Source organism: Acartia tonsa, chromosome 7 (genome assembly GCF_053477335.1).
Source record: "Acartia tonsa isolate MP-2025a chromosome 7, ASM5347733v1, whole genome shotgun sequence".
Classification (NCBI taxonomy): domain Eukaryota; kingdom Metazoa; phylum Arthropoda; class Copepoda; order Calanoida; family Acartiidae; genus Acartia; species Acartia tonsa.
The window spans coordinates 34,125,607-34,404,607 of record NC_137266.1 but is presented as its reverse complement, the minus strand read 5'-3'; the positions used below and the strand labels follow the sequence as shown (position 1 = coordinate 34,404,607).

General features: G+C 32.2%; 12 protein-coding genes across 22 annotated transcripts in view; 2 read left to right on the top strand and 10 right to left on the bottom strand.

Annotated features, from left to right (window-relative positions):
• The window catches only part of LOC145323642 (uncharacterized), a 45,695-nt gene extending 24,576 nt beyond the window's left edge, over positions 1 to 21,119 (bottom strand). The window contains exons 1-3 of the mRNA XM_080166046.1: positions 20,996 to 21,119; positions 20,063 to 20,169; positions 17,546 to 17,651 (exon numbers count right to left, since the gene is read on the bottom strand). Coding sequence (XP_080022172.1) covers positions 17,546 to 17,651; positions 20,063 to 20,169; positions 20,996 to 21,112 — 330 coding nt within the window. The 5' untranslated portion in view covers positions 21,113 to 21,119. The remainder of the gene's footprint in view (positions 1 to 17,545; positions 17,652 to 20,062; positions 20,170 to 20,995) is intronic.
• An 18,810-nt stretch (positions 21,120 to 39,929) lies between these two features.
• On the bottom strand, positions 39,930 to 71,861 carry LOC145323641 (histone-lysine N-methyltransferase SETD7-like). 3 transcript variants are annotated; one of them, XM_080166043.1, is made up of 19 exons: positions 71,820 to 71,861; positions 68,796 to 68,864; positions 65,423 to 65,517; positions 64,853 to 64,871; positions 61,448 to 61,542; positions 60,845 to 60,905; positions 58,148 to 58,245; positions 56,336 to 56,379; positions 55,703 to 55,743; positions 54,601 to 54,642; positions 54,083 to 54,166; positions 53,495 to 53,542; positions 51,728 to 51,775; positions 48,508 to 48,577; positions 47,046 to 47,101; positions 46,299 to 46,366; positions 45,421 to 45,477; positions 42,933 to 42,990; positions 39,930 to 42,507 (listed from the first exon to the last, which is right to left on the bottom strand). In XM_080166043.1, exons 1-19 carry the CDS (start codon positions 71,850 to 71,852, stop codon positions 42,391 to 42,393), a joined length of 1,203 nt encoding a protein of 400 aa, XP_080022169.1. In that variant the 5' UTR covers positions 71,853 to 71,861; the 3' UTR covers positions 39,930 to 42,390. The 3 variants fall into 3 exon arrangements, with proteins under 3 accessions (XP_080022169.1, XP_080022168.1, XP_080022170.1); XM_080166042.1 differs by lacking the exon at positions 55,703 to 55,743 and having other exon boundaries at positions 56,295 to 56,379; XM_080166044.1 differs by lacking the exons at positions 39,930 to 42,507; positions 55,703 to 55,743 and having other exon boundaries at positions 42,945 to 43,083; positions 56,295 to 56,379.
• Positions 71,862 to 83,802: 11,941 nt separating this feature from the next.
• On the top strand, positions 83,803 to 87,846 carry LOC145324279 (uncharacterized). The gene is made up of 5 exons (XM_080166899.1): positions 83,803 to 84,004; positions 85,277 to 85,369; positions 86,234 to 86,312; positions 86,519 to 86,595; positions 87,108 to 87,846. The coding sequence occupies exons 1-5, from the start codon at positions 83,944 to 83,946 to the stop codon at positions 87,206 to 87,208; spliced, it is 411 nt and encodes a 136-aa protein (XP_080023025.1). The 5' UTR covers positions 83,803 to 83,943; the 3' UTR covers positions 87,209 to 87,846.
• A 2,152-nt stretch (positions 87,847 to 89,998) lies between these two features.
• Positions 89,999 to 145,431, bottom strand: LOC145323643 (uncharacterized). 3 transcript variants are annotated; one of them, XM_080166049.1, is made up of 24 exons: positions 145,308 to 145,431; positions 144,954 to 144,995; positions 144,374 to 144,481; positions 142,132 to 142,174; positions 138,034 to 138,086; positions 130,368 to 130,454; positions 128,092 to 128,137; positions 127,195 to 127,377; positions 126,608 to 126,667; positions 126,115 to 126,249; positions 122,657 to 122,737; positions 122,090 to 122,162; positions 120,353 to 120,462; positions 118,520 to 118,594; positions 114,543 to 114,580; positions 113,716 to 113,950; positions 113,432 to 113,539; positions 113,134 to 113,335; positions 111,863 to 111,919; positions 100,987 to 101,062; positions 97,814 to 97,956; positions 97,345 to 97,393; positions 94,724 to 94,788; positions 89,999 to 91,214 (listed from the first exon to the last, which is right to left on the bottom strand). In XM_080166049.1, the coding sequence occupies exons 1-24, from the start codon at positions 145,377 to 145,379 to the stop codon at positions 91,163 to 91,165; spliced, it is 2,193 nt and encodes a 730-aa protein (XP_080022175.1). In that variant the 5' UTR covers positions 145,380 to 145,431; the 3' UTR covers positions 89,999 to 91,162. The 3 variants fall into 3 exon arrangements, with proteins under 3 accessions (XP_080022175.1, XP_080022173.1, XP_080022174.1); XM_080166047.1 differs by having other exon boundaries at positions 113,134 to 113,539; XM_080166048.1 differs by lacking the exon at positions 130,368 to 130,454 and having other exon boundaries at positions 113,134 to 113,539.
• On the bottom strand, positions 145,428 to 175,357 carry LOC145323644 (actin-binding protein IPP). 2 transcript variants are annotated; one of them, XR_013881029.1, is made up of 20 exons: positions 175,115 to 175,357; positions 171,387 to 171,503; positions 170,389 to 170,536; positions 169,302 to 169,397; positions 169,046 to 169,113; positions 168,526 to 168,632; positions 166,497 to 166,555; positions 166,052 to 166,098; positions 165,552 to 165,654; positions 164,624 to 164,664; positions 159,027 to 159,094; positions 157,035 to 157,128; positions 155,883 to 155,991; positions 155,386 to 155,574; positions 154,677 to 154,763; positions 152,978 to 153,121; positions 151,303 to 151,367; positions 150,390 to 150,476; positions 147,621 to 148,412; positions 145,428 to 147,316 (listed from the first exon to the last, which is right to left on the bottom strand). XR_013881029.1 is itself a non-coding variant. In XM_080166050.1 (19 exons), the coding sequence occupies exons 1-19, from the start codon at positions 175,201 to 175,203 to the stop codon at positions 148,307 to 148,309; spliced, it is 1,824 nt and encodes a 607-aa protein (XP_080022176.1). In that variant the 5' UTR covers positions 175,204 to 175,357; the 3' UTR covers positions 145,428 to 148,306. The 2 variants fall into 2 exon arrangements, 1 of the variants encoding a protein (XP_080022176.1); XM_080166050.1 differs by having other exon boundaries at positions 145,428 to 148,412.
• A 2,413-nt stretch (positions 175,358 to 177,770) lies between these two features.
• LOC145324513 (uncharacterized) lies at positions 177,771 to 197,244 on the bottom strand. The gene is made up of 17 exons (XM_080167096.1): positions 197,212 to 197,244; positions 193,287 to 193,367; positions 192,455 to 192,555; positions 190,664 to 190,766; positions 189,761 to 189,825; positions 188,747 to 188,829; positions 188,530 to 188,590; positions 188,268 to 188,352; positions 187,306 to 187,460; positions 186,759 to 186,863; positions 184,257 to 184,332; positions 183,810 to 183,880; positions 183,042 to 183,110; positions 181,662 to 181,731; positions 180,357 to 180,465; positions 180,001 to 180,127; positions 177,771 to 178,090 (listed from the first exon to the last, which is right to left on the bottom strand). The coding sequence occupies exons 1-17, from the start codon at positions 197,242 to 197,244 to the stop codon at positions 178,039 to 178,041; spliced, it is 1,446 nt and encodes a 481-aa protein (XP_080023222.1). The 3' UTR covers positions 177,771 to 178,038.
• Positions 197,245 to 200,273: 3,029 nt separating this feature from the next.
• LOC145323645 (short-chain-enoyl-CoA hydratase-like) lies at positions 200,274 to 207,030 on the bottom strand. Of its 5 annotated transcripts, none has more exons than XR_013881030.1 (11): positions 206,926 to 207,030; positions 206,457 to 206,550; positions 205,830 to 205,909; positions 204,720 to 204,834; positions 203,768 to 203,860; positions 203,416 to 203,521; positions 202,516 to 202,643; positions 202,013 to 202,110; positions 201,363 to 201,561; positions 200,804 to 201,085; positions 200,274 to 200,381 (listed from the first exon to the last, which is right to left on the bottom strand). XR_013881030.1 is itself a non-coding variant. In XM_080166053.1 (10 exons), the coding sequence occupies exons 1-10, from the start codon at positions 207,013 to 207,015 to the stop codon at positions 201,076 to 201,078; spliced, it is 1,017 nt and encodes a 338-aa protein (XP_080022179.1). In that variant the 5' UTR covers positions 207,016 to 207,030; the 3' UTR covers positions 200,274 to 201,075. The 5 variants fall into 5 exon arrangements, 3 of the variants coding, with proteins under 3 accessions (XP_080022179.1, XP_080022177.1, XP_080022178.1); XR_013881031.1 differs by having other exon boundaries at positions 200,817 to 201,085; XM_080166053.1 differs by having other exon boundaries at positions 200,274 to 201,085; positions 201,359 to 201,561.
• On the top strand, positions 204,512 to 247,877 carry Csas (CMP-sialic acid synthase). 2 transcript variants are annotated; one of them, XM_080166055.1, is made up of 12 exons: positions 229,130 to 229,270; positions 233,063 to 233,125; positions 233,861 to 236,559; positions 237,215 to 237,315; positions 237,929 to 237,974; positions 239,614 to 239,648; positions 242,929 to 243,009; positions 243,344 to 243,410; positions 244,852 to 244,900; positions 245,437 to 245,539; positions 245,725 to 245,801; positions 246,301 to 247,877. In XM_080166055.1, exons 3-12 carry the CDS (start codon positions 236,532 to 236,534, stop codon positions 246,440 to 246,442), a joined length of 729 nt encoding a protein of 242 aa, XP_080022181.1. In that variant the 5' UTR covers positions 229,130 to 229,270; positions 233,063 to 233,125; positions 233,861 to 236,531; the 3' UTR covers positions 246,443 to 247,877. The 2 variants fall into 2 exon arrangements, with proteins under 2 accessions (XP_080022182.1, XP_080022181.1); XM_080166056.1 differs by lacking the exons at positions 229,130 to 229,270; positions 233,063 to 233,125; positions 233,861 to 236,559 and adding an exon at positions 204,512 to 204,515 and having other exon boundaries at positions 237,212 to 237,315.
• LOC145323639 (uncharacterized) lies at positions 209,421 to 212,176 on the bottom strand. The gene is made up of 3 exons (XM_080166041.1): positions 212,045 to 212,176; positions 211,505 to 211,785; positions 209,421 to 211,130 (listed from the first exon to the last, which is right to left on the bottom strand). Exons 1-3 carry the CDS (start codon positions 212,103 to 212,105, stop codon positions 209,868 to 209,870), a joined length of 1,605 nt encoding a protein of 534 aa, XP_080022167.1. The 5' UTR covers positions 212,106 to 212,176; the 3' UTR covers positions 209,421 to 209,867.
• LOC145323638 (uncharacterized) lies at positions 215,563 to 219,057 on the bottom strand. The gene is made up of 4 exons (XM_080166040.1): positions 218,634 to 219,057; positions 217,189 to 218,099; positions 216,723 to 216,880; positions 215,563 to 215,885 (listed from the first exon to the last, which is right to left on the bottom strand). Exons 1-4 carry the CDS (start codon positions 218,728 to 218,730, stop codon positions 215,666 to 215,668), a joined length of 1,386 nt encoding a protein of 461 aa, XP_080022166.1. The 5' UTR covers positions 218,731 to 219,057; the 3' UTR covers positions 215,563 to 215,665.
• On the bottom strand, positions 224,014 to 226,323 carry LOC145324512 (uncharacterized). Its single transcript, XM_080167095.1, has one exon. It carries the CDS (start codon positions 226,321 to 226,323, stop codon positions 224,014 to 224,016), a length of 2,310 nt encoding a protein of 769 aa, XP_080023221.1.
• Positions 247,878 to 251,373: 3,496 nt separating the features above from the next.
• Positions 251,374 to 253,454, bottom strand: LOC145323637 (uncharacterized). Its single transcript, XM_080166039.1, has 4 exons — positions 253,372 to 253,454; positions 252,692 to 253,069; positions 252,255 to 252,413; positions 251,374 to 251,847 (listed from the first exon to the last, which is right to left on the bottom strand). The coding sequence occupies exons 1-4, from the start codon at positions 253,375 to 253,377 to the stop codon at positions 251,563 to 251,565; spliced, it is 828 nt and encodes a 275-aa protein (XP_080022165.1). The 5' UTR covers positions 253,378 to 253,454; the 3' UTR covers positions 251,374 to 251,562.
• Between the last annotated feature and the right edge of the window lie 25,547 nt (positions 253,455 to 279,001).

Below are 279,001 nucleotides of genomic sequence, written 5' to 3'. Positions count from 1 at the left end.
TTCGGCTTACCATAGTACCACAACTGTTTTTTGTTTATTAAAAACATTTGCGGTGTTATCATTTTTTTCTAGGGACTATATCTCTTGGGAGGGTGGTGGTACCCTTCGATAAAAGACGTTATAAACCTTACCAGGACCAATATGAAGCTACACTGTAAAGGAGAATTATATCGGTTCAGCAGCCTCAGGGACAGACAAACACATAGACATCCGGATAAATTACTTTTACATAAGGATACTTAAACTTGTTATTAATGAGTTTTTTATGGATAAAATTATCCTTAGTGTATTTAATTTAAAATGAATTTTCAATATATTGTTGTAGGAGGCGTGTATAATCCTCTGTGAAAGCTTGTTAAGCCTCTTTTTTTCTAGGTGCAAAACTTTTCTATAATATCAGCACCAATAAAATATTAAATCTGCAAACGCATGGCAAAATTTATACCCTGTGAGTGAATTTTTTTTATGGGGGGAAATTATTGCCCCCCACCACTTCCCCCCCCCCCCCCCACAAAAGTCCAATAGCAACGAATTAAAAAAGACTATTTCATACCAAAAAACTTCTCTGGTTTATAAATTACTAGCAGCTAGAGGCCTTTTAGGGGGGAGGGACGAAGTGGGCTCCAACTTTCAATTGTAGTTTTTAAAAGCTGAAATCATTTTTGGGGGGGATGGGGGCGGGGGGTCATTTTTGCTAGGGGCATTTCTCCTGGGAAGTGGTGGTGCCCTTTCCCGAAAAAGTTATAAACCTTCCCAGGACCTGTCGGTTAGACAGACCGACACACAGTGATCCTGTTACTTTATTATAAGGATAACATTTTTAAGCTATGTTTCTCTGAACATGTATTTTTCTTGTATTTTGCAGAGAAGATATTTTGGATTCCGCGCATTTCTTAAATCCAGGAAGTCTGCCCTAATTTAACAAAATTAACACACCCACAAAACGGACGATAATTTGACTCACTATCTGACTGAATTAAGTCTCATTTTTAAATTTAAAATTATTGTTCTGAAGCAGTGCCTTAAAAAATAAACTACCAACATATTAGGTAAATTATTACAAGAACAAAAAAAAAAGAAATTTGTTGATTATTATTTTTAACCCTTAGCGGTGGAGTTTGGGTATAACACATTAGTTAGAATTTTTTGATATCTCCATCCTGGCAGGTACAGGATACCAGCAAAACTGGCAGGGTCAACCGAGCAAAAAGTTTTTCGGATTTAAACAAAAAAAAATTTTCAAGTGACAATATAAAAATATCTAGTACAAAATGTCTACTGGAGTCTTATTTCCTAAATTCGTACCTTAAGTATCCTTATATAAAAGTAACAGGATGTCTTTGTGTGTCTGTATATGTGTTTATAGCGAATTATCTATCTAACAGCATAACCGATATGGTGTTTATTTCATAGAGTGTAGCATCTCATAGGCCTCCACCCTCCCAAAAGAAACCCCTCCTAGAAAAAAAATACTCAAAAATTTAAACTTTTGGTCCGACTTGCCCCACCCCTTCCCTAAAACAGTTTATTTTTTGTGGGAGAGAAAGATATAAACCTTCTTTCTGACCCTATAAGAACTTCATTGTAAGGGGGAACCACTTCAGTCCATCGGTTAGCTATATTCTTAGCTAAACAAAAAAAGACATCCTGTTCATAGACGTCCAAGGGGGGGGGGGTAAAGGGGTGATTACCCCCCCCCCCCCTCCCAAATGAATTTAGGGGTGCCCCCCAAAATTTTTGATTTTCAATTTTTAACCCCCCCCCCCCCACAAATAAAAAAAAATGCCTCTATGAAATCAAGATTACCCCCCCCCCCCCCAAATAAAAAAGCTTGGACGCCCCTGATCCTGTTACTTTTATATAAGGATTATTGTAAGTATATTTTTTAATCTGCCTGATTTTAAAAATTCATGAATTTTAAAACTAAAACAAATTAGTTCTTCTTAATCTTTTGTCAAATTAAGTAAAATTCGCCCCAAGATGCATTTTCAAACTACTGCTTACAAAAAAATGTATGTCTGGAAAAAAACGATGCATTTGTATTTTTTAAAGAGAGTTTGAATAATTTAGAAATGCTACAGAAAAATTTACGGGTCACAGTCCTTGCATAATTTTCAAAATATTTTTGTGATAAATGGACAAAACAAAATTCTTTTTTTTATCTCAATATACACGCTTGTACATTCAAATTTTACACGAATTGTGATCTTACACATCCTGTATTTCTTTTGCATAAAAGAGAAACTTTTCAGTGCGTTATGACGCAAGTAAGGTTCTTTTACATTATTGGGATCTTTAAAAAACTTAATTGTCTATTGTCTCTTTTTCTGACGATTCATAAGGCATAGCTAATCTATAAGTTCATCTAAAATGTCAGATTGCAGAGGTACTTTTTTTCAGGGATCGGCAGCCGCACGTCAGCCGCCTGCAAGCCTCAGAGAAATCAACCATTTACTATTTTAAAAATCAGCTGAAAATTTTAAGATTAGCCAAATATGGCAAACTCTATTTCAAAAAGGGTTACAAATCACCCAAATGGCTTTAAATATAAGGGTTAGTCGCGGCTGCCGAGCCATGTTATTTCATGGGAAAAAATGCATAAAATAAATGTTTCCTTCATTTCAGCATCTTCCTCTTCAACCTCGGGTTCTTCAATCTAAATCAAATAAAAAAAAAGGTTAAAATCAAGTAGTGTATCAAAATAAAATAAAAAGAAGAGGCCTTAACAAGCATATGCAATATTCTATAGTGAAACAATATCAAAAGTTTAAAGAATTAGGAAGGAATGAAAGTTTTATTTCATGGCTTATCTTTGCCTTTATATATTTTTCTTTTAAGAATACAATTTTTTATTAGTTTAGTCAATAACTATTTTTTAAGAAAATTATAAATGAAATTTCAAAATTCAAAAGCTCTGTTTTAAGGAATACATTTGGTTAACATTATTTACTTATTATCAGGAAATTAGAATTAAAGGACTATATTTGTCTGGGATCTAAAAAGTCGATAAATTATGATTCACAAAATTACCCCTTTTGTAGATAACAAATAAGTAGTGGTTAAAACTTTTGGATACTCAAATTAATGAACCAAAAAATCAAAATTCAATAAAAGTCCCAAACGAAAAAGAAAATGTTATTACAAAACTTTTGGGACTAGTGTAATAAACAGCCTAATGTCCCCTCCTTCCTTGATATTTGTAGATGTGACATATCAAATTTGAATGGAATGTAACCTGTAATTGATAATCATCCTCAGGCATGTATATACAAGATTTTATTACTGCCAATTCTTCTCTCTGAAAAGGAAAATAAAATATACTAGGTGCTCATCAGTATAGGGAATCTTCACAAAAAGTTTCAGCCGTCTATCTTCAATAGCATCCAAGAAAATCACGTTTCCCGCTTACCGTTTCTTAATTACAGAAGGATGGATGGACCGTCATTTCGAATTATAGAGAATAATCGCTACTAAAAGAATTAACAAGCATCCGATTAAAATAAATTTGTGTCTGTCAATCATAGTGGTACCCGAAATTTTCTAAAATTATTGTAAATTTGATACTTGTTTTAGTTTAATAATGATTTGTTGAGCAGTTATAGGTGGTGTTATCGCATCTATAATAGTCAGCGTTCCACGGATTTTAAAATGTAAAAAAGATTTAAAACTCGGAGCTTACAAAACTGGTATTAATTTTATAATAGTTTTTGTTTTAAAATTTGTGGAAAATTGTCTGTGATGATATGCATGTTTTTTCAGTATAGCTGTGAACCGGTTCTAAACCAGCTTATATTAATCAGTTTCGAAGCCAATCTTAAAAATGGTTTAAAATATCTTTAAAAAAAGCTAGAAAAATCTTTTTATATAAATTAAAAATTAGGGGCGGGTGCATTCATTGACCTACTTTTACGTTTGATGGATTGTATCAAGTTGTTATGTTATGGCCCATTTATAGCCACATTATGATTGACAGCTGGAAAGCTTTTCAAATATGCGCAGCTATTTTGAAAGCAAAATTACTCTATAGGTCAGTAGATATATAGTAGGATATATACGGATATATTGACAGGGGAAAACTTGTCGTCAAGTAAGCTTGCTAATAGGGACCTCATTTATTGGTCAGCTCGTGTATCCAGTAAGAGAGTAGGGGATAAGGTAAAGTGGTTTGATGAGGGTGTCGTTATTTTAGCCAGCTTCGAGCATCAATTTATCAGAGAACATAATAATCTGGTGTAACATCCAAGCAACAATATATCAAGAAAACTTTCATATAAAACGTTTTATTTCTAGCTGCTGTTAAGATAGACGGCTGATATCTCTGAGTTTAAACATTTTATTGTCCGTCAGTCCGTCATTCCTCTGACGTTTAATACACACACCAAATCCAAATCTTTGTGTCTGTTTGTATGTTCATAATACTACGATTTATATTTCATAGAAGAAACACTGCACTGCTAGGCTGCTTTTTTAATTGGCTTCTGAATATAATCCAGAAGATACCCTTGAATAAACCTCATTTTTTTATAAAACATTTTTTGCTTTTTCAGTATTTTTTACATTATATGCATGTTGACATTTTTGTTTAAAATATCTGTTCACTCATTTTGCCAATAATTCTCAAACAATTTTACAACAAAATGAATGAAACTTTGAATAGGAAAGCTATTCGGTAGAATCACTTTAATCAGCCATAGAAACATAAATAACCAACCCGCCCCAATTGAAATTTAGTGTTACTACGCTCCCCCCCCCCCCCCACCACCTAAGTATTTAATGGCGATTAGGGATCTAAAGGGATAAGACTTTGGCCTATAATTCTATGTATATCTACAATGATAATACACAAAATTACCCCCTCTGTAGATTACAAATAGCGGTTGAAAACCAACGAATCAAAATTCAATAAAGGTCCAAAAAGTTGTTAAGTAAGCCAATAAGAAAATAGAAAAAATAAAACTTTGGGGACTTAAGTAATATACCTCGCTTGGTATAATTCTAGCATTAAAAATAAGTTCTTTGACCTGTAAAAAGTGTAATGCTGCCCATTGAAACAAAATACAAAAGAATTTTTGTTTGTTGATTTTGTGTTCATTTGATTGGATTGCAGGATAGACAAGAAGTGTGTTTATTTAAGAACAAGAAAAGTGTAACAAAAACTCTTGAATAAATCTGAGTTTATTTAAATTAATTCAATTAGAACATTTAATTTCTAATTATGTGCAAGCTTCCAGTCAAACGCGCTTATTAGGTCAAACTGTTCTTAATTATGGTTTAATTATACAATAACTTTGGTCAACATTGAAAACAGTTTGACTTTAATAAGTGCATTTGACTAGAAGCTTGCACAAAATTTTACAGAAATTTGCGAGAAAAAAAACGCTCGTTGTAAGAACTACACCTTTTAACCTAGTTAACAACTAAATAATAAGTTTTATCACATAAAAAGAAATTGACATACCTATCTGATTTGATAGCTTAACCTACATAGAAAGACTTTATGCTCAAGGAATGTTAATCTTTTATCCTTTTATATTAAGTAGTAAGATTTTTTGTTTGCACTTTAAGAATTCAATGACAACTGCACTGATTGAGATTTCCATTTCAAGAAAGCATTACACATGTCCTTGGATGGTTTTAGCCTGTTTCATGTTAAGGTTTATATCCTAGTCTGGTTTGTGGCTATTTTCTACCCTTCCCAACCCCTTCAAATACATGGTCCCTAGGTGGTAGGGGCGCATCTGCTAGTCCTTTATATAAAGTAGGAAAGTTTTTTGTCTGAAAATAAAGATCTTGCAATACGCTGGTTCGAATCGGGTGGGCTTTTTAGTGAAGCTTTATAAATTCACGGGGTTGGTTTTAGGATATTTTCTGACTTTCACTAGATCCAACCCCTTTCAATTAATATATCCTATATGGTAGGGGCGCGTCCTATATTATTTATATCTTTTAAAGAAAACATATTTTTCCACCAATCAAAAATAGTAAAATCTCACCTCCTCCTCATTCATTTCTTCCTCATCCCTATCCTCGAGTATGTCCATTAGATCTTCTGCACATTCAGGATCTAACTCTATCTCCTTAAAATTAATATCATCTATTATATACATCCCTATCCTTAAGTATGTCCATTAGATCTTCTGCACATTCAGGATCTAACTCTATCTCCTTAAAAATTATATCATTATTATCATAAAGTATCTGGATGTTTGTCTGTTTGTTTGTACCAAAGGATCTAGCTAACGGCTTAACAGATATGGTTTTCCTTTATAGGGTAGCTTCTCATAAATCTTGGGAAGGTTTATAACCATTTTGGGGGAGGTTACCACCGCATTCCAAAGAGAAATCACAAAAATCCTACCCCATCTAGCTCCCGAGACAATATTTTTGGTAAACAGCTGATCTTGACGTAAATTTAAAAAATACACTTTATTTTCCGCTAGAGGCCTCTAGCTTAAAGTAAAGCAGTATGATCATTTGGTTGAGATAATGCTTGGAAATGACTGGTCAAATTGGGTAGAGCTGTAGGCTTAGGTTGGTTTGAAGCTTTTTTGCTCTGCACTAATCTCGTTTAGATACTAGGGACAAATCTGACGGTCCGATAATTTTCAATGAGAATGTTTTTTCAATCCTATAAAACATGACGTCAAACTGGCTTACCATTGGTCAATTAAACTGTATACTGGCCTGCCATTGGTAATTTAATCTGTGTATTAGCCTATCATTGGTCAATTGTATTGTATGACGTCATTTTTATAAAGAGTTTCTGAAAACAAAAATTTGAGATTTGTTCATAACAGTATTGAAAAAAAAATGAATTACCTTGTCAATAGCAGCAAAGAGAGCATCTAAATCTTCATCTGTTGTAGAACATCTGTTAGGAGCTGAACTAGCAGCAACATCTAAAAGGGGATCCTTTAATTATCTATCTATCATGTAGTTATACAAAACTCAATATGTAATTACTTGGATGTTACATCAGATTCTCATGTACTCCAATAAAATTATACTTCCGGCTGGATAAAAACTCCCCCTCCCCCATCTAAGAAAGTTTGGGATACTAGGGACCTAATAGAAGGACATAAAACAAGCAATTCATTGACATAAGAAGTAAAATGCCCTGGGTACATTTATGCTTTCTTTAAGTAGAATAATTGGTGTCTTGAACTTTATATAGATCTTTAAAAAGTTTTTCATAACTGTTTTATAATTGTGTATGGAGAATTATTTACTAAGTATATTTGCGATTACTTTTATTTAATGAAATCTTCCAATTTTTAACATGTACAAAACGGCCTGCTTAATTGCTTCAAGATCCATGTCAGATCTATATAGGAAATAAATGTCTATAAACGAGCTCAAGTTTTCCAAGGAATATATGATTAAAACTCATAGTGCTCCAATAATCCATAATAAACTCTCATTGCCCAGAACGATTAGACCCATTATTTTACTTTATTAAAAATAAATTCATTTTTTTCATTTCATGTTGCTATTTACCTTATATTGATGTATTTAATTTCTAATCATAAAAAAGAAAATTTAAATTTATAATATGATAAATTTAAGAAAACTATGTTTTAAAAGAATTCGATTGTGGCGACATTTTGTGTGTTCAAATATTAAACTAAAATTGTAATCATCATCATTAACCCTTTGGTGATGGTAATGTAAAGAAAAAAATATAATTTAAAAAAATCTTTTAAAAATCATTTAAATTATTAAATATTTACTTTCTTTTAGATAGTAATGCCGGGTGAGGAAAATAGATTTATTGAGAAATAGATATGCATATAGAAAACTAGCCAATAGGGAGATAATTATATCGAGCCAACTCTAGTTTTTTAATAATTGAAATTACCTGGTCGAGGCGCTGAAGTCCTCTGCTTCAACTCTAGTTTTGGTCTGCTCTTTATCTCTTGCCTAAAATATTTTAATTATTATTTATATCAAGGAGGATGTGCATAAGGCCCATTTGGGCAGGGGGGGGGGGTTACTCGAGAACCCTTAGAGCTAGAGGGAGCTAATTTTGGATTTAAAGTGTTCACGAAGCTGGGAAAAAGTTGATATATGTCACTGATTAATGTTTTTTAAGAGTACTATTTTGAGAATTAAGTCTTAATTACTTCCCATTTAAAAATAAATCAAACTTTAAAAAAACGAATTTATTCCCTTGAAAACATTGATGTATTTTGTGTTTTATTATACATATCTTAAAACCTATCAAAATCGACAAATAACAATCTTTTTGTTAAGGTTTACTTGCAAATTTAGGGTAGAATAAATTCTTTTGTTACATACATATCAAACTAACCAAAAAGGTTTATAATTTCTTTTTACGGGGAGATTAAATGATTTTTATCGATAATCGAAAAGATATTACCAAATATGGATATAAGGTCAGCTGATTTATAGTTGTCGATTGTAACATAGCATCCTCATCCTATCTCAATATTTACTACTTGCTAAAAAAGCTTCAAACTTCCATAAAAAATTAAAATTTTAAAAATTAAAATTTTTAATGTATAATGTATAAATCGTTTTGGAGTGTGGTGGTATTCTCCTCCAAAATAGTTATAAACATTTCAAGAACTTATGACGAGCTACCCTGTAAAGGAGAACCATACTGGTTCAGCTGTTAGCAAGATCCTTTAGAACAGACAAACATACAGACATCCTGTTACATTATTATAACAATTTATATTTAGGATGTGTGTATTACTTAAATATAATTTATTAACTTAAACAGAAAGAGGGCTACTTATAGTAGATATTCAAAATAAGCTTTAAAACACAAAATAATTTATAAGTTTTAGGTCATGGAAAGGAAACAAGTTTGCAGGTTTTGTTGTATTTGTATCCTTTGTATTCTTTCCATGAACCAAAGTTTTTATTATAAGCAATTTCTAAGATAGGCATTTGTTGAGTATAACCCCTCTCTCTCTCTCTCTCTCTCTCTCTCTCTCTCTCTCTCTCTCACTCTCTCTCTCTCTCTCTCTCTCTCTCTCTCTCTCTCTCTCTCTCTCCCTCTCTCTCTCTCTCTCCCTCTCTCTCTGTTTTTCTTTCTCACACATTCAGATTTTTACCTGGGGGGTTAGTTGTTAAATAAATATTATTTAATGTATAAAAAGAAACCAAATCTAAATTTATATTTTTCTAATATTCAAAGGGATATAAAAGGGCAGAAAAATAGCTTAAAACCAACAAACGACTTTTTTGATAAAAATAAAATAGCCTAAAACCTTTCCCAAAAACTATAAAAGCTTCACTGTAAAAGTGAACCATATCGTTTCAGCGGTCCCTTCTCTACAGATAAAAAAAAGCTTACAACTTTATAAATTAGGATATTGTTAAATCTTTTCATTTAAAACTAACCCTTCTGTACGTAATTGTATGCAGGGAGGAAATGGATATTTGGCTTTTTATTACATTAGTTCCCAAAGTTAATGACATATTGTTAGTTGGCTAATTAACTTTAGGGACTTTCATAGAATTTTAATTGGTTGGTTTATTACTTTGAGTGTCCAAATGTTTAAACCACCAAATATTGTTTACAAAATGGGTAAATTTGTGTATATTTTCATTGTGAATATCCATTAATTTATCGGCCATTGTCTTATGCCTCTAGTTCCCTGGTTATTTAGGTAGTAAGTGGGTTCGTGGGTGGGGCGTTAAGTGTGTGTGTGTGTTATACTACGATAGTGTGTGTGTGTGTTTTTTACTACGATAGTGCGTGTGTGTGTTAGTGCTACACTACGATAGTGTGTGTGTGCGTGTGTGTGTTAGTGCTACACTACGATAGTGTGTGTGTGCGTGTGTGTGGCAAGATAGGTAAGGTATGTGTGTGTGTGTGTGTGTGTGTGTGTGTGTGTGTGTGTGTATTTAATTAAATTCGACACATTACGAGATTATTTTACGATGATAAAATGCTTTTTTTTATGTAAATACTATAGAAAGACTGCTATATTTTATGCTGTAAATTTATAGCAAATATAATAGATCTTTGGTTTTTAAACAAATGAATTCTTAAATGTTATTGATTCTAGAGATTTAAACAATTTTTCTTTTGTCACTATACCTGCATAAACAAAGCGGTATTTGGTTAATGATTTTTTAAAATAAACCAAACTTTTTCATTACATTTTAAAGAAAGTTCGAAGACAAATATTAATAGAGATATATTACAAAAATATTTTCTAAGTATCAATTTTTTTGTTTTTATCTGCAAGCGAAGAAATAACTTATTTTCTCTTAGTTTAATTGATGCTCAGATTTTAACATTATTTTCATGTGGAAACACTCTCCGCATTTTAAACTGATTTTTTTCTAACTTAACTGAACTTTTAAGGCATAATTCTTTGAAAATTACTTAAAATATAAAAAAAGGTAAACGAAAATGCATTTTGAAAAATTAAATTCGCGATCACTTTAAGCTTCTATGGGGCCAAAGTTACTTTTAAAATTATCGTCGACCCCCCACCCCCCCCAAAAAATTTTTTTTTTGGGGGGGGGGTAAAATTTTTTTATTGCATTTCTCGCCGAATTAGGCAATTTGGAATCATTTGAGACCATGTTATTTTTTCAAATATTTTTCCCCTAACAAGCAACCCTGCGGGGGGGACTTTTTTCAAATTCTCATTTATGAAGGTATATCTTAAATACAGTATGCTACTCTCTTAGTTTTAGAGATAATTGGTTGAAATCTTTTTGATTGTGTCACTTATTACCCCAAGTTTTGGTATCTTTAAAAAAAAACGGCGGCAGGACCGCCGCTCTAGACGTCTGCCGCCGTTTTCCGCCGCCATCAAAAAAAAATTTTTTATTGCATTTCTCGCCGAATTAGGCAATTTGGAATCATTTGAGACCATGTTATTTTTTCAAATATTTTTCCCCTAACAAGCAACCCTGCGGGGGGGACTTAGTCATTTTTTTCAAATTCTCGTTTATGAAGGTATATCTTAAATACAGTATGCTACTCTCTTAGTTTTAGAGATAATTGGATGAAATCTTTTTGATTGTGTCACTAATTACCCCAAGTTTTGGTATCTTTAAAAAAAAACGGCGGCGGGACCGCCGTCCGCCGCAGCCACCAAAAAAATTTTTTTTATTGCATTTCTCGCCGAATTGGGCAATTTGGAATCATTTGAGACCATGTTATTTTTTTCAAAACAGAAAACGGCGGCGGACGGCGGGAGCGGCGGTCCCGCCGCCGTTTTTTTTTAAAGATACCAAAACTTGGGGTAATTAGTGACACAATCAAAAAGATTTCATCCAATTATCTCTAAAACTAAGAGAGTAGCATACTGTATTTAAGATATACCTTCATAAGTGCCCCCCGCAGGGTTGCTTGTTAGGGGAAAAATATTTGAAAAAATAACATGGTCTCAAATGATTCCAAATTGCCTAATTCGGCGAGAAATGCAATAAAAAAAATTTTACCCCCCCCAAAAAAAAAAATTTTTTGGGGGGGGTGGGGGGTCGACGATAATTTTAAAAGTAACTTTGGCCCCATAGAAGCTTAAATCCAAAATTAGCTCCCTCTAGCTCTAAGGGTTCTTGAGTAAACCCCCCCCCCCTGCCCAAATGGGCCTTATGCACATCCTCCTTTTACTTTAAATATATAGTACTACAAAACAGCTGAAATTTCTATAACATTTGGGAACAATATTAAAGGACAAGTAACAAGCCTCCCTGAAAATCAGGAACAATATGATCCCTCACGATAGATGGACAGATTAGCAGATAAACAGACAGATGGACAAAAATCAAATAACTTGTAAAGATAAGATTAAAGGAATATCTCGTTTCATTCTTGTTTAAGAGATGTTTGTAGCCTAAAATCTCCTATCCGCCTATCAATAATAAATGTATATTTTTACCTGAGTTTATTAGCCAACATATTTGACGCCTCAGTACACGCAACTCTCTCTTGTGGAGTCTAAAAAATATGATTGCTTTTAATAATGAATAATTGTGTTGTAATGCTTTTTAGTAATGGACTAAAAAACACCACAAATATATTTTGTACACTATCGAAATATAATAATTCGAAGTATAAAAATACACAGGGATCTAAAGGAGTTAGACAATGACCGATAAATTGATGTACACATCCCCGATGATAATACACAAAATTACCCCATCTTTAGATTACGATTTATTGTTAAAACGTTTAGACACTTAATTCAATAACAGACCCCAAAGTTGTCAAGCTAACGAAAAAGAAAACATTACTATAAAACTTAAGGGACTATAGTAATAAATAGCCCAATGTCCCCCCCCCCTCTCCTCCTGAAAAGACTCCATCTTTTCTATCAAAAAAATCTAAAGTTGTTAGATTTTATTCCACCCTAAATGTGGTTTCTATATCTATTTTTGCAGAGATATAAATTGCGTCATTGAAAAATGTATTTAATTAATGTGTTTTCTCGCCGTGTTCTACATTTTTCATCGCTCAAAGATGTGATTACGCACACACAAAGAAATATATGGCTTTTCAATATCAAAATATATCAAAGCATAGATTTATACATATTTTAGTTTGTCCGTCTGTCTGTTTTTACGTCCAGTAACGGATAGCTCTGATCACGTAATTAGATAATTGTAAACAATGCACATAGGGGCAACAAGGGGCATCAATTCACCACCCCCAAATCAAGTTTTAAACATTCTATGAGTATTATCATACCCAATGTACATCAGATTTCAAAGGAATCGTAAAAATACGCTTTTCAAGTAAGCATTCTAATGCATGGAAGTCAAGAAATGCAAAAATTTTCTTACAGAAAAAGGCATACTTTTTGTGTTTCACCAACAATTTTAAAAGTATTATAAAATCTCTTAGAATTAACGTAATTAGACAAAATAACTTTTGATGAGTCATGCATTACATATATTTTGACAGTATAAAAGAAAAAAACACAAATTGAAGAAATTAGTCCTAAATAATTCTAGTTGAAGTCAAGATTTTATTTTTTTTTGTTTGATTTTTAATCAACTTTTAAGTAGACAGTAAGAGGAAACATGTTTTCGCCAGGTGTCGCCGGCTAAAAAAACGATATTTGATTACCCAAAGACATATTTTGATCGCCAGTATTGGTTTCACTTACCCCCCCGCGCCCCCGTAGGGGTTTTTAGTCCGTTTTTTGAACGTAAGTGCACAAAAAGTTTGTAAGAAAAAGCGTTTAAATGCACTTTTAAAGTCAAAATAAATAAAAGACACAAAAACATAGACATATTGGGAAATATTTATTCTGACTTAGAATTAAAGTCAATAATAAATATTTTCAAGTTCTATTGCACTAAATGATGGGAAGGAGAGGGGGGGGGGGCTAAACCTAAATCTAAACTTCTTTATGTTTGATGTTTTAATGTAACTAAATAATCGTTTCTATAGATTATTACAAATATCAGGGATCTAAAGGGATAAGACAAAGGTCAATAAATTGTTGTACATCCCCAATGATAATACACAAAATTACCCCTTGTGTAGATTAAAGTTAGTAGTTAAAACATTTGAACACACAACTGTAAAACTTTGGGGACTAGTGTTATAAACAGCCCAATGTCCCCTACCTCACTGCGGAAAGGTAAAGTTAAAATGCAAATAACGTGAGGTTCTTATAATCATTCTAAATTGGAATTAGCAAGTAGTCTATCTGTCTGTCTATTGGTAATGCTTTGTTTTTAAATTATGTAGTTACATGGTATTCATGTTTAATGTCAGCAGTTGTATTTAGAAAGGGAGGGGACTGTTAATTACACTAGTCCCCAACCTTCAAAGTTTTATAATAACGTTTTTATATTCGTTAGTATAAGAACTTCAGGAAATTTAATTGATTTTTTATTGGTTGGTTCATTAAGATAAGTGTCAAAACTTTTCAACCACTAATTGTCATCTACAGACAAATAATTTTGTAATTTAATTTATTAAATATGTATCAATATTGGGGATGTACATATTAATCGGTTATTGTTTTGTTCCTTAGATCCCTAGGTGTTAATATATAATACAAAGTATCTTGATGTCTGTTTGTCTGTCCGCCAATCTCTTAAGATCTCGCTAACCACTAAACCGATTGAATTCTACTCTTCAGGGAATATATCTACTGGTCCTGTGGTTGTTTAAAGCTCTTTTTCAAAAATAAAAATCCTCCTCAATTTTTTCATATTTCTATAATTAGGGTCGGTCCGTCCGTACGTCTGGTACAGATAGCTCTTTTACTTAACTTAAACAGGCTAGAACTGTCCTATCGATCTCAAACTTTTCATACTGATTTCTACAACAGTTAGGTACGACTTAGAAAGCACAGCAACTCTATAATCGTTACCAGAAAGTCCGTACATCCATTTATAACTAGCTGATTTTTACTTTTTTGACAACAAATAATGGTTATGAATGTTAAAAATATCCTATTCATCTGATTTTTTGAATTCTGATTCCTATTTCAATAAGGTGTAATGTTATAAGCGAAGCATCTCTATAATCAAGTCCTAAAAACGTCAGTATGTCCTTAAACAGTAACATGTATTTAATCAGTTTTAATTACAATTTTGTATAGACATGCATTAATATTTAGTTCTGACACTTCACAAGTGTTAATGTTTGTTTGTCCTTCCATTTCAGAGCTTCGCTTCTTTCATGGATGTTGTCATCCTTGTTTAATTACCTCTTGGAGCAAATCCCCTAGAGGCTAGGGGCGAAGCCGCTAGTATTCATATGAACAGTAAACAAGAATCATAATATCATTATAAATATAGATATTAGTTAATACAAATTTATGTAAATCATGCCCACATTTATAATGGATTTATTAAACATAAAAATAAATTGAAACTTGTAGCTTGCTAAAATAAGGATCCCCATCCACCCCCATTTACACCATCCCCTCCCCTCCTACTGAAATGAATTCCATGACCCCAAATTTGACTCTTTGAACACTAAAATCGGACTACAATTGACATAGTTACACTTTTAAGTTCCCAAAAAGCTAGTGATAGGGTAGCTGCGCTACTAAAAAATTCTCATATTGCTCTGATAACCAAAACCCCTAATTAGACATTTTAAACACGAAATTCAAGATAGTTGATGGATAGATAGATGGAAAGATAGATGGATAGATAGATAGATGGATAGGTAGATGAATAGATATATGGATAGATAGATGGATAAGTAAATGGATAGACAGATGGATAGATAGAGGGATAGATTGATGGATGGATAAATTGATAGTTGGTGGATAAAGAGATGAATAGTTGATGGATAGATAGATGGATCGATATATAGATGGATAGACAGATGGATAGATAGATGGATAGATAGATGGATAGATAGATGGATAGATAGATGGATAGATAGATGGATAGATAGATGGATAGATAGATGGATAGATAGATGGATAGATAAATGGATAGATATATGGATAGATATATGGATAGATAGATGGATAGAAAGATGGATAAATAGATGGATAGATAGATGGATAGATAGATGGATAGATAGATGGATAGATAGATGGATAGATAGATGGATAGATAGATGGATAGATAGATGGATAGATAGATGGATAGATAGATGGATAGATAGATAGATAGATGGATAGATAGATGGATAGATAGATGGATAGATAGATGGATAGATAGATGGATAGATAGATGGATAGATAGATGGATATATAGATGGATAGATAGATGGATAGATAGATGGATAGGGTAAGGGGGAGCTATTTTCGGGAGGGGTTAATCTGGTAATTTTCTATCGACCTTCATAAAATGACCTTTATCTCCATGTTTCTTTCAAATGACAGAAAAAACATAAAAGCAAATTTGTTTGTTGTTAAATTACCTACAAAAAAGTATAAAATGAAATTTTTGTGAGATGGATTTTAAGGGTACTAAATAATTAAATCCCCTTTTTGGTTGATTTGCCCCAATGTGCAATGAAATAAACTTTCTCAAAACTTATTATATTATAGACTTTAAAAAGCTTCCTTATTTATCTCTTTTTTGAATATTGAACTTTTTGTTCAGTCTTCTAATTCATCTATAATACAAAGTAGCTTCATGTCTGTCTGTCCGTCCGTCTGTCCGTCCATCTCTCCGTCCCTTAAAATCTCGGTAACCACTGAACCGATCAGATTCTACTTTTCAGGGAATATACCTGCTGGTCCTGTGGTGATTTAGGTTATTTTCTTGGGGGTGAGACACCCCCAACTCCCCCAAAAACAAAAAAACCCTCTTCCATTCTTTTTCCTAATGCAGCTAATCAAAACATTGGTGCTGCACCACCACTTTTTTATTACCTTTTGGGGCAAAGCCGTTAGTTTAATATTAGTTAAAATTGCTATTGTTTTTTTGTTTTGCTGGTTGATACACAAGAATGAATATTTATTGGTATACTGACAGACCAGCAACCCAGGGATCTAAAGGGATAAGACAATGACCGATTGAGTGATGTACATCCCCAATGATGATACACTTAATTACCATTGTAGATTGAAATTAGCGGTTAAAACATTAGAACACTCAACTTAATGAATCAACCAATCAAACTTCACTAAAGTCCCCAAAGTTATTAAGCCAACGAATAAGAAAACAGTACGTTGTCAGCCCGTTGTCAAGTCTTTCTCTCTCTCTCTCTCTCTCTCTCTCTCTCTCTTTCTCTCTCTTTCTGCCGACAACCCTACTGACTTGTATATATATTAGCTTTATAAAAATTTTGTATCACCGCCGCTAGAAATTGATATAAAAAATGCGCAAATAAAAATCTGTGAAAACGTGCTTTGATATGTCTTCTTTTTACAAATTAGGCACAACTTTTTTCAGGTTAATTTGCAAGGTGGATTGCAAGATAAGGTTGTTATCATCCAATATGGCAAAGCTCAATAAAACGGACAGTGAAACTAATCAAGCTCTGCCTATTTTTTTAGGAATCACTATTTTAGAAATCAAGTTAAAATGAAAATCCCATAAGGTAAAGATTTGTCAAAAATGTACTGACGTACTTTCTGTTAATCATTTTTTAGTTGCAATACTTTCAAATAATTTTTATTGGTACAATAAAGTTTGAGATCAATTCTAACATTCTTAGATTTACAATAATTGACATCCGACTTACAAACTCTCAAAGAAGAAAAGCTTCGCTTTTACAAAAATATATTCGGCAAAAATGCAATTCTAAAATTTTTGTCAATTTAATTGCACAATAAATCTTGAAGAATTACAAGAGTTGCTAGTTTTGTTTTTCTTTATATAAACAGGGTGTCACACATAATCTGTTTTTATACCAAAGTGTGTTCTTTAAAGCTTGCCTTATTAACTATGTCTGTAATTGTAACTTATTAATTATGTAACTCAGTAACTATAAATTAAATGTGGTTGTCTGTCTGTACCAAAGGATCTCTGTAACCGCTGAACCTATATGATTATCCTTTGCAGTGTAGCTTCGCCTATAGAAACAGTTTTAGGTCGACTTTCCCTCCACTTTAAGGGCCCCTAGAGGCCTCTAGGAGCGTAGTCGCTAGAATAATATAAATTGATTAATATTTACCTTTTCTGACAATAATTTAGCTGATTTGGAAACACCAATCCCTCCTTGCTTCTTTTTCTCCTCAACTTTTAACAATTCTATCATGTTAAAATGTTTTTTCTCCCTCCTTAAACAAAAGTATAGTTGTTTATCGCATTGTAATATAGACAGCTTCCGCGGATATTGAAATGATAAATTATGAGATTAAAATCAGTTTTGCTAGCCTAAAGGGGCCGGGCTAAAAAAAAAACTGGTATTAGTTTTATGATTACTAATTTAATATTCACGGAAAATTGTCTGTAATCCGAAGCTATACATGATTTTTCAGTATGGCTGAGAACCGGTTCTAATCCAGCGGATATCAATCGTTTTCGAAGCCATACTGGAAATCATATTTCTATAATATTATTTACTGTAAAAATTACTTAAATTTCAATTTGGAACATAATTTATGTATAAACTCTCCTATTAAATTTTTCCGTTGTTACTATATCACCATAAGTTTGCATATATCTTAAAATAGTTACACGATAGACAAAGAATTTAAGGTATAGTGACCCCCTACAACAACATGTTCATAATATGCAGGACTCGGCAGCCACGCGTCAGCCGCCTGTAAGCCCCAAAGATATCAACCTTTTAGAATTTCAAAAAATCAGCTGAAAAAATAAAAAAAAACCTGACTTAAATATGGCAATCCCTCTTTCAAAAAAAAAATATAAACGGGTTTAAATTTGAGGCTCAGTTGCGTTTGACGTCCGGCTGCCAAGCCTTGATAATATGTCATTTTTGTCTTTAATGTAGTTACATTTAGTCGACAAAAGACAAAAATAAATGGTAATCCATTAATTCTAGGTTTAACAGGGAACAACGCCTAGAAAAAAAACATGTTTAAAAAATAGGCCTAATCATAAAATGTCAACATTTTTCTATCAAATTATGCACTTTTGACAAATAAGTTAAAAACACGGATGATAAAATCTATAAATAATGAAACTCATAGTTACAATATTTAATAAACAAACGGAGAAGAAGATTTAAAGGATTATTGATGGAAAATTTTAAACATTTATCTTTAATAACAGCTGAGAAAATCCATTTTTACCACAGAAACACAGATAAATTGAGAATAATCACAAGAACTATCATATATCTATCTTCAATAACAGCCTAAATAGCACCAATGGACAGACAGACGGGTGGATATTTTGAAACATAGAGTAACATTGCTGCTTTAAAAAATAAAGATTTTAACCAAATGCATTGTATAGAAAGTTATGGCCTTTTTATTTTCAACATATTTTAAAACTTTTTTTGGGTGACACATAATTTACATCTTATCTTAAAAGAATACTCTCATTTTTAGTAGCGCAGTTGGTATAGAGTTTGTGTATGTCCGTTTGTACAAATTATATTATTTCATTACACTGTAATCTATTTCATGAAAACAGTAAAAGTGTCGAACTATGACGCCAGAAAAAAATTAACAATTAACCAATAAGAAGCCAGTATTCACTATGGTAAAATATATAGCGGCCTCTCATTGGTTAATTGTTAATTTTTTCTGACGTCATAGTTCGACACTTTTACTGTTTTCCTATTTAATGGATAGCTTATTCTTTCCATCAAAAATTAAATCGTTAAACTAAGTATGTCGTAATTATCTCAGTCTTGTTACTTTTATTCAATGCCAGAAAGTCGAAAAACTTAAAACGTATAATTAAAATGTCGATTAAATGTCAAACATTATATATTTAAATACTGTTTGACTGCTTTTTAGCCGCTTTTGATTCATTAAGTATTTAAGATATAAACACAAAACATTAAAATAAGCTATTTTCTTAATAGATAAAAGTAATATTTGATTTTGAGTATAAAGTACAAACCCAAATTTGATAAGTTTTGCTTTTAAAAGTGCAAATTTTATCTTTAAGATTTTAAAATAAATTTTATTATCTAACCGTTCTCTAATCTTAATTGAAATCCTAATCCTCAATATTTTATGTAAATTTCTTTAAATTCTGAGATTTAAAACTTGAAAGCATAAAATTCCGACAAAAAAATTTGCCACTAATAAATGTACCTTTAAATATTGTGTTTTTCTTTATTGATAACATTCATAGTTTTTACTGTAACAAAAGCTGCAATAAGGCATCACAATGATATTTTTTGACCGGTAGAGCAATTAAGAAAACCTCCATACCAGTAATATATATTCATAATTAAGTCAAAATATATTGATTTTCTAACTCTGAATTGATGGGGGGTATCAGTGCTCAAGAGGGTACTTAGTGTTTTTTTTCTAAAAATTTGGATAATACCAGGGAACTAGTTTGAGCAGCCTCTTAGCATTATTTCCCTTGAGGCTGGCTATAAGGTCCAACCTGTCAGGATCCAGTGCAGAGTCTAATATTCCGGATATCCGGTACTAGAAGTCAGCTGGATATCCGGTATACGGCCAAGTATATTCCACGCCAACACTACGCAAGAGGGTACTCTGTATAATAGCACAAGTTTTTTCTACAAATCTAGATTTACCTGGGAACCGGTTTGAGCAGCCTCTTAGCATTATTCCCCTTGAGGCTGGCCATAAGGTCCAACCTGCCTGGATCCAGGGCAGAGTCGGGCATCCCCGCGGGAACTACCTAAAATCAAATCTATTTAATTTAAACTTTCAACTTGAAACAAATATAATAATCGATGCTTTTCCTTAAAGTGCATCAAGCATCTGAAAATTAAGAGATGGATAATGTGTTTCCTATACCAACCCCTGTGAGAGGCCCTAATCCTGCAGGGCCATACCTGCGGCCTTAACTCTGAAGGACAACTAGGTAACAAATATAACCTAATCTGACCTAAAGTAATAAACAAATAAACGAAAAATAACTCCCAAATTATTTTCCATTTTTTTAAATACGTAGAAGGGGTTTTCTGTTCTTTATAATGCACTTTGAGGGAAACCGTCTAACAATCATATTATCAATAATTTAGATATTGCAGGTAGAGAACTAATATGAATTATATAGTAGCTTCGCTACTAAAATATACACTTCCTTAGTTGAATTCATTAAAATCTGTACAAATTTTTGGGATAACTTAGTTAATAATTATACTAATTAAGTGGGGTATAAGGAAAATTGTGCATATTAACACTTTTCCTTTGATCAATTCTTTATATGTAACTAGCGGCTACTTTCCTAGATGTCTCTAGGGGGGGAGTTGTAATTTGACCAACATTTTATACTTCCTTGGAGACACACTTTGAGGACAAACATCCTATTATTTTATATCAGTATTAACATGATTAGAAGCAGCTAAAAGTGTCTAAAAAAGATTAACGTCATACAATACAAATAACCAGTATACATTTTACCATTGGTCAATTAAAATGCATACTGGCCGATCATAGCTCATTTGTTACTATTGTATGACGTCATATCTTAGGCACTTAAAGCTGCTTCACATGATTACCTTTAGACTGCTAGCTGCGGCAGCCAACATACTTGGGGGTGGGGGAGGAGGGGGAGGGGGACCTCCGCCAAGCCGCCCCGTCGGGGGAGGGGGTGGAGGAGGGGGAGGTGGGGGCATTGCTAAAGATTCTGAAAAATTATTTTGATTCTATTACAAAACGTTTTCTTAAAAAAAACTTAATGTCTTTGTTAAATTATTTAATAATCAAAACATAAAAACACAACTATTTTCTTTGTTGATTTCTTTTAAAAAGATTCTTTGTAAAAAAAATTTGAAGAAAAAAAACTGTAAGACAAATTTCTTTGTTTTTTTGCATATGACAAATTTAATGTTGCTTGTTTACAAAGCTCAAATTAATGTTACTAATTTGTAATATGCAAACAAATGGGCGATTTCCTTCAAAGTGCTTTGTAGAGCACAGAACTACACTCCTTAATTTACTTTAGATCGGGTTAGGTATGGTACAGCGTAGCAACACATGAGTCATAAAAAAATACAACTCCTTAATTTTAATTTTAAAAAAAGATTGGATGGGGTTTTCTGTGCTCACTAGACATTTTGAGGGAAAGCACACACAATGTATTATTTTATCTTGGTTTTTTAAAAGAAAGCAAATATTAATACAAACCCAGGTATAAGGTATAACCAACAAGCGAAATAAATCTAAAATAATATTTGGGGGGCAAATGGAGAGGTCGTCAATTTTACGATGTGCTGCCCCCCCAACGACAGCTGAAAAACACGTATAGGTTTCGTGATTTTTTCCGAATTAATTTCGTTATTGGTATAAGCCGATACAAACCTAATAAAACTTATACAGAGATTTTAACTAACACATCCAGATCTTTGACCTTTTAGAATGACCATAGACGTTTGTAAAATGAGATTAACCCTTACAGATATTGGGGGGGGGGGGGAACTTATGTCATGACGTAATATAAAATTAGAAAGAAGTATGTTTTCCTTAAAAATATGCTTAAATGAGGTATGTAATGTAAGTGAACATAACTTGTAAGTATTTGGTGTTCTATCCAGACCGCTAGTAGTGTCAAATACGCGAATAACACAATAGCAAATAAATTTGAAATGGTGTAATACCATGCACACCATTAAAAGTTAAAATTTTCGGATGAATCCTGTTAAAACTAAAATTAAAAAAAATCTAAAAGCACCCTTTTTTGTTAAGCCTATTAGCAAAATAGCAAGCATAGAATTGTATCAAATTAAATAAGTTAACCAACAACCAATGTAAGAACTTTATTTAATAAGCATTACGGATAGACACGGTTACTTTTAGGGTAGTTGTGTAACTTAGAGCAGGTCCTTTTGTGTAGGGAATTGAACACGACACTGCTTATCGGTCAAAATATTGAATAAAATATTTTGAAATATGATGTAGGATCAAATAACTAGGGGGGTTAGTAGGGTGTTTCAATAATATAGAGAATTTTCGACTGCTTCGTTGTGAAACCTTTTCTATTATTATTTATAAAATTTCAAGATAGAAAAGGAATAATATGATGCTTGTAAAGTTTTTACCTACGAAGTTTCATGTGATTCTGGGAAATAAATATATAATAATTATAATTTTATTGCACTGATATCATTTATACAGTATATTTTGTTTTTCTTTGATTGCTCGAACACTTGAGAGGTAAATGTCCCAATTCCTTAAAAGGTTCAAAAATGTCCTTGGCTTATGTAGAAATATTCAAAACTTAATCTAGAAGAAGCTTCCCAGTAAAAGGTAAAGAAATAAATCGAACGGTTAGCGAGATCTTTTGGTACTAACATATACAAAAACTGAAAGGCACAAAGATACTCATAATCTTTTTTGCATCTATTATATAAAGTAGTAAGGTTTTTTGGTCTGTAACATGAGTTCTCCTTTACAGAGAAGCTTCATATAGGTCCATGGATGGTTTTAGGCTATTTCATTTGTAGACTTAAGTCTTAAGATGGTTATATATCCTTTCGCACCTCTTTAAGATGTTGGGGGCGCAGTATAAAATAATGTATAATGATATAAAAAGATTTTATAGAATAGTTATATTATAAAGAATACTTTTCCAACCTCAACCTTTGAGAAAAGAAATTAAGATTGTTGGGAAACTTCCAATTAAGGCTACCCCCCCCCCTTCCTCCCGTCCTCTATAAAATCATTGTGCACGCACTTAATCTGAAGCTTTCCTGCTTGCTCTGATGTACCTTTAAATTTCTCATTCTATCTGTCACATTTAATAAATACATTTTATTTGATATATGCAGTAAGAGATATAAGTTTTCCGGAATTTTAATGTAGGGAGTAGATTTGAAATCTGCATCAAATTTTAAGGATTTTTTATAAAATTCGTTTTTTTTATAATTCTTTATCTAAAAGCGGAAATACATTTTAAGTTAATTAATTTTGACCAATAGGATAGTTGGATTTTAAACTACCTGCGCTCTAATTGGTTGAATGATGTACGACATCCAATCAGAGCGCAGATTTTTTAAATCCACCAATCACGGATGCCAAAATTAATTAACTTAATTTGCATTTCCGCTTTTAGATAAAGAATTATACAAAAAATGAATTTTATAAAAAATCCTTAAAATTTGATGCAGATTTCAAATCTACTCCCTACATTAAAATTCCGGAAAACTTATATCTCTTAATATGCAGTGAATCTTTCCTTTTATTAAGAGAGTTCAAACGTCCTACCAAATGAACTTCTTAAGGCTAAGTAAGTTTTTCAAGACAATAAATTGTGTATAAACCAGACAACTACCTGGCCCAAGTAATGGAGACATTTTTCGTCTGCTAGCAAATTGCATTCTGCTTTTTTTATAGCGACTTGGCATTGTTAACATTTCTAGCGCTATTGGCTGATATTCAAAGACTCAAATGAAAATGGTTAAATGGTCCACGGGGTGGGTGCATACAGTTATTTAACCCCTTTCCCCTTAATTGTTTTATTTTAATTAGCAACAAGTTTCTCTTCACCAAAAACATTGTTATTGCTGCGCTACTTATGGATATAATCGTCATATCCAAACTAACACCAACATTTTGATTTATTTAAACTCAAAGATATTTAATCCTTACATAAATAGATACAAGCATTTACTTTTTTTTAAAGAACTTACAAAAAACATTAAAGCAATGTTTCTTTGAATTCTTTTCTGCTTGAAATTGACACTTAACAAACAGGCCTTACTGTTTTATATTTACTTTTTATAAACCAAAATGAAACTTTAACTGACAACAGTATTTTTTGTAGTTCTTTAGAAACAATAATCAGTTAGTGAAAAAAGTTATGAATCAATACTTTAATGTTATTTAAATCTATTTGGTTGTCAAATATCATCATTTTCATTAATTACGAAGCAGCAAATGGTTCCTTATAAAAAATGACATCAAACAATACAAATGACCAATGATCGGCCAGTACATATTTTACCATTGATCAATTACAATGTATACGGCCTATCATTGGCCATTTGTATTGCCTGGCGTAATTTTTTATTAGGCACAACATTAAGAAATTGTGTTTTTGTAAATTTGATTTTTATGTGTATAATAAGCATTATTTTTAAATCTCTGTCAAAAAAACCTTTACCACTGTCATAAACACAGTTTTATTGTCATTTTTTTTGTATAAAAAGCATTATTTTTTAATCTCAAAAAAAAACCTTTACCACTGTCATAAACACAGTTTTACTGTCATTTCTTCACCCATGAAATTCAAATTTAAAACATTTTATATTACTACTATTACTTAATCTGTTATATGGAGCTTTATTCTTATTTTAATGAAAAAAACTTATTAAAAAGTTGTTACGCTTTCAAGATCGTACCTTACTGTTACAGGAATCATCATCCAAAGTTTAAAACCGATAGGATAATTCTAACGAAAAGAGGTAACTGTAATTTACAGACCTTAGTCCCTTTGCTTTTTTTAATGAGGGAAACGAAGCTTTGGGAAAATCTTTGAATAAATCCAAAACATATGTTATAGAGTCTAAAGAGCAGAGTGTAGTAAACAAATAAATAGATTTGTATCTGAGAAATTGAACTTTTCCTTGAGCATGCAATATTCCTACCTATACATAAGAAAAGTAAACAAAAAAAACATGCATTTTATATGTTTGGATAGGGGCACAACAAAATTAAACAATTTTTTCTTACAATTTTGGTCATATTTTTTTCTTCATATTATTTACTAAATGTCCTCTAACAATGTACTTTTGAATTAATAAGGCAGGGATGAAAACACCCATAATGTAGAGTAATTTATATTTAGATTCCCTTTTTTTTAAATATTTTTTGGTTTAAAATTTGTGATATGGATTATGGCAATTCAAGACTAAGAAAATTTCATAACAATAAGACAATTCTTACATGTATAATACAGTAAATAATTAAATATTTCAGAAACTACGACAAAAAAAGTGTAAAAAAATATAAAAGTAGATGATTTTCAAAGTTTACAAATGAACAACAAAGAAAAATCATCCAGTTTCTCGGAAATGTCCGTATCTAAAGTTTAACAAAGTTCTTTAAAAAATGTATTTTATGATTTATTAGCGCAAGTTTTGGAAAAACACGAGTTTTTAATATGACTCTTTTTGTATCTAAACATAAAACAAGAAATATAACCTTTAATTGATTTTTTTTCAAATGAATAAAAACAAAGAATCTATTGTTCCGAAATATTTTTATTTAAAAATATTAGTAGCTTAAACTTTAAAAAATGCATTATTGCTGCTAAAAAAAACACTCTTCATCAAACACTAGCGTCTCTTTGGATTTGGGTTGGGGTGTCTTACTCCCTAAGACAATAGCCTAAAACCACCACAGGACTAGTAGGTATATTCCCTGAAGAGTAGAACCCATACGGTTCAGTTCTTACCGAGATCTTAAGCTTCAGACAGACGGACAAACAAACAGACAGATAGAGAGACATCGTTCTACTTTGTACTATAGATATTTTTGTTAAAAAGCGAATGTCGCTGTTGAAAAAGCTAATTTGTGTTTTGCTAAAATGTAATATAAGCTTAACTAAATAAACATTGATAATAGTTGTTCTGCTACTTTGACTAACCTTTACACCCATTCACAAAACATAAACATTGGAAAATCTTTTTTTTTTCCAAATTTTGAAATCATATGAAAGTTTTCCTCACGTGTTTCATAAGCAAATGAGTAATAAAGTAAATGAAGGTTAATTTTGTTTGTCATTTTATCTCATGCATGAGAAAAATATTTTCGTATGGATGAGAACCGGTTCCTATCCACCGGATTCGAATGAATATGAGAAAAAATATTAGTTTATACAATTGGAACAGCGCATCGGTTAACACGATGTCTTTAAATCCTTACATAAAAGTAACAGGATGTCTGTTTGTTTGTACTGAAGGATACCTGTAACCGCTGTACCGCTGGTTATTCTTTACAATCTAGCTTCTCATAAGTCCTTAGAAGGATCATAACTTTCGTGGGGACGAGTACCACCAACCCTCCAAGAAAAATCGCCACTATAAAAAAAATCCTCTCATACCCAAGAAAGATTTTTTTCTTTAAAACTAAAATTAAAAATGGAAGATTATACATGGCTATTTTGTAGCCTATTGGATACGCACCTAGAGGCCTTTAGAGTCAAATTCTCTCAGGAGTTTATACCTTCCCTAGACCAACAATGAGCTTCACTGTAAATAAAAAAAAAGGGCCGAATCAGGTACACTGGCTGTTGCTTTTATATTTTTTAGATTATGGACTACTTTTTAAAAAATTTTTGGATTTAATGGATATTAAGAAAATCTTGTGATTTCTCAAAAGAAAACTTCACCAAGATACTATAGCTGTGATATGTATTCGAGCTCAAAAGAAACTTAATGAAAGTTGACATTTCTAGAGAACGGTATGTGTGTGTTTTTTTTGAAAATCAAATTTAATTTACATTTATTCACATTTTGTAGAATTAATTCAGAGCTGGAAATGATTCTTAAAAACGTATTCTAACAGTAGCTGCTATTGCTTATATCTTTTGTTAAAACAGAGATATATACGGACATCCTATTACTTTATTTATTTGGGGAAAATGATTCTAATTCACTGATATCTTAGCGCAGATACTCTATATTTAAGTTATGATCGTTTGAACGTCCAACTGATTTTTGATTAATTTGTAAATATTCTTGCATATATGCATATTATAATATCTATATAACAGTTTATAATTCCTATTTGATCTGCAATGCTACGCTACTAATGTACTTACTTATCCTTGTTATGATATATAGAAAATGTTATCTATAAACATCTGAATTTAACGATCCTAAATGTTCGTGTAGACGATACTCTCAAAATTATCTGAAGGTTAAATAAAACAAGGAAATTATTTTCATTTGTAGTGAGGAAAAACTAGTCTTAAATATATTTTTTAAAAATACTGATAGTTAAAGGGTAACAAGATGTATGTATGTCTGTGTTTATCGTATGATCTCGCTAACAACTAGATTGATATGGATCTCCTTTACAGTAAAATGTATTTTAGTTTCAGGGAAGGTTCTTTAAGATTTTGGGGTAGGTTACCTCATCCCTACCAAGATAAATCGTTTTTGACTTATTTTTGAAAATTATAAATGGAAGTTCGACGTCCCTTCCGTTAAAATTTTCCCCCAGGATAGTATTACTTATGGACGTAAGTTCTGCAGGCATTACAAAATTTATTACAGAGTAGTTTTGCTACTAAAAATGTAAATATATATTTCAGATCAAGTGTCAAAATACATTTAGAAGCGGCCTTTTAACCCATTTTCTCAGAGGAAAGGTACGAATTAAACGAAGGAAGAAAAGTTACAATAGTTTTAGGAAACAAGACCGCAAACGGATATGTATTTAACTATTTAAACAAATAAGCTTCCCAAGAAAGTTCAAAATAAAATAGGTTGAACAACGAAAAGACTGACAATATTTTGTTTTAAAAATCTATGAACTTCGCCAAAGAGATTCGTCCATCATTTCTTAACAGCATTAAACTTAGCATTTTTGATGAAAATATACCCTATCTAGAAAAAAACAGACAATTATTTTTTATCTTCTGAAATGTATTCCCTAAAATCCCTGAGTACTGAAAGATTAACCTTTAAAAAAAAACTTTATCCTACGTAAAAAGTAACTCAAGGACAATACCTGCTAAAAAAACGTCACTAATATATAGATATGGAACTAAATTATAATATAAAGGTAAAAATAAGACAAACTTTAAATCTAATTGGAAAAAAATCTTAGACTAAGAAGGGGTTTTGTCTGTCCATTAAGATTAAGTTCTTCATTTAAGGTAAACTACATATAGCTCTCAGGATAATATATAAGCTATTTAATATAAAAATAAAGATTAATGGCCGTGCTTGGAACGAACTAACTTGTAGTTATATAAGTAGTTAGTTTTTTTCTATGGGTTTTATCATTTTTGTTAAAAAAAAATTAACCTAAATATCAAAATGAAGAAGTTTTATCAATATCAACAAAGAAAACAAGAATGACAATTCCAGAGCATAAATAGAATTAATATAAATTAATATGAAGGTACATCAAGCAGACTGGCATAAATCATATTCTTATCATAAATATAAAGGTCATCATGGCATAAAATGCTATAGAAGACATGCTCTTATAAGAGAAAATTTTATTTCTCGTATTCATTCGAATCCGGTGGATAGGAACCGGTTCTCATCCATACGAAAAAACTATGTCTAGCATCGTATTATATCCAGTTTTCTACGAATATAGAAATGTACAATCATAAGATTAAAACTAGTTTTTTTAGCCCCGAGGTGCCGGAGGAAATCCGTTTATAATACGATGCGAGAAATAACTATTTTTCAATGGACATTCCAGATATCTCAAAACATTACCGACAGACCAACAGGCCAGTAATTTCAAACTATAAAGTAGTTTTGCTACTAAAAAAAATGATGAATCTAATATCTTTAAAGTTGTTAGTCACTGTATTACGCATATTTTCTTTATAAAGGGAGAGGTCATTTTCTAGTAAATCCCGTAAAGGTGTGTGTTATAAGGCCTAAAAATAGTAGTAGAACGATAAGGTGCTCTATATATTTGTATTTCCTATTGAATAGAACAATAGGGAAGAAATTTTTTTTTTTTTTTTTTTGATAACCGTACCTGGAATATCTGAAATTTCTATCAAACGCTTTGTTTGGCTCAAACTGACACAAATAAAAAAAAATATAATTATAATAAATCAACCTGTAAAGAATGACTTCTTCCTTTGTTTAATGGTATAGATTGTTCTTAACCTTTACCTTGTACCTATAGAAAACATTATTATTATAATTATATTTTTTTTTAATTTTTGTCAGTTTGAGCCAAACAAAGCGTTTGATAGAAATTTCGTATTTTTTTTAGATAATCCAGGTACGGTTATCAAAAAAAAAAAAAAATTTCCCTATTGTTCTATTCAATAGGGAATACATATATCTAGAGCACCTTATCGTTCTACTACTATTTTTAGGCCTTATAACACACACCTTTACGGGATTTACTAGAAAATGACCTCTCCCTTTGTATTGCACAAAATAAACAGATGATTTTTAAAATATCAAATGCGTTTCTTAAGTCAAAAATACATTAATTACGTTTTTTTCTAATTTAGGAAAATCATTTTAATATTAGGGTAATCAGTAATTTAGTTTTATTCGAATTTGCTAGAATTTTTAAGATTACATTTTTGGGGGGGATTCGCGACTTTTGGGTGGATTCGCATTTTGGTAAATGCTGTTATTTTTCAAAATCAGGTAAATTTTTTACATTACACCTCTCTCTCCAAATAAAATAAGAAATTTAGATTTCGTAATCACCCCCATCCAAGTCAATCCCCCCCCCCTTTAAGCAGATTTTTACTCACCCAAAAAAATGCATGGACGTACTTAAGGTGGTTAAATTACTAGGGTCCAGGATTGACAAATTGAATAAATGGTTACAAATGGATAAAAAAAAATGGCAAAATATAGCAATATAAAATAACAATACATGATTAAATTGATTAAAGATACTGACTACCTTTGAATTAAATAAAAATCAATTAAGCAATAAAAGAAATGTTAATAGATTATGTAAAAGGTTAGAATAACATTGTAACAAGGTTTGCATTTTTTTCGCACATCATAAATATCTGTTTATGTATACAGGAATACAAACAAACAAAAACATCTATAAATTTAAAAACATAACTTTTGATATTGATAATATACTTTTGTTCCTTATAAAAGATACATGATGAATACTAAAAATTTTCACATAATGACATAAGTCATAAGCTAACTGGCAAAGCAACTTTATAACTAAGTTCTCTACGGCTATCTGTCCGTTCGTCTTTTTGTTTATCATAGTCACTTATATTTTATGAATTAAAAATTATATATTTCAGTTATCTATAGAACTGTATAATTTAGTATAAGGTAATCATATCATTTAAAGAATATGAATGTTTGCTGCGCTTTTTATAGAAATAATATAACAACAAATAATTTACACAATATCACAATAAAAGACAGCTGTTTCTAAGATCTTTTTATACAAATATATATTCTTAAACATATGTATATAAATGTATTGTGTATAGACACTGACATGAAAGTTACTTTCCACGACTAAACTTAGAAATTTTCTTAAAGCAGAGTGAGATAAGTCCACGGCTATGAGGGGATAAATGGACAAAAAGAGCATAAAAATTCAACATAATAATTTGTTATAAAAAGTAATTTTTTTGTCTGACAATATCTGACAACTTATTGAGTTCTCTGTTTTAGAGAAGTTTCAGATTAGTATCAGAAGGATTGTCTATACATTTGTATGGCCTTTAAGATCTCGTAAATAGCTATGTTTCATTGCACAAAATTTGTGGAAGTTTTTATTAGAATTAGAAAAGATTTTAGCCTTTAGGATGAGCAAATGTGATATAATCCCCCCCCCCTCCAAAAAAAACCGCTTATAGCTAAAAATTTTGGGAGAATATCCCTTTTCCTGGCTTTATACAGGACACATGTCCCAATGCCTATACTCTCTCTTTTCCTCCTTCCCTATCTATCTATGCGTGCACTATTGCTCTTTATATTGACACTCATCCTCCTTTATTTCCCTCCTTTTCAAGTGTTTCTCTCTTCCCCACCCCTTTAGATTTGACTCTTATTCCCCCACTTCCTTCATAAGTGTCTCACATTCCCCGCTCCCTTTACAAGTGTTTCTCTCCTTCCCCCACTCCCTATTGCTCTGCCCGCCGGCTCAAGCGGCCCCGGTTAGCCCAACGGTCAACATTTGAACATGTTGTATCTTTCCTGTCTTACATAGTTGCCACACAATTTAGCAAAATTTTAGACATCATAAGTTGCCTTAATGCTTTGGTGGCGTTAAAAGTTTCTTTGTAAACTTTGAATGTCCATTTTAATGGATTAAATGACTTAAATATGCAGCTTTTCTCGAATTATGGTAGTTCTGTACAATTTTATAATAATAAATGTAAGTAATTGTTCTTGTTTGTGAAAACACGGTGTAACTTTCCCTGCTATAAAGTTGCAATTTCTATCTATTTGCTCCTAGAATAAAATTACAGGGATATAAAGGGATAAGACAATGGCCGTTACATTGATATACATCCTCAATGATGATACACAAATTTACCTCTTCTGTAGATTTCAATTAGTAGTTGAAACGTTTGGACACTCAAAATTTAATAAAAGTTTCCAAAGTTGTGTAGCCAACAAATAAGAACATGTTATTATAAAACCTTTGGGAATAGTGTAACTTAAAGCTCTATGTCTCCTCCCTCCCTGATAATATTATCCTTCTTGAACTAATTCTTAAGTTATTTAAAGCGTGACATCACAGTAAACATCTGCGAACACTGCTTAGTGACTCCAATGTGACTGTTGAATAAAGACGACTTTTGAAATCATCTTTTATAAAGTTTACTATGGATACATATTTCTAGTGAACCGCTACTTTTCTTTTAAAAGGACATTCATACCTTTCATTTTGTTGCTTTAACCTTATGTAAACTAATTTAGCCTCAATTAGGCGCTTTCCCTTAAAGTGTCTTGTCAACAAAGAAACCCTCCTCCCCATTTTTTTTAAAATTCGATAAAAGAGGGGTAGTTTTTGTTTGTTTATTACTTTAATTCAGATTAGGTTAGGGCACAGCTGGTATAAGCCCTGCCCCCTCCCCCTTTTTTTAGTTTATTTTGAAAATGAGAGTTGCAGGGCTATCAGTGCTCTAAACAGATGCTTTGTATAAAATCAAAGAAATGCTAAATAATTAAACATTTTGCTAGATAATTCTCTCAGAATCTCAGAATGGATGGTCCGATTATTTTCCTATTTTCAGACAAGTTGGTCCCAGAAAGGTTCTATGTCATTCTAAGAGAGGAAAGCCATTTCCATATAAATGCAAATAACCCCTTCGTTTCCTTTATCAAAAATTAAGGATTTAAATCCGTCGGACAATTCTATCATATTAAAACAGGCTAAAACAATATCTATTGATGAAAGCTAGATTAATGGATAGAAATACCATAGATTGAAATAATAGTTTTCATTTTAATTATATCTATTCATTTATCTTTATGTCTGTAAATGTGTAAGGTTAGCTTTAGTGGCCAGTGTGCATTCATTCCCGTACATGGATCATATCAAATATTATACAATTATCCAGAGGCGTGCATGGAAAAACTAAGATGGTGTATACATTATACACCCCCCTAGGAGTTAAAACCCCAACACCACTCCTGACAGGAGTGTACATATACCTAATACAGCCAAGGGGGTGTCAAGATCAAATAATGAGGTTGTTTAAATCACGTGATTCGCGTGCCAGTTTTTCACATTGATGTTTTTTTTCACATCTAATTACTATATTATAAGCATCTAAAACACCCAGCAGACAAACATTTCTGTATGCGAATATAAAAAAACTAGGATGTTATGCGGTAATGAATGCACACCCTAGTGGCCAATTTAGGTGAATTTCTTAGGCGAGTTTCACTTTTAGTATGTATACATATAAACAAATAAGCAAATGAATACTAATATAGATTTATAAATGACAATTAACTTTTTAAAGAAATCTTTTAGGACAAACATACTGTTACTTTTATATAGGGAAAAAAAGAATAAACTGCAAGACAAAATTTATTGATATAAATCACGAAACCTTTTAAAAATGTATAATGTCTTTTGAAGCATTAAGCTAAGAAGGAAAACATAAAATCAAGGGATCGATCTAGCACCCCAACCAATAGCAAGTCTTTATTAAACTTGGTGAAAATATGTATAATGTTGACTTAATTCATCCCTAAAAATTCCAGCTTTTTATCTTGAATAGGAGTCGAAAAAATCATGAAAACTTGAAAAACTAAGAATCGATATAGCACCCCAACCAATTATCATATCTTTAACAAACTTAGCGATCTAGCAATCCAACCTATAGCAAGTCTTTAATAAACTTTATTATCTTGAAAAGGAGTTGAGATAATCTTGAAAACTTGAAAAACTAGGAATCGATCTAGCACCCCAATCAATATACAGATCTTAATGAAATCTTTATAAAAATATAAAGGAAGAAAATTAACTTAATAACTGAAAAAGTTGTCTGTCTTGAAAAGGTGTCGAGAAAATTACGAAAACATTAAATCTAGGAATCGATTTAGCACCCCAATTAACAAACAAATGGACAAAACAATGTATAGATTAGATGCGCATATGTCATAGGAATCTTCACTAAAAATTTCAGCTGTCTATCTTTAATAGAAGACGAGAATATCACGTTTCCCCCACTTTGTCTCTAACAGACGGACGGACGGGCATTTCGAATTATAGAGTAGCTTCGCTACTAATAATAGTCAAGTCAAATCAAAGCTACTTTATTTGTCAGCACGTGTGGATGTACTATACAGATGGGGGTGTCAGAGATCTAAAGGGATAAGACAATACTTCAATAAAATGATGATACACAAAATTACCCCTTCTGTAGATTACAATTAGCGGTTGAAACGTTTGAAATCTCAACTTAATGAACCAACCAAATAAAAATTCAATAAAAGTCCCCAAAGTCAACGAATTATAAATCATTTTGTGGACTAGTATCATAAACAGTACAATATGTGAGTGTAGATCACAGGAAAATAAAGGGAGAGATAATACTTTTTATGACGGACTAACCTACATAGACATACACACTTATTATATAGTAATATACGCTACCAAAACACACAGATAGACACATCACATACAGACAAAATTTAAAAGAACGATATGACATTTTGACCTATTGAAAACTTTTTTAGAATTAGGAATTTGTTACCTTTTTTTCCTGTTTACATCTCAGATTCTCTACAATTAAAGTTTGTCTGTTAATCTGTCAAAAATTGCCTTATACGAACATAGAGTATCATTTCTTGATTTTATCACGTTTTCTTACTTCTTCATATTATTTCAGCGTAGCTACTCTATATCTATGGTAAGCGTCTGTCCGCGTAAGTCACAAAAAATAGCTGACATGTTGCTGGAATGCTATTCTAGTTTTGAAAAAGGGAAAAAATTTGACGGGGGAGGGTTATTTGTGGGGTGATTTCTCTTTGTATGGTTTTAAAGCCTTATTAGTAGCTTTAAGAGTCTTCACTGTAAAGGAGAACCATGTACGTCTAGAAGACAGATTGACGAACAGATAGACAGACATCCTGTTACTTTTTAATAAGCAAAAAATTGTGAAAATAAAATCATATATTTATAGGTATATATTTGCTTCTATGCTTCGATCATGTCCTTGTTAATATTTTTCTTTGTAGGTAAATAACTTTTAAGCAGACACTTAGAAGAATATTTATAGTATTTTTATTACAGGGAATAAGCAATAAAAATGATAGTTTTCGCAAGAAAAAAAAGTCAATGTAATTTCGTTATTTTTTTTAGGGGGGGGGATATTTTCAAAAATTTGGAATTCGCACATAAGCCGCAAAACTTATATCCGTTAAATGAACGGACTGCCAAAGAAAAAACAGGTTTAGACATCCTTCTAGTTTCTTAGTTATTAGACTTCGATTTATAGCAAAAAATACACTAATTTTGCTTACAAATTGAAATCGAGCCAATTTATATATCATCATCATAGAACAATTTTATTTAGTACAGTGTTTGGCGTTCAAGACTTAACTGTAGAAAAGCTTTGCTATTACATTATATCAGTCATTTAAAAATAAGGACGAAAATATGCTAAACAAAATAAGGATAATTTTCGCATTTAAGCATTTATGAGTAATTAAACTAAATCAAACCCATATAAGTGATATGAAAAATGTGAATGGAATAAGAATAAAAAAACTAGTAAAGTATTCAAAATTACAAACAAACAAGGGATTAAGGTCAATTATGGTACAAAAGAAACAATCGGATAATGAATTGTAGAGAAGCTACGCAACTGTTTGTAACGGGGAAACTAATTTTCCAACTTGCATATTTGGAACTAATCCGGAAGGGGTTAAAATTGTGTGCGATTTTGTGTATGTGTGTGTTTCTTTGTGTGTGGTTGTGTTTGTTAGAGACTGACTTTGTCCGTGTGTAAGTCACGAAAAATTTTAGCTTAAAACTGAAAACTACTGCATCAGGTGTAATCGTAAGTCCGCCAAGATCTTGTAAACGACTAAACCCAGCGTTCTAAAAATTTTAGATAACTTATGTGTTTAGTAGGCGTAGTAAAACAAGGATGACAACATCCATAAAAGCGAAGCACAGAAACGGTAGGACAAACGAACATTAATACTTGTATAGTGTCAGAACTGAATAATCAGAATATAAATGTGGAAGAGTCAAAGCAAAATTGTAAGTAAATTTGTTGAAAACAGCTTGATTCAGGATAATGTTTATGGACATACTTACATTTTTAGAACTTGCTTATAGAGTTGCTTCGCTTACTACATTATACTTTGTTGTCCCAGGAATCAATATACCAAAAATCAGATCAATCGGATGATTAGATCACATAAACATTTGTTGTTAAAAAGTAAAAAAATCAACTTGTTTAAAATGGACGTACGGACATTTAAGTGATGATTATAGAGTTGCTACGCTTTCTAAATCGTACCTAACTACTAATGGAATCACCATGCAAAATTTGAAATCGATAGGACAATTCTAACATGCCTAAATTAACGAAAAAAGCTATCCGTTACGGACGGACGTTCGGACGTACGGACGGACCGACCCTAATTATAGAAAAGCTTCGCTTTTAAAAAGTTTTGAGTACCCTCCACCATCTCATGGGGTGCAGCCTCTAGTTGGTCTAAGAAACAAGTAAAAACTATATGAATATAATTATAATAATTTGATTTAATCTTTAAATCGTTGTCTTGAACGTTTAAATTAATATAAAAAATAATTATTTGATGAAAAGATTATAAACATCGCTGATTTTTTTATCTTCCAACATTTCTGTAAAATTCTTATTTTGATAGTTTATCTATCTAACCCTCATTGCGTAAAGCTAGTGTAAAAGAATATATGTTTGTGTGTGTGTTTGTTTCTTAGTGTGTGATAAACTCAAAATTTTTGAGGCTTTACTGCATGTAATGTACAGAGCATGTTATACTATGATGCACTGCTAAAAAAGTTTTTTTTATACAAGAATTTTAAAACTCAAGAATAGTTATTTCTCGTATCGTATTATAAACGGCTTTCCGCGGATATAGAATGTACAATTATAAGATTAAAACTAGTTTTTTTAGCCCCGTGGTGCCGAAGGCACCGGCTAAAAAAACTAGTTTTAATTTTGTGATTGTACATTTCTATATTCGTAAAAAAAATGGATATAATACGATGCTAGACATAGTTTTTTCGTATGGATGAGAACCGGTTCCTATCCACCGGATTCGAATGAATACGAGAATAGTTATTTCTCGTTTCGTATTATAAACGGCTTTCCGCGGATATAGAATGTACAATTATAAGATTAAAACTAGTTTTTTTAGCCCCGTGGTGCCGACATAGTTTTTTCGTATTCATGAGAACCGGTTCCTATCCACCGGATTCAAATGAATACGAGAAAATTGGTTAATGTATTTACATCGAGGGGATGATGGCAACTTTAATCAACTTTAACCAACCTATTTATCCTAGTATCTTTGGGAGTAAGTCTTTACTTTGTTTGTCAAAATGCCTGTTTATGTGACAGGGCATTCTTCAAATTCTTATCATTAATATTAAAACTTTGATGCACGTATTTTGTCTGTAATTTATACCTATACATAGCATGTTCATGTCCTGTTAGGGAACAAGGCATTCCTCCTGCTCTCAACATGGATGACAGGCACTTGATATAGTAGCAGGCGGTATCATATTTAAGAACTTTTTTAAAAATTATGTTTGAATTTTTAAGAGTGTCATATACTAGATTTGTCAAGAATTTTGAAGTTGGGGAATAATCTAATAATCCTTTACTTCCTAAAATTTAAATGTTTATCTATTAATAGTTGTCCTTATTCCTTACTCTTTACTTTCACGAATAACTAGTTACTTCACCTCTAAACTCGGAAGATGTAAGAAAAATAGCTTAAAACCAACCAACTTAAAATATGCTTTAATCATATCTTAAAATTACAACCAATTCAGATCAGCAATTATCGTTCTACTTTGTATTATAAATAGAATTAATAGAATAGTTAATGTTCAGATTTTTATCCTTTTTAATCTTTTTTATCATTGTTTCTAATCTAAGTTGATGATAATCATATTCCTTTCACAGGGACGTCCAAGGGGGGTGGTAAAGGGGTGATTAGCCTCCCCCCCCCCCCCCAAACGATTTTGTAATTTTTTGTTTTTTATTTCTAAAAGCTTGGACGTCCATGCCTCTATTATATAATGATTACACAACCCCCCCCCCCAAAAAAAAAAAAAATTATTTTCAACTTTTTACCTCCCCCAAATCAAAAAGAATGAACGTCCTTGGGCCTTTGTTCTATTGTCAAGCTTCGCATTTGGATGTTGTCATCCTTGAAATTGGATATCTTAAAATCTAATTAATTGGTTTGTACCTTTCATTACTTTAAAATGCCATCTTTCCTTAGGTTAACGTGAGATTATGCGCTTAACAAATGTCAAACCTTAATGTTCCACATCACTGTTCAAATTAACTGTGAGTCCTAATTTTTAACAAATAGAATCTAGGAATAATCAACATTTCAGAACAATCATTTTTAAAAAAAGATTTTGCAGCTGCAGATTCGTTACAGATTCGTAGGTGGATTGCATCTAGGGATGTTGCTGAGGATTGCTGCAACTATTGGTGTCTACGACTGATGGTGGCTTAGGCTGAGTGAGGAGCTTAGGGTGGCTACGACTGACAATATGGCTTCTGCTGAAGGAGGCTCAGGCCGATGAATCTCAGGTCGATTGCAACTGGTGGTGTGACTTATGCCGAGTGGGCAGAGAGAGGGGGGGGGGGGCTGAAGTCAAATTTGATTTAAAATTTTTGGATTAGATTCACAAAAAAAATACTTTTTTAAGGACTGGCCTACGGACTTTTATATAAATATTCAATTTCATTTTATTAAATCATTTTATAATTTCTTCGAATTAATACGATTAACACTAAGCTAAAATATATATTTGCATGGAATTATGGGTAATTTACTTAAAATATCAGATCAATCAAATTTTAGTTTTAACGAAAGAATTTCAAGCATTCATTTTATCAATTTCATTCAAGTTTCATATTTGCGTTTTATTTCTAAAAGCATTAGTCACCCTATGGGCTGTTATACAACTTCTTCTGATGTGAATTTGTTTTTGTAAAAAAAAGTTAAAACGTTTTTACATAAAACCTGTTCAATATTATACCATCTGCTGCTATGTCAGATGCGCAACATTGATAATTAGAGAAGGGGGAATGGATAGATAGACTCAAAAAAGCTCAACAAATTACCACACACAGCTAGCTATAGCTTCTAGACAATGGTCTTGCAATCAAATGGTTGACTGTTTACAATGGATGGCATAACAGTGACATTGGACAATGGCATGGCACTACGTTGTGTTAACAGCCATCCCAAATTAACAATATATTATACTCAAATAGATTAGGATTACTTGGATCTTACACCTGATTAACAGTGAAACTTGAAGCTGGCTAAAATAACGCGACCCCTTCCATCAGCCTCACTTAACTCTATCGCTTACAGGAGGAACGAACGAACTAATTAGTGGTGTCCATGTTAGCAACCTAAATTGACGACAATATCTCCCCTGTTAAAATATTCACGTATGTTCTACATCCATCTAAATACACTTTAATTTTCTTTAATAATTTTGAAAGTTAAAAAAATGTTTACAAAAAGTCGTCCTTTGCATTTTGTTCTAGGAAAAAAAGACATACTTTGATATTAGCAAAGTTTCTGAATAAATTAAATAAACCATCTTTATCCTTATATATAGCCTGAACCATAAGATCTCGCTAACCGCTAACCGCCGACAGTTCAGCCTTTATAGCTCTATAGGGAAGGTGTATAACTAATTCAGCCTTCCCCCCGTGAAATCGTCCCTGGAAAAAATTACCCCCCTACCCCCCCCCCCCCCATTTATTTTCTTTAAAAATCTAAAGTGGAGGAACTGCTTACTCCAACACCCTTTTTAAAAGTGCCCCTAGAGGCCTCTAGGGTTGTAGTCGTTCAGTATAACCTATAATATAAAGTAATAAGTTTATTTTTCTAAAGCTTATGATCTTGTAAAAAAAGGTCCAAATTGGTTTTACTTTTCGAAAAAGTTTTATAAATGTCTAGAAGTGGTTCTAGGCTAATTATCTAATCTACTCCGTCCTCCTCTAGTTTCTTGGGGCTCATCCGCTAGTTTAAATAAAGCATTTTAAAAATCATTTGAAAAAATTGATTCACAATTGTATATTTTATTTTAGAATTAATTTGAGCAAGCATTATTATCAAGGCATTATATATCACATCATTTATTTGGAAGATTTTTAGCATCAAGCACGAAATACAAAAGGAGGCTGCTTGGAAAAGAGCCGCTTTTTGCAATGTTATAGGCTAAACAGCTGGATTTAATTGGACAGGTTATATTCACAAACCGAAAGCAGCTTATAGTGACCAATAAAAAATGACAACATAAAATACAAATGACCAATGATAGGCCAGTATGCATTTTAATTCATCAATGGTAAAATGTATACTGGCCTATCATTGGCCATTTGTATTGTATGACGTAATTTTTATTAGGCCCTATAAGCTGCTTTCTATAACCAACTTAAAAAAAAAAAATATTTGACCTAATGAACGAAAAACATAAATTTTTTAAAATACAAATAAAAATTTGCCGGCTTACGTAAGTTCAGCTGTTTGGTAGACCCGTAGCTTATAAAGTTATTGCAAAAGACTTTGCCCCTATGCCAAGGACTTCTTTTGTATATATAAATTAATACGAGTTTTATAATCACATATTTTATACAATATTAGAAAATAATATAATTTTTAGAACTTAATAAGAATAGCGAATACCATAATTTAAAAGAGCATAGACAAGTATACTAATAAATAATATGCAGAACATTTAGTTTGGGGACAGGAATAATTTACCCAGAGAAAATATATTATGCCAGTCAAATCAAGGTTAAAATTGCTCTTTAGAAAACCAGTTTTCAGCCATACTGAAAAATCATGTATAGTATCTTATTACAGACAATTTTTCACGCATATTAAAACAAAAATCATAAATTGATTTTGTTAGCCTGGGCTAACAAACTGGTAATCTTATATTTTTTCATTTTAATATCCGCGGAAATCTGTCTATAATACGAAGCGATAAATAACTACTAGACTATTTGACTATGCCCTAAGTTTCTAAGAAAATTAGGAGAATCAAAGGGATTAGATTAATCAAAGACCCTTACATATAATTTAGATATAACTAAAATTCAAATAAAAAACAAGGACAATTGTGTAAATGTAAATAAGTCTAATATTAATATTATTTTTTTATTTTAATATTAGTGGAAAATTGTTTGTAATAAGATGCTATACATGAGTTTTTAGTATGGCTGAGAATCCACCGGATATTAATCGGTTCGAAGCAATACTGGAATAGTTATTTCTCGTATCGTATTATAAACGGCTTTCCGCGGATATAGAATGTACAATTATAAGATTAAAACTAGTTTTTTTAGCCCCGAGGTGCCGGAGGCACCGGCTAAAAAAACTGGTTTTAATCTTATGATTGTACATTTCTATATTCGTAGAAAACTGGATATAATACGATGCTAGACATAGATTTTTCGTATGGATGAGAACCGGTTCCTAACCACCGGATTCGAATGAATACGAGAAACAATATTCTTATTATAGAGAAGCTGCGCGTTTAAAAAAATATATATGTATGAATAATAGCATTTTATAATTGAATTCATCAAAGATATTAGAATATTATTTCTTCATAAAAAAAGAAAAAAAGGCATATTAACTGATCAAATAGTTTTAAAGATTAAAATACTAAGAACATGACAAAAAAATATAAATACATTAACGCTTTATTTGTTTTTTAACTAGTTCTATAAAAGAAAATGTGATTTTGAATATAGGGAAAAATAAAAGTCAGTTATAAAAACATATTTTATTGGAAACTAAAAGATTTTAAAATTTTAAGATCTATTCAGAGGTAATTAAAAGGCTTTTTTATGTGTTACTGGTAACTATTTAAGTAATTGAAAATTGAGGAAAAATTTATATATATTTTTTTATGAATGCATCTGATTAGATGACTAATGGTACAATAATTTGATAAAGCATAGACTCAATTATATAAAGTGAGAGCGCAGCAAACGTAAACGCGAAAAAGTCTTTATTTAGGCATGCCATCTCTAGTCATGTGATCCCCATGTATATATTTTTTTGTAGACTTTGTTAATATAAGCTGGTTCCAATGATGTGCTTAGAAGCTCTTTATAGTGCCTATAATAAAAAATGACGTCATACAATACAAATGACCAATGATAGGTTAATACACAAACTAAATTACCAATGGCAAGCCAGTATACATTTTAATTGACCTATGGTAGGCCAGTATGCCGTTATTTTTTATAGTCTCTATAAAAAGCTTCATATACTAACAGTCATTAAGTCTCAAGGAGCTTTAAAAATTTCAGAAAATATGTTCCCTTATAATTTGAAATCAATGTATAATTTTTTCAAGTTAATTTTTAATTCTAGATGTAAAAAAAGTTTTAATACAATTGATCTATTAGAAATTTAGAATTACTGAACTTTTAAAAGTGACCTAAAGCGTCGAAATTGGATCTAATGAGTAAGAAATATATAATTAAATATTTGTTATGATGGGCTGTTTAAGACAGGTATAAATCCGCGAAGCTGGTTGAATGGAAAAGACTGGCTCTTGAAGATGATCTTGACACACCACCATCCTGGACAGCGCTACGCCATTCAGGCAAGCGTCTGACACTCTGAAATGATGATTATTTTTAAAAGCGAAGCTTTCAACTATTGAATCAGTCCGTCAGTCCGTAACGGTTAGCTCTTTTCGTTAATTTAGCCACGATAGAATGAAGCTATCGATTTCAAACTTTGCATGGTGATTTCTATAACAATTAGGTACGATTTAGAAAGCGTAGCAACTCTATAATAGTTACCAGAATGTTTGTACGTCAATTTAAAACATTTTGACGCCAATTTCTATTAGATAAAATTACCCTAGTCATCTGATTTTAATACTGATTTTTTTAGGTTCAATGTTATAAGCGAAGCATCTCTATGATCAAGTCCTAAAAATGTGAGTATGTCCTCAAACATCCCCCCCCCCCTTCCCTCAAGTGCCCCTAGATGCCTCTAGAGGCGTATCCGCTTGATTAAAAAAAGATGATTCTTTTACCTTTTGATATCTAGCCCAGGCAACTCTGTACCATGTTGGTGCCAGGGTCAGGTTGTACCTGGAATACACCACAGATCAGGAGAATAACAGACCAGACAGAAGATATACAGACCAGAAGGACGGCCAAACTTATTCTTGGTCTTCCTCCTCCCTAGAGTAAACTTAGAGCACTGGAAGAATATAAAAAGTTTAAACCAGTGACGTGCTCAGTGATTCACCTGGTGGGTGTAACACCATTAAGGGGTGAAAAAAAGGGAAAGCCGGCATTTCCAATCACCAAGGCGGGTATAGAAATCCTCCTAAAGAGCACCCTATAGCACGCCACTCGGTTAAAAATTATAATCTAAAACTAAACCAACCCAATAAAACTAACTAAAAAATATTAAGTAACAAATAATAAATTAAAAACTTATTAAACTAAACCCTAAAACTTAAGAGTTTGATTAAAATGAAAACTCCAGTACTCTAAGTTCTCTCTGTTTTCGCTTTTTTCTTTTAAGTACTGACAATGTGATTATCAAAATAAGCATTTCAAAATACAAATTAAGCTTTTTAGTTGGATATCATTTTTAAATGTAATTAGAATGTAGGTAATGTTTATAGTTTTAATATGTACTGCAAAGAGAATTGATATATTTCCTTTAAAATGTATTTTGGCTTTAGAAAGCATTTAGTTAGGTTAAGTAAGGGTTAGAGCTCCCCGCAGGGGCGTCCAAGCTTTTTTTTTTGGGGGGGGTAAAAAATTTTAGTGGGGGGGGTAATTCGTGTTTGGGGGGGGTAAAATGGCGCGCGAAGCGCGCCGAAATTTTTTTTTACCCCCCCCAAAATTTTTACCCCGGGGGTAAAATTTGATTGGGGGGGGTAATTACCCCCCCTAAAGTCTGTTGGGGGGGGTAAATACTCCCCCCAAATCTGTTGGGGGGGGTAATTACCCCCCCCAAACTAATTTACCCCGGGGGTAAAATTTTTGGGGGGGGGGTTATTTAATTATGTAAAAAAAGCACCTACCTAATCTGTTAAGTTAATAAGTACTATCCTATAACATAAAGTAGTAAGTAAGGTTTATTTGACTATAGCTTCAGATTTCATTACTTTTAATACTGAGTTCTCCTTTTTAGAAAAGCTTCACATAGATCCCATGATGGTTCCACACTATTATAGGTCAATCCTTTGAGTGGTTTTAGGCTATTTCTTCCTCCCTTTTTACCCTTTAGAAAACACGAGTTCTTAGATGCTAAGGGCGCCACTACTATTCAAATATATAGTAGTATCTCATTCTTTAGAACATAAAAATACAATAATTAACTCACTAACCAATGAACCAATATGCTTATACTTTAAAGTGAAGCGTCTTATAGGTCCTGGTAAGTTTTATAACTAGTTTTGAGACACCCTGACATCCTCCCAAAAGAAATCGCCTATAGAAATTCTTTTTCATTATTTAATGAAATATTTAATTTAGTTAGGTATCTATTTTATGGAATCTTCAGTGCTTTACAATTACATCATAGATCCCCGGGATGGTTTTAGCCCTTATAAAGGCCCAAGCAAATAAAACATGATCAAACTATTAAATTTTTTGTTATCATGGTGTTCAAGATCTGATTTAATTGAAACATTAGGATATACTTTTCATTAACTATTAGGAGACCAAACGAGGAACATAAAATATATTACACCTCAAGGCTCGAGTCACACTATGACTTTTTTTAGGGGGGGGGGGGCGAGGATTACTCCCTCCCCCCCCCAAAAAAAAAATTTTCAGTAAAATTTTTTTTTTAAGAACATTCAATTTGGGGGGGGGGTAATTACCCCCCCCAAAATGGTTTTCTTTTAAGAACATTTATTTTGGGGGGGGGTAATTACCCCCCCCAAAATGGTTCGGGGGGGTAAATACCCCCCCCAAAATCGTTGGGGGTGCCTACGGCACCCCCAAGGTAGGGGTAATTTTTTTTTGGGGGGGGTATTGTTCAAAAAATTTTGGGGGTGCCTACGGCACCCCCAAAATCGTTTGGGGGTGCCAAATGGCCCATTACCCCCCCCCTTGGACGCCTATGGCTCCCCGCACGGGGTAAAAATACGTTTTAAATGTAGAATAGACGTTTTTTTTTAAAGTGTTTTCATTTCTTTGTTTTTTTAATTTAGGTTAGGTTATATTTAGTTATGGGATTAGGCATAGGAGAAAAAAGAGCCTTCTTATTTTCAATATTTTTAAAAAATAAAGGGGTTCAGTGCTTGATAGGTACTTTGTGAGAAAACACCGTGAGTGGGGCAATTGTCTAAAGTGTGTGCAAAATTTCTTTATCCGGAAGAATGTTTCATACAAAGAAAACTATTTTAACTTCAACCCTTATTCCGTTAAAAATAAGTCAAAACATAATTTAAACAAAGATATGGTAAGGAACTACCAAGATAACATTTTTCTTTGTATAAAATATAACTCTCTAAAAGAAGCAAATAAAATAAAAAAAAGCTCAATTGACTTTACCTGTAGTTAATTGTGATTTCTTCCCCTTTTCTAATGTCTTGAAGAGCTGCTACGCACCTTGAAAATATATTTTTAATATTATAAAAGTAGAACTTCACCATGTAATATAAAAATAGATTGTAAGATAATCAAATTCATAAAAATTTAATAAGGATATAATAATGAATAAATAGACGGACGGATATAATAATCAACTAGCAAATAATAATTAAAATTAACGAGGAAAGGTAGGTTAGGAGGCTTTTTAAAGCGCCTATAAAAATGACGTCATACTGGCCTACCACTGGTCAATTAAAATGTATACTGGCCTGCCATTGGTAATTTAGTCTGTGTATTTGCCTTTCATTGGTCATTTGTATTGTATGAAGTCTTTTTTGTAAGCACTTAATAGCTTGTAAGTTAGTATAGCAGCCACTTTTTTTATAATACATAATACCTTATAGGTTAATGTTGTTCACACAACTAGTGTAGAAACCGAGTAAATTGTATTTATAAATTAAGGCACTGACGGCTACGCCGCCAGAGGCTACTCGAGGCACTTGGGTGAAAGGGGGAAAGTCAACCCTGCATTTTCATTTCAATTTTGAAAGAAAAAGTTTTTTATATATTTTTTTAAGAGGGGGGGGGGGGGGATTTTTCCATAGGCGATTTGTCTTGGGAGGGCTCGGGGTAACTCCAAAAAAATAGTTAAAGCCTTCCCTGGACCTATAAAAACCTTCACTGTAAGAGAACTGGAACTTAGCTAGAACTTAGCGAGATCTTAATCTGCAGACACAAATACAGATAATCATCCTGTTACTTTTATATAAGAATAAATAGACTTACGGATATAGCCTAGTAATGTAGCAGCTGCAAGATTGAAAAGAAAATAAACTTACCTAATGGTTCCAAATCTTGGATGAAAAAAGTCGTCTACTTCACAGTTAGGTTGAAAACTATGGCAAACCTTGAAAAAGAGTCTCATTTTTCGGAAAGTTGGATGTTGAATTGTAGTCAAATGCTCTTATTAAGTCAAACTGTTCTTAATTATGGACCATTTCATTTATATACATTTGGTTTTAAGGAAGAAAACTTTGACTAAATAAGACAGAATTACGCGAAAAAATGACCCTCATTGTTTCACTAAATCGAATTTGTTTTAGTAAATCGAAGGTTTTACTAAAGTCAATGTTACATTAAATACATCTTTTGCGTACTAACATTAATAAAGATTCATAATGGTAGTTTTTTTTAATTATACGTATATACAATGATTCTTGGTAACATAAAGAAGATTCATTTATGCTATGATTTATAATTTTAATTGCTGTAATATTTTTTCAAATTCTTGTCAACCTACTGAAGATTAGTGAATTAAAAACATTAGAATGATTAACGCTTAATGATTTTCACACAGAAGAATTAAGATTTTAATAAATTAATTCAAAAGAATCAGCAGATAGTGCCTGATAAAAATGACGTCATTTAATACAAATGACCAATGATAGACCAGTATAAATTTATATTGATAAATAATAAAATATAAACTGGCCAAATTATTGGTCATTTGTATTGTAAAACTTTTTTATGACTTCTTTATTAGGTAATATTTATTGCATCATTAGAAAGATTAAGTAAGATGTTACCTTATGACCTAATGTGGCATTATAATTTGAAATAGTTGTATACTCGTCTGGTAAATCTAAAATAAAATTATATTTCAAGATATGCTCAGGGATCTAAAGGGATAAGATAATGGGTAATAAATTTATATTCCATATTTATCCCCAATTATGATAACTAAAATTACCCTTTCTGTAAATTACAATTAGTGGTTGAAACTTTGGACAATCAACTTAATTAACCAAACAATCAAAATTCAATAAAAATCCACAAAGTTGTTTAGCCAACGAATAATATTTGGAGACATGTGTAAAAAACAGCATAATGTCCTCTCCCTCCCTAGTTCTGCTGCTCAACTTACCGCTTTATTTCCTCTGGAAATAAACTGGTTCTGAACAATGAAGAAAATTCTACCATTGTTATATAGTAATAGTTCCCAGATACATAAATAAACTTTTATCAACTGGCATTAAAGCCAAAATAGAAATATGAGCAAAAATTTTTTTTTTATCGTTTAATAGTTTCTTAAAAATCTATCAATTCATTATATTTTAAGACTTAAATCCTTTAATTCTATACTTGTTTATTTTTTTTAAAGTACCAAAATATACTCTTTGAAATTTTATTCAGCTATCTATGAAAGAAAAAGGCTTCCCTTTTATCATTACTAATCTTTTTAAAAATGTATTAATCCATTCAAAGAAATATGGTAGAAATCATCTTTTGAAATTAGGTTACATAATTCTACTTTATAAATAATATTGATCAAAGAAGATTTTTATTAGCAAAATTGATCTACATATTGGGTAAGTCCGTATATCCGTTCGTCCGTCCTTCAGTCTAGACGGGTGTCGAGAAAGTAGCAGGATTTGTGTGTGTATAACGAAGGATCTCACTAACCACTGAACCGATATGGTTCTCCTTTACAAGGTAGCTTCTTTTAAATCATAAATAAAAGTAACAGGATTTATGTGTGTGAACCACTGAACCGAACTGAACCGATATGGTTCTCCTTTACAAGGTAGCTTCTTATAGGGCCTGGAAAGGTTATATAACTATTTTGGGAAAGGGTATCACCAACTATTCTAATAGTAATCGCCCCAATAAAAATGCCCCCCCCCCCAAAAAAAAAACTACATTTGAAAGTGGGGGTGGGTCGACTCCCCCTTTTCTTTTCTTATCTTTTATTATATATTACAGTTTACTGTTCTTTGATATATTACCTACTTATACTGCTCTGTTAAGAACATAATTATTCTTGTTTTAAATCTTAAAAGACTAATATAAACTTTCCAAAACCAACATAAAGGTGTTTATTTTTGGTAAAATTTGGTTCATGTGAAAGCTATTGAATTGAAATAAACAAACTTATAAAATAACATTAAAAAGGATCCGTTTTTACATAATTATATTTAGAAGTCAAGACTTTCAGCCCAAAGTCGTGCAATCAAAGGTTAGGTTTTAAAAACCTTAATTAAGCTTTACCTAAATCAAAATCATCGTCTAATGAAATCTTGTAAGGGGTTGGTCTGTCTGTATCTGTATCTGCCAGTACCTAGATAGATATATAGATAGATAGATAGATATATAGATAGATAGATAGATATATATATAGATAGATAGATATATAGGATCTCGCTAACCGCTGAACTGATATGGTTCTCCATTACAGCGAAGCTGCTTGGAAGTCCAGTAGAGGTTTTAAATCATTTTAGGAGAGGGTATCCCCAAACTCCCAATAAAAATCCCCTCCAAAAAAATTTTGTTTTACGTTTTCATTTTAAAACCCAAATATATGAATAGAATATAAAAGGGGTTGGTCTGACTGTATTTGTATCTGCTTGTACCTAGGTAGATAGATAGATATAAAATGGGTTGGTCTGTCTCTATCTGTATCTGCAAGTACCTAGATAGATAGGTAGATATATAGATATATAGATATATAGATAGATATATAGATAGATAGATATATATATAGATAGATATATAAATATAAAAGTGGTTGGTCTGACTGTATCTGCCAGTACCTAGATAGATAGATAGATATATAGATAGATAGTTATATATAAATATAAAAGGGGTTGGTCTGTCTGTATCTGTATCTGCCAGTACCTAGATAGATAGATATATAGATAGATAGATAGATAGATAGATAGATAGATAGATAAATATATAGATATATAAATATGAAAGGGGTTGGTCTGTCTGTATCTGTATCTGCCAGTACCTAGATAGATAGATAGATAGATATATAGATATATAAATATGAAAGGGATTGGTCTGCCTGTATCTGCCAGTACCTAGATAGATAGATAGATATATAGATAGATAGATATATGGATAGATAGATATATATATAAATATATGAATATAAAAGGGGTTGGTCTGTCTGTATCTGTATCTGCAAGTACCTAGATAGATATCAAAGGGTTGGTTGTCTTATTAGAAATACTTATTTTTAAAAGCGATGCTTTTCTATAATTAGGGACGGTACAACGGTTATCTCTTATCGTTAATTTAGGCATGTCAGAATTGTCCCATCGATTTCAAACTTAGGATGGTAAGTTCTGTAACAGTTATGTAAGATTAAAATCAATTTTCTGAATATCAAAATTTGACTCCTTGTAGAAGGATAACGAAACCTTGTCAATTTTCAATATCTAAAATTATACGAACTTCCAATTTATGATGATTAAAGAATCAAAAATAATTTCTATTTTCCTAAAAGTCTACATTTTGTCAGAAACCTGTGCAAAAGAAGACTTTTTCAAGAAAAAAATAATTTTCATATAATTTAAATGTAATTAATGGGTCATATTAAAATATCAAAAGGTTTCTGCCTTTTTAGTAGTTTTTGGAATAAATTTTTAGGTTTCTGTTTTTTAGTAGTTTTTGTGCATTTTAGAGCATCCGTGTTTTTACACATTTTTGGCTTTTTTAGACTTGATATGCTGAAAACATAAGTTTTAGAAAATTGGTGGGCGGTGTTTATAAGAATTATGAAAATTGGGACGCGATCTTTTATATAATCTCGTGAAACCAAGCGTTTAGTACATTTAGAAACATATTAGACAGCTACTTAGCTACTTATGTATATGGTTTTTTATATTAACAATTTAACATGTACAAAACCCTTTTGTTAGAAATCTTTCTTAATCCAATTTAAAAGGAAAAAGTCTACTTTAACATTCTGAAAAACATTTCAATTAAAAAAAATACTTTTCATCGCATCTCTTAATGTAGTGAATCAAGCAAAGAAAGCTTGGTCAGTTTTAATATGTATAAGTAAGCTCTTAAAACATCCATTTTAAACATGCAGATTTTTTGACAACTTTTTAAAAGCGAAGCTTTTCTATAATTAGGGTCGGTCCGTTCGTACGTCTGAGACGGATAGCTTTTTTCGTTAATTTGGGCATGTTAGAATTGTCCTATCGATTTCAAATTTTGCATGGTGATTCCTGTAGTAGTTATGTACGATTTAGAAAGCGTAGCAACTCTATAATCATTACCAGAATGTCCGTACGTCCATTTTAAATATGTTTTCCTTTTTTAACAACAAATTTTTATGTGATCTAATTATCCGAATGTTCTGATTTTTGGATACTGATTCCTGGGACAACAAAGTACAATATTTAAGGCAAAGCAACTCTATAATCAAGTCCTAAAAATGTAAGTACGTCCATAAACATTATCCTGTATCAGGAAGTTTTCCAACAAATTTACTCACAATTTTGCTTTGACTCTTATTCATTTAAATTTTGTTTATTCAGCTCTGACACTAAACAAGTGTTAATGTCCGTTTGTCCTCCCATTGGATTTTTTATGGATGTTGTCATCCTTGTTTGACAATAATTTTATGTATAAAATAAATATCCCATTTATCTGGTTTTGGAACAATAAACAGGGTCAACAATATCTTAAGCAAACATCTCTATAATCATGTCCTAAAACAATATCCAGGATTTACGTAATTTATTCATTTTTGCTTAGACTTGTAAATTAATATTCTGTATATAAAGTTTTGTCACTTTACAAGTGTTACTGTTTGTTTGCAATAACATCTGATTTTTATGGATGTTGTTGTCCTTGTTTTTTTTAATAATATTATTAAAATTTGTACACAACAGAAAAGCTTTTTTGGCATTTGCTGTTGTTTCAGCAAGAAATAGTCATTTTCTAGAATTTGGAAAATAAAATATTGAATATGTTATGTGATATAGTTTTTAAAAAAAATATGCATTATAATTCCTTATTTAAAATAATCTTCAAGACGACCTCTTTTTCACACAAACTTGATTTCTTTTTCCGCCATTCTACAATGTGCTTTTTTCCCTCCACATGCCTTTTTAGCAATAGTAACGTGTATTCATTCAAACTTAAAGTAGCCAGGAGCATAGCTACTCCCAGATTTTGTTGATAACTATTTAAACAGTAAGTCTTTCTTTATTAAAAAAAAACTGAACTTATACATTTGAATTTAAGATGTTAATTTTAACATTTTGTCTCAATTATGATCATTAATTTATGTATGTAATTTCAGGAATTTGCAACTGTTTGAATAACCTTGACCAATAAAGATGGATTATATCGGCAGTCATTCTTTTTATATGTTATTTTTTTCATTGCAAAGCTTTTTTATAACTAGCTACCAAAACAGCTGTAAATATGCAACCCTAAAAAGCAAAACACAAAAACTTTTACTTACCCTAACCCCATTGTAGAATGCTATGATAGTGCCAAGTTCTATATCAACCTAAATAATAAAAAAAATAAAACAATAATACCGGGACAATTGGCCATAGACGTCCAAGTGTGGGGGTAAAAGGGTGTTTATCCCCATCAAACCCCCTGTTCACCCCCCCCCCCGGCCCCCCCTCCTCAAAATATTAGAAATATATTAGATTACCCCTTCAATCTATAGAACCCCTTGTTTTACACCCCTCAAAATAAAAAGGTTGGACGTCCATAAAATGGACGACAAATTTTTTTTACTCCGAACTTTTTTATCAGAATAGAAAATTATACAGGGTGCGCCACATAAATCCGGACTTTTTCTTATTTTCAAACAAATAAACATAAAATCGTCAATTTTAAAGATTTTTTTAAAAACTGGTAATCAAACTAGGTATATGACTATTAGATTATTCAATAAAATTGCCGCCAGCCTTAATCACCGCCTCTACCCGTCCCCTGAACCGCCCGCCGACCCTGGTCACCATGTCCCTGTCCAAGACGGCGAAGTTCTCTATAATAGGAGCAATGAGAGAGGTCTTTTTGGTATGGGCGCGACTAATGGTTCATGCTTTAATGGCGCTCTAGGCCCAAAAGTCCATTGGATTAAGATCAGGGCTGCTGGGAGGCCACATCTCCTTTAGGAAGTGAGTAACCGCAGGATCCAAATTAACCCATCTTTCAATGTACCCTTAAACACGGCGGCTCTCATTTGGGCCACAGTTGAGCTGGAACAACGTTTTATACCTTTTTAAAAATAACATGAAGATTAAGATAGGGTTGTCAGCGCAACACATAGTCTAAACCGAGTTTCAAGGTTCCATATGGGCCCCTGAAGTCAAGAACCGAGAAATTTTCAAGATTTTTGACGTTTTTGACATCTTAAAATCTACCTTGATTCACTTTGTCGCAGCACTACAGCCAAGTCAGCTGGGATAGAGAGCTCTGGTCTTTTCTAGTGTTTTCACTAGGTATCTGATAGTATCTCCAGAAAGTTTCATAAGTCCATCTCACATACAGATGGGCTGAGGTGAGATTTAGTAGGCCCAAGTCGAGAATTAACGGTAAACTACGTGCGCATTTCGAATCTGCCTTGTTGAACATATGCGCGGCCAGCTCAGCATACACGTCCTCCATCGTCCAAAGATTTTCATGGGCAAAATGGTCATTACCTAAGCTTTTTATAGTGGGGTCAAACGTCCTGATTGGTCAAGTAGTTTTGGCGCTATGGCCGTTTTTAAAAAGTCCGGATTTATGTGGCGCACCCTGTATGTTTTGGGGAAAGACATAATTTTCTATTGTCCCTTCCTGACTATTATATATAATTTGTCTAAATCCAGATTCCAGATTGATTTGTTAAAATTTTAAAATTAGCAGTTTTTAAAATTTTTGGATTACAGCACAAGCTAAAAAGCAGCAAATACTTAATTTTTTCAAATTTTTCTAAATGAAATGTGAATAAAACACAATGATTTGCAAATATTTGATCTTTTTACTTGTTCTCTAGTAAAAGGTCCTAGGACAAACGTCGGAGTGGACACTTAACCTAACCTATTTTAATCCACCTTATAGGTTTTTCAAATGTTTAACCCCTGCGTGGGGCTTATTTGTATATTCATATATTATCCTTACCTAACCTGTATAGCAATATTTAATTAATATTTTAGAAACTCCTACGTTTGTCAACTTCGACGTTTGTCACTCCGACGTTTGTCCTGGAACCTATTAAAATAATTGTTACCTTTGCAAATAAACCCTCTCCAGCCTTTTCGAACGTGCTAGGTTTAACCTGAAAGAAAATATTTTTTTTAATTTGTAAAAAACAAGCTCTTAATCATAAGGAAAGACAAACGAACAATAACTCTTTTAGATTGTCTGAACTTAATTAACAGAACATTTATTTTGTAAGTCTATACAAAGTTTTGAATAAATTTATTGCAAAATTACGGAAATGCAGGATGCAGTAAAAGGACATACTTTCATTTTTAGAATTTGATTATATACAGTGTGTTTTTTTATGAGAACTTTTTTGGAAGCAATTTTACCCCACAAAAGGTTGAATATTTGAGCATAAGAAAAATGCGCTAAAACCATTTTTAGATGTTGACACCTAAGTTTTGAATTTTACATTTTACTGTACTTTTTAAATAAAAACTGAAATATTTTTTTGTTGTTCTATTAATTGCATTAAAAAACGAAGAAAATAAGCCGTTTATTATTAAATTCTGATAACTATAATTGCTTTCAAAAAAGTTCTCATAAATAACACACTGTATATGCCTTTCTTATAATATTGTACCTTGTTGTTCTAGGAATCATACTTATTTACCTGTACAAAATAATCTTCATATGGGTCTTGAAGCAAAGGATTTTTACAGAAATGTTCCTTTGTTGATATATCACAGTTATACACCTAAATATGTCTAACTATCATGGAGGAAGGGAATAATGAACTACATAGAACCAGCTTATAGTTCCTCTAATTAATTGACGTCATACTGGCCTATCATTAAAATCATATTGCTCTCATTGGTAATTTGTATTGTATGACGTCATTTTTTTGTAAAGCTTGGCTTAAACATTGTTGAGATGATAAATCATGAATGGTTGGCTCAAACTAGCAGTGTCTAAGTCTTCAACCAATAACTTTATGCTGTAATAGTGATATTTATTTTTTTATGATTATTGTACATTTTCACACTCCCCCGAAACATTTTTATTTTCTGCTTTGAAATAGAAAAGAGTGAGAGAAAGAAAAGGTCCTTTTTTGTATTTTATTGTATTTATAAATCAAAATTAACTTTTGATTAAAAGATTAAATATGTTTTTTATAAGGAAATGTATAACCTGATCTGACAATTTCTTTATTCTAGGCATCAAAATTGTTTCCTAAAGAAAATTTTGTTTTTAAATGATAAATTATATTCAAATTTGACCATAAAGATTATACGTGAGACATTTTACTTAAAACCGCCTGCATAAGCCATAATGTCTTGTCTCTAACCTAATCTATCTATAAGCTATTTTTAGTTATGTAGGTTCTTGAGATCAATTGTGTGGTAAAATTATTTAAATAAAGTCAAAACTGGTAAAGGGTCTTCTTAGCCTCAAAAGGTTTCCCTACTAAAAGTATTTTCAAAACATCGTTTAGAAAGAAACAAGGAAGTTATTTAGTAGGCAATCTGTTTAAGAAGACTTGGAAGAATTTAAGAAAGATGAAGATTAAACTAAAAATCAACAATAAAAGAGAAAGAAAAGAACAAAAAATAAGAATAAAAACCTCAACCAGACAACCGTCTTATAAGATAGATATTTAGATAGAAACTAGATAGCTAGATATCTACCTGAAGCCTAGAGTCTACGAGTCTACAGACACCCTTATCATAGGATAGATAGATAGGAATTTAGAAAACTAGGTAGCTAGATATCCAAATGTAGCCTACGCTCATAACCCACCTCCTATACTAGACACTCTTATCATAAGTTAGATATCTACCTGTAGCCTAAGTTCATAACCTACCTCCTATACTAGACACCCCTATCATAAGTTAGATATCTTCCTGTAGCCTAGGTTCATAACCCACCTCATATACTAGACACCCCTATCATAAGTTAGATATCTACCTGTAGCCTAGGTTCATAACCCACCACCTCTACTAGACACCCTTATCATAAGTTAGATATCTACCTGTAGCCTAGGTTCATAACCCTCCACCTCTACTAGACATCCTTATCATAAGTTAGATATCTACCTGTAGCCTAGGTTCATAACCCACCTCCTATACTATACTAGACACCCTTATCATAAGTTAGATATCTACCTGTAGCCTAGGTTCATAACCCACCACCTCTACTAGACACCCTTATCATAAGTTAGATATCTACCTGTAGCCTGGGTTCATAACCCACCACTTCTACTAGACATCCTTATCATAAGTTAGATATCTACCTGTAGCCTAGGTTCATAACCCACCACCTCTACTAGACATCCTTATCATAAAATAGATAGATATAAAACTAGATAGCTACCTGTAGCCTAGGTTCATAACCCACTACCTCTACTAGACATCCTTATCATAAGTTAGATATCTACCTGTAGCCTAGGTTCATAACCCACCACCTCTACTAGACACCCTTATCATAAGTTAGATATCTACCTGTAGCCTAGGTTCATAACCCACCACCTCTACTAGACATCCTTATCATAAGTTAGATAGCTACCTGTAGCCTAGGTTCATAACCCACCACCTCTACTAGACATCCTTATCATAAGATAGATAGATATAGAACTAGATAGCTACCTGTAGTCTAGGTTCATAACCCACCACCTCTACTAGACATCCTTATCATAAGATAGATAGATATAAAACTAGATAGCTACCTGTAGCCTAGGTTCATAACCCACCACCTCTACTAGACATCCTTATCATAAGATAGATAGATATAAAACTAGATAGCTACCTGTAGCCTAGGTTCATAACCCACCACCTCTACTAGACATCCTTATCATAAGATAGATAGATATAAAACTAGATAGCTACCTGTAACCTAGGTTCATAACCCACCACCTCAACTAGACAACCTTCTTGTAAAATATCATCATCAAACTTTCCCAAGAAACCCAACCTAAAAAATAGGGGGGAAAATATTTTTTTACATTGAAATATTATATAAATATATATAATATATAAACGATCTTGGAGGAAAAACATATATTAACATTTAAAGTGAAATAAGAATTTTGTTAGATTATTCAACCAAGTAGTTTAAAGGTTTTCTGATACTCAAATCAATCAATTTAGGAAAAAGAACAAGGATGACAACATCCATAAGTAGCGAAGCACAAAAAATTGTGGATGGGAATACGTAGAAGTAGATTTAAAGTGTATTTATTAAAATCAAGAATAGATTTATTGGAGAAAATAAACACAAAACCTTGTTTTATTTTGTATGATGAAGACGGTTAAGTAAATTACATACTAGATGCACATAACAATGGGGGAAAAAAATTTGAAACTGTTAATGCAAAAAAGTTTTAAAATTGGACCAAAAATACCAAAGATATGGGGAAATATGTCAAACATATGAAAATAGCCAAAAACCTGCTAAAAGGCAGTTTGGCCGCCATTGTTTCTTTTCTTAAAACACCAGAAATTTAATGTTAATATCTTTAACTGAACAATTTTTGAAAATTGGACTATAAACACCAAAGATGTGGGTAAAAATGTGATAAATACAAAAATAGCCAAAAACCTGCAAAAAGGCAGTCTGACAGTCATTGTTGTTTTCTTCAAATGACAGGAAATTTAATTTTGATATCATTAACTGAAAAAATTTCGAAAATCGGACCATAAACACCAAAGATATGGGGAAAAATGTGAAAAATATAAAAATAGCCAAAAACCTGCAAAAGGCAGTCTGACCGTCATTTTTGTTTTCTTCAAATGATGGGAAATTTAATTTTGATATCTTTAACTGAAAAAATTTTGAAAATCGGACCATAAACACCAAAGATATGGGGAATATTTGGAAAATATAAAAAATAGCCTAAAACCTGCTAAAAAGCAGTCCGACCGCCATTGATGTTTTATAGTTAGTTGTGCTCCTTAATGATGGGAATGTTGTCAAAAAATTTCAGCTCTCTATCTTTTATAGGAGCCGAGAAAATCACGTTTCCCCCAATTCATTAATTACGGACGGACGGACGGACGGACGGACAGACGGACGGACAGACGGACGGACAGACGGACAGACGGACAGACGGACGGACGGACATTGTGAATTATAGAGTAGCTTCGCTACTAAAAAGGACAAAAAAATATAAGACTTTTAAATAAAATAAAAACTAACTGTCCCTTCATGTACATTATTATCAATTCTGTGCTACAGGCGTCAAAACGAAGACACATAGAAATCCTATTACTTTTAAAAGGAAGTAAAATCCTCTAGTCATACTTACAGAAAAAAAATTGAAAAGGCTAGGATACTAGTGGCTGCGCCCTTAGCATCTAGTAGATCTGTATCCGAAGGGGGACGGAGTGGGCAAAAATGATGTAAAAGATATCCTAAAACCATCCCGGGACCTAGTCGAAGCTATCTTACTAAGGAGAATTTCATAGGTTTCAGACAAAAAACAATATGGTAGGATGGTATTTTGTCTGTAGCTTGTGTTCGATAACTACAGAACCGATTGAGTTCTCCATTTTATGAAAGCTTAAAACAGGCCATTGGATAGTTTAAGGCTATTCATTTTTTAGATTCAAGTCTTGGGGTGGTTTTTAAAAAATATTTTGCTTTTCCAACTCTTAGAATACAGGGCTCTACTATGCTAGGGGCGCTGTATAACTGACTGTAACAGACTGTTAGATATTTCATAGAATAAAAAAATGTATACCTACAATCCGGATACAGGTAAAGAATATTGTCTCCAGAAAATGACAGGGAAGGTGAGATTATAAACCCAGAACCAGGTAGGCTTTTCCAACATGGTCCCTGAAATTATAATAAATTAACGAAAAATGAGGAGATATGAAATAGTTTAATTTTTAAAAACAATTTTTTTCCAACTAACTTTACAAAATATTTTCGCCAGCCAAAAATATGTAAACAGTTTTCAGCACAATAGCATTTTGTAATTTTTGTATTATTGTGAAGACCATCTCTTCGCCCGTTTGACTTGTCGATAAGTCTGAAACGTTTTGATTTTCGAATAAAGCTGCATTAAGATGTCTATAAGTACTGAAAAATCTCCATTACAATGAAGAATAACATATTTTGGTAATTAAAAAATATTTTTTTTCTGCTTTGCTACTAATGGTCATTTATTTTCCCTGTCAAAAAATAGCGTAGTTACAGTGTTAATTTGCTGTCGATGTTTCGACAGTGTCGACAGTATATTTACACTATAACATACAACTTTTTCAACAGGATTGTGTCAATTTATGTTACATTTCTGTAACTCTAGCTGTAAATTAATACTTAAAGAAAATCTAAGTGGAGGTCAATATAACAACATTCATAAGCAACGAAGCACAGAATTGATAATAATTCAAATAGGTTTCGAAATAGATGAATTAACAAAGTCATCGGGTAGAAAAATATATGTAATAGTTATTTCTCGCATCGTATTATAAACGGCTTCCCGCGGATATAGAATGTACAATTATGAGATTAAAACTAGTTTTTTAGCCCCTAGGTGCCGAAGGCGCCGTCTAAAAAACTGGTTTTAATCTTATGATTGTACATTTTTATATTCGTAGAAAGCTGGATACAATACGATGCTAGACATAGTTTTTTCGTATGGATGAGAACCGGTTCCTATCCACCGGATTCGAATGAATACAAGAGTAGTTATTTCTCGCCTTCGGCACCTCGGGGCTAAAAAAATTGGTTTTAATCTTATGATTGTACATTTCTATATTCGTAGAAAGCTGGATATAATACGATGCTAGACATAGTTTTTTCGTATGGATGAGAACCGGTTCCTATCCACCGGATTCGAATGAATACGAAAAAAGAAATTATGACAGTCCATTTTCCCAATGAAAAAAAAGGAGGACAAAGAAATCTACACGAAAAAATTCCAGACTTCATACTTTAATAGCAGTTCAGAATATTAATTTATTACATACATCTTTCCGCGGATATTAAAACAAAATCATAATATCAAATCCAGTTTTGTTAGCCCTAAAAAACAGGTACATATTTTATGATTATTATTTTAATATTAATTGAAAATTATCAGTAAGACTATACATGATTTTTCAGTAATGCTAAAAACCGTTTATAATCCACTGGATATCAATCGGTTTCGAAGCCATACTGGAAAATAAATTTCGGCAAACATAAAATATTATTTAAACCGTTATTGAAGAACGGCTGGATTAAATGAGTAGATGCTCTTTTGTCGTAGGAATTTGACTAAAAATATTATCTAATATAGATTTCTACTGAACGATAGGACAGACAGACAAACGACAGACATTGTTATAATGTATATTCACAATGGAAACTTATCAATTTTACTTGGAATTCCTGTTTATTTTTATCTGTCAGTCCAACTAAAAAAACTTAAGTTTTTCTTTTGTTTTCGTTCACATAGCATAACAAATATTTTTGAAAGCGAGTATACTCTACAGCTAGGCCCTGTAACTAAGTCATTTTAAATCCGCGACCGTGGCTCAACACGTACCGCATCGCTCATCGCCATAACTAAAAACATTAAAATTGCTCCTACTGCTGTGTTAGGTGTGCGACATTAATAATTAGTAGGGAGAATGCCTTAGCCCAAAACAGGCGCAACTCATTACCATGCATAGTTAGAACTTTCAGCCTAAGGTCATGCAGACAAAGAGTTAGGTGATTGATAAATTGAAACTTTGTTTGTTTATTACTTTAGGGCAGGTAAGTTTGGTTATTTAAACAGTCGGTAAAGGAGAATCATATTGGTTCGGTTTTTTAAAGCTTCGCTATTGTTAACACATCATCATTATTGTTAGTTTACGTCAGCTATGATAAGAATTGTTAGGAAAGTAATACTCATATTGTTTAAAAAATTAACCTCAGTGTTCGGATAAAATAGCATAAACATTTATTTTAGATAGATAGAATTAAATTACAAAAACACCTCATGATATTTAATTTGTAGAAAAGGTGTATATTTTTATTTTGTTATTATATTTCATAACTAGCGGCTACGCCCCTAAAGGCCTATAGAGTGTGGAGTTTCGAACCTCCCCATTTCCAATTTTAGTTTTTAAAAGAAGAAAAAATTTAATTTTAAGGTTGTCTTTTTTTAAAGAGGCAATTTCTCTTGGGAGGTTGGTGGCAACCGCCACCAATATAGTTATAAACCTTACAGACCCTATGAAGCGCTATAACTATATAAGGAGAATCATATCGCTTCAAGAGTGGTTAGCGAGATACTTCGGTTCAGACATTCAGACATACAGATATCCTGTTACTAGCGTCTACGCCCCAGGACCAAAACCTTGGTCAATAAAACCCTGTTTAACTATTAACTAATAAATTTTACAAATGTATGCTAAAAGGACTGTTATTTCACATATTAGCGCAATAATAAATATATTACCTTTAATTTACCATCGATAATGCAGCCAAAAAAGTCTAAGTCTCCGCTCTCATTTAAAATCCTAAAAAGAAATAGTTATTATATTTTGATAAATGATTTTTCACTCTGGCTCAGAACCGGTTCTAATCCAGTAGATTAAATTCTTCTTAAAAAATAAAGCTACTATAAACTCATGGGTTTAAGTATGTTTTTATTTTGGTGTGGGGCTATTCACATTTAGTGAAATGGAGCGAGAGCAAGGGTTAACACCCCCCCCCCTTAAACTTCATTGAATGGGTTATCCATATATAAAAATAACAGGATGATTATGTGTCTGTCTGTATGCATCAAAAGATCTCTCTAACCGCGAAACAATGTCTAACTTTCAATAGGTCCTGGGGGGAATGTTATTGTTTATAACTCTTTTACATTAGCCTCCTAAGGGAAATAGCTCTGGAAAATATTAACGTCCAACATATTTTTTCTTTTTATTTTAAAAATACAATTAATAATATCTTCTTTTTTATGTCTGTCTGTCCATCCGTCAATAAATCTGTCAATGTTCTTTTACTGAATAACTTTCTATCTATAAATGTTTTGGAGCTTTGATAAAAATTAGTATACCTACAAAAACCATTTAATTTGCCCTGTTTAGTTCCCGAAGCCTCCACCAGAGCTCCAGAATCCAACTTTAGCCTCACATACCCCTGGCGTGACAACTAAAACAAGAATAATAACGTCCATATGTAATACACCTTTTTGAGGAAATAATAAAAATAAGATTTTTTCATGAAACATTTATATGTCTTTTTAAAATGAAAATAGATTACAGCCATTTCGTTTAGATATTCAAACCTGATGTTTTTTAAATGTCCAAGATACGCAAAAATTTTATATAAAGTTTGGTGCGTGAAGAAAGTCGCTCAAAAAATCAAATGTGACATCATAAAAATGAGCGATTATCTATCTCTTTTTTAGGGGTATTCTTTCCCACTTCACCTCTCATCTCCCTTATTTTTATGACGTCACATCCTGATTTTTGTGCGACTTTCTTCACGTACTAACTTTTGCAGTAATCATCAAAAAATTGTAAAGTACTAATTCTAAAAAAATGTAATGCTTTTAGCCCATAAAACTAATTGAATATAGGCCAAACAAACAAACAAAAATTTTGAGACCACTGTTTTGTAGGCCCTTGGGCCATAAAATTAACGAGAAAACATTAAAATGCTTGAAATAGTGGATCGAAAAAAAATAAACATATATGCCTTTTTTTATTCAGAAAGGCATTAAGCTAAAATATAAAAAAACTGCATTCGAATATTTTTTTATGATTTTAACCTAAAGGTCCAAATCAGACTTTTAAATTGACCGACAGAAATAATCCACTTGTATAAAAACCTCGCACCTAATTTTTTTAAATAAATTTCTAAAGAAAATAATTTTGAAAAGAAACATGGTAATGATTTTAAGAATTATATTCGTTTAGCACTTTTCATCAAATCAAATTATATGAAGCCAGTACCATAAAATTATTATCTAATACCCTAGAAATTTTTTTATCAAAATTTTCTAAAAACAAGATTCAAAACACCTTTTACTTATGAACTCCTTTTTAAATTTTAGAACTTTTAAGGTTTAAAAATGTATATACGTATGCACTGAAAATCTAAGAACTTTTAAGGTTAAAAATGTATAGACGTATGTACTGTGTTTTTGAGACAGCTCAAGAAATGTTTTGATGTTAATTTATGGTTCAGTTCCTAAAAAGGGATCTTGGACAAAGTAGCTTCGGACAAAGTAGCTTCAGGACAAAGTAGCTTCCGGACAAAGTAGCTTCAGGACAAAGTAGCTTCCGGACAAAGTAGCTTCCTAAGGAAAGTAGCTCTACTGTTAATAAAGGTCATGGCCGCAGCGCTCGGCCCCCTGGCCTGCCTAGCCGCGGGCGCTCGGCCCCCTAGCCTATAACCTAACCTAACCAAAAAATCGTAAAAACATTATTAAACTTGTAAAAACAATATTAAAAATTGTAAAAATCTATCAACCACTTTTAGCAAAATCCTCGAAATTCTAAACCACCTATGTATTATCAGTTGATGATATTTTTCTTAAATAAATGTTCTGAGGCTAACATAGGTTAGGTTAGGTTAGGTTAGGTTATAGGCTAGGGAGCCTAGCGCCCGCGGCTAGGCAGGCCAGGGGGCCGAGCGCTGCGGCCATATTGGAGACTATTTTTCTTAAGAAGCTACTTTTCTTAAGTAAATGTCCTGAAGCTACTTTGTCCGGAAGCTACTTTGTCCTGAAGCTACTTTGTCCGAAGCTACTTTGTCCGAAGCTACTTTGTCCAAGAACCCTAAAAAGGTGTTTTTGAAAATATATTTCGATTAAAATTAACATTTATGATACATGAGTAGCGAAGCCTAAAGTATACAAGGATGACAACATCCATAAAAGCGAAGCACTGAAACGGTAGGACAAACGGACATTAATACTTATATAGTGTCAGAACTGAATAATCAGAATATAAACGTATAAGAATCGGAGCAAAATTGTAAGTAAATTTGTTGAAAAACTGCTTGATACAGGATAATGTTTATGGACATACTTACATTTTTAGGACTTGATTATAGAGTTGCTTTGCTTATAACATAATACTTTGTTGTCCCAGGAATCAACATACCAAAAATCAGATCAATCGGATGATTAGATCACATAAAAATTTGTTGATAAAAAAGTAAAAAAAATCAACATGTTTAAAATGGACGTGCGGACATTTTGGTAATGATTATAGAGTTGCTACGCTTTCTAAAGGAATCACCATGCTAAGTTTGAAATTGATAGGACAATTCTAACATGCCTAAATTAACGAAAAAAACTATCCGTTTGTGACGGACGGACGGACCGACCCTAATTATAGAAAAGCTTCTCTTTTAATAAAAACAATGGAATCTTCTATTCATATTTCAGACTTTAATCGTAGAACGTATCCTATAATAAATGATGGTTACCGGCGCTGGGGAGGGAGGGGAGATTGAACTGTAAATTACAATGGTACACAAAGTTTGATAACCACGTTATCTTATTTGTTCGCTCAAACACTAGTAGTGTCCAAACCTTTCACCCAATAATTTTAATCTATATATGAGGATAATTTTGTTTGTCATCATCAGGGTGAATATCCATTTATTAACCATTGTCTTTTCCCTTCAGATCCCCCAATTTATACCATATTCCTTCAATTTGACGGACGGACTAACGAACTAAATAAGGTTGCTTTACTATTTAATGTACATGTTAGCATGAATTAAAGAGTAATTAAATTTAAATTTCGAAGAAGACCATTCATTATTAAAGTCTGTTTACGTTATTTAACACTAGCGGCTACGCCCCTAGAGGCTTCTAGTGGCACTTTAAATGTTTGGTTTTAAAAAAATAATACAATACCTTGCAATGTTTCAAAGAAGTCTCTATCAATATTATACGATACTTTGCAATGTTACGTAGGAGTCTTTATTCGAGAGAAAAAATTTCGATTTATTGTGATTTCTCTTGGGAGGGTGGTGGTACCCTCCCCCAAAATAGTTAAAAACCTTCCCAGGAACTATGAGAAGGTACCCTGTTAAGGAGAACCCGATAGGTTCAGCGGTTAGCGAGATCCTTCGGTACAGACACACAAACATCCTGTTACTTTAGTATAAGGATATATCTCAAAATATATAGTGTATTTCCAACCATAACACATAAAAATAACACATTGTACCTTGTTGTATTAGGAATAAATTTTCCAAATATTTAATACACGTACGGACTTGGTAACGATTATAGAGTACCAAACCGTTTTAGGAATCATCATGGAAAGTTTGAAATCGATAGGACAATTTTAACAGATCTAAATTAACGAAAAGAGTTAACCGATCCGAGCAGACAGACGGACGGACCGACTCTAAGTATTGAAAAAAGCTTCGCTTAAAAAAAATTAGATAATCTAAGCTTTAAAGAACATGAAATAAGCGCTAAAAAGATAATTACCTTACTCTTGATGTTATCTAAACAGAAACAAAATTTGCCTTTAGATCACCAAACCTTTTAAAATATCAAATATATTTTTTTGGCATGAAATAAACTAGAGGCGAGGCTGTTTCCATGACAGGCCCAACAACCAGGGGAAATAGTATCTACCTTTCTGTGGAACCACCCGGGGTATTATGTAAGATAACACCCTATCATTACACGACCTTTGTCTGGTTGTACTAACTCTGCATTCTTACAAATATCACTATCAATTTCAGTATCAGCAGCAGGTATCCTTTTTTAACGTCTCTAGTATGATACGGTGTGGTCCAGACTCAGACATTGACAATATTGATATATACAAAATACATTACATAAATGCCTCGTTTTTTTTCTTAGAAGGGTATAATAGGTTTGTCCTTAAATGGGGTACCTATCTATTATAGGAATCATCAAACAAAGTTTGAAACGACAGGAGAATTCTAACATGTCTAAATCAACGAAAAGAGCTAACAGTTACGGACGGAAGGACCCTAATTATAGAAAAGCTTCGCTTTTAAAAATTAAACCCTTGCAAATTTAGTTCCTGTAAGTAATAATCTGAGAGCTTGGGGTGGATTATCCAAAATATTTTCACTCTCTGAACTTGAATCTGTACTGAACATGTGCAGCAGCTGAATTATCTGAAAAGTAAAAGAATAGAGGGGGTATGAATTATATGTGACTCTGCCCACAGGGCGGGGACCCTGTGTCCCAATTTTGTAATGGGTCATTGAATTTCAAACAGTAATATAAACACAGCCGAGTCCCTGCAAACGAACAAAAAGCAATTTGCTAGCAGACAAAAAGGGTCTCCATCACTTGGCGAAGTAGTTGTCTGAACTATACAGTAGAGTTCTAACCAATAATTTCACCGAACTGTTTTCTTATTGGTACAATTTACTGATTAGGGATCTTCATCTTCTAAATATACATTCCTTAGTAGATATGTGCTATCTGCAGGCATCTAAGGGATAAGACAATAGCCGATAAATTGATGTACATCCCCAATGATGATACACAAAATTTCAACTTCTGTTAGTGGTTGAAACGATTCGACACCTAACTTCATGAACCAACCGATCAGATCCACAAAGTCCCCAAAGATAATAATTTAACGAATAAGAAAACGTTATTATAAAACTTTGGGGACTAGTGTGATAAACAGCCGTAGCCCTCCCTAGGTATGTGGTAGAATTAACCACACCAAAATAAATTCTTGCATATATTTTGCAACAAGAAACATGATATCAAGTAATTATATATATTAGGTGGTTAGATGAATACCAAACATTACACAAAAAGAATAACAACATCCACAAAAGCAAAGCTTATCAAACCAGACAGATATTGACAAATATAATGTTACAACGCATTTATAGTTAAAATATATTTAGAAGTCTAAATGAAAATTCATTGAAGAAAAATCTTCAAACTACTTGAATACGATTGATTACTACAGGCAAGGCATACTAACATTGTACAAGATGCTTTTTTATAACCTTGTGTCTTATCTTCGTAGAAATCATCATTCAAAATTTTTTTTTATATAAAATAGTTCATATCAATATAGTTGAAAATGAAACTTTTGATGATCTGTTAATAATTATCATGCTAAGTTTGAAGTCAACAGGAAAATTATAATTACTAGCGGCTACGCCCCTAGAGGCCTCTAGGGGCACTTGAGGAGGAGAGAGTCGAATTTAATAATTCAATTTCTTATTTTAGATTTTAAAAGAATAAGTTAAAAAATATTTTACGTTTGACGCTTATTTTTCGTTGAACTCTCTTTCTAAAATTGGGAAATTTTTAAAAAATTTAATTTCTCTAGGGAGGGTTGTGGTACCCTCCCCCAAAATAGTTATAAACCTTCCTGGGACATATGAGAATCTACCCTGTTAAGGAGAACCCGATCGGTTCAGCGGTTAGCGAGATCCTTCGGTACAGACACACAGACACACAGACATCCTGTTACTTTGGTATAAGGATAGAAAAACTTCACTTTTAACAAGGAATGGATAATTTATCTAAATATTAACTATGCTTTGCGCTTCCAATTAGAGGAAAATTAATGAAATATAAATTAATCTTCATACAAACTTTAACAACAATATTCTGAATCCTGATTAATAACTCTGGGGACGGTTGACTTTTATTGTAGGTCCCAAGGTACTAACAATCCAATTATTGCAGACAACCCATTGATTGCATGACCTTTATCTTGAAGTACTGTACTAGAATTAATGATTTGTGCGAAAGCGTCCCTTATATTCTTACTATAAATGTCTTACATCAATAGAAGAAGTAGACGTAGTAGACGTCTTTAGTTATGACGCCGTTTGGGGCCGAGATTCGATCCCATCACATTTCCAATAACAAGCACATGCTATGTGTTACGCTACAGTCGCGGATTGAATGTGTCCCTAACATATAGGAGATTTTAATTTAAGGGGACGAAACAAAAAAACATAAATCCAAGAAGACGAAGAAAGTCGCTCAAAAAAATTCTGAATTCAAAAAAATGAGGGATGAGGAGAGGAGGAGTGGGAAAGAAAACCCCTAAAAAAAGAGATGGATAATTCCTCATTTTTATGACGTCACATTGAGCTACTTTCAGCGTCTTCTAAATCCAACCCCAATACTTTATTGATAGGGTTGCCTAAAACCATCCATGTCACGTTTTGAAGTTTAGTGATTCGCGAGATCTTAACGGACAGATATAAATACCTTTCTACTTAATATTTGATAGAATTGATATTATTTTTAGTAAACTCTTTCCTGTTTCTGTGTTTGAATTCGTATTTTGGTTGTGTGAAACTACAAAATATCAGGGGGGGGGGGGGACATTTTGCTGTTTATTATACTTGTCCCCAAAGTTTTATAATAACGTTTTCTTTTATTGAATTTTTATTGGTTGGTTTATTAGGTTGAGTGTCCAAACGTTTCAACTACTAGTTGTAATCTGCAGAAGTGGTTATTTTGTGTATTATGATTAAGGATCAATTTATCGACCATTGTCTTATCCCTCAGATCCCTGACAGAATGTACCTCTGAGAAATGTTAATGTAATTTACTCCGAGTAAACTTTAAATAAGTTTTGTGGTTCATTTCAACAGAAATATCTTGTTATAGCGTAGGGGACCTAAGAATTTGCTCATGTTTGAGTATCAATAACTTGACCATAAATCACTAATAAAATATATTGGTTCTAAGGGATCTAAAGGGGTAAGACAATGGCCGATAAATTGATGTACATCCCGAATGATGATATACAAAATTACCCCTTCTGCAAATTAAAATTAGTGGTTGAAACGTTTGAACTTTTAACTTAATGAATCAACCAATAAAAATTCACTTTAGTCCCCAAAGTTATAAGGCCAACTAATAAAAAGCGTTATTAAAAAACTTTAGGAACTAGTGTAATAAACATCCCATTGTATCCATTATCTCTGATTAGTCCTTTTTTGTCATATCTTCATTATTCTGTGGTCTGGTTTCTGCATTAGAACATGACTTAAACCCTTGGCACCCTTGTGTATTAGTATTATGGAGTTAGATTTCATGAATTTTATTATTCATACTATACACTCAGTGTTTATATGTTTATGTATTTTCAAGGATTTTTATGATATTATGACACTTGAACTTTGAAATATAAAATAGTTGAGACCACGCCCAAAGAAGACTCTAGAGGGGAAGATGGGATAAGTAGACCCACCACTGAAAAAAATTATTTCCAGGGGAGATTTCGTTGGATGGGTAAAGGTACCATCCCTCAAAATATTTATAAACCTTGCATAACCTTTTATATAAGGATGAAAACAAAAATGTTTCTCATAAATTTCCTAATCTAATCATTCGATCGTTCAATCCATAAACACTTGTTTTCTTTCAGAATTATAATAAATAATGATTTTTTTACCTGTTTGTTTAAAGAATGGCACAGGTTGAAGTCAGGATCACAGATTGATAATATCCAGTCATGGAAGTCCTACAATTACATAGATAGATAGATAGATAGATAGATAGATAGAGAGATTGATAGATACATAGATAGATAGATAGATAGATAGATAGATAGATAGATAAATAGATAGATAGATAGATAGATAGATAGATAGATAGATAGATAGATAGATAGATATATTGTAGATATATAGATAGATAGATAGATAGATAGATAGATAGATAGATAGATAGATAGATAGATAGATAGATAAATAGATAGATAGATATTGACATTGTATGATGTACTATCTTAATTTGCCGAAAAAATTATGTTACTTGAAAAAAACTTGCTACTTAGCAACTTTTGCCTGACGCAAAAACTGCCTGTCTATATTTTTACCCATGGCCATTTTTACGCATCGTTCACATGTATTGCGCAAAATTTTGAAAAGCAGGGACGAACTTGTTCATAGATATGCGAATTGCATAGTCTGGAAATTATAAACTGTAAGAAAAGTAGGTAAAACAATGTAAAACTGTAATAAGAAAATAAAAGTGAAACATGTTGTTAAAACAATATTCTCATTATTAGAGTAGTAGGCTTCTAGGACTTTATATAGGCTCACACATCAACTGATTGCTCGACTTTTATCTGGTTACCCTCCCTAACTGTTCATTAATGAATTGTCTGTTGTAGGACCAAGGCATTCTCCCTACTATTACTATTCTTGTCATACATCTAACATAGAAGCAGAAGGTACACAAATTAACGTCTTTATTTGACACACGGTTTTGAGTTTTCTTGTGGAAATGCTACGCATTTAACAAAAATAGAACGTTTAAGATCAGGTTGAAATAATTCGATTAAGTATTGCTAATTAATTAATCTTGTGTAAAAGCATTAATTTAGGCGAATAATACTGAAAAATAAAATATATACAGCAATACAATAAAATATAGTATTTCTTATTAATCGTAAAATATTAGTTTTTTAGTCTATCATTTCCAGCTTAGGACTTTCAGATAGTTACAATTTGATGTTTTTGTAACAAAATCTTATATTTACGCACCTCATTATAGACTTCAGATAAAAAAAAATTCAAAATTCAAAACGATAATGAAATGCTTTTTTTGTTATACAATTTGTTGTCCATTTTTGGTTAAAGTGAATTACCGTTTAACTCAAGTGACGTTTATTTCTAAAAATTTTTTTGCTTACAGCTTTATTTGTTAAAGATTTCTTTACTAATATTTTACCAAACAAAAAGCAGGTGAGTAGGAAAAAAATGCATAAACTAGTATATTCTGCTTTTCATCTTTCTGTGACCTAAATTTTAAACTTTTCTGTCGTTTCTACCTTTTCTTTATATTTCAACTAGTTGCCTTACCCCTCGCCTCTAAGGGAGGACGGAAGAGGGCAGAAAAATAGCCAGAAACTACACCAGGACATTTATAAAGGTTCCCTAGAAAGGTCAACCAAATCTAACCAGAAATTTCTTAGATCTTTGGCTTAAGACAAAAATTACATTACTACTTTATAGGAATACAAAATATTGCAAATTAGATGAAAAAGGCTAAGTTTCATTTCATGTTGACAAATTTTTACAAATAAACAACTTTATTGCCAGCAAAAATTTAAAATCAGAGTCACTCATGCAGAATGTGCCAATAACTCGCAGACAATCTTTTCGGGAACCAATGTTTTAGAGGTTCTCGAACCAAACAAATGACATACACATTATTTTTCATTAGCAGAAAAGAAAATTTTAAAGGATTTTCTTTCAAAATTTGTAATAAAACCCAGGAAAAAGGTATAACCAACAAGCAAAATAAATCTAAAATAATATTTGGGGGGCAAATGGAGAGGTCGTCAATTTTACGATGTGTTGCCCCCCAACGACAGCTGAAAAACACGTATAGGTTTCGTGATTTTCTTCTGAATTAATTTCGTTATTGGTATGAGCTGAATAAAACCCACAAATTTATACAATTTGAATATACTAAAATCAGCTGAGAAAAAATATGGCAAGAAATTTTGAAAAGAATTTTTAGTGATCAAATCAGTGTATTAATTGTTCTTGGCAGTTAGCCTTCAATTTGAGAAAACTTCTTATCGACATACCCAACATTTTTACAATAATCTGCATTGGATAAGGAAGGAATTAATTTTTTTTAAAATATACACAAGTGACTTTTGGGCTATTTTATATTATATGCTTTTTAAATATCAAGAACAACCAGATCAAGCATGTCCTTATAAAGCGAAGGAAACATGTATACCATTAAAATGGATTTCACTTTTATAAAAAATGACGGCCTTAAAGTGATCAACAGCCATTGACGACGAAAAGGAACAAAATGTTCACGTAAAAGCCGTTTTAAACTTACTATTTTGAAGAACAAATTTCCAAAAACTTCAATGGTAAGATATGTTTCAATTCAATAAAAGAAAATTTAGAGCCCTATTAGCTTGTCCTATTTCTCTGGCCAAATTGTAATCCGATTTTCGCAAATTGTTGCTATTTATTTCAAGCACTTTTTGCACATTGAAACACTTTCTAAATAAAACTCGATAATGTGTATCTATTTAATGCAATAAAATGTTTTAAAATGCAAAAAATTTATATTTATGTTTAAACTAAAGTTTAAAGAATTTTTATGTTTCAAACTCGGCTATTAATCGTTTTTAACTATAACATTTGGTTAAGAAATTTTTACATAAACCAAAAGAATAGATTTTAAATTTGATAGTTTTGTGCATAAAAATGCAGCAATACGAAAATGATAAAATAATTAATTCCGATTATATTGAAATCAATCGCAAAAAAATAATTAGAAATGATTCTATGTAAGGTAAAATAAAGTAATAATTGGTGTGTATAATATGGAGTAATATACTTTGTAAACAAGAAAGCTATTTTAATTAACCTAGCCAGTCAGAAGGACGCACGGACAGACCAAAATTATAAATAGAGTAACAGCTTTACTAAAAATATACCTTTAAATCTATTTCATGGTCACTTTCTGTCATTTTTATGCCTTCTAATAATAAACAAGGATAACAATATCACATTAGTAGCGAAGAACAAAATAATCTTTGTTGGAAATACGTAACTTTCGCATTTTATATATTTTAATATACATAAAAAATGTGCTAAACCTGCCACATCAGTTTGAGCAATAAAAAAACATATACTTCACTTAGAGACACTTATTAGAAAACTGATTTTAAGTAACCCATGTTTTTTAATGTTTAAAATCTTTGAATGAAGAAGCAAAACAAAGCCATTTTCATAATGTGAGGATAGGCCGTGTTATAAATACTGCGCTATATAGTAGATCTACAATTTAGTTTTAGATTTAAAATTTTTTCTAATAGATTAAAGATTATGTTTAATACTGCGCTAAAGTCTAACTGCTTTTAATAACAAAATATAAATTATCCAGCATTAAACAATGTATTTTTTTAAAGCGAAGCTTTTCAATAATTAGGGTTGGTCCGCAAGTCCGTAACGGTAAGCACTTTTCGTTAATTTAGACATGTTTGAATTTCGTTCTGACATTCTACTAGTGGTAACGTTTATTTACCCTATAATTTCAGAGCTTTGCTTTAATGGATGTTTTCATTCTTGTTAAATTGTAAATTTATAGCCATCAAAGATTGTAAAAAAAAAAGTTTTTTTTTATGTAAATAAAAAAATCAACTATATGATAATTTTTAAAAGTATATATAAATTTTAGGTAAATTTAAAAATAAGAGTACGTCAGTAGATTTATTTAGAAATATTACACATACATATTTTCCAAATAACTTAGGTGATGAAAAATTGATATTTTGATACTTGCAATTTTTGATAAAACTAGAAGCATTATAGGTTAAAAGTACGTCAATCTTGTACTATGTTGAAATGATTTTTTTCACAGATTTAATCTTCTTAAAAACATATTTATACCTGCGATGAAATAAAGATTGTAATCATATCGTAATATAGACAGTTTTCCGTGGATATATAAAAGAAAATTATAAAATTAAAACCAGTTTTAGCTAGGATAGTCTATTTTGTATTTTTCAGTTTTTAAATATTCTATATTTAACTAATTCTAGTGTGTTGACAAACACGAAATTTAAAACATAGCAAAGGCAGGGTGACATTCTTAAATACAAGGATGACAACATATCTGATAATCTAACAAACGAACATTACTAAATATAGAATATGGACCTTTAAAAGTTTAAGTCCTAAGTTAAAGTCGATAGGACAGTTCTAACATACCAAAAACAATATAGAAAGCTTTGCTGTTAAAAAGGTATCAAATGTTTTAACAATTAGAGATTCCAATAACAGATATCATCGCTAAACAAATTTTCAAAAAAACTATTGATAACTAATTTCATTATAATTGTCTTAATTCACATCCTTGACATAACGTACTTTACACTTTTTTCAACTAGTTTTTAGGACTTTTTTCCCTACATGTGAATGCGTCCGACTAACTAAATTCTACAAACAGATTTATCTGTGTGTGTGTGTGTGTATGAGTGTGTGTGTGTGTGCATGTGCACGCACGTTTGGGTACTGAAAAAAAGAAAGCAATTGACGTTACTATAAAACGGAAAAAGTGATGGGCTTTATTTGGATATTTTTAAATAGCTATTAAAAAATAAGTCGTAAAAGTATACAGTAAGAAAATGTAATACTTTATTGTGTTACTAGGACCAAGGAAATCTTCAGCAAAAAAAAAAAAAGGACTAAGGAAATCTTCAGCAAAGAAAAATGGGGGGATTTTGTTTTTGGAGGGGTTGGGGTGTTCCCCCCCCAAGAAAATAGCCTAAAATCACCACAGGACCAGTAGGTATATTCCCTGAAGAGTAGAATCCGATCGGTTCAGTGGTTACCGAGATCTTAAGGGACGGACAGACAGATGGACAGACAGACGGACAGACATCATTCTACTTTGTATTATAGATAGGCAAAATACTTGCTTATCTACTTTTAACTAAGAGAATAAGTTTAACATATCTGGGTGTTTTAATTTAGTAAACTTATTTGACTGAACACTTAAGAAGATCATTAAGTTAAGTTAAGTTGGCCCTGATAATGACAAGGGCGCAGATACAAAAGTGAAAAAGGAGAGCATAGAAAATATGTTATAGTCCAATTGCATACGGTAAAACTTGCGCAAATACGGAGAAAGACTAAACTACATAACTTTTGTCTCACTTTTGAGGAAGACGATTCCCTTTTCTCCCATCTCCCCCCTTCCCTTTTTCTTTTCCTAAATGTATATGACTTCACAGGAATCGTCTTCCTCAAAAGTGACACAAAAGTTGTGTAGTTTAGTCTTTCTCCAAATACGCAGTAAATTACTTTTTCTTATATTATATATTTAAATTCTTTCAAATTCTTTTGCATAGAAATTTATCACGCTTATGTTCTACGGAAAATATTAGTTAAAATTTGAATTATCCATTTCTAATTGCGCTATTGGCTAATGATTTAGAATGAAAGTTGCCGCTTACAACTTTCTGAGCATGTGACAAAATTAACTTTTACTTTTTATATGCTGAAATATTATTACGACTATCGGACACGAAATAAGTTTTTTTCCTTCCTCCAGAAATTTTATTTTACAGTTTTAAATTCCGAATAATTTTTGGGGTTTCATAAGACCACAAAAATCCCTAACACACAGCATTGGTGCATTTATTGCTCATGAAACCTGTGTTAAATGCATGACTATTCCAAATTTAGGTTCCAGCCATCTGAATCGTTAGCTTTCCTGAAAGAATTTATTAATTTTATTACAAATGAACACATTGTGTTATTAATATTCAGTTTATATCTATTTCTGAATGTTATTTTATGTTTGTTACTTAAACTTATATAAAATTAAATGTATAAACAATTAATGAGGTGAGGAAGGGAAATGAAGCCATTATCGCAAAATCAGAAATTTTCCTACTAACAATGAAGGTTAAGTCTAAAAAAGTTTACATTAACTGTAAACAAAAAGATGCTACAAGAAGTCAGAGGACAATGTAATTATACTCTAAATATATATTTTGTTTCTGTCATTTTTTTCTGCCCACCAGTATTTATTTTATAACTTCAGATTCATACTTCACACTTATCGGCCTGGAATTTACAAAAATAAAGACTTTTGGGTGTGTTTTGTTTGTAAGGTGCATGCAAAAAAGCATTTTTACCTTTTAAAAAGAAAGCTTTGAAGATTCATTGTGACTTATATTTCAGATATTTAAGACCTTGCTCTTAATTTAAATTCTTTCACAAAAGAATTATTTGCATTGCTTATCTTATATAATTTGATCTGAATGCAACCTAAAATATTGTCATTGTAAGGCGGCATTATAAATTCTATGATTTGTACACAGTACAATAGCTATTTTTCCAAGAAAAATAGATATAAGGAAATACCTTAATCTGTTTTATGTAGAAAGACTATTATAATAGGGATAAATGGAAATAAAACATTTTGGAATAAATTATAAATGTACTGAAAATGTAATTAATAACTTGAAATATGTATTCAATTCACCAATCTCAAAGAAAATGGCTAGACTACTTGTTCTACTATTTTAAGGGAAGCTTTTCACTGATCTACTTGAAAGGGAGTATAAGGTTTAAAAGGAAAAAAGGTAATGTAAAAATACAAGATCTGGTTATGTAAAGTTTTACTCTTTTTATCCAAATTTAAAAACCAACACAAATCTAATTACTAAAGTAGCAGGATGTCTTTCTGCAAAGACACGTTTGATGGCTAAACTGACAGTTTTCTTAATATTCATAAAACTTTTTTCATTGCTCTTTGTAAGGTTTTAGGCTATTTCCCTTTCCTTCCATGGGATATGGCCTCAAGAAAAATGTTCACTCCTTCCCCACCAAAAAATATTTATTTAGTACCTGAAAATGAATGTGAGAAAAAAATGTATTTTCTTTTTAGTAGCGAAGCTACTCTATAATTCAAAATGTCTGTCTGTCCGTCTGAGACAAAGTGGGGAAAATGTGATTTTCTCGGCTTCTATGAAAGATAGACAGCTGAAATTTTTAGTGAAGATTCTCATAACATATGCCCATCTAATCTATACATTGTTTTGTCCACCTGTCTGTTATTTGGGGTGCTAGATCGATTCCTAGATTTTCATGTTTTCTTGATTTTCTCAACTCCTTTCTAAGATAATGGGCTGAAATTTTTAGGGATTGCTTAGATTTACATTCTACATAAGTTCCTTAAGCTTTATTGCAAGTCATTTATTTATTGGAGTGCTAGATCAATTCCTAGATTTTTAGGTTTTCTATGGTTTTTTCTTTTCCTATTCAGGATTGGCGGCTGAAATTATCAGGGATTGAATATGCTCATATTCTACATATTTTTCAAGTTTCATTAAGATTTGTCTATAAATTGCGGTGCTAGATCGATTCCTAGATTTTTTAATTTTTGTGATTTTTAAGGTTGCGTGATTTTTACTGTTTCCTGATTTCCCTATTTAATCAAGATTAACGTTTATTGTATGACACTGCTTTATAGTAATTTTCCCGATATCCATTCATAATTTTTGAGCTTCGCTACCTTTGGATGTTGTCATCCTTGTTTTTCATCTAGTTAAAGTTTTAACTAGTTATCTTAAAACAGTACCCATTACATGAATATTGTTATATGAAATCTAAAAAATAATTAATTATTCTATATTCATTTCATCTCATTGTTTAAATCTTATTATCTTAATTTCTTATGAAATAAGTATCTGTCCCTCTATGAAAAGTAAATTCCATGAAAATCTTAAACTATTTTTTAGAAATAATATAAAGCTAGAAATTTCTAGGAGTCATGAGTAATTTTAAGCCTTCTCACGAGTATTTGGCGCCTTATTTTCTCTGAGAGGCACGGCCATCATAAAACCATCCTAACCGATTTTGCGCAACTAAATACCGGTTGATTCTAATTAATTTCAGCGCTCTCTCATGAGACCTTTGGAATTGGGCATTAGGGAGGTTTTATTTAAATATCAGGTTAGCCGAGTATTTTTCACATTTCATCTTTAACCAAAGGTAAGGTTAGACATAAGTAGTTTTGTATTATAACGTTGGTCCTTGAAGTGAGTTTTATATTATTTATAACTTGTGATTTTTGTTTTTCCGTTTGTCTGTAGGTCTAATGTTATAATAGAACTAATGATAAATACTTACTTTGCGGATTTACTAGAAGTTGTAAACTTAACAACTTATAAAACCCATTAAGTAGAATATGCTTATTATTTACAGATATTGCTGAAGTTCTTAATAGATTAGTAATTGCAAATGTCGTGCAATAATAAAAGCCTAAAATTTGCCCCTGAACAGGCAAAAACGATCAAATTAAATTCATAACCTAACCTAAATGATTTACAGAGTAAGCTGTAGAAAAACTACGCAAATATTAGACCAAATTAGGTCAATGATAAACAAATTATCCAAAGACTTTTAGTTGAACTCCTACTCTAAAACTATGGATGGTTTGTCAGTAAGTCTTCAACAGATCATTCGAATAATATCTGCACACTTCTTGCATATTTATTGATTTTAAAACTATTTGACGAAATCTTCTCATTAATTCATTGATATTACAGGTCAAAAATTAAAATTTGTACATATTTCCTTATGCATTATTTTATGTTCTTACTTTATTATACTTTACACGGTTTTGTTGCGTTCTTTAAAATTAGAAAATTATTATTGCTGCGCTACTCATATACATAAACTAACTTAATAATCTAACCTTGATGAGTGAGTGGTTGCAGGGATCTAAAGGGATATAACAATGGCCGATAAATTGATATACATCAGTAATAATTAAATAATTGAAACAGTTGGAAACTCAACTTAATAAACAAACCAATCAAAATTGAATAAATGTTCCCAAGGTTTGCAAGCCAACGAATAAGAAAAACTTTTAAAACTTTGGGGACTAGTGTAATAAACAGCCCGATGTCCCTTCCATCCCTGGCGTGGTTATGTGGTTACGTATGTGGTTACCTAATAATAGGAAAATTAGTTTGTAAAACGCATATAGTACATGATTAAATTAAATCTTATTATGCTATTAACCTATATAGATTTTAAGAATAAGAAGGGAATTTTATAAATGATTATACTCTGTTGAATCCCATAATACAAAGTAGTAAGGGTTCTTTGTTTGAAGCTTAAGATTTCAATAACTACTTAACCGATGAAGTTCTCCATTGTAGAGAAGCTTCATTAAAATTCCTTTGTGGTTTAAACTATTATTTTCAGATCTAAGTCTTTGGATAGTTTTAGGCTAATTCGCAGTACCCTCCTTACTTTTAGAATTCAGGTACCATAGATGCTAGGGGTGCATCCGCTAGTATAAAACTAAAGTAAAACAGATTATATTTAAAAAAAAAACTATATTAAAGCGTTGTTTTAATAAAATATCTTTGTTTGAACAAAAAGTTTAGTATGCACTTTTTTCAGCAAAGTTGATTTTTATTTTTGACTAAAATCAATAAAAGTTATTTTTCCTCTATTTTTTTTGACAGTGCAAACACTCTACATCCTATTTCTTACGTCAGTTGGAGTAATTATACTTCTCAAGGCACTCATACTTAGACTTTTATACCAAAATAAAACAAATTTGCAAGTTAATTGTTACACTTAAGTAAATCTTACTATTTTGATTGTTAACATTTTGAAGACTGACGTATATGATCGAATGAGCAAATTGCCGAATATTTACGTCAAACATTTGTAAAATTTCAAGCAATTCTTGAGAAACTTGAAAAGTTAATATCGAACCATTTTCCAGAACTCTAAGGCAAAATAATCTTACTTTAATACTAGCACAAAGCACAACATAAGATATAAAAAAAAGCCTTACCGAAAAAGCATAACTTAATTAAGGATTAAATTTGTTCCAATTTAAATCAAAGTTATATTTAAATGGTAAATTTTAATTGTAACATACAGAGATAAAATAATTTGAATTATATTTAATTAAAACAAAAAAGCAATTCGTGGTTAAACGACCTTTTATTGATAAATTAAATATTAATATTATTCTTAATCTACATAGCTAGCTTGACATTTTCATACTATAATGAAAATATGTTAATGAATGAAAAAAATTAGACTAATTATTAATAGAACAATCAGAAGGCGCTGGAAGGATTGTTTTAACATACAATTTTAATGGTTGTATGATCATTTAAAGTGCTTATTAAAGGCTGGAAAGGCAAAAAAACTAACATTCTAAAGCCAATATTATATCAGCCATGGCAACTTTTATATATGTATTTGCTAAATATTGAACATGCTTCCATCGCCAAATTTTGAAAAGGGCAGCTCTAACAAAATACTCAATTAAAATTGGCGTGTCTTTAATTCTGCTCTTGTACCATATTGTCAAATAATTAGAACTGCATATCTACAATAAGTACAATAGCAAAAGTTACCTCCACGCCCTTGACTTTATCTCCCAAAATTACCCAAAATTAGGAGGTTTCTTCCATATTTAATTTAGACCACAAATCAAAGTGTAATTTTGAAACATTTAAAAATATCACCCTAGGGGGAAGTTAAGGCACACCATTAAATGAATATTATTATGACCATGACTCTAAAGTCCAGAGAGAGATGAAATGTTGGAGGGGATTAATTGATTATCTTAGCTGGAAGCCTAGCTGGTTATACTAGGTTTCTACAACTACAGGGTGACTCTTCTGTACCATTCCTACAAATTACAATGTTGGGGACATTGTGGACGTCAACGTGAGGGAGTAAAATGTGTTTACCACACTCAAACTTTGAAACCCATCATTTTATCCCCCTCAAAATTTATTAAAGATACATTAGATTAACCCACTCAAACCTTTGAAACCAATCATTTAACCCCCCTCAAAATAAAAGGGTTGACGTCCCTGGTTTGGGAGGTGTCGTGTACGAGTTACTTTACTTTTCTAGAGCTAAGGCTTTCCTGCTTGCTTGTTCTCTCATTTAGTAACGTTTTAATTCAAGTTCATAAAGCTATAAATGCCGTTTAGGATAAAATTTTTAAGTTATACTTTTAATTTGGAATCTATAGGCACTTATGAATAACCCTTAAGTTTATACCCAGCAATTGATTAAAACCAAAAGGAATTTTGTAATTCTTAAATTTTCATAGTTTGAAGTATTACTGTTTTGAACAAAACACCCGGTATCTTTGCTTGAACTAAAATATAATGTTATGTATTATATCTAGTTCAGTTTTGACCTCTGTACCTTTAGTTTAGTTAGTCAACATTATTTATAGGTCAACAAGGACTATTATATCCATACGTTGCACACCAATCTATTGTACAAAATTGTAGAATGTCTATCTGTCTGAAGCTTAAGATCTTAGTAAACACTGAACCGACAAGGTTGTGCTTCTTAGGGAATACTGGCCCTGTGGTAGTTGTAAGCTATTTTCTTGGGGGTGGATGGGGGGAAAGGGTCTAGGGGCGAAGCCACTAATGCTAATATATAACTTAATCATATATCACGAAAGCTGTTGAAAAGTAGCCATAAAGCAGTCAAAAATCTTATGATTATTCATGCTTAAAAATCCTTATGGTTTTGAGAATCTACACACACAAGAAACAGACACCTAACCCAAATTTAATATTTGTACAAATAAACGATTATAGAGTAGCAGCGTTACATAAATAAGTGCTTATTCTGCATAACATAATGATGCAAATTTCAAATCATCTTTTTATACAATTTATTGGAATACCACTTGTTCAGAACTTTAATATGTAAATATTAAAATTATATAAAATATTTTCAAATATTTCTATAAAATTAACGCTGCTATTACATCACTAAAAATAGTTTGACGTAAAATTTTGAATATGTGATTATTTTAAAATGTTATGAGCATGCTATAATTTGTATTTTTATTAATATATATTTTTGTCTGTTGTGAAGGATCTATGTAACCGCTGATCCAATCTTGTTCTACTTTTCAGTGTAGCTTCTCATATGTCATGGAAAGGTTACTAGTTAAAATTATCCACTCCCCCCCCCCCCCCAACTCAAGTACTTCTAAAGGCCTCTAGGGGCGTAGCTGCTAGTAATCTAATAAAAGAATGATTTTTTATGTAAGGAAAATGGGCTTTTATTTTTATTGGTAAAACTGTAATCTTGTTAAATACCACTGCAAAGAAAAAGGATCTTTGTAAGATCCAAGAATAAAATGTATAGGACATCTGATATAAGAATTGTTAGGACAGATTTTCGCAAGTCACAAGTGTCATTCAAAAAACCTTTACAATCTATTTTAAAACAAAATTATATTTTTTATGCAGTTTTTACCACCAATTAATGCCTTTTTGAATAAGTTGCTTCGTTGCTTTTAGAGATATATTTTGTCTAAACAATCATACACTTAAATCTAACTTTTAAAACTAATTTTTACCCCTCCCTTACTTACATGAAATAGAATTAGAAATAAAGTTCTACCAGTTTTATCTTTTCTGCAATGTTTTACATTTTAAACATTTACATAATATTACCATTCTTATCAAATGCATAAAACTACAAAATAATCAATATTCTAAATTATTATTAAACTATACTCAGTGGAAAGGAAAAAGTTGGCCAAATTATAAAAATAAACTTATTTAAAGACTTAGTTATGCATATAACAACTCCTAAATACATTATTTGAAAAAACACATGAAAAAAAAACTTATGTTAGATATTTATATTTAAATTAAATGTAAAAGAAAAGTAAATTAATTCTAACAAAACTTTATTTTATTAATAATGAATAAATATAAAAGTATGCGATAGTGGGAAAAAAGCAGATGGCAGTTTCATAACTTCATAAGAAAAGTTTAAATCATGAATTTATTTATATTTATAATAATTATTTTAAAAATATTGTCAGCTTTTAATTATAAGTATATTTTTATGGGGGAGCGGTAATGCTACCCTTAGAAATAGCTTTAAACATTTTTAGATACGGGGTAAAGATTCCCTGAAAAGCAAAGACTAAAAGACCAAAAAACATTTCAAATTGTTGAAAAGTACAAATGTTAGGTTATTAGATTACCTGGATTATAGATCTCAAGTTAACATTGCTGGGTTAATTCAGAGACGGGTTCTTAAAAAATCAAGCATCGATGAATCGGCTATGGCGGCCAGATCACAAAATTAAATGTATAATGTACAAATTAAAAGAAAAGTGTTCGAAAATCACAGAGGGTTATTAACATAAGATTTTATTTAATCTTTTTTTGGAGGAGTTTTTACATAATTTTGGTAATCTGGCTACCATAGCCGATTCAGCCATCCTATTTTTTTTAAAGAATCCACCACAGAGATAAGTGTGAATAATTCAAATTGTTGATATGCAATATCCTTGTAGTCCCTGATATATTATCAACACTTATGAATATTTAAATAGCATAAATGGTGGTGTTTCTTTACTTCCACATATAAATCACATTAACATATCCTAAATATTAACTAGGGAGGAAGGGTACATTGGACTGTTTATTACACTAGTCCCCAAAGTTAATACAAAGTTTTCTTACTCGTTGGCTTATCAACCTTGGGGACTATATATAACCTATAGAAGTGGTAATTTTGTGTATCATCATTGGGTATGTACAATGTACATCAATTTATCGGCCATTGTATTATCCCTTTATATCCCTGAATATCAAATCAATATTATTACAAACTGCCTATTAATTCAATTTTTAAGTAAAGGTTGAATGTGATATTATGCAGAAGTTAATGCACACACATATGGAAACATCTAATGCATTACTTATACTTTTTTTGGTATATTAAGAATGCAATAAAACAAGGATGACAACATCCAGTAAAACCATACTTTGATAGTTTATAATAATGGACGGAGAATATACGTAGATAGAGGGAAAAATTGTCGTCTATTTAGATTGCTAACATGGACCTCGCTTATTGGTCAGTTTGTTTATCCAGTATGAGGGGAGAGGATGTAGTAAAAGGGATATTGTTATTTTGTCCCGCTACTTGTTCCACTTTTTAAGAGAACACAAAAATCTGGTTTAAGATCAAAGTATAAAATATATTGTTGCTCCTTTATTGTTATTTTGAACTGTGGAAACGAATAAGGAAAATAGTTCTCAGATACAATATTCATTCCCGTTTTTCTTACTTCTTTACAGATAACCTCACTTTTAAAACTTTTATGTATGAGTGGTTTTTTATATTTTGGTTGAGAAAACTAATTATAACAACAAACAAGGTCTTTTTTGTCCATAAGTAGTACACCAATTATTAACAACCTGTCAGAATTCTTATATGCAGAAATATCTTCATACATATTTAGTAAATGTAATGTTAATATGACTTTTTTTTTATCAGAAACAGTAAATAAACAAAATATAGTATCATAGGCGTCCAAGGGGGGGGGGGTAATGGGGCGATTACCCCCCCCCCCCCCAAACGAACGGGGGTAAATTTTGGGGGGGGTAAACAAATTTTACCCCTGCCAACAGATTTCAGGGGGGGTAATTAACCCCCCAAGCAAATTTTACCCCCGGGGTAAAAATTTTGGGGGGGGTAAAAAAAATTTGCGGCGCGCTTCGCGCGCCATTTTACCCCCCCCAAAACAGAATTACCCCCCCCTTAAAATTTTTTTACCCCCCCCCAAAATAAAAGCTTGGACGCCCCTGTATAGTATTAGCGTTGGTTAGTTGGATTTTAATCAAATTGAGTTTTCTTTTAAGAACAAAAATACCAAAGTCAATTAAAGTAATAGGAATGACGGCCAGACGAATGGACATACCATGATTATAAAGTAGCAGTGCTACTAATTATAAAACAATCTAAAGTTTTTTTGAGCACTAAGTATTACTATTACTAAGTGATGAGGGTAGCATAATTTCATTTTTTTACTTTACATAAACTTTATAAAGAAAAAAGTTTATGTAAATTAGAAAAAAGAGTGGAAAATTATGAAGAGATAATTGAAAATTAAGTTTTAAATTTTAGAAAATTTCTATAAAGTATAAGGATTTTGTAATAATTTAAAATTAATATAATTTTCTTTTTTTTAGAAAGAACATCAGAAAAAGAAAAAGTATAATGAACAGCATAAAATCTCACATTGGTGTCTGTATGCTTCTTTTTGTTTTGGCTAATTCAGGTAAATATAATAAATATGTCCGCTAGTTGTTGTGGAGGTGTAGGATTTGAGCCTGTCATTATTTAAACGCTTACATTATTTATCATATGCAGAGAGGGAGGAGGCAATGGCCTATTCATTATACCAGTACTGATATTCGTTGGCTTAAAAACTTTGGGCCTTTATTGCTTCTTGTTTGGATTATTCAACCAATAATTTTAAGTTACAGAGGGGGCAATTTTGTTTATCATAGGAAATTTTCTAAAAAAAAACTTTGGATAGCGCACTTGCCAACTAAATCATAGTGTTGATTGTCTGCAGGATATAAAATATAGCACACCAATAAAATATACATAAAACTTAATACTAACTTGGCTTCTATTGAAAATAAGCGTCTTTGTTTACATTAAAATTACAAAACACAACAGAAAAATTCACTCAGAAAAAAAAGAGTTTTAAAAATAACGGAATATGAAGAAAACAAGAATGACAACACCCACAAGTTATAGGATAAAGATTAATTAAAATATGGCTATTATTAATCAGTAATTCTAAAAGAAATTTGATTTCTCATATAGAATGGAAAAGTTTTCATAGATTAATTTCTAATTGATCAGACCAAAAAATATAAAGAGTGTTTTTCTGACGGACAAACAGTGGGATGCATACTTACAGCCATAAAGTAGCTTCGCTACTAAAAATTGCTCTAGTTTATGCCCTAGGGATCAATTTGATGCTCTTTGAGATAAAATTGTCTTCATGAATACAAAATTTGCTCAAGTTAAAATCATGTAATCGTTCTCAATTTAAATATTATCATAAAATTGTATTCTTACTTTGGAACAAGTTTTATAAAAAATACTAGGCTTAAGTTTAATATATTTAAATCTGGAATGGACATTGGACTGTGAATTGCACTTGTACCCAAAGTTTTATAACCCTGTTATTTGATTAAAAACTTTGGGTACTTTTATCGCAATTTGATTAGTTGCTTCTAAATTAGTAGTTACCAAACTTCTCAACCAATATTTATACTCTACAGAATGGGATGTATATCAATTTAACGTCCATTGTCTTATTACTTGGATCGTAGTAGGACAAAGTTTTTTAAAATCAGCCATATGAAGTCATAAAAATGAGGGGTTATCAATCTCTTTTTTAGGGGTTTTCTCTTATCTTTTCTTATCTCCCTCATTTTTATGACGTCAAATTGATGATTTTTGAGACACTTTGTCCCGATACCTAAGATCTCTGATTAAAATTGCCATTTGAATTTATTTTCAATTATTTTAGTTGTTGCTCGGAGCTTGCCAGGATTGGAGCTGCCAGAAATTTTACCAGAATACTTTTCTGATTTACAATCAATTGACCAGCAATCATTGGAAGGTAATAAATAGTTATATTATGTCACTATATGCTGAAAATAATTCAGTCAAAAATACTATTACTTAATACACTAGTCGATATTAACAATGTCATTAGAATAACGTTCATTAAATAATATTTCTAAGAAACATAACTATCTATATGTAATTTTAATGGTTTTTGTCAGATATTTGGACCTTACAAAAATGGCTTTTAATAGACATATTCTTGACATTCTGCATTTATTCAATTTCATATTCAATTATTTTACGCAAAGCAATTAATATAAACAGCTATATCAAAACACACAGTACACTGAAAAGAATTATTTTTGGTTTATAGAGAAATATAATTATTTATTTATCAATTTATTTACAAGAGGGGCTTAAAATATAAATAAGGTTGATCCTTTAAAAAGTTAAACCACCAATTGAATCCAATTTTATAGTTTTTATCATTAGAATTGGACGATTTTTATAAAAATATTTGTTTTCCTTAACTAACTTTTCGTTACCAAATCCCCAAATTTATTTTTTAAGAATTCACCTTAAGTTGAGATTTCAATCTACTTTTCTCAAGATAATATATTTACTGTCTTTTACGTTTCTATACTTTCTATATAGTAGATTAGAATTTTTCAAAATTTTCAAACTTATTTAATGGCTATTTGGTGTCATATTAATTATAACAGACTACGCCCCTAGAGGCCTAGAGTCGAATTCGATAACCCAATTTTTATTTTAGTTTTTAAGAAAATTAAGAATTTTTTTGTGGGGTTTAATTAATTCGGTACAGCAGACAGACAGACAGCCAACCTGTTACTTCATTATAAGGATAAATTTAATGTTAAAACTAATAAAATATAAATCAAATATTAATTTTTAGATCCTATAGAAAGAGCTCGGGAACTTTTAGCTGCTGGAGCATTTTTACCAGTACATCAATACTTCACTAATCAACAAAGGTAAATTTTAATTTACTAGCTACTTCGCCCATAGCATCTAGGGACAGTAAAAAGCCTAAATCCAAGATAATGCCTATATTTGAAAATGAAATTTCCCTAAAAATATAAGAAAGAGAAATAGCATGATAAAAAATGAAATAAGAGCACTTAACTAGTAGATTAACAGCGCTCCTAAAAATTGAATAACAATTTTCTTTAAATTTTAGAAGTGAACCCTCAATGTTGCGCGTACGCCGAGTACCTGGCTCAGAATTCCTTGGCAAACGATCCGGTTATAATTCAAGTAGGTTTCATTGCATCAATATTCTGCATTTAGTAGCTTTTTAGGAGAAAGGATGATTATTTATCGCATCGTATTATAAACAGTTTTCCGCGGATATAAAAAACTGTTTTTATTCTTGTGATTGAACATTTTCGTATTCGTAGAAAACTGGATATAATACGATAGATACATGATTTTAAGCCATACTGAAAACATCTTTATTAATATTGTTGTATTTTATGTCACTTTGATATTGGCAAAGCATTTGACAAATAATTCAATCTTTACGGCAAAATAAACTCAGTCAGTCCAGCCATCTAAATAATAAGATATCGATTACCTCTAGACCAATAAGGTTCTACTTCCTTGAATGGGGCATACTCCCCTACCGAAAAATGTGTTCCAGGCCCCAAATAAATAAATAAGTCAATGTTTAAAAATTTAAACTTGGACGGCAATAACCCCTTTTATGTGTGAAGCCTATAATTGACTAATTTTGGATGACAATTATATATAAAATCTTTTTCTTTCAGAGAGTCTTTTGCAAAGGCTACCTGTCCTGGAAGCCATGGCTGGCAGCTCCAGAATGCACCTGGCAAAACGTGTCCCTGGCTCAGAATTCTTGGGAAAATAAGAAGATTAACAATGAATTATCCAGTTGATTCTAATATTAGTTCCTTAACAGAAATTGGCGGAAAGCTTTACTTAAAAACACCTAAAATATCATTTTAATGCTTGAAAACATACCTATGTAGAAAGCATATTAATAATCTGCTGATCCAAAAATTATGCTGGAAAAATCTTCCAATTTTGACAACATTTGTTTAAAGCAGATTTTAAGTAAAATAGAATATATTATACAAATCCATAAAATGATATAACTCATTTTAATATAAGAATTGTTCAGATACATTATTTATGAAATTTATTATATAAAATAACTATTGACTGATATTTTGAACCTGTTTATTAGTTTTAAGTTTTTAATACTAATTTGTATATTATTAAACTTGTCTATTCTATGTATGTGTGTGTGTATGTACTGTTTAATTAAATACTTTTATGAAATGTATTTTTAAATCTTGGTAAGCTTAAAAATATTGTTAATACATATTTTATTATAAAAGGCTGTTTCTAAATAGATTTAATAATTATTTTTTTGTCTTTTTTTATATTTAAAACCAAAACAGAATTGTCTTGCTTTGTATTTCATCGAAATTATTTTAATACTAATATTTTTGTTAATACATAATAAATTTTAAAAACTCAAAATTAATTTTTCAAGCGAAGCTTCTCTGCAATTAGGGTGTGTAAGTACGTTCATTCCAAACTTGTTGCTGTAGCGATTTATTCATTTGTCGAGTTTTGCTATTTTTGATGTAGTCATCCTTGTTTTTTTTTATATACAAAAACAAGAAGAATAATATTCATGAGGATAGGTTTAAGAAATGACGGATTTATGATTTCTCTTCGAAATTTTATGATTTAACTCAAATTGTAATATTCTGCTTTGTAAATAAAAGCACAGCAACTAAATGACCAGGGTATGTTCTTTAGGTACCAACTGACACACAACCTTAACCTGGTAGTTCCAAATAAAAAATAAAAAACTTGCAAAAATTGTGTACGTCCATTTAAAGCTTTCTGATTTTTAGCCTTTAGTGTACCTTTCATCCTAATCATCTAATTTTTGAAACAATGATTCCTAGGAGTAGGACAACCGCTTCGCTTTTATAGATACTGCCATCCTTGTTGGTATAAAACCTCATCTAAGAATGCTAAATATTACGGATGTATTACCAGATAGACTGGCTTAAAAATGAAAAGCCTAAATCATCACAGGACTTATGTGAAGCCTACCTTAAATAAAGATCTTAATCGGATCGAAAGTTTCTAAGATCTTAAGTTTCAGACATAAACTTACTACTTTATATAATAGGATGTATATAAAACATTTACCACGAAAGCTTGAAAGATCTATAAAGAGAACAAGAAACGAAAAATCTATTAAAATACTTTATAATAAATTTTAAAAATAATACATATACAAGCATTCTGATATAAAAATACATCCATCAATAATATAAAATATATATACAGGGTGCGCCACATAAATCCGGACTTTTTCTTATTTTTAAACAAATAAACATAAAATTGTCAATTTTAAAGATTTTATTGAATTTTAAAAACTGGGAAGCAACCAAGGTATATGACTATTAGATTATTTAATAAAATCGCCGCCAGCATCAATCACCGCCTCTACCCGCCCCCTTAACCGCCCGCCGACCCAGGTCACCAGGTCCCTGTTCAAGCAGGCGAAGTTCTCCATGATAGGAGCAATGGGAGAGGTCTTTTTGGTATGGGCGCGTCTATAGGTTCATGCTTTAATGGCGCTCCAGGCCCAAAAGTCCATTGGATTAAGATCGGGGCTGCTGGGAGACCACATCTCCTTAAGGAGTGAGTAACAGCAGGATCCAAATTAACCTATCTTTAAAGCTACACTTTTACACGGCGGCTCTCATTTGGGCCACAGTTAAGCTAGAACAACGTTTTATACCTTTTTAAAAATGGCACGAAGAGTAAGATAGGGTTATCAGCGCAATACGTAGTCTAAAACGAGTTTCAAGTTTCCATATGGGCCCCTGAAGTCAAGAACCGAGAAATTTTCAAGATTTTTGACGTTTTTGACATCTTAAAATTTACCACGATCCACTTTGTCGGAGTACTACAGCCAAGTCAGCTGGGATAGAGAACTCTAGTCTTTTCTAGTGTTTTCACTAGGTATCTGATAGTATCTCCAGCAAGTTTCATTAGTCCATCTCACCTACAGATGGGCTGAGGTCAGATTTAGTAGGCCCAAGTCTTAAATCTACGGTAATTTATCTGCGCAATTCGAATCTGCCTAGTTGAACATATGCGCGGCCAGCTCGGAGTACACGTCCTCCATCGTCCAAAGATTTTCATGGGCAACAAGGTCATTACCTAAGCTTTTTATAGTGGGGTCAAACGTCCTGATTGGTCAAGTAGTTTTGGCGCTATGGCCGTTTAAAAAGAGTCCGGATTTATGTGGCGCACCCTGTATTTGAAATCATTTCGTGATTTAAAAAACATACAACAAATGGGGCACTGTTCATTGTAGTTAATTCGTGATACATATTTTAAGAACTTTTTCACAGAGATATGTGATAAATTGATGCACATCCCCAACGATGATACAAAAATTTAACCTTTCTGTAGATTACAATTAGTGGTTGAAACGTTTGAACCCTCAACTTAATTAATGAAACAATCAAAATTCAATAATAGTCCCCAAAGTTGTTAAGCTTACAAACAGGAAACGTTATCACAAAACTTTGGGGACTAGTGTAATAAACAACCCAATGTCCCTAGCTTCCCTCCCTGCTTAAAAGTGGTTTGGCTGTACATAGTGCAATCAAAACCACATATTACACTTGAAAATGATTTAGGCTTTTTGTTATGATTTTAAGTGCCCTTTATAATAGGGATCTAAAGGGATAAGCCAATACCCAACTAATTGATGTACATCCCCAATGTTAAGAGATCTACAATAAACAGTGCATCCTTTTTTATCACTCAATTATTTTTTATTTTGGTCTCTCCGTTTACTTTCATAAAGTTGAAGAAAAAAAAATATATGCAACTATGATAATATAGATCTTTGAATATCATTTACAGAGTTGGATGTTATCATCCATATGAGTTTTAGCAGATTAAAGAATGTTTAGGATAGCAAAGAACGTCCAATGGGACAGGGAGGGGGGCGTAAAGAGGTGATTATCCTCCTTTCCAAATTTAGATTTCTGAATTTTTACCCCCCCCCCCCCCCCGAAAAAAAACTTTAAAAGCTTGGACGTCCTTGCCTATGTGATATAAAGATTACCCCCAAATTTTTGAAATTTTTCCCTGCACCCCTCCCTTGAGGATAGCTATGGATATTATATAAAGGATGAAAAAAAATCTACGTAATGAATTGGTCAAAATTATACTAAAGGGGTAATTTTTTTTGCGTATTTTATTAAGTTGGGTGCAAGTTTCCGTCAAATGCGCTTATTAGGTCAAACTGTTCATAATTTTAATTTAATTATACTATGCGTTTAGTCATAAATAAATACAGCTTGACCTAAAAAGCGCATTTGACTGGAAGCTTGCAGTCAACTTTTTGGAAAATATGAGTAAAAAATGGCCCGCTTTTAAATTTTCATGTATCACAACAATATATAAGTTTCAAGTTATTATGTTTAGAAAATACATATACAAATATTTTGACTGAACTATCCCTAGACTAAATATCTTTAATACATTACATAGACTTAAGCTAAATATCACATAATACATACTTCATTGAGTTGCACTAATCTATTTATTGCTATGAGATATTATAATAATCATCTATAAATATAAAATCAAGAAATAAAATAAAATGTGCTCATTCACTTAAAAGATAAGTTGTTTGAGTTTTGTTATTCAATGTATATTTAGAATATGTTCTTTATTAACTTTATAATTATATATATATTTTCATCTCTATCGTATCAAAAATACAGTTTACAGAAAAAAATCCTTTTCTTCAGTTTATTCTTTCAACAAAGGAAGCTGGAAATAAACCTCTTTGGCCCGTCCTAAAAAAATATTGATTTATCGCATCGTATTCACAGTGCCTTCGAAGGTGCTTTGACTTTAGTGTCAGAACCTAAATTGGGACATAGTGCAATTCATTACCCAAGGTTAGGTAACTTCATTTCACTTTTCAATAAAATCTAAAATGCAGCGGTTTTTGAGAAAATTAGATTTAAAAATTTCAAGTTCAATTTTCACCCACTAGGAGTTACCGCAAAATCATGACATATAAAGCAAAGATTATTTATTTAAAATTTTGAACAACTTTGCTTTTATAAAGTCAGTCATAAAACCTCTTTATATGATTTATTTATGGCTGTAATCCGTGACCTTAGCACAGCAATTGATAAAAATGGCCATTAATTAACTCACTTCAGGAGTGGTTTTATGAAGAAATTTATAAAAGCAAAGTTGTTCAAAATTTTAAATAAATAATCTTTGCTTTTCTTGTCATGATTATGCAGTAACTCCTAGTGGATGAAAATTGAACTTGAAATTTTCAAATTTAATTTTCTCTAAAACCGCTCACGCTTGGTTTTTTATTAAATGAATAAGTTAGGGTACAATGTTTGGCACTTTCGATATAAGTAAATGATAATAAAAAACCCATAGAATGCGATAATAACTTCAGAAAAATCGAAGAAAATAGTTTTAATACTTAATTAACGTTTTTAAGTTTTTCTTCAAAAAGTTTAGATAAGATGCCTTTAAAAGTCGTCTATGATTTTGTCAGGGATAAAAATGTAAATTTAAAATAAGAATTACAACATATTTTTTCAATTAGTACAAAGTAAAATTTTGAACATTTTATTGATCAGTATATTTTTTAAAATGTGAAGTAGAAACCTGAATATTTTATCATGAAAATTGTGTTATGATTTGATTGTCTGCTAGATTACAAGAAAAAAGATACTGACAGTACTTGTTGGTTCTTTAAAAATAATTAGGTAGATTACTTTCAGAACCCCTCTTTTTGCAACATTATTTCAATAGAACAGAGCCGTAGTCTTAGTGTACTCAATATCTAGACAGCCAACCATTGTTTTAGAATTGTTCATTTTTTTTAACTTCTGATAAAAACAGAATTAATGGTATTTTTGTAAATATTATACCTCCAAGAAATGGCTATACTTCCCAATCATATGTTGTGTGATATTTAAGAGGAATTATTTTGATATAATGTCATTAAAATATTCGTTAAAAAAAGTGCTATTCTAGCTTATACTTTACATTTTAATGTGTATGATAATTCAAATAAAAGATAATGAAGATTTATATTATATTTAATTGTTATAATTATAAAGAAAAACCTGGAAACAGTAAAAAACTGACTTTATTTTATTGACGTAGGGAAAATTTTGTCAAATATTTGAATAAAAAAGCAATATAAAACAAAATAAATTATTTTTAATATAGTCACAAAAAGGCTTAATGAGTTTAGGAAATATTTCATTCACTAATCATGTCATTTAAACTCTATTACACAGAGTACAGTGTATAAAGATGTTCTCGTTTTAATTTTAAGTAATTTGAAATGCATTTTAATACCTTTTAATGATTTATTTTTTGAAACATCTTTTTATAAAATGTTATTGATTTTTGAAGTTATATGTTAAAATGTTTTTAAATTTTGTTAACATTTTGTTTTAAATGTAGAAAATTGGTAATTCTAAACATTCAAAAAATGATTTTATTAAATTTTCATCACTTAAATTGCATGTTTGATGAAATTTTCAACTGATAATTCAAGAAAAATCGTTTAAGTTTTATTATATTTTACTTTGAAATGTTAAAAAAATATAATTATTGTCAAAAATGTGGAAGTTATACTTTCCTCAAAAAAAGACCTAAAACATGCAAATTAACACGTGTAATGAGATTTTTTTTCTTTCAGATTTAATTTTAAGTAATTATTGATATTTTTTGTAAAAAGGATTTTATATAAAAAGTTTTAAAACTCGAGTTATGTAGTGGTTCTAAAAAAGGTTGCGAATTTATGCAATTTTCTTGCAAAAAAAATTTTCTAGGATTTTAAAAATAGCAAAGGGTGTTATTAGACGTACTTACAGATACAATTGCAAAGTCATTTTGGCCAAACACTAAAATAAAGTTTTGACATCTGAGGGTCCAACCGTGCGCTGCATTTTAGATTTTATTGAAAAGTGAAATGAAGTTACCTAACCTAGGGTAATGAAATGCACTATGTCCCAATTTAGGTTCTGACACAAAAGTCAAAGCACCTTCATTTGTACTGTGTATTATAAACGGCTTTCCGCAGATAAAATATTGAAGTTCCAACATTTTTCTTTTAGTAGGTATGTTATTAGCCTGACCAGTTGGGTTTTCAAAAAGTTTTTCTTGCCATATGATAAGAAATTTTCCAAAACGGCGAAATTTGTCAAAACATTGTCTGCAGGCCGAAGTTTTGGTGGATTGCCGAGTAATTGAAAAATCTGGCCTTTTAAATATCGACTTGATTGGTTTAGCATGTTTACCCTTCTAAATTGGTTTAAACCGCATAACACGAAAATAACTTTGAAGAATCTCACATGAAAAGCACAATAATGTCATTATTTTGGATATCTTAAAAGCACGTAATTAAAATTTAATGACGTGGAAATAATATCAGGATGTTGAGACAATTTTGAATATATATCCAATATTGATTAATATAATAATTTTTCATTGTAACTTATCTATTCATCATACTATACTAAGAAAAGATGTTTTTCGTATAAAGAAATGTCAAGAATTGCGTTGTTATTTTTAACAGAAATGTATTTCATATCATTGTTATTAAGAATATGAATGAAATAGCAACAATTTCAGGTATGAGGTAAGAGCAACACAACTTCTTAATATTTCAGCTGCAATACAAATTATTATATTAAAGGGAGGCAGAAAATATCTAGGGATCTCGCAATCAATCATAGACGTCAAAGGGTGGGGGGTAAAAAGGTGTTTAACCCCACCCCCTCAAACTTTAAAACCTCTCATTAAAAAAAAAATATTAGATTATCCACCTCAAACCTCTAGCCGACAGTATATACATAAATACTTTAAAGAGCCTTAGAGAATTCTAAAAAAGCATCTTTCGATTTAAAAATGAGTTAAATCTTTGCACATATTCTTAAATATATGAAGTAAAAATAATTTTGAAACGCTAGATTTATCTAAATCTTTTTGCTCGATGTGCTTGAACTTTGAGCCCCAATAGTGGCAATGAAAAGGTGTCTCGTCTTGCTCCATTACTACTTAGGTCCAAACACTTAGAAACTTAGAGAGAGGGGACAATGGGCTGTTTATTACACTAGTTCCTAATGAATTCTGATTGGTTGGTCTATAAAGTTGAGTGTCCAAATGTTCCAACCACTAATTGTAATCTACAGAAGGGATAATTTTGTGTATTAACATTGAGGATGTACATCAATTTATCGGCCATTTATCTTATACCTTTAGATCCCTGAATAAACTATGGCTACACAACAAACATAAATGAAAATCTTTTTACCTTTGATGTTTCCCCTTGCACCATCCATCCTCCCTGATTCGTTCCACCAGAATCACATCACCAACCTTAACAAAATTTAGGTCATGGATAGATTTATTATTGAGCATAAAATAACAAATTAAAATATTATTAAATTAATTGGATATCAATTAATCATCCCTATTAAAAAAGTGACATTATATCTGTTAATATGGAAGGATCTCTCTACAATAAAAATAAAGCCAATTTGCTACGCTATGTTATGGCAATCATGCAACGTGGTAAGTTTAAAATCGAGAGGATAATTTTAACATGTATAATTACCAATAAGAGGTATCGGTTACGGACTTACAAACTGGCCCCGATTATATAGAAGCTTCACTGTTAAGAAGAATGAAAAACATAGTGTGATATCATAGATACTATTGATTCCTAGAACAAGAAAGAATTTGCGTGTGTGGGTAATAATAATAATAATAATCGAAATTCTAATAATACTGTTAGATATTAATCATTAAATTCAAAGCTTTTCTATACTTTGGATGTGTCGGAAAGTTTGTCCTTATACATATGTTAGTAAACTTAGAATAATTACCTTTGCAAATCTAGAAAAAACAAGGATGACAACATCCATAAAAGCGAAGCTTTGAAATGGGAGGACAACGAACATTAACAATTGTAGATTGTCAGAACTGAATTAGCAGAATATTCATGCATCAGTACAAACAATATTGTATGTAAATTTGTGGCAAAACTGCATAAATAGATGATACTCTTTAAGGACATACTTACATTTTTGGGACTTATTTATAGAGATGCTTCGCTTTTAATATTGTACCTTGTTGTAATAGGAATCAGTTTTAAAAAATCAGACGAATCGGATAATTTTAACATACAAAAATTTGTTGTCAAAGTTAAAAAATCGACATGTTTAAAAAGGACGTACGGACTACCTAACTACTAAAGGAATCATCATGCAAAGTTTTGAATCGATAGAACAATTCTAACCTGTTTAAATTAACGAAAAGAGCTAACTGTGACGTACGGACGGAGTGACGGAAGGACCGACCCTAATTATAGAAAAGCTTCGCATAAAAAGCTTCGCTTTTAAAAAGCATACACGTTAAACCCTTGAAACCCTTTAATTAACCCCTTAAAAAAAGGTGAACATCCTTTTTGAAAAAGTACAATCTAAGCAGATCTATAATAATCACCAAAAAGTCTGTACAGTGTAAAGGTTGATATTAAAAAAAACATTTTAACATGATATATATGTCTGCAAAATTGTACACACGATATTAATAGCGTAGCATCTCTAAAATTAGAATTTAGACGGTCATTCTAGTAATGTTTATGAGCTTTGCTTCTATGAGTGTTGCCATACTTGGTTGAACTGCGTTTGTTAATAAAAAATCAGAAGTCTTCTGTATATAGGGGCGATTCGTCGTTTTTTTTGGCCTTTTATAGGTTATTTTGGGTTAGGTGATTGCCCCACAGGGTTAGAGCCCCCCGCAGGGGCTAGAAATAGGAGAAAATGGTCTCTCTACAGGTAAAAATGAAATTTTTTTTTTAAAGAGTTAGATGTCAGCTTATGAGACAAAATATGTATGTTTTTTCTTCAAATATGTGAATAACAATCAAAAAGAAGCATATTTTGTTTTATAAGTTAACCTATAACTCTTCAAAAAAAATCTTATTTTTAATTTTTACCTGTACACTGTACAGAGACCACCTGGAGGCCTGGAGCTACGAAACCTGGAGGCCTATCCAAAAAATCCTAAATCTGGGGGGAAATTCATCATATAAGATTGATTTTATCCCTAATAACCTATCATCTCAGTTTAAAGATAAAGCCTATACACCAGGTTTACGCAAATGTGTCAGAACTCCCCCCCCCCCCCTTATTGAGATTTATATAAATCCATTGTCCCTTGTTTTATCTCTTAAGATCCCTCCATATCCTTACACCCATTGCATTGCATATAAATGATTTTGCCAAAATATATAATAAATATTCTTATCTCCCATACTACAATTTAGAAATATTTCATATTTTAAAGTTAGTATGTTTTTCAACCTATTTTAAAAAAATTTACACTATTCTAAGACATGAAGATATATTTCGATTTTAGCAATCATTTTCAATTCATTTTGTCTAAAAAATATAGGCATGAGACATTAGATAACAGAAATATTTCAAAATCTTAGAGAAGAGCAAAATAATTGTGTGCATTCATTAAGTTATCATTTAACAAGGACAAGTACGTTCAAAATTGATGCATCATTTAAAATAACTAAATTATATGTATTTGTAGGAATCGTGCATTTATAGTGAAAGTTTATATTTGATCTTATGCTGAAATATGAGCAAAGAGTATAGCCGATAAACAATTACTATACATGCATTTTAATCCCGATTAAGAACTTGTTTTTATCAAGCAGAAACGGATTTACAACTATGGCATATTTCAATTAAATTATATGTATATAAATAGTGCGCATTTCATCGTTACAGTTTCTAAACTTTAGTGAATCCTACTTAAATTACGAGTTCCTTCCCTAATTATTAGGTTGAACGTCCTGCACACACAGACAAAGTAATTCAAGAGAAGCGATACAACCTGAACCCGTAACTGGCCTACCTGCAAGGTCAGCTCAAACTCCGAGCTCGCAGGAAAGGGAACAATACACCTTAATCAGAAATTAAACAAGATTAGCTACCTAGGCAATTTAATACAATTACACAGACAATCAACACAATTAGGAAACCTTTCAGGAATGTAGGGATAGGGCAATGTAAGAAAAAATAATCCCCCTCCCCCCAATCATTTGTACGAGAGTAGTAAATATTAAGAATAAAAGAGCGGTTGTAGATTAAATTATCCGTCATTGTCCTTTCCTTATTCATGTATAGGTTTACTCAAGAATGAAGATAAGTATTCTTTAAACAACAGAGTGGAAAGTGGATTTATAAGAGAAATAAAATAATACAGAAAGGTTAAAATTGTAAAGAAAATGAATTACGTGTAAAAAACACGGACATCACATATGTATCTTGCCACAAAAATTCGACATAATAAACTTAAAATTACAACACATAATACATAATACCTGTATCTAACATCTGAAGATTTTGATAGCGGTTTTGGAATATTTTGCGGATTATTTTGTTTCAACATTTCCCGGATCTTTTTCAATTTTTCCATTCTGTCCTCTTGTCCATCTATTTCATCCGTTGGTCCATCTTTGGTTTCCTAGTAGCAATTAATAAGACTTATAAATTAATAGAAAATTAATTTGCATACTTTTAGATTTAAACTTGAATAGTAACTATAAAAAATTTAATTTTCTGTATGTAATAGATAAAGAACCATAATTAATTGACTTTTTAATAGTAGGGTATCAGGGAATAGTCCCTTTCGTGGCAACGACCTTTAAGGGGCGATTCGTCGTATTTTTAAAATGCCTTTTGATATATTAGGTTAGGTTGTATTGGGTTAGGTGATTGCCCCACAGGGTTAGGCAATTCGCCCCGCAGGGTTAGAGCCCCCCGCAGGGGATAGAAATAGGAGAAAAGTTACTGTTGATAAAATACTAAATCATGCTAAAAGATAGTTTAAAATATAATTGACCATGCCAACTATAGGTTCCAGGTTGCTTTCCCACGCTTGGTTTTTTATTAAATGAATAAGTTAGGGTACAATGTTTGGCACTTTCGATATAAGTAAATGATAATAACAAAGCCACAGAATACGATAATACCTTCAGAAAAACCGATGAAAATAGTTTTCATACTAAATTTTGGTTTTTTATATTTTTTCTAAAATGTCATGACAGAAGATGCAAAATGTCGTCTTAGTTTTTTGAAAGGATTAATCTTCTCTGAAATCTAAATTATCAAAATATTTTTTTTGGTAAATGATTATACGATATATGTCAAACATTTTATCAGAAAGAAATATTTAAAATTGTGAAGTAGAAACCTGAATAATTTTTCTTGTGGAAATAGTTTTCTGCAAATGTTGATAAACATATGTCTGCTAGCATTAAGATGTTTGTACTGTCAATACACGTTGGGTTTTATTTAAAGAATTTCTTTAAAATGTTTTTTTTTTTACATTGTATACCAATAACGCAATATTTGCTATCAGAAAACCCCCGACTAAGACTCGCCTACGACCCGATCTTTTAGGATTGCTTTGTAATTTACATTTTTGAAAGTCTTTCAACAGTATACACAGCAAATTCTCTCTTTTTTAACTAACTTTCCGAATAATATACCTAAAGCATTTGAATTGACAAAGGCTATGCTAATATTTTTACCATTCAAGTTTATTTAATATTCTAATAAATAGCGCAACCCTCCAAGTTTATGACTACTTTTCATGAACATATGATCTAAAGAATAAGCTCTGACGCAATGTCATATAAGGATATTATAATATTCATTAAAAAAATTGTTATTTTTGCATATATGTTACATTTTACAGTGTTTTGTTGCTCAAAAGAAAGACAATTAAAAATTATTTCATATTATATAGTTTAAATTACATAAGATAACCTAGAAATAGTAAAAAAATCCCTTTCTTTTTTTGTCGCAAAAGAGAATTCAACAAAGATTTTCATTAAAAAACACCTTAGTGTAAAAATTAAAAAGTTTAAACATGGTCACAAAAAGATTCAATTAGTTTATTAAATGTTTCATTTTCAGCAAATGACGATTAATCTCTATTACAAAGAATAAAGTGTAAAAAGATATTCTCGTTTTAATTTTAAGCAACTTAAAATGCATTTTAATACCTTTTAATGATTTATTTTTTAAAACATCATTTTATAAAATGTTATTGATTTTTAAAGTTATATATTAGAATGTTTTTAAATTTTGTTAACATTTTGTTTTAAATGTAGAAAATTGGTAAATCTAAACATTCAAAAAATGATTTTATTAAATTTTCATCACTTAAATTGCATGTTTGATGAAATTTTCAACTGATAATTCAAGAAAAATCGTTTAAGTTTTATTATATTTTACTTTGAAATGTTAAAAAAATATATTATTGTCAAAATTGTGGAAGTTATACTTTCCTCAAAAAAAGACCTAAAACATGCAAATTAACACGTGTAATAAGATTTTTTTTCTTTCAGGTTTAATTTTAAGTAATTATTGATATTTTTTGTAAAAAGGATTTTATATAAAAAGTTTTAAAACTCGAGTTATGTAGTGGCTCTAAAAAAGGTTGCGAATTTATGCAATTTTCTTGCAAAAAAAAATTCTAGGATTTTAAAAATAGCAAAGGGTGTTATTAGACGTACTTACAGATACAATTGCTAAGTCATTTTGGCCAAACACTAAAATAAAGTTTTGACATCTGAGGGTCTAACCGTGTTCCATTTTTCAATTCTTCAAAAATGTTTGATAATCGATTTAATGGGCTTATTTTGAATTTTGAATAAAAGCGTTTGATTATTTAAAATTCGAATTAACTGTACATTAAAAGCGTTTTACAAAGAAATATTATTTGTATCTAAGGGACTTAGAGTGTCTAATTAGATTCGAAGATGTAGGAAATTAAAGATTCTGAGTTAAAACTGAGCAAACATGGAGGAAGAAAGGTAAATAACTGTATTGTGTTAATAAAAATCAACCAAATGGGTCGCAAGTATTAACACAGCAAAGTAGCGGAAAACAATTTAGTAGCAGACGAAAAGGGTCATTGAAAAAAAGGGGGGGAGGGGTATAAATATATACTATAGATCTGTTGGTATAATAGGCACAAATAATAGCCATTAGTATTACCATATGTAATTTCTTAATTGTGAAAGCCATCATTAAAGAATATAAATTATTTGGTAGTCTGGACTGAATAATTACGTTCTTTTCTTTGAGAGTTTGTTATACAGATACAACATCGCTTTATAAATTTTCTTTTAGTCAAATCTTTAAATAAACGTGAGGACTATTATGATAGAGTTACTGCTGCTTTAAAAATTGTATATAGTATAACAAGAATCCTCATGCACGCTAGGTTTCAATTCGATTGGTCGATTTATGCATACATAAAATAACGATTAGAACTACTCGGTTGGGAGACAGAGGTAGAAGGGGTAGAAGGTTGAGGGGTGTTTACGATCTCCCAAAACTACTTCAAAGAAAGTAACATCACCATCAATAGATATTTTATGACCCCCCCACCCCCCCCATAAAAAAGCATGGGCGTTCTTGGAGACAGATCACAGATGCAGAGAAGATTAATGGAAACTAATTTTAAATAAAATATAAAAACCTGAGGAACTGTAGAATATCTTCTAAGATGATTATAAGGAAAAACACCACAACTCCCAGTTCGAAGATTTTTTCCTCTAAAAAAATAGTAAAATTTTGTTAGTGTCGCAGTTAACGCCAGTGGATAATCAGTAAGCACCATCAACTTCTTAATTATCAATGTCACAGCTTTTTGTGACAATAACCATAAAACTAAGCAAAAAATTATAAATAGAATAACGGACAGTGATTGCCACTTTTACCACAAGCAAAAATACAGCCACTGTGTTTTTGACAAAAAGTGGGAATGTTTTTGTTAATTTCGTTTTTTGCTGTATTATTGGCAATATTTTTTTATTCACTGTCAAAATTACACCTTTACTGCTGTCATAAACACAGTTTCATTGTCATTTTCACCCACGAGGCTGTCAAACTCACAGTTTCCATGACAAAAATACACCTATTTTTATATCAATATTAAGTAAAGTTCAGTGGTCAGGTAAGGGGGGGTTAATGCAACTATCTCGTAATCAGTGAGCAAATAGCACTTAGAATTCGAATTTTGATCTGAAATTTTGCATGAGTAATCCTTGGTAGGTCTATTTTCCCTGAATTGAACAAAAAGTTGAAAAATTATCGGCTAATGGCTGGCGGCTCAGCCGTTTAGCCATTTTAAAACTATTTTCAAGGCAAATCATCTTTGCTGTTCCAAAACGTTTTCAAAACGGTTCTAGCCGCTAGTTGCTTGTACTTGAAATCAAAAAATGTTTTTTTTTGTATTATTTCACAAGATTTAAAGCAAAAATATGTTTCAAAAAGTTGATTCCTACATAATTTATGGCAGATTTGCCCTAAAAATAGCCAAAAAACGGCGAAACGTCTGAGCCGTCAGCTGTTACTTTTCCAACTTTTTGTTCGATTTAGGGAAAATAGACTTACCAAGGATTATTCATGCAAAATTTCAGATCGAAATTCGAATTTTAAGTGCCATTTAATCATTAATACGAGATGGTTGCATTACCCCCCCCCCCCCTTTATAAAGAAAAATTCACTTTATTCTTTATATATTTATATATCATAAGTACAGGGAATATTCACAAAAAAAAGCATTGCCCTTAAAGAGTTATGAACGATTAAGTTGTTCAAATTTAGATCAGCTTTATATAGGTCCCAATATGATTTTAGGATATTCTATTTATTTAAGATTTAGGTTTTTTACTGCCCTGCCTTCACTAGATGGTAGAGGTTCAGCCACTGCACTAGTTAAAAATATTTGGTTGACAACGTTTGCTCGATTTATAAACATTAAACAACGTAAGTATTTCTTCCCAATATCTTTATTTAGCATTTTCCTACAAATAGCGCAATAAAAAGGAAAAAAACTAGTAAAGTAAGTGAAAAACAAGCAAGGACAATATCCATAAAGTGCGAAGCTTAACATATTAGGAGATTATACAAATAAGGAAAAAGGAGATGTGAATCTGACAAACAATTCTATGTGGAAATTTCCTCATAACCCCCTTCCCTTTTTTATCCCCCTTCTTACACATTTCCCTTTAGTTACATCAAAAAACAAGTTTTACGCAACAAAATATTTTATTTTCAGCAGTTTCCAATGGAATTAATTAGCTGAATAGCAGCCCCTGCTACAAATGAACATAGACATTAGACAAGTATACAGAGTGTGTGGTCACTTTTTGGCAAGTTAGGGAAAACGTTCGGAGGCGATTAAAACTATCCTGAAACTGTGCCCTCAGGACCCTCCCCAAACATAATAATCTGCTCCTTATGTGTTGTTTATATTAGTACTTGCCCTTTTATTGATACTGAAAAACTTTTAATTTAATTTTTTTACCCCTCAAACAAGTTTTTTCTCAACTTAATATACCTAATCAAAAAGTGAAGTAATTAAAAAAATGTTAAAAAAAAAATTTTATTCCTTGTGAAAAAATCATTATTTAATACCTATATTTGCGACAACTTTTACTCTATAAATTCTTCCAATTTTTAACATCAACAAAAACCCCGCTCCTCTCGGAGAGAATCGAACCCGGTACTCACGGATAAGGAAACCAACATTCTATAATTAAGCTATGAAAGAATCCAATTATCAATGGTGAAAAAAGACATAGTAAACAAAAACTTATTTCTTATAGTATACTTTAAAATTTCATGGATTTTCATGTCTGTCATTTTGGCTCAGGGGTAGAGGTGAGGTTCCAGTTGGAAGGTTGTGTGTTCGAATCTACCCAACCTCAAAATATAATTTTCAATGTCTGAGATAACAAGTAATATTTGGTAAAAGTAATAATATTTTTTAAAACTACATTATAACAACATTCACTTAAAATATAAAAAAGCTTTTTTATAATTTGCTTAGAGAGTAGATATCATGACAATTGATAAAATAGTAAAACTTTAACATTGGAGGAGTTGAACCTGCAATCTTCCTATCCATACCCTAGCGCGATAACCCCTACACTAAAGAAGACAAGAAATTATGCAAGAAAATTTAGGTATAGAATACAATAACCTCTCTCCTGTACTCTGCACATAATTTTTCAGTATGGCTGAGAACCGGTTATAATCCAACGAACATAAATCGGTTTCGAAGCACTACTGTTATATGTTATTTTTAAAGGAAGAACAACTTGATGTCTATTATCCCATAATCAAATAATAATTTTTCCTGCACGGTCTAGATCCTGCAACCATTGTAATACAACACTTTGACGCTAACCACAAGACTAAAAAAGAAAAGAATTTTTCCAAAAAACGTTGACTAACCAGTTATGCATTGTATTATAAACAGCTTTTCACGGAGATAAATATGTACAATTACAAGATCAAAGCCAGTTAAATTAGTCACGAAATGCCAAAGGCAAGGGCTCAAAAATTGGTTTTAATTTATTCTTAGGAGGGTGGTGGAACCCTCACTCAAAATAGTTACAAACCTTCCCAGGAACTATGATAAGCTAACCTGTAAAGGAGAACTATATTATTTCAGTAGTTAGTGAGATTCTTTGGTACAAATAAATAAACAGAGAGCCAAACAAACATCCTGCTACTTTATTATATGGATGATAGCTACAATCTTTTAAGTTACTTGCCGGGATTTGAACTGGAATTCTTAGATAAGTTACGTAAAAATTTGCCCCAAGACTACAGCGGCACAATTAATTCAATGTGATTTTTATATAAGTATAGCGAAAAAAGACAACATAATCATTTTCATAACATTTCTCTCTCTAATCAAAAAGAATATTAGCTGACACGGAGTTAAAACCTTCCAACTAGCACGATAACCTCTAAAAGAAGAATAGGTATAAAACAGTAAAATTTAAGTCAATGAGCTATGAAAACAACCGAACATTCTTGGTGAAAAAGACAAAGTAGACAACATTTTCAACACTCATTGTTTAAATTCACCATATATATAGTAATCTACTCTGTAGCTCAGTGGATAAGTTCAACTTATAGTTATAATCCCAGCAGTCTGAAGCATATCGGATCAAAACCACCTCAGTGAACAAAAATATTATTTTTTAACATTGATAACATCGTAAGTAAAAAAAAATAAAACCAATTTTAAAAAGTCACTTAAAATCTTGGAAAAAGCAATTAAAAAGAGAGAGAGAGAGAGAGAGAGAGAGAGAGAGAGAGAGAGAGAGAGAGAGAGAGAGAGAGAGAGAGAGAGAGAGAGAGAGAGAGAGAGAGAGAGAGAGAGAGAGAGAGAGAGAGAGAGAAAAAAAATTTCAGAAAATAAAAAAAATAAATATTTTTGTTCTTTGACCGCGGAGATTTGAACACGCGACCTACAGATAAAGTAAAATCTAAAAGAAAAATTTTACTGTTACTCTACCACAGAGCTACGTCGGTGCTTAAATGTAAGGAGAAAATAGACATATTTAATCCCAAGAAACACAAATTTTTTGAAGATTTCCACAGATATAAAAATGTACAGAAGTAAGATTAAAAATGACATTTTTTGCACCGATGTCAACAAAAACTGAATAGAATATGATCCCAAATAATTTATCAGTATGACTGATATCCGCTTCTTATCCACCAGAAGCGATACTAGAAAAAGAAGAACTCAATTAAATTAATATTATAACATAGTAGACAATATTTTAATTATATAGTCATTGTTTACAATTAGACCAATTTTCAAAATAATATTTGGTGGTGCCAATAGCCCTGTGGTTAAACACCAGTAACGTAAGATCTAGAGTTCCGGTTCAAACCTCCAATCTTTCATCAAATTTTTGGGGGAGTTGTGATTTTATTGGGTGGGGTGGAGGGGGGGGGGGGAAGGCCAATTAACCTCCATTTTTAATTTAAGTTTTTAATTTTGGGGTGGATTGTAATTTTTTTCTAACGTGATTTTTTTGGCAGTGTGATAATACCCTCCCCCAAAATAGTTATAAACCTTCCGAGGGCCCATAAGAAACTATCCTGTATAAGAGCACCATATCATTTTAGTGGTTAGCAAGATTCTTTTGGTACCAACAGATAGACAAACAAATGGACATCATATTTTACTTACTGATGTAAGAATAGGACAGCTTTTCTACTAAAACAATTTAGTTCTAATAGTTCTTTGGTACAGTGACTGCAGAGAACCATCTATCATCCAGGTTCTAATCCCCTAATTGTTTTTTGGGGGAAGGGTGATTTTAGTTATTTTTTGGTGGGAAAAGAGAGGGGAGGTCAAGCAACCACCAGTTATAATTTTAGTTTTTTTTTTAAAAATTCAAAAATTTGGATTTAAAAGAAGAATTAAATCAGTTCAGTTGTTATCGAATTCTTAATCTACAATCAAAATAACCCTTCATACTTACTACAAGGTTTTAAAAATATTCGTTTTCAATACTTGGAGGAATAGAACCGAAAACCTTTCTATCACGAGACTGCCGCTCTAAGCCCTAGACAGTAGGTATAAAGATATGTTAGACGAAAATTTAGGTGATAATAATAAAAATAAAGTAAGTTTTGCTAGAGCAAATCTCCTCTAACTTTTTTACACCTTATATTATTATTCAACCTTTATTTTATATCTTTTTTTTCTTGAAAGAAATATTACTTATAAATGAGAGGAAACACTACATTATAGTCCATTGTCCATTGCAGAATAAAAACCTATTAACATTCAATTCTTAGTGGGATTGAACCTCGAACCTTTCCAATACAAGACTGTCGCACTAGCCCCTAGACTAAAGGTGAAGAGAAATTCAGGAACTTATTTAAATCAACTAATTATAATATAACAATCTATTTAACAGAGAAATAGGAATTTCTACAATACCCCCTCTCATTCCCTCTCTTTCTCTCTCTCTCTCTCTCTCTCTCTCTCTCTCTCTCTCTCTCTCTCTCTCTCTCTCTCTCTCTCTCTCTCTCTCTCTCTCTCTCTCTCTCTCTCTCTCTCTCTCTCTCTCTCTCTCTCTCTCTCTCATGCTGTATTAATCACGGAGGTTTAGTGGGCATAATTTTTGCATAATGGAAATAATAAACAAGGATATTATTACAATGAATTTTTTTGTGTAAAATCTTATATATTGTAAAACCAAAAGAAAGTAAATAAAACATTGATTAAATCTAGCCAATCGCGTGATAATTTTAGAACGCGGACTCTAATAGTTATATAAGCAGACGCCTTAGCCCTCAAAATCACTCAGCCAATGCAATAGAAGAAGGAATCTTTTAGAATACTGAAATTGTTATAGATTTGTGTTTTGAAAAGAAAAGTTTTATCAGGGAGGGATGAGACATCATAATATAAACTTAAAATCCCACTAATTAATTTTGAATGCTTCGTACACTAAAAAAAATATAGAAATCTTCCTTGAAGGGTAAATAAAATCAGGGGGGTTGCGTAATTTTACATTTAACATTTTGGGAGTTGCGTGATTATCGCAACACAACATTTTGAGTTTTATAACATGTTTCTTTTTTCTAAAAAAAAAATTTAAAAAATATAGTAGGATCCCATACCTAATATTTTTTAAAAAGAGAGGCAAAATTATAAATATGTTTTTAAATAAAATAATGAAACTAATAAAGAGACGGAAGAAAAGGGATGATAGAAAGGGACATTAAATCTTTAAAAAATATGAATATTTGTAGTTTGATTTTTTTCTTACTTTCTTAGTCAGAGATAAGACAATGGAAGAAAAAGTTTAATATTCAGGGATAATACAATGAAAGAAAAGATTTAAAAGGCAGTGATAAGACATTGGAAGAAAAGAGTTAATAGTCAGGTATACGACAATGAAAGTAAAGGGTTAATAGTCAGGGATAAATAGCTATTAGTTGGGGATAAGACAATAAAAGAATTGAATTTTTTAGGTGGTGCCTGCACCACGATTTTTCTTGAAAAATTTCAAGAGTAAGATCACCAGAACATTTGAAAATTGCATTAATTGATGATTATGTAAATAACATTGTATTCAAGGATGTATTAATTTGAATTAATATTTGTAATATATAATAATTGAAATACAAAATAATATTTTGATCCTACAAATAATACATCAGAAGATAGTAAAGAAACGCGCAGCCAATAGCGCGCTCATAGCGCGCTCTTGGCTAGTGTTAAAATGGACTTCTTACTTATGATTATAGAGTTGCTGCGCTTTCTAAACTATTACAAGTCAGGAATAAGGTATAACCAACAAGCAAATAAATTCGAAAATTGATTTGGGGGGCAAAATAACGCAACCTTTATTATATTGCCTTTTTCAGCTGTCGTTGGGGAGCAAAATTTGTATTTCACCATAGATAAAAAAATATGTAATCGCGGCATTGTGTGCATCATCAATAACCAAAACAATCTTTTAGTACCAGACAATAATAATTTTATATATGACAATATAATGAAAAGGACTGTCCATAAGATTTTTTTTAAATTTTAAGCATACTCTATATATTAACAGAATCAAGATCTATCTCTTTGAAAATTCTGACCTCAAACTATAAGGTTTTTTGTGCTCCTTTATTGGCGACCTGTATAGTTTTCTCTCCTAGTTTTGCCTCCAACATCGCTCTATGTAGCTCAGAATAGAGTTTAAATTTTCAATGGGCTCCAATTGCTATGCTTCAATATAAAATCCGAACAGAAAGCAATTGTTATATGAATAAAGTTAAAGTTATACTTTTATTTCTTTTTTTCCTATTGTACAGTCCTAATTGAGAGTACAAATACAAGTTTTAGATTTAAAATATGGATATAGTAGATCTAGATGGTCAATCTGGCCTCTTATTCCGTCAATCTTAACAATGAATTTCTAAGCAGACAAAACCTTTTCGTTTATTTATACATATATAGGATTTGTTCCATTAATACACATGATAATTTTTTTCGCTATATAATTTCCTGAAAGTTATTCTATCATTAGAAATTAAACTATGCATATCTGACTTATATTTGTTTTCTCATATGTTTCACTTTTCACGAAGCTAAAGAAAATGCTTTATCCTAAGCTGTATCGGTACATTTTCTAACCATTAACATTGCCTGATTATTCCTTAACTGTTTTCCTGTTGACTGATTTATAGATTATGTATCTAGATTATATCTAACATTGAACCACCCATGAGGACCCAATAAAATATTTACACGTAGTTCACCATATTACAATGGATATAGCAAAGGTGGATATATTGACAGGGGAAAATTGGTCGTCAATTTAGGTTGCTAATAAACAGGGATATAAAGGGATAAAAGACAATGACAAATAAATAGATAAATTGATGTATACCCCCAATGATGCTACACAAAATAACCTCTGTTTATTATAATTAGTGGTTGAAACGTTTAGACATTCAACTTTATGAACCAATCAAGCAAACTTCAGTAAAATCACCAAAGTTGTTTTACCAACGAATAAAAAAACGTTATTCACGTATGGTCCCTCAGATGTCAAAACTTTATTTTAGTGTTTGGCCAAAATGACTTAGCAATTGTATCTGTAAGTACGTCTAATAACACCCTATGCTATTTTTAAAATCCTAGAAAATTTTTTTTGCAAGAAAATTGCATAAATTCGCAACCTTTTTTAGAACCACTACATAACTCGAGTTTTAAAACTTTTTATATAAAATCCTTTTTACAAAAAATATCAATAATTACTTAAAATTAAACCTGAAAGAAAAAAAATCTCATTACACGTGTTAATTTGCATGTTTTAGGTCTTTTTTTGAGGAAAGTATAACTTCCACATTTTTGACAATAATTATATTTTTTAACATTTCAAAGTAAAATATAATAAAACTTAAACGATTTTTCTTGTATTATCAGTTGAAAATTTCATCAAACATGCAATTTAAGTGATGAAAATTTAATAAAATCATTTTTTGAATGTTTAGAATTACCAATTTTCTACATTTAAAACAAAATGTTAACAAAATTTAAAAACATTCTAATATAAAACTTTAAAAATCAATAACATTTTATAAAATGATGTTTTAAAAAATAAATCATTAAAAGGTATTAAAATGCATTTTAAGTTGCTTAAAATTAAAACGAGAATATCTTTTTACACTTTATTCTTTGTAATAGAGATTAATCGTCATTTGCTGAAAATGAAACATTTAATAAACTAATTGAATCTTTTTGTGACCATATTTAGAATTTTTAATTTTTACACTAAGGTGTTTTTTAATAAAAATCTTTGTTAATTTCTGTTTTACGACAAAAAAAGAAAGGGACTTTTTTACTATTTCTAGGTTATCTTATGCAATTTAAACTATATAATATGAAATAAATTTTAATTGTCTTTCTTTTGAGCCACAAAACACTGTAAAATGTAACATATATGCAAAAATAACAATTTTTTTAATGAATATTATAATATCCTTACATGACATTGCGTCAGAGCTTATTCTTTAGATCATATGTTCATGAAAAGTAGCCATAACTTGGAGGGTTGCGCTATTTATTAGAATATTAAATAAACTTGAATGGTAAAAATATTAGCATATCCTTTGTTAATTCAAATGCTTTAGGTATATTGTTCGGAAAGTTAGTTAAAAAAGAGAGAATTTGCTGTGTATACTGTTGAAAGACTTTCAAAAATGTGAATTACAAAGCAATCCTAAAAGATCGGGCCGTAGGCGAGTCTTAGTCGATTGGGGGGGTGGGGGGGGGGGGTGGGGGTGGTTAATGATCACCTTTTCCAACCAATATTCAATCAACTTCTATTTAACACTTATCAGTCGGTCGCCTGCCCCCCTATTATCTCAGCTCCTATTTGATCAGGGCTCAAAAATTTTGTGCATGTCCCCTGTTTCATAATGAATTTCCGACTATAAGTGAATCAGATTTTCGTTATTAGTATACGAGGTAAAAAAAAGAACATTTTAAAAAAATTATTTAAATAAAACCCAACGTGTATTGGCAGTACAAACATCTTAATGCTAGCAGACATATGTTTATCAACATTTGCAGAAAGCTATTTCCACAAGAAAAATTATTCAGGTTTCTACCTCACAATTTTAAATATTTCTTTTTGATAAAATGTTTGACATATATCGTATAATCATTTACCAAAAAAAATATTTTGATAATTTAGATTTCAGAGAAGATTAATCCTTTCAAAAAACTAAGACGACATTTTACATCTTCTGTCATGACATTTTAGAAAAAATATAAAAAAAAACAAAATTTAGTATGAAAACTATTTTCATCGATTTTTCTGAAGGTATTATCGTATTCTGTGGCTTTGTTATTATCATTTACTTATATTGAAAGTGCCAAACATTGTACCCTAACTTATTCATTTAATAAAAAATCAACCGTGTATTATAAAATAAGACTAGTATAATAAACAGTCAAATGGCCCCTTCCTCCCTTCTAATATGGTACTCATTTATTAGTCGGTTCGTTCATCCAGTAGGAGGGGAGGGGATAAGGTCAAGGATGTGAATTGTGGGTTTCGTTGTTTTATCCAGCTAACAGTAAATTGTTCTGAAAGTGCACGAAAATCTGGTGCACCATCCATGTAATAATAGATCATTTACCATAGTGGGACTGTTTTAATGCTAAAAATTGTATCTTCGAAAAAACAGGTTTTAAGCAAGTATGGTGAAATAGGGTTAAATAAATTCGCTTGTTGGTTATAGCTAGCTGATTACAAGTATTACCATACAAATATTGAAACCCGAAGGACAATTCTAACATACTTAACAGACCTAACCTAATCAGAGAAAAGCTTCGCTTTTAATAATCTCCAGCCTTCATTTTACTCTTAGTGTCTGAACATAAATTGATTAAGATAAGCCCTTTGATCATTTGACATTTTCTTTTATATTTATCTTATTATAGGCGTAGATTTTTTTTTATAAAATAAATATAAATTATAAAAGAAAGAAGTATTAATTTGAAAAGGTAAATTATAGTTTATTTTAATATTTAAATCATATTTTTTCATGGTAAAGAGACGGTTTATCTAAAGAAAATCTACTTACCTAAATTCTTAACTAGCTATTATAAGAAAAAATGCTACCCGCGTCCGTGGCTCAACACGAAGTGCATACGATCGTCGTCGGGGAGGGGATAGGTTCGAATCTCAGCTTAACACCGCGTTATAACAAAAGACATTATAAATGGTTCCTGCTGCTGCTATGTCAGGAGTGCGACATTAATAGTTATATTAGAGTAGGAAGAATGCCTTGGCCCAATACAGACACAACTCATTACCATGTACAGTTCATAAGAGTTGGTTGTCTGATGGGTGTTACTTAACCTAATTCCCCAGGTGTTTGGTCGGAAAAGGAGATATTTGGAATCTTGGATCCCCTTACTTATACTGGGATGTTGGACCTGACGTTAGAGTGTCATGGACACACACTAATTTAGAAAAGCTTTGCTATTAATAAAAATGATAGGCAGGACTAACCTAGCCCAACCATCTCCATAAACATCGGTCAGTAAATACTTTTCTCCTCGCATCAAACTAAAAAGAAAATTGGGGTATAGTCCTTTCCACGACATCCCTCCATAAGGGGCGATTAGTCGTATTTTTAAAATGGCTTTTTATAGGGTATTTTAGGTTAGGTTAGGTGATTGCCCCACAGGGTTAGGTAATTGGCCCCGCAGGGTTAGAGCTCCCCGCAGGGGCTAGAAATAGGAGAAAAGCTACTGTGAAAAATACGAAGAATCGCTCCTTATGGAGGGATGTCGTGGAAAGGACTATACCCGAAAATTGTTCAATAGTATTTTTAAAGAAAAAGCGTCATTACTATCTAAACCATCTTACTATCTATAAAAAGAACAACTATGTCCATAAGAAGCGTAGTAGCTTCAAGTCAATATGAAGATTTATATGAAAAAGATACTTTGTAGCAAGATTTTGTAATATTAGGTTCTTTGATTTTTAACTCATCAATCTTAAAGCGGAGAAACCATTTATAAGTTAATGCAAATTAATTAACATTATACTGTACGAACATGCCTTAGTTTTATAGCAGCCGTGCAGCAAAAAAATGCAATGGAAAAAATATTCCATTGTTAAAAACTGGGTCAAAAATGTGAAAAGAAATTCTAGAAACAAAACTATTATTGTATAAGTTCAATTTAACTACAATTACATTTATCTAGTTAAGATTTAAAATAAAACAGATCAAAATTCTGCAATTCTTTAATAAGGGATATTTACTATAAGATCCTTTTTTAGTTCTCTGTTAAATTTTTTGTCTAGGTAATTTGTAACAGTAAATTAACAAACATACTTATGCTCTTATTCATCTTTCTTTTTACCCCCCCCCCGAAAAAAAAAATTATATTGTTGTAAAATTCATTAAAGGCATAAATGAAAATGCTACTTTTGAGCAAAATTAGTACTTTTCTATAGGAGAAATACGAGGGTCAAATATTCATTTCATGGATATTTCCCCTTTAATTTATCTAGCCTAACAACAATAGGTATGCAAAATATTGTTTCCTATGAAAAAACCACTTAAATTAGTCAGAAAAAAAAGAATGTTTATGAAGCCGAAGACAAAAAGTACTCATTTTAATAACATGACTTTATTGTATAAACAAACTGATGACTTGTTAGAATAAAACAAGGAAACACCGTGCATTGGGCTTGGACTTAAATAGATAAAATAAAAATAATATGTTTAAATAAACTGTGTTGAACATTCAATATAAATAAATTAATTTTACCTAATTTCATCCACTTTTTGAGCGTGATAATCACAGATGGCTTCATACACCCCTTGCATTTGTTGTCCCCTGGTGCTGGCAGCTGCGCCACTTGGCACTGTTCCACCTTGTTGTTCCTTGTTGTTGGCAGCTGCGCCACTTTGCACTGTACCACCTTGTTGTCCCTTGCTACTGGCAGCTGCGCCACTTGGTACTGTACCACCTTGTTGTCCCTTGCTGTTGTCAGCTGCGCCACTTGGTACTGTACCAATTTGTTGTCCCTTGCTGTTGGCAGCTGCGCCACTTGGCACTGAACCACCTTGTTGTGAGTTATTTGGCGGGGTACCACAAAAGGGAACATTTGAGTATTGTTGTATGGGTGATTGAGTTCTAAACAGTTGAGGGGAAGAAATTGGCTGTAATATTTCTAAAAAAAATATTAAAATTAATGATTTTCTTAAAGCTTTTAAAAATAGGTTTTGGGTTTAAAAACACCTCCCCTCTTCACGTTATTATAACTTTGAAATAGAAAAATATTCTAAAACCTGCCTGCAAACCAACAAGGTAAGTTGGTCGATTAGCGTAAATTAAAATGCGACGAACCTGTATTTGAGAAAGATCCACTTTGCAATTGCATTGAATTCACCATGGTATTCTGATACAAAGACGACATATTTGGCGGATTTATTGCATGCTGACTTTGCGCATTAATTAATGCAGCTGTTGTGCTTCTTGGTTGATTTGTTGGATTGTTGGCTGGTTTGGAACTTTGAATGGCACCTCCTTGCGTTTGGTTGGTTACTGGGGATAAGATTGCACGTGGACTCAGCTGCCAGTCCTACACAAGGATAATTATGTTCATATGTAATGGAGCAATATCAATAAACACATAATTGATAATAAAAAAAACTCTCAATACTTTGGGAGTAAGAAATCTTGGAAAGTTTTCAAATCCTTACACAGTATGTTTTTCTTTAAAGGAAAAAAAGTATTACTTATTTTAACCAACTTTTTAATTGGCTTGAGGAGTTTTGTATAAAAAAGTAATAGCAGTTCCTTGCAAGTTATACATACAAAACCGGGTTTTCCATATGATTTTGGAAAATTTAATGGACCAACTCCAAATTTTGAGGCCATTATTCTGACTAAATACTAAACTCCCAAAGCTAATTAAATGATGAACATAAGATATTAATTATGATTATATTTCTGTCAATGGTAAGTGGGTTAAATCAAGCAACACTTTTGTTCCTTTAAAAAAGAACACACTGTACAAGATTACGAAGGTTACTAAATGTCTTAAAACAGGTGGTCTTTTAGATAACATCTAGATGTATTCATTTTATTAACAAAAAATTCAACAGAACTGCCAAAACGATTGAAGTAAAGTAATCTTTGCAGAACAAAATTTAAAAAAAAATAGGAATTACCTTAAATAAATCTTGTGATGATTTGTTCTCGATGGAATCTAAAAAATCAAAAACTTTAAGAATAAAGGTAATTTACCTACCTTAAGTAAAATTTGAAAAACAAATTAGTAACCAACACTTCAAACTTTTAGACAAAATGAATTGAAAATGTTGGCTAAAATCAAAATACATATATATTCACATTAAAATATAAAATAAGGGGCGGGTTTTAATGCAACCATCTCGTAATCAATGATTAAATTGCACTTAGAGTTCGAATTTCGATCTGAAATTTTTCATGAGTAATCCTTGGTAGGTCTATTTTCCCAAAATTGAACAAAAAGTTGGAAAAGTAACGGCTGGCGGCTAAGCCGTTTAGCCGTTTTTTGCCTATTTTTAGGGCAAATTCATCATTAATTACGTAGGAATTAACTTTTTAAAACATATTTTTGGTTTAATTCATGTTAAATGATAGCAATAACCATTTTTTAAATTTCTAGTACCAACAGCTACCGGCTAGCACCGTTTGATAAGATTTTTGAGGACAAAAAGTATTATGTGGAGATAGGTTTCGTGACTAATATGCTATTAAGATTGGCAAAAATTGGCAAAACGGCTGAGCCGCCAGCCGTTAACCGTTACTTTTCCAACTTTTTGTTCGAATTAGGGAAAATAGACCTACCAAGGATTATTCATGCAAAATTTCAGATCGAAATTCGAATTCTAAGTGCCATTTAATCACTGATTACGAGATGGTTGCATTAAAAACCCCCCTTAACATCTATTCTAAAGAATTAATAGATTAATTAAAGTAATGTATTTTTTAAAGTGTCAATAGGTATATTATTTAAATATTTATCATGACGTACAGTACATAATAATAAGTTTTTAAATAAAAAACACTTGAAAACCCACATGATTGAAGTACTTATTTTCAAATGAAAGATTAAGTGAAACCTTTTCAATTAATGAAACACAGACACAAAAACGTGAACTTATTGGCATCAATTCGTTTAAAGTTTAAAATCTAAATTTAAAGTTAAAGAACATCTAAATTAAGGACGGACGTACAGAGCGACTATAGAAAAGCTTAACAAACTGCCCTTTATAATTTTTATATATTTTTGTACTACACTAAATAAAGGTCAATTAAATTGCAAGAAAAAGGAAATGATAATTACATCTTATTCTTACTCTATTTCAATTATCTTGTTAAAGGACAAGGACGTCACCAAATGAGTGTGCATTCCTCACCGCGTATGTTTAGTACTATAAAAATCACTATCGCATATTAAGACAATTCCCTTTTGCTTCCCTTTTGTCGAATCTTTTTACAACGTGGGTGGGGATAGTGTAGTCTCTGAGTTTAACCATTGCGGGGTATTACCTGCGGTGCCCTAACTCTGCGGGGCTGCCCTATATATCTAACTTAACCTAAGTAATAAACATACAAACAAATGCTCCCTCCCCCCCTTATCTTCAATTTATTTCAAAACTAAGAGAAAGAGGGTATATTACTTGTGACCAACATAACACTTTATGGGAAAACGTGCCTTATTTAACAGCGGCCCTCTCTTATTGCTATTGTGTCTTGCAAATATGAAACACAATGCGAATATGACAATGTGCAAAAGTGAATGCACAAAAACAAAATAAGACCTTTAATGCTGGGTGATTGATGCTACGTGTTCGACCTTTATTATCATTTCATTTTATTAGCATTTTGTTTATCAGAAATAAACTGGCAGATGTATAAAAACAAAAAGATTATTATCAACACTTTTTTTTGATTTGAAGATTGTTATTTCAACAAGATTATAAAATATAAAAATATTTCCTACTATATGTATTATGTATAAAGTCCCAATAACAATAACAGATTAACAGATTCAATGAAAAAAAAAACCTTTTTTGAGACCATCGTTTTAAAGGTCCAAGGGTCATACAAATTGCGGGAAATATGTTTGTTGTTGAATATTTAGGAAAAGTACAAAAAGGCACAAAAAATAGCTTTTAAACATAAAAAAATTCTCTGGACGTTTTATCCTTTTTTCAAATGCATGCTTAAAATTGAATAAATTAGTATTTGTAAACATGCTTAGAATAATTCTCTACAGAAGGGAATTTTTTCTGAATCTTTAAACAGGGCAGCGATTTATTTACCTAAGTAACTTAAATTGTAGCTCTTCTAAACAAGTGTATTTATTTTTTAATTTTCTTTTTTAAATTACCTTAATTATTAAAAAAATATAAATATGGAGGTGGCGAAGGGTTTGGTAATCAAGAAATAGGTTTGATTGATACGACTTTGCCATTTCAATCAATCAACCAATATATGAAAAGGAAGGGAGGCGGCAAGAAAAAAAGTGAATAACCTACAGCAATCCAAGACAAAATTAAAATAGCCCAAAACCATCCCAGGAATAATTTATTTAACACTAGCGGCTTCGGCTTTGCCCCTAGAGGTAATTAAAAAAAATGGCGATGCAACCTCATATTTTGAACATATTAAAAAAAACATATTTTGGTGCTGCTAACCATAATTTTATGGGTTTCTTAACGCTTTCTTTTCAATCTTTAAATATTTTTTTTTTTGGAGGGATGGGGGGTGTCCCACCCTCCAAGAAAATAACTTAAAACCACCACAGGACCAGTAGGTATATTCCCTGAAGAGTAGAGCCCATTCGGTTCAGCAGTTACCGAGATCTTAAGCTTTAGACGGACAGACAGATGGACAGACAGACATCGTTCTACTTTGTATTATAACATAGGTTAAAGCATAGAAGTTCACTGATGGAGAGGGGACAAAGAAATAACCCTCCTCAAACATTGTAACCCTCAAAATATGAATATATTAGAGATTATCTTTATAAAAAAATCAACTTTGTATCTTCAATAGAAACCGAGAAAATCATGTACAGACAGACAGACGGCCGGGCAGACATAATTATTAAGGTACAGTCATTTCGTTTCGTCATATTTTCACAGTAGATTTTCTCCTATTTCTAGCCACTGTGGGAGCCTCTAACCCTGCGGGCGGGGCAATCACCTAACCTAACATAACATATAAAAAACTGTTGTGAAAATACAAAGAAACGCCCCTTAAGAGACGTTGTCACGAAAGGGACCATATCCAATTATTATACAATTCGTATTTAGTGACACTGCCATTACCAGGATATAACTCCTCCATGACGAAACACATTTTTTTACACCCACTCAATTCACTTTTATAATAATTTGAATTAAATAGACAACGCCATAAGAATTTCTTTTGAAATTCAAGTATGTGTATTTAATGAATTTTCAATTAGATAATTTAATATCATCTGTAAATTCCATTCATGATTAGAAAGTGAAAAAAATATTTTAGTTATACAGCAATGATCGTATACTCTTATATCTGTTTTACAATTTAGTTAGTGCTTTCTTTCAAGGTGCGAGCTCAGCATCCCCCATCCTTTATTTGAAATAAATTTAAGTCAATATGAAGCCTCTTTAAAATAAGAAAATTGGTGTTGGCAAAACTCTTCAATGAGAAGTAGTGACGAAAATAACCCTTGAGAGTGTCAAAACTTAATAAGTCTAAATAAAATTGTACATAAATTTGTTGCAAAATTTTGTAAATACAGAGTGCAGAAAAAGGACATACTTTAATTGTTAGGATTTGACTAGGTATAGAAATGCCTCGCTAATAAAATTATGCTTTGTTGTTCTATGAATCTTTATTCCAAAAAATCAGATGAATATGATAATTATATCATTCAAAATTTTGTTGTAATAAGTTAAAATTAGCATGTTTTTAATAAACTTAAAAATTTCTGGTAACGATTAGAGTTGCTACGCTTCTTAACTCGTACCTAACTGTTTTGCATCATCATGCAATATGAAATCCATTAACCATACTAACCATTACGGACGGACGTACTGACCCTAATTATAGATAAGTTTTGCTTTTAAAAATTTTAAATAATAAAATTCTCCTTATTTTCTCCTACCTTTGTGCATGTTGGGAAGACTTGTCTGAGAGCTTGACATCATGTGATTTAGGAATGGATTTGTATTCGGTTTACCTAAAACAAGTAGTTGCAATTATTATAAATTTTGATATATTTTTTTTTTATGCAGGATTCTTTCAGAGTTTACAATGCCGCAGTCCACCGTCTAATTTTGGAAAGTCGCTAGCTTAGCGCTTATTTGTTAAAGAATTGTTTAACGATTTGTCATCAAATGCCTGCTTAAGGTCAAACTACGTTAAATTAGCCAAAAAGTACTTCTAAAAACTTTTGGGGGGATTGGAGGTCAAAATCTTGGCTTGGATTTATCAAGTAAAAGTGTTCATTTTGAAACATCAACATTAATCTATTTAAATGCTATTTAAAGGCTAGTGTTGTTTTTCTCATTAATTTATTTAGAATATACCATCATTTCAGAACCCTGATATAATATACATGTAAAATTTTCTCTAGTGCTTTTCATTAACTTTTTTGCATTTCATTCTTTGTGAAGCAAATTTTCATTAATAAATAAGTAATTTTACGTAACGCAGCTTCTTTTTAACTTTGATTTGTTCGACCGTCTCTATAATGGAGATGAGACACTAAATAGTGAAAAAAGCGGTCTTTTAAGTGCAGATTCCTTAAACTATTAGGTATTTTTTTTTTGGTGTAGATTTATCCAATAGTATGTCAGACCATAGTCATACTAAGACTGTAGGTATTTTTAGTGCCTTTAAGTTATGACACTTAAATTACAAGAATAAATGGTCATTTGTCCTACTGTCTTATTTGAGAGCTTCTTTTTTTTTATTTATGTTATCATCCTTGTTTTAAATTAAAAATAGTAGGTAATATTTTTAGAATTCAAAGTACAGTTAGGGAGTTGAATCCATTTTTATAGAAGCAGAAATATAATCTATGATTATGGTTTGGACCCTCTAAAACTGTAATCTACCCTTCCACTTTCCCCTCTCTTGGTGAAGATATCTTCAACGCCGATACGATTTTTGAAATATAAGATTCCACTTTTGTCTCTCTTGTTAAAGATATCTTCACCAAGAGAGGCAAAAGTGGAATCTTAAATTTCAAAAATCATATCGGCGTTGAAGATATCTTCACCAAGAGAGGGGAAAGTGGAATCTTACATTTCAAAAATCGTATCGGCGTTGAAGATATCTTCACCAAGAGAGGGGAAAGTAGAATCTTACATTTCAAAAATCGTATCGGCGTTGAAGATATCTTCACCAAGAGAGGGGAAAGTGGAAAGGTAGATTACAGTTTTAGAGGGTCCAAACCATAATCATAGATTATATTTCTGCTTCTATAAAAATGGATTCAACTCCCTAACTGAAGTATGTAGGTCGAGAAAAAATTCAAAGATTTATTTATGATGTTAAAATATATTTTTTTCTTATCTGTTTTCAATAAAGCATAACAAGTTTACAATAGTAGACCATTTATGATTCTGGACTTTGTACAAGAAAATAATTAACAATACATTTATTCTTCATCACATTACCTATCTACAAACTGTCTACCTTTCTATCTACCTACAATTTAATAAATATATTAAAGATACCAAAAGCTATTGAATTTTTTGGCCTGTACTAATAACTGTCTAAATGTTGTATGTATTTTCATCTAACGATCTAACTGTCTATCTATCTATGTCTAATTATAATGAATGTTGTTGCGAGGTGATAAATTTTTCATTTATTTGTTTTTTTCTCCATCTATTTGTCTTTCTGTTTATCTACTTTTTATCGTGTCTTGCCATTATAATTCCCCTTTATATATCTAAGTATCTATCTGTCTGTCTATCTATCTTTGTACCTGTATTATATTGAGAATTATTGTGATGTGGAGAGCTATTCAATGATTTATTCCCTTGGGAAATATTTGTTCCATCCATTATCCTCGCGTCATGGCATGACATTACTGGGCTAAAATATACATGGGTGTCAAATAAAAAAAAAAGAAATATTTCAGAGAATTCTATGGGAAAACTCAAAAAGATAGTAATAGATAAAACACGTTTATTATAGATAGTAATCTTTGTTGATGAATAGCTATGATACTAATTCTCACGGAAGCTTTATATTGGGAAAAAATATCTATGCTTTATCATTTAATTTATTTATAATAGAAATAACTAAACCTTCCCTCCAGGGGCCAAACCAATAAAGACAAGGGGCTAAGGAACCCGATTTTAAAAAGTATTATGAAAAAAAACTTCTTTTCTTCATGTGTTGACAACCACGTTGCAAAAAGCATTGACATTTATTGCATCAATTATGGCGACAACGAGACAACATATTTTGTAACTTAATGCCACTATTATTTTTTATGGAAATACTTTAAAAACATACTTATCATAAACAGGAAACAAGAAAAATAGCAAAAATTACCTTTTTCTACTTTTTTATTAGCCTTTTCAAAAATCAAATTTTCAATTAAAATATTTATTTTATTTATTCCCTACCCTTTACTTTTTTCCGCTGTTTTTTTTTTTTTTTTCATAAAATCGCCATGATTAAAGTCATTTTAGATCTTAGATTCGTTAATGTTATGATTTTGTAGAGTATACAGATTTTTTAACCTAAAAAGTATCTCCGTTTGAATAAACTACTGTTCTTAAAAATTTCACTTAATCTTCTTATTTTTCTCATGTTGATCATAAATATAAAACATTCATATTCTATTGAAACCATATGCTTGATTAAAAATATTTTAAGTGTAAAAATCTAAATATACTTAGTACTAACAAAAATAAATTATTTCTTGGTATTTGAAGTACTTTCAAAAGCTTTAAAAGTACCTACATATTTTTCGATGCAAAAATCAAAATTGCAAATCTATTTATGAAAATCTGAATAAAAAACGTACTTATACTCTAAAAACGAATATTTTCTGTTGAAATATTAATCATTTTTGTTTTTAAATGCAAATCAAAATGGTAAAGGACAAGTTTTTGTTTAGAACATTTTATAAAATCAGAGCTGAATCTTTAAATCACCGATCTGCCAAGCGAGCCATTTTAGAAAGTAGCTCACCTCATATCAATCTTTAAATCGAAATGGCATTGGTGATCCGGGTCACTAAGCGGCTCGCCTACGGCTCACCGGCAAAACTCGTATTGTAATGCCACCGAGCCGAGAAGTGATCCGTATTTAATATTTTTTCAATTCATTTTAATACTTTATTGCAAAGCTATTGTGAAAACATTTTCATAATTATTAAATTAATAAATTATATATTGTTATGTATGAAATACATGAAATTATATAAAAATTTATTGAGTGTCGCTAGCGATCTGGCCACACCGAGCCGTAAATCTTCCCAAGATCAATGCTTTTTTTAGCAATAGCTAAGGCTCACCTTCGGCTCACCTCGATATGGCTCACCACTAAATGATAAAGATCCAGCTCAGGATAAAAAAATACCTATCACTTAGGTATCAGAAGAGTAGGAGCCTAAAACAGGCGAAACTGATTACAATGCTGGGGTTAGAACATCCAAACAAAAGTGGTGCAATCAAATAGTTGATTGTCTATTGTGTGTAACTTATACCTGAATACAGCAGAATGTCTCCTTGAGAAGCCAAGACTTTGATCCAACATTCTCAATGGCGCAAATTTGTCCTACACAAATAATATTACTTTTAATCTTACCTATATAATAATTCAAAATTAATTGCGTCCTAAAAATTCATTAAGTTCCAAGCATTAACATAATAATATCCTGTTATTTACTTCAGATTATTTTTATGTTCTCACCAGAAAGACTTAGCAGTATTTAACACGCTGCAAAATTTTTTACTAAAATGTACTCTGAAATTATTTCTTTTTCATGAATCTGTAATCATGAATTTGTCAAAATTATGTTTTGTTTTCAAAAATCTTTATAATCCTATGGTATAAAGTTATAAGGTTGCTTGTTTGAGGCTAAAGGCTCGTTTGCTTGTTTTCATGGGTTTTACTTTTCAGGGAAGCCCTATTAATGTCTTAAGAGGTTTTAGGCTGCTTTTTTTTCTGACCTTCCCAGACCATTAATTACAGGCTAGAGGCGAAGCAACAAGTGATATAAATAATTTTAAATCAAATACTTATACATCATTAAAGTAATCTTATTTTTCCTGACTATTATTATTTGAGGATAAATTTTGTTGGTTAGCTTGACTTGAAGGCACAGTTGAATTATTCCATAGAGAAGCAACTGTATAATTCAATCAATTAATGAATTCCAATTTTGGAGGAGGATACCACCATACTCTAAAGGAAAATCGCCCCTAGAAATTACAACCGAATTTAATTTTATTTTCGATTTGTTTTTAATATATTCTTTGCCTACCTAATAACTAGTGGCTACTAGGGGCGATTTCTCTCGGAAGGATTTTTGAAACCTTCTCCAAGGTAGTTTTAGACATTACCAGGACCATCTGAACCTATCGGTTCTGCGGTTAGCGAGATCCTTCAGCACACACAAGACAGATAGACATCATGTTACTTTATTATAATAATGTGCACCCCCTTGTACACTCTACAGTTGTATCTTGTAAAATTATCCATTGTTTTCGATTTTTTATTCATACAATGAAATCAAATTCATTTATTTCCTACAGAATTGTTCATTATTTTTAGGATGAAATGCAAAAGCGACAAAAACTTTACTTAATTGTTTAGAAGAATGTTTTTTTTATTAACAAGCAATTGGTTGAATTGAATTTTTCTATTCGTGAAATCTTCAGTTTAGTCTATGGCTGGTTTTAGGCTATTATTCAGCCCCTTTCTAGCCTTCAGACTCTAGAGGCTAGATGTAACACAGCCAGTTATACAAATAAAAAAGTCTTTTTACGTCGCATTATAATGCACGTTATAAAACTTTCTCATTTCTTTCATTGTGTTGCCGCTTAATCTAATGAAACTTATCAAATTTCAGTATTTTTAGATCTTTTTCTATACTACGAGTAAAAACTCTTTTTCACCTTACTCTGTTGGTATCGTATGTTTTCGCAAAAAAACGTTATTTACAATGGATGTAGAATATACGTGGATACCATGAGAGGGCTAAAATTGTCTTCAATTTAGGTTGCTTATCTAGAACTCGTTTATTAGTCAGTTCGTTCATCCAGAAGGAGGGGACTTTTACTTTATTGGAAAACATGAAAATCTATATAAATTCAAGTTGAAGGCCAACATTGTAGAGCTTTAAATTAGCTTTGCTTCTAAAAAATTTCATTCATTTTCAAAGATATAAAAAGCATACAAAAAACAAAAATATTTTCCAATTTTTCAATTGCTAAGGTTATTCATTATATCTACGCTCGTTTATTTTTATTTATTTTTAGATAGTAATAATATACTATTTATTTATGATAGGTTTAAATAGTCTAATTTTAAAGGCAAACCTTAATTAGATGAGATCTTTCCTTAAAAATAGCTCAAATCGTCAATTTATGGATGTAAATTTGCATGATGACTCCTGTAACAGTTAGGTACGATTTGGAAAGCTAACATTTACAGAAAATCAGTACGTCCACTATTGGTTATTCTTTTAGATTTTTTACGGCATTGTTTTATATGAGAATTATCCAATTATTTTTGTTTTAAAAATGTTGATTTCTATACAATTAGGTACAATGCTATAAACCTTATTCAAGCAATTACTTTTTTACTATACATTTGTCAATGTACGTTTGTAATACAGTTTGTTCAACTCTTTTTTTATGGATGTAGTCAAATAAAATATATAAAAATATATTTTTACTACTGATAATCTATAGATTAAATGAATATTTGTATGAATAAAAACATTCATTTCTTTTCGTGTTTTTCTAAATGAAACCAAGAAAACAACATCCATAATAGCGAAGCTCAGCAAATAACACAGACATACAAACATTGACCATCTTGAAGTGACGACGATTTTGAATATTAATAATATAACGGTTAATTTACATAAAAAATATTTCACGTACTTTCGTTTATATGCTTAATCTTACAAATACTGCGCTTATTACATGGAGCCTAATTGTTAAAGTTATTAACATTTAAAAAGTCATTATAAATTCTCGCTTCTAATTTGTCCAACTGTTTCAGGAAATATCAAATAAAGTTGAATTCGATAAGACGAATATAACATATTATTAGGGATGGGAATCCGTCGAATTTTTGGGCCGGATTCGGATTCCGGATTCTGAAGGAATCCGTCAAAAAAAGTGACGGATTCTTGCGGATTCCGGATTCTTATTTTTGGCGGATTCCGGATTCTAGCAGTATTTTAAAAGGCCGTCCGTCACAGAGGGATAGCTTTTTTCGTTAATTTATCACTATGTTACTTGGTTGAAGCCTTGATTTGTTTAAAGTGTTGACTTCCAGCATAACTAAAACATTTACATCACATTAGTAAATTTAAAAATTTAAGTGCTACGTATGTCCTAAAAATGTGCTTGGTATTTTCTAACCTATTTAAATTAAATTTAGCCTACCAATTTAGAATCCGGAATCCGCTATAAAAAACGGATTCCGGATCCGGATTCGGATTCCAAAATTGGCCGAAAATTGGGCGGATTCCGGATTCCGGATTCGGATTCCGGATCCGGATTCCCATCACTACATATTATATTAATAATCCGTTAAACCTACGGACGGACAAACATGAGGACTAATCATATATGTAGAAATGCTTATTTTTGAAAAATCATTGTTCACTCTTATCCAAAATTAGGTTTTCTTCATAATAAGGAAAAACCAAATATTAAATTGAAGAACAATTACATTCCATAGAAGCGAAATAAAAATTGTCAGATTGTTAGACAGTAAAGATTTTTAGCAACGACCAAATTTCAACGTTTTATTTATCTTATGCTCAGCAGATTGTCTACGTTTTAATTCGTACTATTAAATTTCAGGAATCTAAAGGGATAAGACAATGACCGATAAATTGATTTACATCCCCAATAATGATACACAAAATTACCCCTTCCGTAAATCACAATCATCAAACAAATCAATTTTCAATAAAAGTCCCCAAAGTTGTTAAACTAACGAATGTTATTATAAAACTTTCGGGACTAGTGTAATAAACAGCCCATTGTCACCTTCCTCTATGAGCAAAATTAGCACATTTTGGCGCATTTCTTTGTAAAGTAGACATAAAACTATCTAGGTATCCAAAACTTAAGTTTTGTGACATGGCAAAATAACGGATAGGTTTACTGTAACAGAAACCTTAGATTTCATGATCTGTCTATTTCCAAATCAGATTTAATGGCATTAAAATAAACGTCAATGAATGATTAATTATAGTAAATATTCATATAATTACTGCGTGGATAGATTTAAGTTTGGTTCAAAGAACATTGGACTAAATTATACTTGTACAAAACTTTACGAATTTATTATCTCATTACTTGGCTTAAAAATTTGGGTACTTTTATAAAATCTTGATAGGTTGTTTTAAAACTACAAAATGGGCAATTTTGTAAATTGTGAATCATAATCAAGGATTAACATCAATTTATCGTCCATTGTCTTATCCCTTAAGATCCCTGAGTTAGTTTAATTCATTTTCTATAATTGATTGATAGATTCCTGAAGACTGGGGTGATGGGACAATTGTTGTAATGGGCGAAGGTACGCGGTTATGAATACTTGTTGGAGTTAACACAGGCTGAGAGTTCAGGTTCACATTGTTGGTCATGGAGGGGGCAGGTTTGTTTGAGCTTGGCACTGTATAACAACAAGATTAGTTTTTCATAATAAACTTGAAAAACTTGAACCGGTTCACAGTCACATCGAAAAATCATGCATAGCATCGAATTATAGATATTTTCTACGAATGTTAAAATAAAAATCATTGAATTAATACCAGTTTTGTTAGCCGGGGCCATCGGCCACTTATAGACTTATTAAAAAATATTGAATTAGTGGAAAAGGAAAAACAATAGGTATAATATAGAGTTTTGGGCGAATTATGCATTCTTCTCCAAAAATGATAATTAAAACAACCAAGCTAATATTGCTTGGTTCACTTCTATATGAGACAAAATGATACCAACTTTAAATAATTGAAACAAAATAAAATTGCCTAAATATGGTTGAGTGGAAGACAGTCTTTGTGATGACATTGGAGACGCAGTTAAACAACCTAAAATATTATTAAAACGTTCCATTGAAATATTACAAAATTAACAAATTAAGTATTGAAAAAAACAAGGATGACAACATCCATAAGTAGCAAACCACATAAATCATGGAAGAACAAACAGACTAAATGAATTAAAGAGATGTTAAGTTCAATTAAAAAATATGGGCATCTTCAACAAAATTTCAGCCGTTTATCTTTAATAGCAGCCGAGAAAATCGCATTTCATCCACAACGTTACAGACGGACTGACAAAGTGAAATATGGAGTATTTTTTTCAAATCCCAATTTATCATCCTAACATTTTTTTTCATGAAATTGTCCGACAATTTCAGTATTTTACTGCTATAAAAAATCGAAGTAAAAAAAACACTAACTACACAGACACAATTTTTGGAGTTAATTGTTTTAGAGCTCCAAAGGCCAAAAGCATAAATTATAGGTATGACTTTTTATCAAGACCTAAAAACACTTAATATAGTTAAAATTTTTATCATATAAAAGCTTGATATAAGATTTTTGTATTGTACCTGTTGAATTAACATGTGAAGAGACAGCAATGGAATGAGACAAAGCCGGTGATACACTTGACTGTGCTGGGAAGGAAGCTATAGAGGCATTGGAACCTTGTGCTGATAAACTACTGCTTGATGGAGATACTGATGTAGAGCATGACACTTTACTGAAGGATGACATATTTGAGGCTCTGTTGATAAAAATCATTTTTTGAAGGAAATAAAATTTTAAGTTTTATTTAAGGTAGAAAAAAATCCTCAAAAAAAAACTACATATAAAATCTGCTTAATTGTAATGTTTTTTTTCCTTTCAATTAAAAATAGAAAATGATGCATTTAAAAACACATTTAGGCTCAGGCTTATTTATTTTGATGTTTGAAGAAAAAACATATTAATCATGAATTCAATTGTATAGATTCTATTTTTAATAACCTAAGTCGTACTCGTACCTTTAATAAACTGATTTTAATTCAATGAAAAGGTTAAAATATCAACTGATAAAAATAGCTAGTTGATGATTAGCTGTAGCAAATTGCCAAATATGACTGAATATGCTATTTTTGAACGGTTTTAAGTAGAGGTATAACGATAGCAAATGATACAGTAAGATTAAAATAAGCTCTCCACCATAGGAAGGATTTTATTAGATTAAATAAGGGGAATAAATTATTCCAGTATGGCTTTGAAACCGATCAATATCCAATGAATTAGAGCCGGTTCTAAGCTATACTGAAAAATCATGTATTGTATTGTTTGAGAGACAAGTTTCCACTAATGATTAAATACAAATCACAAAACTCTAATTTATCCTATTCTTATTTTTTCATTTCTCCACCCGCAGAAAAGCTGTCTATAATACGATGTGATAATTAACCTTTAATTAAAATTCTTAATGATTTTTTTCCTGTTGAAATTTTGAGGTAATACTTTGGACTCAGAAGAACTAATAATGCTTTCCTGAAAAATAATAATTTACTAAAACAAGGACCATTATGTCCAATGCATTCAATTGTGTCTGTCTTTAACTAGACGTATAGATAGCATAGCAAATAAGGGGGAAATAAGGACAGGGTGACAATAATAGTAAAGTTTAAAAATGCGGGAGAAGGAAATACTGTAAATAACTGTATGGACGCAATTTATGAGCAACTTCCCACCTTATAACATAAACTATGAAAACATTACAAAATAATATAGGCAAGTTGAATAAAACAATAGAGGGGGAAGGGTGTAAATAACTGTATGTTCCCACTCCCACCCCGTGGGCCCAGTGCCGACTTTTAATTGGGTCTTTGTACATAAGCCAATAGCGTCGGGAATATTAACACAGCCTAGTCGCTATAAAAGGGCAGAAAGAAATTTGCTTGCATACCAATAATCCCCAGCACTGGATCCAGGTAGTTATCTGGATTATATACATTTATTATATGAACAATTTCTGAAATTATTTATTGAAAGGTACAAAATATTCAATTCCTTTACTGAAGTAATTTTTATAAACATATATTAAATTCAATTTTCTGTTATCATATAATACAGCTGAATACATAAATATCAGGTATTAAATTCAGGGATATAAAAACAGGTAAATTACAATCAAGTGTACTTGACTGGTATTAAAGTATGGACCTTCAAGTTTAGTCTTCTATTCTAGACAGAAGAACAAACTCCTATAGAGATGCTTTGCTACTAAAATCTTAGTAAATATTTATTTTCTCCTCTACCCCTGATTTTTGTTATTACCAACCTATTCTGTAAACTATTTGGATCAAAGGTAATTGGATAAATATGTAATAAACATTTGCATCAACTCACTCACTACTCGACACATTCATGGCAAGGATCTACAGGGATAAGACAATGGCCGATAAGTCTGGTGTTTGGTTGTAGTCAAATGCTCATATTAATAAATCTTAATTATAACTAAATGTATACAGTATATACCTATATGAAATTGTCAATAATTAAGAACAGTTTGACATAATAAGAGCATTTGAAGGGGCGTCGTAGCTCAGTGGTAACAAACTGAGTCACGGTGATGAGAGTTCGAGTTCAAGTCCCCATGTGGCAACTCGAATTTCTCAGTTGAATACGTTCACACAACTTCCCCTGGTTGTGTAAGAAGGGAGATTATTGAGTGGTTTGGATACTTAATAGTCACGTAGATAATATCTGTACAACCCTTATCCCAAGCTCCTCTGCGGAGAGCGTCATTCATTACGGTGACTTAATTTGGGACACCTGCCATACTCGGCGAGGGTGAGGTAATAATGAGTAGCTCCCTTGAGACAGCGGGTCAAGTCATAATGTACTTGAGCGTGGAGCTTGATAGCCCTAGTGGCTATACAAAAGTGTCTCGTCCTTCTCCATGACTACTTAGGTCCAAACACTAAGAAACAATGGCTACACACACACACACACATAAGAGCATTTGACGGATGAGACACAAAATTACACCTTCTGTAGAAAACAATTAATGTTTGAAACGTTTTGTATCAACTTCATCAACCAACCAATCAAATTCAATAAAAGTCACCAAGTTGTTAATTCAACGAATAAGAAAACCTTATTCTAAAACTTTGGGGACTAGTGTAATAAACAGCCAAATTTCTACTCCATCCCTGTATTCATGGAATACAAAACTGGGCCACGTTCATGAAAACATGAACATTTGAGTTTTAATAACTCTTCAAATTCAAAGAACTTCTGAGAATAAAAGCAGGAAATAAATTAAAGTCAAATTACTGCCCTTTCCATGATGATTTACTCATTTTTTGTGCATTTGTATCAGAGTAAAAAATTTGAAAAATAAAACATATTGATAAATGTAAGTAGAACATTTTTAAATTGTTGAATATAAATAGAATTTTTACAGTTAAAATGCACAACAAAAGAATGACAGTGGAGAATCCATAAGCCCATCAAGTTTTGAAACAAAACTGTTAATTTTATATAATGCTTGTTTCAAATTAAGTAGTTAGGTTCCGCAGGGTAAAGGGAGTTGTGACAAGAAATAAGTTTTGGTAAAAAAAGAGAGGTCTGTTGCCAAGGTCCTTGTTGAGCACAGAACCTCTTCCCCCCCTTTTTGGTGTTGAAATAAATTAAAAATAAAATAGGGGGGGTAGGGGTCTCGCGGATAGACAGGAACATGAAGTGCAAGCATTAAATAATCTTTTCTATTTCTTACCTTAATAAAGCTGTGTGCAGCTACATTCTGATAATTGCTTGGGGTAAGTGTCACCAGACATTTATCTGTATAGTGTCGACTCGCTCCCTTAAAAAAAAGACATTATTATGGCTTTTAAAGATTTCTGGAGACCTGGAGGATCAGGACCTTCAGAATCATACCTAGCTGGAACCTAAAATTGACTTGAACACGTATATATTACAATGAAAACTATGCATAATAAAAGTATAATTGAAATGAAATGAAATGAAATATTTATTTTATGACACATAGTAAAATAGGCATACATATATACATGACATAAATAATCACAAACAAGCAGTAAAATTGATCATGATTAATTAATTACAGTATAATAACAAGGTTAATAATATCCACATAAGACAAAAAAGTTAATATACGTGTCAAAGGACTAAATAATCTCTCTCGAGGTGATATTAGATAGCCTTTGCAAATATCAAAGAAAAATAAACTAAAAGGTAGTGTGAATCTTTTTATTAAAACGAGAAAGTAAACATTTTATTAGGGTATATTACAGGGATATGTATAGAGAAAGGATTTGCAGACGGAAATGGTAGGATGATTGTGTGAGTGTGTGTGAGTTCATATTAATGATTAAAATACTTATAATTAAGTAAAGAATGGAGAATTGATTAAACTAAGGCTTGTAAAACAGACAACATAGAGGTTTTACATTCTTAGGTGGCAAGAACGACAAAGTAGTCTATTACATGTTATATCTATTCTTGAGAGAATACATTTTTTAAGCTGCTTCTTAAATTGATTTAGGTTTAAGGCATTTTTTATATTGTCACGGTCATTAAAACTATTCCATGTATTAGGTAGAGAACAAAGAGGAAGCCTCTCTACTAAGTTGATTCTGAAAAAAGGAACAGTGAGATTATTATTGTTCCTCAAATTATAGTTACCATTTAATTCCCCCCTTCTTGGCCACATGTTATTAAAAGACCTGGGCAACAAGTTATTTATGTACTCATAAATAAATTTTAATTTAAAATAAAGTGATAAAGATTCAAAGGGTAAAATATTGAGATCTTTAAATAAAGGTCGAGAATGACTATAATAAGTTGCTTGCTTAATACATCTTACAGCCATTTTTTGTTTTGTTATGATACCAGTAAGATTTGAATGTGATGCACACGAATAAATAAGGATTCCATAAACCAAATGACAATGAAAAATAGAGAAATACAGAGCCTTGAGGGCTTTTTCAGTAAGTAGACTTTGACATTTTCGTAGACAAAATAATGATTTAGAGAGTTTTTTGTTCAACTCATTTATATGAACTTTGAAATTCAAGGCTGGGTCCAGAAAAATACCTAAAAATTTTATAGCTGGAATATCACTTTCATGGTTGACAAAGTCAATTCTATGTCTAAGTAAAGGGTTAGGGTAAAGGGTATTTGGTTCATTATCATCAAAATAGAGATTGATTTCATTCCAAGGAATAAGAGAGGGGGTAGGATAAAATATAGTGAATTTTGTTTTGTTGGGATGTAATGACATTTGATTAGCCCTAAACCACTGGGAAATATTTTTGAGTTCTGCATTAACAAATTCAACAAGCTCATTCAAGTTTTTACCAGATGCTAATATAGTGGTGTCATCACAGAAGAGAAGGACTTTTAAAAGTGTTGTTTTAGGCAAGTCATTAAAAAATATAAGAAACAAAATAGGACCTAATATGCTACCTTGGGGCACTCCACTATCTATCTCTAATGGATCAGAATCAAAAAGGCCAAATTTAACAAATTGATTTCTACCTGTTAAATATGATTCAAACCAATTGAGCATATTGCCATGGATGCCAAATTTACGTAACTTCACCAGAAGAGTATTTTTGGGAACACAATCAAAGGCTTTACGAATGTCACAAAAAATTCCAATTGTATACTCCTTGTTATTCATAGCTTTACTAACGTGATTAAGTAGGTGAATCATGGGATGAAATGTTATTTGGCTGGAATCCAAATTGTAGTTCATCAATAAGATTATTTTCAGAAAGATATGCTTGCAAGTTAATAGCAATAAACTTTTCTAGAATTTTTGAAAATATAAGAAGTAGAGAAATTGGCCTGTAATCATTAAGATTAAAAGGGTCTCCGCCCTTTTTGAAGACAGCAGTTACTTTTGCAATTTTAAATTGGTCAGGTACTGAACCAAGTTCAATTGATTTATTGAAAATATGGCATAAAGGATCTAAAATATAATGGACAACTTTTTTTAATAAGAATGATGAGATTCCAAGGTTGTCACAAGATTTTTTTATCTCAAAGTTATTAACAATTTCGGTTATATTTGCAGGTGTGATTGGGGGAATATTAAAAAGATTGCCAGATTCTTCAAGATAAGAATCAGGTGGTCTGTCAGTAGGTGGTATAGTCTGTCGAATATTAAGAGCAATACTAGAGAAATGCCTATTAAATGCCTGTCCTATGTTCTTTTCACCAAGAATGTCATTACCTTCAACAATAATTTTATCAGTTGTAAATTTTCTTTTTGAGTTCAAACCAGCTGCATCTTTAATAATTTGCCAACTCTTTTTAAGATTGTTTTGGTTTGAGACAAGAAGATTACTGTAATATAACTTTTTTGCAGTTTTTAAAACTTTGTTATAAATATTTTTATATTTAGTATACAATTCCTTATTCTCAGTTGTTGGAACTTTTGCTAATCTAGATTGTAATTGAAATTTCTTATTCCTAGACCTTAATATACCTTTGGTCATCCATTTTTGAATGAAGTGGTAATTTTTATTAAATCTGATTTCTTTGACAGGAAAGTTTTTCTCAAAAGAAGATTGAAATAAGTTTTGAAAAATAGCATAGCTTTCTGTAGGGTTATTTTTTTCAAAGACTTCATAAAAAAACAAATTACTTAAGTCATCTTTAAAGCTTTCAATATTATTGTCAGAAAAGACTCTGGTGGAAATTACTTTTGGGCTTGGCTTGTGTTTATTAGTGCTAATAAAATGAAAAGTTGAAAAGTGATCATTCAAATAAGTGGTTATTATTCCAGCAACCATTTGATCCTTAATATCATTTGTCCATATGTGGTCAATAAGTGTAGCTGTATTATTATGGGCTGACACTCTAGTAGGATTAGAGATCAGCTGCAGGAAGCCAGCGCTGAAGAGCATGCTGACGAAATCAGCTGTATAGTTATGTACATTGTAAGATAATAAATCTAGATTAAAATCTCCACAGAGAATAGCTTTACATTTTCTCTCATTAATTGAATCTAAAATACCTTGAAAATGTTCCAAAAAAAGCTCAATTTGCATATTAGGTGTGAGATTGTTTACACCAGTGCTAGGAGATCTGTAAAAATTACCAATAACAAATTTTTTCTTGTTGTTAAATTCCAATTCAATAAATAAGCTTTCAATAATTTTTTCATGAAAAATGGAGTACTCATTTAGAACAGAGAAATTTAAAGATTTGTTAATATAATATGCTACCCCTCCACCAACGAAAGTTGATCTTGTTTTAAATACAATCGGATGATACAAAGATATTTCAAAAATGGATGGAATGACAATGGAGTAACATTCTTGTATACAAATGATGTCAAAAATAACCCCTTTTTCTTTCCAAAAATAAATTAAATCAGAAAGGCTAGAAAATTTAGCATTTATGGATTGTAAATTTATACTTAAAATAGAAATGTTTTTAGAGTTATTAAATTTTTCACAAAATTGATCAGGAGAATAATATGAACTATCTAAGTCAATTTCTTTATAAATATCAAAATCTTCGTTGTCATCATATAACAATCTATGAAAATTGATGTTACTTAAATTGTCTGTTCCAAGCCTATGGAATGTTTCATTCATTTATATTAGATCTAATAGTAGGAGAGAATAATAATCCCACACACACACATAGGTGGTAAAGTATACAGGTAAATGAAGGGGGAAAGAGTAATCAAAAGGGAAAAGGGGCGGGAGAAGGAGGGAGGAAGGAAATAATATATACATGTGAGAAAAAAAAGGGTTGAATTTATCATTTACGGCTAAGAAATTTTAGAAGTTTAGGGTGTCCGACAATTTTTTAAAATAAGTGATAAGGTTAAGTTATTAAATCAGAGTTACTTTAATTGAAGAATGTAGAGGAATGAAATTGTTACATGAAAAAAAAGTAAAATTAAAAACTACATGAGGTAGAATTTTAAGATTAAAATGAAATTAATTCTTACTATGAATCAGCATTAAAACGAGAACGAGCAAGATCATTATCATTTGGCAATAAACCTGTAGTTTTCACAACTTCACCTTTAGGAGCTCCATTAATCACATCTTGCCAGCCCTGATTTTCATTTAGGGCATTGATGCTGGCAGCTCCAGGACCATCTGAGGACTTCTGACTCCCATGGGCTCCACGACCTTTCCCAGCAGGCTGACCACCACGTCCACCAGGCTGCCCCCCCCGTCCAGCAGGCTGCCCCCCACGTCCAGCAGGCTGCCCCCCACGTCCAACAGGCTGCCCCCACGTCCACCAGGCTGCCCCCCACGTCCACCAGGCTGCCCCCCACGTCCACCAATCTGACTGCCACGCCCTCCAGATTCTCTACCTTCTCTGCCTGGACCTTTTGATCTCAATTGGCGATTGTTAGAGGGAAGATCTGCTCGGCTTTTTCTACTAGCTGCTGGATCATGAAGTGCAGCTACAGCATTATCAACAACAGCTGATGGCTCAATCCTTATATCATCTACAAAAAATACCTCAGAGTGCTCAGCTTCAGTAGTGCCATCTCTAGAGGCTGCCTGTCCTTTGCTATCAGCCAGGGAGAACCTAATGTTACCATCAAAAGCCCAAGCAGCCTTGACTCTAGCGTCTTCTTTCAAAGCTAAGAGATACTTGTGATTTCTAGCAGTTAGGTCAGGATAGGCAGAGTAATATTTTACCCCCATAGTGGCCTCAGCAGCAGTTGAATTCGGCATATATTGCCTCTTATATCTAAGGAAAAGATTTCTCATGTACCTGGAAACAAATCTTATAATTATGGTTCTAGGTTGATTATTCTGTTTCCTACCAACAAAGTGACCATTTGATAGAAGGTCAAAGCATTTGGGAACGCAGTCAAGCTTTTTAGGACCCCATTTAGTGTTCACATCAAGGACTTCAGGCTTAGGGGTAAGCTTTCTCAACACAGGTTCTATGACAGCATTATAAGCTGTTGTCATACAAGCTTCATCAGCTCCAACTTTGTTGACTAGATCAGAAGGCACAGATAGCCCATGCACAGCGGTCTAAGGCCGGACATTTCGCCAAAAATCAACATTGGAATTCCTCAAAATTAATAATTTATTTTGAAAATATATACCCTATCTCATATGAAACCGAAGAGTTTTTGTCTTTTTAATTACTGGTTGATGAATTATGAGCTTTGAAACATGAAGGTTCAGGATTATTTTCACATCATGAATTTTGCCTTTTGAATTTTCACCATCTTTGGAAAAAATATTTTTTTTCAGTGTTACATTGATACAATGAAGTTTCTTAACCTATTTATATTCATAATATTACATGATATATTAGGAAACTGGGGTTTTAGATTTTTTAAAAACTTTTTTATCCATTTATAGTCGTTTTTTTAAAAAAAATTATGTCATTTCCTAAATATTTTTGCAAAAAATGTTGGCAATAATTTTCAGTTTTTAAAGTTTTTCACCAAAAACCGGGCCCCGCAACATACCAAACCATATATTATTCTAAATATACAGGTATAATGCCATAGTTTCATGTTTAGATTAGGTTGTTGCAGGGCCCGGTTTCTTTTAAAATTTAAACTTAAATTTTAGGGGCTAGACTCTAAAATTCAAATATAATAAAAACATTTTTTTACAATTTTTTTTTTCTCTGTTAATTTTAATTTCTGATGCAATTAAACTGCCCACAAAGAGCCTATTCTAGACTAAGAGACTTTCAGAGATTTAAAATGAATGTTTTAATTTTTAAGGGGGGGGGGGAGGTTTAATGCATCCTTTTCGTAATCCATGCGCAAATGGCACTTAAAATCGGAATTTCGTTATTAAACTTGGCATGAGTATTCCTTGGTAGGCCTATTTTCCATAAATCAAACAAAAAGGTGAAAAAGTGATGGCTAACGGCTGGTGGCTCAGCCGTATAGCCTTTTTTTGCCAATATCAGGGCAAATCCATTAGTTATTACGTAGGTAACAACTTCTTGAAACATAATTTGCTTTTATTCATGTTAAATGTTACCAATAACCATTTTAAAAATTTCTTGTACCAGCCGCTTAACGGCTAGAGAACCAGTTGAAAACGGCTGAGAGTGACCAAGAGTATGATGTGTAGATAGGGCTTGTGTCGTGTCTAGGGGTAGGTTTTCATGGGTGCTGAGCTTAAAAATACTCTCAAAAATAGTGGGGGCTAATTTATATGGCAGCTGGGTAATGGCTACTGCCCAGCTGTTAGCCATTTTACAAGACTATTCAATGATATTTTAACATCAAATGTTTAAGTATAGTCCCTATCCTAACCTAAAATAACCTAACAAAAGCCATCTTAAAAATACGACGAATAGCCCCTTAAGGTGCGTTGCCACGAAATGGACTATTCCCAAATATTTCAGTAGAATTAAACTTCTTCAATTAATTTTCGAATTCTAATTGATTTTATTGGATATATTAACAACAAAATTTTACAATTTCTAGATTTAGCTATTAAACAGCTGAAAACATTAGGTACTAGATTAAGTATTATTACTTATCTAAGAGAAAATAACTTCGTAAAAAAGGTGAAGAAACTTCAATTAGTTGTATCAAATGTATGTTGCACAAAGTTTGGTGACTGGGCATTTACCTTTATATAATCATTTCTACAGTAATGTTTATTAATGCTGCAAGGTTTTTAAACGTTTTATTGCTTAGAAACATCGAATTTAGGCTCTCAGCCACTTAAGAAAATAGTATGAAAATATGAAATTTTAGCGAAGTTTCAAAGTATTTTCTAGACCAGTTGGCTTTTGTTTTTCTTTTCTAAATGAATATACAAGTTGTATTGAGTAATAATAAGGCGCATGCTTTTTATTTTAAACGATTCTATCAACTACAAGCTGAGAAAATTGACTTTGAGTAGAGGTAGGTGAAATGTCCACCAAAATGCCAAAATAGACCACTGTGCCATGTATCCTGACTGCCCAATTTCTTGCATACTGTTCGTTGCTATTGCAATATAGCTCTAGCTTAGAAACATTAGGTGGAGCTTTTTTTTCACTATCTTTAGCTTGGCATATAAGTTCAATGAGTCTTTCTGCTGTCACATTATGCTCAGTGAGAATCTTTGATAGATTCTCAATATTTTTATCACTTTGAATTAGATAGGTATATGAATTCAATCTTATAAAACGTCTTATTCTTCCTGTCACATAACGGCAAATCATATTATTTTAAAATATAAGACAGGCGCTTAATACCAGGGATGTTAAGTGGTCAGACAATTGAAGATAAATTGAAGTATACTCCCACTGATGGGATGACGGGTATATTTTCTTCACATAAACCTTCTGTGGACCTATAAGAAGCTAACTTGTAAATGAGAACCATTTCGGTCCAGCGGATACTTTAATAGAGACAGATACACACACACACAGACATCCTGTTACTATTATAAGTGGATTACCTGTACTTTAGCAGGAGTGGGGGTTCCAATAAAAACTTGGGAAACAGGAGAACCTAAAATAAGTATAAATTTGAAATAACAGGAATAAAAGGGTTCTTACTTCATATAAAATACGGACGTCATTCCCAAATTTTGTAGTTTTTACTAGACTAAATACATTATATTTATTAATTTCCATAGAATAAAAGATGAATAAACTATTTTCTAGTTTAGGTTGGGATGGGAAGGGGGGGGGGTAATCTAGTAACACCCCCTCACTTAAGACTTCAGCTCTCAAAGACACATGTTCTCAAAGTCCTTTTTATAAATGTTAATAGTTCAATACTTCTTGGGTTAACTTCCTAAGAGTACGTTGAGAGATTTTCTCATACCCTGAAAAAATGTTTCTACCACCAGCCTCCCATTATGAATTTAACCCATCCTCTCCCATGACCATGGAGGAACGTATCGGCCTATATCAGAGGACTATATTAGCGCAGTATTAAGGTATAACCATTGAAGAAATAAATTAAAAATAATATTTGAGAGGCAGATAAAAATGTCGTCAATTCTTATAAGTGTTGCCCCCCAACGACATCTGAAAATAACGTGCAGGTATCGTGATTTTTTTCCGAATTAATTTCGTTGTTGGTATAAGCTAATATTACCTAACAACCTAAATTAGCGACAAAATTTCCCTGTCACAATGTCCATGTTTTCTACATCTATTCCTATAGGCTAAAGCACTAGTAAAATATAGGTTTTTTAGCCAAAAAGATGAATACTCTAGAAATTCGACCAGATATCATTTATTTATACCTATATAGAGAGCCCCACGTTTTTATTTAAATCATAAGTGCATGGCCTAAAGAATAAATTGCATTTGAACTTGAGTGTATTTTTTTCTTGAAAAAAAGCTGTAAAATTATGTTTTTAAACTATAAAATTCATTTTAAAAAATCCGCAAGTTGAAAAATTAAAAATCCGTGAAGCTTTTTAGTAATAAAATTAATTCTTAGTGTGATTGTTTCTTAAATGACAAACATGCCATAGTTTGCAATAGATCATTTAAAGTAATTGTGTTGCTTGTGAAAGAAAAGGCAAGAATTGCCAAGTTATTGAGAAAAATGAAACGTTGTTCGTTCTTGTAAATCTTGTGGAAATTAAGGAACTAACAGGTCTTTGTAATACTTGTAAAACATATTTATAAACATATTTTTAATTATGAATTATAAATTCAGTGATGTGTCTATTAAAAGCAAAACTTTTCTGAAAATAGTGTCAGTCCGTTCGTCCGTCCAGATAGTTTTTTTCCGTTAACTTGGGCATGTTTTGTCTTATTGATTTTAAACTTTGAATGGTGATTCCTGTAGTAGATAAGTATTTATGATTTAGAAAACGTGGCAAATGTATAATCGTTACAAGAATGTCCGTACTCAGTTTTCAACAAATTTACTCTAATTTTGTTTTGACATTTAGAACATATATTTTAATTCTATAAGTGTTAATGTTCGTTCGTCCTAGTGACATATTCCAGTATGAGAATCTGAATTGCTATAATAATCTTTTCAAAATCTTTAGGTATATACTTTGAAATTTATTTTAAATTTTGAATGCCATCATAGTTAATTAATGTATTTCTATACAAAAAAAAAACTAATTTTATTGTAGATTTAAAAGAACTTAATATAAAATAAATGAGTAAAACTTGTTGAAATGATGTTAGATCTATGGAAAATAGAGGGTTTTATTGTAAAATATGAAAAAAATTAGGCCATGCACTTATGATTTAAATAAAGACGTGGGGCTCTTTATATAGGCTTAAATAAATTATATCTGGTCGAATTTCCAGAGTATTCATCTTTTTGGCTAAAAAACCTATATTTTACTCGTGAAAGGTTAAGCCAATCTAGTCTAATGAAAAACAGCACAGTTTTTATTAATAACAAAGAAAATCTATTTGGCTTATGGCCTCATCTTGTTAGTCAATAATGTGTCACTCTTGTCGCATTTACCTCAGGAATCTAAAGGGATAAGACAAAAGCCGTTAAATTTATGTACATCTCCAATGAAGAAACACAACGTTTTAAGGGGTTTCAGTAGATTAAAATAAGTTGTTAAAACGTTGGAACACTCGACCAATCAAAATTCATTAGGATTCTCAAAGTTGTTAAGCCAACAAATAATAAAACAAATTTGGGGACTAGTGTAATAAATAGCCCATTTTCCCTTCTCTCTCTGATTTTTATCTGCTTATGTGTATACTCAAAAGTATGAAAATATGATTCATGATTATAGTAGCGAAGCTGCTCAATTAATTCAGTACGTCGCGTCGTTAATATTTAACTTAAGTAGATGTCTCTATCTTTTTTTCCAATTATGCATTAAAGTGATTAAATGAAATTTGATTCCATGGCATTTTTAAATTTAAGATATGTATCTTAAATGAATTTCATCGCAACGTATGCTACATTTTCCCATAAATATAAAGTATTGAGGCTTCTTATAGAAATAATTGTCCTTGTTATAAGGTTTATTCGATACAATAAAAGGTTTTGTAACATTCACATTTACATGACAAACCATTTAGGCATAACATAAAATAACAGTAGTTTCTATTATAAACAACTTATAGATTTTTTTTCAAATCAACTTAATAACACTGAGAAAACAAGGATGATAACATTCATACAAACGATTATAATGATTATACAGTATCTAACCTTTTTAAGTCGTAGCCAACTGTTCATAGAATTCATCACGCAGTTTAAATTCGATATGAATTCTAATATGCCTAACTAAACCATAAAAGTTATCCGTTACGGACATACGACGTACAGACCCAAATTATAGAAGGCTTAGCTGAAAAAATTAAAATTTCAAGCTTTTTTTCCAGTTTTTAATAAAGATTAAAAGAAATTCATATGAGCATAATTAAGAAGTTCGACACTAAATAATGATATTATATGATGCAGATGTAAATAAAAGTAATTTTTACAGTGCATAGAGGTGGTAAACAATACAAGAGTTACGCCATCACTTCCACAAAATAAAAATAAACAGTTTAGTAATATCAGAATTCGCAAGATTTAAAACATTTATATCAAACAGAGGGTATAGTCCCTTTCGTGGCAACGCTCCTAAAGGGGCGATTGTTCGTTTTTTTCACAGTAGCTTTTCTCCTATTTCTAGCCCCTGCTTGGGACTCTAACCCTGCGGGGCCAATTGCCTAACCCTGTGGGGCAATCACTTAACCCAATATAACCTAACCTAAAATAACCTAGGTATCAAAAATATTTTTAAAATACGACGAATTAACATTTTAACAACTAGAGGCTACGCCACTAAAGTCCTCTAAGGATACTTGAGGTGAGGGTGGGGGGGAGTCGGTCCAACCACCACTTATAAATTTGTCTCTATTACTATCAGAGTATGCCGTTGATGGTAAACCTATCTATTATGTAAGATTCCTTATTTTCAAATTGTTTTCATAAAAGTTTTATCTCGGCATAAATAAATAATTACTATTTTTATCACCATTTTGTATTCTTTTCTTTTTGTTTACGTTTTTCATCAATTTCTTTTATACTTTAAAAAATACTAGGTATTTTTTTTGAAAATACTAACATTGTACTTTTAAACATCCATCTGAATTTTAAAAAAGAATAGGATGTTGAACTTTTCCTTAAAGAAAATTATTGTATTGGTATTGTATTCTGTACATATGTCTTAAGTTAGTGTCATATTCTCATTTTCTCATATTCTCTTTAATTATATTTTTTTGGTTTGTCAAAATCATTAAAACTGAGCCAAAACTGACACTTAGCTACCCCCCCCCCCTCCCCAATTACAAAAATGGAAGTGACCTTCCACAAATAATGGTTTGTCTCCCAGGAGCACCATGTGTTTTTTTTTTTTTGGGGGGGGGGGGAGTGTCGAGACCCTCAAAATAATCCAAACACCATGAAAAATCCAGGTGATATATTCCCTGAAAATCACAACCCAATAAGTCCAGCTGTTAGCGAGGTCAGTTGATTTATTCTCCTACAGTAGCATTACGAACTGCCGGACCGACAGAATAACGAATGTACAGACATCAGACAAAATAATTTTTCCTACCTGAAGTTTTAGCACCATCTTGTTTCTCACCTATCCGTAATCTCTAAAAAAATACAAAAGATAAAAATTGAAATGCATATGCTTATAGTTTTAAGGCAATGCTGAGTTCGAGTCATGTCAATGCAACGTCATACTAAAGACGTTAAAGGGGGTCTGTAAGGCAACAGGTTTCATCCACTTCCCAGAAAAGTACTTCCATCAAATGGTTAATTAATTATCCGAAGGATTTTTGCTTGAATTTTCATCTAAAGACGACTAAATATCTTGTAACTAATAACAACCTTTTTTTTATGGTTTTCATGCATTACAATTTAGCAACATCTTTCAGACATAAAGAAAATTAAAAAGCATATAAGATGAAATTTATTTAATTCATTTGTTAGAAAAGAATCATCCTTTTAATGTTAAACTTATTAACAAATGTTATGAAAATAAGATTATCTATAGGATAAATTTTTGCTCAATCCTTGGACAAAGCCTTCATAATTCATGAATGCAAATATTTTGTCTTAAAGAGGGGAGATGGATGTATCACTATGAAACCTTAACCAACACAAAGTTACTCAGTCAACAAATGATACCTACAGCACAATGGGATTCATATCTAGATTCCCAATCAGAAACTTGGACCAATATATATTATTTTATCTGAAGCTAAAGATTTCGGAAACCACTGAGCCGATTGGGTTATTTTAAAGAAGCTTCACATAGGTCTTTGGCTGGATTTAGGAAATTTTATTGTTAGATTAAAGCACCTAGATGCAAGGAGCGCAGCTGCTAGTAAGAACACAAAGTAGGAACAATCCGGTCATATTATTTGTTTAAAAGTGTACACAATTATTGAGAAAGCGCATCTATTTTAGCATTCCATCCATATTTCATAATATGTAATTATTTTTTCATTATACAGTCTAACAAAGTCACAGTGAATTAAAAGTGGCACATCTGCCCTCCCCCTTATGTTGAAGCCTAATTGTTAATGAATTCTTGCGGACAAGTTTAATTAAAATTAAGAATTTCCAGTGACATCAAAGCCTTTTATCATTTAATCTTGATTAATATTTTACTTATTCTCTCCCTCTATTAACACTAGCACACACATAAAAACAAACAAACTCTCACACACTGCTTTGAACATATAGAAAACTTTAACATTATATAAACAAAAACAATAATTATTATCTTAGTAGACAAAAACCCGACTTAGGCTTTAAAAACAGTAAAATTAAGTAAGTACCTATCTAGCCAAAAGAAACCTAGCCTGAAGATAGCTTATGAGAACACGATAGGTCACTAGATATTATTTTAGTGCTTTTCTGAACCAAGTCTTACTTAATTGCCATGTATGTTGTATATGGCCTTGGCCACACGCAACGCGCCCTTTAAAACATCATTTGATTGCAAGACCTTTGTCTGAAAGTCTTATCTGTGCATGGTACTGAATTGCTCCTGTTTTGGGCAAAGGCATTCCCCTACTGTAATTATTATCATCGAGCACCTGACATATCAGCAGTAGGAACCACTATTAAGGTTTTTGGTTATGATGCTGAATTGGGTCCAGATTCGAACCGACAACGATCACGGGTTAAAATCCTGTGCTAAACTGCTAAGACAATTAGGTACTTTTGCAAAAAGCCTCCGCACCCTCCCCAACTTGTTTTTTTTTCTAAATTAAGTCATTAAAATAGGTATCTGTAAAATATAAGCTTTAACAATATAGTTTACTTTTTTTGTGTCAAAGGTTGGATAAATTAATCTTTTCCTGTCCCTAGAGTCCATTTCACCAATGCAATGTAACAAGGACTAATCCAATCGTGGCAAAACATTTCTTTGTGAAAAGTAAACAAAGCAGATTATGACATATTCTCTCTGTACCCAAAGATCCATGAGTTTTGGAATCATGGTGTCAAAAAGACGCAAAAGTTGTAACCCCATAGAAAATAAAAGCCTCTCCTCAAAAGGAATTTATCACCTTAAAATGGGTCAAATGTATTTTCCGAGTCGACATCTCACCCTTTTAAATCATTTTTTTTTTTTGGGGGGGGGGGTGTTTTAATCTAGAGCGATTTCTAATGGAAGGATGGAGAATCGAGATATCCCTCTTCCCCAAATTAGATAGAAACCTTTACAGAACATAAAGAAGCCCTCCAACCCCTCCCCCTCAAAAAGCCCCTAGAGTCCTAGATTGTAGTAGCCTATAGAATACATTTGAAAAAGCTACGCTACTAAAATTAAAACTTACCTCGAGCATTCTATTGAGAAGTATATTTGAAGGAAGAGCTTGGATATCACCAGGTACAGGTTGTCTGCATTCAGGACAGTGCAGGTACCCATGCTTACCATAAATGTCCTAAAATAGTTGCTTTATACCCAGCTTATACCAACAACGAAATTAATTGGAAAAAAAATCACGAAAACTTTACGTTAGTTTCAGCTGTCGTTGGGGGGGGGGGGGCACTTAATACATTGACGATCTTTTTATCTGCCCCCCCCCCCAAAAAAAAAAATATTAATTTAAATTTATTTCTTTTATTCCTCCAATTAAATTCTAGTTGTGCTTCTAAAAGAAAGATAGCTAAAAATTGACTGGATGGTCATTTTGTACATTTTGAAGACCATACTTATCATATGTGTCTTAAATCATAAAGATGTATTTTGTAAAATGACTAAAGATGCTGCAATGTTTTACTTTATTTTTATTAAAGATTGATATAGATAAAATCTCTCGTAAAATGCCAAATTTAGCGAATAGAGTTAATCCATTAGGGACATATGGACCGATAGATATGTAATCATGATATCTTTTAAAAATAATTCAGTACCTGTAAGCACTTTGTACAGAAAGTATGTTGACAAGGTAAAACCTAAAATATTAATATCTGATAGAAATTGAATATTTACTATTGAGGCAATGTTTCCACAACTAACAAAATACTAAAAGTAAAAAATGATGCTTTGATATATCTTTCAAACATTTACTTAACATTATGATATTATGATTTACTTACACTGTAAAAAAATATATTTTGAGGAAGTTATCTGTTCACACAAATTAGTTACGTCGAGGCAATTCTTACGTTCTTACTGTTAATGACATTTTGACATCTTTCCTTATGACGCTATTTTAGTCAAGATTGATCTAATAGCCCTCAGACAACTAGCTGGAATTGTTTTACCTTATTTTGTAGGCTCAGGGTGTCCAGACAAACTGAACACTCTAGCACATCCTCCAGACTAAGTTGTTCCATCCTGCAGTCCTGCAGATCCTAATCTGCAACATATCTAGTATCTATCTATCTGAAATTTTGTAAATGCAATACAACTGTTTAAGTACAGGGTTTGGCTAAATTGTTTGTTAAGCTTTACAGAAATGAATTCATTGTTTAAAATCATACTCATAACTTCCTAAAAAAAAGTTAATTTTTATAAAGATTACATAAAAATATGTTAAACATATAATATAAAAAATTTCCAGGAAAATAAAAATGTTCTAAACTTCTTTAAAAAATCTCCCAAAATAAAAAAAAGCTAAAAAAAAAATAAATTGAGAAATCCATGTTTTTTTAGGATTTTGTTGAAAACAATTAAACTTAAAAATAATGCTTTGCATATGGTTTTAAATATTAAAGGAACAATTGAATTCTATCATATGAAGCAATAGAGCAAATCATAACATTAACGTGGAACAGAACATTAATAGAGAAATATAACTTTAAGGGGGGGGGGGGGGGGGAAGTTCTGACACATTTGCGTAAACCTGGTGTATAGGCTTTATCTTTGGACTGAGAGGATAGGTTATTAGGGATAAAATCATTCTTATATGATGAATTTCCCCCAGATTTGAGATTTTTTGGATAGGCCTCCAGGTTCCGGAGCAACAGGCATCTAGGTGGTCTCTGTACAGGTAAAAATTAAAAATAAGATTTTTTTTGATGTGTTAGAGGTTACCTTATAAAACAAAATATGCTTCTTTTTGATTGTTATTCATATATATTTGAAGAAAAAACATACATATTTTGTCTCATAAGCTGACATCTAACTCTTATATTTTCATTTTTACCTGTACAGAGACCACCTGGAGGCCTGGAGCTCCGGAACCTGGAGGCCAATCCAAAAAATCTTAAATCTGGGGGAAATTCATCATATAAGAATGATTTTATTCCTAATAACCTATCCTCTCAGTCCAAAGATAAAGCCTATACACCATGTTTACGCAAATGTGCCAGAACTCCCCCCCCCCCCTTATTATAAACTTTGGTCTTGGTTACATGACATTCACAAACAATAGAGGATTCAAAAAGAAATTAATGAAAAAAAGGAACTTATTAAGAAAGAGATTTAGAAAGTTTCAATCCTTAATTCAAAGAGGTTGAATCTTAAGCGTAATTACGTTCGGTGTTTGGTTGTAGTCAAATACTCTTATTAGGTCAAAGTGTTCTTAATTAGAACCAAGTGTATAAATATGAAAAGGTCCACAATTAAGAACAGTCTGGACTTAAGAAGATCATTTAACTACAACCCAACACCCAACTTTACGGAATTACGCTATAAAATGACCTTCTTTGAAATAATATGCTTCAAAAAGAAAAGCCTATACTATTTTAAATATGTTTTTTTATGATAAAAAAAATCAAACTTCTTTCATAAAGAGTTCTTTTTTTAAAGAAAAATATATATGTCATTTCTACAATGAGTGATTAAAATAGTTCTTTCAATTTCTTCCTTTGAAAGTGTCTAATTGAAATTTTTGTATAACTTAATTGAAAAGATATATAAAATCCTTTGTTGCTTTGTTAAATATGAATATTGGAATTGCGACTAAGAAATCTTTATATAATAATATTTAGACTTATATCAATCAAATAATGGTTTAAAATTATCACAGAAATAAATAAAAATGCAAATTTTCAATAAATTGTAATTTGATTACATTTTAGAACAGTATGTGCTACATTTAACATAAATTTAATTAGGTTTAGGCACAAAACATTAGTGATAACAACAGAAAATAATTCTATAAAATTTTAAATCTTTAATATAATAAACTTTATGTGTTAAATCTATATTAAAACCACCAGACAATTTAAATTTTGTCTTTATCTAATTATGAAATTTGTTAATAAAGCTAATATAATATTGTGTTTAAAAAAAGGCTTTGAAAAGTGATTTAGAAAGATAAAAGGGACTATGCAAGAATTTGAGCAAAGTGATCTAAGCACCTTTCAGCAATCGAACAAAAAATAGTTAGGTTCTAATGCGTTTTTTAAAAGAAAATTCAAATGTTAGTTTTGTCGAGTTAATATCAAATGTTTTGTTTAGTACAAAATATCATTAGGTATATGCTTTAAAAGGAAAAAAGATATGATAATTTAGTCAAAACTGTTTTTTTCTGTTTTAAAACCATTGTAGAACTTTCTGATTTTCATTTTTGTTTCAACAACGACAACAAACAAGTTTTTGACGTCACTGCTGGAATGTGGTTAGATCACCTGCTCTCATTCGTACATATTATCCATTATAAAAAATTAGAGTATTTCATCACATGAGTAAATAATTTTATTTTTAATTCGACAAAAATAAAAAATGCATTGGACAGAAATATGAGATTTTTATACTTGTATGAAAGTTATTTTTAACTTTCTGATTGGTCCATCAGGTTAAGAAAAGCAAAGGTTAGAAAGAAGTATGCTAGGTTATGTCAAGGATTTGAAATATGAAAATGAGGTTAATCTAATTTTGACAGATTTTATTTTTTCCTTTATCCATTTTTATTATGCATTGCCTAAATTGTTTTCGGCTCTTTTTAAAAAAAGAAGTATATGGAGTGGACCACTATAAGATGAATAAAGCTTTCCTCAATTAAAGCTGCAAATAATATATTTGGAGAAAAGTTGATTAATCTTTCACAGGAACCTTACTTTTCTGGTTTTCTTTCAAGGGAAGGGACATGGAACTGTAAATTACACTGGTACCCAACGTTTTTAAATGTGACTTCTTATTTGATTAAACTTTGATTATTTGATACTAAACTTTAGTATAAAAATTTTTCTTCTAATAATTTAAATTTACAGAAAGGATTATTTTGTTAATCGCAATTGGGTTTTACATTGATTCATCGTCCACTGTCTCATTCCTTGAGAACCCTGGGTTTTCTTGTAAACTTTACCCCAGTTGACTAGATGACAACGGCCCCTGCTTCTGATCTACTCTCTGGCAAGGAAGTGCTCTCCCTCCATTCATTTGTCAGGGGGTCAAAACATTCTACAGCGGATATTGTTATCCTAAACAGATAAGAATCATTATTATCCTTAAACTAAACTTAAACAGTAACAGAATGTTTGTGTGTTTGTACCGAAGGATCTCGCTAACCGCTGAACCGATCGGGTTCTCCTTAACAGGGTAGATTCTCATTGGTCCCAGGAAGGTTTATAACTATTTTGGGGGAGGGTACCTCCACCCTTCCCAAGAGAAATAAAAAAAATCGAAATTTTTTTAATATTCAGGAGACTTCAACGTAACATAAAGAGGTATCGTAAAATAAAGAATTATCGTAGAGACTTTAACAAACAAAAACATTTAAAGTGCAACTAGAGGCCTCTAGGGGCGTAGCCGCTAGTAGAATAAATGCCTCTGTCATACAAAGTTCCTTGTTGGGCGCTAAAACTCCCCACCATCTTATTTTTAAGAATAAGGTGAGGGTAGTTTTTTTATTTCTTCATTACTTTAGGTCATGTTAGATTATGATATAATATTTGGTACTGTAAAGCCCCCCCCCCCCCCGCCCCCTCCCCCAAGGATTATTCGTAGGAAACTAAACTAACCCCCGCTTAATTTTAATTTATTGAACAATAAGAGGGGGAGGGAGGATATCGGTACTCAACAAGCACTTTATGTGAAAGCACAGAAAATCTTTAGCATTACATGGCTGTCTGTTTGTTTAAACTTTAAAGTTTGCAGACATTTGTCGGTTGAAACAAATCTTAATCAAATTAAAGAAGGGGTGTATTATCAATTCGCCCCATCTCCCACTCCCCGCTTGAAGAAAAAAATTCAAATTTAGGATATATATACATATATTTACACCGTATGAATTTGGGAACGAAATAGAGAAGGGTGGGGGGTAAAATTTCACTTTGCTTGGAAAACATACACCCTTCAATAAAAGTTAAACCATGCTGGCAAAAAAGTTACCGAAAAAAGAATGTATGTATAAGAAGGGGGAGATAAAATAAATGTTTGAATTACATCATTCAAGTTCAAATGAAGAACCAATGCATAAATCTTTGTGGTATTTCTTTATTCAGGTTCTATTATAGACTATAATTATTTCTGTTCCAATAAAATTTATGGTATTAATATACGCAACAGATTACCTATTGAAATCATTCTAAGAATTAAATATAGAAATCTATTATTAAAATTTTTAATAATCTGTACGAAGGCGGGGGTGGGCGGATTTACATCTTAAAATTAAATATAAGGAATTTTTTATCTAAGTGATTCTAACCCAATTTTGTGAAAGATTATAAAAAATTACAGGAGATGGCGATTTATCCCCCCCCCCCCTCCCTTATTTGTATTTCACTGCTGCATGTAATTAAAGTAAGGCTAAAAATAATATCATGGAAATTATATATTAAAAGTAAAACAATAGAAGGGGAAAGGGTTGATTAACTGTTTGTTCACGGGTGTGGACCCTGTGCCGACTTTCAATTAGGTCTTTGAATATTAGCCAATAGCGTCGGAAATATCAACACAGCAAAGTCGATACAAAAAAGCAGAAAACAATTTTGCTAGTGGTCTAAAAAGGTCCCAAACACTTGGACAAGTTAGTTGTCTGGGTTATACGTCTACATATTATACTTATATATTTATTATTTATTAAATTGTTCTATGTAAAACAAAATTTAGAACTGTTAATATTAAGTATATAATTGGTTTTTTTTAAAATTAATTGTATTGCAACAAAACGAATGTTATATAGAATAATAAGTGTACAAATTTTTTTTACAAAAGCTAGGTATTTAATTTCTTATTCAAAATCAGAAGTTCTTTCTGTGTGTGGTGATGAGTTGCGCCTGTTTTGGGCCAAGGAATTCCTCCTACTCTAATTATTTAGGTCACGCACCTGACATAGCACCATTTTTAACGTATTTAGTTATGACGCGGCGTTGGGTCGAGATTCGAAACTATCACCTTCCTGACAACGAGCGGATGCGCCAATTGTTAAGCCACAGTCACGGGATAATAATTTTTACCTTGCTCTATAGAAGTTGACTTCACTGATTTGATCTCCACCAACTGCGTATATTTTGCCGTTACTTGCAGTCACTGCTGGCGAAGCCCTTCAAAATATCAAAGAGTGTAATTTTTTCGCGTATTTTCCCTCAAGTTGTGTGGTAGCGTTTAGTCAAATGCGCTTATTAGGTCAAACTTTTATTAATTTTAACCAAACGTATATTATAGATGAAATGTTAATAATTAAGAACAATTTGACCTAATAAGCGCATTTCAATAAACGGTAATCCACAATTTTACGAAAAGTACGCGAAAAATAACCCTCTTTGTCTTTAGTAAGAAATGACAATCCGAAAGCGAATTTGTTTTGTATCAATCCATAAACACAGTTCCTTTAATTTAACCAAGGTATGAAAATTATTATTTTATCATAAGTTTATAATCAAAGCCTTGATCGTCAAACGGCGTAAGACGTGAAACTTGTTTAAGCTTTTCAGCTGATAATTTTGGTTTATTGTTCATCATTCACGTCCATTTTTTTATCCTTTAATCAAATTGTCTTTATTAAGGAACCAGGAATGACAATCCGAATACGAATTTGTTTTGGATTAATCCATGTTTCTAAAGGGATAAGACAATGACCGATAAATTGATGTACATCCCCAATGATAATGGACATTACGTATTCTCTTTATTAAAATTAGTGGTTGAAACGTTTGGACTCTCAACTTAGTGAACCAACCATCAAATTCAATAAAAATCCCTATTACTTTTTATAAAGCTTGATTGGTTGGTTCAAATTAGCAGTGTTCATGTTTTTCAACCAATAGTTCTAATTTACTTCGGGGTAATTAAAATGTTCATCATTGGGGTTGTACCTCAATTTATTGTCCATTTTCTTATCACTGAAGATCCCAGGAAAGTATGGATTACCTTGGATGATGCATTGGTGGAATATCTTCCCATTTATCTGTAAGAAAACTATATCTTTCTCCAGACTAAAATTAAAATAATCCTATTATATACCAAAAGAAGGAAGGTTTTTTTTGTCTGTAGCTCAATATTTCGAAAAACTACTGTACCGATTGAGTTCTCTATTCAAGGAAAGCTTCACATTATTAGTATTAGTTTTCATGAAAATTTATCTTGAGATGTTGGAGGTATCCTCCTCCAAAACAGTTTTAAACTTTCTTTGGACCTAAAAGAAGCTTCACTGTAAAGGAAAACAATATCGATCAAGCGGTTACTAAGACCTTAAGCTACAGACAGATTAAACAAATTATTACTAATGATGAACGACGTTTGTGTTAAATGCTATTATTATATCAAAGTGGCGTTAATCCTAAGCTTTTTCTTGTAAGTATACAATATTAAGATTGCTTTTTTATTTTATGACGATTGGATATAAAGCTTATTTTGTACAAAAAAAAAACAACACGTCATTTATAAATCCATATTACGAATAAAATAAATATTCATTATTATCTATTGCCGTACAAAATATATAAAATCAAAATAAAAGTATTAAAATAAGTAATACGTCTTCATTTTTATTTTTATAAATATAATATAGACAGAAAGCTTAAAATAAAGTCCGTGTTCTTATGGTCAAATAAGAAGAGATGGGATAGGACAATGTATCTCAATTTTTACTTTGGTTGTCTTGAATTTTAAGGGGTAGAGCAAACGGAATTTTATTATTTTGAGTGATTTTCAGCTTTTAGATGATAGTTCCTGGTTTATCATTTTATCAGAACAAATAATTTTAAGAGGGGGGGGGGGGGGATAAGTTTGTACATTTATAGGAAATAAAAATTCAGTATCAAATTTTGCCCTGGCCGTTTGGGCCTGTTTTTATAAATATCAACCTAATTCTTTATGTAAGCTCTCTTATATGATTGGATCTACCTGTAAAATTTTTAAAATTGAATTTTGGGACTTTCCCTCTAGGGGATAGTGGGGCAAAAGACCCCCCCCCCCCCAAACACAAAAATTTCCAGTTGAGAGCTTAATTTTTAAGATATCGAGCTGATTTTTTAAATGGAAGCTTTAATTGCATAAATGAGTTGATTAGCCATCCCATATTTCATTTTTGCACTTTACTTCTAGGGGCTTGTAAGCTCAAAACTTATAAATATTGTATTTGGGGGGGGGGGGGGGTTTCCCCAAAAGCCCCTTTAAGTAAAGTGCAAAAATGAAATAAGGGTTGGCTAATCAACTCATCTATGTAATAATAGGTTCCATTTAAAAAATCAGCTCGATATCTTAAAAAATAAGCTCATAACTTAAAATTTTAGTGTTTGGGAGGGTCTTTTGCCCCACTATCCCCTAGACTGAAAGTCCCAAAATTTAATTTTTAAAAACTTACAGGTAGATCCAATCATATAAGAGAGCTTACAAAAAGAATTAGGTTGATAACTATAAAAACAAGCCCAAACGGCCAGGGCAAAATTTGATACTGAATTTTCATTTCCTATAACTGTACAAACTCCCCCCCCCCCCTTATTTAAAAGAAACATTAGCAGACGATAAAGTATAAAACTTTGTTAAATATATACAAACGCATTGTAATTCTAATAAATCCTTAAATATAATTATTTTTTTTTACCTGTAATACTTCATTGTGTCTGTTAGTGCCTCCCAGAACATACAGATGATCATCTAGCACTACACAGCCCATCTGGGACCGGGGCACCAGCATCGAGGCCAAGGTACGCCACTCTCCGGTCACAGGATTGTAGGATACTAACTCCTACAACAAGAACACGTGTCTTGCACAGCAATTATAAGCTAACATAAAGATTATACAATAATAGTGAGGATTGTGTAGGAAAGAAAAACAGGATATTTTTTAAAAAATCAAGTAGTTAAGAAAGGGAGAGGTAGGTTGTGCTAAAAAGGTGTGAGTTTTAAGACTTTAAAATAGGAGTAGAACACTTAAATTTTGTATGACAGTTGCTCTAATATAGTACAATAAAGTACATTATACCCCATTAAAGCAACTGCCAAGCCAAATTTTAAAGTTCTACTTCTATCTTAAATTCTTAAAACTCACACATTTACGGAATTTTAGCACAACCTACCTTCCCCTTTTTAAAAAAATGATAATAAATTACTTCAAATATTGTTTTAGAAAACTAATTTTCAAATGTAAAATATGTTTCATAATTCTTAATTCCCAATAGGAATTAAACTGTTGTCACACGCGTCATAGTTGTTGAATTTTAAATTGTTCCTCAATCATTAAGAAATTAATTTCTCTATAGTTAACATGGAAAAAGGGATGGTACAATGAATCTAAAAGGCATAAAATTGTTAAATAATTTCCTTTTTTTCTTATGAAACTGTTTCTTTTCTTGTTTTTCTTTTTTTGATAATATTTGCCCCTGCCAAAGTCTTGACTTTTTATGAATAAATCTATTTCTTAAGAGTAAGACCATTAAGCCATAAATCTTAAATTAAATCTATTGTCCAATGTCCAATCGCTTTTATCCTTGAGCTATACGCATTGGCAACCATTTCATATTTGCTATAAGAATTAATATTTTAACATTAATTCCTATTATTAATTTATAAATACAAGGGGGGGGGGGGGAAGTTCTGACACATTTGCGTAAACGGTGAGTATAGGCTTTATCTTTGAACTGAGAGGATAGGTTATTAGGGATAAAATCATTCTTATATGATGAATTTCCCCCAGATTTAAGATTTTTTGGATAGGCCTCCAGGTTCCGGAGCTCCAGGCCTCCAGGTGGTCTCTGTACAGGTAAAAATGAAAAAAAAAATTTTTTTTTTAAAGTTAAAAATCAACTTATAAAACAAAATATGCATATTTTTTCTTCAAATATGTGAATAATATTAAAAAAGATGCATATTTTATTTTATAAGTTGACCTGTAACTTAAAAAAAAAAAATTTTTTTTTTCATTTTTACCTGTACAGAGGCCTATCCAAAAAATCTTAAATCTGGGGGAAATTCATCATATAAGAATGATTTTATCCCTAATAACCTATCCTCTCAGTCCAAAGATAAAGCCTATACTCACCGTTTACGCAAATGTGTCAGAACTTCCCCCCCCCCCTTAAAAAATCAGGACATCAAATAACTTCTAAGTTAAGATATAAATGTTGCCGACCTAACATTGAACGATTGAAAATGTTAAAGTAAAGCTTGACAAAGGTTCTTGGATGGATTAAGGCTTATTTATTTTAAACTTAATATTTGGGATGGTTTTTGGCTATTTACCTACCCCCTCGCTACTACTAGATGTTAAGAGAACAGCCGCAAGTGTGATTTAAAGTTAATACCTGCATATGTCTTCTACTATGAGTACAGCCTCCAACAATATAGATTAGACCTTGGTAGGTTACTATACCCATACTAAATCTGGCATCCTAGAAATTAAATATGGAGTAATTAGATCAATAATTTTAGTTTAAAATAGAAATATAGTTTAAGATCAAAATTTACAAAAGGGAGGCATTTTTTCGCATATTTTTCATAAAATTGTGTGTGACGGTTAAGTCAATTGCTCTTATTAAGTCAAACTGTTCTTAATTATGACCAAATTTATGCTCAGCATTTTGTCATGAATAAGAACTGTTTGACTTAATAAGAGCATTGTATCTTGAATGATTTAGTAATATCCATGGATTTTAAGAGATTAGACAAAGTTACTTCATAGGTAGATTAAAAATTATTGGCTAAAATGTTAGAAAGGCTGAGCACTTAAATGACAAATGGTACGTTGCAAAATATCATTTGGCAGGAGAAATTATATTCCAGTATGCCTTCTAAACCGATTAATAACCGCTGGAATAGAACCGGTTTTCAGCCATACTGAAAAATCATGTATAGCATCGTTTTAGAGACAATTGAATTTTCTACTAATATCAAAATAAAAATCATAAAATTAATAATACCAGTTTTGGTAGAACATGCCTTATAATATTATATTTTTTTAAATTTTAAAGCCGCGGAAAGCTGTCTATAAAATGATACGATAAATAACTATACCTGCATTTTCCCCTGCATTCTCCACTCGTTAAGGCCAGGATCATACATCTCAATACTGCCGCCAATATCCTCCCCCACCCACCCACCAAAAGCGTATAGAAATCCGTCAACCGCGCACAGGCCAAACTCGCAGCGAGGCACCATCATAGGAGCTATAGGGCTCCAGGAGTCCTCTGCTGGCTCATATACCTGGATTAATATGTAAGTATAGTATAGTTTGATAGATATTGGTAGGTAATATTATTGTTATTGGATCCAAATATGATTAGGTACAAAAAAACTTCATTTTTAAGATCCCTCCTTATTTTGTAAGGCATAAAAAATGGCTGCAAACAGCAGAGAGTGAATCTTTTCAGTTTTTTCAGGTTAGGTGCGACAGATTGAATATTTACCTTTATGAAGAATATATGTGTATTTTACTACTATAACTACCATTTCCCACTTAAAACTAAATTTTAGAAATTTAGTATGATTGTAACAGATTTAAATCTTCTTACCTCTCCATTAGCTAGAATTCTACTGTCAACTTCACCACCACAAACAAAGATCCGTCCAGAAATAATGGCAATTCCTGGCAAGATTCGTCCTATCTCCATGGAGGCCACCCTGAACAAAAAAAAAATGTTAAAATTTGTACATAAAGCTGAGCGGCATTAAAGGATAGACTGATTTTTTTCACAAAGGGAACTTTAAAGTACCTTCCAGAGTTAAGACTTCAAGAGAATAGTGTATTAAAGAATAAGTTTAAGTTGTCTTCATTGGTTGGGATTTAAATACTTTAAAGGTCTGACTCCATGTTTTATTATAAAAATTATGTTTCTAAGATCAGGGTTTATAAAAAAAAACAATTTAAAAGAAAAGAACAAACCAGTTTGTTTTTTGTTTTAAACAGGTTTTTTTTTTAAAATAAAAAAACATGTTTTTTTTGTGTTTTTTTTAATAATGTCCAAATTATAATATTCTAATTTAGTATTAAGTTAATTATCTGAATAATTTATAAATTTGTATGTCTCTATTTCACTGTGTCTACTGTTGTATGCTATTAGATATAATCACCAAAGTACAAGATTTAAACTATTAAAAGAATTTTATATCAGGTATTTAGGTTTTTGACGCTTATTTACTGTATTATTTACATTATAAAAAGATATAACTGGAAAGATAGGCCTTTGTTTAAATATTTTTTTAAATATTTTTTAAGCTTGTTTTTTTTTGTTTAAACCAAGAGGTTTTTTAATGACAAACCTGCCCAAGATGTATTATTCGGGTATAAGGCATTTAGTCATTCAAGTATAATATCTAGTTTGTAAACCTATCTTCATGTTCTTAGTTTATGATATTTAAATTAACTAATAACAGACTAGCATAGGTATATCCTATTATATAAAGTAGTAAGATTTTATTTCACTTTGTCTATAGCGAAGGATCGCGTTAACCGCTGAACCAAAATGGTCCTCCTTTTCAGTTAAGCTTTTTATAGGTCATGGGATGGTTTTAAGCTAATTTGTCTTTATAAAAAAAAGTCTGGGTATGATTTTAGGCTATTTTTCCACAAATTCCTTCTAAAATAGAGCCCCTAGATGCTAGGGGTGTAGCCTCTAGTATAAATTAATTTAACAGTAGTATCGCTACTAACACAATAAGATTACCTAGTCCACTCTTCTGTAAATGTATCAAAGCATTCAACAGTTTGATAAGTACATTCACTGCGGGTCCAGGCACTTCCTAACTCTCTTCTTGATCCTAGATAGATAGATAAGATAGTTTAATAAGTACATTCACTGCAGGTCCAGGCACTTCCTAACTCTCTTCTTGATCCTAGATAGATAGATAGGCAGATAAGTACATTCACTGCAGGTCCAGGCACTTCCTAACTCTCTTCTACATCCTACATAGATAATTAGATAGGCAGGTAGATAGTTTGAAAAGTACATGAACAACGGGTCCAGGCACTTCCTAACTCTCTTCTTGATCCTAGATAGATAGATAGATAGTTTGATACGTTAAGTACATTCACTGCGGGTCCAGGCACTTCCTAACTCTCTTCTTGATCCTAGATAGATAGATAGATAGTTTGATACGTTAAGTACATTCACTGCGGGTCCAGGCACTTCCTAACTCTCTTCTAGATCCTAGATAGATAGTTAGAAAGATAGATAGACACTGGACAGATAGATAGTTTGATAAATGATAAGTACATTCACTTCGGGTCAAGGCACTTCCTAACTCCTTTCTAGATCTTCTAGATCCTAGATAGATAGATAGATAGATAGATGGTAGATAAATAGATAAACAGAAAATTCAAAAATCACAACTAACGTTTAATCTTAGTTTAATTTTATATAAATGATAATCAAAACTATAGATAAAGAATGAAATCATAAAATTTCTTTATTATTAGAAAGAATTAGGTATACCGTATAGGTAATTATTTTATGAAAACATAGAAATTATACCTAATAATTTTCCTAAAGACCCCAACTAGATTTTTTTTTCTTTTTATTTTGATATTTTTGAAACATTTCGAAAAAATTTATTCTTTGGTCATAGGAGAATTTAAAAATTTTTTTTTATTATATAGCAGCCAAATAAACCTTACTTTCCTTAAAAGAAATCATTTCTCCATCCGTGCAATTTACAAAAGGACGGAGAAAACTATATAGAATAGATACTTATTGTTAAAGGGAATCAGAAAAAAAATCTAACATATTGATCCCCCTCTTAAAAGTTATGGAGTGGCACTAGATTTTAAAAATTTAAGGACTTATCTTATAAGAGTTAAATTCCTGGAGGAACTCCCACTTACACTTACATAAACATAACATTTAGTAATTACAAATTAAATCATAATAGGATAGGGGAGGAAGGGGACATTGGACTGTTTATTACACAAGTACCAAAAATTTTTATAACGTTTTCTTATTTGTTGGCTTAACAACTTTGGTGATTTTTACTGAATTTGATTGTTTTGTTTATTTAGTTAAGTTTTCAAACGTTTTAACCATTAATTTCAATTTACAGAAGGGGTAATTTTGTGAGGTATCATTGGAGATCTACATAAATTTTTCGGCCATTGTCATATCCCCTTAGATTCCTGAGTAATTACACATTAAACTAATAGGTATTTGTATGTGTCATAATTTCAGTTTCGACTTAACAAATTAATTTACCAATTATGACATTGTACAGTTAGAACATTAAGACAAAGACAAATCGATAAGCCATTTGTCTCCCCTAGGTGTTACTATAAAATTAATATAAGTTTTTTAAATAAAACCCACCCAATTATATGTAGATATTTAGATAGTAAGACAAGTTATACCTAATAAAATGGAAGATATAACAAGGATGACCACATCAATTTGTAAGGAAACCAACCCCCCCACAAAAAAAAATTTATTTGACAAGCGGATAAAGTGATTTATAAAGCAAATGTTCAGTTTTCATAACAAAGAAAAGAGAGATAATATGCAAAAACTCAAAGAAAATTCTAAATCCTTTATTTTTAATAAGGTTTATATCTTTGTATTCATGATCGTCAGACAGGCGGACAAAACAATGTTATTGCATTATGGACTGACTGACTGACGGACAAAGTGAGTTATAGAGTAGCTTCGCTTCTAAAAATAACTTAAACTTACCTCCAATAACATAGATATTCTTTTTAGCACACTGTCTGGGTTTCACATACAGAGATACTAAACTTCCTACACACACAACAAACATTTTATTCGTCATTTTAATATTTAATATACTTGAGATATTCAACTTCCCTAGAAAATAGCTTAAAACCACTACAGAAATTTATGGATTATTCTTTTAGAATCAAAGTTACTGAGATCTTAAGTATCAGATGGACAGATAGACATCGCAATACGTTGTATTATAGACGATACCTAAGTATAATTTTGCTGAAATGGAGAACCTAATCGGTTCTGTAGTATTGAAATCTTAAGCTACTGACAAAAAAAACTTACTACTTATTAATATGTAAATACTCTTTTATTTCATATTTGCGTATTGCCATTATATTTTAACAATTTCTTCAACCATATTACTCAATAATTCAAAGTATGAATTTCATTGATGTGTCTTTATTTTAATTTAAAAAAGGATTATCTTAGTAAAAATGCCTTTCTTTAAATATGAGATTAGGGAGGGACAATCTTGACAAAAAAGCGACTCCGGCGACTCATCGCTTGCTAGCCAAATTTGTTTTTTTTTTAAATCTACCTCAGGTAAATTTTAGACATTCCACAATGAAATGTGAAGTTTTGGACCTCACATCCCCCCCCCCCCTACAACAAAAAAATTGTATTCCTCCCCAACCACCAGAACATTTTTCCTTCCCATTTAATTAACATCAATTTATCGTCTATTCTCTTATCTCTTTAGATCCCTGTATTCACAATGGTGCTAAACCGAATTGCAACATCAATCGAATTCTTTCTTTTCAACATTAAATAAAATTTATAAAAGTGCTTCTTTTCTAAATCTAATCAGTGAAACCCAAATAACTCAAAAAAAAAAAAAAGATGTTAGAGCAAAAACATCATTACTGTTATTGAATAAGAAAATATTGGAATACATTAAAACTTGGGTATCAATATAAACCTGATTTACATTAAATTGCAAATTGTACCTACATAATTGAACATTATCTTATTGGAAAAACTGGGAAAGGTAAGAAGAAAAACAATACATTTTATCTAATTAGTGATCTTTATACTTTATTACTTATCCTTAGGTACTTACTTATGTAAAAAATATCGCGGTTTTTTTTATAAAATGTATCTCTATTCCTAAATTAGATAACATGTTCCTTTGATCTATGCAGCATGGTAAAGCTATTGTATCAGTGATCTGAAAGGATAAGACAATGGCCGATAAATTTATGTACATCTTCAATGTGAATGATGATACAAAAAAATACCCCTTCTGTAGATTACAAGTAGTGGTTAAAACGTTTAAACACTCACTTAATTAATCAACCTATCAAAATAAGCTAACGAATAAGAAACCTTTATCATAAAACTTTGGGGACTAGTGTAATAAACAGCACAATGTCACCTCCAATCTCCATCCCTGTATTTTATTCATCATATAGAAAATTTGTGAAAGCATTTGTGGAAAAAATAATAATAGATTTCTAGTTAAAAATCTAAGGGGGGGGTTTTTAATGCAACCATCTCGTAATCAGTGAGCAAATGGCACTTAGAATTTGAATTTCGAGCTGAAATTTTGCATGGGTAATCCTTGGTAGGTCTATTTTCCCTAAATCGAACAAAAAGTTGGAAAAGTAACGGCTGGCGGCTGCAGCTCAGCCGTTTAGCCGTTTTTTGCCTATTTTTAGGGTAAATTCATCATTATTTACGTAGAAATCAACTTTTTAAAACACAGTTTTGGTTTAATTCATATTAAATGATAGCAATAACCACTTTTTAAATTTCTAGTACCAGCTGCTAAACAGCTAGAACCGGCTGAAAACGGCTGGGAGCGGCCAAGAGTATGAAGAGTAGATAGGGCTTGTGACATGTCTAGGGGTAGGTTTTTATGGGTGCTGAGCTCAAAAATACTACTAAAAATAGTGACGGCCAATCCAAATGGCAGCTGGGTAACAGCTGCAGCTCAGCTGCGAGCGGCCAAGAGTAGAATGAGTAGATAGGGCTTGTGACCTGTCTACGGGTAGGTTTTTATGGGTGCTGAGCTCAAAAATGCTACTAAAAATTGTGGCGGCCCATCCATGTGGCAGCTGGGTAACGGCGGCAGCTCAGCTGGGAGAGGCCAAGAGTAGAATGAGTACATAGGGCATGTGACATGTCCAGGGTTAGGTTTTTATGGGTGCTGAACTCAAAAATGCTTTAAAAATAGTTTCGGCCAATCCCTATGGCAGTTAAGTAATAGCTGCTGCTCAGCTGCGAGCGGCTAAGAGTTGAATGATTAGATAGGGCTTGTGACGTGTCTAGAGGTAGTTTTTTATGGGTGCTGAGCTCAAAAATGGTACCAAAAATAGTGGCAGCCCATCCATATGGCAGCTGGGTAACAGCCGAAGCTCAGCTGCGAGCGGTCAAGAGTAGAATGAGTAGATGGGGCTTATGACGTGTCTAGGTGTAGGTTTTTATGGGTGCTGAGCTCAAAAATGCTACCAAAAATAGTGGCGGTCCATCCATATGGCAGCTGGGTAACGGCCGAAGCTCAGCTGTGAGAGGCCAAGAGTAGAATGAGTAGATAGGGCTTATGACGTGTCTAGGGGTAGGTTTTAATGGGTGCTGAGCTCAAAAATGGTACCAAAAATAGTGGCGGCCAATCTATATGGCATCTGAGCAACAGCTGCAGCTTAGATGGGAGCGGCCAAGAGTAAAATGAGTACATAGGGCTTGTGACGTGTCTTGGGGTAAGTTTTTTGGGTACTTAGCTCAAAAATGCTCCCAAAAATAGTGGCGACTCATCCATATGGCAGCTGGGTAACGGCTGCAGCTCATCTGGGGGAGGCTAAGAGTAGAATGAGTAGATGGGGCTTGTGGGCTGTAGCTGTTACACAGCGGCCATATGGATTAGCCGCCACTATCATTGGTAGTATTTTGAGCTCAGCACTCATAAATACCTACCCCTGGACACGTCACAAGCCCTATGTACTCATTCTACTTTCGGCCGCTCCCAGATGAGCTGCCACCGTTACCCAGCTGCCACATGGATGGGTCACCACTATTTTTGGTAGCATTTTGAGCTCAGCACTCATAAAAACCTACCCTAAGACACATCACAAGCCCTATCTACTCATTCTACTCTTGGCCGCCCCTAGCTGAGCTGTAGCTGTTACTCAGCTGCCATATGTGGATTGGTCGCCACTATTTTTAGTAGCATATTTGAGCTCAACACCCATAAAAACCTACCCCGAGACACGTCACAAGCTCTATCTATTCATTATACTCTTGGTGGCGCGCAGCTGAGCTGCAGCTGATACCCAGCTGCAATGTGGATGGGTCGCCACTATTTTTGGTACCATTTTTGAGCTCAGCACCCATGAAAACCTATCCAAGACACATCACAAGCCTTATCTACTCATTCTACTCTTGGCCACTTGCAGCTGAGCTGCAGCTGTTACTCAGCTGCCATATGGATGGGTCGCCACTATTTTTGGTAGCATTTTTGAGCTCAGCACCCATGAAAACCTACCCCTAGACATGTCACATGCCCTATGTACTCATTCTACTCTTGGCCTCTACCAGCTGAGCTTCGGCTGTTACCCAGCTGCCATATGGATGGGCTGCCACTATTTTTGGTACCATTTTTGAGCTCAGCACCCATAAAAACCTACCTCTAGACACGTCACAAGCCCTATCTAATCATTCTACTCTTAGCCGCTCGCAGCTGAGCAGCAGCTATTACTTAACTGCCATAGGGATTTGCCAAAACTATTTTTAGAAGCATTTTTGAGTTCAGCACCCATAAAAACCTAATCCTGGACACGTCACATGCCTCATGTACTCATTCTACTCTTGGCCTATCTCGTCTGAGCTGTGGCCGTTACCCAGCTGAGCTGCGTCCATTACCCAGCTGCCATGTGGATGGGCCTCCACTATTTTTTTTAGCATTTTTGAGCTCAGCACCTATAAAAACCTACCCCTAGACACGTCACAAGCCCTATTTACTCATTCTACTCTTGGCCGCTCGCAGCTCAGCTGCAGCTGTTACCCAGCTGCAATATGGATTGGCCGTCACTATTTTTAGTAGCATTTTTGAGCTCAGCACCCATAGAAACCTACCCCTAGACATGTCACAAGCCCTATCTACCCTTTATACTCTTGGCGGCTCCCAGCCGTTTTCAGCCGGTTCTAGCCGTTTAGCAGCTTACTAAAAATTTTGAAAAATGGTTATTGTTATCATTTAACATGAATTAAAACAGAAATATGTTTTAAAAAGTTGATTCCTACGTAATTAATGATGAATTTGCCCTAAAAATAGGCAAAAAACGGCTAAACAGCTGAGCTGCCAGCCGCCAGCCGTTACTTTTCCAACTTTTTGTTCGATTTAGGGAAAATAAACCTATCAAGGATTACTCATGCAAAATTTCAGATCGAAATTCGAATTCTAAGTGCCATTTGCTCACTGATTACGAGATGGTTGCATTAAAAACCCCCCCCTTTTATTCTGACATATAATCTTATCATTTTTTAGTATGAACGAGATTAAATTTTTATCAAATTTAGTTTGAAAGGTCATTTCCATTTATGATTAAGTAATACATTTTAAGAAATCCATGTATCACTTATGCTTTTATTAACCCGCGACCGTGGCTCAAACATGTAGAGCATCCTCTCGTCGTCGGGAAGATGATTGGTTCGAATCGCAGTCCTACATCGCGCCATAACTAAAGACGTTAAAAATGGTTCCTACTTCTGCTATGTCAGATGCGCAACATAAATAGCCCAAAACAGGGCAACTCATTACCATGCACAATTAGGACTTCTCAGACAAAGGAAGACCAATCATTGGGTTGGTTGTCTGGTGGGTGTTCCCACTTATACTTATACCCAAAGCGTCACTATACCCCGTGTCATCATCATTCATCATACGATTTTCCACTATGAAGCCTTAGTACAAAATGACGACGAATTATCAACGATCAGACTGACAGACCAATATAAATTAAGTTTAAGTATTAATTAATGTAGTAGATATATTGACAAAACCAATAATCTCTGTCAATTAAGGTCATGAATATCTAGTTTACATGTCTGTCCTAACTAATGTGTCAGGAAAAACAAGTTTCTTTAATAATGAATAACAGATCTGAGAGAGGGGGGGGAGGCAATGGGCTGTTTATTACACTAGTTCCCAAAGTTTTATAATAACGTTTTCTTATTCGTTGGCTTAACAACTTTTTGGAAATTTGATTGGTTGATTCATTAAGTTGAGTGTCAAACGTTTCAACCACTAATCTTGATCTACAAAGGAGTTTATTTTGTGTATCATCAATTTATCGACCTTTGTCTTGTCCCATATTTTGTTTTCAATGTTCGTTATTGAACCCAAACATTTTCAAATTTACTACTTATTATATTTTTATTTTATATTTTTTATAACCCTCAGAAAATTGCCAGTGTTGATCTAATACAAAGATTCTAAGCCGTTCAAAGGTAAATAAAAATATATTCGGAATTGTTTAATATAAATCTATCCCTATTGGTGGTTTTTAATAGGATTAAAGTTTGGTTAATTAAAATGTAAATTTCCTCGTTGGCTAACAAGGTCTCTGCGAACACTACACAAGGCAACCTAAAACAAACAAGTCAAGGTCAAATCCTATTATAACAGTAACAGGATGTATGTCTGTCTCTGTATGTCTTAAATATAACAGGAAGTTCATCTCTCTCTGTTTTTTAAAGTAAGAGGATGTCTACAAGTAACATAATATCTGTCTGTTTCTGTGTGTCTAAAAGAAACGAATGTTTGTCTGTTACTTTGTGTCTAATCGTAACAGGATGTCTGTCTTAAAGTAACAGGATGTATGACTGTCTCTGTGTTTAGGATCATGTCTGTCTGTGTGTCTAAAAGTAACAGGATGTCTGTCTGTCTCTGTGTCTGAAAGAAACAGAATATCTGTCTGTTTCTGTGTGTCTAAAAGTTACAGGATGTATGTATGTATTTGTGTGCCTTACACTAGAAGGATGTCTGTCTGTCTTTGTGTGTCTAAAAGAAACAAATGTTTGTCTGTTTCTTTGTGTCTAATCGTAACAGGATGTCTGTCTGTCTCTATGTGTCTAAAAATAACAGGATGTCTATCTATCGCTGTGTGTCTTGAAGTAACAGGATGTATGACTGTCTCTGTGTGTAGGATCATGTCTGTCTGTCTGGGTGTGTCTAAAAGTAACAAGATGTATGTATGTCTCTGTGTGTCTAAAAGAAACAGAATGTTTTCTGTTTCTGTGTGTCTAAAAGTAACAGGATGTCTATCTTTCTCTTTGTGTCTTGAAGTAACAGGATGTATGACTGTCTCTGTGTGTAGGATGTCTGTCTGTCTGGGTGTGTCTTTAAGTAACAAGATGTCTGTCTGTCTCTATGTGTCTTAAAATTTGTTTGGAGGGGGGAGGAGGGTTATCATTCCTTTACCCCCCGGGCCCCCCCCCCGTCTATCTATTTCTTTTTAAAATTAGTAGACCTACCTTTAATGATATATCATTACAATTATTGACATAAGATTCCAGCAACTTAGAGGCAACCAAGGGAAGGCGAATATGTTTCAAAACATCAAAAATAAATCTTCTCCTAAAATATTTAGTTTGTTAACTGCATTTTTATCAGTACATTCCTAACCTGAAGATATTGAAAACAGTTAAAGGTCCAAGAATTTAGGGTAAGCTTTATATTGATTCTTTGAAGGATTTAGTCTAATTCCTTGGTTATTAATGTATATGGGCATTTAATTGATATAAAAATTTAGTAATGCTTGTTTGATTCTGATGTCCCAAGATAAGATTATTCAATTTGTCAGTTTATACTCTCCTCTTATGTTATTTTATTTATCCGAAGCACAAATTCTGTTTTTCTTTTTAATTAACCATTACCATATTGATAACGTTTACAACAAGGTCAATTTCATTAAACCGACTGACTATCACGGAAGACTTAGTAGAGTAGATTAAGAATGTGAAGGGTGTCAAACCTGTTAGAGATATCATAATTAATCCAGGCCATAGCTGCACAAAACACCTAAATAAATCAAAATGTTGATATATCTGTCATATGAATCAAGTACCTAATCAAATATTTTTTGATTATTTTAAAAGCTTTATATGGGCCTAAACTTATTTTAAATAATTTCTTTAAAAACCGAGGGATTTCGATAAAAATAGTATCTTTACTATAAATGTAGTGGGTATAGTCTAGTTAAGAAATTGGTTGAAATGTAAAAAAACGAGCCATTTATATCTTATTTTAATTTATCTTTTATGACGATGTTTGTTTTTGTAGATTTTGATTTGAGAATCTTTTAATATTTCACCTCCTGCTTGTGTTCAATAAATAAACTTACTTCATTTTCAATTTTCTATCAAAAAAAGTCCTGTTTGTATATAGTTCTGTTTAAAAATTAATCTTGATTTACAAACCTGATATTCCGAGTCGACTCTAAGATATTCAGATGAGATCAACTCACACATTAATGTCTGCACAAAGTTATTATTGCTTTCTTTTAATCATCAAATACTCTCTTTAAGTCAAAGTGTTAGGTATTAATAAGAATTTTAAAGCGACAAGTAAGTAAATGAAATATTTTTCATTTAACCATAATTTTATCGTTGACTAGCGGGTACGCCCCAAGAAGCATCTCCAATTTTCAAGATAGAAAAAAAGTATTTTTATGTTAGATAGGATGTACACTAAGTGCAGTCAATATTCTCTAAAATGGCTATAACATTTGGAATGATTGTGCAGCTATTACCTTTTATGATACAAATAAGGATTTTAATTGCCAATTATCTGAAAAGTTTATATCTTTGAGCTAAATTTTTTTTTTAATTTTATAACTCTGCTAACCCTAAATCTTCATGCGGTTTTTAATATCTTTGTTATGATTCAATCCACGCATATAACGATTGCTTTAATCGTTTTCCAGGTCCCATAACTGTGCTGCTAGACCTTTATTTTTTAAAAATCGGTTCAGAAATAAGGATTTTAGAAGCTATAATATTAGAATATTAGTTGTTTGATCCTTATCCTATTGGGGAGTCTGATGGAGGTCAGGAACAAAGCCTAAAACCAACCCTAAGACATTTATAAACCTTCCCTTAAAAGTGTAACCAAATTGGAACAGTATTAGCAAGCTGTTTTCGTTATCGGCCGGCCGGAAATCGGCCGACTTCGGCCGGATTCGGCCGATGAACATAATCGGCCCAAATTTTCTTCATGTTAAGTTTAAAAATATCGTATTCGGCTATTCCTCAGCCGATTTAGTCGTCTAAGGTGGCAAAAAAATAGTCCTGGTCGTAATAAATTCAAATCCGTTGACCAATCTAAAATCCGTCCACTGGTTGTCGCGTAACGATGTTTTTAAAGTTGTAGACATGATAATAATTGCATAAAATAGAAGTAAAATTTAAAAATACCGTAGCCGGTTATTCCTTGGCCGATTTAGTCGGCCAAGGTGGCAAAAAAATAGTCCTGGTCGTAATAAATTCAAATCCGTTGACCAATCTAAAATCCGTCCACTGGTTGTCGCGTAACGGTGATTTTAAAGTTGTAGACATGATAATAATTGCATAAAATAGAAGTAAAATTTAAAAATACCGTAGCCGGTTATTCCTTGGCCGATTTAGTCGGCCAAGGTGGCAAAAAAATAGTCCTGGTCGTAATAAATTCAAATCCGTTGACCAATCTAAAATCCGTCCACTGGTTGTCGCGTAACGGTGATTTTAAAGTTGTAGACATGATAATAATTGCATAAAATAGAAGTAAAATTTAAAAATACCGTAGCCGGTTATTCCTTGGCCGATTTAGTCGGCCAAGGTGGCAAAAAAATAGTCCTGGTCGTAATAAATTCAAATCCGTTGACCAATCTAAAATCCGTCCACTGGTTGTCACGTAACGATGATTTTAAAGTTGTTATAAATGCTGCGTATATTATAAATATAATAATGTCGTCTTCGAAATGAAAATGTCACTCTAAGAAAATTTTTGAACTACAAACAAGTAACAAATGTGATTTAGATGGACCTTTTACCATAAAATTACTTTTTCATAAACTAATTATTATTTAACTACCTTTTTTAAAGTAGCTGCAACCATTTTCCACCCAAAAAAAATTATTGACTGCACTTAATGTACACTCCCAGAAAATAGTTAAAAACCTTCCCTAGACCTATAAGAAGCTTCCCTGTAAATGAAAACCATATCTGTTCAGTGGTTGGCGAGATCCTTTGCTAAAGAACCAAAAAGCTAACTACTTTATGTAAAGGGATTATTATAAGATAAAAGCAACACACAAAGTTTATAAAACTGAAACCATTGAACTTAAAATATTTGCTTATATTTAAATTTAGTTCTTTTTGGTTTTGGACATTTTAAACTGCTTAAGAGCAATTTAATTACTTTGTTTTTTTTTCCGTTTTATAACGTAAAAAAAGCAATAATAATATTCCTTGCTGAGCTCTAAAAATTCCTCCTCTCTAGCCACAGCACAGAAATTATTGTAGATAAAACTGATGGCAAAGTCCCGCAGGGCTACTAAGTTATGGCCCTCCGCAAACCTAAACAGACAATTTTAGAATACCTATTAAGATTTATGTATATAAGACTTGTATCGAAGAATCTTATATATTATTTACATCAATAAAATGACTATATCCATAAGTAGGCAGGTCTTGAAAAAAAATAAACAAGAAACACAGGACACACAAATGGATTAGGTGAGTTATAGAGATGAATCTCAGTTATAAGGGGAAAATTCACAAAAAAAATCAGGCATCTATCTTAAATAACAGAGAAAATCACAGACGATCGGACAAAGTGGGTTTAAGGTTACCTAATCATTGGTTATTGGAATTTTAACAACTTTCACAGTAACCATTTAAATTTCATTTCTCAAAATAGGCAAGTTTCAAACTTACATAGGTTTAGTAAGTACATTGAAATAAATTCTAAAACCATATTCTAAATTTACCTCCAAATTCCAATAGCATTTGATTCGTGTAATTCTGTCTTCAAGAACTCAGAGCATATGTCTACAACCTAGAAATTTTTTAAAACATTTTTTTGTTTGAAATTAAACCAGAAAATGAAAAAAAAATAATGTTTCATATGGATGCGAAGTACTTGTTATCATTCCTTTTTAAGTAGTTGTTACGCTTCTTAGATTATCACTAATCATTAAAGGATTTGTATACAGGTTTGATTTCAACAGGACAGTTCTAACATACCTCTTTTAATTGAATCATGTCAGCAGCAACTAGAATTTCTTGTACACAACTTTGGTCCAATTTCATTTCACCAGTATACATGAAATCTACCAAATTCTAAAATAACAAGGATGACAACATCTATAAAAGCGAAGCACTGAAACGGTAGGACAAACGGACATTAACACTTGTATAGTGTCAGAACTGAAAAATCATAATATAAATGTATAAGAGTCAAAGCAAAATTGTAAGTAAATTTGTTAAAAAACTGCTTGATTCATGATAATGTTTATGGACATACTTACATTTTAAGGACTTGATTATAGAGTTGCTTCGCTTATAACATTATACTTTGTTGTCCCAGGAATCAATATACCAAAAATCAGATCAATCGGATGATTAGATCACATAAAAATTTGTTGTTAAAAAAGTAAAAAATCAACATGTTTAAAATGGACGTACGGTCATTCTGGTAATGATTATAGAGTTGCTACGATTTCTAAATCGTACCTAACTATTAAAGAAATCACCATGCAAAATTTGAAATCGATAGGACAATTCTAAATTAACGAAAAAAGCTATCCGTTACGGACGGACCTACCCTAATTATAGAAAAGCTTCGCTTTTAAAAACATTATTTAACAAGAGTTCTGTCTGACTATCTATTCTATATCTACATTGCAATCTATCTATCAATTCTGTTTATCTATCGAAACAGTACATGTAACGTGGATGCTATGTAACAGAAAATTAAATTTCTCTCTACAACTGTAGGTAAAAAAAATCAATGTTGAAATTAAAATAGCCCACGAATGAAGATCAAGATAGGGATATAATAAGTATAATCCATTTAGTTAGGATCTAACGTTAAAGGGATGGGGAATATTTATTTACTGGTATTTCTTTTGTTTACGTATGAAAAGAATTATTTTAAAATGTCCTTATGTAAAATTAAGGATATAATATAATTTTCCATCCGCTAATGTAGGGAAGTTTTTATACTTGTTTTGGGTCAACTTATTTCGATTCCAACACATTGTGTTTAACATCTTATCAACTATATTTTCTTGCTATCTAAGTATCTAACCAGCTGTCTAGGTATCCTTACCTGTAGGACAGAAAACTGTATACCCTGCAGAACTAATTTCTGTCTGGCCCTCATTCTATCCGGGCCTCTGTATTGTCTTTCCTCACTCTCCATGAGCCCACTTGTAAACATGGCATGAAAGTATGGAGTAGCTGCAGCCACTATGTTTCTAAATAATACATCATTATAGGAAGTTTTAAGGAAATATTTGTTAGGGATCTAAAGGGATAAGACAATGGCCTATCAATTGATGTACATTCCCAATAATGATACCCAAAATTACCCTGTCTTTAAATTACAATTAGAGGTTGAAACATTTAACACTGAACTTAATAAACCCACCAATTTTAAATCCTGATTAAATTAAATAAGTCTTTACGTTTAGAAGCCAACGAATAAGAAAAAGTAGTTATAACACTTTGGGGAATAGTGTAATAAACAGTCCATTGTCCACTTCCACTTTGAATATATGTGTAATATAGGTATTGAATTGTAGAAAAAAAATTATTAGGTCCTAAAATAATAGAAATTATTACAGAATAGTGAATAAAAAAAGTGACAGTAAAGGGTCAAAAGTATACTTGAAATATATGCGTATTTTGGCAAAAGTACACATTTTCTGAAATTCCTACTCCTAAAGACCCCTGAAAACGCAAGTCTTATCAACTCTTCTTAAATGGAATTACTGTGTAATTTCAAGAAAAAAAGTAGGTTGAATAAATGAAAAAGGGGATGAATTTTAATTAAGTAACCACTAACAAATCTTTTGGGTATAGTCCCTTTCGTGACAACGCCTCTCAAGGGGAGTTTCGTTGTATTTTCACAGTAGCTTTTATCCTAATTCAAGCCCCTGAGGGGGGCTCTAACCCTACGAGGCCAATTGTCTAACCCTGCGGGGCATTCACCTAATCAACAGCTAATGTGAAAATACGACTAAACGCCCCTTAAGAGGTGATGTCACGAAAGGGACTATACAACTTGGTTCATCACAATATCTATATCTCTGTCCCTTAACTTACTTGTTAGCTAGGATAGGAGGTGAGTCAAGACTTGAGTATAATTCTAGATCACACAAATGTTCATCCTTGCGTAGATCATGTAAACTCTTCAGCAGCTTTGTCGGGTAGTCAGAGTTCCTTAATATCAAATCAATCAGTCAATAATCATACCTGTAAGTAAAAAAAGTAACAAGCCCTTTTCACTCCACAGGGGGGAGCATAGGCCGCTGACAATTCGTCAGTGTTTCTGTAACAATGTGGCTTATGGATATGGGATAGGGTTGTCAGCCCTAAGCCCTATGATTGCGGTGTAAAGCGTCCATTTGCCATCAGACAACCAACCCTTTGATTGCACGACCTTTGTCTGAGAAGTCCTAACTGTGCATGGTAGTGAGTTGCGCCTGTTTTGGGCCAAGGCATTCCCCCTACTCTAACTATTTATGTCGCGCACCTGACATAGCAGCAGTAGGAACCATTTTTAACGTCTTTAGTTATGACGCGGTGTCGGGCCGAGATTCGAACCTATCACCTTCCCGACGACGAGCGGATGCGCTACGTGTTGAGCCACGATCGCGGGTAATCATACCTGTAGTGTACATCTATATCAAGTATAAAACCAGGAGGAAATCAGTTCAATTTTTTATGCCCTTGCCGCACCATAATTAAAAATATTAGAAATTTACCTACTACTTGTGTGTCATATGCATGACATTGTCGCTTGCCTCATTAAAAATTAGGGATTTCTAGACAAAGGTCGCGCATTCAAAGGGTTTGTACTTTGTAGTACACAATAGATAGGCTGTTAGTGCCTTAATACCTTTTCAAAAAGATATATTTGTTTTTATTAATCAGACCCAAAGGTATCATTATTTATCAGGGCGACCACTCCAAAACCAAAAAAATATAGTATTTTTATAGTAAATTTTTTTTCTTCATATAGTATATATAGTATATTTTTTTTTACTCATATAGTATGATATATGAATTATTTAGTAATACATAGTATATACATCATCAATAATAGCTCAAAGCAAAGTTGTTATCAAAGCAATTTCACATAGAGGGGGGGGGGGGGGGGATTTTGCAACTTTTGCTTACTCTGTGATTATTGGGATAAAAGATACTTTCACATATATTTTATCATTTTTTGGATAGGCCTTCAGGTTCAGGTCTTGCAGAATGAAAGGTTGTTTCTAGACAGGTAAAAAAAATAAAATTTTTGTTTGAATAGTAAGAGATCAACTTATTAAACAAAATATGCATCTTTTTGGATATTATTAACATTGAAGAAAATTTTGAAGAATAAACAAAATATGCATCTTTTAGGATGTTATTAACATACCTAAAGAAAAAAAATTTAAATCGGCCTCAAATTTCTGGTCCTGCAGGCCTCCAGATCCACTCTAAACAGGTAAAAAATCAAAGGGGGAGGTCATTTTCTAGTAAATTCCGTAAAGGTGTGTGTGTTATAAGGCCTAAAAATAGTAGTAGAACGATAAGGTGCTCTATATATGTGTATTCCCTATTGAATAGAACAATAGGGAGCACCTTATCGTTCTACTACTATTTTTAGGCCTTATAACACACACACCTTTACACACTTTTACGGAATTTACTAGAAAATGACCTCCCCCTTTCTTATTTGAAGAGTTAGAGGTCAACTTATAAAACAGATTATGCTATTTATGTGTTTAAAAGAAAAAATGACAATCGACCTCCAGGTTCAGGTGCTGCAGGCCTCCAGGTGGACTCTGGACACGTAAAAATTAAAATTTCTTATTTATAGAGTTAGAGGTTAGTTTATAAAACACTATAAGCATCTTTTTGGACGTTATTTACATATCTGAAGAAAAAATACAATTGCCCTCCAGGTTCAGGTGCTGAAGGCAGGCAGGCCTCCATGTAGACTCTGTCCAGCGAAGACCTGGAGGCCTACAGGACCTGAATTTGAAGGTCAATTTAAATTTTTTTCTTAGATTTGTTGCGTAAACAGTGAATATAGGCTTTATCTTTGGACTGAGAGGATAGGTTATTAAAGATAAAATCATTTTTATATGATGGATGAAGTTTCCCAAGTTTTAAGATTTTTTGGATAGGCCTCCAGGAGTCCAGGTTCGGGAGCTGTAGGCCTTCAGGTGTTCTCTGGACAGGTAAAAATAAGAATTCAAATATTTTTTTAAGAGATAGAGGTCAACTGTAAAAAAAAAATATGCATCTTTTTTCTTCAATTATGTAAATAACATTTAAAAAGATGCATATTTTGTTTTTTTAAGTTTACCTCTAAATCTTTTTAAATTTTTAAAAAAAATTTTACCTGTCCAGTGACCAATTGGAAGCCTGCAGCTCCTAAAATAGGAGGTCTGCAGCTCCTAAACCTGGAGGCCTATCCAAAAAATCTTAAAACTTGGGAAAATTCATCATATAAGAATGATTTTATCTTTAATAACCTATCCTCTCAGTTTAAAGATAAAGCCTATATTACTGTTTATGCAAATGTGTCAAAACTTTCACCCCTCTTGTTCTTTTTTTTACAGAGAACAAGGAAATGTAATCATTTTTCTCGTATTTATTTGAATACGGTGGATAAGAACTGGTTCTCATCCATTCAAAAAAAACTATGTCTAGCATCGTATTACATCCAGCTTCCTAAAAATATAAAAATGTACAATCATAAGATTAAAACCAGTTTTTTTAGCCTCTGCCTTCGGCACCTTGGGGCAAAAAAAACTGATTTTAATCTTATAATTGTACATTCTATATCCGCGGAAAGCTGTTTATAATACGATGCGAGAAATAACTATTTCTCTATTCCTTCTGGTTGTTTCTGAAAACTTTATTTAGAATTACTCTGTATTTTCTTCATATATGTTAATAACATCCAAAAAGATACATATTCTGTTTTATAAGTTGACCTTGAACTCTTAAAATAAAAAATTTGAATTTTTACCTGTCCAGAGTGGACCTGGAGGCCTGCTGGACCTGAACTTGGAGGTCGATTTCAATATTTTTTTTTATAGAAATGTTAATAACATCTAAAAAGATACATATCCTGTTTTAAAAGTTGACCTATAACTCCTAAAATAAGAAACTTGATTTTTTAACTGTCAGGAGTGGACCTGGAGGCCGGCAGGATCAGAATTTGAAGGACGATTTAATTTTTTTTCTTTGGGTATGTAAGTAACATCCTAAAAGATGCATATTTTGTTTAATAAGTTGATCTCTAAATCTTTAAACAAAAATGGAAAACCTCCCCCCCCCCCCCTTTTAAGTTAATTCTATGGAAAAAAATGATATTTAAATCATAATCACAAACATTTTTTCCATCTCTTTCTTACTGTACAGCTTTATGCATTTTTGTCGTATCACAGTAGCTTTTGAAAGGTTATTTTAAGTTAGGTAAGATAAAGATTAATGATTGCCCCGCAGGGGCTAGAAATAGGAGAAAACCTTCTGCGAAAATAAGACAAAAAGCTCCTTAAGAAGCATTGTCACAAAACTGAAAATATCCGTTTTTTGTACTTCAAATGTAATATTATATAGTATATATAGTAAAGTTTGGTCAAATAAAGGTATTATTATATAGTATATATAGTATTTTTTGGTCATATAGTATGATATAGTATCCAAACTCATCCTATATAGTATAAATAGTATATATAGTATGCAGTGGTCGCCCTGTTTATAATTTGTACGCCATGTTGTGTGTGTTTGTTGAATCACATGACGACATCAAGAGCAAATAAAAATACCTATAAGATCTTGAGGATTGTCCAGGTTTAGCCACCTCAGGAGGCGGTGCACTGCCGGGAGGAGGCGACGACACTCCCCGTTCCGCCATCTTGGATGACGTCACAAGTCAGCTGATTTCAAATCAGTTCCCGCATTTTTTCTTCATTATTAGGCGCATTTTAAAATATTGAGTTTTATGATAAACTAAACTACTTTGAAGCTTACATTATTACAAAATTGATCTGAAATTATCAAACGTTATCAAAAAGTTTCGAAAATGATATCAAATTACCATAAATATTAGTCTTTTAAACAGTGTTCTGGAGCCGGAGCCGGGAGCAGCAACATTTTTGGTGGAGCCGGAGCCGGATCCGGAGCCGTATTTTTCGTTAAAAACGGCTCCGGCTCCGGACTAGCTAAAAATGATTTTTTATAGTAATATTATAATTTGGCAACGGTCTATTTCCATATAATAAACTGAAAAACTATTGTTACTTAACAAATAGACACACATCCTTCTACTTTTATATAGCTTTAATCAAATAAAAGCAAAATATTTTATATTATTTTTTTTATTTTATCAAATTCAATAATGAAAAAAAATTGATATATTAATTTTAAGGTAGGAGCCGGAGCCGGAGCTGGAGCCGGAGCCGGAGCCGCATAAAAATTATACGGCTCCGGCGCCCTGCTTTTAAAGTTTATCATCGTCGAAGGTAGAAATATATTGACAAAAAAGTAGTAAAAAAAGATTAAATATTACGTATTTTTACAAGGCTGTAAAAAATAATTGTAGTACCTACGATTTTTTTCTACATTTTTCTGGCTTTTAGTCTCTGATAAATGTGTTAATACTGTTCATTCACGTTAAGCTGCACAGAATTAATTATGAATACATAGAATACAAAATTAGAAGTTAATTAAATTCCTTTCTATGAACCGTTGATCTATATAATTTCCTAATAACAATAATAGCACAGAAATGGGGATGGATATTCAGTGATTTTAATTGATTTAATTTATTTAAATCTTGTGCGGTAAATAAGCGATATAGAATCTTTAAAATATCTTTTAAAATGGAAAAAAGATTAATTAAGATTTAAACTAAGAATGTTTTAAAATAAACATAACATGATTCAAATTGATCGCATCACTAGATATTATACATATTTTATGTCAAACCTTGGGTAACATTATTCAGGGGTATGTATTCTGCACAAGATTCATTTTTTCCCCTGCTGCAATTTTTAAAAAGTTTTTCCCTTCTGGTTATTTTCAAGCATGGAAGGGGGAAAATGGAAAACAATTTCAGAACTCTTTATTCTTTTTATATTATCCCCCCTCCCATACATTGCATTGTTTTAGTTTTTCAAGGAGGGGAGAAAAATGGAAAAAAATGTTTTCATTTCTCTTAATTTTTTTATTCACCCCCCCCCCCCCCTTTTAACAGGGTCAATTTTGCAGAATATACACGCTTGACATTATTTTTAAAAATTTATGACGTCATTGTATGAAGATAATCATTATATACTTTTATAAAGAAAAGCAAATATATCAAACTTTTACTAAGATTGGTTTTAATGCTTTTCTTAGAAAATTTTAAATAATACAAAATCGAAAGAAATAATATTATATGAATCTCAATTAAAAATGTTTTCCTATGAGCCTTTAAAAGTTTCAATTTTAAAATATACTAGGTAACATTGTTTTAATGTTAGCAAACACTGATTTGACGTAGAAAAATATAAAAATCAAAGAATAATGAAGTTGATATCTTCATAAATTGTTTAAATAAAACTATAACAAAGTTAAAAAAAAAGTGCATACCTAATAATTATAAAGGACGGAATATTAGTTAAAAATTACACTGAAATGGTTTTAAAAATATTAAACATTTAAACATTTTACACTAAGATTTATGTCATGCACTAAAAAGCAGCAGCGTGGAGCAGAAAGAGAGGGGGTACAATTGGCTCTTCATTACACTAGTTGCCAAAGTTTTATAATAACGTTTTCTTATTTGATGGCTTTAAAACTTTTGGGACTTTAAGTGATGATTGGTTGTTTCATTAAGTTGAGTATTCAAACGTTTCAACTACTAATTAAAAGGAGCCGACAACTCATGTAATCCACAGCAGATTCGCCGAAATTAACGACGACTCCACATCGCTGCTAAAAAGTAAATAACAGATATTTACCAGATGGTATTATTATTACATTAGTCCGTAAATTGGATAATGAAAAATTCTAAGAATAATAAAGAATTTAAGATTAAGTCATATGTTACAATTATAATACTGAGATCTATAAGATTTAAATGGCTTATTTAAGGGTAATGGTAATTAACAGAGGTAAATGATTTATAAGGCAGTATATTTGTTAAATGTACTAAGACAGAACTATCATTTTTAAACAAAAAAAAGCATTGAACAAAAACTTTAAGTGCTATTAACTTTTTATTAAGTAAGTAATATTGAGAATTTATAAAAAAAAATTCACTGCTTAAATATTTTTGTTCAAGTCTTTTATTTGTTAACTAGCGGCTACGCACCTTGCGGCCTCTAATGCTACTTGATAGATGGTTGAATTTAACAACCCAATGTTTTATTTTATATTAAAAAAGAAAGAGTTTTTTTTTGGGGGGGGGGAGGAGGGAAGGAGTTTCTAGGGGCGATTTCTCTTGGGAGGGTGATGGTACTCACAAATAAATAGTTATTAACATTCCAAGGACCTATGAGAAACTACATTGTAAAGGAGAGCCATATAGTTTCAGCTGTTAGCGAGATCCTTTGGTACACACAGACAGAGATCCTTTTACTTTATAATAAGGATAAATAACTGTCCTAATTCATTGTGTTTCCTGATTTTTGGCAGTAGCTTCTTTTTTTTTATTTTGCACGCTATCCAAGATTCTTGCATATAAACACATATATACCTATATGGTTTAATCTTGCTGTAACTTGACTATAAGTTCTCTCATATCTTGTATTTCATCCCTAAAATAAATAAAAAATTCTGTATATCTATCTATTTAATTGGCAATAAAAAATTTTAAAAAGGGGGGAGGCGGAAGTGACACTTTTTTAAACCAAAACTAAAAGTCCAAGGAACTCAACTAAATAAAGAGTTACAGCTCTGAGATTTGACATTGCAGTTGCTTTACAAAGGTATACTATGGAACTGTGATAAAACGGCGGCGAAACCGCCGCTCTCGCCAAAGACCGCTGTTTCCCGCCGATTTTTTTCGCCAAATGTATATAAGGAACGACAGGAAAGTGGAAGGCTGCTTGCTAATGCAGTAGAAGAGAAGTGTGGTTTTACTAGAAGTATGATGCTGTTTAATATATTTGCACTTGACACATGTTTAAAATAGGGAAAATATAAGTGAAATTTTTATGAAAAGAAAAGTTTATCTCAGATGATTGAAAACTGTCTAATTTGGCTAGAAAAGGCAAAATAAATTTTGGCGGGAAACGGCGGTAGCGGCGGTTTCGCCGCCGTTTCTTCACAGTTCCATAATGTACATCTATAAAGCAACTACCATGTCAAATCTCAGAGCTGTAACTCTTTATTTAGTTGAGTTCCTTTGACTTTTAGTTTTGGTTTCAAAGTGTCACTTCCGCCCCCTCCCTTTAAATAGGTTAATTTAAACAAAACAAAAAATTTAGTAAGTTTAAATAATGACTGAATAATATACCTAAAGTTTTTTTGATACCATGATACTTTTTGCTCGTGGGAAATCAGAGAAAAATATTATATAAATCCATAAAAATCTTAGGTGAATATTCTAGGATCAAGTAAAGCAGAGTATGCCAACAACCTGTTTTTGGCATACTCTGCCTTACTTGTCGAAATATTGACCTACTCTGTTTTTTCTTGAGTTTGGGGAAAATTGGCATTCTCGGCTTAGCTTGAGAGAATATTTACTTCACTTTATAATTTATTGGCATACTCTGTCTTAATTGATAATATATTGGCATACTATGTGTCTTGGTACTTTCATAGTGTGTTCCTTGCGGGATCGAACCCCCACCTAATTTTACCTAAACCTTACTAGAAATATGAGTAGAAGACGACTTTTGTAGTTTGAAATCATATTATCTAAGCAACGAAGCGCAGCATAGCCATATGTGTGCGCCCCACGCGCTTTCTTCCTTTGTATTATTTGATACCCTCAGCACGGCACATGTTATGTGACGAAAAATCCTGTTCTGCATAGAATGAATGGTTTGCTGTGTGATTTTTTACCTCTATATACTTCCTGGCTTGATATGAATTAAGACTGGTGAGTATTCTTTCTTTTTAACCTTTGAATTTTGAAGATTAAAGTGATTTTTTTTGGTTTAAGATATAGCAAATTGATTTCTTTATTTTTTCATTAAAATAGACCAAATCATTGACTTATTTTACCTACGAATAATTTTATATATTTTTAAAATGATTCTGTTTGAAATTTATCAGTTTCTATTAAAAAATATGCACGTTTTCTTATTTGTTGAAACATTTTTAATATTTTGTATTAATTTTGTTATTCCTTTTTTAGATCCCACCGTTTCATAGTGGTAAATACACTATTTGTAACTGAATCAGTGCCTTATTCATTGGAAGTAGTGAGTTTGATTGTGCTTCTGCACTTTAAGATCTCGTAGACGGCCACGTAGGCCTAAGCACCGAGATATTCGGCCCAAGTACCGAAACACTATGCTTACTTGATGAAAAATTGGCGTACTCTGCTATTCTTTATGAAAAATTGGCATAAACTGCTTTACTAATTGTTGTGTTTGGCACATTCTGCTTGACTTGATCCCAATATTTTCTCCAATGTTTCATATTACTAACAAACAGTCAAACACATCCAACTACTTTCGTAAATAGTATCAAAATAAAAAAGAAATAATCAACTAACCTATGTGAAAGTAAAAGTTTGAGATCTTTGAGTAATGTTTGATATTCTTTGGAATTCTTAACATCCAATTTTCTATCTCCTTGCCGTGAAAGCTCATACGATAACTTCTCTTTTACTATGTCAAGTTCTAAAGAAATAATAACATTAATAAATTGGGATAAAATAATCATTATACAAGGACCGATTTTGTTCTCCTATATAGTGAAAAGAAATCGCATCTGCAAAATAATACTCCCCCATCCCCCTAAAAAAACTACAAAGGAAAGTGTAGGGTCGACTAAATCCTACCCCCCCCCCCTTCCCCCCCTTTCCTTTTCTAAAGTGTCCGTAAAGCCTCAAGAGGCATAACCGCTTACCTGAACATTTTTGAATATGATCAAACTTTAATGTTTCTAATTCTTTGGTCAACTGTGTCAGTCTCTCCTTCTCTTTGTACAATACCAGCTGATTTTCAGATAGCTGCACCTGAAAAATAACAAGGATGCATTGACAACACACATAAATAAGTGCTCTTTGGAGTATATGAAGAAGCAATGGATATAAAATACGAGAATATATTGGCAGGGGAAAATTTGTAGTCAATTCAGGTTGCTCATATGGACCTCATTTATTAGTCAGTACGCACAAGCAATAGGAGGAGAGGGGATGCGGTAAAGGAGTGGATGGGGGTACAACTTCCAAGTAATTATAAATCGATTAAATGAGCTAACCGAGTTGTTTGGAAACATTAATTTTTAGGCCTAAATTAAACCATACGTCGATAATTAATAAAATTACGTATGTAGACGTTTACTGTTTATATATATTTTCCAGTAAAACATTTAATTTGTTAAGATAGAAATAATAAATCTATAATAGTGCAAAATATAAGTTTTTTAAAATTTGAAAACTAATCTAAATTGCAATTTTGATGAAAAATAGTTATGAATAATTTATATGTTTATTTAATATTTATAATGATTTGACTGCAGCCATGCGTAATAAAATCTATTTTATTTAATCCTTCATTTGAAAAACTTATTTATTTTCTCAATGGCTAACCCCTGTTGGGGTCCTTAACCTGCGGGGCCCATAAATGTGGTGTCCTAACCTGACTTGACATAAAATACAACAACAAACGAAGAACTTAACTCCCCCCCCCCTTTTTTTTTATTTTTTTCAGAATGCAAAGAAAGGGTGGGGGGGAAGGGTTCGTAATCGACTAAGCAATTTGAGGTAAACCACCTATTTATGAGACGCACTAATAAGTACATAAAATTCCTGAGGTGGATTCTTTAAAAAAATTGCCCCACTAATCGCTTAGTGGGGCAAAAAATAAAATCATAGAAGGGTTATTAACATATGATTTTGTATAATTTTTGTAGATTTTTATGTGATTTTGGTGGATTTTTCACGAAAACAATTTTGCCGAACTAAGCGATTAGTGGGGCAAATTTTTTAAAGAATCCACCTCTGCATGGTTTTATAGTAAGTTGTCAGCGGAATAGAAAAAAAATGTCTTGAGATTAATACTGCCCACAATATCTAACTTTTTATTTTGGTTTCCGTGGACATTTTCTAAACATTCAGACTATGTTATTTCTTAACAGATAAGAACCGGTTTTTATCCAGCGGAAATTATTTGGATGCGGAGGTTCATTTAAAATAGTATTTATTTCTACCTTATTACTGTTTAATTCAGCTGTTAATTGGTCAACTTGGGATTTCATCTGGTTTCTTTCAGCTGATAACCTAAAGAAAAATTACTTTTCCAGCTTTAATTTTTTCTTATATAAAAGTAAAAGGTAAAAGTAAAAGATCTCCCTAACAGCCGGACCGATATGGTTCTTCTTTATATTAAAGCTTCTTACAGGCCCATAGAAGATTTATAAATATTTTAGGAGAGAGTACTTTAACCCTACCAAGAGAAATCACCACTGTAACAAGGATGACAACATCCATAAAAGCGAAGCTCTGAAATGGAAGGACAAACGGACATAAAGACTTGTATAATGTCAGAACTGAATAATCAGAATGCGAATGTATAAGAGTCAAAGCAAAATTGTAAGTAAATTTGTTGAAAAACTGCTTGATACAGGATAATGATTATGGACATACTTACATTTTTAGGACTTGATTATAGAGTTGCTTCGCTTTTAATATTGTACTTTGTTGTCCTAGGAATCAGTATACCAAAAATCAGACCAATCAGATAATTAGGTCACATACAAATTTGTTGTTAAAAATGTAAAAAAATCAACATGTTTAAAATGGACGTACGGACATTCTGGTAATGATTATAGAGTTGCTACGCTTTCTAACTCGTACCTAACTATTACAGGAATCACCATGCAAAATTTGAAATCGATAGGACAATTATTAATTATAAAATGCCTAAATTAACGAAAAAAGCTATTTAAAAAAGTAAAAAAATCAACATGTTTAAAATGGACGTACGGACATTTTGGTATTGATTATAGAGTTGCTAAGCTTTCTAAATCGTACCTAACTATTACAGGAATCACCATGCAAAATTTGAAATCGATAGGACAATTATAACATGCCTAAATTAACGAAAAAAGCTATTTAAAAAAGTAAAAAAATCAACATGTTTTAAATGGACGTACGGACATTTTGGTAATGATTATAGAGTTGCTACGCTTTCTAAATCGTACCTAACTACTAAAGGAATCACCATGCAAAATTTGAAATCAATAGGACAATTCTAACATGTCTAAATTAACGAAAAAAGCTATCCGTTACGGACGTACGGACGGACGGACGGACGGACGTACGGACGGACGGACGGACCGACCCTAATTATAGAAAAGCTTCGCTTTTAAAAAGTTCCCCATCCCCAAAGTTAAAAATAAAGTTGAAAGTGGATAGTTGACTGAACCCCTTTACCTCTTTCCTTAAGTTCTAAATATAAAATTAGTCACTTTACAATGAAGTTTGACACTATAACAAACATTTAGAACAGAAAACACCTTAGATATGCTAAAACTGCTCTTTATATTCTAAAAATATAAGGAGAAAAAAATACAATGAAAATAATTTACCTCGTCATGTATTCTTGACTTCTAATCTGTTCCGTAACCAGCTCTCTTATTGTGGATAAATATTGCTCCCTGAATAAAAAACAAAGAGGATAAAATTTTATTGTTTTATTACATGAATATTTTTCATGAAAGAACCATAAATTTATAAATGAAATTGCGTCTAGACAGATGTTTAATGTACTATTCTTTAAAAAGAAAAATACAGAATGAACTAGTACGGTTGAAACTAATTAACAAAGTGGCCTTAGAAAAGGCAATACTCCACCCAAGGATATTAGGTTAAGTAACATCCAACAGACAACCAACACTTTGATTGCACGACAATTGCTCGGAGGTCCCAATCATTTTTTTAAAAAACTTAAATTACTTTAAAAATAAGAGGTCTACAAAAAAAACCGATTGCATATCTAAATTCTATAGAAAGTTTTACATCTACTACTTACTAAACCGACTAGCTTAAAAAAGTTAAGACGCCTTCTTTCAGGAAATCATTTTTACTTGTTGACCTTTTATAAATTCCTTTAAAGTGAAACCAAAATACGCAAAAAAAAATTTAACGCTTTGGTTTATCCAATTAACAGAATGACTGTCTTATACCGAAAAATCTTGGTAACCGATGTACTGAGATGGCCCCTTCTTTACAGAAAGGCTTCATATAGGTCACAGGAAGATATTTGTTATCTTTTTTGGGGGAGTTTATCGTAACCCTCCGATAAGTAATCGCCCCTAGTTAAAAAAATAATCTTTTAAAAATAAACTTCGACTTACCTATATTTGGCATCGAGATTATTTTGAAAAATGCTAGTTGACAGTTCTTCTAACAACTCCAATTGCTTTTCCTACAAAAAGAAACTTGAATATGATTAGGAATGTAAGGAACATTGTGTTCAAATGTTTTTTTTTAAACAGATAACTCAATTCCCAAACAAGTTTCTGGGATGTTTGAGTTTCTGTGTTTATATCAACATAAATTAATTTCAAATATAATTTAGAAAAAATTTATTATTATAGATATATAATCCAGATAACTTGTCTGTGTTAATATTTTCGACTCTATTGGCTGATATTCAAAGACACAAATGAAAGTCATCACAGGGTCCACTGGGTGGGGACATACAGTTATTTAACCCCTCCCCACTCTATTGTTTTACTTTAATGCTTTTAGGCAACAAAATATTTTACACGTTATTTTTCACAAAATACGAAAAATCCCACCTGCATTTGTTTGGTAAACGTAGAAAGTGTGGATAATCCCTTTTCTGATCTAACCTCCAAACCATCAAATTTTAATCTAAATAAAAATGTTATAATCAAATCATACCTAATAAATGAAATACAATGAAGATTTATACCAGAATTTCGAGGAAAAAACTTTTAATCTATTGTTATCCTTTTTGCTAATTCTAAAGAAAATCTAATCTTCGGAAAAAAAAGAAAATACAATGAAATTACTGTTTATACCTAATCAAAGAATGTTTTATCCTGTTGACGTGATTTCCATATATGTACTTCTTTATCAGAGGTGATGTTTTTATAAACTGCGAACCAAAAAAATAGGCATATCTGAATTTGTAGAATGGCAGCTTTAATATTAATTTAGGATGATTTTACTGTAAATATAAAATGTAGATGCATCTTTTGGTTACAAGTTTCCACCGTTAATTTTTCATTAATCAGCACCACGGAAGCACAAGATCTCAAAAACAGCATTTTGGTTAAAAACTGGTGAACCAAAAAGATATGCAAATCCAAAACAAATCAATGGAAAAAACGATTTTTTTGCACTTTTCTTCTGTTTTAAAGATTGATTCTGATAAATTAACAATTTTTTAAGGGATTTATACATTAATTATTATGAAATGTAGTATAAGGTAGAAATTAATGATTTTTTAAAATAAGAAATATTAGAAAAAAAAGAAATTTGACCCCTATCCCTTTAAAGGACAGCTGCTGACCTCCAGTCCTATGGATGAAGCTAAATACATGTTAAAGAGAAAAATTACTCCCAAAAGTATACAAAAATGATTTTTAATGTGTTGAAAAAATCCATTTTAAAATCTTGATTTTGATGATGATGGACTTTAAGATGCTCCTAAGGGTAGTGATGGTGAGCCAAATGTTATCAAAATGCATGACCATGATGACAACTTATATATTGAACGATGGTCCAATTTTTGTAGTCATAGCAGCCTCCAGCCAAGCAGTATTAAAAAAGAAAAAAATTGCAATTTTAATTAATCCAATTCATAAGGTAAATACTGTTATTTTTAGAAGATGTTTATATTTCTTGTCGTGAGGCTCTATGGAGATTGCTATGGCTACAAAAAATGGTACATAGGTTGATAGACAAGTTGTTGTAATGGGCATGTACTTAGATAACATTTAGCTCATCATCACCACCAACAGGAGCATCTGAAAGGTCATCATCCTCAAAATCAAGATTTTAAAATGGATTTTTTTAACACATTAAAAATCATTTTTGTATACTTTTGGGAGTAATTTTTATCTTTAACATGTATTAGGCTACATCCATAAGACTGGAGGCCAGCAGCTGACCTCTAAAGTGATAGGGGTCGAATTTCTTTTTTTCTAATATTTCTTATTTTAAAAAATCAATAATTTCTACCTAATACTATATTTCATAATAATTAATGCATAAATCCCTTAAAAAATTGATTATTTATCAGAATCAATCTTTAAAACAGATGAAAAGTGCATTGATTTGTTTTAGATTTGCATATCTTTTGGGTTCACCAGTTTTTAACCAAAATGCTGTTTTTGAGATCTTGTGCTTCATTGGTGCTGATTAATAAAAAATTAACGGTGGAAACTTGTAACCAAAAGCTGCATCTACATTTTATATTTACAGTAGAATCATCCTAAATGAATATTAAAGCTTCTATTCTGCAAATTCAGATTTGCCTATTTTTTTGGTTCGCAGTTTACATTTATGTATGGTTCGTTCGTCTGTCTGTAACGACAAATTTAATGATAAACAAAGAAATATTACAATTGTCCTTAGAATTTTAAATTTTGCATGTTAATTCCTATAACAATAAGGCATAATCTAGACATATAAAATCATTACAAGTATGTCCTTTCGTCTAATTAAATATAGTTTTATATCTTTTTGATAAAATGTTTTCTATGGTTTTTAGGAAAAGTTATAATGTTATTAGCTAAGCATTTCTTATGTTCCTTTGTCCGACTTTCTGAGCGGCTGTGTTTCGCTTTTATGGATGCAACAATCCATATTATCATAACTATTTCCTTCATATTTTCCTTCGTGACAGAAAAATACATTGATAAGTAAAAATAAAGGTATATGATATCTCTTATTAAAAATTTGACGTATAATGTCAAAGTACTATAAAAGACATGATAGCAAATAAAAATAAAAAGTTCTTGTTCAATATATAATATTCTAAGAATTGTTAGCTGACAGCAAGTAAATAATTCAGAATTCTTTTCACTTGTCCCTAAGTTAAAAAAGCCTAAGTTTTTTTTGGAGGATACAATATTCAGTTTGATGGGGGTAAAATAGAAAGTGACATTTTTTTACCCCTTAAAAAATTTGACCCCTCGGGAAAAATTATTAGGGGTTAGGTGTTATATGTCATCTTAATTAGTACAGTGTAGCTAAAAAACAGGTTACTTCACAAAAGAATCGTGATACTAGTTCAAATTGTAGAAATGTTACTTAACCATAAAACTTACCTTATATTACTAAATTCATGTCTAAGGCCAGCAAGGGTTTCATTAAGGCTGAGGTTATCTTTGGCATACAGCTTAAACTCATTTGTCAAGTCTTCACAGCGTTTCCTGAAATTTTAATTTGCTTAAAACTCTGCTATGATCAATGGATTTGAGATAATAGTTATTTACCGCATCGTATTCTAGACCGCTTTCCGCGGATATCAAAATGAAAAATTAAAGTTTAAAAGTGAAAGCCCGGGTTAACAAAACTGATATTCTTTTAAAATATTTGTAGAAAATTGTATGTAATACCAATAACCAGTTCTAATCCAGCGGATTTTAATCGGTTTCAAAAGTCAAACAGGATATTATTATAATAAACTTCTCAATTGAATCTTTACTGAAATGTTTAATTTTCCTATTGTTCTTTCTAATTATGATAATTAGTGATTACATTTTCTGGAATAGGTACCTCTTAAGTGTTGCTACGGTTAAACTAAAAGAACCTTCTCAGAAAATAACAGCCGTTTAAGAGATATTTGTGCTCAGACAAACAAACAAAACTTACCTGTATAAATCACATTCATTTGATTTCTTGATAAGATTGGTCTCCAACATTTTCGAGGATTTTTCAAATTCTTGAATTCTATTTTCCAGGGTTTGATTAAGTTGGTCCATACTTCGCACTGTTTCTTTTATCTTGTATATTTCTTCCTCTTTTATCTAGGAAAAATAAACACCTTGAACAATTTAAAACAAAGGGAAAAGTAGGTTGCGGGTAAAATCCGTAAAGGTTGTGTGTTTTAAGTTAAAAACAGTAGAAGAACGATAAAAATTTATGTTAACTTTCAAAAAAAATTGTTTTCTATAGTTCTTTTCAATAAGAAATACACATATTTAGTGAATATTATCGTTCTACTACTTAAAACATAAAAATTTTAAGCCTTAAAACACACACTTTTACGGATCTTACCCGCAACCTACTTTTCCCTTTTTATTTGTTTATCTGTGTATCCTTCATATGCATAAATAGTATTAAAATATACAAACAGATAAAAAGGTTTTACAGATTATATTTTTCCCCCAATTTTTAAATTTTTACCACGCAATACGTGTTCAATAAAGCTTTCTCTCCTTCACTGCGTCTGTAACTACGTAGGTATGTTTGTTTTATATTGTTAATAAGTTTTTTTGACGGAATGTTAAGATTAAAAGATTTTTGTTTATCTGAAAAAAACATATGCCCAAAAACAACCTAGTTTTTGTCAGAACCAACTAAAGCTTCCAGAAAATTACAGATCCAACAGTTAAGCTGTTTAATTAGATTTTTTCTGGGCAAACACACTTTAGAGAGGGAGAGGGTGAATTTGACACTTACCTTTCTGTAAGGATAATCTTGGACGAATAAAGAGTACAGTGTGACTACGTTTATGTGTAACAATATAGAATTATGCAGAAAAAGCATTTTTGTTTGAGTTCCAAGAATGACACATCCTCGCTTACCCCCTTTACTGCATTACAAAAAAATACCTTAATTTGAAAATGTAATGCATCATTTTGTTGTCTCTGTGATTGAATTGTGTTCTGTAGTCTGTCTATATCACGTGCTATTCCGCTGAAAAGACAAGAAGTTTAAAAACTATGGTACCTTTTTGGCAGGTATTGCCAAAAAGTAACTAATTTTTTTTAAAATCAGCTTATTTTTATTAAAGACATTTATGTTCATGAATAGTTTAAATTACATTTATTTAAGAATAAAAAGAATAAATTTTAAATAATAAGAAGATACTACCTTAATTTATCATTTAATTCTAGATTATATGCTTCAAGTCTTGAAGTTTTACTTTTTTCTGAAGAACAAAAATACTTTTATTTTCTTGAAATTATTCTCGAACCCACAAAAAAAAACTATTATTTTCTAGAACGTTAAGTTCTATTTTAATTAATTTTGATTCTAAGTAACAAACCACTTCAACAATAACATTAATAAAAAAGTATTTTTTTTCCTGGATGAACATTTTTATAGATTATAAGTTCGGCATATTCAAAGATAGACATATCTTTTGGGTCTTGTTCTAATAATTCTTTGTACCTAAAACAATCATAATTAACTTATATTCATGTTCTTTAGACTTAAACAAGGCGTTTGACGATACAAATACAAACAAAGGGAGAGGTCATTTTCTAGTAAATCCCGTAAAGGTGTGTGTTATAAGGCCTAAAAATAGTAGTAGAACGATAAGGTGCTCTAGATATATGTATTCCCTATTGAATAGAACAATAGGGAAATTTTTTTTTTTTTTTGATAACCATACCTGGATTATCTAAAAAAAATACGAAATTTCTATCAAACGCTTTGTTTGGCTCAAACTGACAAAAATTAAAAAAAAATATAATTATAATAATAATGTTTTCTATAGGTACAAGGTAAAGGTTAAGAACAATCTATACCATTAAACAAAGGAAGAAGTCATTCTTTACAGGTTGATTTATTATAATTATATTTTTTTTATTTGTGTCAGTTTGAGCCAAACAAAGCGTTTGATAGAAATTTCAGATATTCCAGGTACGGTTATCAAAAAAAAAAAAAAAAAATTTCTTCCCTATTGTTCTATTCAATAGGAAATACAAATATATAGAGCACCTTATCGTTCTACTACTATTTTTAGGCCTTATAACACACACCTTTACGGGATTTACTAGAAAATGACCTCTCCCTTATTAAAAAACACGTGTTTTCGATGTTTATCTATAGGTTAAGTTAAGTGAGGAGAGTTCAGATAAGGTTAACCCCTACAGTGTTAGATCTATCTCGTTGTTGAACGGGGGATGGGGCAAGAGTTAAGTTTTCTTAAGTTTAGGTTTAGGGTAAAATTCGGTGGTCCACTTAAAAGTTGGACCAAGTTCTAGGCGTCTGTTAGTTTTATATTTTTAACTAATTAGGTAAGAAGTTCATACAGTTCTTTTAGAGTTAGTTTTCTGGTTAAATTTCAAACAAAGTACTTAAATTAGGAAAAGTTTACCTTTCTGGATCAAAGTTGAAAGATTCTAGCTTAGCCTTGGCTACATCAGCTTTTTCTCTTAGTTTCTAGATAAAAAATAGGAGGATTAGGTACTTATCAAGATATTTGGAGTTTAAGTTTTTACTGATAATAAATTAATCTTTGGCTTAAAGGAAAATTCATCTATGTACTAAAATAGTGTAAAAAATATATATATATGTAGAATCTTGAAACAAATCATAATCTTTTTCATTAGAAGTTTTATTTATTGTCTTTGAAAATATATTTATTTAATCTTCACGTGTGCAACAATGTTTTGTTTTGAATACAAATTTGAAACCATTTCTTTTAAGTTAAAAATTCCAAGAGTTCAAATCTATTATCTTTCAAACAAAATTTTAAATATTAAATTTTTAAGTTATTGCTTTACACCTTTCATGCGGTTGCTCCGCCAGCTTCAAGGAGCAAAATTCTGTATTCTAAGAGAGAGATAAAGAGCAGAAAAATATTCTAAAACCATCCAAATACTATAAAAATTGAACGCGATAGAATTGTCATATTAATTTCAATTATTTTATTTTCGTAAATCTGGATATATAATAATCAATAATTCTTATTTTCTCCATCTAAAGATATCCAAGAATGGCGCTGTCTAAGCCAGGACTCGAACTTTTACTTCCTTAGGTCAGGGACAAGAAAATGGACGATCTATTTATGTATATCCCAAATTATGATTAGCAAAAGAACCCCTTCTGTAGATTAAAAGTTTGGAACACTTCTAGTTTTAAGCAACCAGTCAAGATGTAATTTAGAAAAACCAAAGTTTTTAAGCCAACGAATGTGAGACCGTGTTTAGAAACCTTTTGGTAACAGTATAATTTTCAGTCTATTGTCCTTTCCCTCCCTAATTTTACTAATTTTTACCTGATTTACTAGTTCCAAGTTTTGTTGTCTGTTAGTGACCTCTTGTAGCTGTGAAGATATGGCCTTCTGGATTTTAGACATCTCTGTGTTCTGAAGTTCCATCCTAAAAAAGTAGGTAAGGTATTCAATTGCCGGGTATATTCTGCACAAAATTTTGTTTTTTCCGCTGCTGAAAAAATACCTCAATCCCGACCTCCCCCACTAGTTAAAATTAAATGTCCCACCATTCAAAGAATGTAGATGAAATGACTTTTTGCCGTTTTTTTCCATCCCCGGCATATTATGTACCGGTACCCCTGAATTTAAGACAAATGGCCACAGGAATGTAAATAATAATTCAAAGGTTTAAGAGCCTATTGGCGGCCCAGGGGTCGTAAAAAAATAATTACCTAAGCTTTAGCAATTGTTTTAGGCTTGTAAGAAATATTTCCAATAAATCTCTTTTTATAAAGTATAGGGTAAGGCGGGGGAAGTTTCGGTAAGGGGCTATTTTCGGTAATTTCGACCTACCTTCATTAAATGACCTTTTTCTCCATGTTCCTTTCAAATGACAGAAAAAAACATAAAAGCAAATTTGTTCCTTATTAAATTGCCTACAAAAAAAGTATAAAATGAATTTTTTGTGAGATGAATATTAAGGGTACTTATTGTGTCTCAAAGTCGGACGAAAATTTTTTTTTTCAAAAATTTTTTAGTAGGTGTGTAAAGATCGACGTACACAAAAATTGGTAAGATCTAGAGCTGATCCGTAAAAACCTTTTGAACTAAGAATTGCCCGCTCTTTCCAAATCTGTTGAGAGCTTTAAAATCGGGGTAATATTTTTTTCAAAAATGACCAAAGTTGGCGCCGGGGGAAATTTCGGTAATTTCAAAAGAAATTAAAATTCAACTTTTAAGGTCATGTTTTCATGTTTTCTTTTGTCAAATCTATTATTCCATATGCACTTTTTAAGAATTAGGCCTAAAAATGAATAGAACAGATAAAAAACATAAAAAAAAATTAATTTTATTTTTTGAAGCAAATTTTTGCGAGGAAAAAATCAAAATTTCTGGTCCTTTGAAAAAAAATATTTTTGACATAGGAGGAATAGTCCGATCTTTATGAATTTTTAGTGGTTAATCCCAATAACCTATACTAATTATGATTTATTACGCTTGTTTGGTCGTTTGGCCTTTTTTCATCGATTTTTTTAAGGTTAAAATGTAGTCAAGATTTTTTGCAAAGATGACACTTTTGCTTCAAATTCGATTATTGAGGTCAATTTTTAATCAATTTTCATGTTTTTTGGTCTAAATCTATAGTTCAATGTGAGCTTTTTTAGGATCAGGCCTAAAAAGTAATAAAATACGTTTTTTTCTAGCACTAATTTTAAGTTTTTTTTAAAAAAAATTTCGAAAAAAAAATCGAAAATTCGCGTCTTTCAAAAACATTCATTTTTAACATAGAAGGAATAGTCCGATCATTATGAAATTTTTTGTGGATAATCCCTATAACCTATACTAATTATGATTATTTATGTTCGACTGGCCGTTTGGCCGTTTTTCATCGATTTTTTTTAGGTTGAAAAAAATTACCGAAAATTCCCCCGCTGGTGGGGAATTTTCGGTAACTTTTTTGCGGTCAATTTCGGCAAACTTCTAAAAGTCCTAGGATAACGTCATTTAAGGACCTGATAGTCCTTTCCATAAGCTTTCTACCAGTCTTGGATTCATTTGAAAATATTAATATTTACACTGAATATTAAATAAAATATTATTTTGAAAATTCAAAATAATATAAATATTAGGTACCTAAGTTTGGCACTGTCCTCGGCAATTTTCTTTGCATTATTGGCCTCAAAGGCAGCCTCCTCTGCTTTTCGTAATTTTTCCTCATATTCTGTTCGTAGTAGCTGAAAAAATATTTCAATATAAATATTTGTCATTAATCCGGATTTGTGTATTAGGGCATATTGGACCTTTCTATAATATATGAGTTAGTTAAAACTAGAAATATTTTCTTAAAATGATTAATTATTGCCAAACTTTGAACAAAATCTTTTAAAACTTACCTATGTTTCTTGAAAGTTGAGAAAAAATAGTAAATTGTTACCTACCTAATATAATATTAATAAGTATTTAACTATTTATATTCATATTCAATAACATTTTTACTACCTAAGCTTTATAATGATTTTGATATTCTATAAGATCATTTCAAAAAGGGGGGGGCGAAAGTGACACTTTTTGAAACCAAAACTAAGAGTCAACAAAGGAACTCAACTAAAAAAAGGGTTACAGGTCTGAGATTTTGCATGGCAGTTGCTTTATAGGGGTACAATATGGAACTGTGAAGAAACGGCGGTGCAACCGCCGAAAACCGCCGTTTCCCGCCATAATTTTTGTTGCCTTTTCTCGGCGGTTTTCGTCGGTTGCGCCGCCGTTTCTTCACAGTTCCATATTGTACCCCTATAAAGCAACTGCCATGCAAAATGTCAGACCTGTAACTCTTTTTTTAGTTGAGTTCCTTTGACTTTTAGTTTTGGTTTCAAAAAGTGTCACTTTCGCCCCCCCCCTTTTAAATTTAGTACAATAAGAAAACACCAAATAATCGATTTAGCAAACTTAATAGAAATAATCTTACCTCAATCAATGTATCTTTCTTTCTTAATTCAATTTTAAGCAGCTTATTTTCATCAATGAATTTCTTAACGTCATGCGGATTCTAAAACAAATTTTAACTTATTTTTTACATGAATTTTAATATAAATTACACTTGTTTTCAGGGACGTTCAAAGTTTAGAGGTGATTACTCACAACTCCCCCCCCCCCCCTAAATGTTCACCCTATTATAATTTTACCCCTCCCCCCCCCCCAAAAAAAAAAAGGTTGTACGTGCTAGCACTACATTGGAGACTGTGGGAAAAGCTTTTGATCGTAATTGTTAGGAAACTTCAGCCTTTGAGAATGATCTTTGAAATATATAATGACACCTTCCCTTCTTTCTTATTTTTGTATTGTGTTCAAATAATGAAAAGTGTATAAAAGTTCTTTTTAGGTTATTTTTCTTATAAAATAAATCATTCTTGTTATGAAACCTATTTTTCCTATAATTTCATTATTTGTCAAATACAAAATCAAAGATGAAGTTAGGCAATTGGAAATTCAATAAAACTCTTACAATACCTACGTCCTTTCATAAATTAATAAATAAAATCTATTTACTTGGTAATAACCTTATTTGTTTTGACTACAATAAATTGTATTTGAATAGGTACTATCCTCATTTCATAAAAAATTTTAAGCCATTGTTTGTTAATAAATCAAATACCTTTAAAATAATTAGGAATAGTACAACAATAATCCTATTATATTATAGGCAGAGATGCGGAGCCGTTTGATTTTCTAGAGGCTCTGGCTCCGCAGAGCCGCCTCTAAAAATAACGGCTCCGACGCCTACCTAAAACTAAGTAAAACTAAAAAAAATAAAAAATTCAAGACTATTTTTGACTTTTTAAAGTTTTAAAGTTCAATTTTTAGGAAGAATAGACTTGAAACACATAAAGGGGTTTCCAAATTATAAAATTTAAACATTAAGTTTAATCAAGGTAGGTAATTTCTTTTTTTCCAGATATTTTTTTAGCTACCACCGGAGCCGGAGCCACTATTATACAACTATGGTACATCAGTCTGTATGATAACAAATATCATTAGAAATAGTACAACAATAATCCTATTATATTATAGGACAGCTTTTATACAACTATGGTACATCAGTCTGTCAGTCTGTATGATAACAAATATCATTAGAAATAGTACAACAATAATCCTATTATATTATAGGACAGCTTTTATACAACTATGGTACATCAGTCTGTCAGTCTGTATGATAACAAATATCATTAGAAATAGTACAACAATAATCCTATTATATTATAGGACAGCTTTTATACAACTATGGTACATCAGTCTGTCAGTCTGTATGATAACAAATATCATTAGAAATAGTACAACAATAATCCTATTATATTATAGGACAGCTTTTATACAACTATGGTACATCAGTCTGTCAGTCTGTATGATAACAAATATCATTAGAAATAGTACAACAATAATCCTATTATATTATAGGACAGCTATTATACAACTATGGTACATCAGTCTGTTTACTTGTATATTATATTGTAAAGGAAGTGTATGTTTTTTTTAATCCCTTTGAATAAAGGATATTTAATATCGAAATACTAACATTATTAGACTTAATTAAAGTGATGCTAGTGTCTAATCATCATTTCAAAATCATGGTACAGTGATGTCAAAAAATATAAGAAAATCAACAAGTTTAAAATGGACATATGGACTTTTTGAAAAAAAATCAAAGATTTGGTACACTTTCTAAATTAAACCTAACTGTATAATGAATCACCATGCAAAGTTTCACTTCGATTAGGTATTTTTAACATATAACGAACAAGCTTTCTGTTAGAAACACTTTTACAAACACATTAAAAGACTTTTAAATCATTACAGTACAGCAAAAAAAAATATATTATTCTTCAAATAAAAAAATGAAATATGTACTTAAAAGTTTAAAATTTTATGTTCGTGTTTGCAGTAATACTTAGAAACATGACAATTAAAATGTCTTTATTAATAGCCAGACAGACGTCTTTATAATAACTGTCCGTCTGTCTGTCCCTTAAGATCTCGGTAACCGCTGAACCGATTGGATTCTACTCTTCAGGGTATATACCTATTGGTCCTGTGGTGGTTTTAAGCTATTTTCTTTGGGGGTGGGACACCCCCAACCCCCCCAAAAACAAAAAAAATACCTCCCATTTTTTTTTTTTTTTTTTTTTTTTTTTTGTAGAGGAATTCTTTTGTAGAAATATTCTTTTGTAGAAATATTCTTTTGTAGAAGAATTCTTTTGTAGAAGAATTCTTTTGTAGAAAATTTCTTTTGTAGAAGATTTCTTTAGTTCTATTTTTTTTTGTTGAATTTTTTTGTTGTCATCTCTTGGGACAAAGCCCCTAGAGGCTAGGGGCGAAGCCGCTAGTCTATAATACAAAGTAGCTTGATGTCTGTCCGTCTGTCCCTTAAGATCTCGGTAACCACTGAACCGATCGGATTCTACTCTTCAGGGAATATACCTACTGGTCCTGTGGTGGTTTTAGGCTATTTTCTTGGGGGGTGGGACACCCCCAACCCCCCCAAAAATAAAAATAAACCAACCCCCCCAATTTTTTTTTTACTTTTTTTTTGTAAAATCTCAGTAACTGCTGATCAAATTGGGCTCTACCCTTCTGGGAATATACCTACTGGTCCTCTGGTGGTTTTAAGCTATTTTCTTGGGGGGTTGGATACCCCAACCCCCCAAAAAATAAAAAAATCCCCACTTCCAAAATTTTTTCTTTAATTTTTTAAAAACAAAAACCAGTAATTGGGGTGGGGGAACCCCACTGCAACATGGGGCGAAGCCCATATGAATCCCCCCCCCGAAAAAAAAAATCAAAATATTTTTTTTAAATTTTAATTTTTGTGTATGCGAACAACCTAGGTCTGATTTTTACGAATTGAAATTTTTGTGTATACGGCAAACAACCTGGGTTTAATTTGTACAAATTAAAAGGGGGGAGGCGGATGTGCCACTTTTTGAAACCAAAACCAAAAGGCAACAAAGGAACTCATCTAAAAAAAGAGTTACAGGTCTGAGATTTTGCATGGCAGTTGCTTTATAGGGGTACAATATGGAACTGTGAAGAAACGGCGGCGCAACCGCCGAAAACCGGTTTCCCGCCGAATTTTTTTGCCTTTTCTCGGCGGTTTTGGGCGGTTGCGCCGCCGTTTCTTCACAGTTCCATATTGTACCCCTATTAAGCAACTGCCATGCAAAATCTCAGACCTGTAACTCTTTTTTTAGTGGAGTTCCTTTGACTTTTAGTTTTGGTTTCAAAAAGTGGCACATCCGCCTCCCCCCTTTTTGTGCTTAAAGGCACAACCTGGGTTTAATTTTACCACAGAGTAATTAAACAAAGAATAATTTTTTGAATATTTCTATTAAGGAGGGTTGACTTCCCAAAACTATATAGGGCGAAGCCCCTAGAGGCTAGGGGCGAAGCCGCTAGTCCTATTATATAAAGTAGTAAGCGTTTTTTGTCTGTCCCGAAGGATCTCGCTAACTGCTGAACCAATATTGTTCTCCTTTACAGTGAAGCTTCTTATAGGTCCTGGGAAGGTTTTAAACTATTTTTCGAGAGGGTGTCTTAACCCCCCTCTCCCCCAAAAAATAATTTTTATAACTCTTTGGAAACTCAAATTTAAAATAGGATAAGGTTGACTTTTCCTTCTCCTACCAGTGCACACTGGTCCGGAGGGGTCAACAATTCAATTTTTCCTACCCATCAATTTAGACAAAAGTTGACCTGCCAGCCTTCAAAGACATCCTGGGCCACCTATATTTTAAATATCAACCCATGTTGATAATATGTTTTTTGAAATAATTTGGGGCCAAAGCTGCAGAACTCTAAAATCTAAGAACGTATTATTGACATTGTTAAATTGGCTATACTTGCTTAAATCTGATAAAATCAAATATCCGCATGTTGGAAATTGTCCAACTAAAATAAGTCCTATATAAGTTCAAAAATTATTTATAACACAAAAAATGGTACAAAATGCAAAAATGTGGTTTTTTTTCTTAGTTTTTAAGATAAGGGTAAGTTTGGCAAAATTTTCTTATTGAGTACTCTCTGAGCTTTTCGCATGTTTATTAAAGAGAATTCGTTGATATTGTAATTAACTTCATATTTCACGATATATATGGCATCCGGTTTTGTTCGTTTTGTGCAATATCTTAAAAACTATTAGATCGATTAAATTTCATCAATGTTATAATTTAAAATTATTCCGAACGCGTAGAGGGGGGAAGGATCTATTTTTGCGGAGTAATATCTGAGAAACAAAATGAAAACATACGAAATAGCTAAATAGTATAAAAATCTGTTATATTTCATGTAGATTAGTTAAAATAAATTTCTAAATGTCAATTTTATTGTTTTATATTCATATAATTGATATTATTCTTTCAGCCTACTCTTTATTTATCTTCGTAAGTCTGTCTGCTACGCTATGCGAGTACTTGTGTGTGTGTGTGTGTGTGTACTTAGACTGAGGTTATACAATACATAGTAATAACCGAGAATACATACACAAATTCAAAACATAAACGATTAACAAACGCATTCATTGGCGCGCTATAGCCTTTACTGCAGGAATAACAATTGATTAAACTGATTTTTAAATGGATTAAATCAAGACAATATAGATAAAATGATCAAGATATTAAAAAAATCGCGCAAATTTGAAATTTGCAGCTAGTGAAAAACTGGTTATACTTACAAAAATTTTTACTTCACATGATATTTAGCCAATGCAATTGTCTACAAAAAAGTATTTCAGAGTCTTCTTGATTTAACAACTCCTTCCCGCCCTAAATGTCCAATAAAACCTCGGGAACGGCAAAAATTAGACTTTAAAGGTCATTTTAACGGTCTTTGACCTTTGAGGTCATGTATTTTTTTTCTCATAAATGGACTCCCTGACCCCTAAAACCCCCAATTTGCTGTATTGGGCATTAAAATCGGCCAAGAGACGGCTGAAAACGAATTGTTGACCCAAAACTGCGTTTTCAGACCAGTGTGCAGTGCAAGGCCCCTAGAGGCTTCTAGGGGCGTAGCCGCTAGTAGATAATACAAAGTAGCTTGATGTCTGTCCGTCTGTCTGTCTGTCCCTTAAGATCTTGGTAACCACTGAACCGATCGGATTCTACTCTTCTGGGAATATACCTACTGGTCCTGTGGTGGTTTTAGGCTATTTTCTTGGGGGGGTGGGACACCCCCAACCCCCCCAAATTTTTTTTTACATTTTTTGTAAAATCTCAGTAACTGCTGATCAAATTGGGCTCTACCCTTCTGGGAATATACCTACTGGTCCTCTGGTGGTTTTAAGCTATTTTCTTGGGGGGTGGGACACCCCAACCCCCCAATAATAAAAAAATCCCCACTTCCAAAATTTTTAATTTTTTAAAATTTTTGTAAACAAAAACCAGTAATTGGGGTGTGGGAACCTCACTGCAACATGGGGCGAAGCCCCCATGAATCCCCCCCCCCCCGAAAAAAAAATAAAAATATTTTTTTTTTTAATTTAAATTTTTGTGTATGCGAACAACCTAGGTTTAATTTTTACGAATTGAAATTTTTGTGTATACGGCAAACAAATTGGGTTAAATTTGTACAAATCAAAATTTTTGTGCATAAAGCGCACAACCTGGGTTTACCACAGAGTAATTAAACAAAGAATATTTTTTGAATATTTCTATTAAGAAGGGTTGACTTCCTATAACTATATAGGGCGAAGCCCCTAGAGGCTAGGGGCGAAGCCGCTAGTTTTGTTATAAAATGCCAACAAAAATATAAAAATATTGTCTAGATTTTTTAATATTGGGTGTAAGATTTCTAGGTATAGTATGACGTTCAAGTCTGAATTGTATTTTATTATGAGAGCAGAGGCGTTCAAGTAGGGGTTGACAAACTTAAGGGGAGTAGGTACTCCCCTCCCCCAACACGCCACCCTGATAAACACCCCTAAAAGTTGTGTCCTGGGTAAAAAAAAAGTCTCACCCCTACTAAGTATACCTAAGGATGGTGGAAAAATAAAATTTAACAGGCAAATCTTTTTACTATAGAAATGTTGATTATGTTGACCCCTCAAAAAATATAACAACACCCCTCTTATTGTCTATTATACACCCCAACAAGACTCACACCTCCTCGATTTTGATTTATGGGGGGTGTCAAAATTTTCGGATGCGCTTCGCTGACTGGATATTTCTTAATCTATAATACAAAGTAGAATGATGTCTGTCCGTCCGTCTGTCCCTTAAGATCTCGGTAACTACTGAACCGATCGGATTCTACTCTTCAGGGAATATACCTACTGGTCCTGTGGTGGTTTTAGGCTATTTTCTTGGGGGGTGGGACACTCCCTACCACCCCAAAAATAAAAAAAATCCCCCCCATTTTTTTTTTATTTAGAAGATTTCCTTCGTCCTTTTAGGAATTTCGCCTAAGTTTTTTTTTATCACCTCTTGGGGCAAAGCCCGTAGAGGCTAGGGGCGAAGCCGCTAGTTTTTAATAAAATACGTTACATCTATAATACAAAGTAGAACGATGTCTGTCTGTTTGTTTGTCTGTGTGTCTGTTTGTTTGTAGCGAAGGATCTCGCTAACCGCTGAACCGATCCCGATCGGGTTCTCCTTAACAGGGTAGCTTCTCATAGGTCCCGGGAAGGTTTAAAACTATTTTCTTGGGGGGTGGGACACCCCTAACCCCCCCCCCAAAAAAAAAAAAAAAAAATAAAAATACCCCCCCCAAAAAAAAAAAAATTCTTTTTAAAACTAAAATTAAAATAGTGCGGTCGACTTTTTTTTTAGATTTATTTTGTAAAATCTAAATTACAAAAAAATTGGTTTGATCAAACCTCTTGGGGCAAAGCCCCTAGAGGCTAGGGGCGAAGCCGCTAGTTTAAAATAAAGTATTTCTGTTATTTTCTAAAATATCATAACATTTTAAATCTGAAATAAATAAACAATGTAATTTTGTTCATAAACTAGAATATGTGTTTACATTAATGCGAAGAGTCTTGCATAAATGTGGATTGGCGCTTTGTGAGTTTCTTTTACTAGATTTAAGATAAAGGAGGTAAGTTTCTTATTAAGAGAAATCTCGTTATTGGGGAATTTAGTAAAAACAGCTACATATACCCATTGATCTTAAGGGACAAGACAATGGACGATATATTGATTATACATCTCACATGATAATAACAAAATTACCACTTATGTAGACTAAAATTATTGTTTGAAAAGGGTGGACAGTGACACTGTAAGTTTAAAATTAACCAATCAATATTTACTAGATGGACGCAAAGTTTAAGAGCGAATGAATATGAAACCATGGGTATAAAACCTAGGGTACCCGTGTAAATTACTTTCCATTGAACCCTCCTTCCCTACAAATACTTGTAAAAGAATGATTGATTTTTCTAATGAGATTTTCTGTGATTACGAGATTTCTTAAATAGAAAATTAGGCCCCCTCTAACTGCCAATGTGTACTATGTGTGCAGTATATTAATAATAAAAATCACCAGGCTAACGTTTTGTAAGGCCTAAAGTTAGATTATCAATTAACAATATATAGCTGATGATTAAAAATAATTTTGCTGCTTAGAGAACTTGCAATATAAAAAATAAAAATATACTATAATATTTCATAACCATGCTGTTAAAATTCAATATATCATTAAGACAGCAACGATGGAATTATTTATCCTTGTTCTTCATTTCTTCTAGTTCTTTTTGCCAGGCAGTTGACTCATTTACCTATTTTTGGGTGTAATTAAAAAAATGCATCAAAATGTACCTAACATGAAAGAATAATTTTTGAAAGGTCACCTTACTTAAAAAAAACCTTAAAATCTTAATTGCATATTGGTACAATATATTGAAACTTTTTTTTCATGAAAACTTTCCTTTAATAAATAGTTATTAATTGTCCGCATTGAAGTTTCTATTAAAAATCAAAGATCTTCTACACAGTATAAAGCCAGTTTTATTAAAGTTAAAAATCAATCTTTTCTGGATCAAATTACACCCCTTCCTGGTTAACATTAAACTTGCCACCCCTGCCCAAGCCCGCCATAAACTTTTTCGCGCCCAAAATGGCCTCCGTTGTCAAAACTTTTGCCGCATTTTCACTCTCATATTCGAGGGCGGAGTCAATATCCTTTGCGCTGAAGGTTGCATGGTAGGCGGAGTCGCGATCACAGCGTAAACATTCTTGGGGGAACTTGACTATTTCCTGAAAAAAATGAATAATAAACTTTTTTTGTTTTATTTATAAAGCTAAGATTCCTTTAAACAAAAGCAAACGTTTAAAAGACTACTGTTTGAAAGGTCCCTACAAATGACGTGAAGACATAAAAAAATCATCTATACATACATTTATATATTTAATTGTAGTACTTTTACATTACATAACATTGCCAGGGATCTAAAGGGATAAGACAATGACCAATGAATTTATGTACATTCCCAATGATGGTACAAAAAAATATTTATTTTGTAGAAAAATATTATTGGTTGAAACGTTTGAACATTCAACTTAATGAACCAACCAATCAAAATATGATAAAAATTGTACGGCAATGAATAGAAAAACGTTAATATAACGTTAACTTTGGGGACCAGTGCAAAAACAGCCCAATGTCCTCTACCTTCCTGTAACATTGCATTAATAAGTAAGGTCTCACCTTGGCCATGTTAAAAGCTTGTCCAAAGGCAGTTCCAGTGGCCACTACTCTGTTAACTAGACCCCAATCACAGGCTTCCTTAGGGTCCACCAATCTTCCTAAAAAGTCGATAGTCACAGATATATGAAATAGATTTAAATAATATATAATAATGATCTGCACTTGATTTTCTCCAATTTTAATTTTAGTTTTGAAAATAAAAAATTTTGAGGTGGTATTTTCTCCAGGATCTTTTTCTCTTGGGAGGGTGGAGTTACTCTACACTAACAAACAATAATTATAAACCTTCTCTGAACCTTTAAGTTTCACTGTAAAAAAGAACCATAATGGTCTAGCAGTTAGCGAAATCCCACAGCAAACATTCCCTTATTAATATAAAATTAACTGACGTGTAGATTGATAAGAAGAATAGATAGATGTTATTAAGTATAATATAAAGTTTAATTTCTGACAACCGGAATTGAATTGATTGAGTGGTTCGGCCCAAAATCAAATAAATAAACCTGTAAGTATTAAATCCAAAGCTCTGCTTAATCCAATAAGTTCTGGTAGTCTGACTGTGCCCCCATCAATCAAAGGGACGCCAAATCGTCGATTCAAGAACCCAAGCTTCGAGTTTTCTTCTGCAATTCTAGATAAATTAAAAATAGGTAGGTAGTAAATATAAAACTACTTAAATGCCAAAATTAATCTTTTAAAATTTTCTATTTCATTATTGTATTTACATATACTAGAAGAGGCTACGCCTCTAGAAGCCACTAGATGACCCTCAACTTTCAATTTTAATATTAAAGGTTTATTGTTAAAATTAAAAGAAAGTTTTTGGAGGGGAGGAGGGTTATTTTGGTTATATTTCGTAGCGAAGCTACTCTTTAGTTCCAAATGTCCGTCTATTCGTAGGTAAGACACGAAGAAGAGGCGACTAGATTTTCTCAGCTCCTATTCAAAATACACGACTGGAACTTCCTGTCAACATTTCCATCCTTGTTTATTGTTTATTGTTATTTTACTCTTAAGAACCCAAGTAGGGTCATGTAAGAGGTCTGAATATCTAGGCCAAAGTCTGAATATAACTATCAAGTCTTTTCTTGAATGTAGATAAAGTCACGGCCTTTTTCACATGAACAGGAAGATCATTCCAGAATTTAGCTGCTCTAACACTGAATACATTTCTGGATAGTTCTGTTCTTTTCACTGGAATTTGAAAGCTTATCACTCCATGGTCAGAATTTATGGCTCTTGTATTTGGCCTATTTTCGTTTACTATCCTTAAGGAGGATAATCCACAAAAAAAATCCATTGCGGTAACAGTGCTTTTATACTTTTCAAATATTTTTTTTGTACTTCGCTACATATGGATGTTGTCATCCTTGTTTATATCTTGTCATTGCAGTGATCTCTACCTGAGATCGCACATAAGTGCAAGCTCAAGACCACCCGCAACACAATATCCATCTATAGCAGCTATCAAAGGTTTGCTTATCACCATCTTTGTTGGACCCATTGGACCTACAATAAAAAGTTATAGACTTTATAACAATAAATGAGACGCATTATCAAACAAAACAACACTTTAATTTCTTAAAGTTTGTCATGAAGTCTTAACTGTTCATTCTATCTCTCGGCAAAACTATATATTCTCATTATTTACCAAGTTCACAGAATTTATTATTGATTCTTAGTAGCTTAACATTTTCCTATTTATGTGCTTTGCTACTCATGAATTTTGTCATCCTTATTTTCATATTATTATACCTTGGTCCATAAGCATTTCTGCAACTTTATTTGCCAGATTTTCTTCAAGTTCGGCTAACTCTTCCAGATCATAGCCGGCACAGAAGTTACCACCTTAAAAATTGTAAAAGGATAATGTCTAAAAGTAACGACAATTTTGTGTGTGTAGCCATTGTTTCTAAGTGTTTGGACCTAGGTAGACCTAAGACCATTTTGCATTATCTATTTAAAAGCCATACATTTTTTAGTAAAACCTTTCCTGAATAACGTATACTTTTGAGAGAGAAATAAATATTTTAATTTGGAAATACGTTGACAGATAAAAAAAAATAAAAAGAGTGATAAAATTAAAAAAGCGAACAGACGGTGTTTAATCGACAGAGGAATCAATATTTTGAATATTGAGTAAATAGATAATCATAAAATGTTTACAAAAGGCTAAAAAATATTATCAAATGAAATTATTGGTAAAAAATATAGTTATAGAGTCACTACTCACTACATTTTTAATAGAATTTTATTGTTATAGGAATAGAAATAAAGTAGTTTGAAAATGATAGGAGTTAGGACAATGCTGACATGCCTATATTAATAAGAGCTCTCCGTTACGAACATTAGGACAGTCGAACTCACCTAAATTGTAAAAAGTTTCGTCTTGAAAGTGAAGTAGTCGTTTAAACAAACAAGGACAATTGTATCAAGAAAAAAAACTGTAAAAAGATATTGTATAAAGAGAAATGGCAAGACAAGTATATCTTAGAAAAACTTATCTACAAAAAAAAATTAACTATAAAGAAAAAGTATCCTTTGAATGAGGGAGGGGGGTCTACATTAAGAACAAAATGTTTAGTACGTTTAAAACTACCTGATTCACATTATGAAACTAAATTCATTTTTACCTTTCTCGGGTATCTAATAAACACTTTGTTTTACGAGAATTCTAAGTAGATCCCCCCCTAACTTAGGTACTTACCTAGGCCATGAAAAACAGCACAATACATGTTGTCATCCTTTTCAAACTCCATAAAAGCCGTTTTCAGCTTTTCTGCAGTCGCTTCGTTTACGCTATTTCTTTTTGTAGGTCTGTTTTTAGTAATAAGAGTAATCAAATATGTTAACTAAAGATTTTTTATTTGCTGATAGGGAATATTGTTATCAGCTTATATGATTTTTCAGTTGGTTGACTTTTTGTCCAAGTAAATTAATAGAAAAATAAAAAATAAACATAGAGGGAGGAATGAAAAATTATTATATCAACCGATACTGCTTCGGATAAATCCGCCAATTATTCCAGAGAAAAAAATATTATATTCGTTTAGATTATGTTTGTTAGCTCAGATTCTGTGTCGAATGAATCCGTAAATTGAGACAATTGGAACAAAATTCGAATACAATTTTGAACAGAACGAGAATTAAAAAAATTTAAGACGATCATAACTTTCTTGTTATCATCAATAAATTTTTGCAAACCGTACAAAATCAGTCGTCTTTTATCATGTTCTGTGATAAGTTAAGACGGTTTAAGAACAATAGTTTATAAAGTAAGTTCTTTTAAATGAGAGGTATTTCTACCAATGGCATATTATTATAATCTAAAATAAACCCAATGGGTTTTATTTATTTGTAATTGTAGGTAGGTATAGGTAATATCAATGCAACTTTGAAATTTGAAATTTTTTTTTTATTTTACCATCCCATTTTTATGGAATTAAGAAGGAAAGTGAAGTTTGTTGATTCATAAGTTTGATATTTGCAATAATGGATTTAATATATATGTAGAGATTATGACAGAGGAAATTATGTCGTCAATTTGGGTTGCTACTGTAGTCTTTAGTCCTCATTTATTGGGCAGTACGATCTTCCAGTAGGCGGGGAGAGGGTTTAATGTTTTATCTAGACTTAAATTAAAACTAATTAAACACTCCTAATAGAACTACTAATAAAATACATGGGTGTTGTTCAATGCATTGCAATAGACAGTGCATACAACCGATTGCAAAAATTCTTTATAATGAGATCAAAACAATTATATTGTATAGGTATTGAACTAATAAAAAAATAATCAATTCACTCTTTTCCTGTTGATTCCAATTGTCATGATATGAAGAGATTCATATTTTTCTGTTATTACAATTTCCTCGGGTTTTACTGCAGGCTCCTCTTCTAAAAAAAAAGAATGTATATTATAGGTATAAAATTTTGTTTTTTCTAAACTAGTAGATACGTCTTTAGCCTAAAACCAACCCAAGTCTTTAAATAAGAAAAAATAGCCTAAATTCATCTCTCAACCTATTTGAAAAACTCAATCATTAAAGTCATAGTGAGATATCAACTGACAAACAACAAATCTTACTGCTTTATACAATAGGCGATTAAGGATATACATGAGAACGGGTGTATTATAGGACACTTGCCATTATCAGTCCAGACTTAATTTAAGCCCCTGTGGAGCTCTATTCCTACGAGATGCTATTACTTGGGGTCTCTTTTATACTTTACTTACGCTAAACTAACCTAAAGAAGATATGAAAAAAATGATTTGTCCTTAACTGTTACAGGAAACAATTGTTACAGGAATCATTATGGTAAGTTGGATATTGCTTCGACAATATTAATATGCTTTAACATAAGAGCTATCCTTTAAGGACGTTTGGATCAACCCAAATTTCGAAAAGCTTCGCTTTAAAAATCAAGTCCTATGTAAAGATACCTGAACTTGTAGGAGCTTCATCAGAAAAGTTTCTTACAGTTGGAAGATTTAGATTTGTTTTGATGAAACCAAAATTTTCAACAGGACTTAATCTTTTAACAATAACATATTCTAGGTTTCTTTTCTTATAGATACTTAGTATAGAATAAAATTAAACATTAAAGTTAATAATTAATTGATTTGTAAAAAAAATGTGTAGGGGACACTTAGATTTATCACGTAAAACTAAATTGCATACACATATACCCCTAAAGAGGTATTATGAGGCCTAATTTTAAAAACAATATCTCCATATTTTGCCTTATCATAAAAAAACTAGGCATTAACCGATATTTCTGAATGTTTCTTTTTAATATTGACATAGTGACTCAAAAAATAATTCGTCTTCTAGGTTTCTGGGAATTAACTAAAGTTTTAGCTTTCTGTGTTCCTTAAAGTGTCCCATAATTAGATATTAGAATACATTCCTAAAATTAGGTGCAAAAGCAGACAAGCCTCTTATGCAAGAACTTTTATGCAGCTGTCTTAGCCTGTGTAATCTTGTTAGTGTTTTAGACATAGCTTATATCTGAAATTAAATACTTATAGCATTGCTGCATACATATTAAAATGCACCCAATGCCTTTTAGTAAGGTTCATCGTTCCTATATTATACAAAACATCACTAAAGCAGACAAATAAATTGTTTCAGTTAATATATGGATCTAAAAACTATAATTATATAAAAAGGATAAAAAAAAATAATTTTATGTGATTTAAAAACCGATAAATACTAAATGAATACAAACTGGCGCACCCATTTTGAACAAATTGTAAAATACAAGATGTTACAAAAAAAATACTGCATAAATTATTGCACTCGACAAAGTTTTTTTTTGTTCTCTTATCCAATTTACAACACTACAAATACTTATAGTTTATGTGGATATTATTTAAAGTGTTTGGATCTAATAGGTCATGGGAGTTGGACGGACCTGTAACTTTTGTAAAGTCACTAGGGCCAGCTAAAGCTCCACATAAAGGCATATTAAAACTTGACACGGTGTCTCTTGAAGCTACTCTTTATTACCTCACCCTTTTGCCAAGTATGGCAAGTGTCCTAAATTAAGTCACCGTGATATATTACACTCACTACAGCAAAGAAGATTGGGATAAAGGTCGTTCTGATGCTATGCATTTGACAATTATGCATCTAAACTACTCAATAATCTCACTTCTTGCATGACTAGGAGGAAGTTGCGCCTGAGAAATTCGAATTACCGAAATTGAACTTGAACTCTAACTCTCATCACAGCACTGCATGAGCCCATAGAACTCATGTCGTATGCATGTAATGTATACTCAAAACAAAAAGCAGTCAATATTTGCTTTAGATTAGAAATTTGATTAAAATACAACAATAAAAAGATAACAATCGAGAGGAGATACTTGTAATTTCTTGCTATGACTAAAAACAAACGTATGAGCAACCTATAATGCAAAGTTGAACGATGTCTGTCTGTCTGTTTGTACCGAAGGATCTCGCTAACCGCTGAACCGATCGGGTTCTCCTTAAAAGGGTAGCTTTTCAGGTCCCGGGAAGGTTTATAACTATTTTCTTGGGGGATGTGACACCCCCAACCCCCCAAGAAGATGAAACATACCACCCCCTTCGCCACTTATAGATGTTGTCATCATTTTATTCATGCAAGAGGTAAATTCCATCAATACTTCCATCAAATGCATTATTGCCTATTTGGTAAAAATAAGATTCATAAAATTGATCCATATATTAAGAGAGTATATAATTTTAAAATCTTGATATTTTGAAAACTTCTTTATAAAAAAGAGAGAGTATTTCTAGATTAACAAATGTCAACGTTAGTGTCAGAATTCGTAATAAGCATAAATATTTTTAATTTCTAATAACTAACACTAAAGTCACAAAATTAAAACCATTTTAAATAATCTCACTTTTTCAAAATCAAAATATTTGTGCATGAAAATTCGTCATAATAAACAAGGCAGATTTTAACCTCAATGTCAGGGGCCAAACATTATTTAAAAACAAAAATTTCTATACACGGAAATTCATTTCTCTAAAAACAGAAAGACAACATTAAAAGGTAAAGATTGATACATTTTTATATATTTTACCAAATATTATGTTAAAATTTTGTAGCCCCTGTTGTAAAAGACGACGATCTTAGCAGAAAAAATCAGCTGAGCGGGAGTAAACAAATATTTGTTTATGACTCCACATAAATGTTATGTCATAAACTTAACATCAAGTCTCCCTATAATTCGAAGATGTTGAGAACCTTGGATCGAGTCCCTTTGTCACCGATTCGTAATTTCGACAGTAAGTTCTCGCCACAATCGAAAGAATTCGGATAAAACATTCGTCCCTCAATAAAAAATGAAGTTTTGGGTATGGCATAATATTTTAGAAAACCTGAAGGGTCGAATATCTTAACTTCTGTCCTTCGAAAATGGCAAATTTTCTTATCCATTTTATCGAGCATTGGTGTTAAAATTCGTGTTTGTCAAAGATTTCGAAAATAGACTTTTATCAAAAGTTTAAAAGAAATGTTTGCTTCCTTGAAAAGCGAGAATGTGTGTTGACGTTCAAAGTATATGTCCTTGTCTTTTTTGTTTAAGTATTTGGAATAACTACGCGAGATATTCTATTCGAAGTGTTCGAAAACTATTATGCGATGGAAAATCGAAAAAACATACTCAGGGCTCGAAAAAATTCTGTCCGAATGCTATCAAGTGCGGCAAAATAAGATTCTTCGAAGAAAATTCGACATTATAATGTAAGTAAGTGGTGAACTGGTTGACTTGGATCGTGTGTTCGATTCAGAGTTGACTTAAATTCGACGAACGCTATGTATTCAGACCAAAAATTGCTGAGAATAGAGCTTCGAAACTCGTACACGAATTTAATTAAGAAATTCTGTAAAAAATTGACAAAATTCAAAATATATTTTTCATAATTTATTATAATTTTCTTGATACATTTGTACATGATATGATTAGAGTAGTTTTTGCACTGGTTTAGAGATCTGACACATATTAATTTTCGATAAATAATACTTGATAGCTCCTACGATTGTCAAGATGAATTTTCATTTAATAAATTTCGAAATAAATGGGTCTAAATTGTACTAAAGTATTCGATAAAACCGTATTTTTTTTTTCCGTTTAAGATAAAAATTCGTATTTTAACTAAACTGTCGAAGAAACGGTTATGATATCTGACTAAGTGAGAATTTTCATATAAAAAAGCAACATAAAATTTTGGAAAAAATGGGCCTAAAAAGGTTTTTTTAGAATGGAATTAAAGGACCGCCATTCGTGGCGAAAAATATCCCGGATGAAAACGTTTTGTGCTGCGAAATTGCGTGAGTTTAAATGGAACAAATGGCACTAGTATTGGTTGGGAAGCCAGGTGCGGATAGCTGCGCCGTCGCGGTTAAAGCCCCTCTGGTGGTAGACCGTGTCGTCGACGTAGTGGGCTGGTTGGCTGAAAGGCGAAATCAGCTGGATCCCCTGCACTGTTCCTGTCGCAGTCCGCATGCCGTAATGTTTAGGCGTGCGAAATAATCTGGCTGAAGCCGTGACTTTAGTTGACTGCGGCACTGGGGGCGGTGGCTGTCTAAAACGCCTGCTGAGAGGTGTAGGTGGCGGCTGAGTGAAATCTGGTGATGCTCTTGGCGGCGGTTGGGTGAACACCGGCTTTGGCAGATTTCGAGGTGGAGAAGTCCTGGGGGATGTTTCCCGTGCTGACAAATGAGGTGGTGGGGAAGATAAGCCTCTCTTTATGGCGCAATTTCTAAAAATGGGTTGATTACCCCTCCGAGCTGCCTGCAGGCCGTTGCTGTTGTCGTCCATGGAAATGCAAGAGCTTAAGGCTTGTAAATATGCGAGCGTATGTTGGCGATAATGCTTGGACATTTCAGTGGACTTCCAACGGCCCTTATCACGGAGGGCTTCATCAGAAAGACCGGCATTGCAGGCAGCGGAAACCCCTGCCATCTTGCCGCTCTTTCTTCCGATTTTCCCTCCGTAACCAGCGCCGGCGCAAATCCTCTGAATGTCCCTAAGCATTGTCCCCACGGATATTGTAAACCGTCCGTCGGACACAGTTTGTTTCCCCTCGGGCGTGTATACGCAGTTTGTCCTGCAGAAGACAAAGTTGGTGTCCAGGCAACGCCCATCAAAGAAGTGAAACCCGCACCTTTGGTAGTAAAGGGATATCAATTTCACTGGACAAAGCTCCCCTTCCTCTGCAAACAAGAGCGATTCGGCTCCGGATCGCTCTTGATCATTCTTTCTCTTGGGATAAGTGACCTTTAAAAATTCTGTCCCACCTACCACATCTTTGCTGATGTGGCAGGCCCGCAGCTCGTCCAGATCCCCCAGCCTCACGAAGTGATGGAACTGAAGGATCAGGGCGACGCAGGCGCGAAATTCTGGAAGGGGTATGTCCCACACGCTTTGATATCCCCTTACTAACCTGAGCAGGGCTCTCCTCATGACGTCCTGTGGGATGGGCGTTGCCTTCTTCACCGGCCTTCGTTCGACTGAGGCTCTGCGGATAACGCCCTCGAGGATCCTCTGTGCGCGGTTGGAAAACTCCGTCATAGGCTTTTCGAGTATGTACAGCCAGCTCCGCATTGATCCAGCGACCTGAAAAAATTAAACCGTTTCAATTCTGTCAAGTCAGTGGCGAAAAATTCTTTATCAATTGTTTATCTGGTGAAAAGCGTGGTATTTGAATCAAACTGCATTGGAACAATAGATTATAAACGAAAATCTATGCTAACATGAATTGGATAAAACTTTTTGTCAAAAAATGTAATTAAATAAATAATATATGATCCAATTTTTCCCGATAAATCTGGGTCCTCGAAACGGTTAAGTGAATTTCAAAAAATTCCAAAAAACGTGGGTATTTTTTAGAGAAAATGTTGTCAAAAAATTAGGTAAAAAAGCATTAGAGACACATGATGCCTTGAAATCGCCATAACTATGTGCAAAATAAATAAAACTGAATTGCTTACTTGCTTCATGAACGAGTAGGTCTTCTTTGTGTCCTCGCAATAGTGCAGAAAGGAGATGAGAGTCCTCTCATCAAAAGTGTAGACTGGTAAACCACGCTTTCTTAAGAATCCAATGTAGTAATTGATGACGTGATTATGTATAGCAGAGGTGGACTTGGAACGTGCGGCGCACAATAATTGCGCGTCTCTCATCCGGGAAGGTGATAGATTTAACAGTGCCACTGCCTTGATTGCACTCAGGGCTCCTCTTCGAGTCATGCCCGTTGGAAGGGCTGCGCCCGCTGAAAAATGGACACAGAATTAAAGAACATAAACCTGTATTCGTGGCGAATCTACGCAATTCGACGATTTGTACGGTCCAATTTCGTTCTTAGAAATAGTTGTCTTGAGAAATCAATTCTATGTTTTTTATACTTCTTCATTGTACACATGTCATTTTGACGGAAATAATAGTAAGAAAGTATCGTGGAAAGAACGCAAAATTGATGGTGAAAAGACCTGGGTCCGAGAGTACAAACATTTTTTAGGATATGTGCTCACCTTTGACTTTGCGCTGAAGTAGTCTGGCTCTGGCCGCGGGATCATATCCAGGTCTAGGCATTTTTATAAAAAACGATCGGTTCAAGATATACTGGGGCCTCTAGAAAACGTCTGAAATGGATATATGCCATGAGAACATAGAATATACACATGGATCTAAAGACATTCTAATAAAGAAAGATTTTCCTAATATCAATGACTATTATTTTGTATGTGATGTCTGTAGTCAAGACTGGTATATTGACTGACAGATATTGCGATGAAAATAAATGGTAAAAAACTTCTTTACAGAATGTCCATAGTGCCTTTTTATTGAATAAAGTTTTACTAGTAGCACTGGTGTTGATAAACAACATTAAATACTTTGGTGGTATCACAGGTATGAATTTTCATAAAATTTAGAAAAATAGATCTAAAGGTAAGCTCGTGTCTAAAATATTTGGTAACAAGAATACTGATATATTGCTGAGATGCAAAGATTTGGTCAAAATGATCTTTGTACAAAATTATCACAGGATTTAGGATTTTCTTTATAAAATTTTGACGGATGGGCCTAATAATATCTAAAAGATTTTCTCCTTGCTGTAAAATAAAACAAACAATGTGTGATGATTCATGTTACAGGCCAGAAAACTCGAATCTGGATTTAAGGTATTGTGTAAAAAAGCCAGCTTATAGAAATAAACAATTAACGTATTAAATGTATTTTATTAATCCGTGGCCGAGCTAAATAGCCTGTAACTAAAAATCAACACTTTGAATACTGAACATGATAAATAAAAGTGAGTTTTAACGATAAAAATGCATATTTTTACTCTGACTATTTCTAAGATAAATTTCTGGGGTGTATTAACTGAAATTATGAGTTTATATATCCTAATGACAAGAACAACATAATGAAAGATCTCTGGGCAATAGTGTGCCTATAGATTAGAATGAAACCCCTAGGAATTTATCAAGAAAGCAGCCATGGAAAAATTTGCTTCGTTTTTAAAAATACACTTGTCAGGAGCCGCAATAAAAGTGGCCTGGAACACAAACATCTTTTTAATAAATGGCCTGAAACGACCTAAGTCTACAAATAATGCCCAAAAACTAGCAGAAGGCCAGAACGGAACTACTAGGAGACATGTCAAACCTGGCTGATCTAACAATTTATGCATTAAAGGGATAATACTCTTAACTGGCGGGCATGCAAAATAAGTGACGGCCGGGCTTAGATTTTGCAGAAAAACATTGACTCCCGATGCTGCTGCGTCGGGTAATTTTGAATAAAAGTATTCGCATTTAGTATTGCTAGATGTAGCCATTAAGTCGAAAGAAGGGTGAATGTCAAATTTGTCACAAATGAACTTATAATGTGTGTCCGACAACCCCCACTCATCTGTATTGTCCGACTTACTGCCGTCGTCGGCTATCCGGAGCAGCAACGTACTACGGCGTTGCCATACGGGTATAATTCTTATGTCATAACGGACTTGAGTGACAGTAATGTCCATGGCTAGCTGCTGTATTTGGTCGACGCGAGAACCCCTTTGCAAAATACTGACTAGAGCCCTATTGTCCGTTAGCCAAGCCACAGAATGTCCTTTATTGAGCTGCAAGAATTTTTCATTGTGAAGAAAAATACGATACACTGCGAGCAGCTCTCGATAAGTGCTGCTCTGTTGTTGCTCATTTAATGCGAAGGGATAGTCCTCTATCACTCTTAGTTGGTCCGCCTCATATATGTAGGCCTTGGTTTCAGAGGAATCACTAACCATGATGGATGCCAACTTGTCAACGTCAGCAGGGTCGACCAGGCCGAGATAGACCTCCTGCTCCGCGGGCAAGAGAACACGAACAGTTGTGTGCAGTTTGCGAATAGGCTGACCGTTGAACCTGAAAAACATTATTTTATTAATTCTACAAATGAAACTAGAATTAATGTATTCTGACTAAAGTGAGGCGTGAAAAATTATAGAGAAAAATTGAGTCCTTTTTTCTAATTGATAAGAGAGAAATACCTTAATACGAAATCTTTCAGATGCGTGAGCTCCCAAATCATTTTGTCTGACAACTTAAGAAAGCTATTCCAGTCATGCTCTTGTACAGTTAGGCCTAGTTGTTGTTGACACGATCTCGTACAAATGCGCAATATATCACCGTGGCTGGTTAAAAAGTGGCAGGCTACCCCCAAAATGTGCGCCAATTCTTTGGAATGAACCTGACCTTCCGCCTTAAACTTTTCAACCAGCTTTGATATATCATTGATAAGGATGATCACTTTGAGCTGCGGCGCAGCTATCTTCATGTCAATGCTATTTATGTGAAAACCGAGGTAAAGAATCATGGTTGCTGGGCCTTTAGTTTTGGCTATGGAGAGTTCCCAGCCTGCACAATTGAAAACAAACTTGATAAACTTGAGACAGGCTAGAGCTTTGAGTCTGGTTAGGCTGAGATTTATTGAGTCGTCGACGAAACAGGAGAAGTCCACCCCGTGCAGATGACAAAATCTTCTTATCGGCTGGATTAACTTATCCATCACAAAAGTGGCAGGGCCTATAAGAAATATCTGTGTGAAGTTGTAAAAAGACGGAATGTGAAAGATAAAAAACGGCCTAAGAATTCATATTAAGAAGATTTTGTCATTTGCACAGGGTGGACTCGCGTCAGCCGAAAGAAATAGAATATTCCTTGTATTGACAAGAAAAAATTTTTGAATTGTGACTGTAATCAAATATTACCTGTGCCAAAAGGCATGGTGAGGCAAACATAAAATTCTCTTAACCCAGCTTGTGTCTCCACTGCAAATCCAAACAGGGTCCTCGCCTCCTTGGCCAGGTGGAGGTGGCAGTACATACTAGCCACATCAAGGACCGACATCCAGGCCCCTGGTGTGACTCTAGGAAGAACTGTGCTGACGTCCTCCATGGACATAGACTCCTTGGCGATGTGGTCGTTGAGGCTGCGGCAGAGGTCGACACACTGCCGCAGCTTGAGATCTCCAGACTCTGTGTCGACCTTCTGAGCCACTGTCAAAGGATTGACAAACCTAGGTTTGTCAACCACTTTTTGGACGTAGCCCTTTTCACACCATTCTAGGGTTTTATTTCTCACAAAAGTAATGTGGTTGCGTGCGCTACGATTGTTCTTTAGGTCAATAGTGTCTGGTGGGCGAGAAATTAATCGTGGAAAATAGCCCCACTCTAGGAGATTTGTCACATATTCGTTTGCGCTCAGGACCTGTTGATAGAAGAGAATAGCCTTGGGGTTGTGGATCCCTCTGCTCAACGGGTGGAAGCCCCTGGTGCGCAAGTCGTCGATAACAGAATCGATGTATTGGCAGAAGTCTGTGTCGCTGGATGAGTTCAGAGTGTTGACATATTGCTGGGAAGTTGTGACAATGGGTTTGGCGTGTGCTCCTGGCCTTATTTGGTCGTGCAATTGATGAGCGTCCGGAGTTGTGCCGTCAGGTTTGAGATGTAGACTGTTGTCGTGTTCGTTGCTGGCAGAAAAAAGAATTGTTGGTGCTGGGACGTCTTCCAGAATTAGATCTGGAACAGTATGGCAACTCTGTAAACTAGCTGAGCTCGGAGGAGATGGAATGGGAGCTGTAGGAACAGAAGTTGCCGCAGAATCCTATTCTTTCTTCTTTTCTTTGCAGGCGGACTGCCTGTGGCCGGACTTGCCACAGTTGTGGCAAGTCCCTGTGAACCTCTTTGCTTGGGGGCGTGGGTTGTGGGCTTCTCTCTCTCTCTCTCGTTTCTTTTTCTCGTACTCTTCGTGCTCTTTTTTCAGGGTGTTTAACCTCTGGAGGCGTTCACCCTGGAGCACCTGCTTGTTATCGCCGCACGCAAACCTAAGATAGGAATTATGTTATTCATCAAATATTAGCAGGTGCGTGTGCAAAAACAGATCTATATAGAAACGGCTGCTGGTGTAGGAATGTAATATTGGTAAATAAAACACTGCATGCTTAAGAGATAAAGTTTTGTTTGCTTCAAAATAATGTTTCCTTAAAACAACTATGTCTCAAAGATATAAAAAGATTTTTTCTTAAAAAATATTCCTTGAGATGAATGGCAATGTTTGAGGTAATACACATGTGGACTAATAATCTTCTGAGGTAAAAAACAAAAAATTTAGACAATGGTAGAATATAATAAAATGCACGCTACAGACGTCAGATAAATGTTTCCAAACTAACTTATAGCTTACCCTGAAACATGCATGTGATGTGCCTAGGTGAAATAATAAAGTTCCCTTAAGAAAATCGTGTTGACGCCCGTAAATTAAATCGTTTATTTAAGTCTGGAGAAGCAGGTTGTGCTAAATCTGATCACCGATTTTATGATAATATCTGATTGGCTAAAAAATTCTTTTTATGCTTTAATCGGGTACGCCTTAAATCGATATAAACAATAATATGTGAATGAACAAAATATTTATCTTGAAATTTCCCTGGGTTAATCGGGTTTTCATTTAAATATGAAAAAATTTGCATGTGGGTTGTAAATTAATTGCTTACATTTCCCGCTGAGAAATCAATAAACGTTCTGTTGCAATAAAACAGTAAATCTGTCATAAAATGAATTGCGCAAAAAACTCGCAATCATAAAAAATGTTCTATATGAAATAATGGTGTTTGAAACTTTATTGACCCATGTGAAATTATCTAATAAATAATTACACTTACTTGGTGACGACTGAAGGGCTGTTCGTGAATGTGAGAGACGCGTAGAGGGACATGAAAGAGAGCGCCTCCAAAGTCAATAGCAGGGTATTCATCATCCTGTGCATATCCGCGTGCACCTGTGTCGGGAGAGCTTGAAAGAACATTTCTCTGACTACGTCCTGAAATAAAATACTATGTAAATTGCGACGTCAGAAAAATGGTTGGGTAAAACAAAAGGTAGGATAATATTGATAGATAATCGCGTGACAACTGCACATTCCATGAAATTTATGGACTGACTGAATTCTGAATATCTTAGGTTGATTCGATAATACATGAAAAAGCTGAATATTCAAACATTATTGGGTTGGATGTGAAAACACTTTAATACTGAGCTTTCTAGGATAAATTAAAAATTCCTATATGCTTTAATAACGGATTTTATGTGGAATAAATTATGAGGTTAAAAAATAAAACTCTAACCAACCTCTATGTTGTGGGTGACAGTCTGTAGGTCCAGGCCGACTTTCTGCATCAGCCGGAGGTAGTTGGAGTCCCTGACCATCGAAGCATTAATCGACGTAATGGCAGCCAACCTCTTTTGTTGGACCGTCGAATAATGTTGGAGAACGAACGATGGTGTTTTTGCGCGCGCAGGGACCCCATCTACCAACCGCCTGGCAGGTAAGCCGACTCTGGACCAACCCTCTGGCAACGGAAATGGTTGCGACTGCATAGCGTTGATTGCAGGATTAACATGTGTAGGTTGATGGTACACCGGAGCTGAACTAGTAGATGGTTGAGGATTCTGCTGAGCTTGGACTGGATTGCGACCGTCGTTGGCCGCCTGATTGTTTGTGGACATGGCTCGGATAATGTCCATCAGGACGTGCTTAGGTACTGAATCAGAGGCCCCGTTCGCTGGAGCTGACTTTGCTGCAGAAGATCTTTCGAGTGTCCTACTGCGAGGTGCGACAAAAGGTTGTGCCGCTAGTCGTGCCGACTCAGCTGATTTACGTCTATGGCGGATAGAGCCTAAATTCGCCTGATTGTTGTCTGTGGGCAAAATCTGTGGCTGAGGAACCGGCGGTAATTGCGCATGCTGGTTGGCTTGTGGCGGCATGGCGTAACTGTGCCCTGCTGTGGGATGGTGGAAACCAGGGGGAGGAGGAACATGATACCCTGCATGGCCTTGATGAGCTGGATGGAGGGGGGTGGATGCCCCTTGGGGACCTAGACTCATGTTGCCGTTTACACCGTCTGGGATTGCTGGTCCTGCCGGGAAATTGTCCTGTGGTACTTCTTCAAAATGAGATATATCTAATTCATCATTGAAATCGTCCTCACTGTTGTTAGATTGGTCGCTGGCTCCATGAACTCCTTCCTCGACTGAAGGGGCTGAAAAAATAAGAAATTTTTGATATAGCCAGTCTCTTTGCGTTGTGACAAACAATTAAACAATGGAAATCGAAAATAATTGTGTTATGAATAACAAATAATGAATCTTTAGACGTTGGTTTGCTTGTGGCGAGTAATTACAAAGATTCAAATGTTTTTTGTAAAGCGTTTGAAAAATATTTTTATTAAAAATTATCATTCATATGAAAAGCAGCGAATAATTAACGATCATCGATCCTAATCTAAACCAAATACTCCGATTACTATGCGGATGATTAGAAAAAAGTTAAAAGGTTTTTTAGTTTAGCATTTGAAAAAAAAAAAAAATTTTTATCAGAAACTGATCATTCATATGGAGAGCGGCGGAAAATTAACGATCGTCGTTCCTAGCTAAACTAAGATACTCTGTTTACACTGGAATAAAATGCGTCGACGTCGAAATGTGTAATGCTAAAACGACGATATACCCTTCAAACACTCTTTACTTAAATAAGAATTCCCCTTTTTTTCAAAAAACTATGGATATGTTTGTACCTGGTGATATAGGTTCAAATCCGTCATACGCCTGGGGCAAGTCATTAGCGAGGTCGCCTAGCTCTGGGATATCACCCTCGTCATGTGGCTCAGCCATTTTTTAATAAAAAACCGGACTAATTATCCGATGGAAAAAACGAAACAACCGCAGTCAACTAGTGAAAAAATCTGAAAATAAAATAAAACAATTAATAAAAACTGTGGAGAAAAAATTAAAAAAGAATTAGAATAAAAATATCTTTGTAAAAAAGATTATAAGAATAAAAAATGCAAAAAATTTTGTAAAGATGTTGACAAAAGCAAAATTTGTTTTAAATACTATGATTTTGTTAAAATAAAATGAAAAACTGAGGTAGAAAAGGAAATTAAGAAGGAAAAAGTGAAAAAATGTATTTCTGGGTAAAAAATTTAAATCAAAAAACGCAAAAGCAATAGAAAATTAGAAAATTTTGTGATATGAAATGAAAAAATACAATATTGAAGGGTGGGAGGGAGGGAAACTTTTTTCATTTATAAATTCTTTAACTTATTTTAAAATAAATTTCACTAGCATTTTATACATAAATTATCAAATTTTTACGACTATTATTTTATAATACAATCACTGTATTAAAAGCATTCTTTAGCTAACTATACTATTAAATTTAAACGCATTAATTTTTTAGAGATGTTCACTGCTTGGTGGTTAAATTCAAATTGAAGAGAGAGACTTAAATTTTTTTACCGACGCCTAGCTAACTTGCGTGTGTGTGTCTCGGTGTGTGTTCCCGCCATTGTGTCTAAAGTCCTTAGACCACGCGGCGCAAGTAACCCACTGTAATGTACCGTACCGTACCATTACATGGACTACTTGCCTATCCTGCCGGCCTCACGTCCAAAGGTGCTCCCTTTACGTGCAATGCCTGAGCTTTGTGTTATAGCTATTGACCCGGCCCTTCTGGCTTGCCAAACTATACATTCTTAAATAAAACCCATGCCTTCTGTGCGCAAGGGTAAACTAGTGCCTCCTACCGGCGACTTTAGGAACTATTCAACTATACGTATATGGCCCCTGCCATAACACACAAATCAGAGACTCTCTGACCCGTTGGCCGTACCGCCTGCCTCTTTTCCTAAAGAAGGCCAGGCCGGTACATTATTACCGCACTCTCAACTGCATATACTAACACATATGACCCGTACCGGTTGCTTTCTATCAATCTACGGTCGACCAGACCTGTGTTCAATATATGCAGAATTTGTACCCTAATCTTTATTTATTTTTCCCGACGAAAAAGTTATATTATCATTCGGTCGATTGTGACGAAAACTGACCGCCTCATAACTAATCTGTTCCTCGAAACTCGATTAGGATCTCCCATACTTCGAATTATATTACGTCATGAATAGCAATTTATGACTCCACATAAATGTTATGTCATAAACTTAACATCAAGTCTCCCTATAATTCGAAGATGTTGAGAACCTTGGATCGAGTCCCTTTGTCACCGATTCGTAATTTCGACAGTAAGTTCTCGCCACAATCGAAAGAATTCGGATAAAACATTCGTCCCTCAATAAAAAATGAAGTTTTGGGTATGGCATAATATTTTAGAAAACCTGAAGGGTCGAATATCTTAACTTCTGTCCTTCGAAAATGGCAAATTTTCTTATCCATTTTATCGAGCTTTGGTGTTAAAATTCGTGTTTGTCAAAGATTTCGAAAATAGACTTTTATCAAAAGTTTAAAAGAAATGTTTGCTTCCTTGAAAAGCGAGAATGTGTGTTGACGTTCAAAGTATATGTCCTTGTCTTTTTTGTTTAAGTATTTGGAATAACTATGCCCTAAACAGAAATTCTTATTCTTATTAAACCATACCCAAAACAAAAAACGACTTTTTTCATTTATAAATTCTTTAACTTATTTTAAAATAAATTTCACTAGCATTTTATACATAAATTATCAAATTTTTACGACTATTATTTTATAATACAATCACTGTATTAAAAGCATTCTTTAGCTAACTATACTATTAAATTTAAACGCATTAATTTTTTAGAGATGTTCACTGCTTGGTGGTTAAATTCAAATTGAAGAGAGAGACTTAAATTTTTTTACCGACGCCTAGCTAACTTGCGTGTGTGTGTCTCGGTGTGTGTTCCCGCCATTGTGTCTAAAGTCCTTAGACCACGCGGCGCAAGTAACCCACTGTAATGTACCGTACCGTACCATTACATGGACTACTTGCCTATCCTGCCGGCCTCACGTCCAAAGGTGCTCCCTTTACGTGCAATGCCTGAGCTTTGTGTTATAGCTATTGACCCGGCCCTTCTGGCTTGCCAAACTATACATTCTTAAATAAAACCCATGCCTTCTGTGCGCAAGGGTAAACTAGTGCCTCCTACCGGCGACTTTAGGAACTATTCAACTATACGTATATGGCCCCTGCCATAACACACAAATCAGAGACTCTCTGACCCGTTGGCCGTACCGCCTGCCTCTTTTCCTAAAGAAGGCCAGGCCGGTACATTATTACCGCACTCTCAACTGCATATACTAACACATATGACCCGTACCGGTTGCTTTCTATCAATCTACGGTCGACCAGACCTGTGTTCAATATATGCAGAATTTGTACCCTAATCTTTATTTATTTTTCCCGACGAAAAAGTTATATTATCATTCGGTCGATTGTGACGAAAACTGACCGCCTCATAACTAATCTGTTCCTCGAAACTCGATTAGGATCTCCCATACTTCGAATTATATTACGTCATGAATAGCAAAAATTTAGACAGTTTTTCCTCCACATTTTTGCCCTTTTTATTAGAATTAAAGATTGACAAGGCTATAAAACTATTGAGAAACCTTAAAATTGAACGTTATATATTTTATCTTATTTGATTTTGGGGAAATAAAGAATTATCAATATAATTGAGAGGTGGAATAATGTTTTTTTTTCTTATTGAAAAAAGGGAAAATTGTCTGCTTAGTTTTTAGCCATTGAAAATTTGAAAATAAACGACGACATTTGTAATATATACTTGATTGCGGCATTAGGAGGACAACATGCGCATACCAACACAAAAATCAATAATCTCTTGGGAAACAAATTGCTCTCTCTTTTGCTGGCTGTTGACAACTTCAACACCCCTTTTAGCACAGATTTTGTGTCTACCTTGGGCCCATGCCTCTGCTCTGACATGTTTGTATATGTTTTTATATTGATATTTGTCTTTTAATTGTGCAGATGTGTTGTCAAAAGATGCATTTAATTTAATTATTTTGGGGCGTGGCTCAAATATTGTTTGTTATTGTTGTGTCACGATTTTATGGTTTATCTCTAGTTTGGATATCATGTTTTTGGCAATCTTAGTGGGTTGTGCGTCTTTGCCTGTAAATTTTTATTATCACATTTTACATTATTAAAAATTTAATTATTAGTGAAATTGATCATATATAATTTATTGTTGAAAGTCTTATGCATGGTTGATCGAATAAAAAGTATTAGGTAAATTTCAGAAATATAGCTAATTTAAGGTTTTACAATGTATCCCAAACCTTGTTTACAGCGGAAAGGTTAAACTAAAATTTATAAATTAAGGTAAGATTTTATTTATTTTTTGACCAAAAGCATTGGAAATAATTTCGGTACAGTCGTTTTATGTATTAGTTGGGTGGCTAGATACAAAAGCTACGTACCTATGTAATATCAATATGTGTATATTTCTTTATGAAAGTTTGCAGATTCTGGCCATTTTTCATCGGATTAAAATTTATTTTGCATTAAAGTATTAGTAAACGATTTCTAGTAGTTTTATAGGATTTGCACGTTTTTATGAACAGGAGAGGTTAGTAACCTTTTTTCATTTAAACACCATTTAAAAGAATCGATATGTATTATTTTACTATATTTTAGTTTGTGAGAGGTTTAAAAAAAACTTGACCAAGATGCGGCCAGTGATTATTCTTTTCTGCCTTCTTGACCTTCATTTCACTATTTCTAGGGATGAACAACATGTTTCATTTTGAAAGAAATCTGATTTTCATGATTAGTGACAATATGTTATAATTCTTATTTTAATAGTCAGAAAAATTAAACAAATTAAAAGTATCAGCATAAGATACATTGCATGAAATCTAAATTAACTAACTAGGTTTCCTAACTTCTTTATTCTTAGAAATCTTACATACATACGTTTATTTGTTAAAACATGTTAATCTTGCGTAGAGCTGAATATGTTTATGAGAATGGACAATGGATTTGGAAGGTAAAATATCTATTATTTGAAACTAATTAAATTCATACATTTAATTGTTCTACCTACCTTCTTATGTATTGTATATTACATGGTGTGTCTGTCACCAGATGCTCAATGTTAGATTAATGACATTGCAACAGAAGCAGATTTGATAAGCATCTATTTTGACCAGTCCTGCCGGCATTGGCTGGTCAGTTACAATAAAAATTCATAAGCACTGACTTGAGAGCCTCTAAGAGTAAAAGACTTTGCTGGTGCTGCTGATGGTGTGGAGGCTACAGGTAGTTGTATCTCGGACAGGCTCTTCCTCGACAACCATTATAATCCATTATAACCAGGCAAATCAATCAATCAAGTATCTATTTTCAGGACGATGTACAACCAGTAGAAAAATCTCCAAGTTACAGTGACTCAGAGGGCTCCGGAGAAGGAGATTATTATGACAATGATAATGACGACAATTATGACTATAATTATGAAGGTGACACTAAGAATTATTTGTAAATTGATATTATTCAGAGAGGTGATGAGTTCGAATACTGACACAGACTGTTTAATAATTCTCAATATATACCTACTGTTAATATCTCTGTTGCCAAACTTTATTAATAAAAGTAGGTAGGATTTCATGGCCCCCAAACAGGCTTGACATTCTATAATACACACACAGATACGCCTATTAGACGATATGAAATTATTTATGCATAAAATTCTTATTAATTACCTATTATTTTATCTTTTATAATGTTTAGGAAGCGGAAGTAACAACGAAGACAATTATTACGAAGAAAGCTACCCAAGTGAGACAGAATACAACAATAATAACAACGGCCAAGACAACAGCTGGGATACAAATGCTAATGTGAATCAGATCAACCCGGGGAGCTCAAATAATAATAATAATAATTACGATTGGAAGAATGCGAATATCAACAACAATTTTAATTATAACCCGGTATGTATTTTTTGTTTCCTATATTGTTTATGTTTATGTTTATGTTTATGTTTATATAATTCTCATGGCCCCTACTGGAGCATATCGAGAATATTAGGGCATCATCAAAACATGTTAATTTTATCACAGATATAAGTACCACTAATAGAATATTCTTCACATTAACGGTTTTGTTAAAAGTCTTTAAAGTTTGTCATATTCTTTCTTGAAAATGTACAGGTTTCTTGCAGATTTTACGTTATCTGGTAGATTGTTCCATAGGTCAATGACCCTATTGGAAAAAAAGTTTTTGTAGACATCTGTGTTTACCCGTTTTTTCTTCAGGTTGAGTGGGTTGGCAGCTAGTCTAGTGACTCTTCCCAAATTAACATTTGCTCTTGTAAACCAGATGTTTTCTTCAACTTTGTCAACTTTGTTGAGGATTTTGTAGACTTGGATCATGTCAAATCTGGTACGTCTGTCCTCCAGTGATGTGATTTTTAGTTCCTTCAGTTTATCAGCATAATTTGAGCTATTTAAGCCACAGATAGAGTTTACAGCTCTCTTCTGGACTTGTTCTAATATTTCAACATCTGCAGCAGTCCAGGGGTTCCAAGTTACTGTAGAAAATTCCAGGTGGGGCCGAATATAGCGTTTATACAGTTGAAGAAACACTGTTTTATCTCTGTAATGAAAAGCTTTCAGGGTCTGGTTGAGAACAAAGTTGGCTTTTCTTGCAGCTTCTTGACATTGTTGCGATGGTTTTAATGTGCTGGAGGTTAGAATACCAAGATCTTTTTCACTGTCAATTTTCTGGAGCTTAACATTGTCAATAAAATACTCAAATTTAGGGTTTTTACGTCCAATATGCATAACTTTGCATTTACTTTTATTGAATTCCATGCCCCACTGAGTACTCCAATTGAAAAGATTATCAAGTGTTGTTTGAATAATCTTTCTGTCCTCATCACTGGTTATTTTGTGGGCTCCTTTGGTGTCGTCTGCAAACTTTTTCATCAAATCTATAAGTATTTTACAATCAATATCATTGATGAAAATTATGAACAGGATTGGACCAAGGATACTTCCCTGTGGTACACCTGAAAGAACTTCAATCCATTCTGAGAACACACCATTTAGGACAACTCTCTGTCTGCGGCCAGAAATCCAGTTTTCAATCCATTTCAAAAGGTTGCCATTGATGCCATGAGCTTTAAGTATAACAATTAGCCTTTGGAAGGGAACTTTGTCAAATGCTTTAGCATAGTCAAGGTAGATAAGATCGACAGAATCGCCTTCATCAAAAATTTGACAAACCTTTTCAAAAAATTCAAGAAGATTAGTTGCACAACTTTTATTCTTGGTAAATCCATGTTGACTAGATCTGATCAGGTTCTGTTCTTCAAGGTGGGCAACAATGTCGTCTTTGATGATAGATTCCATTATTTTACATGGAATTGGAGTCATTGCAAGAGGTCTGTGATTTGAAGGATTGCTTTTGGATCCTTTCTTGAAGACAGGTGTGATGTTAGAATCTTTCCAATCAGCAGGAATGTCGTTTGTTTGGAAAGATTTGGTATAAATCATTGTTAAAGGTTCAGCAATTTCAGATTTTACAGCCTTTAAAAGTACAACCTCAATTTTATCATTGCCAGGAGCAGAGCCATTTTTGAGTTTGTCTATCTTTGCCATCACCTTTTCTCGAGTAAAGTTTACAAATTCAAGTCTCTCATTAAATTCATGAGCTTCTGGTTCTGGGATGTTATTTGTGTCTTCTCTTGTGAATACACCACTAAAAAAGTTATTTAGTATTTCTGCCATTTGTTTTGGTTCTGAATGAGTTCCACCATTCTCATCTTTGAGTGGACCAATACTTGTCTTAACTTTAGTACGACTTTTAACGTAAGAGTAGAACTTATTATCACTGCTGTTTGATGTTTTTGAGATATGTTTCTCATAACTTTTTTTGGCCTTTCTCACTGCATTTCTTATTTGTTTTTCTTGCGCTACATAGTCATTATACTTAGTTTGGTCACTTTTACTGACTTTGTACAGTCTTCTTTTTTTCCTTATCATTGTAAGAATGTGCTTATTCATCCATGGAGGTTTCCTTGGAGACCTACGGTTTTTTCTGGGTACAAACTTTTCTTGCAGATTATCAATTTTACTTTTCAGTGTAGCCCACATTTCAGAGGCAGATTTATTATGAAATTCATTTTTCCAATTCACTTCGCTCATGCCATTTTTTATTCCATTGAAATCTGCTTTGTTCCAATCAAAAATCTTCTCGTTGGTAGTGTTTTTAGAGACATTGGTTTGAATTTCAAGTAATATCATATTGTGGTCACTTTTACTGAGGTTGTCCAATACACTCAAATCAACAATTAGCTCAGGGTTTTTTGTCAGAACAAGGTCTAAAATGTTACCTTTGATATGGGTTGGTTCTTCAACAGCTTGGTGGATGTTGTTCTCAATGATTGTGTTGAGAAATTTTCTGCCTTTACTATCCGCCATTTTATCATTCCACCTGATGCCAGGAAAGTTAAAGTCACCAATCATAAATGTATTATTATCCATTGTTTGGACTAGTTCACATAATTTGTCAATGTTTTCATTGTCACTGTTTGGGGATTTGTACACTGTAACAAATTTCACATGGCCTCCGTCATTACTGTAAAGTTTAAAAGAGTTGTATTGATTAAAATCACTATTAAGGTCATGTTCTAAAACTGTCAGGCCAATTTTAATGTACACAATTAATCCACCACCAATTCCATGAGCTGTATCAACTCTGTCTTTTCTCAATGAATTGTCAATACAATAACCAGGAATGTTTAAAATATCACTAGAAGTAAAATTATTGCACCATGTTTCACATAATAATATAATGTCAGGTTTAAGTTCATATGCTTGGCAGCTAAGTTCTTGTAGTTTAGATTGTAAACCACGAACATTGGAATAAATTATTTTTATTGTTTCTTTGCTGGGGGAAGAATGTCCTCCTGACTTTCTTCGCTCTGGTCCTGGTCTGGATTGGCTGTCCTTGTTGGCCTCTTTCTCTTTTGCCTTATCTGTGATTTTTGTGGCTCTTGCTCCTTCTTCCGTTGTTTTATAAGTTTTTGTTCTCCACGTGGCCCCACTAGCCTCCATGTCCAGTTTTTTGCATCTTCAGGATCCATTTCTTCGTTTCTTTTATTGGCTTCAGTTCTGATACGAGATTCTTCTTTTCTTTGTTTGGCAGTAAGATCAGGTGCAATAGATACATTACTCATTTCAGAATATTTAAGTTTATAAGCAGCTCCAATAATTTCGTTTCTTATTTCTTCAGTATCAAACCCTACTAATAGAGGTCTTGGTTCGTTGATTTCCTCAGATACTTTACCCAGCCTTGTAGCAAATTTAATGTTGGTATCAATATCAACAGCACAATCAACTTCAGACAAAACTTCTAGGGCTTCCAATTTATCCTGGCATTTTTTTATATGTCCTGGCAGTTCAGAATTAGCTTCGGGTATACCATAAAAGACAAGGTTTTTTTTCCTTGAATTTCGGTCAGTTATTTCTCTCAACACTTGATCAGCAGTATTTTCAGCATATGATAAAGCTTCTTCTTTCCTTTCTTTCAGGTCATTTTGAATGGATGCAACATTTGCATTAGTGGCAGTAATGTTGTCTTCGTTTTTCTTGGTTTTGGATTTAAGATCTTCCACAGTTTGTTTTAGTTCATTTATTTCTCTGGTATTGGCGGCACAAGCATTGCTCAGCTGTTTGTATGCACTCGTACACCCTTCGCAGCTCCAGCAATGGAAACCAGACCTCTCAGTCATTGCAACAACAAGGTTATAAGTTTCTGGACCAACACAGTCGCCATGGACCCATCTTTGACAAATACAGCAGCTGATGGATTTGGTTTTGACTTCTTTTTTGCAGTCAATACATGGGTTTTTGGGTGCCATTTTTACAAATAAAACTTAATGTGTACTTTAGTCTCCCCTTAGGCGAGGCTTCAAAGAAACCTTAAAGGGTGGCCCTGCGAAGGATCACCGTGAGATTCAAGTACAGATAAATCACAAAAGTTTTTGATCACAATAATAAAAATAAAACAAGTAAGATAATATGCACTGTTTTCTTTTTTTTTTTGTTTTTTTTTATACTTTTTCTTTTCTTTTTTTTACTTTTTTTTAAACTTTTTTTTAAAACTTTTTTTTAAAACTTTTTTTTTCTTTCTTTTTTTTTCTTTTTTTTTCTTTTTTTCTTCTTTTTTTATACTCTTTTTTTATCCTCTTTTTTTTTTACTTTTTAAAAAAAAAATTCTTTTTTTTACTTCCTTTTGTTTGGTTTGTTTTTTTTCTCTTTTTTTTTCTTATATATATCTTTTAGTGCATTACATAATTAAAATAAAAACATAACATTCAGACAAATTCAAAATACATAAAATGACATATTATTATAATAATATAATATAATGGGTATTTAATCTATCGTTTTGGGTATTATTTTAGAATAAAAGTTGAAAATTAGGGATTTTCAGGCCCCCGGGAGTATTCTTAGCCCCCCAGCACAGCTTCACGTCACTAAGAAAAAAAATTTAATGTCTTTATCCTGGGTCTATTTCAGCCTCCCCAGACAGCTATTAAACTTTATTCTCAGTCCGACCACAGCTCCTCTATGCTCAGCAGGATTGTTCCGACATTTTTTGCCTGTCCCTTGACATTTTTGGTAGATTTGTTTATTTGTTCTGAAAAACCGTACATGGACAAAGAGAACTTCTAACTGATAATTCAAACCCCAAGTCTTTGTGTTTATATTTATTGTTTTCCTATTTAATAGTAAGGCATAACAAATGATTATGCATTCGTTTCTATAATAACAAGTGTGGCAACATTCTAAAAAACGAAGTTCAAATTCGTTAGGCAAGGGATAAAATGGATAGCAACAACTGTAAAGTAGTATGACATCAAATATACAACAAAAATTTTGTAAAAATAGTAAAAATGCCACAGGCGGACAGTAAAATTACATAACCAAATTTGAAATTTTGTTCGGCTTCGCTTTGTAAAATTTGGAAGAACTACACACAATGCGACATTGATAATTTAATATGTTGTACTTATTAAGTATGCAAAAGCTTAATATAATGCGGAGCATACTTGTCTTAGACAATTTTATTAGACCTTTTAGTTTCTTTTAGAAGTTATTATTTTATTTTATTTTCTATATAGAACAACGATGAAGATATCCAGCTAACCGACGACACAAAAACGACACAATTCGCTGTAGTGACAACGACCCCCGCCCCGACAACCATCGTAAAGCTGACGACAAAGCCCATCATCGTGGGTAATACAAACATTCACCCGACGTCGTTTTTCGCACAGCCGGGAATCCTTGCGGCTGTGGTGGGTGGTGCCGTTGTGGGGCTCCTCTGTGCTATTCTACTTGTCATGTTTATTGTGTACAGGTGAGTAACAAGAATAGATAGATTAATGTGAAATTAAAATTACACTTCCCTAAAGTATACCTATCTAAAGGAATTTAAGTTTTCATCAATTTTAAGGTCAAATAGCTAAACCAATGGATAGAAGTATTAACAGCTTAAATAAAGCCCTTTTCCAGATAAAAAGATTTTTGGTCTCATTAATAACAATTTTTACCTTTTGTAAAATTGGATGCTTAGTGTTACTATTAGCTGCATTATGGTTGACACTAATTTTATATTTGATTTAATATACATATTTTCTATGAGTTATCCCAGTTATTTTACTTTTCCAAGAAACGTGAAGTGGTTAAGGGTCCAATTTTCTTGAAAATTTGATTTGGTTTTCTCCAGTCAACTTTGTACAAATTAAGTATTTACAATTTTTTTCACAAAAAAATTTATACACAAATTTAACATAGATATAAATAAGAGCGGGGTGATTTATTTTTTAAAGATCTCGTAAACAAGGTAAAAAGGAAGATCACATGAACCTAAGAAAGCTAACTTTCACATAGGTTTTTCTAAAAGAGTGTATTTTAACTTTTAAGGCCTATTAAAAATAGATAGGTATCCAGTTCTTAAACTTGACCTTAAAAAAAACATTATTTTTAGGTACTTACTGTAATATATTTTTAATTGTCCATTTATTTCACTGGTGGAAAATAACTCTTTCGGATAATTTGTCATTTTGATGCAATGCCAACAATTTGATTTAGTTGAAGGCTGGGAAAAGGGATAGGGTTTGACAAACATAGAATGAAATTTTAATCAATTTGAAATCAAATTCCCCCCCAAGCTTTTTAATTTTTTGTGTGTGGGGCCGGGATAGTGGTTGAATAAGGGTTTTCAAAGGTTTGGGGAGGTTAATCTAATGTATTTTTTTTAATGGGAGTGAACGAACACCCCTTTATTCCTTCCCCTTGGTCGTCCGTGATTCCCCCCCTTTAAAAAATATATATTCCTATCCATAAATCCCTTGAGGATGTTGTGTTCTAATTTAATGCATTTAGTTAGTTGAGTCCTCTTCTGTTCATCAATATAAATAACTATTTTTTTGCATTCATTAAATAGCATATAAATTCTCTACCTACCGATCTATTAAGTACAAAAATTTCAGACAATTTAAAAGCTTTAAGTACCTGAATTGAATATTTGAAAACATAAAGTTATTTTAATATTCTAGTTTTTAAATAAATGTCATTGATTTATAAATCCTCTCACCAAGTCCTGATGTGAAGTCTTAAAAAAAACTTTTGCCTCACTAAAATTTTAGTGAGGCAAAATTATCCCCTCTAAATTTTTAGCGATCCTCACTGATTTTAGTGAGGCAAATTTTTGTAAAGAATTCACCTCTGGACTTTACAATATTTTTTTATTTGTCTGGTTCAAGAAAATGGCCTATTTATTATTCATGGTATATTACTTAAAAGTCTTTAATAAATATAGAATTTTAATAATCTTTTATCAACTGTTAGTTCAAAGACGGACTCTCCGAGTCTCCATCCATAGTTATAGAGTAGCTGCTATACTAAAATTCCTCCAATTTTCTAGGAAGAATCAAAATAATTTTAAGAAATATTTTATCTTGCTTAATATCTTGAAACCTATTTGAAGTTTTCCATGATATAAACCTAAGATTAGTTAAAGGTAGTAGGGTAGAAAAGATAGAAGTAAAAAGAAATCCATTTTTATTGGCATTATAAAAAAATGTTATTTGCATTGCCTAGATATTAGCTATGATAATATCTTTGTGAGATAAAAGGCAATTTAATTTCAACCTTAAGTACACCTCAAACAAGTTTTTGCATTATAGTTTTGATGCTTTGTTTAAGGCTAGGCTAGATTAAGAACGGCTTAGAGGAGTCCCTCAAGGCTAGTTTTCGCAAGTTTTTTGCCTTCAGGGGAAAGGAACCCATTATTTGAATAAAAATAATGATGAGGAAGTTTTAATATGTTCACAAGACCTTTTTAAGTTTTTCAAGTCCATTTTTATCAAAAATTGAACTTTTAAAACTTTCAAAAGTCAAAAATAAAAAAATATTTTTTATGGGGAAAAAAATATGTCGAGTTTTTCTTGATTTTAGATCGGAGCCGGAGCCGCACCAAAATCAAACGGCTCCGCCACGCTGGGTTAAGGAGATTTTACAAAAATTACAATTTTCAAATGCTTACTCTATGCTAACTCTATTGGGTGGGTAAGATATTGGCGAGGCTTAGTAGAAATGTTTAGTGGTTAAACTTCGCAAGATCTTGTCAAGTTTCAATTCAATTGCATTCTACACTAAGTTTATGGTGTACTTGGTATGTTATCAGGGATTTAGGCATAGGTATTATGCAAAAGTTTTACAGCATAGATTTAAGTGGGTGTTGTTTCTAAAAATGAGATAAATAGAGTTATATATTTCAGTTTTGTTAATTGGTTTTTAAACCATTTAAAAATACGGCATAATTTTCAGATCAGCTTATTACTGTTTTAGGTTAGGTCATGAGAAGGGAATCCGAAGAGGGATTATGTCCAAAACCTAAATTATATGTCACATATCTCTTATCTAAAATAAAACTTGCATATTATTCTTAAAACGAAACATTGTTATGGGGAATCCCCCCTCCTGTCCTCTTGAGACGAGGTTACGAAGGCTATCTATTCTATCTCAAAATTACATCTCTTTATTCTAGACTTTAATATTTAGTTTGATTCCATCTTTTTAATTAAAGTCCTTAGAAGCTAAGCAGTACTTAACTAATATTTCATTACATTTATGTTAGTTTCCCTCGTATCGCATATCTACAATGGTAATCATTTGACATTTTTGTATGGAATTCAGACATCTATCTTTAATAGTGCCAAAAGAATTATATGTCCCTTTAAACTCAAACACATAGCGGATAATATTAAATAGAGTGATGTTATTAGATAAGGAAATTTCAGCCTTTAATTTTTAACAGTATTTAACATTCTAAATGTAAAGTAGCTTCGCTACCTACTAAAAAGGATGACAACATCCATAAGAAGTGAAGCACAAATATTCATAAAGGATAAACGGACAAAGTTAATTTTATAGAAGATGTTCAGTTGATGAAATATGCAATAAATCATAGAAATTTACTATATCTTGACGAGAGAAAAAAATAAACATTATTTTATGTCTTTTTATGCACTGCCGTGAGACGGATGGACCAAGGGAGTTATTGACCTATACTGGATTTCAATTGATACTGGGAATCTTCACTAAAAATCTTTAATAGTAGCCGAGAAATTCGCATTTTACCCATAGCTTTATGGTTGGTTGAATGGATGGACAGACAATGATAATTACAGAGTAGTTTCGCAAATAAAAAGTAAAAATGTTTAATATTACACTTAATTGTATTAGTCTATAAAGGTTATTAAACCTGTTTTGTATTGTTTACTTAAGACTAAGAACATATTATTAAACTATGAATATTACATATTACACATACTTGAAGAAAGGGAGAGGTGATTATTGTAGAGATCTCGTAATACAAATATGAAGGACATTTAGAAACATCTCAAGAGACATAAAAATTCATCACACTAAGTTCCGGATGAGCACTTATACCCCCCGCCCCTTATTTTTGATATTAATTGAAAATAAGGGGGGAGGGTATCCGAACGCACAATGGTACTTTTTGCAAAAGCGCCCAAAAATCTCATAATACCAAACATATACCAATTGGGAAGCATATCAATCTATCTAACATTGTCCTATCCCCGTATCCCTGACTAAATGAATTTCTTATGTTTGTTGTTAGGCTTCGAGTTGGTAGGGAACAACTATAACTAACATTAACCATTCATTAAGCATCAATTAAACAGTAAGATTTTAATTACTGAATATCTTTAGATTTAGCTAAACTTTTGTATTTCAACATTTTTTTTAAATGTAAATGTTTTTTTTTGGCATGAAAGTTAGTTAGGTAAGAGTGTAAACTTGTCAGAATTTATTATTGTACGTATAAATATTATCTTATTTCAAATAATTTTATTTATAAAAAAAGTACTAAAACAAATATTTAACCTTTTATTTATTGAAAGGGTGGGTTAACTTGTAGAGATGTCGTGATCTGGACAAAATGCAAACTACAGTTATGAATTATTTAGCACTAAAAGTTGGGATTACGATAAATTTACAAATTTTCCCTTTCCTATATATTTTTGCATAATTTTCTTGTTGGAGGGGTTAATATTATTATTGGTGTTACTACTCTATAATTTGAATTGTCTGTTTGCATAAAAAACCTGTAATTTGTTACACAAAACCTGACTAGAAATAGTATAATGGGCTATATAGTAGGTATTCAAAACCGTAATAAAAATTCATGATACTTTATAATGGGTTTAAATGTGCCTGTATTTTTTTCATACCTCAACCTTTACATGCACGTTTAGAGGGGGGGGGGGGGTGCCGGTTTAAGGTTATTTAGAAAAGTAATGGCTTGCTCTACATTCCCCAAACACAACTCTCTGCACGCGCCTGTTTCTATGTATGTGTTTTCTTTTTTGTGAATTTATATATTTTTTTCTAATACCTATTTAATATTTATATTTAGAATGCGCAAAAAGGACGAGGGTAGCTACAGCCTGGATGAGCCACGGAGATCCCCAAATGCCGCGCACCTGTACGCCAAAGCAAATTCTAGAGAATTCTTTGCTTAGAAAAAAATCCACCAAAAATAAAACTAACAGAATACTTACAAAAATATGGAAACTAAAACCAAATCAAAATGAAAACTACAGACTTAACACGCTGCTCTTTATTATAAACACACTTCTTCCAAGCTGAATTTAGGATTATCTACCCTAAGTTTGCAAAAAAAAAAGATGTGTGTTTAAATTATTAAATGTATATAAAATACCTAAGTATGTATCATTACACACATTTTAGCGACAGAACATATGTAAAATAGTGTAATATTATGTACCACCTAATAATAAAGGGATTATTATTGTACATTTTTAACCTAGCATAATATTAATGTTTGCTCGACAAAGATATTGTACCTACATTTTTCTTTCATGTATTATCATGTTTTTAATGTAGTATATAGGTATTTTTAAGTGTAATTAAATGCTTAGCATTTTAATTGCATATTAAATTTTTGCCATATGTGTGCCATAGAAAAACCTAATAAATGTATGTAATTAAAAATCGCCCAAAAAATTTGGCTTAATTCTTCTGGTTTTAGAAACTAATTCTGCAATAATATTGAAAATTACAATATTAGAATCTCTTACGTCACGAAAGTTATTTCAATAAATCCATCTTTAGTATTTGAAACTCAATAGACTTAATAAAAATCTAATAGAACATTATTTGCTCAGAAATTTAGATAAAAACTTTTTTTATTTGATATTTTATTTGTAAATATTGAAATTTACTTTGTTTTATCAAATCTTTAAAAGATTACCTATGATTATTTAAATCTCGTTTTCAACTATTTAAGACAATTTAAAATTATATTAAATTACTTAGTTAATTTAATTAGGCAATAGAAAGCTCTAAAATCCTTTTGCAGATTTTTTGTATGATTTTCTTAACGAAAAATGTAATTGTTGTTTTTCTCTCCCGGTTTATTAAGTATTGTACAGCATTTGTGTAAATTTATGATTATATTTACAGTATTTTACAAGTCAGGGTATATTATTTAATTAAAGAAAAGTGTTTTGCTTTAAACTAGGATTATTTTTATTTCCATATAGGAGTTAACTAAATGTATTAAAATTCTTATATAAATAGATTTTTAAAATTGGTTGAACTATAATAAAGTTTCATTTTTAACATTTGAAATCAAAATATCTACTTAGGCACATTTTTATTTGTAATTTGTTTCTACAAAAAGTTTCATGAAAAATTGTTTAGATTTCCACTGATAACCAATTTAATTGTATTAAAGTAACATTAAAATTTAACTTACAAAGTTACAAACCTCTAAAATTAAAATTAACATTCCCAATACTAAGATATTCCCATAATATGGGACAAGAACAAGTAAAGACCATTTATATCCAACTTTAAACTAATGAAAAGACATAAAAGTACATTTTTACTAATGAAATATCATATTTATCTCATTTTATAAGATATTAATGACAAGGGCAGGGAAGGGCACCAAAAGAAAAATAATTTTCAGCTTTTTAATCTGCCAGTAAAAAATACCTATAAATAAGTGCATTAATATTTTGGTAGAAAATTTTAATACAAAAATAGTTTTTCTTTAGGAGCCACATCCCTCCCCTTGCAAAATGTTTGCTAAGGTTTTTAATATTCAAATTTTTTTCATATCATGTACAAAACTTTTGATTACTTTACAATGCACAGATTTTACTTTTTTTTGTCAAATTTAGAAATTTGTCATTAATATATTATTCATAATTAGGAAATTATGTAATTAATATGTATTTGTAGATATCTTTAAATTTAAATTTTGTATTTTTAAACCCTTTGTAAGACATAGGATATGATTTTAAATATGATGTTCTAACAAATTGCAATTATATTTTGGGCTTTGATCAGAAAAATAAAGTTTTGGGAAAAATTTAATTTCTTCATCCATATCTTATAACATCCAATGTTTTAAAATAGCAATTGCAAGAACATTATTATGTAAATGTGCCATTAAGGACATTTGAGCTTCTAATTTAGTTGTTGGAAATCATTAGGTATTTTACACAAATTTTCAATTTTGAAATAGAGATTATTATGTTTTGAAATTTAATTTTTACCTCAATATTAAGAGGTGGTGGCGAGTATTTGAAGACATCTCGTAATAAAGGCAATTGGAATATTAAAAAAAAAACATTCTTGTACATATTCCTATTATCTTAATTACGAGTTTCTAAAATAATTACTACCCCTTCCAGATTTTTCTTTTTTTTTCTTATGTAAATACCATATGAATTTATATTTTTGTTAATTTTATTAGCATTGTGATAACATATTTTGTTTTCTCTAAAATGCACAATTAAAAAGAAATATTTATTAACCTTATATTTAGTTATTAAAATTTATAATTGACAATTTGTTTTGATTAACCTAATGTATAATCCATATAAGCATTTAGTTTGTTGTTATTAATTTGAGAATAATAAACAGAGAATTATAAAAGACCTAGTCCTAGTTTAATTAATGTAAATTAGTTTTAAGTGTTATTAACCATTGCTTTTGTTTCAGAGAAATTTACATTAAGAAAAAAATGTTAACTTGAAAAATAAATAAGCAAAATGAGGGGAGGGAACGAGAAACTTACAGGTTAATAATAAAAATGCTTTAATAATAAAATAAGAATTTTATATTAGACAGAAGTGCAGAATCCATAATAAAGTTTATGCAAATAATTTGGAATAAATGTATTGTACAGTACAAGCTGGATAAATCACAATAAATTAAAGCACAGCTACTCCAGGCACGTCCAAGCTTTTTATTTTGCATTCTTCTATAATTTGGAAGAAGCTAAATAACGTATATCCTATTGAATTTCTTTTCAAATTTATCAGAGAGGGTTTTAGCAATTCAAATTGCAATTTGGATAAATAGAATAAATTTTTTGATGACGTTTAGTTACGGGCTATCAACAATAGGTATACAAATAGGAGGAATCAATGGCATTGTCTTGAAAGAAAAAGACGGGAATAGTCCCTTTCGTAACATCGCCCAATAAGGGGCGATTCGTCGTATTTTTAAAATGGCTTTTTATAGGTTAGGTTAGGTTATATTGGGTTAGGTGATTACCCCACAGGGTTAGGTAATTGGCTCCGCAGGGGCTAGAAATAGGAGAAAAGCTACTGTGAAAAATACGAAGAATCGCCCCATAAGGTGCGATGTTACGAAAGGGGACTATACCCAAAAAGACTAAAATTGTAATATTAGGATTGAGACAAATTAAGCATATTTTTGTTTTGTTCAGGTTTAATTCTTGCACGCGGAGGTAGCAAAGGAATACCATTAAAAAATCTAGTAACAGTTGGCGGAATACCCTTACTAGAAAGATCTGTTAAAGCAATGAAGGTAAAACTTCATTGATAATAAATTTTAAAAACTAAAAATGAACTAAAGCAAAAGAAATATTAACTGCAGGGCCGGGAGGGTGTTGACATTAGACTTTAAAATACACTGGTACACAAAGTTTATGACATCATTCTCTTAATCGTTGGTTCAAACTAACACTATCCAAACTAATAATCTTAATCTACATAAGGGATAATTATCAAATTTATTTTATCGTCATTGGGGTTGACATTTATTTTTCGTCCATTAAGATTCATATACCTAAATAATAATGTTTTTTGATAGTAATATATTTGTGCCACAGTTTTCAAAATATTGCCAGAAATTAACGACACAAGGGGAAAACTTACGGGAAGCGTTGAGCTTTATAGAACACGATATGCATGTTAACTAAACCGAAATTATTAATGGTATATGATAGCCTCAGACAGAAATTATAAAGATCATGATACTAATGTAATTATGTTTGATAGAATAATTGACTTTGTTTTTAAATAGTTAAATTAAATGACCAAAGATATCTATATAATATGGTAAATGACCTTGAAAGATAAAATGATATATTCGCCATGAGGCTATCCTTGCATTTTAAATAATGTGAAAATGTATTTAGGATTTTGGAAGATTTGATTCAATATGGGTCTCAACAGATCATTTAGGTAAGTTTAAATTAACAAATAAATTACAAATTACAGGCTGGCCACAAACATACTATTTCCACTATTTCCACTATTTCCACTATTTCTGCATACTATGCAAACTATTCCAAAAAAATATGCTATTTCCACTATTGTCCAAAATTGCATACTATTTCCACTATTTCTTTGGATTTCAGATAAATCTTCAATTTTTAGGTAACTAAAACAAACTGATTTTTTTGATCATGAAAAAAAAGCCAAGTAGCAGGTTTCATCGCATTTTCACAGTATCTTTTCTCCTATTTCTAGTCCCTGTGGGGGGGTCTAACCCTGCGGGGCAATCATTAACACTTACCTAACCTAAATGCCTATCTATGCTACTGTGAAAATGCGGCAAACTCGCTACTTTGTTTTCAATTTTTTTTTAGAAATGTTTCCAGAAGAAAGTAGTCTTTCAGTTCAGATTGTTGTACCTTTATTGAAAGTTATTGGTATTTCTACATTCAATGTAAAGATTTCTCCTTTTAAATTTTAATATCATTGAGGAGTACTTTTATTATTAAATGATCCTACAGGTTACTGAGGTTTATGATTAACTCCTAACAAACTAATATAAATATAATGTGTTTCTCTATGTCATTAGAAAGATCCTCTCATTTTGTTGTAAAATATTTATTATTTGAACTTTTATTATTATTATTTATTAAACCATTTAGGAGGGGATATTTACCCCCCCCCCCCCCAAAATAAAAAATCTCTAATAAAAAAATTTTTTGGCGCGCTTCGCGCGCATTTTTAATACTATATATTTAACAAAATTTAAATTACCCCCCCCAAAAATTTTACCCCGGGGGTAAATTTTGGGAGGGGTAAACTAAATTTACCCCTGCCAACAGATTTCAGAGGGGGTAATTACCCCCCCCAAGCAAATTTTACCCCGGGGTAAAAATTTTGGGGGGGGTAAAAAAAATTTGCGGCGCGCTTCGCGCGCCATTTTACCCCCCCCAAAAACGAATTACCCCCCTCTTAAAAAAATTTTAACCCCCCCAAAATAAAAAGCTTCGACGCCCCTGTCAGAAACTTTACCTTTATTTATTATTATATTTGAACTTTCAATTTTTTTATATAATATTTCTTTTTAAAATCACGATATGAATTATGACACTGTGCACAACAAAATTATTTTACTAGTCCAAAATTTTTAATAGTCAATAAACAACTTATTTTTTTACTAATTCTTAGCTCATTTTTTAAAATTTTTTTTCAGAATAGAATGTTGGTGTTTGTTACTATGTTTTTCAATCTAATAAGACAAGAAAGTAATGATTTCCTGATAGCTAACCAACATTTTAAGGCCCTATAGTGTTTTAAATGCTTGCTATTTCATACTATTTTGTTTAAAATGCATACTATTTCATACTATTTTTAAAAAATTTACATACTATTGCATACTATTTTTTAAAATTATACATACTATTGCATACTATTTACTTTTTTTTGCATACTATTTTATACTATTTTGAAAAAAAGTCTGTGGCCACCCTGAAATTAGATTGCTCTAATACTTAACAAAACTTAGATATTGTCCATTGTATAATCTATTTGATCAAATATGAACCTTTACCTAACAATATCAATTCAACATTTTTTGTTTTTCTAGAAATTTCTGCATGTGCATATAAACTTGGTGTAAAGGTAAGTTTCATTCAACACTTATTTGGTTTTATTTTAACAAAATGCCTTTTAAAATTAAAAATATAAATGTCCCTTAGTATTTTGCTTTGAAAAGTCAGAAAGACATGTATTAAAAAACTATTTTGCCACTAAGCTATTTGCAAAATAAAATTGATCATCAATACGACAAAACCAAATGTTTTTCCTTTATCTTTTTAAAATCTATATAAAAAAAGCTTTCCTTTTTTCCTGGCTGAAAATTAGGATACAAAATAGTCTTTCTCAAGGTGTTAAATCCAGCCCTTGAAAAGTAAGGGGGGGGGTTTTTAATGCAACCATCTCGTAATCAGTGAGCAAATGGCACTTAGAATTCGAATTTCGATCTGAAATTTTCCATGAGTAATCCTTGATAGGTCTATTTTCCCTAAATCGAACAAAAAGTTGGAAAAGTAACGACTAGCGGCTGGCAGCTCAGCCGTTTAGCCGTTTTTTGCCTATTTTTAGGGCAAATTCATCATTAATTACGTAGGAATCAACTTTTTAAAACATATTTGTGGTTTAATTCATGTTAAATGATACCTAACAATAACCATTTTTCAAAATTTCTAGTACCAGCTGCTAAACGGCTAGAACCGGCTGAAAACGGCTGGGAGCCGCCAAGAGTATAAAGGGTAGATAGGGCTTGTGACATGTCTAGGGGTAGGTTTCTATGGGTGCTGAGCTCAAAAATGCTACTAAAAATAGTGACGGCCAATCCATATTGCAGCTGGGTAACAGCTGCAGCTAAGCTGCGAGCGGCCAAGAGTAGAATGAGTAGATAGGGCTTGTGACGTGTCTAGGGGTAGGTTTTTATAGGTGCTGAGCCCAAAAATAGTGGAGGCCCATCCACATGGCAGCTGGGTAATGGACGCAGCTCAGCTGGGTAACGACCGCAGCTCAGACGAGATAGGCCAAGAGTAGAATGAGTACATGAGGCATGTGACGTGTCCAGGATTAGGTTTTTATGGGTGCTGAACTCATAAATGCTTCTAAAAATAGTTTCGGCCAATCCCTATGGCAGTTAAGTAATAGCTGCTGCTCAGCTGCGGGCGGCTAAGAGTAGAATGATTAGACAGGGCTTGTGACGTGTCTAGAGGTAGGTTTTTATGGGTGCTGAGCTCAAAAATGGTACTAAAAATAGTGGCAGCCCATCCATATGGCAGCTGGGTAACGGCTGAAGCTCAGCTGGTAGAGGCCAAGAGTAGAATGAGTACATAGGGCATGTGACATGTCTAGGGGTAAGTTTTCATGGGTGCTGAGCTCAAAAATGCTACCAAAAATAGTGGCGACCAATCCATGTGGCAGCTGAGTAACAGCTGCAGCTCAGCTGCAAGTGGCCAAGAGTAGAATGAGTAGATAAGGCTTGTGATGTGTCTAGGATAGGTTTTCATGGGTGCTGAGCTCAAAAATGGTACCAAAAATAGTGGCGACCCATCCACATTGCAGCTGGGTATCAGCTGCAGCTCAGCTGCGCGCCACCAAGAGTATAATGAGTAGATAGAGCTTGTGACGTGTCTCGGGGTAGGTTTTTATGGGCGTTGAGCTCAAATATGCTACTAAAAATAGTGGCGACCAATCCACATATGGCAGCTGAGTAACAGCTACAGCTCAGCTAGAAGCGGCAAAAAGTATAATGAGTAGATAGGGCTTGTGATGTGTCTTAGGGTAGGTTTTTATGAGTGCTGAGCTCAAAATGCTACCAAAAATAGTGGTGACCCATCCATGTGGCAGCTGGGTAACGGCGGCAGCTCATCTGGGAGCGGCCGAAAGTAGAATGAGTACATAGGGCTTGTGACGTGTCCAGGGGTAGGTATTTATGAGTGCTGAGCTCAAAATACTACCAATAATAGTGGCGGCTCATCCATATGGCAGCTGGGTAACAGCTACAGCCCACAAGCCCTATCTACTCATTCTACTCTTAGCCTCCCCCAGCTGAGCTTCAGCCGTTACCCAGCTGCCATATGGATGGGTCGCCACTATTTTTGGGAGCATTTTTGAGCTCAGTACCCAAAAAACTTACCCCAAGACACGTCACAAGCCCTATGTACTCATTTTACTCTTGGCCGCTCCCATCTGAGCTGCAGCTGTTACTCAGATGCCATATAGATTGGCCGCCACTATTTTTGGTACCATTTCTGAGCTCAGCACCCATTAAAACCTACCCCTAGACACGTTATAAGCCCTATCTACTCATTCTACTCTTGGCCTCTCACAGCTGAGCTTCGGCCGTTACCCAGCTGCCATATGGATGGGCTGCCACTATTTTTGGTACGTCACAAGCCCTATGTACTCATTTTACTCTTGGCCGCTCCCATCTGAGCTGCAGCTGTTACTCAGATGCCATATAGATTGGCCGCCACTATTTTTGGTACCATTTTTGAGCTCAGCACCCATAAAAACCTACCTCTAGACACGTCACAAGCCCTAACTAATCATTCAACTCTTAGCCGCTCGCAGCTGAGCAGCAGCTATTACTTAACTGCCATAGGGATTGGCCGAAACTATTTTTAAAGCATTTTTGAGTTCAGCACCCATAAAAACCTAACCCTGGACATGTCACATGCCCTATGTACTCATTCTACTCTTGGCCTCTCCAAGCTGAGCTGCCGCCGTTTCCCAGCTGCCACATGGATGGGCCGCCACAATTTTTGGTAGCATTTTTTAGCTCAGCACCCATAAAAACCTACCCGTAGACACGTCACAAGCCCTATCTACTCATTCTACACTTGGCCGCTCGCAGCTGAGCGGCAGCTGTTACCCAGCTGCCATTTGGATTGGCCGTCACTATTTTTAGTAGTATTTTTGAGCTCAGCACCCATAAAAACCTACCCCTAGACATGTCACAAGCCCTATCTACTCTTCATACTCTTGGCCGCTCCCAGTCGTTTTCAGCCGGTTCTAGCCGTTTAGCAGCTGGTACTAGAAATTTAAAAAGTGGTTATTGCTATCATTTAATATGAATTAAACCAAAACTATGTTTTAAAAAGTTGATTCCTAAGTAAATAATGATGAATTTACCCTAAAAATAGGCCAAAAACGGCTAAACGGCTGAGCTGCAGCCGCCAGCCGTTACTTTTCCAACTTTTTGTTCGATTTAGGGAAAATAGACCTACCAAGGATTACCCATGCAAAATTTCAGCTCGAAATTCGAATTCTAAGTGCCATTTGCTCACTGATTACGAGATGGTTGCATTAAAAACCCCCCCCTTAATTTCTCCCCAAATATAGAATTTGTTTCTTGGTAAGTTTTGATTTGTTTTAGTTGTTCAACAGATCAGAAGAAAATGCGTCAGACAATTCAACATCTATAGCCGCAGTCGCAGAATTTTTACAATACAATAAGGTAATCCTTAAACAAGGCCAAGGTGTTACAGATTTATGTCTTGGCCTAATTGGTATAACTATACAGCATATTTAGACGAAACAGACAACGTAGAGCATCCGCTCGTTGTTGGGGAGGTTGTGGATTCGATTTTTGGTCGCGTCATAACTAAACTTTTCCTGTACCTATGGAAGGCTTTACTGAATTGGAGTACCATATTGGTCATGTGATTAGCAAGATACTTTGGAACAAACACACAGACAAACACAGAGACATTTTACTACTTTTATATAACGCCACATTTGTGTTTCGGTTAGTTTATAATGTTTGTAGAATTTCATTTGTTGTATTTCAGAAAGTGGAAATTCTGTGTCTCGTTCAATGTACTTCACCATTTCTACAACCAACATTTCTAAACACAGGTAAATAAATATCTCTGGAATGGCAAGTATAATGCTGAAAAAAGACTTAAAAAACATAACATAACATTTATTCAACTTTAATTAATTTAACTTTAAATACATACCTAGGTATAATAAAAAACAAGGATGACAACATCCATAAGTAGCGAAGCACAAAAAATCATGGATAGGAATACATACAAGTAGATCTGAAGTGTATTTATTAAAATCAAGAATAGATTTATTGGAGAAAATAAACACGAAACCTTGTTTTATTTTGTATAGGTAATGATGACAGTCAAAGTAAATTGCATAAAGATGCTCATAACAATGGAAAAGATTATTTTGATACTGATATCCCAAAAAAGTTTTAAAATTGGACCAAAAACACCAAAGATATGGGGAAATATGTAAAAACATATAAAAATAGCCAAAAACCTGCAAAAAGGCAGTCTGACCGTCATGGTTGTGTACTTTAAACAATAGAAAATTTAATTTTGATATCAGAAACTGAAAAAATTTTGTAAATCGGACCATAAATACCAAAGATATGAAGAAAAAAGGTGAAAAATACAATATAGACTAAAACCTGCTAAAAGGCAGGCTGACCGTCATGGTTGTTTCTTTTAACGACAGGAAATTTCATTTTGATATCTATAACTGAAACAATTTTGGAAATCGGACCATAAACACTAGACTATATAAGTTTGAAGGAATTTTAATTAATATAATAGATTTGAAATCTGCATAAAATTTTAAGGGTTTTTTTATAAAATTCGTTTTTTATATAATTCTTTATTTAAAGGCGCAAATACGATTTAAGTTAATTAATTTTGACATCTGTGATTGGTGGATTGAAAACTATCTGCGCTCTGATTGGAGAAGCTTAAGTGTCGTACATCATTCAACCAATTAGAGCGCGGGTAGGTTTCAATCTAGCTTTCCTATTGGTCAAAATAAATTAACTTAAATCGTATTTGCGCCGTTAAATAAAGAATTAAATAAAAAACGAATTTAATAGATAAACCTTAAAATTTTATGCAGATTTCAAATCTATTATATTAATTAAAATTCCTTCAAACTTATATAGTCTAATAAACACAAATAAAATACAAAAAATAGCCCAAAACCTGCTAAAGAGCAGCCCGACAGCTATCAATGTTTTATAGTTAATTGTGCTCCTTAATAATGGGAATGTTGTCAAAAAGATTCAGCATTCTTTTTTTTACAGGAGCCGAGAAAATCATGTTTCCCCTATTCTGTCTCATACGGACGGACGGACATTTCGAATTATAGAGTAGCTTCGCTACTAATAATAATTATCAATTGTAACACAAAAGTAAGGAATCACAAAATCAACTAGGACCGTACAAATGCGTAGGTGCGTATGTAATCTTTTCGTTTTTAAATATTTTTAAAGTCTTTCCATGTATGCTACATGTTTTAATTTACATTATTTAAGGTTATGACTTGATGTTAAATGGATATGATTCTGTTTTTAGTGGAACAAGGTACTTACTTTTATAAACATGAAATAAGAAAATAGGGGAAGAGATACCGGTAGAACCGTCGCTACCGCCGAAATTTATCTTACCATTTCTCGCCAAATTGGACAATTTAGAATATTTTTTAGATGAACTCTTTATTTTTTCCTTTTACATATATTTGCACTTGATGCTTAGAAGTGCAAAGATGTATAAGTTGAAAAAATAGACAAGTTTCAAATAATTTTAAAGGACACACACTCATCTATTTGAACAACATGAAATAGACAATTTTATTTTTGACTGTTACAAACCAATTGACTCAGTAACTCGCACAAAGACTGTTGCAAAGCCTTTGACCTAGTAACGTGCACAAGGGTTTTACCACGTAATGAATGTAATTTTTGGTGGGATAAAAAGAGAAAAATAGGCATTTCCAATTTCAATGTCATGGGAGGTAGTGTTAAAACTCCCTAACTTATGATTTGACTTATTATTGAAAAATCTTAAAAATACATAATATTTGATTGAATTAAGAGGTATTTAAAAGCATTATTATTTAGGGACAAGAAATTCAGATGGTCAGTAGCAGATATTGATAATGTGGAATCAACCAAGCCATTGAATTTTGATACTTCTAACAGACAAAGACGCCAGGATAGACAGGTATCTTCAATTATTTAAGTTTTTTTTCAAGAATGACAAGAATGACTCAATTTAAAGGAAAATGCAATAACTTAATACACAAAAAATTTTCATTGTACATAAGCCACTGAAAATAATAGATTCTTTTAGATATTTATCATTTACTTCGCTAATATTAATTACCTTTATTATTATTTTCATTTTAGGGAGAAATAGTTGAAAATGGAATGTTTTACTTCACAAAACGAGAAATTCTTGAACAAGGAGTTTTCCAAGGAGGAAGGTAAATTGTTTCAAAAAATATTTCGTGACATTTATTTTCACTAACCATTTCTCTTTATGTCTTTAAAGAAGAATGTTTTGTAACTTTTTTCCCCTAATTTTAATCCTTTTTGCATTTATTTATTTTATTCGCTCACTTGATATTTGTAATAGATGAATAGAACTTAAAACTTAGCATCTCAGCCACATTCATCTAAATTTAATTGAGCCACCCTTCTGCCGTGCAGCTAGCACTCACAGCCGCAGATAAGCAGCTTTTAGATGTTGGAGCCATAACCGTACTCATCCATGCAGCTTTGATTAACCTACAGAAACAGCCGCAAGTAACTAGAAAACTGGATGGCTTGGCTACTATAAAACCGCAGCCACAATCAGCAAAACAATTATAAACAACTCTCAGCCGTACAAACTAAATTTTAGTATAGATAAAACTATCATAATAGAAATAACCGCATAATTCGGCTGAAGGCGAAAAGTTTTAATAACGTTTTTATTTTCAGGATAGGCTATGTTGAAATACCAGAAGAATATTCAATGGATATTGACACAAAAATAGATTTATTGATAGCTGAACAAATTAACAAACACATAGCAAACTTGTCAGATGAACATGGTACACCTGATGCAAATTATTTTGGATAATTTGAAGAAAACGAAGTAGTGGGTTTCGTCGTTTTTTTCTCAGTAGCCTTTTTCCTATTTCTAGCCCCTGCGGGGCAATCATTAACATTTACCTTACTCTAAATCTAAATAATCTAAATAGCCTATTAAAAGCTATTGGGAAAATATGACGAAACCCGCTACTTTGTTTTCTTTCCATGACCCATTAATTCTCTACCTAATGGTTTAACAAATAGTTGAAATAAACGGGTATAAAAGCGATATTTTATATTGCTCTTTAGTTTGTTTAACTTTTCTTCTAGTCAAAGTTCATTTAATTTTACAGCCCTCATGTTCTATAATAAAAAATTCAAAGGCTAATACTTATACATTGTAAGTTTTTTAAATCCTGACTTTTTTATCTACGACTTTAAATATAGGCAATGCAACGACATTACACAACAGTTTTGTCAATAGTAAGTCTCAATTCTTAATTTATTATTCATGTGAAAAGTAATAAAAGTTGCTCAATTTAATGTGATACTGTGTCTTCATATTACCTCAACATTTTAAATCTTTAATCATTTTCCTACTTATTAATTTTTTTTATTGCTTTATCAATCTTGATTATTTGTATCTTTATATTTATCATTGGCGCTTTCTCTCAAACCTATTTTTAAACCACTGAATCCCCCCTTCACCACATTTATAACAAGTTTTAACAATAAAAGGCTCTTCTAACCTTTATTAATCCAACCTAAAATAAACATTTTATTAGTTCTGGTTAGTGATGGCAATCCGTCAAATTTTTGGGCCGGATTCGGATTCCGGATTCTTAAAAATCCGTCAATAAAAGTGGCGGATTCCGGATTCTTATTTTTGGCGGATTCCGGATTCTAGCAATATTTTAAAAGGATTTAAAAAAAAAATTAAAAATTAAGTGCTACATATGTCCTAAAAATCAATGTTTTTGGTGTTCTTTATAATTCACTTCCGAGAATCGAACCAGATTTTAAAAGATATTATATATAATGATGAAAATCATTGCCTTCAAAGAGGAGGAGTTGAAAGAAAAAACGCAAGACGCTAATTTTAGCCTACTAAATAAGAATCCGGAATCCGCTATTAAAAAACGGATTCCGGATTCGGATTCCAAAATTGGTCAAAAATTGGGCGGATTCCGGATCCGGATTGCCAACCCTAGTTCTTGTGGTCCATATGCGAATTGATTTTCCTTTCTTTTGTATGTCTCAAAAACGCGGCGGCATAGAACTATACTACTCTAACAAGAACAAACTTTTTAGTAGAAAATATATTTCGCTTTATTTAATCCTTTTTAATTCTAATCGTTTGAGAGTTTCTGTATTTTTTATGTCTACTAGTCAGTATTATGTGATTGTGATATTTTTGTGCCAAATTCAATCTATGGATCTCATATACATACATTATTTGTTATGTTATTTAATAAATTTGCATTCATTAATTTCAGTTTTTCTATTTTCGTTAAATTAATGCTAGCTAAAATAACATTAAACAGCCAATCATATTTGATTTTTAAGCTTACTTTCTTACATTTAATAAGAAAAAAAAGTAGCGAACAACAGTCGAAATTTTATTCCTGGTAGATTTTAAATTTTTTTTAGTTCACTATTCTAATAACATTTCCTATAGCTATAGTATTAAAAAATACATTTTCAGTAACCACTGAACCGATTGGGCTCTACTCTTTAGGGAAAATACCTACTGGTCCTGTGATGGTTTTGAGCTATTTTATAGGGGGGTGGGACACCACCCACCCCAATTTTTTAAAACTAAAATCAATAAAGGGGGGGGGGGTCCATTTCCCCCTTCCCCCCATTTTTTTTCTTAATTTTAAATAACAAAAAAAGGTTGATCAAACCTCTTGGGGCAAAGCCCCTAGAGGCTAGGGGCGAATTCGCTAGTATATATATAAAACACTAATCAGGTTTCGCTTGTATAAGGATTTGTAATTAATACACTTAAAGCAGCTGTTTCTCCATAATTAACTATGTCCGTCTGACTTCTTTCTGTGTGGCAAATACTATTTTGCTTAGGACAAATAACAGATATTTGATTGTTGAAAAGCGGCAACGCCCCTAACATCTTAGCTCTCTGTATTAAATGGACTATAGAGGGGGCTGTAAAACCATCGTAAGACTTAAATCTGAAAATAAAACAGCTAAACCATCACAGGATTTGAGTAAAGCTTATCCAAATAATGGACTACATTGGTTCAGTAGTTATTAAGAAGCTTCAGACAAAAAAGCTTACTTAACTACTTTATATAATAGGATATTAGCAGTCAAAGGTGTACAGAACGGGGATTTATCAACCCAACTCAGAAAAGTTTGACAGTTATCTTTATTTTTCCCCACAAACATCAGTATACACTGCATGATAGACTCGAAATAAAGTATTACCAAACTTTACCAATAAACTGTAAACAAATATGATCAATATACAAGCAAAATAACAAGTTAATGTTGAGATTCAATTCCTTCTCGTTCCTTCTTAAGCATAAAATGAATTTGAAAATTTTTAACATAAACTTTAATATCCTTATCAGGATGTTGATTTTATATGTCGTCTTTATGACAGGTGAAGATGTTATGAATATATTTCTTAAATTATGTATATAAAAAAATATTGTACGGTAATATCAAATTAAATTAAAAATAATTTATTTTTTTTTTGTTTTTTTTGTACCAGAATCTTCCCTGCAATGAAAGAAGAAAAAAATTTGTTTTGTTTTACATAGCAGACTAAATGTATTATGATAACATACAACTTCTCTTTGTGAGTTCATATTTATAATATTGATTTTTATAAATGAATTAATGAAAAAATGTTTGTTTGAAATTTGACTAAATGTCATATTGTATAATTTACTTAACCCTTAACAGTCGGGCCCCTTGCCGCATCTTTATCGGTCGGGGGTGAGGGGGTGGTGTTCAACGCCCCCTCCCCTATTATCTGAGCCACTATTAGTCCTTATATGGAAATAACGGGATGTATGTATATCTGTCTATAGCAAAGGAACTCGTTATCCGCTGAACAGATGTGGTTCTTGTTTTTTTTTTGTAAAACTTAAATTAAAAAATAGAGGGGATTAAATTCTAGTGCCCATAATGATTGCTGGGGGCGTAGCGTTTTTAGCATGGCAAGCATCGTTTTAGAATTAAAAAGAAAATAAATGTTTCAGTTAATAACAACCCAACAAATGATGTCTATAGCAATTTGATCAGCTGATTGGTTTTCATACTAGATGTTTTTTTAAGTAGCGCAGCTACTCTAAATCTAGGAAATAAATCTAATTTTGCTTAGAATTTACTTTTAGGTGTTTTAAACGTTGTAAATTGAAGATTTTATTTTGATAATTAACATTTTACAACAATACCCTCTATAAACCTTGAGGAAGTTTGATAAAATTACGTTTATTTTGCAAGCTTTTTTAAAAATACTTCATTATTTTTATAATTCTTACAAAATAGAATTTCTGTTTAAGTAAATAACATGGCCACAAAAAGGTTTAAGCAGTTATTGAAATATTTTATTACCATTCTTGCTAATTAAATAGTCGTTAACTATGTTTAATTTGCATTTTTTTAAAAGACAAGAAAACTATCCTACTTAAATGCTACTTTTATGAAGTTATCTTAAACCTTTTCCAAAAGTTTGTTTTATAAAAATATTTTATTTTCCATTGATTTTATTGATTATATAGGTTAAAAATATCAAAAGTATTTTTTAAAGGCTATAGATTAATTTTTATTAATTCCGATTTTTAATTTTTTAAATTTTTTTCAAATGTGAAAGAATATGCCTGTCTTTTTAAAGAATAGATTATATAAAAAAACTAAATTAAACATATTCAGGCTATCAAAAAGTTAAAAATATTTTTTTTTACTATTAAATCACTAATTTTTAAAATCATTAGATTTTAAGCTTATTTTGCATGGAAACACACTTTTTCAGTCATTTCTTCTCAACAATGGATCTTAAATGATTATTACTGAAAACTTTTATGAAAATGTTATTAACCAAAACTCCAAATAAAGAAAATAATTGCCGTTTGCGAAAATGTGTGCAAAAAGTTGCCAATATCTCGTTAGAAGGGACTTAATGGATTTTAATTTTTACTGCTTACGACTTAGTGGACTATAAACTATTAGAAAATTATCACTACAAGGTGGAATTTTAAGGGTCAACTTTTTTTCTTTTAAAATTCGCAGTGTATACCTGTCAGAAAAAATCCCTATATATCATGTGATGTTCAGAATTTATATCTTATATTAATTGTGTTTGCTATATAATACAATCTAGTGCTTACACCCCCCTGACCATATAATTACACTCGTTTTGTCTCTATTACACCCCCCTAAAGCTCAATCATCTCCCAACTTTGTTTTAAGGGGCTGTCAAATTTTTGCGCATCCCGTTGGCCTAACCGTGTGCACGCCACTACTAGCAATACCATTTAGTACACAAAATTGAACAAATGTGAAGTCAACCAATCAATTGATGAATTAGGAAGTGGATGCTCACAAGTTCATGACATGTTTACTTGAGCGTAGCTACTTACATTCTCATCCTTGTTCAAGATTCTGTTTTTGTTTGTGAGGTTATAACAAACAAAACAAATAACTTTGAGAAAAAAATTGAAGATTAATAGGTTAGGTTCGGATATTTATTTTAGTTGGTTTAAGTTTGTCGCAACGCAGTCGTTAGGCTTCCGCAAGGTTTAGGCCTCTACGCAATCATGTGAAGGGTCAAATTTTAAGTCAAACAAGGATGCCATTGTTCATAAATGTTAGTGTAAGAGTTCAATAAATAGGATAACGAACATTAACTTTAAAGCCACTAGATATAAGCATAGGTATATTTTGAGACGTAATTATAGAGTTTTACTACACAAGATGTGTACTTTCTAACATAGATTTTAAAACAAATGATTAAATGGTTTCAATCTTTATTTCAATATCGAAAATAAATAAATAAATAAGTTATCATGTTATGACATCATCAGGGCATTTTCTTTTCAAAATTTCCATTCTGATTCTTTGTTTATTCTCGTTCTTGTTTAAGCCGTTTTGTTGAGGGGGGAGGGGTGAAGGGTGGGATGTTAGCGTCAGATGGGTTACTTAAGCCTCGGAGTTGTAGGGTTCCTTGGCCTCAACCTTCTCTCTTGGGGCTTGGTCCTCGGCATGGCCGTAGATCAGCTCGACGCAGACCTGCTTGGGGAGGGTCAGCTCGACGGCCTGGCAGGCGGGAGCGGTCAGACCAGTCACGCATTTGTCGACAGACTCGGTCACGGGCTCGATCTCGGGGACGGTGATGCACTTCTCCTCGGTGAGGTCCTCGCAGGCGATTCTGGGGAGCTGGATGGGCTTGTTCACACAGGTCTTGATGGGCTCGGGGTACACAACCTAAACCGATAAATTATATTGATAAGAAAGGTTTTAAAATTAAACTGGAATTCTTGAAACTTTTTAAAATTAAGGGTTGTCTTAATTAAATTGTTATTAATTAGTAAATGTTGTTAAATTATATGCGAGTTAGGGTTTCCTTGGTTTTACATATACTTAAAGAAAAATCCAACCCTAACTTCTAGGCTAGCCTAAGAAACTATATGATTTGGGCCAGTGCAGTGCCAGAAAGGGGATGAATTGTTGGCAGAAGGGTGAACAGAAATTATCATAAAAGTGTAGGAAAAAATTATTTCCAACAATAACCAATGCTAAAACAATTCATTATTGTATTTGTTGATTTTGTGGATATAATACCCCCTAAAAATATCTCATCATTACTGAGACCTAATCGTATGATGAATTACCTGGACTTCGGGTTCAACAACGGTGAGGACGGGAACGTTGTAGCAAGTCTCCTGGGCGACCTCCTTGCAGTAGTTGTGGCCATAACCGTGACCATATCCGTAGGCAGCGGGCTGGCACACAGTAACCATCTGGGTCTTGCACTCCTTCTTGAAGCTAACCTAAAAAAATAACAATAGTTAGTTTAGTGCAAGATCAATGCATTGATAAATATTTTTAGTTCCCAATTCTCCTTAATTGTAATCCTAATACAAATAGACAAAAAATGTATGTATTTATCCTCTTTGCGTGTCTTTTATGACTGGGGAGAGGACAATGGCAGAAAAATTGAGTTTAACCTGAATCTACAACCCTTATTTGTTGAAGACATCTAATTGAGTGTGGGGGGGGGGGGAGACTTATAAATCTTCTATTAATCTATTTAGGTGAATGTACTTACCTCAACGGTCTTAGCGGTGGTGGTCTCAGTCTTGGGCTGGTTGGTGTAGGTGCACACCTCGTTGTCGATCTCCTCAATGGACTCAGTGCAGACAGTCCTGGTCACGGGGTAGCACTGCTCCTTGTCGACGACATTCTTCCTGGCAAGCTCGACGGGGGCGCACTCGGTGGCGAGGGCGGGGGTGCACACTTCGGCGGCCTCAACAACATCCTGGACGGAGCAGTTGTGCTTGGGGTGCTCGTAGCCGTAAGAGGGGGCGGGATGGAAGTATGTGGCGGGCTGGTGGTAGGCGGGAGCGTGGCCGTAGGCCGGGGCGGGGTGGTAGGGGGAGGCGGGCACGGCGGCGGCCAGGGGAATGAGGGCGAAGAGAGCCAGCACCTGAAACAATAATGAATCTTAATTTTTGTGAAATTGGTGTAAAAACTTAAAAAGTAAAAACATTATATGTAAATTGTTTTTTTTTTGAGTTTGTCCATATCAAACCTCTGTACGTCATAATGTTTGTTTAATTGATTAATAAATTTATGAGAAAATTACAAAATGATATTCATTGAAGAAGTGTAAAACTAAATCTCATTGTTTATAACTAATGATAAAATTAGAAAATCACTTTTTCACGAAAAAATTAAAATTTTCACAATACTAAAATAGTAGAATTTTTGCTGTTGTAGTTGTAATACCTGCATGTTTATTAATTGATGGTCTAAACAAGATTGATACTTTACAATAGTTGCTACGGATATTTATACTCTATGGCGCTTAGTGGCGCCTAGCGTAAGCGCCACACACACAGACGCCACTAGCGTTCCCGCATTTCTTGATGTACTGTCACGCCACTCTGTGTAAAACTTTTTTGGGCGTATAATAATTTGAATGCAAGAGGAGTAGAAAAGAAGGGGTTGTAGAGAGCAAAGCTTCGCTACATTTTGGTGGTGTCCGTACGTCCACAACTAAAGGCTATTAAAGTATATATTGGCATGAAAATGATTTCAAACATTGTAAATTTAAGCCTTTTTAAGAAAAATTAAATTAGATTTTAGTTTATACATTTAATTAACATTTTGTTTAAAATTGTTGTTACTCTATATTGTTAATGTTCATGTTTTCCAATTTTTAAGCATAACTTTTATGTATGTTATCATCCTTGTTATGATTAATAGTCTACATAGTTAAGGGTCCATAAAGAGTAATTCTGAGGCTGCATTATTTATGTTGCAATTCTTTATAACCCTCAAAATGCCCACTGAGTTTAGGTTTAGTATGATTAAATTCTCTAGGATTCAATTTGATTTTTTAGGTATTTCAATTTTAGAAAGAAAGAAAATGAAATTTTAATGGAAAAAATCAGCTCTCGGCAGCCACGCGTAAGCTTACTGGTGGCTAAAGCGCGGCTAACGAGTCCTAAAAAATCTTTAATAAAAAACTTTGTATTATATTCACTATTAAAGCTTAGACTATCTCTTTCACAATTCACATTAATTTTCTATAAGGGTGTTATACAATTTCGCCCTCCCCCCCCCCCCCTTCCAATATCATATTCACAAAAATATGATTACTTCATGAAAAAAAAAGCGACATAGAATAGACAAACAAGAATGACAACATTCATAATTAATTTAAAAGGCTGCAAAATCAGGGAGGAGGGTGCCATTGGACTGTAATTTATACTGGTGCCCAAAGTCTTAACACGATATTTAATTAGCTCAAAACAATTTGGTAATTTTATTTAATTTTTGATTGACCGGTTTCAAGCTTAAAGTGTTCAAACTTCAACCATTTATTAAATCTACATAGAGGGTAATTTTGTTTATCATTATTGGGGATGTACATCAATTTATCGTCCATTGTTTTATCCCTTTATATCCCTGCTGAAAAATACTTATTACAATAAGTTTAAAAAATATAAGACGATAAAAAAACTCTAATGTAGAAAAGTTGCGCGTCTAAAAATATTAGCAATTAATTTGAATTATCATTCAATTAATCTGAAGGTAGAATAATTAAAAGATAAAACAGTAACCAACGTTCCAAAGGAGTATAACAACAATTTAATGCGTAAAAACTCAAGAAAATAACAGTAGAAGTCTTAAATTCAATTATTAGTAAGAAGATGTCTAGTCTATCTGTCCAACTGTAGCGAATGATCTCGCTAACTGCTGGAAAGATATGGCTATCCTTTACATGAAATCTTTTTAGAGGTCGAACAAAATCTGTAACTGTTTTGGGTGAGGACACCCTCACTCCCAAACCCTGTAATGAAAATAACCCCCTCAAAAAATAATGTTTTCCCTTTACATTTTAAAACTGAGATTGAGGCCTTTAGATAGCTGCTCATCAAAAATAAAACTAAAGAACAACATACATGAAAGCGAAAAGCATTTCATTCCGTTTTAAGTTATAGTTTTTAAAAATAAAAGAATGATTTTTTTACATCTCATATTTATGCCTTAAAATAATTTTAAGCCATTACTTCAATTACAAGGTTTGAAAAAAGTTTGATGATTCAATCATTTTAAATGCCAGACGTGTGATATTTTTGTTATTGAGGAGTTGCAATTTTAAAGTTGCTAGTTTTAAATCTTAATTATGATCTTATCTTATTTTTATCCGACACAAAGTAGTAAGGTGTTTGTCCGTTAAAAACTTGCTAACTATTGAACCGATTATGCATTTTAGAGAAGCTTTACATAGTTTTTAGGCTATTTTGTTTTTGAATCTTAGTCTTAGGCTGGTTTTAGGCTATATCATGCCCCCCCCCCCCCCCTCTCCTAGACATTATATCTTATATGTATTAGAAAATTATCAAAGAAAAACAACTTTTATTAGCGCTACTCTATAAACAAGTCTTATCTTTGTTTATGCATTGCAAAGTGCATAAACCCGACAAAGAAAGACACATTCACAAATTGCCTTTTGATTTACTGATGAATTATGATTTTAAAGAATATTTCACTATTTCAGTCTACTGTTTTGTTTCTATAAATAGTGTTGCTTATTGGTTGGAGCTGCATTGTTATGAAAAAAATACCCTTGTTTAATCCAACATTGTCTATGAGGTTTTAGAGCAGCTTGTTTTTTGAAGAAGTGTTTGTTAAAAACCATAAAATATTTGCTTATTTTTTTAGCATAGTTAAAAGTTTAGATTTAACTAAAAACACAAAATGTAGGAATATCCCAAGCATATTTACTTATCATTAAAATACTTTTTGTATACCACAAAATATCTTTTTCTTAGAAAAATAAATTTAAGCATTTTTACTGTAAAGTATTTTCGCTTAGGTGTTGGTTATGTATAGAAAGATTTTATCAATCTAAGGAGTGATTTTACAATCTACCTAAAACTTTACTTTTAGCAAAATAAACAAAATAATTTTATGAATACGAGGAAAAGTATGTACAATATATATAAGTAGCGAAGCATAATCCAATCTTGCTTTTTTGATACTATTTAGAAATATAGTTTTATGTATAAGTTGCTCTCTTTAAGTTTTGCTTTTTATGGAAGCTTATCCTTGGTCTATAAGTAGTTACATGATATATTATAAGGGCTTCATTTACTGTTTGGGTTTTTCAGTTTTTTTAAAACTATTTTTAGCATTTTTTGACTGCGTAAAGTAAAATTAGATTAACATAATTTTGTTAGGCAATTCTGCATCCAAATCACTATGAAACGAGTGAACCATTGAATAAAAAATTCTTTATTTTGTATGAACAAAAATGTAAAGGAGTTGATCATATCAATGTGTGGCACCCAAATTCTTAAAGTTTAAAACTTTTATACATTTTTGATCTCAGAATTTAGATGTTCAAAAAACCGACCGTCAATCCAAATGAAAGTTGTTACGCTGAAATTGCACTGCCTTATTTTCTTCAAAACATAAATGTATAAATGTCGAATCAAACTTTTAATTAAATTTGCTTAAATTAAATTAAATTAATTCTATCACATACAAATTTGTTGTTAAAAAAGTTAAAAATCAACATGTTTAAAATGGACGTACGGACATTCTGGCAAAGATTATAGAGTTGCTAAGCTTTCTAAATCGTACCTAACTACTACAAGAATCACCATGCAAAGTTTAAAATCGATAGGACAATTCTAACATGCTTAAATTAATGAAAAAAGCTATCCGTTCCAGGCGTACGGACGGTCAGACCGACCCTAATTATAGAAAAGCTTCGTTTTTAAAAAAGTATGGAAGACACAATAAATATCAACGTTGACGAAAACTACACACTACTTTTACATTGTACTCATATTCTAAAATTCGTATGTAGAAAACCCTAAAAGATAACTTCACACTACTTTTACATTGTACTCCACAGTGCAAATGAAGGTGCTTTGACTTTTGTGTCAGAACCTAAATTGGGACATAGTGTATTTCATTACCCTAGGTTAGGTAACTTCATTTCACTTTTCAATAAAATCTAAAATGCAGCGGTTTTTGAGAAAATTAGATTTGAAAATTTCAAGATCAAATTTCACCCACTAGGAGTTACCACATAATCATGACAAGAAAAGCAAAGATTATTTATTTAAAATTTTGAACAACTTTGTTTTTTATAAAGTCTGTCATAAAACATCTCTATATATGATTTATTTAAGGCTGAATTCCCGTGACCTTAGCAAAGCAATTGATAAAAATGACCATTAATTAACTCACTTCAGGAATGGTTTTATGAAGAACTTTATAATAGCAAAGTTGTTCAAAATTTTAAATAAATAATCTTTGCTTTTCTTGTCATGATTATGCGGTAACTCCTAGTGGGTGAAAATTGAGCTTGAAATTTTCAAATCTAAAAATGACCATTAATTAACTCACTTCAGGAATGGTTTTATGAAGAACTTTATAATAGCAAAGTTGTTCAAAATTTTAAATAAATAATCTTTGCTTTTCTTGTCATGATTATGCGGTAACTCCTAGTGGGTGAAAATTTTTCTTGAAATTTTCAAATCTAATTTTCTCAAAAACCGCTGCATTTTAGATTTTATTGAAAAGTGAAATGAAGTTACCTAACCTTGGGTAATGAAATGCACTATGTCCCAATTTAGGTTCTGACACAAAAGTCAAAGCACCTTCGAAGGCACTGTGACTCATATTCTAAAATTCGTATGTAGAAAACCCTAAAAGATAATCAAAAGATTTGAATGGGCTTTTGGACAATAGTAGTAAGCCACAGTTACCATGTATATACATACAAGATTACAGGGAGGAAGGGAAAAGTAAAGTTCAAAACCACTTTATTTAAATTTTATATTTTACTAGCGGATGCCTCCCTAAGGGCTCTATATTTGAATGGATAAGGAAGGGCATAAAAATAGCCTAAAATCATAACCAGACTTATTTTCAAAAATGTAATAGTTAAAATCATCTCAGGACCTGTAAGAAGCCTCACTGCACTGTAAAGGAGAACCATATTGGTTCATCGGTTAGCAAGATTCTTCACAACAGACAAAAAAAACTTACTACTTTATTTGATAGGATTGGTTGGTGGATTGATCATAAATAATAAACATATAACTAAAAAATTAAAAGATTTTTGATTGTAGATAAAGGTGTCGGGTAGTAATGCTAATCAGGGATCTTAAGGGATAGGACAATTTACGGTAAATTGATATTCACTGAATTACAAAATTTATTACTTATAAAGTTTGGATACTTCTAGTTTTTACTAACCAATCAAGACTTAATAATAGCCCCAGCAGTTTTTAAGACATTGGATGAACAAACGGGTTGATAAAACTTTGGATATAATTGTAATTTACAGTTCAATGTTGTCCCCCCTCCCCCCACACCCATCCATACCGTCTGATAATAGACATGAAATCATTTGGAGTCGGAGATTCTAAATCTGATGTCCATTTTTGTATAGCCAACATCCTTCAGGCCGGAAATCGGCGTCAAAGTGGGCTTTTCTTGAAAAATCCGCGAATGCTAATTTTAGCAAGAAAAAAATGCTAAAGAACAAAATATGTAAAAAAATAACAACAGAAAATAAAATGCTTTATCCCTGAAAATATGCTTTATCTCCAAGAAGTAGACAAAAAGATAGTTACCAAAGTCATTCACTAACAGTAAAATAACACTAGCATATTAGCTTCAGCTTGGAATTAAAATATACTGTGATACTTAAATATTAGACATTTCTAGAATCGACCATACAAAGAAAGATATATCAAAGTACTTTTTAATATAGTGCCCACTATAATCAGTGATAAGTATTCGGAAAAAAAACAAAAAATATTTAGTACAAGTCTGACAAAGAATTTTGGAACAATAATTCTTAGGACAACTAGGTACAATATTTAAAGCGAAGCATCGATTTAATCAAGTCATAAAGATATAAGTATTAAGCATGCCTTAGTCTGTATTTACGCAAGTTTATCAACAATTATGTTTTTATTCCAAATTATTTTAGGACTTTATTTACGCCAAGTGAGAGCTTGACATGTACGTACAGCCGTTTGGCCCTACAAGCTTTCTACAAAGTTCAAAGTGTTTCGGAAATGTTTGATTCCAGGAACATATTTCCATTAAAAGTACACAGCTATTTATTAAAATTTATCCTTTTATATAAAGTAGTAAGCTTTTTTTGTCTATTTCTCCTTTACAGTCTAGTTTTTTTGATAGATCCTGGGATGTTTTCAGGCTATTTTACTTTTAAGAAAAAAAGTCTGGACATGGGCTATTTCGGAAACAGAGCCACTAGAAGCTAGTTGCGCCTCCACTAGTAAAATATATAAAATCTAAAAATTGAAAAAACTCATAAAATCTTCGATTCATAAATTTATCTTAATACTCTTTCTTTTTCTTCTTTTTTTATGCATTATTATTATAACTATAGATCTATCATATTTTATAGGCAGTTTAGATGCAGTTAAAATGTACTTAAAAGATGTTTATTAAAATTTTTTACAAAAATTACTATTACTTGAAGTTGCAGAGAAGTCTTTTTACAAAAAATTATGGGGTTTTTTACTTTTTAAAAAAGAGAGTAAAGAGGTCTGTGTTTGTAAAAAAAAGACACATTCTGAAGGTTAATAAATAAATGAGTGCAATATTATTGCAATTTATAAGTACTTTTTGCACTGAAATTAACATTTCAGGCAAATCCATTTAACAACAACACTAAACCCTGCTCCCTTCTACATCCAAATTTTTAGTTCAAAACACATATTTCAGATGCTCTTAGTCCCATGTAAAAAGTTGTGTTCTCTTTTATTCAGGGAAAAGAGAATGTGATTCTGACAAACAATTCTAAAGGAAAAATTCCCCACAACCCCCTTTCCCTTTTCCTCCCCTTCTTACTCACCCCTCTTCAGTTACAAGATATACCCCCACCTTACTTTCAAAGGTTTCGTGATTTTTTTTGTAGAATAGATTGTTGAAATAGCCAGGCCGGCTTTATTAGGTCTCCTCTCGTTGCCAGGGTGGTAAGAGGTTCGATAATCGGCCCAAATTGCGTCATTAAAAAGACATTGAAGATAAGCAGGCGTAACCCTTTATCATGCATAGTTAAACTTCCAGATGACTAAGTCATGTCAGATTAATTATAGTAATCAGTAAAAAAGAGATAGTCCATTAGCCTAGAACAAGCAAACTCATTAGCATGAAGAGTTATGTCTTTCAGAGAAGGGTTGTGAATGTGCAATCAAAAAGATGGTCGTCTGAAAGATTTAGGATGAATTCGTGGTGGTGGGGGGGGGGGGGGGGTTCATATGGTCCGCTTGCCGAATAGAATGACTATACTAAATTATATTAATATAGACCGTCATCTGCTTTTTATTTTTTCCCATGTTTCAGGCGAATTTTGACAGATTTATAGAATAGTTGAGCATCTCTTTAAATCATTAATTGCATTATGACAATCGTAATTTTGCATCGAATTATAAACAGCTTTCCGAGGATATTAAAATGAAAAATTTTAAGTTTTAAACAAGTTTCGTTAGTCCCAAGGGGGCTAATGCCCGGGCTAACAAAACTGGTTTTATTTTTATGAATTTAAATTTAATATTGTCTGTAATGCGTTGCTATACATGATATTTCAGTATGGCTGAGAACAGGTTCTAGACCAGTGGATATTAATCGGTTTCGAAGCCATAATAGAAGAAAGGGTAATGTGATAAAAGGGGTGATTTAACTAGTTTGGCTACGCAATTTTAATTGTTATCGTTCCTATTTGCCATAAAAGTGAAGACTATAATTAATAATGGTGAACAGTACAAAATAAAAACATTAACACTTTTAAAAACATAAATATGGTTCAGTTAGATTTTAGCAATTAAAACTACTTTTAAGTGATTTTGGTCACAATTTTAGAAGAGTACATTTTTTAGTTGTAAATAAGTCACAAATAAAATTACACCTTAAAATCAATATTTCTTAAAACCTAGTCTCCCCATTGTAGAATTTTTAGTTACCGATTACTTTATAACTATAACTTTTAAAAAATATATATAGCAAGGACAAGGGCTCGGCAATCTCATCCACAACTCAGCTGCGCGCCGTTGTTAGCTCCCCAATAAGTCTTATTGTCAGCCGCGCTGCTTTCTAAGCCACCAAGTAAGGCTTAGCCACAAACACGATGTTTCAAATCTGCCGCAGCATAAGCCACAAGCACACTCAATCCGCCTTCTTTACGACATCCTCACTCCGCCTCAGGCATTCTCAGCAGCAGCCACCCTAAACTCCAGCCACACCCACCAAGCGGCTTTAAAGTTAAGGAAAAACTTCTTCTAATAAAAAAATTTGCCTTTGGTACAAAGACGTCCAAGGGGGGAGGGGGTAAAGTGGTGTTATCCCTTCCTCAAATGAATTTAGGGGTGTTTTTTTTACATTTTATCCCCCCAATTTTAAATTTACCCCTACCATGGGGGTGCCGTAGGCACCCCCAACCATGTAGGAGGGGGTATTTACCCCCCCGAAACCATTTTTTTGGGGGGAAATACCCCCCCCCCAAAAAAAAAATAGTCCCCAACAAAAAAAAAATTTTTGCGCTTCGCGCGCATTTTTAATACTAAATATATCATAATTAGGTAGGTACCTTTTTAATTATTAAATTACCCCCCCAAAAAATTTTACCCCGGGGTCAAATTTTTTTGGGGGGGTAAAAAAAATTTACCTCTGTCAACAGATTTCAGGGGGGGTAATTACCCCCCCCCCCCAGCAAATTTTACCCCCGGGGTAAAAATTTTGGAAGGGGTAAAAAAGATTTGCGGCGCGCTTCGCCATTTTACCCCCCCCCCTTACAAATTTTTTACCCCCCCCCAAATAAAAAAGCTTGGACGCCCCTGCTTTGATATCAATTATTGCTTGTATTTGGGATGGAGAAGAAAGTGTCCCTCCTTACTAATAAAAAATATTTCAATTTTTAAATAAACTTAATTTTACTTGTTCTGATGATTACAAAAATAATAGCCTCCGAATTTTCTAATTGCTTTACCAAATTATATATTTTCCCAAGAGCTGGGTGGTAGTGGTTTAAAGTAAACTATCATGTACTGTCATACAAATATTAATACTAATAAAATTGGATACAGTGTTTTATTAATAATTTCTGCTGCTCTCGTATCAGAAACGAGGTGTAAATTGTAAGAGTAGGGGGTATTGTCTTGGAAATAGAAATAGAAGAGTAGAAGAATATTCTGAACCCTTTTTTCGTCAAATCTAAGAGAGAACATTCCTAGCAGACAAAAGTATTGTTTACTTTCGACTCAAGCTGATGTGGATTCTTAAAAAATGATAGACTCGCTATTCGATAGTGAGGCAAAATTATTTTTGTGAAAAATCATCCAAAAGCACATTAAAAATCTACAAAAATTAAACAAAATCATATGTTAATAACCCTCTTAAGATTTTATTTCATTTTTGTAAATTTTTTTATTCGATTTTGGAGGATTTTTCACAAAAATAATTTTGCCTCACCAGCGAGTTGCCAGCCTAACTTTTTTTTTAAGAATCCAACTTTGTTTCAAGCTTTCAAATTGTAAACGAAATTTTTGGGCAATTAATTCTGATTCCGCAAAGCTTTCTACTAAGAAAATATACTGTTAACAGCTGACTTTTATGTATGTATGAAATGAAAAAAAACATGCCTTCGTAGGAAAATGTGTACATAATTTCAACCAATGAGATCCAATGTAAATTCCGATGCGATTCTCCTATTGGCTCAATCAGACATTCCCTCTCTTTCTTAGTACCTTTATTGTCTTGGAACAGAACAGGCACAACTCAATACACTTCCTGTAGAGGTAATGCAATCAAAGAAGCTTTGCAAAGTGTCTAAAAGATAAGCCGTGTGACGTCATGAAAATGAGGGATGAGAGGGGAAGTGTGAAAGGAAATCCCCCCCAAAAAAAGATGGATAACCCCTCATTTTTATGACGTACACGGCTGATTTTTTGAGACACTTTGTAAAGCTTCGTAATCAAAGATCGAGTGGCAGTCTGTAGAATGTTTGCCCGGCAATCCTGCAACTTATAAGTAAGATTTAGTTTAGAGAGACCTAATGGTATATTCCTTCCTCTATAGGCTATCCCGGTTATAAACGGACAGAATAGTTACTACAGAGACAAATACAATATCATCTATATCTCATTTTAAATATTTTAAGAAAAAAAATATTTGTAATCATCCATTAAACATTACAATTATTAGATCTACTGTTGTCAGACATAAGGGTTTAACGGTAGAGGTTCTAGATATTATCTATTAATACACATTTAACAAAGTTCATTAGTTATTTTAAGAAGCGCAGCCACTCTATAACTAGGGCCTGTCTTTACGTGAATGAATGATCTTTAAGGCAATAAAGTATACCAAAGTAAAGTTTCCTCTCTTATAGCATAATATATTTCAATGTTCTCTTTCCATAAGTATCATTTTTAGCTTTTTATTGCTTCGCTGCTAATGATGATAATTGTTCTTGATGTTTTTGCTTTAATACTTTCATTAACCATTGTTTTCTTTATTCATTTTGAAGCACTAACAAGCATGACTACAACAATAAAAGCAAAACTTTAAAAAAGTTTGCTAAAAATCACTTAAAAACCAAGACAAACAAAAAATGATTATGCTCTAAATTCTTTGTCTTAATCATGTCTTTTTGAAATAGCAGTAGAATATTCTATTTTAGCCTTAATTATAGAGTATCCATTGATTATACATTAGTAGCGGCTACGCCCCTAGAGGCCTCTTGAGGGTTGGTTGGTAGAAGTTAAGTCGATCATACACTTTTCATTTAAGTTTGAAATAGAAAAAGTAAGTTAGTTATTTTCTTTTTGGAATATGGAGGTACCCTCTCCCAAAATAGTTAACCTTACCTAGAAACTTTACTATAAAGGAGAACTATGTCACTGAGACAGACATCCTGTTATTTTTATACAAGGATTTGGTAGAAGTTTAGAATAGTTTGAAATGTATTAGGGAGGCATCGTTTTTTTTAAAGTTTTACTCTAAAAAGGCAAAGCTAAATTAATAATACAACTTTAACCATCAGGGGCGTCCAAGCTTTTTTTTGGGGGGGGTAAAATCGCCGCAAATTTTTTTTACCCTGGGGGTAAAATTTGCTTTGGGGGATGTAATTACCCCCCCTGAAATCTGTTGGCAGGGGTAAATTTAGTTTCCCCCCCCTAAAATTTACCCCCGGGGTAAAATTTTTGGGGGGGGGTAATTAAAATTTTATGAAATATATAGTATAAAAAATGCGCGCGAAGCGCGCAAAAATTTTTTTAATCGAGATTTTTATTTTGGGGGGGTATTTACCACCCCAAAATTTTTAGGGGGGGGGTAAATACCCCCTCCTAAATGGTTGGGGGTGCCTACGGCACCCCCAGGGTAGGGGTAAATTTTAAATGGGGGTGGTAAAATGAAAAAAAAAACGCCCCATTACCCCCCCCCTGTTTTGTGATTTTTGAGACCTGGTAACCCTTAGATTTTCAGTCAACAATTTAAATTTCTAGTTATTAATTCTTACATCAAATAAGAGCGGTTTTACATTTAAATCTTGTATTTCACAAGTATAAATAATTACAATAACATAAAATAATATAATAAATATCAGCTGGTATCTCATGTAGCTTAACACATGGTTTTACTGAAATAAAATAAAATATAAACCTAAATTGCATGAAATTAACTTGACTTTACTACTATTTGACTAAAATTAAACTACAATATGATCAAACTTTTCTATTCTGGGCTGAAGACCTTGAATTAAACAAGATTGATAATATGCATTAAAAAGAGTTAAGGTCAAATAGTAGGAATAAAAAAGTAAAAGAAAATAAAAATTAGTTATAATATCTTACCAAACATTGAGCTATCCAGGCTGAAAGGTAGAATATAGAAATTAACAAATCATCAGTTGAATCTTCTAATGCTGTCAAAAATCTAAACATCTAACATTAAAAACATAGATTAGGTATATCAACTACTACATTTGATATACCCAACCATAAAAATATAAAAGGGGTTGGTTCTTAAAGCTACTAATGAATAAAGAATCTAAGCTTTAACGAAATAACTTAAATACTTTATCAATTAAAGCAGCAAGATAAAATAAAGTTTAATTAGATCTACCACTTAAATACTCTATGAACAAGATAATAAGTAATAAATATACAATAAATAAAGCTGGTTTCCACGCCTTTATTATGAAAGGACTTACCTGACCAAGCTTTTGAACTTGGTAGCTGAGGGATTGTGCCTAGTGTTACTACTAGGGCTTTACTGTTCAGACTACAATTCTAATCCGAATGCTCTATGCTTTTATAGTAAATGTTTCAGACTAGAACTGGTTCAATTTGTAAACAAATGTGTACAGCACATTTATTTATCTATTTATTATTGGTTTTTGTATAATTAGCAACGTAATTTCTGTACTAATTTTACATATTTTAAGCTAGAAATAAAAAGTTTTATGTAAATGTTTTAATTTTGCCCTTTGCAGACGAAATGATATAATTATAAAAGAAAGAAAGTTTTATGTTCAATTTTACTCAGAACATCCTAAAATCTACAAAACACCCCCCCCCCCCCCTTGGACGTCTATGTTAACCATGTCTATTTTCTTATATTAATTGTTTGTAAAGTGATTTAGCTTCAGATCACAGTAAAGAAAGCTAAAAAGCCGCTTTTAATTAAAAGAACAAGGATTCCTAGGAAAACAAGAAACAATATCACTGGCAATTTAACGACATAGGTACAAAAATTGTTTGTGTAGACCTTAGTTTTTAACAATCAGTAAAATATATTTTTTTAAATTACAAACGCTAATAATTATCAATTTTGTACAACATTAAATTATGCATTATTTCTTATTAAACTCGACCAATATAATAATAATAATAATGTAGTGGTTTACATCATAAAAATCATCGATTGAGGTTTTTAAAACTAATATCTAATTTGTTTATACGTCTAGAGTTGGGTCTGCTACAGTTTATTTCATAGCGAAGCTACTATATAACCAGGATTTGTACATAAGTATGTAAGTCCGTCCGTCCATAGATTTGAAGATATGGTCGGTATAAACCGCAATGGTAAATTTTTACGTTAGCTTAGGGGCTAGGGGTTTCCAAAGTGTTACATATTCCTTTTAATCTAAGTTAGGCTTTGGCCCTAAGTTTCTATTTTTTAATCAACTTTAAGTGCTGTTTAACAGTTTACTGATCTTCTTAAATAGTGATAGTTTTGGAATGATCCACATGTAAATAATTATCCTTTTTTATGTTTATTTTAAGTATCAATATTGAATAAATGATCTTTTTATTATGATAACGAAACCAATTATTGTCTGCTAGATAAACAAATAACTAATTTTTATGTGCTTTTATTACAATATTTTTTTTTATTGTTTACTTTACATACCACCATTAAAGTGTAACCCATGGAGGCAGGGGACATTAGGCTGTTTATTACTAGTCCCCAAAGTTTTATAGTAACGTTTTCTTATTCGTTGGCATAACAACCACAGGGACTTTTATTGAATTTTGATTGGTTGGTTCATTTAGTTGAATGTCCAAGTGTTTCAACCACTGAGTGTAACCTACAGAAAGGTTAATTTTGTGTATCATAATTGGGGATCCCTCAGTTTAATCGGATACTTCGGTAATTTATCTCAAAACGACTTGTCGATCACAGAAACCCCCCTCCCCTTATTTTTCATCAATTGAAAATAATGGGGAGGTAGGCAGTTGTTTTATCTTTTAATTACTTTTGGTCAGGTTAGGTTAGGATATAGTAGGTACTAGGTAGCCCTGTATCGAAAATATAAGAAAAAACTACAACCTTTATTTACAATTTATTTCAATAATAAGGTGGGGAGGGAGGAGTCAGTGCACGATAGGTATTTTCAGGGAAATCACCAATAATAGCTAATATAATTCCAATAAATATAAAGAAGTTAAAGAATGCCCCAACAATGGCGAAACGATTTGAGGGTTTGGCGCAGCCATTAATAGCAGAACAAAGTAGTAATTAAATTACTGATAACTATAATTTGCAATGTCCAAAACTGTAAATATCCTGTTAAACTTTGGGGCCGGCATTAAGTAAATTATATCTCACATTATAGTATGTCGATATGTCAGTCACTTGATGGAGGGGTGGAGGGGGACTTGTAGACCCACCACTTTGCAGTTAAGTTATAGAAGGAAAAAGTAGAAAAAAATTGGAGGTTAACCACTTTAAAACAGTAATAAACCTTCCATGGACTAACAAGAAACATCACTGTAAAAAAAGGAGAATCGGTCAAGTGGTTGATGAGATCCTTAAGAACATACACACAGACAGACATACATCCTGTTACTTGTATATAATAATTTAATGCCGCAATGTCGACATAAATTACTATGTCAACATATATTTCTAAGTTTAACGAGATATATAAATAGAGATAAAATGACTTATGAAAGTAAAAAATTTATTTTATAACCCATTAAAAAACTCATTAAACGAAATACTGGTTTAATACGAAAGAGATAGATAGATTGATAGGTACATATATATCTAGTTGATAGATGAATCTAGATATAGAAATAAATAAATAGAAATAAAAAATACATTGAGAGAATGAAGATTAGAAAAAAGAGATACTATAATAAACAAGAAAGGATAAATATAAATGATTAAAGAAAGGTAGATAAATATAGAATATGGGGAAAGTGACAAGAATTATACAAAAACATTAAAATTTTAAACCTTTTAAAATAGCGTTATTAATTCTTTTAAAATTATTTATTTTTATAACTATAACTATAACTTTTATCAGTCAATGATGTTTAAAATAATGCTAATTTCAGTTATTGCTGGCTCCTTATGGGCATACTTGTCCTTACTCTTATAATATTTATCTAAATCTATGAAACTAGAAGAAGGGAGAGGAATTTGGACAAATGGTAATAATATATTGATTTAAAACTTTTTTTTTCTGTTATGAATTACCAACAAAAATTTTGGTGGACATAGACGTCCAAGGGGGGGGGGGGTATAGGGGTGATTACCCCCCCCAAACGAATTTGGGGGTGCCCCCAAAATATTTTTCATTTTACCCCTCCCATTTAAAATTTACCCCTTCCTTGGGGGTGCCCCCAACCATTTAGGAGGGGGTATTTACCCCCCCCCCCAAACAATTTTAGGGGGCGAAATACCCCCCCCCAAAATAAAAAATCCCTAACAAAAAAAATTTTTGGCGCGCTTCGCGCGCATTTTTACTACTAAATATTAATACATTATCAAATTGGTGACTTCTAAAATGGTGGGTCTGGCTCTCTGACATATCTTAAATTTGGCGAACTTAAAATTTTGCAACGCATTGATAGAAACAAATAATTTCTACTTATGATATTTACATTCCATATTTAAATTTAATACAAATTATTAAAGAATTAAATTTTGTATGACAAAAGCATAGATAATAATTTTAAGAATTAGCGACGGTATCGCAGATTTCTTCGCAAGAAACTAAGTAAAAATTTTGATTAATTCTAGGATGACTTTACAGTTTATTTTTAGTAGCGAATTTACTCTATGTTTTACCTTTATCGGTTGGTCCCCTTTATTGACCTTAATAGGTCGAGGGGAGGGGGGGGGGGATTGAACGTTCACTCTGTTATCTCGGTTTCTACTAGAGCTAGACGGCTAGAAATTTTTGTGCAAGTCCCCTGTTTGATATTAAATTTCCGACAATAAGTGGATCAAAGTAATTTTTACTTTTTTATTGAACAACCTTGTTTTTTTTAGGGCCGTTTTTACTTAGAAATTTCAAAAAGCTGTAATTTTTTTCAGAAAATGTTTACCTTTATGTATATACTAGCGGCTACACCCCTAGAAGCCTCTAGGGGCACTGGTAGGAGGGGGAAAAGTCGACCTTATCCCATTTTAAATTTGCGTTTAAAAAGAGTTAAAAAATATTTTTGGGGGTAGGGGGGTAAAGAAACCCTCTATAAAAATAGTTCAAAACCTTCCCAGGACCTATAAGAAGCTTCACAGTAAAGGAGAACAATATCGGTTTAGCAGTTAGCGAGATCCTTCAGGACAGACAAAAAACGCTTACTACTTTATATAATAGGATAATATTAGAAATCCCAAATATAAATTTCGGCGGCGGCAGCTGTACTTGGCAGTTTCCGGACGCTGCAGACAAAAGTCGGTAAGAAAACGGCGCTGGATTTTTATGAAATTTAAATATGTCATGTATACATGTTAAAACAGCTTAGGTTTAAAATTTCAAGTCTCTAAGTCGAAAATTGCGGTCACAAGAGCCTTACAAAAAAAAGTTCATGAAATCAAAAGGTTTGTTGTTTGATTGATATGTGGGGGGGGGGGGGGGTGGATCTGACACTTTTGCGTAAACAGGGAGTATAGGCCTTGTCTTAGGAGTGAGAGGATAGGTTATTTGGGAAAAAAGTTTAGTTTTGGGGTGTATTTTCCTTATATTTAAAATTTTTTGATAGGTCTCCAGGTTCAGGTGCTGCAGGCTGGAAGGTCACTTCTGGACAGGTATAAATGAAAAAAAAAACTAGTTTGAAGAGTTAGAGATAAACTTATTAAACCAAATATGCATCTTTTGGGATGTTATGAGCATATATGAAGAAAAAATAAAAATCAGCCTCCAGGTTCAGGTCCTGCAGGCCTCCAGGTGAATCCTGGACAGGTAAAAAATAAAAATTTTCACTTTTAAAGTTAGAGCATAACTTCTTTAACAAAAGTTGCTACTTAATAGATAGTATTAACTAATTTGAAGAAAAATTTTAAATCGGGCTCCAGGTTCAGGTACTGCACGCCTTCTTCTTCTTCCAGAAGAAGAAGAAGAGGTACTGCACGCCTCCAGGTGGATCCTGGACAGGTAAAAAATAAAAATTTTAACTTTTAAAGTTTGAGCAAAACTTCTTTAACAAAAGTTGCTACTTAATGGATAGTATTAACTAATTTGAAGAAAAATTTTAAATCAGGCTCCACGTTCAGGTACTGCACGCCTCCAGGTGGATCCTGGACAGGTAAAACTAAAAATTTTCACTTTTAAAGTTAGAGCATAACTTCTTTAACAAAATTTGCTACTTTATGGATAGTATTATCTAACTTCAAGAAAAATTTGAAATTGGGCTTCAGGTTCAGGTACTGCAGGCCTCCAGGGGGATCCTGGATAGGTAGAAAATAAAAATTTTCCCTTTAAAGTTAGAGCATAACTTATCTAGCAAAAGTTGCTACTTTATGGATAGTATTAACTCATTTAAAGAAAAATTTGAAATCTTGCTCAAGGTTCAGGTAATGCAGGCCTCCAGGTGGACCCTGGATAGGTAAAAACTAAAAATTTTCACTTTTAAAGTTAGAGCATAACTTATTAAAGAAAGTTGCTACTTTATGGATAGTATTCACATATTTGAAGAAAAATTTGAAATCGGGCTCCAGGTTCAGGTACTGCGGGGCCTCGAGGTGAATTCTGGACAGGTAAAAACTGAAAATTTATATTTTTGAAGTTAAAACTTATTTAACAAAAGTTGCCACTTTATGGATAGTATTAACTTGTTTGAAGAAAAATTTGAAATCGAGCTCAAGTTCATATACTGTATGCCTCCAGGTGGATTCTGGACATGTAAAAATTAAAATATTTAACTTAAGAGTTAGAACTATATCTATTTAACTAATTCAAAGAGAAATTTTAAATCGGGCTCAAGGTTCAAGTTAAATCCAACCATTTTGTTACATTTTGAATTATATCTTCAAAAAAATAAAATCAATTGACTAAAATAAAAAAAAACATATTGTCAACAGGTCAGTCACTAAAGGAAGCCTGCAGGAAATACACTGCTCTAACTGTGGTAAAATTCCAACAAGTAGACACAATACCCCTAATTTAATGAGTTAATACTATCCATAAAGTAGCAACTTTTATTAAATGAATTATTCCCTAATTTTAAAAGTGAAATTTTTAGTTTTTACCTGTCCAGGATCCACCTGGAGGCCTGCAATACCTGAACCTGGAGCCCAATTTCAAATTTTTCTTCAAATACTAGTCATCTTGTAGCAACGTTAAATTAATAAGTTATGCTCTAACTTTAAAAGTTAAAATTTTTAGTTTTTACCTGTCCAGGATCCACTTGGAGGCCTGCAGCACCTGAACCTGGAGCCTGATTTCCAATTTTTCTTCAGATGAGTTAATACTATCCATAAAGTAGCAACTTTTGTTAAATAAGTTATGCCTTAACCTTAAAAGTTAAAATTTTTAGTTTTTACCTGTCTAGGATACACCTGGAGGCCTGCAGTACCTGAACCTGGAGTCCGATTTCAAATTTTTCTTCAAATATGTTAATACTATCCATAAAGTAGCAACTTTAATTTAATAAGTTATGTTCTAACTTCAAAAGTAAAAATTTTCAGTTTTTAACCTGTCCAGAATTCACCTGGAGGCCTGCAGTACCTGAACCTGGAGCCTGATTTAAATTTTTTCTTCAAATTGGTTAATACTAGTTATATTGTAGCAACTTTTGATTAATAAGTTATACTCTAACTTTAAAAGTTAAAATTTTCAGTTTTTACCTGTCGAGAATTTATCTGGAGGCCTGTAGGACCTGAACCTGGAGCCCGATTTAAAATTTTTCTTCAAATATGTTAACACTATCCATAAAGTAGCAACTTTTGTTAAATAAGTTTTGTTCTAACTTCAAAAATAAAAATTTTCAGTTTTTACCTGTCGAGAATTTATCTGGAGGCCTGTAGGACCTGAACCTGGAGCCTGATTTCAAGTTTTTCTTCAAATTAGTTCATACCATCAATAAAGTAGAAACTTTTGTTAAATAAGTTCTGTTCTAACTATAAAATTAAAAATTTTCAGTTTTTACCTGTCCAGAATTCACCTGGAGAACTGCAGGACCTGAACCTGGAGGCTGATTTTTATTTTTTTCTTTATATATGCTCATGACATCCCAAAAGATGCATATTTGGTTGAATAAGTTGATCTCTATCTCTTAAAACTAAATTTTTTTTTCATTTATACCTGTCCAGAAGTTACCTTCCAGCCTGCAGCACCTGAACCTGGAGCCCCTTGCCGCACATTTATCGGTTGGGGGTAGGGCTCAACGCCCCCCCCCCCTTCTCTATTATCTCAGTGCATGGCCCTTGTTGGATAATGAATTTCCGACTATAACTGAACCTAAGTCAATTTTCGCTTTCTTCACCCTTTTATTTAACAACCTTTGTTTTTAAGTCCTTTTCTAATTAAAATTTTCATTTTTTATCTTTGAAGCTAGAAAAATATTTTTTTCAGAAAATGTTTATATTTATATAAATTTTATATTAGAAATCTCAAAACATAAATTTCTGCGGCCGCAGCTGTACTTGGCACCTGCCAGCCACCGCAGTCGGCGGTCAGCGGGAAAACGGCGGATCTTAATAAAATTTTGATACGTTATGTAGGCGTGTAAGAAAAGCTTAAGTTTAAAATTTGAAGGCTCTATGTTAAAAATTGTGGTCACAGGAGGCTTTTAAATCATTCTGGAGACCTGGAGGATCAGGACCTGCAGGATCATACCTGGAGCCTGAAATTGACTTGAACACCTATATTTCAAATAAATTAACCAGAATAGCTAACTGTCCCATAATGATAAACTCACATACAGACGGACAGACCCTAATTATAGAAAATCTTTGCTTTTAAAAAACTAATATTTATTCACTCACTAACAAAATTAAAATGTTGGCAGATAAACACATTTTTTAAAGCAAATCTACTCTGTAACTCACTTTGTTTTTCTACCTGTTAATCTGTCACTATGTTTCAAAAGCTCTGAGGAAAATACAAAAAAATATAAAAATTAAAAATAAAAGCAGAAAAAAAGTTACATTGACAAGCTGACAGACATTTCAAATTATAGATAAACTTTGTCAACAATTTCAAGATCCATATTTCAACTAAATTTATTCCTGTAAACATAATTCACTTTGATACGAACTTATTTGAACACATGCGAACGAATTCAAATTAATAGATACTTGATCTAAAGTTGCTTGTAACTGTTCAAATAAACGTTACTAAGGAATTAACTTTATAACATATATAAAATACATTATTATATAGATTTTTATTTTTTTTAAATCTTAATTATTGGTGGTGAATAAACCACTTTTTTGAACCGCCCCCATAAAACGTTCCCATGTATAAATTAAAGAATTATTTCTCTTAAAGAAAGTACACAAGATTAATTATTTTTTTCTTCTTAGTATTTAAATTAATTTTTGAAACAAAGTTGGAAAAGAAGAGATTTTAATAATCAACTATTATTTCTTTAAAAAAAATTAATTTAAATATCTGAAAATTTGCCGTAAGTTCTTAGTTGGTAAAAAACAAAATGATTTCTAGTAGCGGGGCTACTCTATTACTATTAATATTACAGAAATTTTACATGAGTATTAAAGTAAATATCATAAGATTAGCGCCAGTTTTGTTAGCTCAGGCATTTGGAACCTTGTTTTCACTTATTATCCACGGAAAGATGTCTATAATACGATGTGTTAAATTAATCAACTCAATTTATTTAGGATCTACAATATTTTGATATATAAAATATATTTGTTTTATTTAATGAAAAAAATATATTTCTTTTATTTCATGAAAAAAAATATTTTCTACTTTTCATCCCTTTTGTCCTTGTTAACACAGTATAAACTTTGTACAGCAGAGAAAGAGTGGGCAATGACAATAGTCCCCAAAGTTTTAAAATAACGTTTTTTCATTAGTTGGCTTAACAATTTTGGGGATTGGGTCAATTTAAATTGGTTGCTTCATTAGGTTGATTGTTCATACTTTTCAACCACAAATTTTAATCTACTGAAGGGGTTATTCTAAGTATCATCATTGGGGTATATATTGATTTATCGGCCATTGTCTTATTATCATTATCCCTTTAGATCCATTATACCCACTACTGTATACCCCTTCTAATTTAATTTGCTTTTGTGTATTGATGTAACAATATGCTGAAGTGATAGCATGCGGAAATGAACGCCCACCGTTGAATTGGTACTTTCCCCCCCAACTAATTTGTCTAACTACGCCTCCCACAATACAAAACTGTATAAAAAGTCGTAAGAAATTAAGACGGAAAAAACTCGAGATATCTGTCATGCACGTAATGCGTGGACCCACCATTTTAGGGGTCACCATCAAATTACCCGCCCAAAAATTTTTACCCCGGGGGTAAATTTTGGGGGGGGGTAAACAAAATTTACCCCTGCTAACAGATTTCACGGAGGGTAATTACCCCCCCCCCCCCCAAAAAAAAATAAGAAAGCTTGGACGCCCCTGTTGGTGGATGACAATTTATTTTCCATAGTCCCATCCCTAAATTTCTGAGATAATAAGCAAAAAGCTGTCTTACGAAGGCGTGGTTATTTTTACTACTTGTGTTTCATGCCAAAATTTATTCAAGCATTTTCCAAATTTATTTCACTTTAATCACGTATCACCCCTTTTTCTTTTATGTAATAAGTTAAGCTATTAAAATAAGGAAAAAATAGGGGCCAAACGCGTCTGGGTATTACTAGGAAGTTTAGGAATAATGTTAAAAGTGCATCATGTAAGTATGTCCATTGTCCATTTCAGGTTTCTTATATCAACAATATTACAACATATACTTCTAAATCAGAATGAAAGGGGACAATGGCTGTTTAACACACAAGTCCCCAAAGTTTTAAGACAACGTTTTCTTATTCGTCGGCTCAACAACTTTGGGGACTTCAGTGAATTTTGTTTGGTTATTTCATTAAGTTTTGTGTTCAAATCTACAGAAGAGGTAATTTTGTCTATCATTATTGGGTATGTACATCATTTTTTATACCATTGTCTTATCCCTTTAGATACCTGCTTCTAAATAATATCCTATATCTACAATACTATGAAGCGAGGACTGTCATTTTATAATTTTATATTTTCGTAAGTCTGATTTGTTGATGTTATCATCCTTGTTTAAAATAATACAAGGATGGGCTGAACTTTGACTGATTATAAATAAATGGAATACTGGTAGAGTATGTTTGTTTATATTTATTCATATTTCTATTCTTTGTGTTTCTTAGATATACCATATAATGCTTCCCATAGATTTGGATAAGAATCATGAAAAAAAGATAAAAAAATTTATATATTCAAGTAACAAACAAGGATTACAACATACATACATTAGAAGTAAGGACCAACGAACAATAACTTTGTAGAGTGTCAGAACTTAATGAGCAGAACATTATTATTTCTAAGTCTAAACGAAATTGTATTGTACATAAACATTATTGCAAAATTTTGCAGATATATAGATACAGTAAAAGAACATATACTTTCATTTTTAGGATTTGATTAGAGAGTGGCTGTGCCTATAACATTTAACCTTGTTGTCCTAGGAATCATTATTCCAAAAATCAGATGAATAGGACAATTCTAACATGCCTAAATTAACGAAAAAAGCTGACCGTTACAGACGGACAGACTTAATTATAGAAAATCTTCGCCTGTAAAAAGCAACAAATAAATAATATAAAGATCTTTTTCTAGGGAAAAAGGGAAATCTAAGTCAATATAATTAAGCTGTCCCAATATTAGTTACTAGAGTTGGCTCGATATAATTATCTCCCTATTGGCTAGTTTTCTATATGCATATCTATTTCTCAATAAATCTATTTTCCTCACCCGTCATTACTATCTAAAAGAAAGTAAATATTTAATAATTTAAATGATTTTTAAAATATTTTTTTTAAATTATATTTTTTTCTTTACATTACCATCACCAAAGGGTTAATGATGATGATTACAATTTTAGTTTAATATTTGAACACACAAAATGTCGCCACAATCGAATTCTTTTAAAACATAGTTTTCTTAAATTTATCATATTATAAATTTAAATTTTCTTTTTTATGATTAGAAATTAAATACATCAATATAAGGTAAATAGCAACATGAAATGAAAAAAAATGAATTTATTTTTAATAAAGTAAAATAATGGGTCTTATTGTTCTGGGCAATGAGAGTTTATTATGGATTATTGGAGCACTATGAGTTTTAATCATATATTCCTTGGAAAACTTGAGCTCGTTTATAGACATTTATTTCCTATATAGATCTGACATGGATCTTGAAGCAATTAAGCAGGCCGTTTTGTACATTTTAAATATTGGAAGATTTCATTAAATAAAATATACTTAGTGAATAAGATTGGGATTAGAATGCATCCTAATAAGTTTCCAAATATTGTGACATTCTTGTTTGGTCTATATCGGCTGTGCCATCACTTCACCATAAAAAAAATATTTACAAAAATAAGTCAATCTACAAAAGCTAAACTCCAAATGGTAAATGAAAAAACCGTAAAAAATAAATATTCAATTATCATAAGAACATTGATATCATAAAGGCTATTAATGTAATAGCCAACACTCATATTCTATTATAAAAGTAACAGAATAGTTGTCTGTTAGTCTTTTTGTGTGTCTGTGGGTTAGGTTCTCTCTAAAACAATGAACTGTGGTAGATCTTCTTTACAGTAAAGCATCTTACCTATAAATAATAACCCCCCACCCCCCCCCCCCTTCCCCCCAAAAAATACTTTATCAGTTCAAGACAGAAATTTAAATGGAAGGTCCACCTCCTTTAAACAAAATAGCTTAAAACCACCGCAGGACCAGAAGGTATATTCGCCAAAGAGTAGAGCCCAATCGGTTAAACGGTTACCGAGATCTTAATCTTCAGACGGACAGACAGAAATTATACTACTTTGTATTAGGGATATCAGTTTAAAATGTCATTATTTAGGTGGAAATGATTGCACAATACATGTAACAGAGATGTGCTGAAAATGGATTGCCTATTTCTTCAATAATTTCCAAATGTGTACAGCAGATAACCCAATTATTGCAAACGCTATTTTCAGCTACACCGGTCAAAGGGAAAAGCGTTATAATATTGTATAAACGATTTATACATTATACATTTAAAATTTTAATTTTTCAAATTTAGATTTTTTGGAAGTTTGAAGCTTTCTTAGCTAGTAGGTAGTAAATATCGAGATAAGACGCGGATGCTAGGTACACCTTTGGAAACTAAAATTCAGTACATCGTAACAGATATATGTAAATACAAAGATTAAAAAATAGATAACCATTGTGAGTATAGAAACGTGATTTATACCATGTTTCCTCCATTGACCAAGCCCCACCCTTCATCGGATGGAAGGGAGGAGGGGGGCAATGACATGTAGTCAACTAATTAATAAGAACGTGTATTTATGATTTAAATATTACACGCCAGGAAAGTATGATGAAATTAGACATAAAACCATGATGACTCCAGGTAAAACCAAAATATATCAGCGGGGTCTTTTTGAGAAAATTAGATTTGAAAATTTCAATTTCAATTTTCACCCCTTAGGAGTTACAGCATAATAATGACAAGAAAAGCAATGATTATTTATTTTAAATTTTGAACAACTTTGCTTTTATGAAGTCTTTCATAAAACCTATCTATATATGATTTATTTAAGGCTGGATTTCCATGACCTTAGCAAAGCAACTGATAAAAATGGCAATTAATTAACTCCCTTCAGGAGTGGTTTTATGAAAAACTTTATAAAAGCAAAGTTGTTCAAAATAAATAATCTTTGCTTTTCTTGCCATGATTATGCGGCAACTCCTAGGGGGTGAAAATTGAACTTGAAATTTTTAAATATAATTTTCTCAAAAAGATCCCGCTGAAATATTTTGGTTTTACCTGGAATCATCATGGTTTTATGTCTAATTTCATCATACATAGGTCCCAGAGCTCGGCACTTTCTTTTGTCTTGATTCAATTGTAGACTGGCGTGAATAGTTTATAATATATTTTGAATGCGTTCTTTAATTCTAAAATTATTTATTTTCAAAAGAGAAGCTTATGTACAGAATATGTTAGCCAGTATTAATACAGTAGGTCCAATAAAATGTATTTTAGCAATTTAGTAAAACAGACTAATCACCAAGTTTGAAAACATTTTTGAATAAATTTTTGCCTCGCCTGAAAAAAAAGGTTACGGTTTTATCTTTTAGATATATTGACGTAACATTTCTATTTAATTGTAATATTAACCCGATTTTAGATATTATGATTATTTAGCACTATAAGGCACCGTGTCATAACCGTGTAGCATTTCTTTCTACGGCATCGCCTTTTTAGATATTACCATCCTTGTTTTTAAATGTAGACTATCACAGTTATGGAATCTCGACGACAAAGATTTTTTTATCCAATTTTGACAAGTGAGGTATTTTTGGAAAGAGGAATATATATAGAAAACGCCTATGAAAATTAGAAAATCCGCAGAAATCATATTTGCAAGTTATTTGCAAAAATCTGCAATGTTAATTTGCAAAATTAATTTCATGCCTTAAATGACTTATTTAGAAAAAATCTTTTTATGAAATGTGTTTATTTATAAGTTTAGAACATACTTAAGGCAAAAAAAAATTCTTTAGTGTTACTTTTTTCACCTTATATATGAAAAAAGCAGTTTCTCACATTTTATGATAAAAAAAGGTATAGGAACAAAAAATATGTTTTTTCTTGATGTAAACACAATAATTGGCATAAAATCTATCATCCTAAATGTAAAAATCAGATATAGAATCCTTTTTAGAGAAAAAATAGTGCAAAAAGTAACCAAGACATTTTTGCAAAGTATGAAAATCTGAAGAAAATAGTTCTTTTTGATTTTGATATACATATCAGATAAATGTATATAAAATTAGTGATCAAAAACTAAAAAACAAGTTATAACTTTTTCAACCCTAT

Excerpts from the sequence above, each read along its gene's own strand:
- LOC145323641 (XM_080166042.1), bottom strand. The coding sequence starts at position 71,852 with ATGACAGAAAGTGACCATGAAATAGATTTAAAG. Across the intron at positions 58,246-60,844 it reads TTATCGATGGTAAATTAAAG|GGACCATGTTGGAAAAGCCT; the intron begins GTAATATATTTA and ends TTATAATTTCAG. Across the intron at positions 45,478-46,298 it reads CCAAGATTTGGAACCATTAG|GTGCGTAGCAGCTCTTCAAG; the intron begins GTAAGTTTATTT and ends TATATTTTCAAG.
- LOC145324279 (XM_080166899.1), top strand. The coding sequence starts at position 83,944 with ATGAACAGCATAAAATCTCACATTGGTGTCTGTATGCTTCTTTTTGTT. Across the intron at positions 86,313-86,518 it reads TACTTCACTAATCAACAAAG|AAGTGAACCCTCAATGTTGC; the intron begins GTAAATTTTAAT and ends TTTAAATTTTAG. Across the intron at positions 86,596-87,107 it reads ACGATCCGGTTATAATTCAA|AGAGTCTTTTGCAAAGGCTA; the intron begins GTAGGTTTCATT and ends TTTTTCTTTCAG.
- LOC145323643 (XM_080166047.1), bottom strand. The coding sequence starts at position 145,379 with ATGGAACAACTTAGTCTGGAGGATGTGCTAGAGTGTTCAGTTTGTCTG. Across the intron at positions 101,063-111,862 it reads TATGGAGATGGTTGGGCTAG|AGGAAAAAATCTTCGAACTG; the intron begins GTTAGTCCTGCC and ends CTATTTTTTTAG. Across the intron at positions 97,957-100,986 it reads GATATTCTACAGTTCCTCAG|GAAACCAAAGATGGACCAAC; the intron begins GTTTTTATATTT and ends AATTGCTACTAG.
- LOC145323644 (XM_080166050.1), bottom strand. The coding sequence starts at position 175,203 with ATGGCGGAACGGGGAGTGTCGTCGCCTCCTCCCGGCAGTGCACCGCCT. Across the intron at positions 169,114-169,301 it reads ACATGATTCAATTAAAAGAG|GTTGTAGACATATGCTCTGA; the intron begins GTATGTTAGAAC and ends AAAAATTTCTAG. Across the intron at positions 168,633-169,045 it reads AATGCTATTGGAATTTGGAG|GTTTGCGGAGGGCCATAACT; the intron begins GTAAATTTAGAA and ends TTGTCTGTTTAG.
- LOC145324513 (XM_080167096.1), bottom strand. The coding sequence starts at position 197,244 with ATGCGGATATTTGATTTTATCAGATTTAAGCAA. Across the intron at positions 189,826-190,663 it reads ACTTGGAACTAGTAAATCAG|AAACTAAGAGAAAAAGCTGA; the intron begins GTAAAAATTAGT and ends TTTTTTATCTAG. Across the intron at positions 180,466-181,661 it reads CTGAATTAAACAGTAATAAG|GTGCAGCTATCTGAAAATCA; the intron begins GTAGAAATAAAT and ends GTTATTTTTCAG.
- LOC145323645 (XM_080166051.1), bottom strand. The coding sequence starts at position 207,015 with ATGTCTAAAACACTAACAAGATTACACAGGCTAAGACAGCTGCATAAA. Across the intron at positions 206,551-206,925 it reads CTGCTTTTGCACCTAATTTT|AGATTAAGTCCTGTTGAAAA; the intron begins AGGAATGTATTC and ends GTTATTGTTAAA. Across the intron at positions 203,861-204,719 it reads TGCTGTTTTTCATGGCCTAG|GTGGTAACTTCTGTGCCGGC; the intron begins GTAAGTACCTAA and ends ACAATTTTTAAG.
- LOC145323639 (XM_080166041.1), bottom strand. The coding sequence starts at position 212,105 with ATGCCTAGACCTGGATATGATCCCGCGGCCAGAGCCAGACTACTTCAG. Across the intron at positions 211,786-212,044 it reads ACTTCAGCGCAAAGTCAAAG|CGGGCGCAGCCCTTCCAACG; the intron begins GTGAGCACATAT and ends TCCATTTTTCAG. Across the intron at positions 211,131-211,504 it reads CCTACTCGTTCATGAAGCAA|GTCGCTGGATCAATGCGGAG; the intron begins GTAAGCAATTCA and ends TAATTTTTTCAG.
- LOC145323638 (XM_080166040.1), bottom strand. The coding sequence starts at position 218,730 with ATGGCTGAGCCACATGACGAGGGTGATATCCCAGAGCTAGGCGACCTC. Across the intron at positions 218,100-218,633 it reads ATTTGAACCTATATCACCAG|CCCCTTCAGTCGAGGAAGGA; the intron begins GTACAAACATAT and ends TTATTTTTTCAG. Across the intron at positions 216,881-217,188 it reads CTGTCACCCACAACATAGAG|GACGTAGTCAGAGAAATGTT; the intron begins GTTGGTTAGAGT and ends ATTTTATTTCAG.
- LOC145324512 (XM_080167095.1), bottom strand. The coding sequence starts at position 226,323 with ATGGCGGATAGTAAAGGCAGAAAATTTCTCAACACAATCATTGAGAAC.
- Csas (XM_080166055.1), top strand. The coding sequence starts at position 236,532 with ATGAGGGGAGGGAACGAGAAACTTACAG. Across the intron at positions 237,975-239,613 it reads GGTCTCAACAGATCATTTAG|AAATTTCTGCATGTGCATAT; the intron begins GTAAGTTTAAAT and ends TTGTTTTTCTAG. Across the intron at positions 245,540-245,724 it reads AAAGACGCCAGGATAGACAG|GGAGAAATAGTTGAAAATGG; the intron begins GTATCTTCAATT and ends TTTTCATTTTAG.
- LOC145323637 (XM_080166039.1), bottom strand. Across the intron at positions 252,414-252,691 it reads CCACCGCTAAGACCGTTGAG|GTTAGCTTCAAGAAGGAGTG; the intron begins GTAAGTACATTC and ends TTATTTTTTTAG. Across the intron at positions 251,848-252,254 it reads TTGTTGAACCCGAAGTCCAG|GTTGTGTACCCCGAGCCCAT; the intron begins GTAATTCATCAT and ends TTATCGGTTTAG.